General features: G+C 38.7%; 3 protein-coding genes, 3 non-coding genes and 1 pseudogene across 9 annotated transcripts; 4 read left to right on the forward strand and 3 right to left on the reverse strand.

Moving 5' to 3' along the window:
* Positions 1 to 4212: 4212 nt before the first annotated feature.
* Positions 4213 to 5100, reverse strand: LOC122231751 (basic proline-rich protein-like). The gene has a single exon (XM_042960061.1). The coding sequence runs from the start codon at positions 5098 to 5100 to the stop codon at positions 4213 to 4215; it is 888 nt and encodes a 295-aa protein (XP_042815995.1).
* A 7134-nt stretch (positions 5101 to 12234) lies between these two features.
* Positions 12235 to 130633, forward strand: TET1 (tet methylcytosine dioxygenase 1). Its single transcript, XM_007095756.3, is given in 12 exon segments — positions 12235 to 14142; positions 43879 to 43932; positions 80181 to 81695; positions 81697 to 82501; positions 86549 to 86639; positions 87194 to 87287; positions 108549 to 108760; positions 113365 to 113515; positions 117832 to 117921; positions 120185 to 120322; positions 122927 to 123275; positions 129114 to 130633. Coding segments are annotated over 12 exon segments (6423 nt in total). The 3' UTR covers positions 130130 to 130633.
* LOC122232175 lies at positions 96321 to 96469 on the forward strand (annotated as a pseudogene).
* A 30930-nt stretch (positions 130634 to 161563) lies between the features above and the next one.
* CCAR1 (cell division cycle and apoptosis regulator 1) lies at positions 161564 to 224760 on the forward strand. 4 transcript variants are annotated; one of them, XM_007095755.3, is made up of 25 exons: positions 161564 to 161664; positions 162859 to 162980; positions 177187 to 177359; positions 178160 to 178204; positions 182868 to 182900; positions 185336 to 185529; positions 186664 to 186778; positions 186894 to 187086; positions 189895 to 190024; positions 190262 to 190423; positions 193316 to 193541; positions 194127 to 194240; positions 194813 to 194979; positions 195718 to 195928; positions 196745 to 196828; positions 199180 to 199365; positions 207722 to 207913; positions 211449 to 211688; positions 212083 to 212194; positions 219629 to 219711; positions 220033 to 220179; positions 221184 to 221304; positions 221390 to 221575; positions 223629 to 223834; positions 224415 to 224760. In XM_007095755.3, exons 2-25 carry the CDS (start codon positions 162908 to 162910, stop codon positions 224472 to 224474), a joined length of 3453 nt encoding a protein of 1150 aa, XP_007095817.1. In that variant the 5' UTR covers positions 161564 to 161664; positions 162859 to 162907; the 3' UTR covers positions 224475 to 224760. The 4 variants fall into 4 exon arrangements, with proteins under 4 accessions (XP_007095817.1, XP_007095816.1, XP_015399137.1 ...); XM_007095754.3 differs by having other exon boundaries at positions 161594 to 161789; XM_042960116.1 differs by lacking the exon at positions 161564 to 161664 and adding an exon at positions 161933 to 162168.
* LOC122232253 lies at positions 194617 to 194681 on the forward strand. Its single transcript, XR_006209591.1, has one exon. It is a non-coding gene; the product is annotated as a small nucleolar RNA SNORD98 (small nucleolar RNA).
* LOC122232230 lies at positions 202533 to 202638 on the reverse strand. The gene has a single exon (XR_006209574.1). It is a non-coding gene; the product is annotated as a U6 spliceosomal RNA (small nuclear RNA).
* A 19857-nt stretch (positions 224761 to 244617) lies between the features above and the next one.
* Positions 244618 to 244721, reverse strand: LOC122232202. The gene has a single exon (XR_006209548.1). It is a non-coding gene; the product is annotated as a U6 spliceosomal RNA (small nuclear RNA).
* Positions 244722 to 255388: the final 10667 nt, after the last annotated feature.

The raw sequence follows: 255388 nt of genomic DNA on the forward strand, positions 1-255388 counted from the left end.
TCAGTCGGTTGAGCGTCCGACTTCGGCTCAGGTCATGATATCACGGTCTGTGAGTTCGAGCCCCACATCGGGCTCTGTGCTGACAGTTTAGAGCCTGGAGCCTGTTTCAGATTCTGTGTCTCCCTCTCTGGCCCTCCCCCGCTCATGCTCTGTCTCTCTCTCTCTCAAAAATAAATAAACATATTAAAAAAAAAAAAAGAAAGTGGTCCAGTTTCACTCTTTTACATGTCGTTGTCCAGTTTTCCCAACACCGTTTGTTGAAGAGATTGTCTTTTTCCAGTATTGCCAAATTAAAAAACTTTTGAGAATCAAGATTATTTTTTTTTAATTTTTTAAACGTTTATTTATTTTTGAGACAGAGAGAGACAGAGCATGAACGGGGGAGGGGCAGAGAGAGAGGGAGACACAGAATCCGAAGCAGGTTCCAGGCTCTGAGCCATCAGCCCAGAGCCCGACGCGGGGCTCGAACTCACGTTCCGCGAGATAGTGACCTGAGTTGAAGTCGGAGGCTTAACCGACTGAGCCACCCAGGAGCCCCAAGATTATTTTCTTTAGGGTAGAAACTGTGTGTGGGATGCATGTGTATCTGTGTATATGCATGTGTGTTTGAGGAGAGTATATATATATTTTTTTTCCCTAGGGCACTGCCTAAGGTAAATTAGTAAGCAGGGCAGCTAAGACGAAATTAGTTATATCTTTAGGAAGTTAAATCAACACAGTTCCAGGACCCACATATGTGTAAATATATCTCTTTTCTAGGGAGATGATTGGAATAAGACAGGAATTCTTGCTTTGTTATTAAGGAAGAATAAGGTGAGGTAGCTGTAAGGAAAGTGGGAAACTGCTTAAACATTTATTCCTTGATAATGAGTTCTGGAAAGAATTTCACTTCCTTTTCTTCTCCTTGAGTAGACATTTCATATTACTGTCTAGTTCCTCATGTATTGTTCAACCTTTCAGTTTCTATGAAAATATCAAATCAGACCCCTTTTCTTTCTTTTTTTTAATATATATATTTTTAAGTTTATTTAATTTTTGAGAGAGACAGAGACAGTGTGAGCAAGGGAGAGGCAGAGAAAGAGGGAGGGAGAGAGAATTCCAAGCAGGATCTGCGCTGTCCGCACAGAGCCTGACTCGGAGCTTGAACTCATGAAACCGTGAGATCATGGCCTGAGCCTAAACCAAGAGTCAGACGCTTAACTGACTGAGCCACCCAGGTGCCCCCAGACACCTTTTGGATAGGATCAGATTGACTAATGTTGTTCAGTGAGATGTTAAGACTCAGATACCAGAGTGGCTGTAAATATCATCTACATGCTGATGTCTCCCAAATTTGTTTTTCCAGAGGAAATCTCTTTTCCAAATTCAAAATTATCCCAGACTTGGCCAATGGGAGTGATCTATACTTTTTTTCTGACAGGCACATAGAGTTTCCAATGTCTTCCTGTTGTGAAACACAGTGAAAACTATTGTATTTCCACAAAAACAATCCCAATTTCAGGACCTTTGCACTTGTTCTTTCCTACACATAAAATCCCCCCCCAGCTCCCTCCCTTATCTTTTTCGGACCTACTCTATGAGCTTACTGCTGTATTTAAAATTGCAGCTTTGGGGCGCCTGGGTGGCTCAGTCGGTTAAGCGGCTGACTTTGGCTCAGGTCACGATCTCGTGGTCCGTGAGTTCGAGCCCCACGTCAGGCTCTGTGCTGACAGTTTAGAGCCTGGAGCCTGTTTCAGATTCTGTGTCTCCCTCTCTCTGACCCTCCCCTGTTCATGCTCTGTCTCTCTCTGTCTCAAAAATAAATAAACGTTAAAAAAAAATTTTTAAATTGCAGCTTTCCTCATCACTTCCTGTCCCCTTGCCTGTTTTTCTCCCACTCCCTCTATGACCATCTGATGCACTATATAAATTTTGCTTATTTGACTTCTTCATTTTCGGCCCCAACCCCACTCCATGATGGAATGCAAGCTTCACAAGGACAGAGGTTTCATTTTGTTCACTGCTGCTTCCCTAGATTTAGAACTGTGCCTGGCACATAGTATAGGTTCAACTAACATTTACGGAATGAAGAGAATGAGTGTTACCATAGATATTTTTCTACATCTTTGTGTGATTTTCCCATTTCAATACTTAAAATTTTTTTAATGTTTATTTATTTTGAGAGAGAGAGAGAGAGAGAGAGAGAGAGAGCAAGCTCATGGGGGAGGGGCAGAAGGAGAGGGAGAGAGAGAAAATCCCAATCAGGCGCCACACTGTCAGTGTAGAGCCCTATGCAGAGCTTGAACTCACAAACCTTGAGATCATGACTCTGAGATCAGAACCATGAGATCATGTCTGTGAGATGAGCCAAAATCAAGAGTCAGACATTTAACAGACTGAGGCACCCAGGTCCCCATTTCAATAGTTTTTATTTTTATTATTTTGAAAAATTTTTAAGAGATAGAGACAGAGTGCGAGCAGGGTAGAGGCAGAGAGAGAGGGAGACACAGAATACAAAGAAGGCTCCAGGCTCTGAACTGTCACCACAGAGCCCTAAGCAGAGCTTGAACTCATGAATGGCTAGATCATGACCTGAGACAAAGTTGGCTGCTTATAGGACTGAGCCACCCAGGGGCGCCTCAATACTTTTTAAAGATAGTCATTTCAGTTAACTGACAAATGCCAGGATATTGCTATTTCATGATAATCTTTTCCCCTTTGTTCTTCTTTTTCAAATGTTATTTCTTCTTTGTTCTTTACAGAGATTAAGTTATGAGTCAAACTCTCCCAACATTCTTTTCATCTAAGTCCTAGGAGATTGTTTTTGACAAGGTATTAATAATTAGGTTTTTTTTAAACATTGAAAAGAGTCCATTTTTGAAGATAAGATTTATTTTATTTAAAAAAAAATTTTTTTAACGTTTATTTATTTTTGAGACAGAGAGAGAGAGAGAGAGCATGAACAGGGGAGGGTCAGAGAGAGAGGGAGACACAGAATCCAAAACAGGCTCCAGACTCTGAGCTGTCAGCACAGAGCTCGACGCGGGGCTCAAACTCACGGACCGCGAGATCATGACCTGAGCCGAAGTCGGCCGCTTAACCGACTGAGCCACCCAGGCGCTCCTAAGATAAGATTTATTTTAAAAGCCACATTTTAAATTTCCTCCAACTAACGTATTTATCTGACTGTAGCACTGAAAACACTGTAGTGTTCATTTGCTCTGCTTGCCAACCCAGAATGTGTGTTCTTCCTGGGCAAGAGGCAATTTTTATTCATCTCTGTATACCTATATCCTGGCTGAAGAATAAATTTGAATGAATCAATCAGTGAGAAAGGTTGAAAGTTTAGGAATCTATCTCAAAAGAACAATCTGGTTATGCTTATTAAAGTAACAAGAATACAAGTTATGTGCAGAATGGGGGTAGAATGGTGTTGAAGGCAATGACAGAATGAATCTTTCTCTTCGGTTGAAGTTTGACCTGGGAGGAAAGATAGTTCCATGAACAGCATTTTCCTTACCACGGTGAGCCCATGAAAGCTCTGGATGTCCTTGTCTGTGTAATGACTGACTGCTGGAAGAAGCAACAGCCATCAAACATTTAGGGAGAAATTCCAATGCCCCATTGAGTCTTAATTTTGGCATAATGCCACTTGGTTATTCCTTTTAATGCTAAAAACTTACTTCTTCCGATGTTTTCAATTTTTCATCCATAAAGTGAATATGACCACCCTCAACATACAAGGCCAGATAGCTAACAAAAAATGTTATGACATCTGCAGACATCAAGTGTTGAGTCAAGGAAACACAACCGTCCTCTGGTCTCTCTTTAGTGTTGAGGGCAGTTTACCATTGTCTGCAACCCAGATATTGCTCAATTGTGTCATCTCTGATCTGGCACTCCCTTGATCTATCTATAAACATTCAATTTAGAAACCCTAAAATTTTTCTCTCAGCCCAAGAACTCCTCCGAAAAAAGATAACGACAAGAAAACCTTAACACCTCTCTCCCTATCCAATACTCTCCTTTGACATCACACACACACACACACACACACACCACACACAAAGGTGTTATGAGAGAGGAGGGCTAAGGGGAGGGGTAAGGGTCGAGAGGGGAGTCCAGCTCCAGTTTGGGGAAATCCAGCTCGCGTTTTGACTCTCGCTCAGCGGTGCAGGGTCCAGCAAAGGCAGAGCCCCTGCTTCACTCCCAGAGGTCTGTCCTGGGGAGACACTACTGCTCCGGGGGGCTGACCTGGCGGGGAGTGGCAGCGCAATCCGCTCCCGCACTGCTTTGTGCGCGCAGCCGCCGGCCCCTCGGCTCCCGGGTCTGCCCCCTGGGACAACCCCCTGCCCCGCCCCAGTCATGCAACTCTACCTGCTTCTCCTCTGTGGACCTTTGGGAAGCTGCCGCCCACCCCAGGGTCTCGGGCCCTGACCCTGCCAGGCAGCCGGTAGGTGTCCGCCCGGGGCCCGCTCGAGCCCCTCGTGCCCGCCGAGACTCTGGGCTCTCAAGTTGTGGGGACCAGTGCGAGTTGGAAAGTTTACCCGAGGGCTGGTGCGGGCTTGGAGCCTGGGGCACGCGCGCTGCCCTCGGAGCCGGCGCCGGCCAGTGGTGAGTTGGGGCTGGGGCAGAGGGCAGGGTTGCAGGGACCCTCACACCGAGGCCGGAAGGGGGTGCGAGGGGCGGTACTCGGCTAGGGCTGGGTGGGGGCCGGAGCTCCGCGTCCGCGGGTCCTCCGGGTCCGCTAGGGTGGGCCCACTCCCCGCGGCGACCCCCTGCCCCGAGCCGCTTGGGGCGCTTTTGTTGCGGGTGGTAAACAATGCTCCCGGCCGGAGGACGCGGCCGCCGGCCCCGGAGGCCCAGCTGCGGCGCTGGACGAGGGGAGCGGGGCGGGGGCGCCGCGGGCTCGGACCCCGGGCGCCGCCGCAAACCGGGCTTGGGGGAGGGCAAGTGTGCCTGCGGGGATCCCTGAAAGGCCGGAGACTGATGCGCCTCGTAGGAGAGTCGCAGGTCTGGCTCCTTAAGGTGAGAAGGCAGAGTTAGGGCAAGTTGCGGGTGAGGAGCCCGTCCTGGCGCACAATCAAGCGCACCCCCAAACAGGGTTTCTCCCTCCCCCATGCTTGTGTAGGGGACAGATTTCTTTGGGAAACTGTTGGCACTTCCCTCCCTGAGCATTTCGGGGAAGGGACTTCATAGACGAAACTTTAGAGTCTGACCCGAGGTGACCTGGAGTTACAGCGATCCGGGAAGTAGGGAATAGGGAGTAGAATTAGTGTTCTGTCAAAATGGCTTTTGAAAACCTCTTTTGGGCGCCACCGGGTTGCGGAGCGCGCTGGCGTTGCGGTCTGGTCAGTCCCACCCGCAGGGTCCGGGGAGCTGGCCTCCGGGGTGGGAGGTGCGCAGAGCTGGGTGCCTCCGACCAGCGGTGCCGTCCGGGAGGGGCCGAGTCCCGGCCAGGGCCGCAGGCACTTCACGTGTCGTGAAGGGACGGGGCTGGATCTCTCTCCCTCTCCCCCTCTCCTCTCTTCCTCCCTTCCCGGCCCTGCTTCTCACCCACACCCTCAACTGATAGGGCTTCTGGAAGGGCTACTTGCAGTCCGTATAGTTCCACTAAAAGTGGTCAGGAGGTTACCGACCCGCCCCAGTAGCCTTCCACGTGAATGGGGAACCCAAACTGCGCATTTCTGACCCAATAAAAATGAATATATCACCAAGAACAAAAATTGCTTGGATTAGGAGTCTTTCCCCCGCCCCCAACTCGTCATTTTCCCAAATTAACCATTTTGCATAGGTCACCCCTGTGCCACTTCTCCCCGGTTCCACTCTCGGGCACCAAATGAGCTGCACAATACGTAATGGTAATAGCTTATGAAGAGATAAAGGTTAAGTGCTTCGAGACTTAAGCGAGTTAAAGATAAGGTGCACGGTCTAGTGTCCGCCGGGTGCGCTGCGCACCGCACCGGGATGAGTTGAAGGGCGGCGCTGTAGGGTAGCAGCCTCAGGTCTGCCCTGAACGAAATGTGCTCACCTTCCCTTCTCCTCCCCCTCCGACGATATGAAGTAAAATAAAGACGATAGTTTCTTAAGGCCCAAGATGCCAAATATATATGCATCTATACATGTATTTGGGGCTTGTTAACCAGTTAGGGCAAGAATTATTTAGAGCAGATCAAGAATGTATGACTACAATTAAACAAGGGTGGTGCACCAGATAGGTGCATAGATAAGGAGATGCTTGGAGATTAGTCCGTATTATTTCCAAGAACTGAAAGACTTCGGCACTGTGATTTTGGGCGTGTTTCCTGATTTTACCAGTTTTGAGTTACACTTCCCTCCCCAAGTGAGGGATCTTAAATAGGTTGGTTGTCAGCCTCTGACAGTGTTTAAAGCCAGGTTATGATTTCGGTTAAACTTCAGAATCAAGATATTCTGGAGTTATTAGCACACCCCGTCCCTTTTTCTTTGCACAGATTAGTAGCTCAGATTTACAACTCTGCGACGATCACTTACCATTATAATGAGAATTAACTATGGCACTCAGCTCTGGTTTTCCAGAATTGATGGGTCTGAGGTTTGGATCACCACTGTTTCTGCTCTTTGTTTCTCTTCCCTCTCCAATCTTCTTTATCTGGTTTGTCCATCCCCTCCCCCACTCTCTCTTTGCATCTATTTTTCTTTCCCTGCACAATTAAATTTCTTTTTTCTCTCCCCTAGGTCTTTTTACCTTGAGTCTTCAGCGTTTTGATCCCAGTTATCTTTTTTACATTCTAGCTTTATTACTACAAAAGTCTTCCCCTTAGTTTTTTGCCCACTCCCCCTTTCCCTTTAGACATTTTCTTCCTTCTTATGCTTTTTACTATTCCCAGTGTGTTTTATACTTTTCTTGTTTTTGGAAGAATCCTTCCATCTCCATTTTAACTTCTCCCTTCCCTTTTCTGTGGCTCTCTTAGGCCTTTTTTTTTCTTGCTCTCTGCAGGGCAGCAGGGGTGTTTTACATATGGAAGGAGCCTTTGACTAAATCTGCTGGCATTCTAGTGAGTTTCCTTGAACAGCCTTTCCTTGTGCAGAGGGCTCTCACACTTCCTGTGGTAGAAGACTATCTAGGAACTGCAAGCCGCCCGCCCACCTCCTCTTCCTTTAGATGTAGAACTTAGTTGCTGGAGGAAACTAAGTCAGGTGGTGCCTTTTAAAAGAAATGTTGTAAGTCTTGTATTTCTCAGTCAAGTGCAGTAGCCTTTAAATTCTAAGGAGCTGAATGGAGCGACTCTGAAATCAGAGCTTCTTTTGCCTCCAGCCATATGAATGCAAATACTCACCACTTTTTTGGCCACTGCTGGTAGTGGGAAGGGTTGCAATATAATTTTAAATTGACATGCGGGCTGGATGGTTACATCAGTTCAGCCACTTCCTGCCCAAGGGACTTTGGGAGATCCAGGAGAAGGAGGAGGGATGGAGGTGGGAGAGGATTTTCTGACATGGTGCTGTTGTCAATATTGTCCTTTACAGACAACTGACATAGTTCATGAAGTCACTTTTTATTTTCTAGACCACGGAATTACTTCAGTAATTATAAAAAAGGCCCTCTGTAGGGAAAGATTGAGTACTTAGTAAGCTCAAATAATATTGAGGAAAATACCTGATCCTATTTGTTCACCAGTTTGGTTAGGTTAAGTTTAAATTATTTGTGAATAATTAGTCAATCCTTAGACAGTCAAATATTTATTGCCTGCTCCTGCCACTTCTTCCCTCTGTCTTTAACCTTATACTCTCTACTTTAGGTTGGCATCATGCCTTTTCATGTTTCAAATTATGTGTTGGCCTCTTGAATCTCCTACTGCTCTAGTCCTCTACATCAGAAGGATATTTTAGTAAAAAGAATTTTTATTTGTGGTGCCCTGTGGTGAAAAGATTTGTTAACTAATGTTTTATATCTCACAATTGTTGGGAGTTTTGTTTGCTTGTTTCATTTTGTTTTCTCTTCCAGGAAAATAAGAACCCACAGAATAGTATCAGTTGCAAATAATTAGGACCTATGATCTGTATTTAATAACAGAGACACTATTCTCTTATTTTCTGCTCTGATCGTGTTATCCTATATCTATCTCTGTAGCACTCAGAACTCTTCAATATATTCTAGGGTAGAATAAAATTGATTTTGAGAAATATTGAAACGTCAATTTTCATCAGAAATGAAAAATGGAAGTGGAATTAGTTTTTGGTTGTAAATATACCTTTTTGTAGGACTTAAGTACTCTATAATAAATAAAAGTAACAAAAAAGGGGGAAATGGAGCATTTAATAATGTGTACAGGTTAACAAGGAAAATAATTTTCAGGAGATCTGTGGGGATAACTTCATATTTAAATAGGAACCTATTTAATAGAATGGACTGCATTGTTCCCCCCCCCACACACAAATTTCAAAAAAAGCTTGTTGCCTCTCCTCCCAGAGTTCAGCCCTGGGGATAACTTACTTTATCACAAAAGAAGGTCACATTTCATCATTGGAGCCTTGGGTGATAAAATTAGGATCTTGTGGGAGCCCTTATTTTGTTTCTGATTGTCTATTTCTTTGGCTGGGTGGTACCCAGTGGTTTCTCCCCTGCAGTTGGGTTTTTCAGGGGTCATTGGCCTCTTTCACGATCTCATAAAAAGGCTGTTACCATTTAAAGAGACCACATCTTCCCAATCCATGTTGCTCATACCTTTTCCATTTCCTTGGCAGGCTCTTTTTCAGGAGATAAGGTTTGAATGGTAAACATTATCTTAATTACAAGGCTGAATTTCTAAAGCACTTTAATTTAAAAATATAAAAGAATATATGAGGCTGAGATCAATTTATAAACTACTTTCAAAGGCAGATCCCATGACACCTTCTGGTATATCCAGATTACTTGCCTACATAACGTGAATTTTAATTTTCGTGGCCTATTGCAATACCTAGATTATATGCTCCTAATAATTTTTTAGAAATGCAATCTTGATACAAGAGATAAAGCAAGCTTATACTGATATTGTTGAATTTCTAAAGAATGGAAAGGATTGCTTTTTGCTATCTGAAAAAACATCCTTATAAAGACTGCTGACTTTCTGGAGATTAGAATTGGAATGTCTTTTGTTTTCTAAAAATACTGGTACAAAAAGCAATGGTCTTTGGAGAAAATATCTAACAGTTTTTCACAGCCAAAAAATTAGTGCAAGCCAAAACCCTTTTTTTTTTTTTAAAGGGGGAAAGCAGTAAGCTTAGATACCAAGAACTCCAGTATTCTCCAGTCTAGTGTTTGTATTTAGCACACATTTATCAAACTTATTTTTCTTGTAGTTAATATTATCACTGCCCATTTAAAAAGTCTATCTTGAGGTGGGGACGGGGCACTTGCCTGAGTGGCTCAGTTGGCCAAGCGTCCATCCTTAGCTGAGGTCATGATCTCTCAGTTTGTGAGTTCAAGCCCCAAGCCCCTCATGGACTCTGCACTGATGGCTTTGAGACTGCATTGGACTCTCTGTCTTCCTCTCTCTCTCTCTCTCTCTCTCCCGCTCATGCTCACTCAATGTCTGTCTCTCAAAAATAAATAAATAAACATTAAAAAATAAAATAATAAAAAGTCTGTCTTGGGGGAAAAACTAAGTAAAAAATCAAAAATCTGTCTTGGGGTGCCTGGCTGGCTCAGTTGGTGGAGCTTCTGACTCTTGATCTCAAGGTTGTGAGTCTGAGCCCCACACTGGGTATAGAGATTTCTTAAAAATAAAATCTTAAAAAAAAAAAAAAGAAACAAAAAGGCTATCATTATTTCTTTTTAAAGTTTACTTATTTATTTTGAGAGATAGAGAGTGCAGGAGGGGCACAGAGAGAAAAATATCTTAATTTTTTTTTTTAATGTTTATTTATTTTTGAAACAGAGAGAGACAGAGCATGAATGGGGGAGGGTCAGAGAGAGAGGGAGACCCAGAATCTGAAGCAGGCTCCAGGCTCTGAGCTGTCAGCACAGAGCCCGACATGGGGCTCGGGCCCACAAACCATGAGATCATGACCTGAGCCACAGTCGGACGCTTAACCAACTGAGCCACCCAGGCGCCCCGAGAAAAATATCCTAAAGGCACAATGCTTTGACTTTAACTCAATGAGTGCTCTGGGGTCTTTTATTGCAGTGTGTAGCTTACTATGTGTTAGGTGATAACAGAAACAAAAGAACTAAATCTTGTTTTGCAGTGTATGGCAGACTGGGTTAAACTGATTCTATAATGATAACCATTTAGCTTATCTCTCTTTTTTTGTTTTTTGGAGTTATAAGCAGCCTTTATTTTTTTAAGTTCCCATTTATTATTAAACACCTAAGTATATGCCAGCACTATGCTAAGTGTTTACACAGCTCATCTCATTTTATTCTCATGGTAACCCAGTGAGGTCAGTACTATTATGCTTCCTCTTCTATTACACATGAGGAAACTGAGGTATAGAGAGACTGAAGAATTTATCAGAATCACGTGGCTAGTAATGTTTCTGAGCTGGAAACTGAACCCAAGTCTGCCTATTTCCAAAGTCCTTCCCCTACCTTCCCCGCTCCCTCCTCAACCTCACATAAGCTTTTCCTGTAGGAGCCCAATGATACCTCAAAATGACCTCAGTTCAGATGTAGAAACCTTGATTCAGTTAAATAGGATGTGGAAGGAACTAGCAGGTGATCACGAATTCAAACTCGCAGCTTTCTGATGGGGCACATCTCTCTAGCCACTAAACCCACCAGTGTGTCCCAGGATTACCTGGATCAGATCAGTGCAACAAAAACAAATGCACAACTTGAGAATGATAGAGGGCTGTCAAGTTTTTACTTGGCCAAGTAATAACATTATAAAATAAATCTATCCCTACCTTTTCAAAAAAATAAAGGACTTTTACTTTTCTAAAAGAAAGGACATTTTAATGAGAGAAAACAGGGAGGCATTTCAGAATAAGGAAGAGTTGTCTAAAATGAATAAGTTCAACTTCATGGAAAAACTTTATACTGCCCTTTTTGCCCCTGATTTTGCCACAGACTGTTGATCACTTGGTTGCAGACCAAGTTTTTGGTAACTATTCTCCTACAACATATTTTCTTACAAATCCAACAACGTGTTAACTGTTAAAGAATCCTCACCAACCCAGCTGTCCCACTCTTGATTCTGTGATCTTTAGGGAATAGACTGATACATCTTGTATGGTGAGCTTCATTCTTGCTCATAGTTTGGTCTTATTTTGGGTTAGGGTAAGCAATCAAAGGAGACCAAAAGACAGTGGTAGCTCTTAGTCCCCTTTCATTTTCTCCTTTTTCTTGCTTACCTTTCAAATAATAGTTGCTTGCCTAGTATGCTTTACTGTTCTAATTATCTCATTTTCTCTTTATTTCCAATTTCCTTGCCTAGGCATTCATCATGAGACTTTTGGGATCCTTGGTAGAAGGGATTTAGAACCAGCAGTCTTTGGATTAAGTCGGGTGAAAGAGAAAAGAGGGACCTCATTTCTGGGTGTGGGCAGTGCCCACCACAATGCCTTCCTTATACATAGTAGGTACTCAACAGATATTTGTTGGACCCGTGAGTCTTATCTGTAACCTAATCTGTCAATACTAACTCCTAAGATTTTATGCCATTTTTGTGTGCATGTGTAAAGCTTAAAATTTGTAGATTATTAATTGGAATGTGGTATTAATATTACTAGATCTCCAAGTAGAGTTTCTTGAATTATATAAACTTCTTCCTCTGGTTTTACCAGATGATACCTCATCTTGTGTGGTGATATGCTGAGGAAAGATTAACGGATAATTTTTTAAGTATCCAAAATTTGTAAAGATTGGGATTTGATCTTTAAACTACATGTACCTACAACAACTGTGGTTTCTAATGTAGAATAACCCACATGCTTACCCTGTTCATAGAACTTCATCAGCTAAATCAGTTGTCACAGTAATTAAAGGAGCTTTATTTGTGAATCTGGGGTTTAAAGGATATGTTAGTATCTTTTGTGTTTATTATATTTTTCTTTTGCAGTAAACATTCTCATTCCCAATTTTGATTGATAATTGTTAGTATTTTATTTCGAATGGGAGAATACATAGGAAAAAGACTCACTTCCAATGTTTTTTTTTGTTATTTCAGACCAAAATTTTGTGGGCTGAACTCAACCATGGTACATTCAGATTCTCCTCAGAGGCGAGACTTTCCAAAGGACCAATGACTCTGTTCCTTGTGCCCTTTCATTTATTCCTACTCTGTAGCTATGTCTCGATCCCGCCATGCAAGGCCTTCCAGACTAATCAGGAGGGAAGATCTAAACAGAAAGAAAAACAGCCAACTGAAGAAGACATCTAAGCTAGCCAATAAAAATGTGGCATCAGTCAAGACTGTGAGCCCTGGAAAAGGAGTAAAGCAATTAATTCAAGAAAGAGATGTTAAGAAAAAAATAGAACCCAAAACACCTATGCCAGTCAGAAGCCTTCTGACAAGAGCTGGAGCGGCACGAATGAATTTGGATAGGACTGAGGTTCTTTTTCAGAACCCAGAATCCTTAACTTGCAATGGGTTTACAATGGCTCTCCGAAGTACCTCTCTTAGCAGACGACTCTCCCAACCTCCAGTGATCATAGCCAAACCTAAAAAAATTCCACCTGCTAAGCATTTAGAAAAGCAACATGAATGTGATTGTAATGTAGTTACTGACAAAGGAGTGAAACACTCAGAAAATGATTCAATTCCAACCCAAGTTCCCCTAATTGCTCCTGATACAGAGAATCTAATTGGTGTACAAAATGCATCTTTAATTGAAGGTGAGAGCCAAGAGACAACCCAGTCTTGGTCCCAAAAGGTGGAGGATACCAAAATAAATATCTCCGCTCACAGTGGTCCTGCAGTAGAGATCCCTTCTGGGTCATTGGAAGGGACACATGGTGGTGAAGGACTATTCTCTAAAGAGACATTGACTGATACAAGTGATTCCCCTAGAATGTTTGCTCAGGACACTCTGTGTGCTCCTTTGCTCCAAAGAGCAGCCCTCAAGGTTACTTACGAAGGAAACTCCAGCATTCAGTTAGAAGATTTGGGTTCACGAGTAGAATCTCTTAAGCTATCTGATTCTTACCTGGATCCTATCAAAAGTGAACATGATTGCTACCCCACCTCCAGCTTTAATAAGGTTATACCTGAATTGGACCTTAGAAACTGTTTGTCCATTGGTGGGTCAATATATCCTACCTCATTAATAAAACTCCTCTTGGCAAGCTCTGAACAAGAAACGCTTGGTGCTAAACCAGATAATCAAGAGGTACTCAAAGCTACCCCAGATCAACAGGCAATTCCTGATACCACCCCTGTCCTAGGACAGGCTTTTAGTGCTGTCCCACATCAATGGGAAGTCCCTGGTGCTAACCCAGTACACAGAGAGGCTCTGGATGAGACCCCAGCCCCACCAGAGATTCCTGGTGCTATTCCAGTCCAAGGAGAGGTCTTTGGTGCTATCCTAGACCAACAAATCCTTGGGATGGGTGGCGGTACTGCCTCAGACCCACCTATCTTTGTTCCTGCTCCGCTAAACCCAATTGCTACCTATAGTGTTCTCCCAGAATGGCCTGAGCCCCAGCGCACTGTTTCATATGGGCTTGAGGTCCAAGGAGCAATGCAGATTTTGCCTTTGGGCTCAGGTCACACTCCTCAGCCATCATTAAACTCTGAGATAAGTTCGGTACCTCCTGTGATGACTATTAGCAATATAGAAAATCAGAAGCAGGTTCATATAAGCTTTCTGCCAGCTAACACTCAGGCGTTCACCTTAGCCCCTGAGAGAGGACTCTTCCATGCCTCACAGGGCATTACCCAACTCTCCCAGGCTGGTCCCAGCAAATTGGAAGGAGGGAGCTCCCAGATCAGCGTGACCAGCATGGTTGACATCAATACCACAGTGGTATCTAGGCCAGCTTCAATTGCCAGGGCCACCCCTTCCTCCTATACAACTTTGCTACCTACTTTGGAAAAGAAGAAACGAAAGCGGTGTGGGGTGTGTGGGCCCTGCCAGCAGAAGACCAATTGTGGTGAATGTACTTACTGTAAGAACAGAAAGAATAGCCATCAGATCTGTAAGAAGAGGAAATGTGAGGAACTGAAAAAGAAACCATCCGTCATTGTGCCTTCGGAGGTAAGTAAACGGCCCAGGGGCTGGGAGACGCCTGTAAGACTTTCATAGAGTGATTTGTGCAGAACACTTTACTTTGATAAAATGTTGTATTATCTATAAGAATGTATGGATCTACCTGAAATATGTCTTGTGCAGTGATACATTAGCTTATTTTTAGAATTTGTCTCACAAAACTAGAACATAAAATTTTACATTAAAGGATTTGATGAGACAGAGCAGTGACATGAAACATGGTTTTGCAAAGATTTCCACTTTGCCTTATTTTGGCTAGTTGTGTGTCTTTTTTTGGAAGTTACAGGTTTAACTTAATTTTAAATTAACAGTGGAACATTCATTAACTCCCTTGCAGCTTGAGGAACCAGAGGAGTTAAACTTCTTTTCTTTTGAAAGAATAAAATGGTCGGTATCGTTAATTTTGAAAATTTGCCTTGAAGGTGAAACAACAATAAAGCTTTCATCGCACCTTTTGGTAGGTGATTTCCACTTGCTCTACATATCTCATGTGGTTAGGATTAAATGGTCACCAGAAGTTAAAAAGAATTTGTAAACTCTAAAGTGGTACATAAACCTTAGCTCTCATTATTACAGTTGATGAACCTAAGGTACTAAAAGTATTGGTTGACTTAGACTTTATTTAAAGGTTTTTATGGAACTTGGTTAATACTTAAACTTGCTTTTCAGACCTTTAAAACACATGGCAACTTGGTGTTTTATGATTTTAGATCACTCACTTGAAGTTATGCTTATTTTGTGTCTGCTGTGAATAAAGGTATAGTAGAAGAGATTAATTTTAAAGAATTGTGAACTTAAATTTAAGTTAGTCTTTTCTATTTCATTCTTATCTATCCAAAATGCTGACTTTCTATTTGACCCATCGCAAACAAGAGATCAGACATTTAACTAATCATATATTGATGGGCATTTAAGGTGTTTCTTTAAATTAAAAAAAATTTTTTTAATTAATTAATTAATATTTTAATTTACATCCAACTTAGTTAGCATATAGCACAACAATGATTTCAGGAGTAGATTCCAGTGATTTTTCCCCCGTGCATAACACCCGGTGCTCATCCCAACAAGTATCTTCCTTAATGTCCCTTACCCATTTAGCTCACTCCCCCTCCAACAACCCTCTGTTTGTTCTCTATATTTAAGAGTCTCTTATGTTTTGTCCTCTTCCTTGTTTGTATATTATTTTTGCTTTCCTTAAAAATTTTTAATGCTTATTTATTTATTTTGAGATAGAGAGCGAGAGTGAGCAGGGGAGAGGCAGAGAGAGAGAGAGGGAGAGAGAGAATCCCAAGCAGACTCCACAGTCTATGCAAAGCCCGATGTGGGGCTTGTGAATCCATGAACCATGAAATCATGACCTGAGCCAAAATCAAGAGTTGGACGCTTAACCGACTGAGCCACCCAGGCACCCCTAAGGTGTTTCTAAAATACTCTGTTATTCCAAGGGCACCTGGGTGGCTCAGTCAGTTAAGCATCCTACTTCAGCTCAGGTTGGGCTCTGTGCTGACTGCTCAGAGCCTGGAGCCTGCTTTAGATTCTGTGTCTCTGTCTCTCTGCCCCTTTCCCGCTCACACTCTGTCTCTCAAAACTGAATAAACGTTAAAGAAATTTTTTAAGTAAATAAAATACTCTGTTATTCCAAACCTTACTGCAATGAGTAATTTTTACTCAAGTCGCTTCACACGTGTGGGAGTGGCCAGCAACCTGATGGTTTACAAACGTACATGGACAATACCTAGCAGCAGCAGTATCTTACAGCAGAGACCTCCCTCATAAGTTCCTGATTTGTAAGATTGCCAAATGGCATCATTGCCGAAGGTACTCACTCTGTCTCTGATAGGTGTAAGTGAATTTGTTTTCTTTTTTCCTAAACCTGCTCCTCTTTTGTCATTACATATTTGGCTTAATGGCTTACCGTCTGCATTGTCACCCAAAATGGAAAATTCAGTCATCGTTGATCCCTTCCTTTCCCTCTTCTAGATTTCTTGTTTATGAGATCTGAGCACTCCTTCCTCTCCATTTTCTTAGCCACTTCTATAGACGATGCCTTTATCCCTTATTGGGACATTTCAGTGTTCTCTCTCTCACAGCAAGTATTTACTGCACTTCAACTCTGGGTTGTGCCCTGGGGATATAGTTGTAAGTGTACTGGCTAGCAGAGAAGTCAGGATGTTGAACAACCTCTCCTTGAGTACAGTCTGAGTTTTCTTTCTAAATCCCTGATGATTCTCTTACCTAAATACATTTAGTGCTCTTCTGTATGTGTGATATATCTCACTCAAAACAAAACAAAAATAGAGCAAAGCTTTTGGTGCCTGCCAAGTATAGGTGAAGCCTAGTTTCTTAGCATGAAATACAAGATCTTCAAGATCTTGACACAGCTGACCTCTGTCTTGTTTGTTGTCACTGCTTCTCATATTAATCTTGAAGTTTCAGTAGTATCCACCTACTTGTATTTCCCCAAGCTCACCATGTGTGTTCCAACTTCAGTGTCCATGTTTATGGTACACATTCTTCCTTTCCCTATCTGACAAGACTCCACCCATTCACTCACCCCTCACTGTGCCACAACTATTTGTGTGTGTTCCCCAGGTTGTTTTTCTAGTGCCTGTCTAGACTTGGCATGGTGATATGTGCTAAATAAGTTAAATGATAAGACAATATAAAGCAGGGGCACCTGGGTGACTCAGTTGATTAAGCATCTGACTCTTGATTTCGGCTCAGGTCATGATCTCATGGTTTGTGGGTTCTAGCCCTCAGTCAGGCTTGCATTGGTCTCTGTGCTGATAGCACAGAGGTTCTCTGTCTCCCCCTCTCTCTTCCCCTCCTTCACCCACACACTCTCTCTCTCTAAAATAAATAAATTAAAAAAAGGGGGGGGGCCTGGGTGGCTCAGTCGGTTAAGCGTCCAACTTCAGCTCAGGTCATGATCTCGCAGTTCGTGAGTTTGATCCCCGCGTCGGGCTCTGTGCTGACAGCTCAGAGCCTGGAGTTTGCTTCTGATTCTGTGTCTCCCTCTCTCTCTGCCCCTTCCTCGCTCATACTCTGTCTCTCTCTGTCTCTCAAAAATGAATAAACATTAAAAAAATTTTTTTAAAAGAGAGAGAATATAAAGTATATAATTTGATAGCTATGACATAATGTATACACTGTGCAACTATTAGCACAAAAGCCATCGCCTCCAAAAATTCCTTTGTGCCCCTTTGTAGTCCCTACCCCCTCCCTGCACCCTTTCTGTTTAGGCAAATAGTATCTTTTGTCACTATAGATTTTTTATTTTTTGGAATTTGATATAAATAGAATCATACAATACATACTCTATTTTTTCGGGGGGTGTCATAGGACAGTTCCTCAGGATTCATCCTTTATGATGCTTTTACAAAGTGCAGATCACTTCTTTTGTAATTTGAGTCTGTTTAATGTTTCCTCATGATGAGGTCTGGGTTATACATTTTTGTAGGAATGTCTTATCAGGTGGGACATGATGTCAGTTTGTCCTACTATTATGATCTTATTTTTTTAAAAGATTTATTTATTTTGAGAGACAGACTGAGGTAGAGCATGAGCAGGGGAAGGGCAGAGAGAGAGAGAGAGAGAGAGAGAGAGAGACAGAGACAGAGGATTCAAAGCAGGCTCTGCACTGACAGCAGAGACCCTGATGCAGGGCTTAGACTCATGAACCCTGAGATCAAGACCTGAGCTGAAACTGGACGCTTAACCTACTGAGCCACCCAGGCACTCCTATGATCTTAATTTTGATCTCTTGCTTAAGGTAATATCTTCCAGAATTCTCCATTGTAAAGTCAGTAGTTTTCACTTTATATACTTAATGAATATCTTATAGGGAGACTGAGACTTTGTAAATATCCTGCTATCCCTCAAACTTTTACCCCCTAGTTTTACATTTATTAGTGAGTTTTGCCAGATGGCTGCCAAATGGTGATTCTGTTTCCATCATTTCTTCTAAATCTATTAGCGAGCTTAGCTTTCAACTCTAAGAGATTTTCCTCCTTTTTTTCAAGATTTTTATTTTTAAGTAATCTCTATACTTACCTTGGGGCTCAAGCTTAGAACCCTGAGATGAAGAGTCTCATGCTCTACTGATGGAGCCAGCCAGGTTCCCCCATTTTTTTAATATTCTTTAAAACCACATTTTAAAAAAATGTTAATTTATTTTCATAGAGAGAGGGTGCACACAGGGAAGGGGTAGAGAGAGGGAGAGAGAGAATCCCAAGTAGGCTCAGCGCTGTCATTACAGAGTCTGACAGAGGGCTGGATGCCCTGAACGGTGAGATCATGATGTGAGCCGAAATCAGAGTCCAACACTCAACCGACTGAGCCACCCAGATATCCCTCTTGATATTCTATTTCACATTTCCCCCTATACATGATACTCATATTTTTTGCTCTCTCTTGCTCTTCCCCTCCTCCAAAAGGTCACTTTTATCACTGACAAAGCTGATCCTGAAGAATGTATTATGTTGTCCTTACTCTGGCAGTAGATAGATCTGCCCATCCAAAAGTGCTGGAGAGGCAGAGGAGAACACAGGGAACACTTCTCTGAGGGAAGCTCATTCTGAGGGAACAAACAACAATTGTAAACTCTTGTTTCTGGTTTCTTTGCTTAATATTCAGTAATGTTGCTTATAGTTATTCATTTTTATTGCAGTATGGTGTTCCATTGTATGTTTATATCACAATACATTCATCCATTCTACTCTTTTTTTTTTTTTTCAACGTTTTTTTTTTTTTTTTTTTTTTTTTATTTATTTTGGGGACAGAGAGAGACAGAGCATGAACGGGGGAGGGGCAGAGAGAGAGGGAGACACAGAATCGGAAACAGGCTCCAGGCTCCGAGCCATCAGCCCAGAGCCTGACGCGGGGCTCGAACTCACGGACCGCGAGATCGTGACCTGGCTGAAGTCGGACGCTTAACCGACTGCGCCACCCAGGCGCCCCATCATCCATTCTACTCTTAATGAACAGTACTGCTACTGTGCACATTATCATGAATGTCTTTTGGTGAATGTATGTGTGTGTTCTATTGTATATTCCTAGGAATGGAATTGCTGGGTCATAGACTATGCATATGTTTAGCTTTCGTTATTATTCAACAGCTGTGGTTGTTCCAATTAAGACTCTTCATCAGTCATGTATGAGAGTTCTATTTGCTCCACATCCTTGTCAACATTTGCTATTTTCTGTCTTCTTTAATCACTTTGTTGGGAGTGCAGTGGTATCACTACATAGTATTTTCTTGATAACTAATGAAATTGAGCTACTTTTTAGTTGCTTCTTAGCCATTTAGATAGTCTTTGTCCATCTTTAAATTGGTTTTTCTGGGGCGCCTGGGTGGCTTGGTCGGTTAAGCGTCCGACTTCGGCTCAGGTCATGATCTCACGGTCTGTGAGTTCAAGCCCCGCGTCGGGCTCTGTGCTGACAGCTCAGAGCCTGGAGCCTGTTTCAGATTCTGTGTCTCCCTCTCTCTCTGCCCCTCCCCTGTTCATGCTCTGTCTCTCTCTGTCTCAAAAATAAATAAACGTTTAAAAAAAAAATTAAAAAAAAAAAATAAATTGGTTTTTCTGCCTTTTCATTATTGGTTTATAAGAGTTTATTATGCCCTTTTAAAGTTTATTTAAGAGTTTATTATGTTGAAAAAAATTTTTTTAAGTTTATTCATTTATTTTGAAAGAGAGAGTGTGCACAAAAGTGGGGGAGGGGCAGAGAGAAGGAGAGACAGAGTCCCAAGCAGGCTCTGCACCATGAGTGCAGAGCCCCTTGGGGGGCTCAAATTCATGAACGATGAGATCATGACCTGAGCAGAGATCAAGAGTTGGAGGATTTAACCTACTGCGCCACCCAGGCAGCCCCATTATGTTTTATTGATAAAAAAAATTTTTTTGGGGGCTCCTGGGTGGCGCAGTTGGTTAAGCGTCCGACTTCAGCCAGGTCACGATCTCGCGGTCCGTGAGTTCGAGCCCCGCGTCAGGCTCTGGGCTGATGGCTCGGAGCCTGGAGCCTGTTTCCGATTCTGTGTCTCCCTCTCTCTGACCCTCCCCCATTCATGCTCTGTCTCTCTCTGTCCCAAAAATAAATAAAAAACGTTGAAAAAAAATAAAAAATAAATTTTTTTTTTTAATTTTTGAAATATTTTTATTTTTAGGAGAGTGCAATCAGGGGAGGTGCAGAGAGAGGAGAACAGAGGCTCTGAAGCAGGCTCTGCACTGACAGACTGACAGCAGTCAGCCCGATGTGGGGCTCGAATTCACAAACAAACCGAGTTTGTATCAGACGCTCAACCCACTGAGCCACCCGGGCACCCCTATCATGCTTTTTAGTGAATGGAAAATTTTAACTTCAATGTTCAACTTACCAATGCTTTCTTTCCTTTATGTCCTGTTTAAGAAAATTTTGTCTATTTGGGGCTCCTGGGTGGCTCAGTCGGTTAAGCACCTGTCTCTTGATTTTGGCTCAGGAAACGAACTCATAGTTTGTGCATTCGAGCCCCACCTCAGTCTCAGTGCTAACAGCGCGGAGCCTGCTTGGGATTCTCTCTCCCTTTCTGCCCCTCCCCTCCTCAAAAATAAATAAATAAATTTTTAAAAGTCACTTTTTTAAACTTTTCACATTTAGATGTAAAGTATATCGGGAATTGACTTCTGCGTATGGTATAAGGAGTCAAGATGGATAATTATTTTTTTTTAAGTTATTCTTTAAAAAATTTTTTTAAATGTTTGTTTATTTTTGAGAGAGAGAGAGAGAGAGTGTGAGTGTGCCTGAGCACTGGTAGGAGGGACAGAGAGAGAGGGAGACAAAGAATCCTAAGCAGGCTCCAGGCACTGAGCTGTCAGCACAGAGCCCGATACAGGGTTTGAACTCTTGAACTTGGAGATCATGACCTGAGCTGAAGTCAGATGCTTAATCGACTGAGCCACCCAGGCACCCCGATAATTTTTTTTAATGTTTATTTATTGTGATGAAGAGAGAGGGAGAGAGAGAATCTCAAGCAGTCTCCACACTAGCAGTGTAGAACCTGATGTTGAGGTCTATCTCATGAACCCATGAGATCATTACCTGAGCCAAAATCAAGAGTCTACGTTTAACCAACTGAGGCACCCACGTGCCCTAAACAAATGTACATTTTAAAAACAGAATTGTTAAAAAAATTTTTTTGTCTAAAATATACTTAGCATGTGCCATTTCCCAAAAAGCTAGCTACTATTGCTTTTTTTTGGTCATAGATCACATTTTTGTCTCCCACAAAGAATTGTTTTTATTTGTCAACAAGGTGGTTAGATAGTCTCCGCAGAGATATCTTTTGGCTGAAATATAAAATGTTATTTTTCTGCCAAATTTAGTTCAGGTTACTGTCTGAACAGTCCAAAATGCAAATAATTTAAACCACTAACTTTATAATTCATAGGCATCTAGGATTTTACTCTTGGCTGGTGATACCTCTGTGTATTTGTAATTTAGCATTTTATGACCTACGCATTACCCTGTTTGTTTGATAATGTTACAAGTAAGGAAAAAAAAAAAGAAAGGGGGTACTTTTTAGAGGCAGAGAGGTGTTTGGCCAGACTACACTTTTGCAAATAATTTTTAGTGTGTACAAAAACAAAAGTAAACAAAACACAGCTGTTTGTTGATATGTTTCTGAGCGCGGGGTATTGAATTATATATCTGTATCCTAATGGTCGGGGTATAGTACATCACACATTTAATTAACATTAATTAAATCAACAAGCAGTTGTTGATTTATTTGGCTGCCAAATTGAAATAATCTCTTGTATTTACTCTAGTTAATGATTTTTTCCCAAAGTATTGAAGGGTTATTATATGTTTGGTCAGATTAAATAGCAGTATACTAGAAAACACTGTAAAATGTGCTGTTACCATGCTATCTTCTTAGCTAATGCATATTCTCTCTGGACGAATAACAATACCCCCATAAGTTATACTTGCAAAGCTAAAAGTCCAGTAGTATTGTATGATACAAATTGAGCCACTGACTGTCCGCTATTTTGTGAATAGTGTGGTAACAGTCTGGTTCCAGAGCTATCATTTCAGAATTGGCTGACATATTTGTTTTATTTTATTTTTTTCATTCTAGTGGGAGTGAGGTGGGACAAGCCTCTCCTGGCTACTGCTTTTTTAGTATTTATAAACAGTCGGAACTCATTTTGGTTTATGTTGTATACGGCATATGGAACAGATTTTTGCTACTAACTCCTTCAATTGAGGGCAGATGTTGTATGTCCTTAAATATGCCTTTAAGGAATCTCTTTGGATCACTACTGAGGCTTTGGTAGCATATCCAGGACAGAGCTGACTGTAGGGAAAAAACCCTTTGGTGTCTAGGATCCTTGCATATGTAAACCCCAACTATGTCAACAAAACCATGGTGACCCTGACTGATTCTGACCTCAGGTGTTAGTTTCCAGAATCTTGTCAATATGGTTCAAATCTTACCTGCCATTTTGTGTATATCATCTTAACCAAGAAGGAAAGTGTGTGGAACTGGAGAACACCTTCATCTAGTGTCGGCATTATCCACATTATACTATTATATGATAGTGAGCACCATAGTATGGTACATGTTCACTTTACTACAGAACTTAACTCCATAGTTCCTTTTGTTGGTCAGACTCTTGGTTTTCATGTTCCAAAATGGTATTTCAAGAGTTCATGATTTCAAAGCTGCAACAGTCATTCTCTTTATAAAGTAGCCAGTCATTGTTGCACTTTGATGCATGTGGTACTTGTGTTACCAGGAGAGAGGTGAGCTCTTCTCTTTTTGCATTATTATCATATTAAAATAATACAACTAGCAAGTGAATCAAACTAATCAAAGTAATTCAGATTATTAATCTGATAATGAGATTCAGTACTCAAGTCATGAGTATCCAGAAAGCTTGGCTAATTATCATTAGCTCTTCAGTTGACTATGAAGGAAACAAAAGAGAACTCTTGCTTTTCTTCCACTTTAATTATGTTCCATTAATACTCAGTCACAGGGGCACCTGGCTGGCTCAGTCAGAAGAGCATGTGACTCTTGATCTCCGGTTGTGAGTTTGAGCCCCATGTTGGGTGTGGAGATTATTTAAAAAATAATAAATAAACTAAAAAAAATTATTGAGTCACAGTTCTTGAAAGAAAGTCATAGAGGTGCCTGGGTAGCTCAGTCGGTTAAGTGTCTGGCTCTTGGTTTCAGCTCAGGTCATGATCCCACAGTTCCTGAGTTAAAGCTCCATATCTGGCTCTACACTGTCAGTGTGGAGCCTGCTTGGAATTCTCTCTCTCTCTCTCTCTCTCTCTCTCTCTCTCTCTCTCTTTCTCTCTCTCCCCCTCCCCCACTCAGATTCTTCTCTCTCTCTCTTTCTCACATAAACTTAAAAAAAAGTCAGTGTTCCCCTACAGAGAGAAAAGTGATTAGAAGTGAGATGTTTAAATTACTTTAAAGCCCAAGCCTGGGATTTAGCAGGTACTGGCACATAATAATTGCTCAATAAATGTTTGGTGAACAAATGATTCAGTTAATAAATGAAAGAATGAAATCTTATAAAAAATGTAAGACTTTGAAAAAAACGGGAGACACCTGGGCGGCTCACTTGGTTGCGGGTCCATCTCTTGATTTCAGCTAGGGTCATGATTACAGGGTCATGGGATCCAGCCCCATGTGAGACTCCATGCTGAGCATGGAACCTTTTGGGGATTCTCTCTGTCTCTCTCTCTCTCCCCACCCCCCACCTCTCTCCCTGTGTCTCCTTCCCTCCCTCTCTCCCTCTCTGTCTCCCCCTCTGCTCATGCACACCCTCTCTCTAAAATTAAAAAAATAAAAATGTTAAGACTTCAGTGTATCTCTGACATAGCAATGTATCTTTTTATTTTTTTAATTTATTTTATTTTTAAAAAGATTTTTTTTATTAACTAATCTCTACACCCAACGTGGGGCTGGATCTTACAACCCCAAGATCAAGAGTTGCTTGACACATATAGATAGGTACATATAGGGTATAATGATGATTTGCAATGTGCTTTTTAAACATTTTATTTTTTAAAGTTTATTTGTTTTTGGTAGAGACCGAGCATAAGTGGAGGAGGGGGGAGAGAGAGAGAGAGAGAGAGAGAGAATCTGAAGCAGGCTCCAGTATCTGAGCTCTCAGCACAGAGCCCGATGGGGGGCTCCAACTCATGAACCATGAAATCATGACCTGAGCTCAAGTTAGATGCTTAACCAACTGAGCCATCTAGTCACCCCTGCAGTGTGCTTTTGAAAAAGATACATTGGGGGCGCCTGGCTGTCTCAATCCGTTGAGTGTCTGACTTTTGATTTTGGCACAGGGCAAGCATGCTCTCATGGTTCCTGAGTTCGAGCCCCAAGTGTTGGCTCTGTGCTGACAGCAGGGAATCTGCTTGGGATTCTCTCTCAAACTCTCTGCCTCCCCCTCCCCACTCTCTCTCTCTTTCAAAATAAATAAACATGGGGGCGCCTGGGTGGCTCAGTCGGTTGAGCGTCCGACTTCGGCTCAGGTCACGATCTCGCGGTCCGTGAGTTCGAGCCCCGCGTCGGGCTCTGGGCTGATGGCTCAGAGCCTGGAGCCTGCTTCCGATTCTGTGTCTCCCTCTCTCTCTGCCCCTCCCCCGTTCATGCTTTGTCTCTCTCTGTCTCAAAAATAAATAAACGTTAAAAAAAAAAAAAATTTAAAAAAAAAAAAAAAACAAAATAAATAAACATGTTTAAAAAAAGCGGGGGGGACGCCTGGGTGGTTCAGTTGGTTAAGCCTCCAACTTTGGCTCAGGTCATGATCTCTAAGTTCACGAGTTCGACCCTGCATCAGGTTTTTTGCTCTCAGTGCAGAGACCACTTTGGATCCTCTGTCCCCATCTCTCTCTGCCTCTCCCTCGCTTGTATGCTGTCTCTTTGTCTCAAAAATAAATATTGGGGCACCTGGGTGGCTCAGTTGGTTAAGCTTCCGACATAAGATCAGGTCATGATCTCAAGTTTTGTGGCTTCGAGCCCTGCATTGGGCTCTGTGCTAACAGCTCAGAGCCTGGAGCCTGCTTCAGATTCTGTGTCTCCCTCTCTCTGCCCCTCCCCTGCTCACACTGTCTCTCTCTCTCTCTCTCTCTCTCTTTATAAAAATAAAACATTAAAAAAAATTAAAAATAAATACATAAATAAATATTACCAAAGAAACCCTGTTAACTAAAAAAAACCAAAAAACTTTTTAATTAAAAAAAAGGAAGTTTAAGAGCAAGAAAAAAAGAACTATAATTCTACCAGAGGTAACCCCCATATGTATATTGGTTTATGGCATATATATAAAAAATTGAGTATTTTTTCTGCATTAAAAACACATAGTTGAAGTCAAATCAGGTAAATGTGTTTCTTCTCCTTTTTTCACATTTTCCCTTGTAATTAAAATTTTGTAAAGACTTAGAAACTGTGAAAAATAAACTTAACCCTACTAAATTATTTTCCATTGGCGGATGCTTCAATTTCTTACAGTTTTTTGTATGGTAGTGAACTTTTTTCAGGATAAATCTTGTTTTCTATTTCAGATTTTTCCTTGATACTGGAATCATTAGTCCTTATTTCAAGCTAAAAGTATTAGCGTAACCAAAATACTTAGTATTTTTCTAATGTTAATGCCTAATGGTTTCCAAATCTTTACCGTTTTTAGAAACCTGAGGTTTGTATTTACAGTAAAGGTATTTTTTGGAAAGTCAGGTTTATTTCCTTCTCCCAAAATGAGAGACTGAAGTTTCTGTTACATTGTTTTTTGGTTAACACATCTTATTTGCTTTCTCAAAGATGGTGATTGAGGTAGCATTTCAGCATTTCTAACTAATGACTGGATACTATCCAGATCAGATTAGATACTTGGTAAATTTTTAGCATTTACAGAAACACCAAAAGTTTTAAATTGCTATCATTATGTTAGTTCTTTAGTCCTACTAAAATTTGCACATGTATTTTGGTTGCTAGACAAGAATTCCTAAGACCAATTTGATCCCAGTTTATTTTTTAATTTTTTAACGTTTATTTATTTTTGAGAAAGAGTGTGCTAGCTGGGGAGGGGCAGAGAGAGAGGGAGACACAGAACCTGAAGCAGTCTCTAGGCTCTGAGCTGTCAGCATAGAGCCTGACTCAGGACTCAAACCCACAAACTTTGAGATCATGAACCTGAGTTGAAGTTGGAAGCTTAACCGACTGAGGCACCCAGGCACCGCTGATCCCGGTTTAAATGATCCCAACACTCATACAATATTTCAGTAATCATAAAAATAGAATTTCTGCATTAGAGGCTTTTTAATCAGGATGGGCTTCAGTGTTCTGTGATCCCATTCCCTCAAAATTATATGCTGTAATCAAAAAGAATGAAATCTTGCCATTCACAACTACATGGATGGAACTAGAGGGTATTATGCTAAGTGAAATTAGTCAGAGACACATATCATAGGACTTCACTCAGATGAGGACTTTAGGATACAAAACAGATGAACATAAGGGAAGGGAAGCAAAAACAATATAAAAACAGGGAGGGGGACAAAAACATAAGAGGCTCTTAAATATGGAGAACAAACAGGGTTACTGGAGGGGTTGTGGGGGGGGTATGGTCTAAATGGGTAAGAGGCATTAAGGAATCTACTGAAATTGTTGAGCACTATATTGCTAACTAACTTGGATGTAAACTAAAAAAATAAATTAAGTAAAACTTAAATTTTTATGCCATATATATATATATTTCAGTATAGTTAACATACAGTGTTATATTAGTTTACAGTAAATTATTTTTATATGCATTTTTCTGGAGAGATGGTCCGTGACTTTTATTAGATTTCATAGAACTGTGCAATTATGTCTCTCACTTCCCAAAAGTAAAACAGGTAAGAGAATCATACCACTCTTTTACAAATTTGAAGGAATGAAATTGACAACTATTCCTACAGATAAGGGAAAACCAGTTATACTGAGTTTTGATTATTCCCCACATGGTCATCAGTATGAGAATGGATTTATTCATAACATTGTGACAGACCTGTGACTTGAGGAGCAGAAGTGATGTCTATAAAAGGCCTGGCAGTGTGCCTGCTACACACTAGGTGCCTAAACGTGGTGGTCACTACATCCTTGAAGAGATTTGTGTATTCATTTCATTACTTTCAGCCATTTCCCTCTCACCACTTGATTCATGTTATTTAGAGCAAAGCAACTGAAGTACTCAGAAGTAGTCAGTACACACTGTTTTGCAGTATCTGCAAAAGCATTTTCTTTGGAGGATTAAGGTGCCTTATGAATGAATTGGTTTCACTGTTCCCATGTGATATAGAATTATAGTTGTGGTTTCCAGTGAGATGATGACGGTAGTTTTTTTCTTTGTATAATGAGAGGGTTTTGGTGTTTGCTGTATTCTAGACACTTACACTACAGTTTATTTTCATATCAGATTATTTATTTATTTATTTATTTATCTATCTATTTACTTATTTATTTATGGGAGAATGCAAGCAGGGGAGGGGCAGAGAGAGGGGGATAAAGGATCCAAAGCAGGCTCTGAGCTGACAGCATTGAGCCCCATGTGGTGCTTTGTGGTGCTTGAACCATGACCCGTGAGGTCATGACCTGAGCAGAAGTTGGACGTTCAACCAACTGAGCCACCCAGGTGCCCTTTTCATATAGATTTCATATGCAATATCATTTTGTGGTGAATTTTACGTTAAAGAGCAAACATAGGATCAAGACAGGAAGAAGTGGGAAGATAAGGCAATGGAAGTCCACAGTTTATGCAAGGAATGAAATTTGGGCAGAGTTGATACTGTTTAGATTTAGAAAGCCATGTGTGTGTGTGTGTGTGTGTGTGTGTGTGTGTGTGTGTGTAAGTAAATTGTTTAGAAGTTAATACAAAACTGCAGGGAGATTGTCCTAGGTAATATAGAAATTCAAATGCCTTTATTCACCTAATTCCATTTTCTTTCTTTCTTTTTTTCTTTTACTTTTTTTTTTGAGAGTGAGCGAATGAGAGAGAGAGACAGAGAGAGAGAGAAAATGTGAGTGGGGGAGGGGCAGAGAGAGAGGGAGACAGAATCTGAAGTAGCCTCCAGGCTCTGAGCTGTCAGCACAGAGCCAGATGCAGGGCTCAAAACTACAAGCCGTGAGATCATGACCTGAACTGAAGCCAATAGCTCAACCAACAGGCGCCCCCACCTAATTATATTTTCAAGTGCATTATGAGATGTTAAAACAAACAAAAATTTAAAAGCCAGGAAAACAAAACAATAGTGTTTAACTTTTATCTTTTTTAAAGAACTAACAACTAGGGAACTCTATCTTCATTGCTAATTGGGTACATAAGATTTTAACAAAATTTAAACTTCTTTGACTTGAAACAGGAAACTGGCAAAGGAAAGGAAGAAGATAGAAATTGACGTTTATTGAGGGTCTACTATGGGCCAGACACTGCTAAACGTCTTAATGTTACCATAATTGATCCTGACAGTGATCGGTGAAGTTTAAGTGTTTGGACTCTGATTTTGCAGACTGGTAAATAGAAACCCACTTTAAAAATTGTGTTTGATTCCCCATGGCTAGCAAGTAGTAGAGGCACTTTTTTCACTGTGATAAAGGAGAATTAAAGAATTAATCTCTTCTTTTTAAAAAAATTGAGATAGAGTTCACATAATCAAATTTACTCTTTTAAAAGTGCACAAGTTAGTGTTCTATAATGTATTTGCAAGGTTGTGCAGCCATCACCACAATCTAGTTCTAGAACATTTTCATTATTCTGAAAGAAACCCTGTGCCACTCAGCAGTCATCCATTCTCCCCTCCCCCAGCTCCTGGCAACCACTAATCTGCTTTTTGTCACTGGATTTGCCTGTTCTGGACATTTCATGTAAATGGAATCATACAGTATTTGGTCTTTTGTGTCTGGCTTCTTTCACTTAGCATAATGCTTTCACAGTTTATCCATGTTGTACCATATACCAGTACTCTGTTCCCTTTTATAGCTAAATAATATTTCACTGTATGAATAAACCACATTCTGTATGCACATTCATCAGTTGTTGGACTTTTAGGTTGTTTCCACTTTTTGCCTATTATAAGTAATACTGCTCTGAACATTTGTGTACAGGTTTTTCTGTAGACATGTGTTTTCAGTTACTTTGTGCATATTCCTAGAAGTGGAATTGCTGAGTCAAATGGTAACTGTTTAAGGAATTACCGAACTGATTTCCAAAATAGACCATTTTGGATTCCAAGCAGCAATGTATGAGGATTCTAATTTTTCCACATCTTCACCAACACTTGTTATTATCTTTTTGATTATTCCAATTTTTAATGTTTACTTATTTATTATTTATTTTTGAGAGACGAAAGAGAGAGCACGAATGGGGGAGGGGCAGAGAGAGAGAGAGAGAGAGAGAGAGAGAGAGAGAGAAAGAGGATCCAAAGCAGGCTCCACCCTGAGAGTAGAGAGATTGATATGGGGCTTGAACTCACAAACTGTGAGATCATGACCCGAGATGAAGTTGGGTGCTTTAACCAACTCAGCCACCTGTGAATTTTTGATTATTGCTATCTTAGTGAATGTGAAGTGATTATCTCATGATGGGTTTGATTTGCATTTCTCCAATGATTAATGATGTCAAGCATCTTTTCATGTGTTTATTGACCATTTGTATATCTTCCATGAATACTTTGCAATTCTGTCTTAGTCCTTAGACCTTTTGGATTGCTATAACAAAATACTACAGACTGGGTCATTTATGAATAACACAAATTTATTGCTTAAAGTTCTGGAGGTTGGGAAATCCAAGATCAAGGTGACAGAATGATAAAATTCTGGTGAAGGCCCTCTTCATAGTTCATAGCTGGTGCATTTTCACTGTGTTCTTATATGGTAGAGTAAGCTAGGAGATCTCTCTGGAGCTTCTTTTATAAGGCACTAGTCCCTTCTTTAAGGTTCCACTCTTATGACTGAAGCATTTCCAAAAGGCCCATCTTTTTTTTTTTTTCCTTAATGTTTATTTATTTTTGAGAGAGACAGAAAGAGCATAGGAGGTGCAGAGAGAAAGAGACACAGAATCCAAGGCAGACTCCAGGCTCTGAGCTGTCAGCACAGAGCCTGCGATGGGGCTGGAACTCAGGGACCACCAAATCATGACCTGAGCGTCAATCTTTTTTTTTTTGAAACATCACTGAGTTGATTGAAGAGGCCAGGATTTTTTTTCCTGCCCTTCATGTCCCTCCCTATGCTGTGTTTGGCATTGGGTAGCCACCAAACAAATGTCGGTTGAGTTGAATGATAGTGAACATAGATGTGGAACTGGTATGCAGTAAGCATTTATCTGAAGGGGTTAATAACAGCTATCATGTTTTGAGTACTTACTTAGTGCCCAATACTGTATTAACTACTGACATACTCATTGTCTCATTTAATCCTTACAACAATTCTATCAAGTATACGTTCTTCCCCCAGTGTATAAGGTAAGACACTGAAGGGGTGCCTGGGTGGCTCAGTTGGTTAGAAGTCTGACTCTTGATTTTGGCTCAGGTCATGATCTCCCAGTTTGTGGGTTCCAGCCCCACTTTGGGCTCTGCTCTGACAGGACAGAGCCTGCTTGGGATTCTCTCTCCATCTCTCTCCCCCTCCACCACACAGTCTCTCTCTCTCTCTCTCAAAATAAATAAGTAAGCTTTAAAAGTTTTTGAAAAATAAAGACACTGATGCTTAGACAGGCCAAGCAACTTGTCTAAGACCACACAGTTGATCTGGGATTTGAAAGAACCCTTGGCTTGGATGGTATGTGCTCATTTTAACCACCATGTTCTCAAGTGAAGGCAACAAGCAGGAGGTGAAGAAGCCAGAGGATGTGGAGGAGGGGAACCTAGAGGCAGACTGGTTGTGAATAGTCATGCTAAGGGCATTGATGCTATCTTTCAGACTTGTGAAACTTTGAAATAGATGTTGTTTAAGAGTCTTATAGGTTCATTTTGCAAAATTATAATACTTTCTTTGTTTTTAAGTTTATTTGTTTTGAGAGACAGAGTGTGAGTAGGGGAGAGAGAATCCCAAGCAGGCTCTGTGCTGTCAGCATGGGACTTGAAATCACTGTGAGAGCATGACCTGAGACGAAACCAAGAGTCGGACGCTCAACCAACTGAGCCACCCAGGCGCCCCCAAAACTATAATTCTTTTTTGACATGAATCAAATATTGAAACTCTTTGAGTTTGCCAATTCCACTGATTCTATATTTTACTTCCAAGGTTACATTTCTCTTTAGCCAGCTTTTTACCTCTTTCTCTCAAATTTTATATTTTTACTTAAAATATTTTTACCCTTCCTGGACTCATTCCCCTCTGAATCTTGGTATGGTAATTCTACACTCTCCTATGCCTTCTATCAGATGTTTTTATATTTTGTGCACCTTTTCTAATTGTCTTTAGCGGGACGGTTTTTCCAAACTATCAATTCTATTATCAATGACAGTGAAAGTTTTATATTCTTTTTATTTTTATTTATTTATTTTTAATGTTTATTTATTTTTGAGACAGAGCATGAACAGGGGAGGGGCAGAGAGAGAGGGAGACACAGAATCTGAAACAGGCTCCAGGCTCTGAGCTGTCAGCACAGAGCCCAACGCGGGGCTTGAACTCACGGACCATGAGATCATGACCTGAGCCAAAGTCGGACGCTTAACCGACCGAGCCACCTAGGCGCCCCTTTATATTCTTTTTAAATTAATAAATGTAAGATTATGTTATGATGGAATGGTGGAATTAGAATGCCCCAAGTCTAGCAGAAATCTTATTGATACTAGATTTATCTGGGAGAGGTTCTGATGTCCCCAAACAGTGTGTTCTTAAATATCTTCAGTTTTTATATTAAATTAATGTTAATTGCTCATTACTGTTTTTTGAATGCCAATATAGGTAACATACGGTGTTATAAATTAGTTTCAAGTGTACAATATGGTGATTCAACAATTCTATACATTACTCAGGGCTCATCATATATATATATATATACACACAAATATATGTATATATATATGTATATATACATATACATATATGTACATATATATATTTTTTAATGTTTATTTATCGTTGAGGAAGAGAGACAGAGCATGAGCAGGGGAGGGGCAGAGAGAGAGAGAGAGAGAGAGAGGGAGCACAGAATCTGAAGCAGGCTCAGGCTCTGAGCTATCAGCACAGAGCCCAACACGGGGCTCGAATCCACAAACTGTGAGATCATGACCCGAGACGAAGTTGGAGGCTTAACCGACTGAGCCACCCAGGCGCCCCAGGGCTCATCATATTAAGTGTACTCTTAATCCCCTTTACTTATTTCACCCATCCCCCTACCCACCTCCTCTCTCATCATCTGTTTGTTCCTAAGAGTTAAGAGTCTTTTTTTGTTTAGTCTTTTTTTTTTTTTTTTACTTCGTTCATTTGTTTCATTTCTTAAATCCCACATATGAGTGAAATCGTATGGTCAAATAAGTCTGACTGACTTATCTCATTTAGCATTACACTCTCTAGATCCATCCTTGTTGCAAATGGCAAGATTCCGTTAATTTTTATGGCTGAATAATATTCCACTGTGTATATATAGCACATCTTCTTTTATCTGTTCATCTCCCAATGGGCACTTGGGTTGCTTCCATAATTTGGGTATTATGAACAATGCTGCAATAAAAATTGGGATGCATGTATCCTTTCACATTAGTGTTTTCATATTCTTTGGGTAAATAGCCAGTAGTGGAATTACTGGATCACATAGTAGTTCTAGTTTTAATTTTATTTATTTATTTATTTATTTATTTATTTATTTATTTTAACGTTTATTTATTTTTGAGACAGAGAGAGACTGAGCATGAATGGGGGAGGGTCAGAGAGAGGGAGACACAGAATCCGAAACAGGCTCCAGGCTCCGAGCTGTCAGCACAGAGCCCGACGCGGGGCTTGAACTCACAGACCGAGAGATCATGACCTGAGCCGAAGTCGGCCGCTCAACCGACTGAGCCACCCAGGCGCCCCTAGTTTTAATTTTTTGAGGAACTTCCATACCTTGGCTACACCAGTTTGCATTCCCACCAACACTGCCCGAGGGTTCCTTTTTTTCCACATCCTTGCCAACACTTGTTTCTTTACTTTTTTTTATTACATTGTTTTTCATATACAGTTTTCTTAACTAATGACAGTCATGGTTCTTGGCTGCTGTAATGGAACCGCCTGAAAGCCAAGCACCATATCACATGCTTTTCATAGTCATTTCAACATTTAAACCTAATGTCAGCATTGTCCTTCACTGAGTCTATGGGAGGTTGACTTGCTTAAGGTCCCATATTTAAAAAAAATTTTTTTTCCTTTTTGGAAAAGATAGAGCATGAGTGGGGGAGGGGGCAGAGGGAGAGAGAGTGAGACTCTTAAGGAGGCTCCCAACTTGGGGCTCCATCCCATGTCCCTGGGATCATGACCTGAACCGAAATGAAGAGTCAGATGCTCAATCAACTGAGTCACCCAGGTACCCCAAGGTCCCATATTTAATAGTATAGTTGGGACTTGGACCCACCAGGGACATACTGATCTTATTTAAGATAATATTTTGATATTGTATAATATCATATTTTAAGGTTGGGGCTCCTGGGTGGCTCAGGTTATGATCTTGCAGTCAGTGAGTTTGAGCCCCTCAAATATTTTGATATTTATATATCTCTCTCTCTCCCCTGCTCACATTCTGTCTCTCAAAAATAAACATTAAAAAAAAATTAAAAATATATTTAAGATGTATAGGCCAGGAGGAAATAAAACTTCTCTCTCTCTCTCTCTCTCTCTCTCTCTTTCTTTTTTTAAGATTTTATTTTTAAGTAATCTCTATAGCCAACATGGGGCTCAAACTCACAATCCTGAGATTAAGAGTCATACATTCCACTGACTGAGCCAGCCAGGTGCCCCAAAACTTTCTTTTCAAGACATCTACAGTAATTTTCTTTTATTACATGCATAGTTAGTGATTAAGAGAATTGGTGGGTATAGCAATCCTTAATCCCCCCAAACCCACTAACACTTCATTTATTATGATGAAGCAAAAAGTAACCCTATAAAATATGGCTTTATGTTCATAAAGTTAAAATTTTAATTACAGCATCAGTGAATGCAGTTTGACTCATTCTCAAATGATGCAGTTTAAAGAGTTAATGATGGGCATTCACAATTTATAAATAATAGTAAAACATTAAGAACCATTTATTTTTTTTTAAACAAGAGGCAATTGAATGAGTATTCGGGAGTCAGGTAAATCAAACACATTTTGGGGGAAATTGCATTTTTTAAAGTAGTCACTAAGAGTGAGTATCTATGGGAGCCCCTGGCTGGCTTAGTTGGTAAAGCATGCAACTTGATCTCTGGGTTGTGAATTTGAGCCCCATATTGGGCATAGAGATTATTTAAAAATAAATCTTTTTAAAAAAAGAAAAAAGTATCTATGGAAACACTATTATAATCATTTATGCAAAAACATTCCTAACAAAGATATGCAAGTTTTTTTTATTTAAATCTGCACATTTAGCACAGCTACAAGCTTGAGCTCTATACCTGTTGATTTCTAAGGTGAACTGTGATGAAAATAACCTTTTTGTTCTTTTGTTACGGCAAGTATATCTTCTCTGGACTTCACAAAGTATTTCTTTTTTTTTTTTAATTTTTTTTTCAACGTTTTTTATTTATTTTTGGGACAGAGAGAGACAGAGCATGAACGGGGGAGGGGCAGAGAGAGAGGGAGACACAGAATCGGAAACAGGCTCCAGGCTCCGAGCCATCAGCCCAGAGCCTGACGCGGGGCTCGAACTCACGGACCGCGAGATCGTGACCTGGCTGAAGTCGGACGCTTAACCGACTGCGCCACCCAGGCGCCCCAACAAAGTATTTCTAAAGGGCTTTATATTGCAAAAGCTCAAAAGGATCACCTTCAAACACAGAAGTGGTGCCAAGTTAGAAGAACTGAGGACCTAGTAAGAAGTAGGAAGAACCTTGAGGACATTTTATTTTATTTTATTTGTCTTATTTATTTATTTATTTATTTATTTATTTATTTTTGAGAGAGAGAGAGAGATTTAGAGAGAGAAGTGGGGTTCTCCTGAAGCAGGGTTCTTGTTGACCCAAAGTGGGGCTTGAGCTCACCTGACGTGCAATTCGAACTCAGGTACCCCGAGATTATGACCTGAGCCGAAATCAGATGTTTGACCAACTGAGCCACCCAGGTGCCCTATTTATTATGTTACATAAGAACTAATGTGTCCATTGAATAAGTATTTGGCTGTCAGGAAAACCAGACTTTGGGAAAAATTAATTTTAGGCATTCTACTATTATAAAAATATTACAGGCTCAATGGCAAGTTTTTTGGTTTTATTTATTTTTTGGTTCTCCTTGAAAAAAGTGGTAATTCCTGTCTTCTCTCAACCTGAGCTAAGTTCCATGAAAAAGAATTATTCATTAAATCAGAAACACCAAAGGTATGAAGTGGCTCCAATATAGTTGCTATTCTCTGTTCCATTACCGGGATGAACAAAGGGCACCCTTTACTACAAACATCAAAAACATCTGTCCAGTAGTTGCCCTGCTGAAAGAATATAACTTATTTCTAGGCAGACAAATACATTTCTCCATAGATTGTGTGAAACTCTAGGAAATGAGTTCAAGGACTAAAGGAGTTACCCTTTCTTGAATAACTGATCTTGTCTCAACAAAAAATTTTGCATACGTTCATTTTCAAAATATACTTTTCTCTGATTAGGAGACTTAGTTATACAAGGGTGATTTCTAGTTGAAAAGTAAGGGTTTTCAGATCTAAGACAAACCAATCGCCCCTCCTTAGTTCTTCCTTTGAAAAAGTAGCTGTTATTTGTGATGATGAATTTATTTATTTATTTTTTTTCCAATATATGAAATTTATTGTCAAATTGGTTTCCATACAACACCCAGTGCTCATCCCAAAAGGTGCCCTCCTCAATACCCATCCCCCACCCTCCCCTCCCTCCCACCCCCCATCAACCCTCAGTTTGTTCTCAGTTTTTAACAGTCTCTTATGCTTTGGCTCTCTCCCACTCCAACCTCTTTTTTTTTTTTTTTCCTTCCCCTCCCCCATGGGTTTCTGTTAAGTTTCTCAGGATCCACATAAGAGTGAAACCATATGGTATCTGTCTTTCTCTGTATGGCTTATTTCACTTAGCATCACACTCTGTGATGATGAATTTAATAGGAGCATCATTGTTGGCTTTTGAAAGGACTAATTATGGAAAACGGTACAAAAAAAGTAACATTTCAAACTGGAAAAGTAGAGATTTAAAGGCTGATTACATCTATCCATGTGCCTCTTATATTCATTGTCCCCTTAGCTCCTTCACAGCCACGCTCTAGTGTGACTTTCCATAGCCATAGTGCTGCCAGTGTCCTTGCACATGCTGTGAACCTTCATCGGGGGCACATACATTTCTTCTCTCCCTTTAAATGTCACCAACTCCTGTTTATCCTCCTTAGGTTTCAGTGGAAATGTCACTTCCTCTGGGAAGACTTCTCTTTCATAGCTTTTCTGGGCTCATCCCCATTCTATACTGCATCATGATTGTCTGTTTGTGTCTCTCCTGAGATGTTAGGTTCTTTTAAAATTCTTTTTAACAATTATTTATTTTTGAGAGAAAGAGAGCATGCGTGGGAGAGGGGCAGAGAGAGAGGGAGACACAGATTTAGAAGCAGGCTCCAGGCTGTGAGCTGTCAGCACAGAACCTGACATGAGCCTCGAACTCATGAGAGGTGAGATCATGACCTGAGCTGAAGTTGGATGGTTAACTGACCCACTCAAGCGCCCCTTGAGATGTTAGGTTCTGAGGGCCAGGCCCAGCACCATTTCTGCATATTAGAAGTCCCCAACATTTATGAAGTCATCGTATGGGTTTTGATTATTTATTTTTTGTTACTATTAAGTTGTTTAAAGATTTAAATGGAAAGGTTCATTATAAAAAATGAATTAACAAGTTTCAAAGAAAATGTTTTTGGATGTGGAGTTTTTTAAGGTTGTTCAACAATTTTAAGTTAGATTTTGTTAAACTTAGGAGATAATTAGATCTAAACCTCAGGAAAGAAGTTGTGTGTACGTAAAATGATTAGAGCTTCTCAGAGAAACTGAATTTTTATGATTTTGCTATTAGACTTGATGAGACAATAGGATTATCTAAAAACTGAGGGTTCAGTGCTATCTAGTGTCAGCTCTCTAGCACGTGGAGAAGGAGCCCAAAGATAGAGACCTTCCTTTTTTTTTCTTTTTTAAAGATATTATTGATATAAAATACACAGGACAGACTAGCAATAATAAGAAGCAAATTTCAATATATCATTCACAAAAAGGGACATTTTCTAACTATCAGCATCCTTTGTGATTTGTTTTTGACAAGCACCTATACATACTCTTTTTGGATTTCTGTGTCCAAATTATGGCTTTAGACTGTAATGGAGTAAGCTTGTCAATTTGAAGTTAGTACTAAGAATTGTTGAGAAACTAGGGAGAGGTGATATTTCAGCCCCATTAATCTCTGGCATTATCTCTGCTTCCCTCACTGACAACAGTTCTCCCTTGGCAATTATTGAAGACCATCCTTCACTTGTTCCTTAATTCTTATTTTTGAAGATCAGTTATTTATTTTTTATTTAAAAATTTTAAAAATGTTTATTTATTTTGAGAGAGAGTGATAGAGGGAGCAAGCAGGGGAGGGGCAGAGAGAGAGAGAGACAGAATCCCAAGCAGACTCCGCACCATCAGCAGAGAGCCCAATGTGGGACTCCAACACACTAACCGTGAGATCATGACCTGAGCTGAAATCAAGAGTCAGACGCTTAACTGACTGAGCCACCCAAGGGCCCCCAAAAGCAGTTACTTTTACCAGCACTAAGCAGGACTGCTAGAGGGAATGGGATAGACCCTATGTAGACCTGGCCCCTTAGAAGGAAAAAAGGGTCACTGCAGATAAGCCTCAGGGAAGGAAGTGGGGGACGGAAAGAAGCCAGGGAAGGCTGTGTGAGGAGATCAGCCACCTATACCCAGACTATTATTGTTTACCCAATCACCCAGGAAGATCTCCCATTAACCTAAGGTTTCTGTGTCTCACAAGAAATAAAACCAAGCTAACTTCAAGATCTCTGTAAGAATTGTGAACAATATGAGCCATCCTTTTCTTATTCTTAATGATTGGAAATTTATAAAGTATGGTACTTAAAATATCTTTACCCAGGTATCACTACAAAAGCTATGACCCCCTCTCCCCCAACAATGTGTAAGAAAAGAAATATAGAAGGATTTTATGGGAGAGGGGAGTGGGGTAATACTGGAAGGATTTTGTGCTACAGAGGTGTCCAATTTGAGAAAGCATGATCACTCCTGAGATTAACCTAGAAGAAAATTCCTCCTAGGTGGTGTTTGTATGTCTAGTTTCTTGTGGATGCAGAATGGCTTATGCTTAGAAAGAGAAGTAGAATTTTAAAATTATTCATAAATTTATCTCTGAGGGCACAAGATTTGCTTTTTTAAAAGCACATTTAATGTAATATTCATTTAAATACCAGTCTTCTAGGAATATGAGCCACTATGAAGTATGTAGGATTTTGCATTTAAAAATTTTTTTAGGGGTGCCTGGGTGGCTCAGTTGGTTAAACATCTGACTTTGGCTCAGGTCATGATCTCACAGTCCGTGAGTTTGAGCCCCACATGAGGCACTGTGCTGACAGCTCAGAGCCTGGAGCCTGCTTTGTCTCTCCCTCTCTCTCTGCCCCTCTCCTGGCTTGTGCTCTCTCTCTCTCTCTCTCTCTCTCTCTCTCAAAAATAAACATTAAAAAAATTAAAAAAAAATTTAAATTAAATTAAATTCATTTATTTATTTTGAGAGAGAGGGGGAGAGAGAAAGTGCAAGCAGGGGAGAAGGGTAGAGGGAGAGAGAGAATCCCCAGCAGGTTCCACACTCAGAGTGCCTGATGTGGGGCTCCATTCCATGACCCTGGCATCATGACCTGAGTGGAAGGCAAGAGTCAGTCACTCAACCAAGAGAGTCCCCCAGGCCCCCTGCTCCCAGAGTGTGTAGTTTTGAAGATGTTTCAACCTTAAAGGTTATTTGGGGGATATTTACCAATGTCTATTGTTGGGTATTGAAAACGAAGAGGAGTTATAGACAAAGCAGTGTAGACAGTTAAACTTCAGCTCAAGTCAAGTTCTAACTTCCTGTGTAGTGTGAATTAAGCAATTTTATCTCTTTGAGCCTTAGTTTATCTATGAAATAATGTAGTCAGACTCAATTTTTTTCTCTGATGTTCTCTTTTAGTTCTACAATCATTCGATTTCAAAAAAAATTTTCAAGTTTATTTATTTATTTGGAGAGAGAGTGCACATGTGAGCCTTAGCAGGGGAGAGGGGTGCAGAGACAGAGAGGGAGAGAGGGAGAATTCCAGACAGGCTCCACACTGTCAGCGTGGAGCCTGATGCGGAGCCATGACTTGAGCTGAAATCAAGTGTCTGACACTTAACTGAGGTGCCCCTACAATCATGGGATTAAGAGAAAAGAGATTCTATTTTGTAATATTTGAAAGAACCTAGAAGTTACTACAAAATTAAGTACAACTCATGCAACTTAATAATCATGATTTCTTGTGAGAAAAACAAATAGACTTAAGTGACATAAGCAAGTTCTAAGTAAGTAAGACTGCAACACAGGGTTTCTTAGTTTCTGATCTGCCATTTTCCATCACAATCTAGTGGTGTGTACTTTTGCCCTGAGTGATAAGAGAGTGGGAATGGCTTTCCTGACCTCCAATTTCTCAGCTAGCAATGTCTGATTATTTTCTCCATCAAAGCTCGCCATCACCTAAGCCTTGAGTCGAGAGACTGACAAATCACTAAGTATAGGATTTAGAGCAGATGGTCACAACCAATGCAGGTTACCAATGTATTCTGTGTTCAAACAAGTGCAGATCTTCATGGTATAGTATCAGTTGGCTATTTTGAGTCAATGTGAGCTCTGGTCACTTTAATTAACCCTCATATTTAGCTGAGATGAGCTTTGGCTTTATTTATTAATTCATTTTGCAGAACACGGCACACAGACTTCCAATGTTTGCCTAGGTTGCCAAGTGCAGTGTTGTATGACTTCATGAGTATCCCATGCAGTGAAAATTCTGTCAGTGGGGCTTTAAAAAGGGGTCTGACTTCTCACTGATGTGGATTTTCGGTACACCTAACACTTAGAGCCTGATTTTGTTTTATTGAGATGAACATGGATCACATAGGTAATAGGTTGATTTTCAGCATATGATTTATTATATATCATGGCCAACTTCACTAAATATTGAGCAATCAAGCTGGGAAAATGTTGATACTTTTTAAAAATTATATTCAAGTATTCAAGGGGGAGAGGCATTATTTGTAATTGAAATGCAAGGAACTTTACCCTTGCATGCACTGACAAGAATGTAAAATGGTATAGACACCATAGAAAGTTTGGTGACTCCTTGAATAATTAAAATTATCATATGATCCAAAATTATCACATGATCCAGCAATTCTACTCCTAGGTATATATTAAAAGAATTAAAAGCAGGGACTCAAATAGATACTCGTACCCATGTTCATAGCTGTATTTTTCACAATAGACAAAAAGTGGGAACAACCCAAATGTACATCAACAGAAGAACAGATAAACAAATTTGGTGTATATACACACAGTGAAATACTATTGAGCCTTAAAAAGGAATGAAATTCTGGGGTGCCTGGTTGGCTCAGTCACTTAAGCTCAGGTCATGATCTCACGGTTCATGGGTTGGAGCCCCACATCTGCTATCAGCACAGAACCCAATTCAGATCCTCTGTCCTTCCTCTGCTCATTCTCTCCCTTTCAAAAATAAATAAATGTTAAAAAAATATCTTTTTAAAAAGTGTTTATTTATTTTTGAGAGAGAGACAGAGTGTGAGGGGGGGAGGGTCAGAGAGAGACACTGAATCTGAAGCAGACTCCAGACTCTGAGCTGTCAGCACAGAGCCCGATGCGGGGCTCCAGCTCACAAACCCTGAGATCCTGACGTGAGCCAAAGTCGGATGCTTAACCAACTGAGCCACCCAGGCGCCCCAAACTTAAAAAAATATCTTATTAAAAAAAAAAAAGGAATGAAATTGTGACAATCTTAGAACATGGATGAACCTTGAAAACATTACATGAAGTGAAGGCCAACTATTGTGTGATACCAGTTATATGATATACTAGAATAGGCAAATTTATAGAGACAGAAGGCAAAATAAAAGGTAGTAAGGACTGAGAGAAGGTGAATGAGGACTTATTGTGGAATGGATATAGAGTTTCTGTTTGGGATAATCAAACAGAGCTGGAAATGGGGGGGGGGGGGAAATAGTTTCAGAACATTGTGAATGAATGTAATGCTACTAAATTTGTACACTTATCAATGGTAAAAATGGCAAATTTTATGTTATGTATATTTTATCCTGCACACACACACAAACTTCAAAGAAAAAGAAATGTAGGGCCGTTTTCAAATCTTGTTGTATTATGTCCTGTTTTCCTACCTGCTTCGTGGATGCTTCATTCACCACAGAGAGCTTCTTGGTGTGGGCACAGTGTGCTTGAAGTTGCCCCGAAAGATGTAGATAGGTCAGAATCCACTGGTTTTGCTACCAGGAGGCTTGCTTTTTACATTTGTTAAAAATTTGAGGGTGGGTAGGTGAGAGAGAGGTAGTTTAAAGTCGGAAAAGAGTGCATGTTGGACTTACCATCCTAACAAGAAAAGCGTGCTTTTGTGGCAAACCGAAAGGCTAGGAATCCAGGGTGATGAAATACAGGCCTTCCGGCCCTCGCTCTGTTCCTGATTTCTGGTTGTGGGAATCTGTTCTGAATCCAACTGCAAGTGGAAAACCCATCTTTGGCTGAGCAGCAAGGGAGGCCCTCCTGCCAATCCCCTAAATGTGTTGCTGAAACTTTGGCCCTGGGAGGATGGAGCTGAGGCTGTCTTCCCAAGATCTGTGCAGCTGTCAAGGTGGCTATGATGGGACTGTGACTGGCCTCTTCACTACATTTTGGCAGTGACCTTGAGACCTGCCAGCTCACAGCAGCTGTCTTGGTTCTTTCTCTCCTGCCACTGTTGCCTGGCCAGGGGGCTTAAGGGGAGGGAGCTGAACTCCTCTGGCTCTGCCACTCTCAGGGTCTGGCAAGTTCTGGCTCTGGTGCCCAGCTCTCCCAGTGCCTACCACCCACTGGGCACAGTGGCGGTCCAGGTGCGTGAGTGTGGGTGGCTGCCTGTGCCACCTCTGGCTTCGCTCCCAATTCCTGGGAAGTGGGTGGCCCCGACTGACCATCAGCCTGCTGCGCAGACAGGCTGCACGTGGGGACCCACTTGGCAGCTCCACCGGGAGATGCTCGGTGACAGCTGATGATCTTGGGAGACAGAGGAGCCAAAGGTGCCCCTTCTATCCCAAAGGTCTGAGCCCACCTTGGGACAGTAGGAATTTTCTCTGGGAAATGAAGGTCACCAGAAATGTGCAGAGCAAGAGAGAAGTCTTTATTTTCTCCAGCCACTCAGAGTGGCAAGTATATTTTGTAAACTCCTCCCCTTCTCCTTGTCCTCATCCTGTGCTTTTCCTTTTAAGTGGCTTCATTAGTATTTTCTAATCCGCCTTTGTCATTGGACATTTATTGACAGAAATCAAATTGCTGTGTTTCTGGGCAAAGCGCCTGCTGCAAAGAGGTGTGGTTCCCGGGGAATGAGACACGCAGCCCAACAGCTGAGCCTACACTGTCCTCACATAACCTCCCTGCCTTAAATATCGCCAATATTTAGCCTTGCCTTATAAAGTAAAAATGCACAATACCTTCCAGAGTTTCAGCAAGCCCAAATGCCCCCCTCGGCTCAGTTATATCTCCTGTACGTTGGAGGCAGAACCGCGCACCCCTCCCCCCGCGCAGACCTGCCCTCGGAGCCGCCAAGAGGTTACTAATCAGGGAGCCTCCGCCATCGATCCGATGGCGGAGACCTGGGGGATTTGTGTGCATTGTTTTTGCTGAAGCCTCCTGTGATTTCGGCGCGACCAGATCCTCTGCAGCGCACTCCATGTCGCAGCTTGTGGCTGCCTGTGTCCTGTGGTGAGAGCGGAGCCGCACAGGAGATCCTTTGTCTAGGAAGGCTAGCAGAGAAGATCACTTTGGAGTTGCTAAGCTCTGCATTGCCATTGGCTGCACTCTTTGTGGGGCTGTTTTTGCAAAAGGCATGCCCAGCACGTCTACAGTGCTGGCAGGCCAGGGCTGCCTTTAAACACCATGATAATAATACCAAAAAGCAGTTTGCAGAACTGTTCCACTGTAGAGGCTTCCTCTGCAGAAGCAAGCAAGATGGCTACCTCGTGGGCTTCGCTGTGAAGAATGCAGAGGCTAATTAAGACAGACTTTAAGGGGAAAAAAGGGTATTTCCCTACTTCATCTTTATGCAAGGCTTTTTTTCAGTGACTTTTAAAGTATACATTTTACATAAGCTCTTTAGGTTCTGCCTAGCAAACATGTTGATGATTTTAAATGGTATAAGTAGTTTTCTAGAGAAATAGCCAAAAAATTTGGGGGGGTGGGAGCTAATTTTTTTTCTTAAACGGAGGCTCATTTTGCAATTTGATTTTTTTTAGGTTATAAAAGAAAACAAGAGGCCCCAGAGGGAAAAGAAGCCCAAAGTTTTAAAGGTAATCAGCTATTGATTAAATCATATTTAATTTTTTTTTCCATTTCATATAGTATTTTTCTGTCACTTAGGAGTAAATTTGCAGTACAGTGGATGTGAATTCTCCCGGATTTTCAGTAGATAAATGAATTTTCACTCAACTAAAGTGTTTTCTCTTTTCTTGATGTGCTGCATAATGTGCATATTAGCATCCTTTATTTTCAACCACACACAAGTCTCCAGAAGGAAAAGTTTATATGCAAAGTGTTGTGAATAAAATTTGTTTTTCCTCTGTAGATCCCTTTGTAGCATCTGCATTTGTGGTGTTGCACCAGTGTGTAAACTTAAGCTCTTAAGGAGAGAGACACTATTTGAAGTTGACAGCTATGATCCATTGTGATTTTAATAGACCTTCCATTAGATACTATTTTAAAATGTGTGGTTTTTCTTTCCAAAGGAAAAGGTCCTTAGAGGTTTTAGTTCAACTTAAAATGTGTAAGCCATTGAGATCAGCCAAATTGCTTAATCCCAAATTCTCACTGTATCATTTTTAATTTCGGGCTTCATAGAGCTGTAGGAATATGCATGGTTTCATTATTTTCAATAGTTTGCCTAATGAGTATTTAGTAGTAACCTAATTCAGCTATAAGCTAACAGTCTGTGTTATGAGCTTTGTACAGTATTTAGAAGGGTTAATTTAAAAGCATATGGCTTACTAAAAGTTCAAGGCTAGCTTTAGTTCAGTAAATGGGTGCTTATGGGTTAAAGGTTTCAAGTGGTATATTGCTATTTAAAATGTAACCAACCTGAGCAAGTAACCTTTTTAAATCATAAAGACATATTAAGCAATAAAACTTAACTGGTCTTTAAAATTATATTATGTATATATAATTAAAAATATTCTAAACCTAATCTTAGCTTTTCTTTTGCAAATAAAGTTTTAGCACTCAAAGAGGAACAACATGTTGAGCTATGGATGTGGCAAATTTTTATCTCATTTGCTTCCCCAGTTGTGTGCCTTGAAAATGTTATTACCATGGAGAACCAAACCTTGCATTGCTTTCAAATTTGTCTGACCACCTTGAGTTTCTGTTTCCTGTGTGTATATGGCATTGCCATGTACATTTTCATCAACCAACAAGTATTTGTTTAATATTTACCACACAGTCATCAGTGTTCTAGGCACCGTGAAATGAATGAAATTGCTTGGCACAAATTCTCATTGGGCCTGGACAAATAGAATACTGGTTATTTTCAGGGTAAATTAACCCCTCCTGTTTTTCTTCTGCATGTTGATTCGCTCACCCCCTCTCACTTCCTTCCCTTCCTCTAACTATAGAATTAATATCATCAAAAGCCCTGATTATATTTCTTCATCTCTTCTTACACTTTCTGGGTTGGGTGTATCCATCTGAGGTGTTTTGTCTTCAAATCTTCAAGTGAGAAATTGTTTTAGTGCTGTTGTTAAAATGGCTCTCAAATTTGCAGGGGGTGGAATGAGGGTATAGGAGAAAGAGGTCAATTACATGGACACACTAATATAGACTAAGCTTGGTAGCTAAAGCATCATCTGCCTTTGCTAAGAAGTAGAATTGGGCTTTGGAAATACTATTTAATTCTATGTTTATTTTGTTAGTCTGTGGGTGTCTTGTCACCTGAAATAAATTTCAGAAGTAAATATACTGTGTGTTGCTTTTTTGAATCATGGCAATGGACTCTGACTTATTTTAAAATAAATGCCTGTGGGTGGCTGAATTTCATGGGCCACGGAAAGCAGAACTGAATTGTTGCTCACTTTCCTCTATCTGTCAATTGTTGTACAAGAGTAGGGAAATGCCCTTAAAGGAAAACATAATAATTTCCCCCTGATGTTGGCATTTTAAAATGTTTTATTCAGTTTTCTGTTGGCTGTAATGTATTTTGTTCTCCAAAGAAAGCTTTGTTTCTTCGCTCCACAGTAGAAATGCTAAAATGCTGTCAGATTTTCGTTTGATATGGGTAAAATAAGTAGGATATGGTACAACCCTGAAGGAGATGTTAGGAAAATTGAATCCATACTTGGGGAGGGAGCGAGGGGGAAGAGCACAACCTTCAGTTTAAAGTTTTGTAGGTGAGGACTTAGGGTTCCAGCAGGCTGCTACCTGGGAGAGTGGTGACGGGAGTCTACAGGTTACAACTTGGTCTCCTTTTGTAATTGGCTCTTTGCATTTGGCATTGTGCCAGAGATCCAGTCTGCTTGCTTTGACTCTGGCCTCTTAGATCTTCAGATCTCCTGGGTCCCCTGCTCTTTGTCAGGGTAGGTGCTGCAGGCATCCCCGCTGATCTTCACTTTCATTATCTGTGGAGAAGCAGTTGGATAGGTGAAGAGTCTGATTAAGGAAATTGGGTGCAGACTTGAAGCTTGTCCATCCTACTCTGAACTTGCCAACTAAATACTGAATCCAGTTGTGGGGCTGAAATTGCCTGGTATGTCTCATACCTCTAATTTTTAAGCAATCTACTATCTATGTCGATAACATATTTATTCTATTGTAGTTCATAATTTAAAACTGTAGATGTGACCTCCAATCCCTGCCGAGAGAGATAATTTCCTCTAACTGAAATGACAGTTTCTGTCCAAAGCACTCATGGCCGGAATGGGTATCAGATGATGGGGGGGGGGGGGGGGGAGGCTTGGCACAGATGCTTGCCCCCACTGGTTCTGGAGGACAGGTTCCAATTGAAACCCTATTGATTATCACTAGAGTTGCTGTGATATATACATGGCAGCTTATTGGCTGTGCTGTAATTGTCTCCTTGACTCTTGAGCAAGCTAAACGTATGAAGTAATTTCAGTGATTGATTCATAATATTGCACTTGTGAATGGCATGACTTGGAGCTCTGTTTGGTAGAAACATTTACATGAATAATCTCAACTTGGTGTGTCAGAGTAAAAGGATATATTCCCTTAAATTTTCTTAAGAGAAAATCAATTTTAAAGTAATATCACTTTGGTTAGGTTACCAATCATTGTCCCTGGGAAAAAAATCAGATCGCACAGTTATTTGGGGGTAGTGAGGGGGAATTTAAAAAGGGAATTGTTTAAGAACTATAAGTAAGATTAAAGAAAAAACTAGGGATGTCAAAGCATCCCAGGGTTAGTGACAGCAGAGAGTTCTCACCACCCATAGGCCTGGAGAGACCAGCGTGTGGGAGCAGGTATCCAGGCATAAAGCATGACTGGAGTGGAAGAGATGGTGCAGGGCTTTGTTGTGGATTTGGTAAAGGGATGTTTCTGCAGAAATAAAATTCTTTGGGTCGGGAGGTAGGGGGGTTGGAAATAAATACCCTGCCCTCCAGTTTCTTGCTGCTTTCATTGGCGGATCCAATCAGAAGCCAAAAGGGAAGGGAGCATACGGATAAAATATGTCCCAGTGAACTTCCTGTGGCATGTGAGAGGGTGTATAAGATGGAGTATGGACCTAGAGGGGCAAACAGAACATATTCAGCATCACTAGTGACCACAGGGACAGTATAGTAGAGTCAAAAATAGTACTAGAGCCATTATTACATAAGAGAGTAACATTAGGCAAAGCTGGGTGAAGTGTATATAAGCAACCCCATACAGTGTTTGCAACTTACCTGTAAATCTAAAATCATTCAGAATAAAAAGTATGGGCATCCCTGAGCATGGGCCACATTTATACCTTCTGTAATTAGACACACTCTTTCTAGGCCAATAAGGGATATTTTCTAGCTATTTGATTACAAAATATCATCAAAGTAGTATTTGGAAGAACTGAGTGAACAAATTTAAAGAAATGTCAGTGGATATTAAACCAGGAAACTGTCTACAGATTATTTAGAAAAGAAAAAATGAAAGCTAAGTGATCTTCCTGCTAGCTTCTACACTGGCAGGCCCTACTCTTCACTGTTTCCTTCCTTCCTTGATGATGCTGATAAAGGAAAAGAACAAGTGGGGGGGGGCTGGTGGGGGGGACATAAGACATGTATCTCACTAGGAGAGAAGAAGACACTCACATATAGCTACTCTTAGGTCTTTAGGAATTATGTTTTAAAAGGAGAATAAATAATAAATCATATTCATACATGGTCTTGATTTGCAAGACATAGTGACATTCAAAATATCTAGTACCGTCATTGTCTGGCACATAGTAAATGCTCAGTAAGTTCAGTTTCCTGAACAACATCATTTATATCCAATAAATATTTTCTTAGCATTTACTAAATGCTGGGACTACAATGGTGCACAAGACCAAAATTATTTCTGCCCTCATAGAGGTTAACTATTACTTAGGGAAGGCAGGCAAAAAAACAAAACAAAACAAAATTAAAGACAAATGAAAAAATTACAAATTGTACATGCTTTGAATGAAACAAACAAAATGCCAAGCTAGGGAAATTTACTTCATTTGTAAATTGTTACCTATACTAGTGCTGAAAAAAGTACCAAATTTGATATCATTGAGTTACCTTGTTTATTTTTAAAACCCATTAAGCTAGGAGACAAGGAAGATAACAACGTTACTAAAACATTTTCTCTGCACACTTATCTACAACTTTGTTTCAGTTAGTAAAAAAAAAATCTTAGTAAACTTTTCTTAACTGTGGTTATAATGTAACATTCTATGATTTATAGTAACATGTTGCAAATTTAAGTGATAGATCACATGCGGAGCTTGACCATTGTTCAGGAAAAAAAGCATGCCATTTTGATAGTCTTTCATAGTCTTGTGCAATGAATCCCGGTCTTCTGAATATAATAGAGCAGTGCGGAAAAAATTCAGAGTGGGTGATGACAGTATCCGCAAAGCAATACTAGCTTTAAAAAATCCGTATAAATTATAAGAAGATAATCTCAGATACAGGACAGTCATATAAATTTAATTATTTAGTTTAATGATTCAACACATGGTCCTTATTTTCCTCATTATGTCATAAACTGGCAAAAATTGTCAAAGATGTGTGCTCATCCAACAGTGTTTATTCACATGATCAAAGGCACACATGGGGCTTCTGGTTTGCATACCCAGAAATTGTAATATAGCATTTTGCCCAGAGATGATCAGACTGATTTCAGGGCTGGGTTCTCACTAAGCCAAGCTCACACACAGTCAAATCATTCATTTATTATTGGAGCACGTACATTTCCAGTGACTCAAGGCCCATGTTCATTCTGTAATTTCTAGGAATGATCCCAAAGAATCAGTGAATAAAAGCCAAGTGGGGTGAATGGGCTTGAGGAAAATTTCATTCAAGCTACCAGAAAAAAAAAAAAAAATCTGTTGAATTCTTCCTAGCTAAGAAAAGAATATATACCTTGTTTCTTGAATGTTTATGCTCATTTGATACTGTGTTTGTGTTTTGATAGTGCTGGACTAGAATGTATTCTGAAGAGTCAGATAAAAAGAGCTAAATAAAAAATATTAAATTTTTGTTGAAACGTTACTAGTATTGTAATTAATTTTCAAGTGTAATTAATTTAATGCCCCAAATATGTTCTAAAAATGTTTATTTAAAGATTTGATGATAAGATTTACCTGCCACAGTGGCCTAAGCAAGAGAATAAAGATTATAGAATCTTTTTTTGACTTGTTCTGATGATTTACTGTGGTTATTTTTTTAGTTTTTAAATTTTTTAAGCTTTATTTTTATTTATTTTGAAAGGGAGATAGAGAACAAGTGGGGGGGATGGGGCGGGGGACAAAAATCCCAAGTCGGCTCCCCACTGCCAACACAGCTCAATGGGGGGCTCCTACTCAGGAACCACGAGATCATGACCTGAGCCAAAGTCAAGAGTTGGACACTTACCTGACTGAGCCACCCAGGCACCCCTGATTTATTGTTTTAAAGGCTGACTCTGAATCCTTTTTGAACTAAAAGCAGGACTTTCTGCATGTGACAGATTTTAAGAGAAGAGATGCTGTAGTTTCATCATCTATTTTTAAAAATTACTGATGTCATATGAATTTGATTAAAACACATGTTCTTTTCATGGTTCTAAGGAACCAGTTGTTAAACAATAAACTTATTATAGGGACCAGGTTATTTTAAATAACTAAATTGTTTAAGTATTATATATTGTGTGTATTTAATTTTAAATATAGTACACACCTAAACATACCCACATAAGATCATAGGATTGTTGTAGAGTTAAATTAATTATTTAATACATGTAAAGTGGTGGGGCGCCTGGGTGACTCAGTCAGTTAAATGTCTGACTTTGGCTCAGGTCATGATCTCGTGGTTCCTGGGTTTGAGCCCCGTATTGGGCTCCGTGCTGACAGCTCAGAGCCTGGAGCCTGCTTTGGATTCTGTGTCTCCCTCTCTCTCTGCCCCTCCCCTGCTCATTCTCTGTCACTCTCTGTCTCTCAAAAATAAATAAACGTTAAAAAAATTTTTTTAATACATGTAAAGTGGTTAAGACAACATGGCATATAGTAATTTATCAGTATATTATTAGATCTGAAGGTGTAATGTATGTTACTAAAATTACTGAGTCTTTCAGAAAATGTGTACTTTCTTAGCAGCATATTCACTTCATTCTTTCATTAAACCTGGGCACCTGGGTACTTGGGTGACTCAGTTGGTTAAGGTCCAACTTCAGCTCGGGTCATGATCTCATGGTTTGTGAGTTCGAGCCCTGCATCAGATTTGTTGGTGTTGGGCATAGATCCTGCTTTGGATCATCTGTCTCCCTCTCTCTCTGCCCCTACCTTCCCCCTCAAAAATAAATAAATATTTACAAAATTATAAAAAGAAATATATAAACTTATATCCCAGAAAGCCTTTTCTTTCCTTGTAAAAATGTAATTTCTGCTTTTTATCATGAGGAATATCAGAAATAAGACTTTATTTGTTTATTTATTTATTTTTAAATGTTTATTTATTTTTGAGAGAGAGTGCAAGTGGGAGAGGGGCAGAGAGAGGGGGGGAACAGAGGATCTGCAGAGTGCTCATGCTGACAGCAGACAGCCGGATGTGGGGATGGAACCCACAAACCACAAGATCATAAACTGGGCTGAAGTCCGATGCTTAATCCACTGAGCCACCCAGGTGCTCCAGAAATAAGAGTTTAAACCTTGAAAGCACTAAATTTCTCTTTCCCCCTTTATTTATAAATATATTATAGAATCAAGTATTCTATTAATAAAGCTAGAATATCATCAGTATGAAAAATAATCTCACACTTGATGATTAGTTTGAATTATAGAACTCAGGTACAGGGGCACCTGGGTGGCTCAGTTTGTTGAGCATCTGAGACTTGGTTTTGGCTCAGGTCATGATCTCCCTGCTTAGTGGGTTCCAGCCCTGCAACGGGCTCTGTACTGGCAGCAGGGAGCCTGCTTGGGATTCTTTCTCTCTGCCTCTCGCTCTCTGCCCCTTCCCCACTTGTGCTGTCTCTGTCTCTTTCAAAATAAATAAACAAACTTAAAAAAACACAACTCGGGTACAAAGACAAAGGTAGATGGATATGAAGACATCTGAAGCAGAACATAAGTGTTAGTGATGTTTCCAGGTTATGTATCTTTTAAGCCTGTTTTCTTACAGATAAGAGTCACATAATAAAGTTCTCACTAAATTATCAAAAAAATTATCTTAAATATCTGAAAGTATTTTTTCTTAGAAAGCAATGTTTTCACTTAATATCCTATGTATTCATTCATTCTACTTTAGAAAAAGACAAAGTTATCTAATTTTCAATTTTTGAAATAAGCTTAAAATTACTTTAGACAAAATAGGAAAAAACATATCGAAATTTTCTGAGTATTTAAGTGTTGATATCATAAACATTTAGTGCTTTTGATTACTTTTCATTTTTGAACATACAGTTACAGTTCATGTTTGAACTGTGTATCTCCTGAATCAGCGGCACCCAAAGGAAGGTACGTGACCTTTAATGTCACATAGCCCTGAGTTAAGCTCTGCATCTTCTTCTTCTATTTACTATATGACCTAAGAAAAAATTTTTTCTTAGTGTTTTTATTTATTTTTGAGAGACAGAGCAAAAGCTGGGATGAGCTAGAGAGAGAAAGGGAGATGTAGAATCTGAAGCATGACCTAAGAAATTTTAAGTGAACTCTCTGAGACACATTTTCATTATTTGTAGAAGGGGAGCAGTAACTAATCTACAGGATTATTTGGCAGCTTGCATAATTTTTAATTTTCTTAATTTATCCCATATGTAGTTGATCTTCCATAAATGATAGCTTTCACCATCATTATTGTTTTTGTTATGAGAACAATCATAACTTTTAGGCTTAGAGCAGCAGTTAACTTTGTGGTCTCCAGAATATCTTAGTGTAATACCTTGTGCCTATAATTCAATAAATGTTAGTTTCATGAATGATCAAATTAATACATATCATGGCCTAAGTTTAGTCAGTTAAGTTGGAACTGTTAGATGTTACTATAGTGACATCTCAGTGTATAAGAGAAACTGTGTTGTCTCAAATCATCCGTCCAGGTCTGAATAGTCTGTGTTAATGAATTGCTATGGAAATCAGAATACATATCTAATACATTTAGTTTAATTTGATTAATTTTTGTCTAATTTTTATTTGAAAAAAAGACTAAGCCTACAAAAAAGTTGAAAGAAAAATACATTGAACATCTGTATTATTTTATATACTTAAAATATATATATATATATATATATATATATATTTTTTTTTTTTTTTTTTTTTTTTGCTGGAGCATGTGACATTTTACTTGTAAATACTTCAGCATACCTCTCCTAAGAAAAGAATATTCTTCAATGTAACCACAATACAATGATCACACTAAATAAATTTAATATTGATTCAGTCTAATCTAAGATACTGTCCATCTAAAAATCTTTTCAATTATCCTCCCTCCTCCCCCCCAACAATCCTTTCTAGCTGTATTCCTCCTGATTTAACAATCAGTCCTCGATCACGTCTTGCATTTGATTATGTCTCTCTGGTCTTCCTACCATTGTGTGTATGTGTATTCTTTCTTGACTGATGACTTTTAACACTACTTGTCTTTTCTTACATTCTTATAAAATGTTTCGGTTTGACTGTCAAGAAATCTGGGTAACAGGGGCGCCTGGGTGGCTCAGTCGGTTAAGCGTCCGACTTCGGCTCAGGTCATGATCTCACAGTCCGTGAGTTCAAGCCCCGTGTCGGGCTCTGTGCCGACAGCTCAGAGCCTGGAGCCTGCTTCGGATTCTGTGTCTCCCTCTCTCTCTGACCCTCCCCCGTTCATGCTCTGTCTCAAAAATAAATAAATATTAAAAAAAAAAAAAAAAAGAAATCTGGGTAACAGGCAGTAAATTTCAGGTTTTCGGTAGATTGTCCAATCCAGATGTAGCTGTTGGAGAGCGTCCAGTGATTCCTGGATTGGATCTTAAATTTCTGATAAGAGGTTAGCACATTGAAAAAAAAAAATAAGTGTAAATTCAGAGATTAACTTGATCTTCTCCATCTACACTGGAGGCAAGGAATGGACAAGAAAGGGATACCTTGAATATTGGTGCACTGAAATAAAGAAATGAAAAAAAAAATGAAGTAAAAGTATTTATAGAGCCATGGGGAAGCACTTACAAAAGTATTATTGACTTGAAGTAAGGGTTTTGATGAATCTTATAAAAATCTGAAGTTTATTTGATTAAGATAAAGAAAAACTATTTCAAAATGTTAATTTTATCACTCTACCCATGAAGTCTAGTTTATCCCCTCACTTAATGGATGGTGTAAGATAACTGCACTGCAGGTTAGAACATTTCATCAGAAATTTAACCCAGCTGTCCAGGGTTTATTTAAAGCCTGATATTTGATCACTTCACTAAAATAAGTTAGGACCATCAGAAAGCTGAGTTACTTGGTGCACATTTCCTAAGGTCCTATGCATTATGATACATAATACAGTTGTATAGGGCCTGACAGGCTAATGTCTGCTCCATATAATCCGTGAAGAAGAAGTTACATGCTGCCCACGGTCACAGAAAGACAATGTAAGCAATGTTTTCCAATTTGACTTTTCAGTCAGAAACTCAATCAAATTCATAGGTCAAGCAGTATCATGTGCTCCACTTTGAAATGAGAAAGCCTCTGGTCTTCCCACTTCTTTCTTGTGGACTTTATTAAAATTTTAAAAATTTTAGAGGGCACCTGGGTGCCTCAGTTGGTTAAGCAGCTGACTTCGGCTCAAGTAATGATCTCTCAGTTTGTGGGTTTGAGCCCTGAGTCAGACTCTGTCTTCCTCTCACCCTGCCCTTCCCCCACTCACTCCCTGTCTCTCTTTCAAAAATAAATAAAACATTTAAAAAAAAATTTTTTTTTTATTTCAAGCAACAGAAAAGCTATGGGTAGTTCAAAGTATTCCCATACACCCCTCACCAAGTTTCCCCAAATGTTAATGTTTTATCTTGTTTGCTTTCTCTCTCCACATACATGGATTTCCCCCTGAATTCTTTGAGAGTACATTTCAGACATAGTAAAATGTGAACTTCTTACAAACAAGGACCTCTTCTTATATAATGATAGTACAAAGATCAAAATCAGTAAACTAACATGGATATGATACTCTCCTTATCTAATCTACTGATCAAATTTCACCAATTGTCTTTAATGTAGTGTATATCAAAAGATAATCTCAGATCATGCATTGCATTCAGTTGTTTTTTCTTTAGTCTTGCAAATCCGATGTTTCCAAGGAATATGGGTCAGTTATTCTTGTAGATGTCACTTAATTTGGATTTATTCAATGTTTGCTCATGATTAGATTCAGGTTCTGCATTTTTAACGAGAAAGCCACAGAAGCGAGTTTGTGTTCTTCTCTGTGGATCATATCTTGAGGCACGTGATGCCAATCTGTTCCATTACTATGATCCTAACATTGATCACTTGGTTAAGGTGATATCTGCCAGGTAATACTATACTCTTAGCTTTTGTAATTATCTTTTGTGGAGATACTTTAGTACTACTTTTCATTGATTTTTAGCATCCGTTAATGCTTTCTGTCTGGATGAAATATTATGCACTCCATTTTTAACCTAAACATTCTATTTTATATTTTGTTACTTTTAAGGCACTTTGACTTTGGGGGGGGGCATAAAACAGTTAATTTAAAAGATTTTAAGTTTTAAAGATTAAATGAATAAAACTTATAGTTAAGAACGAAAATGCCCCTGGCTCCAGTTAATGTCCTATTGCACTGTGTAGGCAAATGGTTTATTTTGGTTGAGAATGTAGTTGGACTCAGGCCACGTAGTGGTAAAATGTGGGCATAGTCTCTGGGATGTTGAGAAAAAGCAGATATCTGGATGATGAGGCTAAGTAGGCATAGAATTCGAAGGGAATGTGACTTAGACTTCATTCCTTCTTTATCTTGCCCTTTCTGCCACTTATCTTCCCCACAACCCTATCTTACCAAGAACTTAATACAAAGGAAAGGCGTCTAGCTCAAATGGAGACAAAGTAAAATAGAAGATAACCAATCAGTGATAACCTACTCCCTCAATCTAGGACCAAGGAGCTTTGAAGAAAAGAAAAAGAATATTTATTTATTTATGAACCAGATAAGAAACAAATTACATTAAACATCCTTCAGGATATATATAAGAAACAAAACTCAGAAAATTACCTCTGAGTGAAGTTAATAGGTTATGATAATAGCAAAATTACACTTCAGTCCTGTGTACAGCTAATGATCTGGTGGAAACATCAAAGTATAGTCAAAATTATGTTAAATAAGAAAATGCAAAGATCAGTATGATTTAAAAGAAAATCCAGTGAACTCATTTTAAAATAGTTTTAAACTATAAAAGAAGAACAAACTTGAAAGAAATTAAAATAGATATCTGGAAAGCCCAAAGTTGTCCTATATACTCATCGTCCTTCCCTTCTTTTAACCCCCTTACCCTCACATCTGAGAGGTACATACACTTAACAGTTTTGTGAGTATTTTCCACATGTAGTCTGTAGACATACAAGTGTATCCATAGTCACATATATGTCATGTATATACAGATGTATCAGCTTGTTCATTTTTATATTGGTATTTTTGAAATACACCTTTATGTGCGTTGAAATACTCAGGTCTTACATATATTTTTCAGGCAGCTTTTTTTTTTTAATTTTAATGTTTATTTTTGAGAGAGAGAGACAGAGACAGAGACAGAGAGAGAGAGGCAGTGAGAGGGGGAGACACAGAATCTGAAATGGGTTCCAGGCTCTGAGCTGTCAGCACAGAGCCCGACATGGACCTCAAACTCACGAGCCATGAGATCATGACCTGATCCAAAGTTAATGGACTGAACCACCCACGCGCCCCCTTTTCAAGCAGTTTTGATGAGTGCATAGAAAGATACCAATCATTTCTATTTCCTTGTGCAAGCTCCCTTGTGCCTCTTCCTAGTCAATATTATACCACCCGCCCCAGCCCCACCAAGCCACTACTGATCTGTTTTCTGTTATCATAGGTTAGGTTTTTTTTTGCATATGGAATTATATAGAATAAATTGGCTTCTTTCACTCAGGACTGGGTAGGTAGGTAAATTTGAACATCCTTAGTTGTTGTTTTTTTTTCAACAGCTTTATTAAGATATAATTCAAGGGTTTTATTGGTGGACATGTGTTTTCAATTCTTTAATAGGAGTTGAATTGCTGAGTCATGGGAGGTATATGTTTAGTATTTTAAGAATCTGCCACGGGCACCTGGGTGGCTCAGTCAGTTAAGCTTCCAACTCTTGATTTTGGCTCAGGTCATGATCCTCATGGTTCATGCAGTCAAGCCCTGTGTTGGGCTCTGTGTCCCAAGCCTGGATGGGAATCTCCTCTCACTCTCTCTCTGTCTCTTCCCTACCCTGTGTGTGTACACATTCTCTCTGCTCTCAAAATAAATAAAATAAACTTTAAAAAATGCGGCAATTTTCTAAAGTGAATGTATCATTTTATACTTCTACTGTAATTATGAGAATTCCAGTTGCTCCACATCTTTTTTTTTTTTTTTTTTTTTTTCCAGTTGCTCCACATCTTAACCAACATTTGGTTTAGGAATTTTTTCATTTAATCCTACTAATGATAGCTATTCTTGTTAACCCATCATATGGCTCTATGATAATTATCTTTATTTATTTTTGAAAAATATACTCTATATTACTTTCAAATAACATTATTAATTACGTTAATAATTTTGGAAGAAAACCTTATCATCCAGGAGAATTAATTGACTTCTAGTTTTCCATCATTATAGTTAGTATTAAAATATACATACTTAACTAAGCACAGATATTTAAAGGTATATAATCCATGCATCTGTCTTATAATATTGAATATGTAATAACAGTATGAAGAGTAGAGTCAAGGGACACCTGAGTTGCACAGACATTTTAGCATCTGACTCTTGATTTTGGTTCAGGTCATGGTCTCATGGTTTGGGAGCTCGAGCCATGCGTCTGGCTCTATGCTGAGCCCAGAGCCTACTTGAGATTCTTTCTGTGACCCTCTCTGCCCCTTCCCCACTCACTCTCTGTCTAAAAATAAAAAAATAGGGTGCCTGGGTGACTCAGTCGGTTAAGTGTCCAACTTTGTCTCAGGTCATGATCTCATGGTTTGTGGGTTTGAGGCCCATGTCGGTCTCTGTGCTGACAGCTCAGAGCCTGAAGCCTGCTTCAGATTCTGTGTCTCCCTCTCTCTCTGCCCCTCCCCCACTCATGTTGTCTCTGTCTCTCAAAAATGAATAAACGTTAAAAAATTTTTTCATAAAAAGAAATGAAGAACATACAGAAGAGGAAATGAAGTTCAGGATATTTGGTGATAGTGTACAAAATTTTGCTCACAGTTGGTCTAAACATTTCAAATTTTTAGTTAAGATAGATGGTATCCCATAATAATGACAGTACTTGGAAATAAGAGCACCTAAATAATATCAATGATGTTTATGATGTCATGGAAAATGAAAGAATTGTAGGGGCGCCTGGGTGGCTCAGTTGGTTAAGGGTCCAACTTTGGCTCAAGCCATGATCTCACGGTCTGTGAGTTCAAGCCCCACATCGGGCTCTGTGCTGACAGCTCAGAGCCCGGAGCCTGCTTCGGATTCTGTGTCTCCCCCTCTCTCTGACGTTCCCCCACTCATGCTCTATCTCTCTGTGTCTCTCAAAAATAAAGAAACGTTTAAAAAAAAAAAAAAAGAAGGGGCGCCTGGGTGGCTCAGTCGGTTGAGTGTCCGACTTTGGCTCAGGTCACGATCTCGCGGTATGTGAGTTCGAGCCCCGCGTGGGGCTCTGTGCTGACAGCTCAGAGCCTGGAGCCTGTTTCAGATTCTGTGTCTCCCTCTCTCTGACCCTCCCCTGTTCATGCTCTGTCTCTCCCTGTCTCAAAAATAAAACGTTAAAAAAAATTAAAAAAAAGAAAAAGAAAATGAAAGAATTGTCTGGAAGTTTAAAATAAATGAAAGAACTTACTAAAGAGTCAACATCACAAAAGAAGAACTATAAATATGTTCAAGAAATAGTTTTCAAATGGTCAACCTCTACAATAATTTGAACATGTGAATCAAGATTCTGTTTTCATTTTTGTTTTATATGAATTTGGAAAGGTAAAACAACAAGATTAGGAAATATGGGAAGTTGGAGTTAAAATGGGACACATGGCACTTTGAAAATAAATTGATAGTATCTTCCTGGAGAGCAGTTTGGCTAGAGTCTTAAAAGTATGCTTTAGTCTTTAAGAGAGATATAACTATATTTTTAAGTGAAAAAAATAGGTTACAAAATGACATATGGTATAGATCTCGTTTTTGTTTTAAAAATACAGTGCATCAAATATAATATATTTATATACATAAAAAAGGATCTGGCAGACTACAATTTAGTTTTGCCTGAGTAAATGATTGGGAGTCTTTCTTCTGGTTTTCCTTAATGTGCCAGTTTTTTTTCTTCCTGTAATAAGAATGTAATAAAATCAAAGAAATTTTGATTAAAATAAAAAATGTAAGCCCTACCATTGTGATTAAAGAGAAGCAACTAGTACGCTGAATATTGTAAAAAGTACTCCTTCTGTGTAAAATTCCAATAGAGGCCTTGAGGGTGGAGAAGTCTTGGGTAGAGGAGAATGGGCTGGCTCTTGGTTATGACAAGTAAATATTTTTGAGTTTTTATTTGGATATCATTTCTAATTTATAACACTATTGCAAAAATAGTGGCACCTGGGTGGCTCAAGGTGTCCAACTCTTGATTTCAGCTCAGGTCATGCTATCACGGTTCATGAGTTCAAGCCCCAAGTCGAGCTCTGTGCTGACAGCACGGAGCCTGCTGGGGATTCTCTGTCTCCCTCTCTCTGCCTCTCCCTCTCCCTTAAAAATAAATAAGTAAACATTAAAAATAAAGAATACTGTAAAAATAGCACAAAGAACTTACCCAACATCCCCAAATGATCTTTAAAATTTTTATTTTAATTCCAGTATAGTTAACATATGGTGTTATATTACAGTCAGTTGTACAGTATTGTGATTCAGCAGTTCTATACATCACCCAGTGCTCATCATGTTATGTGTACTCTTTAATCTCCATCACTTATTTAATTCATCCCCCCCCAACCTCTCCACTGATAACCATCAGTTTGTTCTTTTTAAGAGTCTGTTTCTTGGTTTCTCTCTTTTCACCTGTGCTCATTTGTTTTATGTCTTAAATTCCAAGTGTGTGGAAATCATGTGGTATTTGTCTTTCTCTGACGGCCTTATTTCACATAGTATTATACACACTAGCTCCATCCATGTTGTTGCAAATGATGAGATTTCATTCTTCTATATGGCTGAATACTATTCCATTGTATGTATTTGTGTGTGTGTAATATCTTCTTTATCCATTCATAAATCGATGGACACTTATGCAGCTTCCGTAATTTGGCTATTGAAAATAATGGTGCTATAAATATAGGGGTAAATGTATATCTTTCATTTAGTGTTTTTGTATTTTTTTGGTAAATATCCAATAATACAATTGCTGGAATAGAGTAGTTCTCTTTTTAACTTATGTTTTCCACATTGGGTGCACCAGTTTACATTCCCACCAACAGTGCATGAGGTTTCCTTTTTCTCCACATCCTCACCAACACCTATTGTTTCTTGTGTTGTTGATTTTTGCCATTCTGACAGATGTGAGGTGATATGATTTGAAATTCCCTGATGATGAGTGATGTTGAGCAACATCCCCAAATGTTAATGTCTCACATCTCATGGATCAAAACTAGGACATTAACATTGACACAATACTATTTACTGTTCTAAAGACCTAATTCAAATTTTGCCAGTTTCCCTACTACTGTCCTTTTGTTGGGGGTGCAGGGTTCAATTAAGATCTCTCATCATCAGTGGCGCCTGGGTGGCTCAATCAGTTGAGCATCTGATGCTTGATTTCTACTGAGGTCATGATCCCAGGGTTGTGGGATTGAGCACTGCCTTGGGCTCTACACTGGCATGGAACGTGCTTAAGATTCTTTCTCTCTCGAGGTGCCTGGGTGGCTCAGTTGGTTAAGTGTCCGACTTCGGCTCAGGTCATGATCTTGCCATTCGTGGGTTCAAGGCCTGCGTTGTGCTCTGTGCTGACAGCACCAAGCCTGGAGCCTGCTTGGGATTCTGTGTCCCCTTCTCTGCCTCTCCCCCACTTGTGCTCTGTCTCTCTCAAAAATAAGTAATAAACATTAAAAAAAAAAAAAAAACCCAACCTCATCACATTTAGTTGGCACATCTCTTTAGTCTTCAGACTGCTATAGTTCTCAGTGTTTTAAAGTCTTTCGTGGCATTGGCACTTTTAAAGAATCCTGGCCAGTTATTTATTTTTTAAGTTTAGTTATTTATTTTGAGAGAGAGACAGATTCAGCAGGGGGAGGAACAGAGAGAGAGGAGAGAAAGAGAGTGAGATAACCCCACACAGACTCCTCACCTTCAGTATGGAGCCTGATGCAGTCATGAACTGTGAGATCATGAGCTGAGCTGAAACCAAATCACTCAACTGACTTAGCCACCCAGGTGCCCTCTTCGTAAGTTATTTTGTAGAATGTCCCTCAAGTTGGGTTGTTTAATGCTCTTTCATGATTAAATTTAGGATATGCATTTTTGGCAAGAATCAACAGAAGCAGCGGGCCTTTCTCAGTGTATGATATCAGGTCTCATGTCTGAGTTAACTTTGATTTCTTGGCTTAGGTGTCTGCCAGGATTCTTCTCTATGAAATTACTGTTTCCCTTTGTAATTAAAAAGTATCTTGGAGACCCTGGGTGGTTAAGCATCGGATTTCAGCTCAGGTCATGATCCCCGTATCAGGCTCTGTGTTGAGAGCGCGGAGCCTGCTTGAGAATCTCTCTCCCTCTCCCTGTGTCTTTCCCCTGTTCACACTCTCTCAAAACATAAATAAATAGGGGCGGGAGTTCGAGCCCTACATCAGGCTGTCTTCAGTCATCTCAAGAGTGTGCTTTGGATCCTCTGTCCCCATCTCTATCTGCCCTTCCCCCACTGGTTCTCTAAACAAACAAATAAACTTTTAAAAATAAATAAATAAATAAACTTAAAAATATTTAAAAATTATCTTGTGTGTGTGTTGGCAGGGTCGGGGGGGGGGGGGAGGGTGGCGCTGCATGTCTCATTCAGTTAAGGGTCCAAGTCTTGATCTCAATGTCATGAGTTCTACCCCTGCTTTGGGCTCCATAGTGGGAGTGAACCTTAAAAGTATCCTGTGTGATGGGGCGCCTGGGTGGCTCAGTCGGTTAAGCGTCCGACTTCGGCTCAGGTCATGATCTCGTGGTCCGTGAGTTCGAGCCCCGCGTCGGGCTCTGTGCTGACAGCTCAGAGCCTGGAGCCTGCTTCAGATTCTGTGTCTCCCTCTCTCTCTGACCCTCCCCCGTTCATGCTCTGTCTCTCTCTGTCTCAAAAATAAATAAATGTTAAAAAAAAAAAAGAAAAAAAAAAGTATCCTATGTGGAGGTACTTGGACACTCTGAAAATATCCTGCTTTCCTTCATAATTTTACCCACTGATTTTATTTAGTACTCATACATGATTCTTGCTCCCAAGAATTATTAACGTGGTGCTTACCAAATGGTCATTTTCTGTTTCTACCATTCCTCTCCATCTGTTAATGGAAATTTTACTGTAAGAAAGCACTGTCCCTCTTCTCCCACTTATTTATTCGATTATTTATCTCAGTATGGACTCAGAGCTACTTATTTTATTCTGTGGGCTGTACTCCATCACAAATCGGTAATTAAAGGGTTAAGGAAGACTTGCTCTGTCAGGTTCCAAGCATAAAAATAAGATTGATAAGTATGGAGTAGGAAGAAACCGCATACTGTACTGTTGAGAGGTAGTTCTTGTTACTTTTGGTACTTAAGCAAATACTGATGAATCACTTAATAGAGGTATTGTGCCTAGCATAAGGAGGTGGATTCCATGCCCTTGAAGGTCTCTTCTAACCTTGAGATCCTCTCATCTGCTTAAGCAGAAAACACAGATGGTCACTTCATAACTTACTTAACTACTAAGCTTGTGTGGTAAGGGTTTTATATCAGCGCATGTTTAGCCTCTGGTGTATCTGTCGCATAATTGGTAAAACCCAGCGGGCACCCCAGGCAAAGGGTAAGGGGTATGGAACTGCAGTGTATGTGATGTAAACGCCAGGCCTGATAGTTTCCATCACTTTCGTGTAGCTGGCTTCTTATTTCTTAGAACTAAACATAATAATGAGTAAGTTTATAGCTCAAGGTGACTTTTTCTTGGGTTGTGTAAAGGGGATTATTGCATTTGCTGGTGTAGTTGTGTTGTTTTCTAGAGCCAACTGCTTTGCTTTTAATTTTCTGCCTGATCTTTTCCACACTTCCTCCTTAGAATTTCAGCCTTGGTTTATACTTCCCCAGACATTTTCCATCTTTTGAAATGAATTCTCTACCTGTCTTTATTTCCACAGTTTCTGAAATATTATACAAAAAAAAAATATATTGAACTTTATTTGAATTTTTTCAAATTTATTTTTTCCCCAGCTTTACTGGGACATACTCTACATATAACACCATGTGAGTCTAAGGTGTACAACATGCTTATTTGGTATATATATCTACTGTGAAATGATTGCCATAGTCTTGTGTTCATTTAGAATGTTATTGAAATTTTCTCCCTTGCATTGGTTTGTAGCATTGGCTGTAAATTTATTACTGGCCCCAACTTGACTCTTTTCTGTGTTTTTCAATTCGTTGTTAGAGTTAGTAGGTCTTAGGATGTTATTTGTGTCTCTCCTAGCCAAGTTCTGCTCACCCCTGGCAAGGCTCCTTTGTTTACCATATTTAATCCAGCTTTTAGCTCCACTGATTGCTCTTTCCCGAGCTGATTTGTTTGAATCAGTTTTGCAAGTATAATACCAAGAGGCCTTGTAGGAATTGCTTCATTATTAATGTCCAAATGTATAACAACATCTGCTAAGGCTCCGTCATGCCTGGAGCCTCATGTTCTCAACAGTTCTGTTGGTTTCTATGGCTGTCATATCATTTGTTAGCAAGCATCTGAATGGCTTAAGAACAGGCCACAAAAGTTCTCCTGGCAGCTTTCCAGTGAGGAACAGAATAGAGGTATTTTAGGGTCAGGTTGTAGCTTTGAAATTCATAAAAGGTGAGAAAAATTCAGTGGCAACAGAAAGTCAATGTTCACAGACTAGGAGACATTTTTTTTTCTCGTGTTCTTTTTGTTTATTTTCATTAAAAGCCTTATGCTCAGCTATGTCAGCCTCTACAACTGTCCTCAGTGGTATGGTTTTAAGGTGTGCGATTTTCTGTTTTATTGTATCACACCAGTCTTTTGGGAACTGTGGAATTCCTAATCGTGCCCCTTTCTGATTCTTGTTTCCCTTTTTCTTCATTGGATTTATATTCCAGGATGTTTAAGGTGTTTATGAAGATTTAAAAAGCAATATAGTCCCAGATTTGAATTTGTCTGTTTATAACTGTCAAAGAAATACATAAGATGATGAGGGAAAGTACAGTGGCCTCTGCATAGGTAGTAATGACATAACTTCAGTGAAGTTTTTTGTAATGGCTTCATTTTTATCAGTGGCTTTTTTTGGTGGGGGGGGGCGTGCAAGTGACTGAGAGGCAGAGAGGTGGGGGAGGGAGAGAAAGAGAGAAACGGGGCTCCCGCTTACCTGGTTCGGGACTTGAACTCGAACTGTGAGATCATCACCTGAGCTGAAGTCAGATGCTTAAACCACTGAGCCCCACAGGTGCCCTCTGTGGCAGTTTGTTTGCACTATGAAATACATGAAACGATGATATGTGCTGGTGTTTTATTCCAAATGATGTGAATCCAAGCAGGTTACATTCTAGACACTTATTAAAAGTATCTTTGGGGCACCTGGTTGGCTCAGGCAGTTAAGCGTCTGACTTCGGCTCAAGTCGTGATCTCATGGTTTGTGGTTTCAAGCCCCGTGTCGGGTTCTGTTGTGACAGCTTGGAGCCTGGAGCCTGCTTTGGCTTCTGTGTCTCCCTCTCCCTCAGCCCCTCACTCGCTCTTGTCTGTCAGTCTCTATCTCTCTCAAAAATAAATAAACATTTTTTAAAAATTAAAAAAAGAAAGTATCTTTTTCATGGGGCACCTGGCTGGCTCAGTTAGAGGAGCATGCAACTCTTGATCGTGAGTTCGAGCCTCCCTCCCCCATGGTAGAAAGTGTCTTTTTCTTTATTGTATTTTATTTTTTAATGTTTATTTATTTTTGGGAGAGAGAAATGGAGCGTGAGTTTGTTTCTCCTGAGCCACCCAGGAGCCTTTCGTTTTCTTTAATTGTAAATTTATTTCTTGTGGAAAATTTACTTCTCCCATCTTACCCAGATGTACCTAGTGTTAACAATTGTCTTATATGATAAATGTCCTATGACCATACTAACATTTATTGTTTTATAAAAATTAGACTGTGCCATGTTGCTTCTTTGCACCTTGGTTCTTTTCATATTAATTTACTGTGTGCTCCTTTTTGGATCAGTTTAAGTAGATATCCATTATCATTTTAATAAATTGAGAAATATGGAGTTAATAATATTTAAAGACATGACAGGAATCAGTAGTAAATGTAAAAGAGAGTCTGTCTTTTAAACTTATAGAGGAAAAGAGAATAAAAAGAAAAATAACCCATTTAGCAAAAAACCTACCAGCACCCAACACTTATTATTACAGTGTGTCTATAAAATATAACCACCATCTAAAAGACATGCTTCAGATTAGGTAAATAAAACGAAGTCTAAATTAAGTGATATACTACGCACAAGGGACACTTCAAAAGAAAAGAGAGTTCAAACTCATAGGAGGGGCAAAAATATTTCAGAGAAATATAAACAAAAGTAGAATATGCTTTGATGCATACATTTAAATTTTTGGTAACTACTGCCATTTCTTCATTTATTTATTGCACCCATTTGTGCAAGCAGGGGAGGGGCAGAGAAAAAGGGAGAGGGAATCCCAAGCAGGCTCCACCCCGTCAGCAGAGAGCCAGTGGCAGGGCTCCCATCTCAGGAAACTAGATCAAGAGTCAGATGCTTAATGGAGCTACCAGGCTCCCTGCCATCTATAAATTTGAAACTGAACCAAGAGTAACAAGTTTCTCATGTCTAGATATTATGAATTATTATTGTTTGTCAGTCTGACATTTTTAAATTGATTACATTGTTTTACATTTAAAATTATTACTAAGGGTTTTCCAGCTTTATTGAGGTATAACTGGTAAATTTGGATATTTAAAGTGTGTAATGTGGTGATTTGATTTATGTATAGCACCATGGAAGAATTCCCCCATCAAAGTAACACATATGTTACTTCACAGATTTAACTTTAATTTTTCTTTTTAGTGAGAACATTTGAATTCTACTCCTTTAGCAAATTTAATTATATAGTACAGTGTTATTAACTATAGTCCCCATGTTATACATTGGATCCACAGCCTTTATTCATCTTATAACTGAAAACTTGTACCCTTTTTACCAACCTCTCCCTATTTGCTCCACTCCCGGCCGCCACCCCCCCCACCCCCACCCCCGCAGTCTCTGGCAATCACTTTTTTTTTTTTTACTGTTTCTTTGAGTTTGTCTTTTTAAAATTTTAGATTTCATGTGTAAGTGTTTCCATGCAATATTTGTCTTTCTCTGACATATTTCGTTTACCATAATGCCTCTGAGGGTCATCCATATTGTTTCAAATGACAGGATTTCCTCCTCCATTTTAAAGACTGAATAAGGGACACCTGGGTAGCTCAGTCGGTTGATCGTCTAACTCTTGATCGCAGCTCTGGTCATGATCTCATGGTTCTTGGGACTGATCCCTGTGTTAGGCTCTACAACTGACAGTGTGGAGGCTGCTTGGATTCTCTCTCTCTCTCTCTCTCTCTCTCTCTCTCAAAATAAATTTTTAAAAAGAAAGCAAACAAAGGCTGAATAATCTATTCCAATATGTGTGCATGCACACACACACACACACACACACACACACACACACATATACACATGTTTTCTTTACCCATTTATCTGTCCCCATTCATTTGTCTGGAGACACTTCAGTTAACCCAATTCCTTACCTTGACAATTGTGAATAATGCTGCTACCTCATTAAGGTAATATCACATTTTGCTTTTGATTTACATTTCTGTGATAATTAATCATGATTAGCACCTTTTCAAGTACCTGTTGGCCATATGCATTTTAGTCTTTGGAAAAATACCTATTTAGATCCTTAACATTTATTTATTATTAATGGAATGAAACCTCTGTTTATAGAAAATTAATTAATACTGGAATTTGGCAGATGTACTTTTCTGGTTTTTCAGTTTTGTATGCATTTATAATTTAAAAAATATAAAAGGAACAGATACTAGTTGAAAAAAATTTTAAATAGCAAAGTGCTAAGTGTTACAATTCCCATTTTCTTTCTCCTGTCCTTTCCATCTCTTTTATTTCACATCAATAACCTCAGGACTAGTTTTTTGTGTATCTCTTCAGATGTTTTATTTTATTATTTATTTTTTTAAATACTTATGTGTTTAAGAGAGAGAGAGAGAGCAGGGGAGGGGCAGAGATAGGGAATCCCAAGCAGGCTCCAGGCTGTAACCCAGGAACCTACGAACAGAGAGATCACGTCCTGAGCCGAAATCATGAGTTGATGCATAACCAACTGAGCCACCCAGGTGCCCCCTATTAATTTATTTTTTATATTTTTTTAAGATTTTATTATGATTAATCTATACACCTAATGTGGTGCTTGAATTCACATCCCTAAAATCAAGAGTTGAGTGTTCTCCCCACTTAGCCAGCTTGGTGCCCCCTCTTCGGTTGTTTTTAAATTTTTTTAATGTTTATTTATTTTTGACAGAGAGAGAGAGAGAGAGAGAGAGAGAGCATGAGCGGGGGAGGGACAGAGAGAGGGAGACACAGGATCAGAAGCAGGCTCCAGGCTCTGAGCTGTCAGCACAGAGCCTGACGCATGGTTCGAACTCACAGAACACGAGATCATGACCTGAGCCGAAGTCGGACGCTCAACCGACTGAGCCATCCAGGCGCCCCAAATTATTACTTCTAATAAAAAGAGAAAGATAGGGCAAAAATTTCCATCATTGTACTTATTTTATGGAAATAAAAGAAGGAAAAAAGGAGTAAACCCATGATGGTAACTTGTATTGGTTTGTAGTAGCTCCTAGCTTCATGACTTTGCCTGTAAGTGCTTACCTGGGTTTCTCTTCTTGCCAAGATTGAGTCATGCATTAAAAGGGGAGTTAGGGGCGCCTGGGTGGCTCAGTCGGTTGAGTGGCCGACTTCGACTCAGGTCATGATCTCGCGGTTTGTGAGTTCGAGCCCCGTGTCGGGCTCTGTGCCGACAGCTCAGAGCCTGGCTCCTGTTTCAGATTCTGTGTCTCCCTCTCTCTGACCCTCCCCCGTTCATGCTTTGTCTCTCTCTGTCTCAAAAATAAATAAACGTTAAAAAATTTTAGAAAAAAAAAGGGGGGAATTAGATAGAAGAAAACTGGAGCTCTGGTTGTGGGGAAAGGTGTTATATACAGACTGGTGGTGGATGAGAAAGGAGTCAGTCTAGTGATGCTATGTCCTGGGGACTGTTTTGTGGGAGACAAGAAAAGACTAGAACAAGTTTATATAAAATAACTTCCTAACCAATCCTGCTACTTAAGGTGTCTGGTTTCAGAAGCAGCACTTTCTGAAAACAAGTATTTGAAAAATTGACATTTAGAAAAGAACTATCCCTTTATTCTAAAATAATATTTACAAATGAATACAAGCTAAATTGGAAAGTCTCCCCAGATTAAAGCATCCTGTGTTTTTCTTCTAAGTTCATTCGTGTACTTATTCATTATGTATTTATGTTTTATAAGTTTATTTAGTTTTGAGACAGAGAGTGAGCACGGGAGGGGCAGAGAGAGAGGGACACAGAAGATCTGGAGCAGGCTTCGCACTGGCCACACAGAGCCCAATGTGGGCCACAAACTCGAGAACCATGAGATCCTGACCAGAGCTGGAAGTGGACAGTCAACCAACTGAGCCACCCACGTACCTCTCATTCATATTTTATTCAGATAATCATCCAGCTTTTTAAATAAAAAATTTACACAGAAAACAAGTTAAGAGAATATGGCCGTGAACACCACCAATAACTGAGTTTTTGTATGTGTACAAACCATCGGAAAGTTGTAGGTAATCATCTTTAAAGTTAAGTCATACCATACAATCATACATTATTACAATACCCTAATACTATCTAATACCAAGTGTATACTTAGATCTTCCCATTTGTCCCCTAAATAAAACACAGTAAATAAATTATTTATTTGTTTTTGATATGTATTTCTTTTTGGGAGCGTGCAAGTGGGGGAGGGGCAGAGAGAGGGAGACAGAAGATCCAAAGTGGGCTCCGTGCTGAGAGGCTGACAACATTGAGCCCAATGTGGGGCTTGAACCCCGAACCGTAAGATGATGACCTGAGCCCAAGTCGAACGCTCAGTAGACTAAGCCACCCAGGTGCCCCAAAATAAAACACATTTTTCAGCCTAGAAGACAAATCACCAAGATCTGTACTCTGGGGACTAAAGTCCAGGATGAAGAGACAGCATTGCAAACAAATAAGTAGGTACAATCAATTGATAATGATAAATGGCCATGCAGAGATAGTAAAGGAAGGAGTGTTCGGTTTATCTGAGTGGGGGCAGGTGGGGAGGGGGATGGTTAAGAAATGCTTGATTTTTTACCAGATGGGGGATTGTCAAAAATAGTTGATTTCTACAGATACCTTTCTTCTAATTCTAGGTGGGGTTTTTTGGGGGGCAAAATGGATGAGGGAGGGTTGAATGATTAAGGGGCATTCTACTATAAAACTGCTACTTGAGAAAAGACTGGGCTGCCTAAAATAGCCAAGGGGAAGCAAACTTGGGGGTGGGGCTGGTCTGAGGATACTGCCAGTGCAAGATACATTGTGTAAAATTTGGCCAAGGCTAGGATCTTGGAGGCCTTTCTTGTACTGAAAAATGTGAATTTTGCTCTGGTGGTTAGTGGTTCCCAGGTTCCCTTACCATGCTCTGTTTGAATCTTTCTAGAGTTTCCACCTTCAGAATAAAGGAACTGTGCAGGGGCTAGTTTAGAATCTCGTTTTCTAAAAACCCCAGGGTGATGTTGTTGTTTAGCCAGGTGCTTGTGGAATGTGGCCTAAAGCCATGAGATTTGCATGTAAACCGATTTCCTTAAATAACTGCATATCTAATACTTGAAATATGGGTGGTACAACTAAGAAACTGACTTCATAATTTTAATTAAGTTTAATTGATTTAAAAGCTAAAAGTGAATTAAAGTGAAATATTTTTATTACCATACAAGTTTGTTTTGGGGTTACATTTTACTTTAACCATTGAAAATTTGGCAATGAATTAATTTGCATCATGTGTAACATGCACTGAATTTCTTAGACTTAATATACAAACACTAAAATATCTCCACTAATTTTTATATTCATACATGTTGTAATAATAGTTTTTATATGATGACTTCAATCGAAATATATTAAAATTTGTTTCACCTGTTCCTTTTACTTTTAAGAAATATACCTCCTTGGGCGCCTGGGTGACTCAGTCAGTTAAGCATCTATCTACTGATTTCCTCTCAGGTCATAATCTCACGGTTCGTGGGATCAAATCCCGGGTTGGGCTCCACAATGGCAGCTTGGAGCCTGCTTAGGATCCACTTCCTCCCTTTCTTTCTTCACTCAATAAATAAATAAACTTAAAAAAAGAAAGGAAGAAAGAAAGAAAGAAAGAAAGAAAGAAAGAAAGAAAGAAAAAGAAAGAAAGAAAGACACCTCCTAAAAATTTTAAGATGATTTCGGAGCCCATATTGTATTTTCATTGGAAAGTGCTTCCTTAGAACTACAGTATATAAAAGTATCAACCTGCTACATACTGGAAACTAATCCCATTGCTGAGGTTAATCCACTAAGGGTAGTGGTGAAAGACTAGATTCTGAAAGTGTTTGTTACCTAACCTTCATTTGAGTGTAATATCCGTAAGATCTGGTACCTCTTGGGTTAACTCTCCCATTAACCATGCCTCCAGCATATTGCAGGTACTCTTGTAAACATTTGTAGAATGAATGCACTGAGCCAAAAGCAGTAGGAATGAAGAACACAGGATGAAAGGAAGAGGTTTTAACAAGACTGTGAATTCATTGTCTGAATTTGGGTTTTGAATGCAGGAGGCTTCTGACAAGACTCATGGGTTATTATGCTAGGTGGGTTTTGGAGTTAAAGCAGGGTGAGAGTAGAGATAACTCATTAACTTTTAGATGTGGTTGGGTTTCAGTTGCCTGGTGAGGATGCCCAGTTGGCATCTGAGTTTGTAGTTTAGAGGAAAGATCTTGTTTTGCCATAAGCAAAACATCAGCAAGCAGGTGTAAACTGAAGGCCTATATGTAGATAAATGGGGAGACGTGAGAGAAGGCAAAAGGGAACAACATCACTTATAAGTGGGCAGGAAAGGGGCACCTGGTTGGCTCAGTCAGTTGAGTGTCTGACTTCGGCTCAGGTTATGATCTCACGGTTTGCAGAGATCACTTCAAATCCTCTGCGCCCCCCCCCCGCCCTCCGCCCCTCCCCCACTCACGCAAGCATGGTCTCTCTAAAAACGAAACATTAAAAAAATGAAAACTTATAAGTAGGCAGAAAAGCCAGCAAAGGAGACTGAAATGACGTGTGGAGAATTGAAGGGAGAATCTTAAAGAATTGAGCAACAGTATCAAAAGATATTCTGGCACTGAAATGAATTTGGGAATTGGGACTGCACTGGTGAGTCTTGGGCAGTTTTAGTGAGGTGGTGGCTGCAGAAGCCTAATTATATTGTAGGCTGAAGAGTGCGCTATAGTCCAGAATCGCAGATAGTTATTTGAAGGCCATTTTTTTTTTTTGTAAAAATGGTGCAGTGAGATAGGGTGAGAGCTCAATCCTTCTCTAGGTTTTTTGGTTGTTTTTTTTTTTTTAAGTTAGAAAAGACTTGAGTTTGTTATGGCCTGTGGGGAAGGAGCTAGAAGGGAAAGATATACAGATCTTGATACTTTGGCTCCAGAATGGTCTCTGATTTTTCTGTTAGGAATGTGTAAATACCTCTGTGCATATCATCACCAGCTAAGTGCTGAATAAATACTCAGTATTCTTGGAGCTTATATTCTTAGAAAGCCTAGACAGAAGTAGACACTTTTTCTTTTCTTCAAGGGGAAACATTGAGGGAGGGCCCAATGTCACAAGGAAGATCCAAGGCCACATGAGCCATATTGGAAAGAACTGAAAGTTGAAGAAACCTTTGTCGTTACTTTGTGGGATCTTGAATTAAACTAGTTATCTGATGGCCTCCTGGATGGGGTTAGGTGAGGCAAAGTCCTTGGATTTATCTTTGATCATTCCAGGGAGGAGCATTCCAAGCAAAATGACTTGATAGGGGATAAACCCTAGTGAAAAACAGGATTTGTCATGGGACAAGTCTCCCGAAATCTTGAGGAGCATTTAAATGCCCTGAAAAGAAAAGAGAAAAACAAGGTATTTGGAACCTACTTTGTATGCCGAGCTTTGACAGTATGAGTGCATATAAACTGCATTGTGATAGGGGCGCCTGGGTGGCTCAGTTGGCTGAGCGTCAGACTTTGGCTCAGGTCATGATCTCACAGCTCGTGAGTTCGAGCCCCGCATCGGGCTCTGTGCTGACAGCTCAGAGCCTGGAGCCTGCTTCTGCTTCTGCTTCTGTGTCTCCCTCTTTCTCTGCCCCTAAACCACTTGCATTCTGTCGCCGTCTCTCTCAAAAATAAATAAACATTAAAAAAATTTTAAACTGCATTGTGATTGACTCCTGTCTGATTGAATTAAGTAAGCTACCATTTTTTTGTGTGTTCTTTTAATTGTTTTTTAAAAATTAATGTGGCACTACATATTGGGGTATTACTTAATACCAGTACATTTTCACCGAACCTTGTAATTAGATGAAACTGATAATTTTGAGCAAAAAGTTAGGAAAAGGTAAAGCAAATCAGGGTTATTCAGAAGTAAGGAGGGATATAGTCCAAGGAACATTTGGAGAGAAAAGAGACAATGGCCTCTGACCATATCCTCAAGAGTTGGATTGTAAATTGGATTCTAATTTCACCCAAGTTTACTTCATCACTTGATATAGAGTGCATATATAGAATTTGCACAAAAGGTGATAATATTTTGAATAGCAATGCTGTATATGCTGTTACAACTCAAAACAGGTGAATGAAAGTAGGCTAGTGGGTCCAGAAAAACAAGAATTCACACAATCTGGGAAAAGAAAGTATCACAGGAATTGTGTTGTTCTTTTAAGTGTTAAGCATCTATCATAATCTTAGTTCAGTAAACATTACTAAATATTAGTAACTAATCGAATTCATCATAAATGTTAATTATTACTTAAAGAGCAGTGCCTTGAGTTTAAACACTAAGGTCTTGTGAGAGACAGGCACCTTGATTGATTCTGGCTCTGAGAGTATTCATTTGAGTTTGGATTGTTACTTAAGCTTTTTAAACTTCTATGAGAAAAATGGAGATATTAATACACTTAGTAGGAGAAGCTCATAAATGAGATAGTTCCAATAGAGTGTTAATTTTGATGACTAGCCAGCAGTCAATGCTCAACGCATAATAACCACTAATAAATATTCTTTTTTCTTAATTGTGGACTTGACACTGGAATTAGTAGGTTTTGCTATATATTGAAGGACATATATGTAGCAAAGAAAGAACTACCTAATAGATATCCTTCCCCTAAATAGTTCGTTTCCGCACGTAATAAGGTCTAACAATGTATGTAAATACATAGTTTCATTTAATCCTCAAAATAAACTTGTTCAGTGAATGCTGTTACTCATCCTGATTTTTCTTAAGGAAACTGAGGCTTGAGCACCTGGGTGGCTCAGTTGGTTAAGCATCCGACTCCATCTCAGCTCAGGTCTTGATCTCGCAATTGTGAATTCAAGCCCCACAATGGGTTCCACGCTGGGTGTGAAGCCTACTTAAAAAATTAAAAAATAATCATGTAAAAATTCTTTTAAGGAAAAAAAAAAGGAAACTGAGGCTCAAAGAGGCTCCATAGAGCAAGGCTTACTCTAGGCCACATGTTTTATAAGGATGGAACCAGGGAAAGTAGCCAAAGTCTGTCTGATTCCAATAAAGCCCATATTCCGACAAGTACTTGAAAGAAGGTACACAAAATATAAAGAATAAAATACACTGGATAAGAGTTGGTTTTTAACTTTAAGCATGGGTAAGATTGTTCATGAAAAGTCTGAAGAACAAAAGGACAACGGGTTTCTCTTTGGAATCCTCCAAGTTGTAGGCTCGGGGGGACACACCTACAGCCTGGGGACAGAGGCACATAAGTGTGGAGCTCCAAGGAGACCTAGATTTTAGAATTTCAGTTGAGACTCTCCTTGGAGGTCTAAAAAGAGTAGGTTAAGGAATGATAGAATTTGGCGATCGAGGACTCACGTCTAATCTTGGGGTAGCCATTTAAGATATTTGAATGTCCAGGGAATTTGATAGGATGATAGCTTCAGAAGATTTGGGGTCTGAATGGTTTTAGTCTTTTTGACTTGGAGTAAATTGTACTGGCTCACAGCTTCAGAGGAGGAGGTCAGGAACAAGGGCACCTGGGACCAGAGAGGTTGAGTTCTTACCTCAGTTTTGTATACATTTGGAGCCAATCTACAATTTACATGTTTCTGTATTAAACAGTAGTTGTCCCTCCCTCTAATGACATGATTCCCCTCCTCTGCCCCACCCCCACGTAAAGGATTTACTTTGGATTCTGAGACCCTGTGGCCAAATAAGGGTGGGGTTTTTGTTGGGGATTGGAGTAAAAACTTTAGAATAGAAAAGAAGTCTGTATCTGGTGGATTGAATTGGAAAAGGAACTTTCCAAGTCTCTGCAATGGCTTCTATTTGGCCCAGGTGTGGAAGAACCATAATTCATTCTGGCACCAAGGTAGGACCAATGGGGACCAGTGGGGACCAGTGGGGGCACGTGCAAACTCAGTCCCTTAGACCCCACCCTCTCCTGCCTTTCTCTGAATTTTGGACATCTCACAGGGTGGCTGTAGGCAAACTGGAGAAACAGGATAGAGGCAATGCTCAAATATTAGGGCTACGACACTTGGTGGCTAGGTGTCCTTTTTTTATGCCTAAAAAAGGAAAAGAGCTAGACAATTTTTACTGTCGTAGCAAAATAAGGTAACTATTTTGCAGGTCTACTTTGAAGGAGGATTTTTTTGTGTATGTGTGTTAAATGTTTATTTTCACTTTGGTGAATGACTGGTTAATCTTTCCTTTTGATTTAAATTTGGGTTTGTTCACAAGCAGTTGTGCAGAGCAGGGGCTGACCTCCATGCTTCTGTGGGAATGTAGGAGGTAAAATACAGTATCCAGCATGATTGCATCATCTGAAAGTCAACATTAATGGAACCACCAGTGGGCCTCCTGAATTTTTTCTCCAAACACTTAATTTTTAGGTTGAGAACATAAGTCCTGAGGGTGTTGCTTCTGATTAGGTATAAGCACTTTGTGGGATGCTCCTTTTCTTCTGCGTGTTATTTTTTTTTAATTTTTATTTTTTCCTCAAAGGGGATAAAGGTTATCTTGGTTGGGGGGAAAAGGTGGAAAAAATCGTAGAAATTACAATGGGGCTACATTCCATAAACAAACACACTATATTTGTGAAATTTAAATTTCATTTCCCTAAGTTTATTAGGGAAAAAAAAAGCTTTAAAAGACTCCTGGGATGGGGGGGAGGGCGGGCGGTAAAACGAAACAAAACAAAAACAAAAGGCACGTTGAAGCACTGATCTGCCTATAGTAAAGGTCAGAGTCTTGTGGACCATGTCTCTGTACATGCTTTGAAAGATGTTTTCATGTCATCTGCGCACCTGTTTCTTGATACAGCATGTATGGAATGTGAGTGTTGGGAGAGGCTACAGTCAGATTCTGTTCAAAGGGCATAGTCACTTCAGAATCAAATACCACTTTGCTCAATGCCATTTGAGCTCATTCAAGAATGGGTGTAAGAGTATCACTATGATAGGAATGTGGAGAAATAAGAGAACAGAGGGGGCTCAGCAACTCTTGGGCTCAGATCTGATCTAAGGTGTTCAACATTCCTGTTGGTTTGGGATGGGTGAGAGGGGCCCAGAGCAACTTCTATTCTTGTGACTAGTATAGCGCGCAAAGGAGAAAGCTGTGAGACTTTGAATTACTCACTGTCCCTTAAATGGTAGCCTTGGGTGGTAGAGGAGGAAGAGACAAAACACAAGTGGGCAGGTGGCATGAGTTTGGGTCCCCAGAGTGCATATAGAAAGTTAGGGAATAAAACAGCCATCATTTCAGTATTCACTCCCTTTGGAGAGTTGGCTTCTCATTAGAGAAGGTAGATGTTAACAAATGTTTTGAGGCACAAAATGGATATTTGGAAATTCACTGTGCCTAAGTAGATTAAATGTCAAGGAAGTCTTCATTAAAAAAGAAAAATTCAGGTGCGCCTGGGTGACTCAGTTAAGCGTGCGACTCTTGTTTCTGCTCAAGTCACTATCTCGTAGTTCCTGGATTAGAGCCATGCAACGGGCTCCGCACTGGAGCCTCCTTGGGATTTTCTCTCTCTCTCTCTCTCTCTCTCTCTCTCTCTCTCTGTCTCTCCCCCTCTCCCTCTCCCTCTCCCTCTCTCTGCCCCTCTCCTGCTCGCTCTCTCTCAAAATAAAAATAAATAAACTTAAAAGAAAAATTCATAATGTAGTTACTGGAGCCTGTTGCACCAGCAGTCTCTGTTGGTGCACTCAGTGGTATGATGAAATCAGTTCCTTCCAGCTCTGGGATTGTGCGCCTTTCTTCCTAACACCCTCTCGGGTGTCATGCTGATCATTTACAGTCCACCATGGTGGAGGTGTGCACACCATGAAAATTGGCCCACACTGCAAAAGTGTTTCCTCCCTCTCATTTCCCAATCTGATTGTCAAACATTTACCAGTATTCTACTGAGTACAGTTTCTATACGACACAAGTAGACAATTGTGCATAGCCTTCCTGAAATATTTTTTTTATATTTTATTTTTTTTCATCAATCTCTCCACGGAACATGGGGCTCGAACTCAGAACCCTGAGACTGAGTCGCACACTCTAATCACTGAGCCAGCTAGGTATTCCTGAAATATTTTAATATATAAACTTACTATATGTTTATGTATATATAATATAAAATACATATATACTGCACACCCTTTATGCTTTAATTTGTAATTTGATACTACATAAACTTTGAGCTTTTTTCACTTACTGTATGCTAGAAATCTTTTCATAGGAAGCTTAATCAATTTTGGTTTACATTTAGTTATTTATTTTTTAATGTTTATTTTTTAGAGAGAGAGACACACATACACACAGTGGGAGTGGGGGAGGGGCAGAGAGAGAGGGAGACACAAAATCCGAAGCAGGCTCCAGGCTTCAAGCTGAGAGCATAGAACCTGATGCAGGTCTCAAACCCACGAAACATGAGATCATGACCTGAGCTGAAGTTCAACCACTTAACCCACTGGGGCACCCAAGTGCCCCAATTTTGGTTTAAATTTAAGGGAAATATATCTTAATGTTTATTTATTTTTGAGAGAGAGAGATCACCTGCGCTTGCACATGAGTAGGGGAGGGGCACACAGAGGGTGACAGAGGATCCAAAGCTGGCCCTGAGCTGACAGCAGACAGCCCGATGTTGGTTTTGATCCCAGGAACTGTCAGATCATGACCTGAGCCAGTCAGATGCTTAAGTGACTGAGCAACTCAGGTGCCCCTAAAGGAAATAAATTTTACAAATCAAAACTCTATTTAATTAGGACTTTTTTAAAATGTTTATTTTTGAGAGAGAAAGGCAGTGTGAGTGGGGAAGGGGTAGAGAGAGAGAAAGAAAGAGACAGAATGCAAGCAGGGGAGGAGCAGAGAGAGAGGTAGATACAGAATCTGAAACAGGCTCCAGGCTCTAAGCTGTCAGCACAGAGCCTGATGCGGGGCTCTAACCCATGAACCATGAGATCATGACCTGAGCTGAAGTATGACATTCAACTGAGCCACCCAGGTGCCCCAGCCACTTTTTTTTATTTAAAAAAATAAAAGCATTATGTGTACAGGTTCTATATCCTCTTTTTTGTTTGGTTGGGTTTTTTCTTTTTTTAAAAAAATTTTTTTTTAACATTTATTTATTTTTGAGACAGATAGAGACAGAGCATGAGCAGGGGAGGGCCAGAGAGAGAGGGAGACACAGAATCCGAAACAGGCTCCAGGCTCTGAGCCATCAGCCCAGAGCCCGATGCGGGGCTCAAACTCACGGACCGTGAGATCATGACCTGAGCCGAAGTTGGACGCCCAACCGACTGAGCCACCCAGGCGCCCCTGGTTGGGTTTTTTTCAACTGTCCAGTATATCCTGGACGTTTTTGCCTATTAACAATGGAATTTTTTTTTTAAGATTCTTTTTTTATTTTTTTATTTTTTTCATTGTTCATTTTTGAAAGAGTGAGAGCGAAAGAATGAGTGAAGGAGAGGCAGAGAGAGGGAAACATAGAATCCAAAGCAGGCTCCAGGCTGTCAGTTCAGAGCCCAACTCAGGCTTGAACCCATCAATCATGAGATTCACTTGAGTTGAAGTCAGACGCTTAACCGACTGAGCCACCCAGTCGCTCCTTAATTAAAGACCATTGCTGTCTTAAAAAAAAAAGTCCACTATCTCAGATTAATTTTTAATTAATCTTATTGAAATGTAATAAGGATACAGAAAATGTATGTATATATATGTGTGTATCATATATTTTGACAAACTGAACATAACCTGTGTAACTTGTGTACCCTGATCAAGAAATTAGAAGGGCGCCTGGGTGGCTCAGTCGGTTAAGCGGCCGACTTCGGCTCAGGTCATGATCTCGCGGTCTGTGAGTTTGAGCCCCGAGTCGGACTATGTGCTGACAGCTCAGAGCCTGGAGCCTGTTTCAGATTCTGTGTCTCCCTCTCTCTGACCCTCCCCTGTTCATGCTGTCTCAAAAATAAATAAAATGTTAAAAAAAAAATTTTTTTAAAGAAATTAGATAGAATTTATTTCTACTAAGATTGTTTAGTGTTTAATTACACAATTGGATAATGCTTCAATATTTTATATTCTGAATGTAACTATAGCTATCCTGAACATTGATTCCATTTTTCAGCCAATACTCCTTGTTCGTCTATGGAGTCAGGTATATCATCTTCATTAAAGAGGAAGTCTCCTAAGTTTTGATACTTAACATTTTTTTCTCCCTGAGGCATTGAGTAGAATGTGCAGAGCCATATTAAAGATTAGGAGGTGGAGCTTGTCTTTGCATTTGCCCCTGACGGCAGGAGGAAATGCCCTTAGTGTCTGAATTCCTGTGCTATAATTTTGGCTGAGCTGTTTCATGGTTTTAAAAAACTGAGATTGGGGTGCCTGGGTGGCTCAGTCAGTTAAGCGTTTGGTTATTGATTTCAGCTCAGGTCTTGATGTCACAGGTTCATGAGTTCAAGCCCCATGTCGGGCTCTCCTGGTGGTGCAGAGCCTGCTTGGGATTCTCTGTCCCTCTGTTCTTCCCCTGCTCTCGCTGTCTCTCTAAATAAATAAATAAATAAATAAATAAACAAACAAACAAACAAGCTTAACAAATTTAAATGTTTATTCATTTATTTTGAGAGAGAGAGCATGAGCACGAACCCCGCTTTGGGTAAGCCCTGCTTCTCTCTCTCTCTCTCTCTCTCCCTCCCTTTCTGCTGCTCGCTCACTTGAACCCTCTTATGTCTCTGAAAAGAAAATTAAATTAGATAAAAAATTAAAAATTTTAAGAAGATAAAATATTTTTTAAAATAAATTATGGAACTTAGGGTAAACAGTGATTGCTTAGTGGGAAAAAGTTTCTCTTAGTGGTGATGAAAATGTTCTGGAATTAGACACGATTGTTGCATAACATTGTAAATATGCTAAAAAAAAACACTGAATTGTAAGATTTTAAGTGGTAAAATAATTAATTTTGTAAGAGTAATATGTTACGGCAATATAATTACAATAACCGAAAACCAAAAATAATTCAAATGTCCATGTATAGTAGAATCAATACATTGTAGTCATTGTTTGACTGTCCAACAATAAGAATTAATGGACTTCAAGTATACTTAACAACATGGATGAATCACAAATACGATTTTGAGTGAAAGGAAGTCAGTTATTTAAAGTTTGGAAGTAAGCAAAAGAAATCTATGATAGATGTCAAAGCAATGGTTACCCTCAGGCAGTGAAATGATGACCAGATGGGAGTCTCTTGGCCTGGAATCTGGGCACATAGGTGTTCGTTTTGTGAAAATTCAATTAGTTATGTACTTATGATTTGCACATTTTTCTGCGTGTATTTGTATTTCAAATAATAGATATTGCCCATTGAATGGTACCAACATAAAAATATTTAAAAATTAATTTGGAAAAACAATTAAGTATACCAAAATATTAATACACGTGGGTTATGATAGTTTGTACTTCGGTCTTTTTCTTTTTTCCTACTCACCCATTATTGCTATTTTATTGAACACATAAAAGAAGCAAAAATATTTTTTCAGGGCTTTACATTTAGTTTCTATTAAACTGTAAATTTCCCATGGCTCTTACTCATATGTTTGCATAGATAATATGAGATATCTCTGTGTTCATTTTGTAGGCAAATTTTGACAACAAACCAGTAAATGGCCCCAAGTCAGAATCCATGGAATACAGTAAATGCCATGGGGACCAACAGAGATTGGAATTAAACCCACCTCCCCTTGAAAATGTAACTAAAAATGAAGAAAGTATGACAGGTATTGAAGTGGAGAAGTGGACGCAAAATAAGAAATCACATTTAACCGATCATGTCAAAGGAGAATTTAAGGCAATTGTGACTGAAGCTGAAAAATTGAAAAACTCTGAAGATGACAAGAAGAAAGTCCTACTCACCGAGTTACCAGAACCTCAGAAATTGTTTGCACAAACTGTAAGAAATGGCATTAAAAATGTACACTATTTACCAACCGAGACCAACGTGTGTTTTAAAAAATTCAGTATTGAAGAATTTGGCAAGGCATTTGAAAACACCTCCTATAAATTCCTGAAAGACACTGCCAACCATAATGCCATGAGCTCCATTGCCACTAATGCGAGCTGTGATCATCTCAAGGGGAGAAGTAATGTTTCAGTCTTCCAGAAGCCCAGCTTTAACTGCAAGTCTATCCCAGATCCAGCAAATTTCAACCTAAATAGTCATACTAGTACACACAATGAAAGTGATCAACCCAAATCTCTAGAAAATATACCAAGTAAAGAATCAAAAGATGGATCTCCAGTTCAACCAAGTCTTCTATCCCTGATGAAAGATAGGAGATTAACATTGGAGCAAGTGGTGGCCATAGAAGCTCTGACCCAACTATCAGAAGCTCCATCCGAAAATTCTTCACCATCAAAGTCTGAGAAGGATGAAGATACAGAGCACAGAACAGCGAGTTTGCTTAATAGCTGTAAAGCTATCCTTTATTCGGTAAAAAAAGACCTTCAAGACCCAACCTTACAAGGGGAGCCAGAAAGCCTTCATCACTATCCATCTTTGGAAAAGCAAAGTTCATGCAGCACGGTGGTATTTAATGGCCAAAATATTTCCAAGTCACACAACAACTCAGCTGCTAACCAAGCATCTACAAAGTCACAGGAATATTCAAAAGTCACAAATTCAGGATCTCTTTTCATACCAAATCCAAATTCGTCTAAAATTGACACCAATAAAAATGTTGCTCAAGCTAGAATTACCCTTGAGGGTTCTAAGAATTTGCATCAGTTGCCACCAACAAGTGATAAATTGGGGTATTGTAACCAGTCACTGGCCAGCAGTAAACAGATAGATTCAAAAGATGATCCATCGTGTCAAGATACAGTTCATAGTAAAATAGAGGAAGATGTTGCAACACAGTTAACACAACTTGCATCAATAATTAAATTCAATTATATAAAACAAGAGGACAAAAAGGTTGAAAGTACATCAACAAATCTTGTTGCATATAATGTGCAGCAAAAATGCAGTCAGGAGAAAATCACAGTACAACAGAAACCACCTTCCAGTGTACAAAACAATCATAGCTCATCATTAACAAAGCACAAGAACACGACACAGAAAAAGACAAAATCTACCCCATCAAGAGATCGGCGGAAAAAAAAAGCCTGTAGTCCTAACTGGTCAAGATAATGACCAGAAAAAGAGGGAACAGCTGTCATATGAGTACAGTAAGTTACATGACATTTGGATAGCATCTAAATTTCAAAGATTTGGTCAATTCGGTCCACATGATTTTCCCATTCTGTTAGGAAAAATTCCTCCCCTAACCAAAGTATGGAAACCACTGACTCAAACGACTTCAGCATTAGAACACAAAAAATTATTTCCTCCACTCACTCAGATAAAATTTGAGCGATATTATCCCGAATTAGCACAGGAAAAAACCATGAAGGTTGAACCTTTGGATTCTCTCCCATTATTCCAGTTAAAAACAGAATCCAGTGGGCAGGCGTTTACAGAAAAAGTTTATAATTCTCAGGTACAGCCATCCGTGAATGTCAATCAGAAAGCTCATCCTTTACTCCAGGCCTCCTCTCCAACTAACCAGTGTGCTAATGTAATGGCTGGCGAAGACCAAACACCATTCCAGCAGGATGTTAAAGACCAAGTCATGCATCAGAGACTGCCGACATTGCCTGGTATCTCTCATGAGACCCCCCTACCAGACCCAGCACAAATTCTCAGGAATGTAAATGTAGTGTGTTCAGGTGGAATTACAGTGGTTTCTACCAAAAGTGAAGAGGATGTCTGTTCATCCAGTGTTGGAGCATCAGAATTTTCCCCAGTAGACAGTGCACAGAAAAGTTTTAATGATTATGCCATGAACTTCTTTACCAATTCTACAAAAAACCTGGTGTCCACAACGAAAGATTCTGATTTGCCAACCTGCAACTGTCTTGGTAAGTGTGGGGCCGAGTGTGTTATGTGTTTCTTCTTTGTTTACTTCCGTTAATTGCCTCCTCATGACCAAATCAAATTTTGGGTTGTCTTTCATATGTGGCATTTTTGCCCCATTCATGTTCTAGCTGAAATGGACTAAATCTATGCCGATTTTTCTGTGGGACCTTTACTGATTATGCTCAAATAATTGGGAAGTTTGACGCATAATTTGGAAACTTTCTTAAGTGGAAAATTTGCTGATTTCTCTTGGCCAAATTTTATTGTGAATATGATAGGAATGAATTCCTTTAATACTTTATTATAGTTTATTCTTACTATATGGAAAAGAATTTCAACCTGTAAGCATTTGTTTCAAAACTATTTTTTATTGTGAAATATAAAACCTACACACAGAGAACATAAAATATATGTGCAACTTAACAAATAACTGTAAAAAGTATGTGTGATTGCCACCCCATTAAAGAACTGGACCTGGTTTATTTCTTTTTCAATGCTTAGAGCTCTTCTGCTCTGCAATACAAAGGATGTCCTTACATATGAAACAAATCCATAATCTTAGCTGCTGAAGCATTTGAAAACCTTTTGAAATTCTAAAATATTAAGTTGTTGTATAATATTGTTTTCCTGTTTAAAAAACAAATAGGTATGTGTAAATAGCTGAGCTGGAAAGTGATTTCTAACTAATACATATTTTGTGTCTTAGGAGTCATTGAAAGAGATCATTCAGGAACTAATAATTAGACTTTTTATCAGCCCTGAGAAAATCTTGCAGGACTAAAGATTCTTAGGCAGGCCTTATGAGAAATTTGCTCAGTATTTAAAACACACGAAAGCTTAATTTGAACCCTGTACTGATTAGTCATTGTTTATGGCCAGATTTCATGTAAGAGCTTATGTAAAAGAAGAATTAATTTACTCTAATGTAGCTGTAATAGAGAGATTAAATAGATTGGGTCATTCAAGTTTGTTACACTACTTGATGCCCTCATTATTTCAGCTTTTATACAGCTTATGAGGACAAAATTTGTGAAATAACCTGTTCTGAACTCAAATAGGTTTGATTATTAAAAGTCTTAAAAAAAAAAAAAAGTCTTAAAATATAGCCCCAAATCACGAAGATTTAAGATTTGCCTTGAACAAGGGAAGTTTTTTTTTGTCAGAAGTAGGTGGTTGGTTAGTACATTCCAGAATGGGTAAAGGATTGTTTGGAAGGATAAACTATATCATTCCGATTTTTTTTCAAAACCACAGTAGAAAAATTAGTGAAGTATATAGCCATGACTATTTGCTCTTGATTTTCTAAAGTACATTTGACATTTTGAAGTCAATCCTCTATTTCTCCGCTCATCATTCAACACCACTTAGACAGCCTGCCATGTGCCAGGTACCAGGGATAAGCTCTTCTTGGAAGGATCTCATAATCTGAAAAGGGGTGACAATGCTGAGTGGGGTCGAAACAGGAGAATGAATGAGAGGTTCTTGGACCAAGGACAGAAGAGTGTAATAATGATGATTCCTATTCCAGATCTTTTACTGCCAAGTCTGATACAGTACAATGGCCCTGACTTGTTATATTCACAACATCCCTACAAAGGGAAGGCTTATTAACTCCAGTTTACAAATGAGGAAACTAAGTCACAGGGAAGTTCACAGGTAGTGAATGACTAAACTGGATTTCAAAGACAGTCACAACTTGAGAGCCTACCTTCCTATTGTTTCAAAAATCTGAAGTAAAAAAGGGACGGTAATTTTTTTAATATCATTAGAAATGGAAAAAAATCTGTAATTTAAAATGCCATTAAAATTTATATTTTAGTCTAATTTTACTGAGCTAGTATAATTTTACTGTGTGCATAATTTCAGTAGGATGATTGTCTAGTTTCAAAACTCTTTCCGTAGAGATAGTAACTAGTCACAGGATAGGAGTTGAGACACAACTAAGCATTTAAAGTTTATTGAACATCGGCAGTACACCCGTAATTGTTTTATACATTGTCACTTACATGTTTTCCTATAATCATTACATGCAAGATAATTGTGCTCATTGTGTAGAAATGGGAAGTGATGAAAAAACAAAAAGCAGATTCACTCAGCAATCATCCCAAGTGGGATGGTCATATCTAAGAGTAAAAGATTTCCATGCAGGTGTTGTGTTCTAGCAAAGTATGAGTAATTAACCTCTTAATCACGCCTCCTCAAATTGAACACTATTGGCATTTTAGATAGGATAATTCTTTTTTTTTTTTTTTTTAATTTTTAAATTTACATCCAAGTTAGTTAGCATATAGTGCAACAATGACTTCAGGAGTAGATTCCTTAATGCCCCTTACCCATTTAACCCATCCCCCACCCACAACCCCTCCAGCAACCCTCTGTTTGTTCTCCATATTTAAGAGTCTCTTATGTTTTGTCCCCCTCCCTGTTTTTATATATTCTTTTTGCTTCCCTTACCTTATGTTCATCTGTTTTGCATCTTGAAGTCCTCATATGAGTGAAGTCATATATTTGTCTTTCTCTGCCTGACTCACTTTTCTTAGCATAATACCCTCTACTTCCATCCACATAGTTGCAAATGGCAAGATTTCATTCTTTTTGATTGCCAGGTAATACTCCATCGTATATATATACCACATCTTCTTTATCCACTCACCTATCAATGGACATTTGGGCTCTTTCCATACTTTGGCTATTGTTGATAGTGCTGCTATAAACATTGGGGTGCATGTGTCCCTTCGAAACAGCACACCTATGTCCCTTGGATAAATGCCTAGTAGTGCAATGGCTGGGTTGTAGAGTAGTTCTATGTTTAAGTTTTTGAGGAAAGGATAATTCTTTATTGTAGGGGAACTGTCCTCTGCAACCTAGCCTGTTTAGTGGCATCCATGGCCTGTAACACACACACAAACACACACACACACACACACACACACACACACACACACACACACACCCCTGCCCAGTTGTCACAACCAAGAAGGTTGGACAAATTTTCTACTCAAGAAAAATCGCCCCTGGTTAAGAACCACTGCTTTAGATCATCAGTAATAACTTACAATCTGTTCAATGTATCTTAGGAAGCCACAAAAGTAATCTTATGTTGTATCCAATGTCCAATCGTAATGACCTTTCAGTCAGTATAGATGCACCACGGCCAGAAATGCATTCCTGAGCGATTCCAGTTAGACATGATTCTGAGAGGCCAAGTTAAACATACTGTTTTTATGAAATATATAATTCACACCCATAAAATTTCAGGTAGGACAGAAATATGATGCAAATGTCTTCTTACAGTATAATATTCTAACGATAAATCCTCAGAGTTTTTCTATATGAATTAACATTATTACTGATTTCAATTTTGGTTACAGTTTTAGAAAATTTGGATCTTTTAAAATATACTAAAAAATACTCTATATACTATATTTTTGCAACTTGCTTTTAAAAATATGAAATCTCAGGGTTTTCATTACTTTAATATTATTGTTTTGATAGTTTTTTTTTATTTTTCCACTATATAAACATCCCACAATTTATTCAACCTATCATTTAATGACATGCTAAATGTGCTTCTCTCTTTTGATATTACAAATAATTGTGACAAGGAACATTCCTGCGTACATTTGCATTATAAATATATAATTAGGCAAGTGTATAGTATAATAATTTCTTAGCAGTACAGTTGCAGGGCTCGATTTTAATAGGATTGTAAGGCCAGGGTTTTAAGATGTATTGCTCTCATAACTTTTAATTGTGTACCTCAATTATTAATAGATTCCTTTTAAAGCAGGAGGTAGAAAAATAAATATGACCCACATCTTAAAATATTTTTCTCCTTTGATTCTTAGAGGAAGAATGAAATAGTTAGGAGCTGAAAGAAACAAGTGAAATTCTAGGGCTTATTGTCCTAGACATTAATTATTAAATCTTTCCAAAAGCTTGTCAAGATTCATTGTTCTGAATTGGAAAACAAATAATAAAACTATATCCTCCTTGCCCCTATGCAATTCTGTAAAGCTTTGGGTCTAATAATCTTATTCCTTCCACAGATCGAGTTATACAAAAAGACAAAGGCCCATATTATACACACCTTGGGGCAGGACCAAGTGTTGCTGCTATCAGGGAAATCATGGAGAATAGGTGAGGAAATATCCTTCCCTGTTAAAATCCTTCATTACTGTGGACCTGACTCAATGCAGAGAAATTATCTCTGGAACAAATGAGAAGTATATATATATATACCTTCAGGAGTGGAAGTTGGATGTTTCTTAGGGCCCAGGCAAAGCATAGTGTCCTGGTGTCCCTGCTGAGTCACTCATCACATGAGCCTTGGGGCCCTCAACAAGACACAGAGCAAGGCTGTCTTTGTTAAATTCAGAAATACTTATTTTTATATTACTGTATAATCATAGTGATAGTTCAGATTACCTCCATCAACACTGCATTCACATTCCTTATGCTTATCTTGGAGCCAGTCCATTTTTTAAAAGAGTGATCTGTAAGGATAAGTAAGCAGAATGGGATAACAATAAAAATATCTGCCACACAAAAATACATTTTTAACGAATGTAAATTTATGAGGAGTGTTTGATTTCTGTACTTCTTTAAAGCTGTATCTTATGTACATTAAGATGTCAAAAGTGTATATCGCAATTAATTGCAATTATTTTCCCTTCACTGTGTTTTGTACTCAGGTATGGTCAAAAAGGAAACGCAATAAGGATAGAAATTGTAGTGTACACGGGAAAAGAAGGAAAAAGCTCTCATGGGTGTCCAATTGCTAAGTGGGTAAGTATTTTGTGCTTACACATTTTTCAAAACTAGATTTATTCCACATATAAAACCAATCAATTTATTTTCCGTGAATATGTGGACTAGAAAAGTATCCACCCTTATTATTCCCTGGGAAATAATCAGGAAGCTTTCTATCTTAGCCTGGACTTTTTATGTTAAATGAACAAAAGTTCCCAGTTATTACTTAGTGATCTTCAGCTCCCCAAGGTCACCACTTTTGTCAGTGTCTTATGTACTTTTAGAGATCTTTTAATGAATTTATAGTTAGGTAACATAAGTAAATGGTACTAAATTATACATACTGCTTTATATCTGTTATCTGTTTCTGTATTGAAATTATTTCCAAGTCATTATCCATAGGACCACCTTAATGAGGATCATATAATTTTGAAAGCAAAACTAAATTTTTTACAACATACTCCCAAAATTGTACCCATGACTACTTTGGTTTTCTAAACATGCAGAACTATAAGAAGAACTGAATTCAACTTCTTTGGGAAGTTCTCAACTGTAAAACAAGTTCCTAGCCAAATATATATATTCAGTAGGACATTCACATCCACAAGGATATTAACCAGTTTATTTGGAATTTTTGACCATAGAATCATTAAAAAAAATTTTTTTATGTTTATTTATTTTTGAGACAGAGACACAGAGCATGTCTGGGGGAGGGACAGAGAGAGAGAGAGAGAGAGAGAGAGAGAGAGAGAGACATAGAATCCAAAGCAGGTTCCAGGCTCTGAGCTGTCAGCACAGAGCCTGACACGGGGCTCCAACCCACGACGTATGAGATCATGACCTGAACTGAAGTCAGATGCCCAACCAAGTGAGCCACCCAGGCGCCCCAATCGTAGAATCATTTTAGATCCCTGTGCCATCATTTGTTAATGATGACGATGTTGTTAAAAAAAAAAATTGATGTTGGTAATAATGGTAATAAAATAATAACAATAACAACTACCTTTTATTACACATCAGGTACTATGTTGAAAACTTGAATCCTCACAAAAGGACTCTGTAATGATTTTGAATAAGGTAAAAGTCAGTAACTTCATACCCCTTTTGGAGAAATTAAAGACATTAAATACAAAATAAAAGTAGGATTAAACCCAGGTATTCCTAAAGCAAGACAATTGCCACACCCATAGCTGCTCTAGTAGTAAACTATTTGTCTTGGTTACTTTTAAACCTTTGGAAGCAATTAAAAGCACGAGAGCTGCACACTGCACACTCTAGAATACTTTGTTTCTTTTGTGTGTGTGTGTGTGTGTGTGTGTGTGTGTGTGTGTGTGTGTGTGTTTATTTTTGAGAGAGAGAGAGTGGGGGAAGGGCAGAGAGGCAGGATGACAGAGGATCTGAATAGGCTCTGTGCTTAGAGCATAGAACCCGATGAAGGGCTCAAACTCATGAACTGTGAGATAATGACCTGAGCTTCCTTTAGACACTTACTCAATTGAGCTACCCAGGGGCCTCCAAAATACTGTTTCTTCAATCTATGTGGAGTTCCTGGTCTTGTCAAAATACAGATAAACTCAAAGATCTAGAATTTACCTTGTTTAGTTATCTTACAGTAAAGTGCCCAAATCCTTAGGTGTACGTACACATCAAGGTTATTCTTGTGTCTAATGCTATCCAGATGATGATATAATCATTTTAGCACGCCAGAAGGGCCCTCCCAGACAATAACACCACATAAAGGTAACTACTATTTTGACCTTTATCTCCTTAAAGGTCTTTTTGATGAACTCCATATACGTAGACTCATATAGTGTGTGCTCTTTTGTGTCTTTCTCCTTTCACTCAACATTTATAGAACATGAGTTTATTTAATGACTGGAGCTCCAACAGCCACTTTTGAAGCACAGATTGACTTTCTAGGGTGAAGAAAGATAGGAGCATGAGTTCCTGATGATACCAGGAGCACTGCCAAACTAACTTCAGTCTTTCTTAAATCTGAATTTTTTTAATGTTTATTTTTGAGAGAGGGAGAGAGAGAGAGGGAGAGAACATGAACAGGGGGGAGGGACAGAGAGAGGGAGACCGAGGATCCAAAGGAGGCTTTGCTCTACAAGCGCTGAGCCGGATGCGGGTCTTGAATTCATGAATTATGAGACCATGACCTGAGCTGAAATCAAGAGTCGGGCCCCTTAACCAACTGAGCCACCCAGGTGCCCCTTAAATCTGAATTTCTTTAACATGAGAGAGAATTTTTTTTAACGTATTAAAAACGTGTTGTTTGGGAGTTTTCTGTTATGTGAAATAGAATCAAGTTCCAAGATAATTTGCCTTCAATTTGTTACAATGTGGGTGAGTTTTAGAAGAGAAAAGAAACAGTTTCAGAAGGAGAAAAATAAGTGAAGAAACTGTGCTTCTTGAATACTTTCTATTGCCAGCCCCTGGGCTAGATATTAGGGAAGCAAACATGAATTAAGATCTACCAGTCATTTTGTAGATGGGAACAAACTGGCCAGGGTTCTTCCAGCCATCACACAGTTTCAGACTAGGCTTGCTAACTACATGTTTGCTGGGCCACCTCACCTCTCAAGAACTAAATAAAATCTCCTTAAAATGCTCCCCAACTAGTTTTGAACGACTGTTTCCTCATTCATGGATCAACCTCTTGTCCTAGCCATGCACTGATTTTCAGACTGTGTCAACTCAGCTGTGAAAGTACATCCTTTCTTCAGTCCCCATGTAACACCCATATGAGTCAATCTCTATGTGTAACAGTTTTGGTGAAGATATATCTAAACAGTAGCCAAAGTGATGTTTATTTTTATGTTTTAATCACTCTTGAAAAATACAGGCGATGCAAAACATTTTAAAGTAGGAAACAATATACAGATTGCCAATTTTTCTATTGGATTATTAGTCTTCTATTGATTTTATGGGAGCCCCTTTGAAAAATTGACATTTGTCATAAAGGTTGCAGATGTATTTCCACTGCTTGTCATTATTTTTAATGTTCAGAATTTTTAAATCAAATTTTAAATTTTGAACAAAATTTTGGAGATGAAAAAGATTTTAAGGTAAATATCTTTCATCTGTTCTTTGACTTTAGTGTATTGTGTCTTAATTAGAAAAATCTTTACCACTTCTAGCTTATAAGCTGATAAATCTTTCTGTCGTATTTTAATGATTTGATTTTTCTGCATTATTTTATCCATTTTTTGCATGTAGGATGTTAATAACAGCTTATATTTTTTCAGATGACTGTGCAGACATCCAACACCACTTATTTAATTGTCCATATTTTCTCCACTGATTTGTATTTGTTTATACTACTAGATTTTCTGTTGTTATCTCATTGCTATGGGTCTCCCAAATAAGCATCAAATTACTCTTACAATATATTTATGCTATATATTTGTATATACTATATATTTGTATATTATATACTATTTGTATATAGTACAAATAAAAATTTGTATATTATATACTATATATTTGTATATATACACAAATATATATACTTTACAATATATTTTAATATCTGGTAGAGGTAATTCCTTCTAATTTTCAGAAATCTCTTGACTATTCCTGTCTTGTTTATTTTTCCCCTAAGTTAATAATCAGTTTGTCTAGTTGCAAAAATAAAGTCCTATTGGTGTTATTGTAACCATACTGCACAGAGAATTTGGAGAATATACTTAGTCTTTCTGTCCTACACAGGATACCTTTCCATTGGCTAGGGTATTCTTTTGGCCTTCAGAGGTGCTTTAATTTTTTTCAAAGATTTAATTTTAAGTAAACTATACCCAACACGTAGAGAGTCCCCAAAGCCCCGAGATCAAGAATCACATACTCCACTGACAGAGCCAGCCAGGTGCCCCTCCTTCAGAGGTGTCTTAAAGTTTATTTCCCAGAGTTTATATATTTCTTCTTTTTTCTTTTTTGTTTTGTTTCTTATTTTTCAGTTTATTTTGCTTGTGATCTCAGATGTGCAATCATGTAATCTGTAGTGACAAATTTATATTCTTTTCAAATTTTATACCATTTCTTTCACTTCATACAATTATTCAAACAGACTAACTCCAGTTTTATATTGCTTTAAATATGGCCTCCTTATCTTGTTTCTCTCTTTAGTGGGAACTTTCCAGGGCTTTCTCATGAACGGGTCATCAGGGAAAGCCTCTCTGGGGAGGGAACATTTAAGCTGAGAACTGAGAGACAAAAAGGAGCCAAGTATGCAAAGAATACTCCCAAGAATGCAGGGAAGAACATTCCTAAGCAGAGAAAACAGCAAAAAAAAAAAAAAAAAAAAAAGGTGATAGAAAAGAGTATATTCGTTAATAACCTCAGAGGAGTCTAGTCACTGAAGAAGTAGAGAATGGAACCGTGTGAGGGTAAAAAGGTTAGGCAGAAGCCAGGGCATGAATGGTTTTGTAGACCATAGTGGGCAATTTGGGTTTTAGTCCATGAACAACATGAAGTCTTTGAGGTATTTTAATTAGGGATATGTTATCTACCTGGTTTATGTTTTTTTGTTTTTTTTTTTAAATTTTTTTTTTTTTTCAACGTTTATTGATTTTTGGGACAGAGAGAGACAGAGCATGAACGGGGGAGGGACAGAGAGAGAGGGAGACACAGAATCGGAAACAGGCTCCAGGCTCTGAGCCATCAGCCCAGAGCCTGACGCGGGGCTCAAACTCACGGACCGTGAGATCGTGACCTGGCTGAAGTCGGACGCTTAACCGACTGCGCCACCCAGGCGCCCCTTATAAAGAGCATTCTAAGGAATTAATTGGCAAATCTGTATTATCTGTTGCTGCTTACCAAGTACTCCAAAATTTAGTAGCTTTGAACAAGGAACTTTTATTATCTCATAGAGCTCTTGTGGATCAAGTATCTGAGGGTAGGGGTGCCGGCTGGCTCAGTCAGCAGAGCATTTGACTCAGTCTCAGGGTCATGAGTTCAAGCCCCATGTTCAGCATGGAGCCTACTTAAAAAAAATTTTTTTTAAAAGAATTTGAGAGTAGCTTAGCAGAGTGCTTCTGGAAGAGGGACTCTCATGAGGTTGAAGTCATCTGCAAATTTGGAGAGTACGGAGTGGAGCTGGAAGGTTTACTTCCCAGGTCATTTGCAGGAGATTCGTTGATGGTTGTTTGCTAGAGGCCTCACTTTCTTATCATAGGACTTAGGTGTTTTCCCATGCCCTGCCATGGCCATAGTAAGTCAATCAACAGATAACAAGAAACAGCTAGAATGTCTTTTGGAGGGGGTGGCGGGGGGAAGCACAAGCAAGGGAGGGACAGAGAGGGGAGGTGCGAGAGAGAGAGAATCCCAAGCAGGCTCTGAGCTGACAGTGCAGAGCTCGATTGTGGGTCTCAGTCTCTTGTACAGTGAGATCTTGACCTGAGCTGAAATCAAGAGTTGGATACTTAACTGACTGAGTCACACAGACGTCCCAACAGTGTCTTTTAGGGTGTTAGCATTGGAAGTCGCTACACAAGTGAACCCTATTCATTGTAGGAAGGTTCTGTGCAAGTGTGTAAATACTAGGTGGTGGCAATCATTGGAGATGTCTTGGAGATGACTACAGCAATATTCTGTATCTCTTCTTCACTAAAAATATCATGTTAAAGACACTATATTGGCATTGTAAAATGTATCTATCTCAGCCTTATCCAATATAGTTAATATTTAATATAATCCAACATAGTCCTGTATTTTTGTAAGGAGGAAAAGAAGTCCTTTGTGAACTCTATTAACAAAATAATGCTGTTAAGTATTAACATTGTTCATTATGGAATATATCAACAGAAAAGTTCATAAAATATAAAGTACAGTTTACCTATAGTTGTAAAGAAAACATTGATAAAGCAACTACCCAGGTCAGAATATTCTTTGATTCCTAGAAGCCCAAGAACTTCCCATCCTGACTTTTGTGGTAATAATTTTCTTGCTTTTCCTGCCCTCCCCCTACTCACATATTACTCATTCAGCACATTTGCTGAAACGAATAGCAGAGACTGGTTCCCAATACTTGGTATTGACAATTGACATGGGTTCATTAAATCTGTATCTGTTACATACTTCTGAATCCTTTACTTTCTTGCCTATTTAGTAGCAAAGGGTAAAAATATCCTTAGGACATGGCAGCTGGCTCTCCCTAGAGTGAGTCATCCAAAAGAAAGCAAGGTAGTTGGGTTAAGTGGTGGGATTCTAGATGATCCTTCCTTCCTACCTTCCAAACCTTCTCTTAAGCAATAATAATTACACTGATAGAATTTAGTGTATACCTCTTTTTTTTTTTTTTTTTAATGAAGACAAAAATGAAATCTACCATTCAAAGATTTTGGTAGCATCATTCTGTTGCTATTATTGATTTAAGTCTTCAGGGGTTCTTAGGGACAAAAAAGAGTAGTTAGCATTTTCCATGAAGCAGCTATAGTAAAATTACTTTCTTATTTTCCCTTTTGCAATACTTATCTCAGAATAAAAGAACATTTCAATACATCGTGATACATATCTGGCACTTTTCACAAATACAAAAGCAATCCAGAGATAAGGAATGAAGTAAAGCACGGTTGCTAAGCAACTTAATGAAAATTTGGTGTCTACTAATGAGAAGTCAAAAGTGTAATCTTGATAACAAAACCAAGAATTGATTTTGTGTATCTGTGAAAAAGAAAAGCTAGGTCTCATAAAAGCTTGTATGTCCTAGAGAAATCAAAATATTAATCAAACTTTATTTTTTGCAAACTTTCCAAATTATCTTATTTAATATATTTATATGTTCATTGCTAGTGCCCAAAGCACTGCCCAGCACATAGTCAACACTGAAAAATTTTTGTTGAGTGAATGAACATAGAGCTTAAATAAGTCTTATAGAATATTGAATATTTTGAATTTGAATTGGTATCTTGGAATAGTATTGCCGTGGTGTTCATTATTAGCTCTTTTCTGAGGCATGCAGAACTTGGAGTATGAGAATTAATAGTCTGATAAAATTGTCCATCTCAAATTTGAACTTTGATATGGGTCAAATAAAAAATTGAGAGAATTAGGTCTCCATAGTCTACATCCTTTTTTAGGACTTTAGAGCAGATTATTTTGAATGGCACTAGCGTTACTGAGTCTTACAGGGATGCTTTATGCAGGAATGAAGTAAAGGGATGGGGTAGAGGAAGACCAATCATTTTAAATGAAGGAATTCAGTAAACAGTTAACTAGTGGTTTGCATTGTTCCATTTTTACTCTTCGTCCTGTACAGTGTACATTTATCGTGTATTTGATATTCAACTTTAACCTAAATCAAACATTGTGATTTTTTATGTAAATCTTTTCACTCTGTTTTTCCATGCACGTTTGTTCATAGTGGTTGAACTCTATCCTATTTTTATTGTGCTGCACTTGGCCTCCTTTTCTTGAAGGAGAGGCTTATTGGTCCTCTTTTTAATGGTCACACAGAAAAATCCTAGCAGCAAATTCTAACCAGGCAGGACAGGTTTTTGAGCCTTTCTGACATTGTTGTGCCCTTGCTCTTAACACTTTTCTTTGCCAGGTAGTCATTAACCCTCCCCCATAATTGTTAGCCTTTCGCAGATGTTTCTGACTCTGTTCTCTGCTGTCATGTCACTGTGAGTCTTGTCAAGGACTAGTTATCTTGTTACTCTGTAGATTTTGGTGGAAAGGATGGAGTCTCTTGGATAGAGTAGGCTCTGTTAACTCCCTATGCTACTAACTCCATGAGCGCTTGCGCGTGTGCACGCACACGCTCTTAAGCCTCTGAGGTGGTGGGAGGAGTAGGGACAAGAATTCAAACAGTACGCTGCCCAGATGCCTCCAGTGCCTGATCAGTTCACGGCAGGAATCAGTTTATGGATTCTCCTCTATAGGATTGTTTTGTGGTCAGTAGAGCAGGTGTGGCAGTAAATATATACAAGTGAATATTTTATTGCCTGCTCTGGTCTGAGGTGAGAAGAGTTTTAGGGTAAGAAGAAAGCCAAGTATCCACAAGTTTTCAAACCATGTTGTCTGGATTTATATATGTATATAACCTTTGAATACTTTCCTTTCCCTGTTTGGTTCCTTTGTTCCAAGGTTCTGTCCTCGATGTCTTTGGGCTGTATCATGTTGCTGCATATTTCTGTCCCCAAATCAGGCACTTCTCTGAAATATTACTATGGTGTGTAATAAAGGGAGTATAATGTCCTGGGCTACTTGTTTGGTTTCTGTGATACCTTGATAATGTGAGAAGAATATTTATGCTTCCTTATTCAAAATTAGGCAGAAGCCAAGAAGTTGATGCTAACTCTCAGCTAATGTTGAACGACATTTTTCACTGTCCTTGCCTTTTTTTGTTATAAAACATATTTTTCTTGAATTAAGACCACCATTAGAACTACTTTTATAGAGTTCGTTTATTAAGGAAACTTATTATTCAGATATAATATACACAAACGAAATTACACAAGTCTTCATATATAGCGCAGTTAAGCTTTACAAAGTGAACACTCCCATGTAACCACCAGCTAGATCAAGAACACACCCAATTATTACCAACACCCTAGAAGTCTCTCGCATGTACCCAGTCATTATCCCTAAAGGTTGAAGCTTATTTTATTATCATACATAGGTACTTTTAAATTGTCTTTACCAAAGGGTTGTGTTGTTTTTGTTTGATTGTTTGTATTTATTGGTTTTTATGGTTGGTCACCATTATTTTGTGCTGAAAATATTGCTCAATTTTTTCTCCCCTGTGACTATTAATAAACTCAAAAATGATCTTGCCTTGGTAATAGACTCCATACATCATGCAGATATTACTCCTAGCTGTGATTCTAAACTAGTCCTTCTGTGGGCCCCAGGTCTTCAGTGGAGCTGGTGTAGAACCCTAATCACCTGACATCTTTACAACTGAGATTGTATTACAAGGACTGTTCTATTTGTTGTTGTTGTTTTTCCTTAAAAAAAGTAATGTAGTCCTATATTTATGCAACTATTAAATTAAAATTCAAAACTAAATCAAGGTCAAGTATCCAAACTGAAACTTAAAACCCTATATAAAATTAAAATTAAGTTTTAAGTCACTTGGTCTTTTGGCTAAGATTAAGTATAGTATCTGTACCTATATTAAGTGGGGTTTGGAGCAAGGAGATGGAATAGGAGCTTGCACCATCCACTCCACACATTGACCTGGTATTGAAGTACTTACAGGAACCATACTTTAAAAAAAATTTTTTTTTTAATATTTACTTATTTTGGGGAGAGTCAAGTGGAAGGGGGGGGGCAGAGAGAGAGAGAAACACAGGATCCAAAGCGGGCTCTGTGCTGACAGGCTGACAGCAGTGAGCCCGATGTGGGGCTCGAACCCACGAAACACGAGATCATGACCTGATCCGAAGTTGGACACTCAACCGAATGAGCTACCCAGGTGCCCCCCCACTTTTATTTTAATTCCAGGTATAGTTAACATACAAGGTTATATTAGTTTGAGGTATACAATGCAGTGGTTAAAACATTCTGTACACTAGTCACTGTTCATCAAGTTAAGTATACTCTTAATCCCCTTCACCTGTTTCACTCATTCCCTGCCTACCTCCCCTCTGGTAAACATTAGTTCTCTATAGATAAGCACCTAGTTTGGGGGTTGTCTCCATTTTTTTCTTTGTTTTGTTTCTTAAATTCCATGTATGAGTGAAATCATAAAGATATTTGTCTTTCTCTGACTGACGTATTTCACTTAGCATTATACCTCTATCTAGCTCCATCCCTGTTATTGCAAATGGCAAGATTTAGTAATTTTTTTTTTTTATTTTTTAATGTTTGTTTATTTTTGAGAGAGAGAGAGACAGAGTGTGAGTGGGGGAGGGGCAGAGAGAGAGGGAGACACAGAATCCAAAGCAGGCTCCAGGCTCTGAGCTGCCAGCACAGAGTCCGACGTGGCCTCAAACTCACAGAATGCTAGATCATGACCTGAGATGAAGTTGGATGCTTAACTGAATGATCCACCCAGGTGCCCAGTTTTTGTGTTTTTTTTTAAGTTTTATTTATTTAAGTAATCTCTACACCCAATGTGGGGCCCAAACCCATGACCCCAAAGTTAAGAGTCACATACTCTTCCAACTGAGCCAGCCAAGCATCCCTTATTCTTTTTTTTAATGGTTGAATAATATTCCTCATCTTCTACACATCTGCTTTATCCATTCAATGGACATGTGGGGTGTTTTCATACTTTGGCTATTATAAATAATGCTGCAATTAGGATAGGGCTGCACATATCTTTTTGAATTAGTGTTTTCATATTCTTGGGGTAAATACCCAATAGTAGTATTACTGGATCACATGGTAATTCTATTTTTAATTTTTTGAGGCCCCTCCATCCTGTTTTCCACAGTGGCTGCACTGTGTTCCCACAGTGTTCCCACCAACAGTGCATGAGGGTTTATTTTTCTCCACCTCCTTGCCAACACATATTATTTCTTGTGTTTTTGATTTTAGCCATTCTGACAGGGGTGAGGTGATATCCAGTTCTGGTTTTGATTTGTATTTCCCTGATGATGAGTGATATTGAGCATCTTTTCATGTGTTTGTTGGCCTCTCTATGTCTTTGGAGAAATGTCTGTTCATTTCTTCTGGTTTGGGGATGTTGAGTTGTATCATTTCTTTGTATATCTTGGATACTAACCCTATATTGGATATGTCATTTGCAAATATCTTCTCCCATTCAGTAGGTTGTCTTTTACTTTCGTTGATTGTTTCCTTTGCGTAAAAATTGATTACTTTCAAATTTAAAAATCGATCTTAAATTTACTTTCTGAGATAATGATGTTTAACAACCCTGGGCATACCCAAACTAAGTTTGGATGTTAAAACATTCAATTAAAAATGTTCGACACCTGCTGAAGCATGTTGGGCAGAGAAGTGACAGGGTTAATATTATTACGGCAAAAACTTTCTAAATTTCAAGAAAGGTTGATTAAATAAGCATGGGATTGGGGTGCCTGAGTGGCTCAGTCGGCTGAGTGATGCTTGATTTTGACTCAGGTCATGATCTTGAGGTTTGTGGGATTGAGCCTCTGGTTTAGCTCTGCACTGACAGCATAGAGCCTGTTTGGAATTCTCTCCCTTTTGTTGCCCATGTCTCTCTCAAAATAAATAAACATGTTTTAAAAAATAAGCATGGGATTGTTTTGGAGCAGAATCTTCTCAAGGGCATTTACTCTTAGTTGCATGCTGAAATGGAATTCTTCATGTATAGTTTGGATCCAATATTAGAAATTATAAAGAAAGCATCTGAGAACTTGCTTAATATTTAAAGATGCTAAAATAAATAAACAAACAAACAAACAAACAAACTCTTACAAATTCTTTGCTTAAAATAGTCCAGGAGCACCTGGGTGGCTCAGTGAGTTAAGCGTCTGACTTCGGGTCAGGTCATGATCTCATGGCTGGTGAGTTCAAGCCCCGTGTAGGGCTCTGTGATGATGACTCAGAGCCTGGAGCCTGCTTTGGATTCTGTGTCTTTCTCTCTCTCTCTCTGCCCCTCCCCCGCTTGTGCTGTCTCTTGCACATGCACGCACAGAAATGTTAAAAAAAAATTTTAAACACTTGAGTTAACAATAAATCTTTTAGTTATTGTTAATTTCTTAAAAATTGAATTATATTAAAAAATTGAATTATATATATATATATCTAATAGTGTAATCTATTTCATCATTGTTAACCTAGTAACCAAAAATTGATACTATGAGTGAACTTACATTGTAATTAATTACGTTGGTTTCTTTTAAATGTTTATTAACCATTTGGGGTGCTTGGGTGTTTCAGTCAGTTTAGTGTCCAACTGTTGTTTTCAGCTCAGGTCATGATCCCAGTTTCTTTGAATTGAGCCCCAAGTCATGCCCCTCACTGAGCGCAGAGCCTGCTGGAGATTTTCTCTCCCTCTGCCCCTCTTACCTGCTCTCTTTCCCTAAAATTAAAAAAAAAAAAAAAAAAGTTTTATTAACCATTTTTATTTCTTCCATGAATTCACTCTTCATAACCATGTGCTGTCAGCACAGAGTCCAATGCCGGGCTCGAACCCAAGAACTGTGAGATCATGACCTGAGCCAAAACCAAGAGTCAGATGCTTAACCAACTGAGCCACCCAGGCCCCCCAGTAGATTTTCTTTTAGTCATAGTGCTTGACTGTTATCTTTGTACAGAAGCTTGAAATTCTTACCTGGTCAAATCAATGTCATTTACTCTATGCCTTCAGAGTTTTTTTCATCTGGCTGAGGAAGCCTGAGTCTTTACCGGGCTATTAGAAACATAGTGTCTCCCTGTACTTTCATAATTTTATGTATGGATCCCATAGTTAATTTGAATTTTTTTCAGTGATTTAAAATTCCATTTTCTATATGTTCATTTTGGTTGAAATTGTTCCTTGACCCATTTAGAGCAGACCATTGCTTGGCTGATAAAATGTGCTTTGCTATAGCTTTAAAGAAAAAATTGAAATTTAGAAGGACAATTTCCTCTCATTTTTTTTTTAAACCTTTTTTATAAATACCTCATGTTCTCTGGTTTTTGGAAGTGGTGGGGATTAGACAGCTGCTTCAATAATTTTTTGTTGCCTATATAAATACACTATGACTAGAACTCAAATCTGCCTGCCCTAAGGGAAACCTCTCTAGGTCTTTGAGTTTCTTCTTTCTATGCCCCTAAGCATGTGAAAATACTGTTTACCTATACCTGCCTCCTTAGAAATTATAACAGTAATTTTGTTTCTCAGGACAGTCTTCTCTCCCCAGCAGTTTTCATACACTTAGTAATGAGTTGTCCTGAACCCACACACACACACACACCACCAGAGAGTTCTTTAGAATATCCTAGGCTGTCACTCTTGATCCCAATCTTAAGAACTATCCATGGGGAATTTCTATAGGTTGTCCCATCTGGACCATGTTCTTGGAAAATCGTTAAGAATGTACTTTGCAGAGCTATTCGTAAAGAGGCTGTAGAGGCAGAATCATGTATAACCTAGGATGAGAGAATTCTATCACAGATTTGCTAGGAAATATTTTCCTAATGATCATCAGATTGCTCTATCTTCTTTCTTCACCCTTTCTCTGAGCGTGCTCTCCCAATGGTCAACCAATACCTAAACTGCCAAAGGAAATTCTGGGTCCTCGTAGATTTTCTTCAGCAGCTCAAACTTTTGGTTACCCTACATCTTCGGAGAAGCTGATGTGTGGCAAGAGTTTCCATCACACAGCTTTCCCCATCACTCCTCAGCAATTCATTCAGCCCGTCAAGTGTTCCTTATTGGGTGAGTTCATTCATGGCCGTGCCTCAAGCAGTCACCAGTGTGCTGTTACTATTGAAATGCTACCACTTGCCTGCTTGAGAAGAGCATATAGAAGGAGTAGGGAGGAGACCAAGAGTAATATTTGGAGATGAGGGTCCAGGAAGGGCTTTGGGAAGGTATTGACTCTTGAGCTGCATCTTATATACAGAGTGAACATCATCTTTATGTCAGAGATCCCAGAAATAGAGCCAACTATGAATAATAATTTAATAAAGGAGGTTTTATAAGTCACAGAAGCCATCTGGTATCTGGACAACTAGCAGAATTCTTCCTTAAATAACATCCTTGCCTCATGGGACTTATTTTCCAAAATTCTTAGAATGGTCTTTGTACTCTTTTCTGTGGTGGCAAACTTCTGTAGTTCTTTAAAAGGAGTCTCCTCCATAAAGCCTTCCCGCTCTCCAAACAGAGTTAGCCCTGCTTTGCACACTTAACTCATACAGACCCCTTACAAATGTCTACCTCCCCTACAATATCCCGATAGAAAAGTACGTGACTAATACTTTCCCCATTAATCGAAATGATACTGTATATTCAATTTTGCATTTGTCTGATTTCCTTTGCAGTGGTACTTAATCGGCTTCCCAGGTGATTACAATTTGCAGCATAATAATTAGACAAAATGACATCTTGCTAACCTGACAGTATTTTGGACTTGCAACTAATTGCTTTATCTAAGTTCACATACTTATTAATTTACATTAATTTATTTTAGATGTTACTAGGCCTTAGTATGCATTGAATATTCATTGTCCCACAGACTGAGTTAATCTCAGGATGGGAGATCTTTTATTTTACAAAATATATGTCCATTCTTCATTCCTCCGATTATGCAGACTTATTCTTTGCTCTTACATCGTTTCTGACAGTGGCCTGTTGTTTTGAATCCCTGGGTTTGGTACTTTCCAGAGATCTGCCTGTAGCTTATGTCTTGACCTATGATCTCACTGATTGAGTGGCTCTGTTTTGAAACTTGTCATCCATCCCTATGGACAATGAGCACAAGAATCCCAAGCTTGTATTGAGAATAAAATATACAATATGGAACTTTGGCCAACATCATAGGATTATTTTTAAACTTATGATTTTAAAATAATTTTAGACTTATTCAAAAACTGCAAGAATACTGCAGAATTTCCGTATACTCTACATTTTGCAAATGTAGTTTTCTACCAAATTAGCTTTGCTTTATTTTTCTCTCTCCCTCTCTCTCTTTATTCTCTATTTTTTCTTAATACTTTAAAAGTAATTTGTAAACATGATGCCCTTTTCCCCTAAATACATTGCTATGTTTTTCATAAAAATCAGGATGGTGCGTGGTGCCTGGCTGGCTCAGTTGGTAGAGCATGAGACTCTTGATCTCAGGGTTGTGAGTTTGAGCCCCATGAAGTCTTTAAAAAAAACAAACAAACCAGAATGTTGCCTTATATAACCACAATATAATTAAGAAAGTTTTACATAGCCACAGGACAATTATCAAAACTGATTTAATATTATTGTCTAATCTTTAGGTCTTATATCTAACTATCCTTTATGGAAAAAGACAACATATTTTTTCTTGGGTCTGAATTCAATCCAGGATCACTTATTTATATTTAGTTATTTACCACATCTTTTAACTTAAAAACTTTACAATGAAGTAACTTGTCACGAAATGTCCTAGTCTCTTAAAGACTAGGACACAAAATGGATCAGAGATTCAAATGTCAGAGTTCAAGCTATGTAATCATTAGTCAAAACATAAAAACATAGTTGTAGGGGCACCGGGGTGGCTCAGTTGGTTAAGCATCCAACCTCAGCTCAGGTCATGATCTCACGGTTCCTGGGTTCAAGCCTTACATCAGGCTCTCTGCTGTCAGCATGGAGCCTGCTTCAGATCCTCTGTCTCCCCCTGCCCTCTCTCCCCTCTCCTGAGCACTCTCTCTCTCTCTTTCAAAAATAAACATTTAAAAAATTAACAACAACAATAACAACAAAAAACATAGCTGTAAATCTTTCAGCTTGGATTACACAATTTTTTTCTTAGATAAAACACCAAAAGCACAAGTGACAAGATAAATTGGACTTCATCAAAATTTAAAACTTTTGTGCTTCACACGACTATAAAGAAAGGTCAAAAAAACAATAAGAATAGAAGAAAATGTTTGCTAAGCAGATGTCTAATGAGCTTGTATAGAGACTATAAGAAAAGAACTCCTAAATATCAATAATAAATGAACAATCCAAACTAAAATGAACAATGTATTTGAACAGACCTTTTTCAAAGAAGATACACAGGTGACCAATAAGCACATGAAAATATGCTCAGCATCATGACTCAGCAGAAAAATGCAAATCAAAGTCAAAATGAGATGCCACTTTACCCTAGAATGCCTATAATTTAAGGGCAAGCCATAACAAGAGTTGTCGAGGATATAGAAATTGGATCCATTTGTACATTCCTAGTGTAATTACAAAATAGATCTTGCACTTTGGAAAATAGTCTGATTGTTCCTTTCTTTCTTTCTTTATGTTTATTTATTTAGTGGTGACTGGGTGGCTTGTATGACTCTTCATTTCCTCTCAGGTCATGATCTTACAGTTCATGAGATCAAGCCCTGCATTGGTCTCTGTGCTGACAAAGAGTAGCCTGCTTGGGTTTCTCTCTCTGCCTCTCCCGTGCCCCTCCCCACTCTCTCTCTCTCCCTCTCTCTCTCTCTCTCTCTCTCTCTCAACAAGGAAATAAATATTTAAAAAATAAATATATTTATTTTGACAGAGTGCACACACCCCCCGTGAGCTGTGGAGGGGCAGAGTGAGGGGGAGAGAGAATCCTAAGCAGGCTCCACACTGTCATTGCAGGGCTTGGTCTCATGAAAACATGTCAACAGAAAAACTTGTTAAATAAATGTTAATCGTAACATCAATCATAACTGCAAAAGTGGAAACAGTCTAAATGGCATGTCCATGCAATGGAATACTTATTTGGCAGTAAAAAGGAATAGAGTACCGACAAGTACTACATACATGAATGAACATAGGCTGAGCAAAAGAAGCCAGATACAAAAGGCCACGTGTTAGAGGATTCCATTTATATGAAATGTCCCAAATGAGCAAAGTCCATAGAGGTAGAAAATAGATTTGGGACCGAAGCAGACAGAGGAAAGAGAAAAAAGTGGCATGACTTCTAAGGGGTTGGGGAGAGGGTGAACGCTGAGTATACAGTAACCAATGAATTCTGTACTTTAAAAGGATGGACTTCATGGTATTTAAATTATTTTACATATATGACAAGTCGATCATATTTATGAAAACTATTTAAAACGTTTTTCATTCAGTTTGTGGTGTGTTTTTAATTACACAAACATTTCCCACAGAAGTTTGTATGTACCATTTACCATCTAAAGTGACTGCCACATGACCACAGATTCAACAGCTTATAAATTAATAAATCCTTCCACTTTCTAAATGATACAATTCTCGAGAAAAGTTTTAAAATTGGGGATATTTATACTCATTTAAAATCTTTTGAAATGAGTTTTCATCTTAATAGTGTAACTGGTTTTTTTTGAAAGTTTTGTAAAATGCAACCACATTGGGCTTTTGTGGTTTTTAACCATTCATTCAACAAATATTTGAGCTGAAATTCTATGATCAGGAGCCAAGTGTGCAGTAATAAATCAAAGAGACATGAAATAGTGGCTAATATTAATTAGATCCTAGCTCTGTGCTGCTATACATGGGTTAAGAAACTTGCTAAAGTATCCTGAAGTAGTAAATGACCGCCTTTACAAGTTTTTGCTGTTAATTTTTTTTAATGTTTATTTCTTTTTTGAGAGAGAGAGGGAGAGAGAGAGTGCGAGCCACAGAGGGGCAGAGAGAGGGGAAGACGCAGAATCCAAAGCAGGTTCTTGGCTCCCAGCTGTCAGCACAGAGCCCGACGTTGGGCTCGATCCCAGACAGTGATGTCATGACCTGAGCCGAAGTCCGGCCGCTTAACCGACTGAGCCACCCAGGTGCTCCAGCCTTTTCCAGTTTTTTGTTTTAATTTAGGTTAAGGTAGACTTCTTAATTAACTGTAGCATATGTGCAGAAGACTACAGAAATCCTAAGGTCACAGGATTTTTCTAAAGTGAGCACCTTTGTGTAATTGGCATCTGATATTACTAGCACCTCAAAAGCACTCTTGTCCCCTCTTATCCCTGATTAAAAGTAGCCGCTGTCCTGTCTTCTAACAGTATGGGTTTCTCTTGCCTGTTTCCAACTTCATCTTAATGCAGTCTTACAATAATTATTCTTTCGTCTTATCTTCCTTTATGCACCATTAGAGTTGTAAGGTTAATTCATGTTTTCTGTAACTGTAAGTCATTCTCATTCTCATTGCTCAGTAGTGTTCTGTTACCATAAATGTTGAAAATTTGTGGAGTTATATTCTTCTGGTGATTGACATTTGAGTTGTTTCCAATTTGGGATAATTATGAATATTGGTGAAATCTTTGGGAAATATAAGAATACACTTTTATTTGCTGTACATCTAGAAGTGGAATTGCTAAATTGCAGGGGTGGGGAGGGTGGGGTGTGCATATGTGCAGCTTTGGTTGAGAGGAACACACAGTCTTCCAAAGTGTTTATCTCTTTATAGTCACATGACTAACATACAACTCTTCCAGTCGCTCCACATTCTTAGCAATACTCGATATTTTCTTTTTCACTGTAGACATTCTAATGGGTGTTAAGTGCCTTTTTTTTTTTAAGACCTCTTTCCACTTTTTTTATACTATGTTTAAAAAAACATAAAATTTACCATCTTACCCACTTAACCACAGTGTATAATTCTTTAGCATTAATATATATTCAGATTTTTGTGGCATAAATCTCCAGAACATTTTCATCTTTCAAATCTGAAACTTTATGCCCATTAAATAACTCCCGATTATCCCATTATCACAGCCACTGGTATCCACCATTCCCCTTTTATGTTTTATGAATTTGACTACTTTAGGTACCTCCTATAACTGGAATCATATAGATTTGCTTTTTTGTGACTGACTTATTTCACTTAACATTGTATCATTAAAGTTCATCCATGTTGTATGCAGCATGTAATAGGATTCACTTCCTTTTTAAGTCTGGATATTATATAGATATGCCACGTTTTGTTTATCCATTCATCTGTCAGTGGACATTTGAATTGCTTCCACCACTTGGCTATTATGAATAGTGGTGCTATGAACACGCAAATAACTGTTTTAGGCCTTGCTTTCAGTTCTTTCGGATGTAAGCTCCAGAGTGGAATTGTTGGATCACATGGCAGTTCTATTTTTAGTTTTTTGAGGAACTTCCAGACTGTTTTCTATAGCAGTTTTCACTATTTTATCATCACACCAACATATGTGGTGCCTTAAAATTTTCTTACTTTGCTACATGACGAGTAATGTGGAGCATATTTTCATATGCTCATCATCTGTTTGATATTCTCTTGTGTCGAGCCTGTTCAAATCTTTGGCTGGTTTTCTATTGTGTTTTTATTACTCACTTGGAGAAATGTCCTTATATACTTTGGGTAAAAATACTTTATCAATTATGTGTATTATAAATATTTCTCCCACTGTATTGCTTGCCTGTATGCCTTCTTAATCTCTTGCTAGTTAATGTTTTTCATGAACAGACGTACTTAATTATAATATAATCCAAGTTCTCTTTTTTTTTTTAAGATTTTATTTTTACATAATCTCTACGCCTAACATGGGGCTCAAATTTACAACCCTGAGATCAAGAGTTCCATGCTCTACTACCTGAGCCAGCCAAGTGCCTGTACAATCCACCTTCTTAATATTTTTCTTTATAGTTATTAAATGTGGTAATCTATTCTAAATTGGTTTTACCTGCTTCAAGGTCATGAAGATGTTTTCTTTCAAAAACGTGTTGTTTTAACTTTCATATTTATATCAACAATATAACTCAAGCTACTTATGTGCAGTAAGGGTCAAGATTCATAATCTGGTAAATCACTTTGCCTTCATTCATTTTCTTGGCCCTTTTTCATCTTTTGCATTTCCATTTGAATTTTGGCACAAGATTGTCAACTTCCACCCAAAACAAAATAAACTCTGATAAGATTTTGCTTGGGATCCCATCACATCTGGAAATCCATTTGGGGAAAATTGGCATCATTATAATAGTGTCTATTCCATGAACATGGTAGTTCTGCATTTATTGAGATCACCTTTAATTTCTTTTAATGTTTTATAGTTTTTATAGACTTACACAGGTATAATACTTGTCTTCCTCCATTTAGACTGCTATGAGAAAATACCAGACTGAGTAGCTTCTATACAACAGAAATATATTTCTCCCAGTTCTGGAGTGTGGAAGTCTCAATCAGGATGCCAGCATGGGTGGAGGGGGGGATGGGGGGTGGGGGGAGTCCTCTTCTCTTTGTGTTGTCATATGTATGAAGGTGTTAGGGAGTTCTGTGGTGTCTATTTATAAGAACACTAATCTCACTCATGAGAGCTTCCCCCATGTGACTTAATTACCTCCCAAAGGCCTTACCTTGTAATACCACCACAACTGGGATTCAAGATTTAATATATGGATTTTTGGTGGTCACAAATCTTCATACCATGGCAATACTTAAGCAGCATATTGAACCTAGATCTGAATTTAGAGACTCGTTATGCTTAATTTTCTGATGTTCACTGAATGACATTTGGAGAATCTGAGAAAAGCACAGATAACCATGAATAAATAGCGTTTTAGCATTTCCCATACAAAGACTAGATAAATGTAACTTTGTTCTTTGCTTGAAAACTTGAAAATTATCTGGTATAATTTTGTTTAATACATTATATATCATTTTGTATTTGAGATTATTTGAAAGCAAATGTATTCTTATTTGGCTGTAAAAGGACATATAAGTATAGAAAAAAATTTTAATATAAATAATTGTGTTTAGGGGGAAGGTCCTAAAGCCAACTCTACTCAAGGGATGCCTTGGTAGCAATGATTGTTAACCATCTGGAGTGACAGAAGAAAGTGATATTGGGTAACTAACATCTTAAGAAGTTTCATCTCAAGTTTATGTAATATTATTATAGCAACAGAAATGGGATAATAATTTTGCTGTTCGTTACTCCATTTTGGTCACAGGGGTGGGCACCTTTATCATTTACTGATTATGTGCTGATTAATGTGGTCAGTGTCTCTGCTGTGTAAATTTGTGATTTATGGAGGGAGTTTTAAACAGAATTGGTTGGTTTTATGTCTTGTCAACATTTTTATGTAATGTTTTGGTGTGCACTAGGACCACTGGGCTATATTTTAAATACTTCTGAGACCTTTATAGCACCCCATGGGTACGATACAGTGTAAGAAAAATCAATAATTATTCAAAGTTAATTGTATTTTGCATTTACCGTATCAACTGAACCACCTTAATCTTATGATAATATGGGTATGCTAGATCCTTGTGATAGCATGGAAAGGTCACAGGAATTTTAGGAGCATTGCTTTATATATTAATTATTCTGTCAAATAAAACCATTCACCCAAGTGCTGAAGTCCATTTTTAATATTGAGGGTCCCTGGTTATTTGCATCTGGCTAGATTTGTCCCGTTGTGGCATTTGTGTAAGAGCAAAACAGTTAGGCTCTTTTCCAGGGAATCCTCTGTTGTCTATTTTGCAATACTGTATCGACAGCGAAAGAAACCACAGATTGCTTTCGTCTCCTTTCACAAGTAATAACCACATACCACAGACTCCTGTTCTGCCTGTTGTTTGTTAGTCAAGTAACCTGGGTTACTCTGAGTTGTGTAGAGGCAACTAGTCTAAAAACTAAATAGGCTTCAACCTTTTAAGAAATAGTCACGTTTAAAAAGACCTGAAATGCAATAATACAGAGCTTTAAAACCAATATCCATTGCACTCAAGTTTAGGTTTCTTGTTTTCTATAAACAAATGCACTCTGCTTTTCCAGGTTTTAAGAAGAGGCAGCGATGAAGAAAAAGTTCTCTGTTTGGTTCGGCAGCGCACAGGCCACCATTGTCCAACAGCTGTGATGGTGGTCCTCATCATGGTGTGGGACGGCATCCCTCTCCCCATGGCCGACAGACTGTATACAGAGCTCACTGAAAATCTGAAGTCCTACAATGGTCATCCCACAGACCGAAGATGCACGCTCAATGAAAAGTAATCAAATTTAGTTATTACTGCTTTCCTGTTCAGACCTCTATTATGTAATATTACATTGTTAGTTAACTACCAATGACGTGTATTATATGGGAGAACATAAATTTAGGTATTCTAAAACTAAAAATAATGAAGTGGGGTTTTTTTGTTTTTGTTTTTTCTTTAATAGAAATTTGGTTTCATAGTGAGTTGAGACCCTTTTAGGGTATTCTCCTTTGGTTTCATAGTGAGTTGAGACCCTTTTAGGATATTCTCCTTTGGTTTCATAGTGAGTTGAGACCCTTTTAGGATATTCTCCTTTACTCATTTATTTATTTTTTAGTAATCTCTACACCCAACGTGGGGCTCAAGCTCACAATCAAGAGTCTCATGCTCCACCGATTGAGCCCGCCAGTCACCCCTTCCTCTTTCTTTTATAATATAATTAATCATACCTATTTTTCTTTTCTGTCTGCATTTTAAGTGGCATTAAAGAACATTTTTCTTTCTTGCAAGTTATATAGTAGTCCACCCATGGTTTCTTTTAGTTCTTGTTGAAATTGTAAATTTTAAAAACCTGAATTTGTGACGTATTTAAAATTTATGCCAGTTGGGGCACCTGGGTGGCTCAGTCTGTTAAGCATCTGACCTCGGCTCAAGTCATGAACTCATGGTTCGTGGGTTCGGGCCCCACTTCAGGCTCTGCGCTAACAGTGCAGAACCAGTTTGGGATTCTCTATGGCTCTCGTGCTCTGCCCTGCCCCCACTCACATGCAAGTGCTCACTCTCTCAAAATATATAAATAAACTTGAAAATTTATGCTAGTCAATCATGGGAGGAGGAGATCTATTTCTATCATTTTTTCCATTTAAGCCAACTCCAGTTACTAGAGAGTATTTAAAGAAATGTCATTACATGGGGCGCCTGGGTGGCTCACTCGGTTGGGCGTCCAACTTCGGCTCAGGTCATGATCTCGCGGTGAGTTCGAGCCCCGCGTCGGGCTCTGTGCTGACAGCTCAGAGCCTGGAGCCTGTTTTGGATTCTATGTCTCCCTCTCTCTCTGACCCTCCCCCGTTCATGCTCTGTCTCTCTGTGTCTCAAAAATAAATAACGTTAAAAAAAAAAAAAAGAAATGTCATTATACAAAATATAAACAAAAACATACAACATCCCCTCTGTAATCTCTACACCCAATGTGGGGCTTGATCTTGGCTTGTGAGTTGGAGCCTACTTAAAAAAAATAAAGAAAAATTAAGAAAAATTCTTATTGACAGAATAGATGCAAGAATATTTCAATGAACTCTTATCATATATACCCCTCACATAGATTTCATTATTGTTAACAATTTGTAAAATTTGCTTTTTTACACATGCACACAAACCTACTTGGGGTGCCTGGGTGGCTCAGTTGGTAGAGTGACCGACTTCGGCTCAGGTCATGATCTCACCGTTCATGAGTTCGAGCCCCGCATTGGGCTCTGTGCTGACAGCTCAGAGCCTGGAGCCTGCTTCGGATTCTGTGTCTTCCCTCCCTCTCTGCCCCTCCCCTGCTCACGCACTGTCTGTCTGTCTCTCAAAGAATAAATAACAACAACAACAAAAAAAACTACTATTATTAGTGCTATTTTTATTTTTTAAATTTTTTCTTTCTGGATTATTTGTCAGTTAGTTGCAGGCTTGATACCTTTTGCCTGTAAATACTACTCAAGAGTATATTCTAAGAATGACAAAATTCTCTTACATAATTCCTGTACAATAATCAAAAACAGGAAGACTTGGGGCACCTGGGTGGCTCAGTTGGATAAGTGTCTGACTCTTCCTTTCAGCTCAGTTCATGATCTCGCTGGTTTGTAGATTCTAGCCCCGCGATGGACTGTGCACTGACTGTGAAGGGTCTGCTTGGGATACTCTCTCCCTCTCTCTCTGACTTGAGCTCTTTTTCTCAAAAATAAAACATTAACTTTTTTTTTAAAATCTCATGCCTTGTCTTTCATTGTATTGATGTTTTTGAAGTCCTATTTTTTTAAATTTTATTATTACTTATTTACTTATTTATTTTTTAATTTACATCCAAGTTACTTAGCATATAGTGCAACAATGATTTCAAAAGTAGATTCCTTAATGCCCCTCACCCATTTAGCCCATCTCCCCTCCAGCAAACCTCTATTTGTTCTCCATATTTAAGAGTCTCTTATGTTTTTGCCCCCTTCCCTGTTTTTATATTATTTTGCTTCCCTTCCCTTATGTTCATCTGTTTTGTATCTTAAAGTCCTCATATGAGTGAAATCATATAATAGCTTTCTTTCTCTGACTGACTAATTTCACGTAGCATAATACCCTCTAATTCCATCCGTGTAGTTGCAAATGACAAAATTTCGTGCTTTTTGATTGCCAAGTAATACTCCTTTGTGTATATATACCATATCTTCTTTATCCATTCATCCATCGATGGACATTTGGGCTCTTTCCATACTTGGCTATTGTTGATAGTGCTGCTGTAAACACTGGGGTGCATGTGTCTCTTCAAAACAGCACACCTGTATCCTTTGGATAAATACCTATAGTAGTGCAATTGCTGGATTGTAGAGTAGTTCTATGTTTAAGTTTTTGAGGAACCTCCATCCTGTTTTCCAGAGTGGCTGCACCAGTTTGCATTCCCACCAGCAGTGCAAAAGAGATTCTCTTTCTCCGCATCCTCGCCAACATCTGTTGTTGCCTGAGTTGTTAATGTTAGCCATTCTGACTGGGGTGAGGTGATATCTCATGGTGGTTTTGATTTGTATTTTCCCCTGGTGATGAGTGATGTTGAGCATTTTTTCATGTCACTTGGTCATCTGGATGTCTTCTTGGAGAAGTGTCTATCCATGTCTTTTGCCCATTTCTTCACTGGATTATTTCTTTTTTGGTTGATTTTTTATAAGTTTTTCATAGATTTGGGATACTAACCCTTTATGTGATATGTTGTTTGCAAATATCTTCTCCCATTCTGTCGGTTGCCTTTTAGTTTTCCTGATTGTTTCCTTTGCTGTGCAGAAGCCTTTTATTTTGAGGAGGTCCCAATAGCACATTTTTGCTTTGGTCCTAATTTTATAGACAATTGCTCAGTTTGAGTTTGATTGTTGCTTGCTAATGTAATTCAATTGAGAAATTATTGGCAGGACTATCATATTTAGTCCATAAGATAAGGACCTACTTTCATTTCATTTGCCCTATTATCAGTGATATTGACTTTGCAAAAGCTCTTGTAGGTCTCACGAACTTCTACATTTCCTGTGTTTTTAATTGTTTAAATAACTGTCAGCTTTCAGTGAAACTACAATTTTCTTTCATTTCCATGTGTCATTTCAATGACATAAATGTGTTATTTGTTTTTCTATTTGGCAACGTTAATGTCCTTCTGTAATTTCAAGTTTAATCCCATTTGCATACCCTTTTTCTTCCTTTTCAAGTTGTTGTAACATTTTGTCATTTTACAATATATCTTCCATCTTGGTAAGAAGATTTAGGGGTACTTAGACAATTCCTCCCCTTCGCGGTATCTTAAATGATACTTTTTGTATACTTTCTTATCATATTCAGTGTTACGTTACGTATTAGGCATTTTCCTGATCTTCACAATTTAAAAATACTAATAATAGTTTCAAACTTTACATTTCTATATTCTTTTTATTTACTTTTTAAAATATGGGTTTTTGTTTGTATCTTTAATCATTACGAAAGAACTATGCACATACTGTTCAAGTTTTGAGGATTATGCAATTAGAAACCAAAGAGTGCTTTTTACCTCCTTGGTTTCATATCTTTGTATGAATATTGTAATCATTGTCATCCTTACTATTGGGTCTGTTAGGACCTCAGAAATGCCCCCAATGTGATAAAATAACCAAATTACTTTCAGTTCAATTTTTTCATTTATAACCTTAATGAAGACTTTTTAATGTTTTTTTTTTTATATTTTATTTATTTTTTTGAGAGAAAGAATGCGAGTGGAGGAAGGGCAGAGAAGAGGGGACAGAGGATCTGAAGCAGGTACTGCACTGACAGACTGACAGCAGTGAGCCCGACATGGGGCTTGAACTCACAAACTGCAAGATAATGACCTTAGCCGAAATCAAGAGTCCAATGCTTAACCAACTGAGCCACCCAGGCGCCCTAATAAAGACCTTCATTAAAATTGAGAGTGATCTCACATGCAAAATATCTTATCCACTGTCAATCCTCAGAGAATTATATCAATGTCAGTTTATAGATGAAGGAGCTAAAGTCCAAAGAGCTAATGAGATACTCTAATTTTCACATCTGATAGGGAACAGATCCAGGATTAAAATCTAGATTCTTTATTTCCTCTCCTTGGACACATCCATATGTATATTTCTGTATAGTTTATTGCTATTTATTTGGATTTCCAATCGTGAGCAAACATTTTAGTTAAAAATTGGCCTATATTCAAGGGCATTTAGCTTTGGGTTGTCAACACTACTTAAGGTAAAATCAGTAATAAAATAGATGTGTTAAAATCAATTCATTAGTCATCTATACTTCTAAAATTATAGGAATCTGAAATGTTCTTTCTGAGGTATTGGCCCGCTTTATCAGTTCATTCCCTTGCAATTATCATCTTACAGTCGTACCTGTACATGTCAAGGAATTGATCCAGAGACTTGTGGAGCTTCCTTCTCTTTTGGTTGTTCCTGGAGTATGTATTTCAATGGATGTAAATTTGGTAGAAGCCCAAGCCCTAGAAGATTTAGAATTGATCCAAGCTCTCCCTTACACGTAAGTGCCCTTTTTTACTTTTAAATTTCACAATGAGTTTATAAGTACACTCCTTAAAATGTTTTTTAAATAGTAAAACAATTAAATATTTTAGAAGTAGTGGAAAAAACAGTAAGAATATATATATGTAAATAGTTTAAAATTCTCAATAAATTAGGTAAAGTCTTCATCTCTGAGCCCAAATTACCACTGTCCCTGGCTCCCTCCTCCTTCTCCCCAAACCCCAGAGACAATAATTGTTCAAAGAACCTAGAATTTTATACCCAGCCAAAGTAGGAAAAATAAATAAAACCATTTGCCAACATTTCAAAGACTCAGAAAGTTTACTACCCACAGAACTACTATGAAAGAATTACTAAAGGACGTAATCCAGAAAGAAGATATATGAAACCGGAACCAATCTGTCCGGGACACGAGGCCATGGTGAGCAAAGAAATTAGTCAACCTTACTGTTAAGTTTAAATAAGTTGAGTACTTACATTTTTTTAAATTAAAATAACAACCGATAAGTATAATTCCATACTCTTACCAGCTCAAGGGTGGGTAGGCACTGGGAGGGGGTGGGGCACCTACAGGAACTAAATGTGGTGATGTTTTATGCTTTGTTTGGAGTGGAGATGATTTAGATACCAATTAACTCTAAGATCAGTGTTTTTCAAACTTTGAGCTGTGACCAAGAATAAAAAACATTTTATATTATAAACTGCTATACAATAGATATATGCAAGTAAATAATTAAAACAAAACCTTCAGTAAATAATACTTCATCTTATATGTTAGAGAAGATATTAAAATATTAAAAACTTAATATCTAATTTAATTATAGCGAAGGATCACTGGTATTCACTACAATACTTTTTATAAAATTTCATTGTTCTTTGTTAGATGTGACTTACTAAATTGACTTCATAGCCCTCTACTGAGTCATGACCCACAGCTTGGAAAACACTGCTCTAGAATTTGTCAGAAAAACATATATTTAAGAAAGCGTATGTTTAAAATTTTTTTAGATGAATTTAAATAGAATTTTTGCATTTTAAAGTAGTGTGGGGAAAAAATCTTTCTAAGGAAGACAACCTATACATAAATCAGCAAAAGGATTTTTAAAAGTCATTAGAATACAAGATAAATAGGAAACACAAAATACAACAGCAGGAATGATTCTCAATTATACCCATAATAAGGTGAATATATCATCTTTCCAAGAACCTCAGAATTAATAATGATCCCTTTAAAGAGGTAAGTGGAATTACTTAGCATTTTTTAGACTTCCTGTCTGTTGCAATAAAACATGTAAATAATTTTAGTGAGAGAACTATCATTTGCAGATAAAATACCTTAGAAGAAATCTAATAAGTATGTTAGGGGCACCTGGCTGGCTCAGTCTCAAGAGTGTGCAACTCTAGATCTTAGGGTCATGAGTTGAAGCCCCATTGGGTGTAGAGCTTACATTTAAAAATCAAAGAAGTGTATTAGACCTCTAGGGAGAAAACGATAAAATTTACTAAAGGCTATACCTGATCATGGAAAGGTGCTATGTTCAAACATAAGAACACTTGATAATGTGATGTCCATTCTCCCTTAAAATTAATCAGTTTTTTTTTTACAAATATCTTATGATGAAACTGCCTGTGTATAAATACATCAGAGTATTGACATGAGTGTTACATTTTTATTCTACAACATAATAATATTATATGAATCATGATCTTTTTCTATGGTCTTTATAAATAATGAGTAATATCTATATAGTGCTTATAATACAGGAAGAAGCATTTCTCATTCCAGGAACTGACAGAAGGCCAGTATGAAGCTCAGCAGGCAAGAGAGAGTAAGGTGAATGCAGTGGCCTTATATGTCAAACATTTTGGAAGATCATTGAGGGGTTTTAATGAGAATAGTGGTACGATTACCCTTGTCTTTCAAAGGGATCTCTTTAGCTGCTCTTTGAATAATGTATTAAAATTGTTGAAGAGTGTGTTTAGCAAGTTGAGCTAGCTTTAAGAATAAATAGTCCAAGTGCACCTGGGTGGCTCAGTCAGTTAAGCTTCCAACTTTGGGCTGAGGTCATGGTCTTGCGGTTTGTGAGTTCAATCCCCACATCAGGCTCTGTGCTGACAGCTCAGAGCCTGGAGTTGGCTTCGGATTCCGTGTCTCCCTCTCTTTCTGCCCCTCTCCCTTTCACACTCTCTTTCTCTCTCTCTCTCAGAAATAAATAAACATTAAAAAAAAAAAAAAAAAAAAAAGAATAGTCCAGAGAAGGGATAATAGTAACTTGGAATTGGTTGTGACAGAGGACAAGTGGATAGTGGTAGTCTGGAAAGGTTTTCATAATCAGATGGTAGTGCTATTTCTTGACATAAGGTTTCAAAAAGGCAGATTATGAATTCAGTTTGGAACCACTGGGTGAGAGATTTCTATGGTAAATCCAAGTGGGGATGTCAGGTCAATAATAACAATCTGAAGCTCAAGTGTGATTTCTTGTCCAGATAGTAATTATAACCACAGATGTGGATATGACAGTCCTAGAGATCAGGTTTAGGATGAAAAGAGAAGAGGAATATAGGCTTGAGCCCTGACATGTTAGGACCTGATATGAAGAAACCTCTATATCTGACAAACACATTTGTTCTATTGAAACAGAGTGTCAAGATCCTTACATTATGAATAATGAGACTTACATTTGTAATGGTCACCTATATAAGCTTTATTTAATTTCTGTGGGCCTAATTTATTTCAACATTTCCACACAATAAATATTTCTTGATGACCATATACTCAGTCTAACTTCTGATACTCTTTGTGAATTCATTATCTACCAGTAGTAAAACACAATTGCTCCACTTAATATTTCAGGTGTTGGGGCGCCTGGGTGGCGCAGTCGGTTAAGCGTCCGACTTCAGCCAGGTCACGATCTCGCGGTCCGTGAGTTCGAGCCCCGCGTCAGGCTCTGGGCTGATGGCTCGGAGCCTGGAGCCTGTTTCCGATTCTGTGTCTCCCTCTCTCTCTGACCCTCCCCCGTTCATGCTCTGTCTCTCTCTGTCCCAAAAATAAAAAAAATTAAAAAAAAAAATATTTCAGGTGTTACAAAACATAATCAAAATATTTTCAATAGGTACTTAAATCACAATTGTAAAGTTTTCTTCAAATAAATTAAATAATTAATGGGTGAGTATAGTCAGGAAGTTTTTTAAAGGAGGGTCCTGACTTTCCTGATGATATTTATTAAGCTATATTAAGTTTCACATACGTAAGAAAACAGATGAAAGGAACAGAGTAATTTAGATATATGCCAAATAGATAAATTTCTTTTTCAGTGAAAGAATCAACCTAAATCAGTAGGAAACAAAAAAGGTTATTACCACTGATGCTTTTCAGTTGCTCAAATTGGGGTTTGTTAAAGGCACCCAAGAATTAACCTCCTGGGGCAGGTGGGTGGCTCAGTCGTTTACGTGTCTGACTCTTGATTTCAGCTCAGGTCATCATCTCAGGGTCCTGAGTTCAAAACCCACATTGGGCTCCATGCTGGTTGTGGAGCCTACTTTAAAAAAAGAAAAGAAAAAGAATTAACTTCCTATGTCTATACTGTGTGTGGCTTTGGCTTTTATAATCCGATACGTATCCACATGAAGATCTTTCTGTGTTCTTGGCATCCATCAAATCTGAAATGAAGCAGAAGCCTTGAGCCTCCTTAATTCTTCCTTTCATCCTTGCTCTCAGTTTCCCTTCCATAGTCTTCCTTGGATGTGATTGATCATTTATCAAGTCTTTGATTTGATTTAGAATACAATCCTCTCTGAAAATTATCACAGTGCTCTTTCAACTATTGTTTCCAAAGTCTCCTTTTGTGTTGGATACCTCATACTGTCATCAGTGACATTTTTAATGGAGACTCTTGTTAAAGACTATTCTCCTTTGAAAAGTCTTCCATGTTTCTTCCATCGGTAGCAATCCAGATTCTCGATATGGTGTCAAGGCTCCTTACAGTCCTACTTGATTTAAGTACCCGGTACTGCTAAATAAATATAAAATACGGTTCTTGTATTTATATTTAGCAACGTGAGCAGGTTTACACCTTATCTCTAACACCATTTACATTTCTAACTCACTTACAACATAGTTAAACCATAACAATGACTAAGGCTTTCGATTTTATGAAAAAACAACCCAGTTTATTTTCTGTGGTATCTCTTTTATTAGGGTAAGTATGAATTGTGCATCAACCACACATCAGCAATGATTTATCACTCTTTTTCACACACCTAAAACTTGTATGTCATTATGAAACAACTTTTATGGACTGTCTTTTCCTATAGGAAAAAAACCTTGAAGATAATTTACAGAGTTTGGCTACACGATTAGCTCCAATTTATAAGCAGTATGCTCCAGTTGCTTACCAAAACCAGGTATGTTTGGGGACCAGATGCAGTACTCTTGAACATGGTTATCTATCTTTATAGAACAACTTCAAAAATTATCTAGCCTGGGGGTGCCTAGCTGGCTCAGATGGCGGAACATGTGGCTCTTGATCTCAGGGTTGTGAGTTCAAGCCCCACATTGGGTGTAGAGATTACTGTAAAGAAAAATTTTTTCTATTTTTTTAATTTAAAAAAATGTATATTTATCTGTCTTTAAAAACTTCCTGTTATGACAGTTGAATTAAATTAAAATTCCAGAGTGACAGAATTCTGGTTATTTCTAGAACTATAATTTATAAAAGCAGAAATGCATGATTGATTCTACACAAGAAAATTCCATCAGTCCAGTATACTGAATATATTAATAGAACAAATGACAAAAACCACATAATCTCTCTGTATAAAGACATTTGACAAAAGCTAACACTTTCATGATTAAAACAGTCATCAAAATAGAAATAGAAGTGAATTGGCTCAACCTGATACAGGACATCTATAACAACCCACAGCTAATATCATAATCATGATAAAAGACTAAAACATTTTTTGCTTTATATGTGGAACAAGACAAGAATATCTACTCTCACCATTTCTATTAAACACTTTGCTGAAGGTTCTATTAAGGACAACTGAAAGAAATTCAAAATTTTTAAATTTTGTGCTTCAAAGGACATCATCCACAAATTAAAGGAGGAGCACCTGGGTGGCTAAGCTAGTTGAATGTCTGACTCTTGATATTGGCTTAGGTCACGATCTCCCAGTTTGTGGTTCGAGCCCCATGTTGGGCTCTGTGCTACAGGCATGGAGCTTGCTTGGGATTCTCTCTCTCCCTTTCTCTCTCTGCCTCTCTCCCAATCATTCTCTCTCTCTGTCTCTCTCTCTCTCTCTCTCTCTCTCTCTCTCCCTTCCTCTCTCTCTCCCTTCCTCTCTCTCTCTCCCTCTCTCTCAAAATAAATAAATTTAAAAAAAATAAAAGAAATGAGGGTTGAGGGAAGCAGGGAGTTGATCAGAGGGTACAAACTTCCAGCTAGCTATAAGATAAATACAATTTGGGCATCTATTGCACAGCATTGAGGCTATAATTTAATTAACAATACTATATTATATACTTACAAGTTTTTAAGAGATCTTCAATTATCACTACACACACAAAATAAACCTCATAGTGTTAAGGGATTAAGATGTTACCTAACCTTCCTGTGGCAATCCTTTTGCAATACACACGTGTGCAGTCATCACAAGGTGGAAAATACGTGTAAATATCTTTTAAAAGTTTATCTTTGACAGAGTCTGCGAGACTGGGGGAGGTGCAGAGAGAGGATCCAAAGTGTGCTCTGCACTGACAGCAGAGAGCCCAATGCAGGGCTCAAACTCAGGAACTGAGAGAGAGAGTTGGGGAGGGGCAGAGAGAGTGAGGGAGACACAGAATCCAAAGCAAGCTCCAGGCTCCAAGCTGTCAGCACAGAGCCCTACGCGGGGCTTGAACCCACAAACCGCGAGATCATGCCCTGAGCCAAAGTTAGATGCTTAACTGACTGAGCCACCCAGGCACCATAGAATTTCATTCCATTTTAAGGCTCAATAGCATTTCATTGTGTGTATTTACCCAGGCACCCCAATATCTTTTTATCTTAAACATAACCAAAGACCTATGGTCTATATTTCTTAAATCTTTATTTGTATTGTCATAGATAACATCCTTTCTGTTAAATTCAACTTTTCATTTTAAAAAGAGTTATAGGGACACATGGGTGGTTCAGTCGCTTAAGCGTCTGACTCTTGACCTCAGGGTCTTAAGTTGGAGCCCTGCCTGAAGCCTACTTTAAAAAATTAATAATAATAACAATAAAATAAAATAGTTATAAATTCATTTTTTATACTGGTTTATGAATACATGTATATTTATAGACCTTGAGGACTCTTCCCACATAATTAATGCACTATGTTAGTCTCTCTTCCTAATGGAATAAATTAGGCTTGCTCTGCTTGTTTATTCACCAGCAGCAGGTATTTTTATCATCCTACCATCAGTCACAGCCAGGGATTTGCATTTTCCTTTGTGTACTATCAGACTCTTCCTCCTGAATGTTTCTGAGCTACACATCCACTACTTTAACGCACTATGGTCATAAATATCTGAAATTGCAATGTGTCATTAGTTTAAGAGCCTGGTCAGGAAGTGACTTTTATTCTTTACTGAAGGTGATTCTTTCTGTCTCTCACAACTGTGTGTCATACATTTCTTTTTTAGGTAGAATATGAACATGTTGCCCGAGAATGTCGGCTTGGCAGCAAAGAGGGTCGTCCTTTCTCTGGGGTCACTGCTTGCCTAGACTTCTGTGCCCATCCCCACAGGGACATTCACAACATGAATAATGGAAGCACTGTGGTATGTACATAGATGGCTTTTGATTCTAAAAGCTCCATCTCTGTGTGGTTAGGCTGGATATGATTACTGTTAAAAATTTTATTTTAGGGGCCCTAGCCTGACTCCGTCAGAGGAGCACATGACTCTTGTTCTCAATATCATGGGTTCCAGCCCCACGTTGGGTGCAGAGATGAATTAAATTTTAAAAATCATATTTTATGTTCTGTCTCACATAGTATATACATCAATAGCATTTATGTTATTGTCCAAGTCCTTCCACAAAGTTACAGAACTGGCCTTAAATATTTTTTGAAGGTCTTGAATCTTGTATTTAATTGTGGTGTGTTTGCTAGCAGGTAGGAGCACTCTTGTATGCTCTCAAACTGATAGGTAGGAAGTTAAGCAATTTATCGGTTCTCTTTTTTTGCCTTCTGGGTACCAAAGGGTTTTTGTGATGGAATTATCCTGAATGTATCGTTTTCTTGTTCATGTTTGTTCTTAATACCAGTATGTATGTATAAAGTTCCATTAATATTCCAGAATTATCAGAAATATTTGCATTTCAGTGCTCATACTTATGTTTACAGCCATGAAAAGAATTATACGCCCATAGCGTGAAGTCAATTAAGAAACACTTAAATTAGGTAAAAGACCCTGAGAAAAATCACACAGTTGTCTTTTTTAAATGAAATGGATTTGGTTCAAGTCATTATTTCCTCACCTAGTAAAATAAGAGATTAATATGGAGTGATTTCCTCTGTTTTTGCATGACACCAGTCTGGTTGGCCCCATATAAGAAAGACATAGCTACAGTCCCTTACACTGTGACTAGAAGGACACAATCTAATCCGTCAAAAGGCAGCCTTCCCTCCTTGTTTAGCCAGTGAAGTCTATGACTGATAGAATTAAGGAGCCAAAAAAATTTTTTTTTTTTTTTTTTTTTTGCATTATCATTCCTCTCCACTGTCGTTGACTATAGTCTTTGAGACAAATGTTATTTTCAAAGTTGAAATAGTAGAAATCTGTCCAGGTGAATCGTGGCCACAGTGTGGTTCGTTGTCACTGCTTGGCTAGTCACTTTACTTGAATTGCTTCATGACACAATATCCATGATCAGGGTGAATTAGTTTCAGTCAAACTGGATTTTGGTTCGTCTTCTTCTTGTGCTTCTCTTGTGTATCATTCAGTGTGGCCTCTTCTCCTCTGCTGTCATTGCTCATGCAATGAGGCTTGTACCTAGAACTTGCCCTGACTCCAAAGTTCTGCATTTCTGAAACCCTGGAATCTTGACCTTCAGCTACCAACTCACTTGCCTCCCTGTCTGCTGCCTCAGTCTTTCTAATTATGCTCCTTGTATCTTGTCTCCTCGGCCCCTTCTTAGTGTCCCTGTGAACAAATAAACCGCTTAAACATTTATTGATGCAAGAGTCTAATTTTTAACATGATTACTTTAAATTATTCACAAATTACACCCAAGAGACTTTAGTATTTCAAGTCTTGCCGGTAAACATGACTATAGATACTGAGAAAATAAAACTAAGTTTATCTTTCTTTACCATCTGTATTCATCAAGTTCTGTCAACCTTACAATCTGGAAATTTTTCATAAGTAATTCCCCTCTACCCAATGAATGTGTCATTATTTAAATAGTTAAGAAATATGGTAATATATAGGCTAAAATAATATCTTAATAGTTAATATTTAGTATGAAAGCTGTGGACAGTCCAGTAAACATTCCTTAACTTGGACAATGGAGTAAGATGAAATATAACAAAAAGACCTAGTATTTAAAATATTACAGGAGTGCCTGGCTGAGTCAGCCAGTAGAGCATGCAACTGTTGATCTCTTTGTCATGAGTTCAAGCCCACATCGGGGATAGAGTTTACTTGTGTGGTTTTGTTTTGTTTTGTTTTCAGTTTTATGTATTCACTTTGAGAGGGAGAGAGTGCAAATGGGCAAGGGGCAGAGAAAGAAAGAGAGAGAGAATACCAAGCAGGCTCGGCACTGTCAGGGCAAAGCCCCATGTGGGGCTTGAACCCATGAACCATGCGATCGTGACCTGAGCCAAAGTCGCAGCCACCCAGGCACCCCAACAGAGTTTACTTTTTAAAAATATTATACTCTCAAAAATAAAGAAATAAACATTTAAAAAAATTTTAAACAAGCACCTCAGTGGCTCAGTTTAGTGTCTGACTCTTGGTTTTCGCTCAGGTCATGAGTTCACGATCCATGGGTTCAAGCCCCACATCAGGCTCTGTGCTGATGGCGCAGAGCCTACCTACGATACGGTCTCTCTGCCCTTCCCCTGCTCTCTCTCTCTCTGTCTCTTTCTCTCTCTCAAAAATAAACAAACATTATAAATATTATAAAATACATAAACGTGCATAATATGTACTTATAAGATCAACTCAAAAGTATGCTGGTCTGCTTACAGATAATTGATAAATTACTAGAATTGAAGAAAGTTGAGTGGCTTGATGTATATTAGTTGTGCAAAATTAATATACCAGCAGGAACCAATGGAACATAGAATGGGAACATAGATCCCTTTCACAGTGGCAACAATTAGAAGGTAGAAATAACTCTGAATGTGCAGGACCTATTTCATGTTTTCTTTCTGTCAGGTTTGTACTTTAACACGAGAGGATAATCGCTCCTTGGGGGTTATTCCTCAAGATGAGCAGCTGCATGTGCTACCGCTCTACAAACTCTCAGACACAGATGAGTTTGGCTCTAGTGAAGGAATGGAAGCCAAGATCAAATCTGGGGCCATCGAGGTGCTCACACCCCGCCGTAAAAAAAGAACACGTTTCACTCAGCCTGTTCCTCGTTCTGGGAAGAAAAGGGCAGCGATGATGACAGAAGTTCTTGCACATAAGATAAGAGCTGTGGAGAAGAAATTCATTCCTCGAATCAAGCGGAAGAATAACTCGACCACAAACAATAGCAAGGCTTCATCGCTGTCGCTTTTAGGTGAGGCCTATGGATGCTGCTGAGTCTCTGTGCACAACTCCCACTAGCCAAAGTGTTGGGACTTTCCCTTGCACCCCACTTCCCCTGTCCTTTATCCTTGCTGCTCTCTTAGGAATGAGGCATTGTGAAAACAAAACACAGCAAAAAACAACTTTAGATCAGATGTTAATTCAATTAGGTAATTATTCTTAAATCTCACTTGTTTCTAATACATGTTGCTTTAGAGTTCAAAATAAGACACTGAATCCATACATGTACACAATTTCTACATACTTTCCAAAACTAAAAGTCAACAAAAAAGCGACCCATCAGTATTTCTTGGTATTTTTTCTATTTATGCTTTAAGAAAACAAACAGAAACCTGTTTTTCTTGTTTGGTCCCATCTACTTTGAAGCCCTACTCCTTCTTGGAACATGGGAAATGACATCACTTCCTTGAAGTCTTCCTTGGTCACATTTAGCATCAAATACAAGTAATCCAGTCAACAAATATTACTGAGTACCACTTTGTGCTGTTCTGGGTGTTGGAAAGTTAGCAGTGAAAGAGGAGAGAGAGCTCTGTGAGAGAATTCTATTTGGATATGGTTGTCAGAAAGCTATTTGTTGAGAATGGAGTATTTGAGTAAAGTCCTTAGGCCAATGAGAACCCTTAGTGTTTTTATTGGGAGAAATAGCATTCTACGCAGAGGAAATGGCAAACGTAAAGATCAGGGGACAAGAGGTTACCTTGAATACTTTATGCAAGCAAAGAGGCCAGTGTGGCTGAAGCAGAGCATGAAATGGGGAGAGGAGTAAGAAATAGATTGGAGAGGGAAGAGGGGTGTTGGAGCGTTTCATCTCGGGCTTTGTTGACTGCTGTAAAGATATCAGCATTTAGTGAGTGAAAGGAAGGCTACTGGAGATTTCAGAATAGAGAGGGGCTGGGGCACCTGGCTCGCTCATTTGGTGGAGCATTTTACTATTGATCTTGGGGTTGAAAGTTCAAGCCCACGTTGGGTGTGAGATTACTTAAAAGTAAAGTCTTAAAAAAAAACATAGAGATGGTGTATGATGTGACTCAAACTTAACATTCTGCTTACTGGGTTGAACTAGAAACCAGTAGACAGAACAGAAAAGTAGGGTAATGGTAAAGAGGCTACATCCTAACAGCTCAAGAAAAAGGTGATGGAGCTTGAACCAGACTGGCTAATGAGGACATGAGAGATGCCTGGTTCTGGATCTGTTTTCAAGGTAGAGTCAACAGGATTTCTGAAAAATCTGGATTGTGGACAAAAAAAAGTCTCACTGTTTACCCTGGTGTTATTGGTCTGGAGTGACTGGAAAGATGGGGAAATCACCAAGAATCATGAGAAATGGGAAAGAACAAATTTGGAAACATACAGAGGGAGATCAGAAGCTCACTTCTGGACCTGTCAAGTTTAAGACACCTGTCAAACAACCGTTAGGTAAACAGTTGAATAAGAGTGTAGTTCAAAGAAAAGATTTTGGCTGGAGGTATAACTTAGGAAGTCAGCTGCATAGAGATAGAATTTCAAAGCCTGAGAGTAAATGAAATCACAGAGAACTAAAGGAGGTAGAAGGAGAAGTCCTGGGAATTCCCAATTTGTACAGGCTTCAGAGATGAACACAGTCTTGGAAGGTCTGGTGAGGTATTAATGGAACTCTAAGAGTATATGCAGTGTTTCAAGGAGGGAGTGATCAACCATGTCAAGTGAGATGAAAACAAGTTTCACTCTGAGTTTTACAGGCGGTGGGAGGTCCTGCTTGAGCATTATTGAAGTAGATTGCTGGCAAAATGGGAGAGAAATGGAGAGATTCTTGTGCTTGGTTATAAAGGGAATCAGTTGAATGCAGTGAAGTTTTAAAGGTTGAGAGGTTTTTTTCTTAAATGGAAAAATGTTTTAAAGGTATAGAGTGAGTGAATTATTTAATGAATCTCACTTCCCTCAATAATAAATTGCAGAACTCACATCATATTATCTTATCAATTACTTCATCAGTATGTCATTAAACAATAAGTAATTTTTATAACCGCAATACCTAAAACAAACAAATCAAATATTGTTTTCATACCAATCAATGTTCAAATTGCTCCGTTTGGGGTGCCTTTGTGACTCGGTAGGAGAACCACCTGACTCTTGATCTCAGGGTCGTGAGTTCAAGCCCCACATAGGGAGGGCATGGTGCCTACTTCAAAACAAAACCAAAAAAATGCTCCATTTTTCTCCTAAATGATTTTTCTTTTGTTTTTCATTTTGTTTTGTTTAAAAAAAAATTTTTTTTAATGTTTTTATTTTTGAGACAGAGAGAGGCAGAGCATGAGCAGGGGAGGGGCAGAGAGAGAGGGAGACACAGAATCTGAAACAGGCTCCAGGCTCTGAGCTGTCAGCACAGAGCCTGACACGGGGCTCGAACTCATGGGCTGTGAGATCATGACCTGAGCCGAAGCTGGATGCTTAACCGACTGAGCCACCCAGGCGCCCCACATTTTGTTTTGTTTAAATTATTATCCAAACAAGGTCACACGTTATAGTTATTTGATATGTCTCCTAAACCTTTCTTATTTAAGCTTGCTTTTCCAATTTTTCCTTTCTCTTTTTTTCATATAGCGAAAACCATTGTCCTGTGGAGACAAATTCAGCTTCCACTTTAAAAACACTATTTAAAGACCACTGTCCAATTTGAACACTCTCGTTTCTTCACATCAGGAAATATATAGTGTCCAGTGATATCTCTTTTTTATGATGTTAAGACTGATCCATGGTCCAGGTGTTGTCAATGGGAATCACTGATCATAACATTCCCTATGAACTTTTTACCCATTTTAGAAACACTTAATATCATATTCTATATATATATATATATATATATATATTTTTTTTTTTTAGTATTTGTTTATTGTTGAGAGACAGAGAGAGACAGAGCACGAGCAGGAGAGGAGCAGTGAGAGAGGGGACACAGAATCCGAATCAGGCTCCAGGCTCTGAGCTGTCAGCACAGAGCCTGACGCGGGGCTCGAACTCACGGGCTGTGAGATCATGACCTGAGCCGAAGCTGGATGCTTAACCGACTGAGCCACCCAGGCGCCCCACATTTTGTTTTGTTTAAATTATTATCCAAACAAGGTCACACGTTATAGTTATTTGATATGTCTCCTAAACCTTTCTTATTTAAGCTTGCTTTTCCAATTTTTCCTTTCTCTTTTTTTCATATAGCAAAAACCATTGTCCTGTGGAGACAAATTCAGCTTCCACTTTAAAAACACTATTTAAAGACCACGGTCCAATTTGAACATTCTCGTTTCTTCACATCAGGAAATATATAGTGTCCAGTGATATCTCTTTTTTATGATGTTAAGACTGATCCATGGTCCAGGTGTTGTCAATGGGAATCACTGATCATAACATTCCCTATGAACTTTTTACCCATTTTAGAAACACTTAATATCATATTCTATATATATATATTTATATACATATGTATATATATTTTTTTTTTTAGTATTTGTTTATTGATGAGAGACAGAGAGAGACAGAGCACGAGCAGGAGAGGAGCAGAGAGAGAGGGGACACAGAATCCGAATCAGGCTCCAGGCTCTGAGCTGTCAGCACAGAGCCTGACGCAGGGTTCAAACCCATGAACCATGTGATCATGACCTGAGCCGAAGTCGGGCGCTTAACCGACTGAGCCACCCAGGTGCCCTCATATTCTATATTCTTTATTACATGAGCAGCAACAAAGTCCACCATTCTTCCATTTGGTGGTTGATCTTCTTTTACAAAGAAATATTGCCCTTACCAATAACTTGTTAATGCTGAGATATGGTTCATGTAGGGAAATTAGAATAAATGCTTGGCTATTTGCCTTTATTCACCGGTTTTTAGAATACAAGTTAGTTCCTAAGCAATTTCCAGTGTGTTCAGTTTTTTTTAATTTAGTATCTTTTGGATCTCAAAATTTTTTAATTTTTGTTATTTTATTACTAGTATTTTTATTATTATTTATAGTTCATATTTCAGTGCATATTAAATAGGGTTTTTATTCCTAACTAAATATGAAAAATCTTCAATTCTTTAAAAATCTTCAAATTGAAACCAAAAAATCCTCAAATTGTTCCATCTTTGATCAGTAGAAACCCATCATGCTGGCTTCTGAATTTTTTTGTCATGACCTCGATTGCCTTTGATAGTTTCCTTAGCTTCCAACACGATGTTCCAGGCTTGTTTTATATAACACTGCCCCATATATAAATTCAGCCATCTCTCCAAGGAGCCTGAGGGAACAAAATACACCATGAATTTGTATTCAACTTTACTCAACTATAGAATTACGGGGTATTCCTTAACTTGTTTGATTTTTTTTTTTCATATTTACAACAAGAGTTTGCTTATTTATTTTTTGTAAGATGAGAGAAATGACAGAGCAGGCATTTATACAAGGCTAAGAAAAATTTAATAGGGAGATAATGAAGAGGCAAGCTGGGGAGAATTAGAATAAGTTTTTTTGAATATAGCTCCATTTTACAGACACTTATTTTGGATTTATTTTAAGAGTCACATACCTGATTCCATACTGCCTGTAAACAGCATTTCTACCAACTTTATCTTCGTGTCATTCCCCAGTAGCATCTTTACATGCTATGTTTTTTTTTTAATTTTTTTTTTAACGTTTATTTATTTTTGAGACAGAGAGAGACAGAGCATGAACGGGGGAGGGGCAGAGAGAGGGAGACACAGAATCTGAAACAGGCTCCAGGCTCTGACCGTCAGCACAGAGCCCAACGCGGGGCTCGAACTCATGGACTGCGAGATCATGACCTGAGCCGAAGTCGGCCGCTTAACCAACCGAGCCACCCAGATGCCCCTACTGCTATGTTTTTAATACTATATACCTTGATGGGGCGCCTGGGTGGCTCAGTTGGTAAAGTGGCCAATTCTTGATTTCAGCTTAGGTCATGATCTTGTGCACACATGCACTCTCTCTTTCTGTCTCCTTCTCAAAATAAATAAACTTAAAAATAATAATAATAATAATAATACATACCCTGTGGGTAGCGCTCTGCACAATATTAGGCTTATAACCCCGTGTCTTTTTGTAATCTTAACCCATAAGCACTATTCTTTTAGTGTATTATTTATTTATTTTGAGAGAGAATGGCATCACGAACAGAGTGGGAGAGAGAGGGAGAGGGAGACAGTGAATCCCAAACAGGCTCATGCTGTTGTCACAGAAAGCAACAGGGGGCTTGAACTCACAAATTGTGAGATGGTACCTGAGCCAAAAGCAAGAGTTAGACACTGAACTGACTGAGCCACCTAGGTGCCTCTTCAACTAAAACTTCTTCTGTGACTTCCTTTGCCTAGTAATTAACTTTGCCAGTTATGATGTTATCATGACCCAGAAATATTTATAAACTATTACTTATTTTTACTTTTTTGAAAATGAGATCATGCAATAATCTCTTTGGGTAGAAATATTGCTCTGAATCGTCATGTTATTACCTGTGTTGTATTCCAATGTATGATTTCAATATTTACCTTATAGCCAATTAGGTTGTTTCTAATTTCTTAGTATTTTAATCACTGGGCATCCTTCTGGCTAAATGTGTGCCTAGGGAAGCATTCTTTAAGGAAATTTGTTGGTTGGAAAAGCATACCAAACTACATGCGATTTTTAAAGCATGCTCGTATGTTTGTCTTAAAGTAAATAGAACAAAACTGACCAACACTGCCATCATCAATGTTTTGTCATGTATTTCTCTTTAAAATACTCCTTAAAGACAACTACCTAAAGTAGTTTGTACTTATCTTCGCATTTGGTGTCCTTTTCTCTGTTTAGGGAATAAAACCGAAGCCTTGCACCTTGAAATAAAAAATGAAACTGAACCCCATTTTATCTTCAAAGGTTCGGACAACACTAAAACCTACTCATTGACCCCATCCATTCCTCACACATGGAAAGAGGCTAACATACCTCCAAGTCTCTCCTGGTCCCCTAAGACTGTGTCGGCCACAACAGCTCCTTTTAAGAACGATGTGTCGTCAGTTTCGTACGGGTTTTCAGAAAGAAGTAGCAATCCTCACTGCACAATGCCTTCTGCGAGACACGGTGGTGCTAATGCAGCTGCGGGGGAAGGCGCTGGAATTGCACAGCCTGGTGAAGTGGTTCCTCTTCCCACCTTGTCTACTCCCATGCCAGATTCCTTGGTTTATTCTGAGCCTCCCACTGGCCCATCTGAACAGCTATCTTCTAATCATCCAAACCAGCAACCCCCATTCACCGCCTCTCCTCATGACCTTGCGTCCTCTCTGGTGGAAGAAGATGAGCCACACTCTGAAGCAGATGAGCCTCTCTCAGATGATCCCCTCTCAGATGACCCCCTGTCACCTGCTGAGGAGAAATTGCCCCACATTGATGAGTACTGGTCAGACAGTGAGCACATCTTCTTGGATGCCAACATTGGTGGGGTGGCTATCGCGCCTGCTCATGGCTCCGTTTTGATCGAGTGTGCCCGGCGAGAGCTTCACGCAACGACTCCTGTCGAACACCCAAACCGGAATCATCCCACACGCCTCTCCCTTGTCTTCTACCAGCACAAAAACCTGAATAAGCCCCAACATGGTTTTGAACTAAACAAAATGAAGTTTGAGGCTAAAGAAGCTAAGAATAAGAAAACTAAGGCCTCAGAGCAGAAAGACCAGGCAGCTAATGAGGGTCCTGAACTGTCCCCTGAAGTTAATGAATTGAACCAAATTCCTTCTCATAAAGCATTAACATTAACCCATGACAATATTGTCACAGTGTCCCCCTATGCTCTCACACATGTTGCAGGGCCCTATAACCATTGGGTCTGAAAGCTTTTCTCCCCTTCTTAATGCCTTTGCTAGTTTTGTGTATTTTTTCAAGGTGCTGTTAAAAGAAAGTCATGTTGTCGTTTACTTATATCTTCATCTCACCCATTTGAAGGCTGAGGTAAAACAAAAAAAAAACAAAAATGGGGTGGGTATTTCTTAACTGTGACTATATTTTGACAATTGGTAGAAGGTGCACATTTTAAGCAAAAATAAAAGTTTTATAGTTTTCAATACATAAAGAAATGTTTTGGTTAGGTGTTAACCTTGATAGAATCACTCAGTTTGGTGCTTTAAATTAAGTCTGTTTACTATGAAACAAGAGTCATTTTTAGAGGATTTTAACAGGTTCATGTGCTATGATGTAAAATCAAGACACAGTGTTAACTCTACACAGCTCCTGGTGCTTACCCACATCAACAGTTAAAAATAAGCTGCATTATTTTTTCATGGTGCCATTGTTCCAACATCTTCCAATCATTGCTAGAAAATCGGCATATTCCTTTGAAATAAACCAATGAAATGTTTTCTCTCAAAATATCTCTCCTGTATAAAATAATTCATTATTGTTAATAATGGTTGGAGGCTGTTCATAAATTGTAAATATATATTTTAAAAGCACTTTCTATTTTTAAAAGTAACTTGAAATAGTATAGTATAAGAATCCTATTGTCTATTGTTTATGCATATTTGCATACAAGAGAAATCATTTATTGCTGTGTAGAGTTCCATCTTGTTAACTGCAATATGTATTCTAATCATGTATATGGTTTGTTGTGTTCTTTTTTTTTTTAATGTGTCCTCATGCAAATATTAGCTACTTATAAAATAGCTAGAACATGCAAAAATTGTTCATTTTCTCTAAAATCGGAATTAGGAAGCGTATCACCGATATCGATTAACGCTTTATTTGGAGCTGAGTAAGAGTGCTCTCTTCTGATTTATCAAGCAACAGTGGCCCCAATTTACTTTCCCTCCAGCTTTCTCAGTATAATCATGAAAGGTTTTTCCAAAAGGAGATGAAACATAGTAGGAATCAGTAGAGTCAAATGCTTCTAAAGTTTCGAGGCGTTCAAATATAAAAATAAAGTAGCAAAAACCCTACCCATCCCAACTGCCTTATTTGTTCTTAAAATCATTCTGGTACAGAATAAGAATAAAATTCCCGTAGGAATCTTTTAAAAATAAATTCCCTGTCATCATCACATATCCACACATCCGAAACAGTAGGAATGGTATTGCCCATTAATACTAATCCAAAGTAGTTGATTTAAGCACATTCGTTCTAGGAAAATGAAAACTCATCTTCTCTGATAATTGCCTATGTTCTAGGTAACAGGAAAATAGGCATTCCATTTATGTTAGCCCTCCCATTATATATTCCCATTATTTTATTGGCTCATTTTATAACAAAACAAAAAGGATTGCCCGAGCAAAATGTTTAGAACAAGAAATTTCAATGAAATACTTGATTCTGTTAAAATGCAGAGGTGCTATAACATTCAAAGTGTCAGATTCCTTGGGAGTGTGGAAAACCTAATTAATGGTGCTTCTCCCTTGGAAATGCCATAGGAAGCCCACAACTGCTAACACTCAACAATTTTGGTGCAAAAGCAAACAGTTCCAGCAAGCTCTCTAAAAAAAACTCATTGTAACTTATATTAAAATAATATATGGTGCAAAGTATCAGTTTCAAGCTTTTGACTAATACAAGTAAAGGAATATGAAGGGATTGTATATAACAAATATCCATTGGTAGACCATCATCTTGTACAAGTAGATTTCTGCTTCTTGAATATGTAAAATAGGGTGATTCATTGACTTGTTTTAGTATTTTGTGTGCCTTAGATTTCCGTTTTAAAACATGTATATTTTTGTGAGCCTAAGGTTTCTTATACATATAAGTATATAAATAAGTGATTGTTTATTGTTTCTGCTGCTTCAATAAGATATTTACTAGTATTAGACTATCAGGAATACGCCCTTGTGATATTTCATTTTAGATATTAGGCCTTAGCTCCCACTAGAAATTATTTCATCACCAGATTTAATGGATCAAGTTTTAACACCCTTTATCCATCCATCCATCCATCTTCTTACCATTCAACACTTACTAAATGTCTGCAGAATTTAAATGTTAGCTTTTGATTTTCTTTGAATCGCCTCCCATGACAAAGTAAACTTGAAGAATTTAAATCCTAAAAGATGTTTTTATCCATGGTTTTCAAAGAAACAGCAAGTTTCCTTCAAAAGAATCCATTATAATATATCTGCAGAAATTCCCATCAGGGTCACTAACTGAATAAGTTTCTTAACAACTGAACTTGAAGCTCCAGTGTTGACTTAGGGGAATATTGAAAATTGTGAAGTTGGCTGCAGTTGCCCCAAAAACATATATGAAAATATCCCTTCTCAACTAAAATGTTTTCCATTCCTTATTATAATTCACACCATCAATAGCCTGCCTCAACCGATAACCCCATGGTGCGAACCACACGTGATCCCTACTTTGTTGGACGTTACTTCATAAGTTTAAATTAGCAGTTTACCATCCCTTTGTCTGCCCTGTGATTTTTTTTTTTTTAACTCCTACTTATTCAATGTTCTACAGCATTGTGATTGTATGCTAGCAACACTGCTTTTAGACTGCTTTTATGAAGCAAGGAAATAAATTTGTTTGAAATGACATTTTCACTCAGAAAACTGGTCATCTAACATTATTTCTACACCTCTTATGTTTTACTGTCACGATCACCTTTTGCTTCCCCTCTCTTACAGCACTCAAATTAAGTTTTTGAATCTTCTGCCTTTGTTCATGGTATGATAATTGAATTCATTGATACATGATCCCGGTGTTAACCCAACCTGTCCATAATATGTTACAAACTTACTAACTGCAATGAACTGCCTATTTTAGAATCCTACAATATATCACTCTGCCCTTCAGACTCCCATTTCTAATGGCTCTCAGGCCATGGTTGGAAAAAAATGTTTTCTTCTGCTTATCAGCCTCACCTGTATCTTCCAATCCATCTACAAAGTACCAAGTACATCATGTCATAGACCTAATTGAAACATATTATTGGAAAGTGAGGCTAGCTGAAAATGTATAGCTGTAGGTAAATTTTTGCAATATGTTAGCAAAATGTTTGCAGCTTACCCTTCTAACATCTTTGTTATGCAATCTGCATGTGAAATAATTTAATTTGTTAAATATAGAATTTCAACTAGATGAAATCCGTAAGCAATTTGCTTAAGACATAACCCCAGTACATACTTAATTGAATGCATACCCTTGTGTAAATGAGATAACAATTCATACGAAGTAACCTACTTTCTAATGTTATTGCTTCAGTGGATTTGAATGGACCATCATTTATTCCACAATAGCATGTATGAAAATAACCCCAAACTACTTAAGTTTATTCTTTAAGACAAATTCTATTCAGATTTTTTTATCTGGGACAAAGTTTTGACATTGCATGACAACTTCCACCTATAGCGAGCACAGGACTTCCTTTGAATGTGCTGAGTAAATCAGTAGCTGTATGTGACTTTTAATAATATATAGCTACCTTCTATTTCACAACTTCTTGCTGCATGGAAATTTCTTTTTAGTCTAGATTTAGTACAACTGTGAGTTTTGATCTTCTGTACAATTTTATGACAAGAATTGTGAAGTAATATGGTAGTGGCCTCTCATAGCCCTGGAAGACACCTTAGAAGTCCTATAGTTAAATCACTGGGGCCTAAAGAGCAGATGTTAATGTCAGTGTATAACTTATGTTTATAAATAGAATTTAAACCATCAAATGAAGGCCACTTTGTTGTGCATAGGAGGATTTTAGGAAACAAACTTGATTTCCTCACCCAGGGAGTATTGTATCACTGGGAAATAACCTTATTGCAGTACATGTGAAAGATAAAAATGGCCTTTTATTTTTTCTATTGCTTTTTTTGTTTTGTTTGTTTTTTTTATTTATTTATTTTTTTGTTTGTTTTCCTGAGGGCTTCAGGAAAATAAGTCAAGTGAAATTGGATCAAGATTCCCCTGTGTGGGAAATCTAGCTGACTTTTACCTATGAAGTTGTCCTGTTAACTAATCCAACAAAATGTGGCAATAGTCTTATTTGCTATTTCAATAAAAAATATATATATATCAAGTACTTACACGGTACAGGCTTTTATTTCCCCTGGAACAATTATTAGGCATATATAAGGAGTTATGAAAAATTGAATGACTAAAAGAATTGGAGAAAGTATATCCAGTGTATATATATATATATACTACCTAGCCATGGTTGTACAGTCTAGTCACACCTCCTGCCAAGTTGGCCTCACAAGTAAATCCTAGCATAGTTAATTTTGAAGTGATTGTCTACCTGTATTAGAATACTGTTTTATTGTGCACAGTTCCTAAACTTGCCCATAAGTGTATTGAACTTGTAACTTCAATGTCAACCGTAAGGTACACTCAACCAAGTGATGATAATGAGTGCCCTGATTCCTGAAGAGTCTGGACTTATCTAAATCAAAATTGTGCTCCATTTTGAGCTTTCTTCTAACAGGCTGAGAAAATGATGCCACTTATGGCTCTGAAATGCAATTCGGAAAGAATCAGCATGTCTATCAGAAGCTGGATTCATGTATTTTCTTAGAATGTATTAAGATTTATTGGCGGGTTTGTGTTGTTGTTTCTTTGTTTTCTTTTCTCATGTATAAAAGAGTGTCTAAGTTCTTCTTTTAATTTTGGAAATGATAAAACTGGCTTTTATTCAAGACATCACTCTTTTTGTCTTGAACTCTACAAACTTCAATTCTCTTTATTCCAGTACATCTAGGTGACTTTGTTTCAATCCCCTTGTCTTCTGGGCACCTGATCAAATACCACTGTTTACTTCGAAAGGCATGTATTTTATTCCTTCAAGTAATCCAAAGGTATTCCTCATTTTGCCACTCCTAATTTTCACTTCTCCTTTAAGGGCCCCACAATGTGTTTCTCTTTTGATAGTATGCAATATTTAATATTTCTAGCTTTAGAAGTCAAACACTTGTCTCAGCTTTGTTGGCCATACTTTTCCCATTCCTACTGTGATACCATGATCCCGCCGGGATCACAAGTTTTTCTTGTTTGTTCAGCCATACATGTCCCCTATAACTGAAGCAAAACTTAGTCTAAGGTAGGAATGTTATTATCAGATTTTAAACACATTACATCTGATTTAACCGATTTATGTTTGTGCGCAACTTGCGAAACTCCTGTTGAATAGTTTAACCTAGTTTTCCTAAAATAGAAATTTTGTCCCCAGCAGCTGTTATGAAAGGCATTCTCTCTTGTCTTGTTCATCAGAAAAAAATCTTGCAGCTGTCAGAAACATGTTCACTTTTGGAGAGACAGTATTAAGAAGTAGTTTCCTTCTTCATTTGGCTAGGTATAGACTTGCCATCTTTGACCAGAAACTGTGCTTGTTATTTTTCTTTTTTCATTTCACTGACGCTATGATGTTACTAGTGTACTTTCATTCTTTTTACAGTTTTTATCCTTTCCTCTGATTTTCTTTAAATTAAAATTCTCTTGCTTCCTCTCCCTGTTCTGCCTCCATTCCCCATGCTCCCTACACATACACACATGGTTCATTTCAAGAATAGCAGTGATCTTGGTCAAGGTGTCTTTTCCTGTCTTCTAAAATCATGTTTCACAAATCCTTTGTGGAATAATACCAAAAAGAATCAAAATATTTTATTTAGCCATTTTTGGGTAGAGGCAAATTCAGTTTTTAGGATTAGATAGTGGTCATGCGCCCATTGTTCTCTTTAACAATCCCAACAATGTTTGTCTCTTAACTTGTTTATTAGTGCTTGAGTGTTTTGCAAAAAAAATTGTATAAGAAGTTAAATATTCTAGCACTATTTCTGCATAGCTTTGCTATTTCTGTACACTACATTATACTAATTATAAGTTGTCTGACCAGTGACTTTGAATTAATAACAGGTCTGATTTATAGAGTAGATATATATTTTTTTCGCACGTTTTATCTCCTGGCCCAGTTTTGTGGATGATATCTACTTTCTAATGTAAATTTACCCCTTTGGAAATTGGGTTTTGACAATAATAGGAAATATTCTAAAATCTGGGTGAGAAAGGTCAAAAATGAACTGAAAGTAACTTGAGGAATTCTTAAAGATGGGATAAATCAGTTATCAGGAGTTCTTAGTATAATAGGGGGGATTTAAGGGGCAGAGAGGAGGGAGATTTGTGCCCCTATTCACAATCTGCTGGTTCACTCGACCAGCCCAGCCAAAAATTCATTAATAGCTCTCCTCCCCACCGTATAAGTTTTATGTGAAAAATAGCTCAAAATGAGGAACCATTTTGAATGCAAATATGGTAGTAAGAAAATTATAATCCCTGTATTTTATAATGTTTTAGGTTATCAAACTGCTTTACAATGTGCTCATTTTTTCTCCCCAACACTGAGGGTTGGACAGATGTCCAAATGTTCCCGTCTTACTGGTGGTGAACCTGCTGATTGGCAAGAGTGGCAAATGGCTTGCTCCAAGTCATACACCAAGTCAATCCATCTGAGACTAAACCATTTCATATCTGCAGACTGCTAAGTGCATTTCTGCATCAGGGCGTCTGGGTGCCTCAGTCAGTTAAGTGTCTGACTTTGGCTTAGGGCGTGATCTCACAGTTCACGAGTTCCAGCCCCACATCGGGGTCCAGGCTGGTGGTGTGGAGCCTGCTTGAGATTCTCTCTGCCCCTTCCCTGTGTGCCCACTCTCCCTCTCAAAAATAAATAAATGCATTTCGGCATCATAAACAATGACTTAGTATTAGTGGGTAGAAATTTTGTCAGACCAGATCTAAGAACAATGTAAACCCTATTTAACATATGCAAAACATGTTTCTGACGTATTTTGTTTCCACTATTTATTTAGACAGTGATTTTTTAATGCATACTTTGGAAGGTCTCCCTAAATTCCCAGAACTTTTGCATTAGGGCTTAGATTAATGAAGTTTCAGTTTTTCCCCTGTAAATAAACCTTTTAATAAGGAATGTCCCTGTGCTACGAAAACAAAGGGAAACCTCAATAATAATTGTTTAAAAAATACTACTTTTAAAAAGACTAAGATCAGCAGTTCATAATCAAAGTTTAATGTATTTGTTATATTGAAGTGCAGGTTTCTAGAAGGGAATGTGCTCAGTAAACTGACTATTTTAGTTTTCAGGTACTCATAGTAAAAATGTAAAGTTGTTGACATCTCTAAGAGATCGTACTGTCTCCCACTTATTTAAATTTGTTTCATTTTGTTTTTCCTTCCTCTTTGTTTCCAGCCATGTAAAGTCTCCAGTCAAAGTTTAAACATACCTTTGCCCAGAGAGTTAAGAAAAATAACGAGATCTATTTGTAAAGTTTTTAGTAAGTTCTTTATAAAAATAAAGAGGTAGGATATTTTGCCTATTCCATCAGTACATTATGGGTTGCTAATGAAAAACCCAAACTTCCCTAAATAGTCAAAATAAATTCCACTTTTGGTGATTTGATTCAGTAGCTGCCTATCCTCACTAATTAATGCCTGTTTGTGATATTCTAAAATGGCTGACAACATAGGACCTTACAAAAACAGCTCTTAAAAAAAAGCAAAACAAAGATTAAATATTTTTTATTACTATGTATGGTCATTTTTTTTAAACTTCTATAACAGATAACATTGTGATAGGTGCTTTAAGAGAAATATTTTTCCAGAAACGGTTTTATAGTAATGGGGGGGGGGGGAGGGCAGCTTTTGCATTGTTACCTATGGGTGGATGGTCATCTTTGAGTTACTAAGAAATCATGAAGTGTTCCCTGAAGAGAAATTTGTAAAGCTACTTGGCAGAAGGAAAAGCATTACTTTCTAGTTTCTTCATTTTCTCTTGTGTTATATGATGACCTACCAAGTAGATTCACGTGCATATCAATACTTTGGTTCAAAGGAGAAGAATGAGTGCTTCTCAATAGTGGGAGCGAAATATTCACAGATACTTCATCATGGGGAAATAGAGTAGTACTGACCTTTCAATAACGAAGTATCAATTTCACAAGTTAATATTCCTGTCTCTAGGTGACTTTTCCTCCTCTAAGGGTATATTTACTATTTATTTTGTAACTTTGATTTTTTGCTTAGGGGGATTTATTTTTACCTATTGCAGTCCTACTGTATTAAATATCCCATACAATGAAATAAGTTAATAAGAAAAAGATTTTAAAATTCTACAAAATCTGGTTTTGGTTCTTAACATATGGGAGAAACCATTTAAAGAAAAAGCACTTCACCATGCAGAAGGGAAAGAAATAATCTTAATTGTGATGATTACAGTTCAACATGTAGTGCTCTGCATACAAGGGAACACTTATTAGCAGTACTTGAAGACTTGTGAGTTGGAATTGCATGTTACTTGAAAGAACCTAATTAAGCTAAATTTTGGTGCACAGCAGTTGTACATGATTTCATGTTTATGTAGCAAAATGCATTGAAATGTACTAGTATTGAAACATACATGTAAAGATAGTTGTGGAAATTGTCTATTATATTTTCCTTGTGTGTCTCATTTATTTAGAGCATAAAGTTTCTTTTTTATTAAGTGTTCTAACTGAATAAGGCTAAATGAATACTGTAATTGAAATTATATTTTAAATCTTTGTCATGAGTTTTTAAAAAAACTATTGCAAATTGTATCATTCCTGATTACACGGAACTTTGTGGGTGGTTTTAAATAAATTTTATACTTCTATTTTGCACCTGGTAGTCTAATTTTTCTTTCCTCTTCAAAATAATATTTTAAAATTTTAATATCAAATAAAAACCACACATTTTTAACTATATAAGGCTATAAGATTTAATATTTAGAGATGTTCAAATGATGAATTTTGCTCAACCTAAATCAAGATGGCTACACGTATGGAATAATTATATGTGCAAAACTTTGCATTTTATATAAATCCTTTAACTCCCACAGTGATGCTATTAAGTAAGGACTCTTATTAACCCCATTTTACAGATCAATTCTGAAGCTTTAAGTGGCTAAGATCATACCCCTGGTGGGGTGCCTGGGTGGCTCAGTCGGTTAAGCGTCCGACCTCAGCTCGGGTCATAATCTCACACTCCATGAATTCGAGCCCTGCGCACAGGCCCTGTGCTGACAGCTCAGAGCCTGGAGACTGCTTTGGATTCTGTGTCTCTGTCTCTCTCTACCCCTCTCCTGCTCTCTCTCTCTCTCTCAAAAATAAACATTAAAAATTTATTTTATTTTTTAAAATTTACATCCAAGTTAGTTAGCATACAGTGCAACAATGATTTTGGGGGTAAATTCCTTAATGCCCCTACTCATTTAGCCCCCCCCCCCACAATCCCTCCAGTAGGGATTGTTCTCCATATTTAAGAATCTCTTACGTTTCATCCCACTCCCTGTTTTTATATTATTTTTGCTTCCCTTCCCTTGTGTTCATCTATTCTGTGTCTTAAAATCCTCATATGAGCGAAGCCGAGTAACACTCCATTGTATATACATACCAAATCTTCTTTATCCATTCATCCATTGATGGACATTTGGGCTCTTTCCATACTTTGGCTATTGTTGATAGTGCTGCTATAAACATTGGGGTGCATGTGTCCCTTCAAAACAGCATATCCCTTGAATAAATACCCGGTAGTGCAATTGCTGGGTTGTAGGGTAGTTCTATTTTTTATCCAATTTTTCATAGTGATAAACATTAAAACGCTATATTAAAGGGAATGCACTTAATTAAAGACATTTTTGGGGTGCATGGCTGGCTCAGTCAGAAGAGCATGTAACTCTTGATCTCAGGATCATGAGTTCCAGCCCCATACTGGGTGTAGAGATTACTTAAATTAAAAAACAAACAAAAAACAAAAAACAAAAAAAAAAAACTTAAAAGAAAGACTTTTTTTCATAGTTAAGACATTCCATTGGTACAAAATTCAAGAAGTACAAAAGATATTAAAGGAGGAAAAAAGTAATGAACTTCCCACTGATGTGAAATGTTGAGGTCCAGGGGCAAACAGTCAAGAAAGAGTTCTTGAGACATCTCCGGTGCAAAAAGCGTGGTTTTATTAAAGCACAGGGACAGGATCCGTGGGCAGAAAGAACTGCACTGAGGTTGTGAGGAGTGGCTGATTATATTCCTTCAAGTTGGGAGGGGGTTCGGGATAGCTTAAGACTCTAAGGAATTTGGAATCAAGGTTTTCAGGTCACTGAGTGGTTCACTATTGTTAGGAAAAGGTCATTTACTACTGTCTAGTAAAACATTAGTCATGAGACCCTTCAGGTGTATATCAGTGGGCCATATGCTTGGAGGATGCTTGCTAACCTGTATCTTGGAGGGTAGAAATAAAGGAAGTTTCCAAAGGGGTTTTTATATGTTACAGACTTACAGGGGTGCCTGGGTGGCTCCATTGGTTGGACCCATGATTTCGGCTCAGGTCATGGTCTCGCAGTTCTTGTGACTGAGCCCCCAGTTGGGCTCTGTGCTGACAGCGTGGAGCCTGCTTGGGATTCTCTCTCTCCCTCTCTTTCTGCCTTTCTCCCACTCACACACATGTGCAGGAGCTCTCTCTCTCTCTCTCTAAATACATGAGCATTAAAAGAAAAAAAAAAAAAAAGACAAGATCCTGGAGGTTGGGCTAATGTCAAGCTAAGTTCCCTTTTGCCTTTAGCAAAGTATTAACATCAGGGGAGTTGAGTTTCTTGAGGAAGGTCACTCTGCCTGTCTCAAGAACCTGTCAATGGGCTGTGAATGTAAGGAAGTTTAATTATTTTTCTTTTGCCTTTGTTCTCTAATCACTACCTCTGTTGTCCAATGTTTGTACTAAAGATGCTCCTGGCTACCACTAACAGTGGCTTAAACAATAAACAGTGCATTTTCTGACTTAACAAGAGATCCAGAGATAAATGATTCCGGGCTAATAAACTCAGCAATTCAATGATACCAGAGTTCCTGATCTGCAATTCTCTTAGGTTTCCTTCATGGTCTCAAGATTGCTGCGACAACTCAGAGTCAGGACATTTCCCAACTTTACCTAAAAATCCTAAAGAGGAGTTTACCCTCTAGTCTCTTCCTAATCAGTAACAAAACTCAGAAGCCCCTAATAGACTACTTTTGTTTCATTGGCCAATATTTTGTCACATAGACATGCCTAAAACAATCACTAGCAGGGAGAATAAGTACCATAATTGGCTTATGCCAATCAATATTTACCTCTTGGGGCTGAAGAAATCCTTTTCTCCTGAAGTCACATCTGAGCAAAATGTGGGCTCTGTCAGCAAAGGAAGAAATAGGGGAGAATGGCTTTTCGGTAAGCATCCAATCAGTCTGCCAAGCGTAGCCTCACATTTCGTCTTCCCAAAAGGACACCATACTTAGCTGTTTCTTGTGTCTACCCAGAGGCTGTGCACATATGCAAACGAAATAAACATCTGCTTCTCTTTTTTAAATCTAACAGCCCAGATAAACGTATATAGAACTACTTATTTTTTTATTTTTTCATTATTAAAAAAATTTTTTTTAATGTTTATTATTTTTGAGAGAGAGAGAGAGAGAGAGAGAGCAAGCAAGGGAGGGGCAGAGAGAGAGGGAGACACAGAATCGGAAGCAGGTTCCAGGCTCTGAGCTGTCAGCACAGAGCCCCACGTGGGGCTCGAACTCACAGACCACGAAACCACAAGAGCTGAAGTCGGCCACCTAGGCGCCCCTATGTTTTAATAATTTTTTTAAGTGTTTATTTATTTTTGAGAGAGAGAGAGTGTGTGCGTGCATGTGTGAATGAGAGAGGGGCAGAGCGAGAAGCTGACAGAGGATCCAAAGCAGGCTTTGGGGCTGAGAGTTGAGAGCCCAATGCAAGGCTCCAGCTCACAAAATGTGTGATCATGATCTGAGCCAAAGTCAGACACTCAACCCTCTGAGCCACCCAGGTGGCCCTTCTTTTTTTATTTTGTAATACCTGTATGGTATATTTCTTTGTATGGACAAATCATGTCTTATTTAACTAGTTCTTATTGACAGACATATAAGTTTTCCCAGTCTTTTGGATGTATATTTTAAATTAAATTAAATTAAATTTTATTATTATTGTTTAAGTAAGCCTCGTGAACAGCTTGGAGCCTAATGTGGGGCTTGAACTCACAACCCTGAGATCAAGACCTGAGCTGAGATCAAGAATTGGAAGGGGGCGCCTGGGTGGCTCAGTGGGTTAAGTGTATGACTTGGTTTTTGGATCAGGTCATGATCTCACAGGTTTGTGTGTTTCAGCTGAGATGACAGGCTCAGCGCAGAGCCTGCTTGGGATTCTGTACCTCTCTCTGCTCCTCCCTTGCTCCCTCTCTCTCTCTCTTCTCTCTCAAAAATAAATAAACTTAAAAAAAAAAAAGGGCCGGGTGCTTGTGGCACCTGGCTGGCTCAATCAGTTAAGCATCTAACTCTTGGTTTTGGCTCAGATCATGTCATGGTCTCATGTTTGTGGGATTGAGCCCCGAGTCTGGCTCTGGACTAATGGTGCAGAGCCTACTTGTGATTCTCCCCTCCCCCCCCCCCCCCGCCTCTGCCCCTCCTCCATTCACCCCCCCATCTCAAAATAAATACATAAACATTTTTTTTAACGTTTATTTATTTTTGAGACAGAGAGAGACAGAGCATGAACGGGGGAGGGTCAGAGAGAGGGAGACACAGAATCTGAAACAGGCTCTGAGCTGTCAGCATAGAGCCCGACGCGGGGCTCGAATTCACAGACCGCGAGATCATGACCTGAGCCGAAGTCGGCCGCTTAAACGACTGAACAACCCAGGCACCCCCATAAATATTTAAAAACAAACAAAAAAAGAGTTGGATGCTTACCTGACTGAGCCACCTATGTACCCTGGAATGTATATTTTTATTTAAAAAAATTTTTTTAATGTTTTATTTATTTTTGAGAAAGAGAGAGAGACAGAGTATGAGCTGGTCAGGGTCAGAGAGAGAAGGAGACAGAATCCACAAAACAGACTCCAGGCTCTGAGCTGTCAACACAGAGACTGACGCGGGGCTCGAACCCGTGAACCACGAGATCATGACCTGAGCCTAAGTTGAACGCCCAACCGACTGAGCCACCCAGGCGCCCCGAATGTATATTTTTAAATATTTATGATAGATATTCCCCAATCGTCTTCTGGAAGTACAGCACCTTTTTGCTAGCCCATCGTCAGTGGAACAATACATTTTTTTTTTTTTTTAATTATGGTAAGTGAGGGGCACCTGGCTGGCTCAGATGGAGAAGCATGTGACTCTTGATCTTGGGGTCATTAGTTCAAACCCCATATTGGGTGTAGCAATTACTTAAATTAAAAAAAAAATACTTTAAAAAATGTCAAAGTAAATAAGTAGATGATAGTAGATAGGGAGAGAGAGAGAGAGAGAGAGAGAGAGAGAGAGAGAGATGATAGATAAGAATATGGTAAAAGGTACATAACACCATGAACACATAAACCATATGTACATTTTCCTTGAGATACCCCAGCCAATGCCAGAAAAAGCAAGACTGGCTATATTCCACAGCTACTCTCCCTGCAGCTACCCACACCAGCTAACCACAGGAAACCAGTAGACCCCATCTCCACCTACTGGTCTTCACTTCCAACCATAGTTTAATCTGTACTGCCAGATGGCCGACTCTCTTAGAAGTGCCTCTCAGAACTAAATGCCACATGCACCACATTCTGCTTTGTTTTGGCCATCACTCAAAGTGTAAGCTCTGCTGGTCAGCTATCACCTAACAAGTGGTCGTCCACACACTGCTCTGTAACTCTGTAATACATCTTCTAATCTAACCATGGAGTCCCCCACCTTCCTTCCCATCCCTCCAAGGAGTCCTCTGGAATTCGCCCTCTGTGATTAGCAATTTTTCCTGTGACTTTGCCTCAACTTCTCTTTATTCATTTTTTTAAGTAAATTCTACACCCAATGTGGGGCTCAAACTTAGGACCCCAAGACCAAGAGTTGCATGCTGTAGCAACTGAGCCAGCCAGGCACCCCTAGTCATCTTTTTATAAGGCATGCTCTATTCTTGAGGTGTCTGGCTGGCTCAGTAGACACAGTGTGCAACTCTTGATCTTGGGGTTGTGAGTTCAAGGTCCGTGTTAGGTGTAGAGATTATTTAAAAATAAAATCTATTTTTTTATGTTTATTTATTTTGAGAGCGAGAAAACAAGCAAGGGAGGAGCAGAGAGAGAGAGAGAATCCCAAACAGGCTCCACACTTCAGTGTGGAGCCTGACATGGGGCTCAATCCCACAAACAATGAGTGCACAACCGGAGCCAAAATCAAGAGTCCGACTTCTGACCCAGTGAGCCACCTAGACACCCCAAAATGAAATCAATCAATCAATCAATCAATCAATGCAAGGTGCAAGAAGCTCCTGGGTGGCTCAGTCGGTTAAGTGTCCCGACTCTTGATTTCAGTTCAGGTCAAGATCACAAGGTTGTGAGATCAAGCTCCCCACCAGGCTCCAAGCTAGGCATAGAGCTTGCTTAAGATTCCCGTTCTCTCCCTCTCCCTCTACCCCTCCTCTACTCTTTCTCTCTCTCTCTCTCTCTCTCTCAAAAAAAAAAAAAAAAAAAAAAGCATGTTCTATTACCTTGCAGAAAATGAAATCTGGTTTTCCCCTGAGGGCAACATGAGGCTAGAGCCTCATAACTGGAGAAGCTTATATCTCACACTGCACAAACCTCTGAATGGGGGTAAATGTAAGAGATGTTCTTCTTGTTCCAATGTGCTCTCCCTTTAAATATTCACATCGGGGCACCTCAGTGGCTCAGTCGTTCTCCCCCACTTGGACACGCAGGTGTGCCCACACACACTCTCTCTCTCAAAATAAATTAATAAACTTTCTTTTTTAAAAAGATTATTTATTTATTGGGGGAGGGTGGGGAGGGCCAGAGAGAGAGAGAGAGAGAGAGAGAGAGAGAGAGAACATCAAGCAGGCTCCACACTGTTATCACAGAACCCATGCAGGTCTCGAGCTCACGAAGTGTGAGATCACGACCAGAGCCAAAAGCAAGAGTTGGATGCTTAACCAACGGTGTCACCCAGGCACTCCAATAAATAAACTTAAAAAAAAAATTAATAAAAATAGAAACAAATAAACAAATAAATAGTTTTAAAAATTGAAAAATCTCGGGGCACCTGGGTGGCTCAGTCGGTTAAGCCTCTGACTCCGGCTCAGGTCATGATCTCGCAGTCTGTGAGTTTGAGCCCCACGCCGGGCTCTGTGCTGACAGCTCAGAGCCTGGAGCCTGTTTCGGATTCTGTGTCTCCCTCTCTCTCAGACCCTCCCCCGTTCATGCTCTGTCTCTCTCTGTCTCAAAAATAAATAAACGTTAAAAAAAAAAATTGAAAAATCTCACATCATTTAGCTCTGCCACGCCTCCCATTCTCTATTACCTTCCTGAACACTCCTCCTCATTCATTGGTGACTTTGCTGTTGGCATGCATTATTCCTCCCTGCCCTGAGTTTTACTACCATTCTGGGTAATTTCATTGAACAAATAGATACCTCATCCCAACACCTTCACATCTCGGTTCCTTGATTTTATCTCGGCACCTTCTCTCCCACGTCACCAGAGCCTCCTTTCTCCAGTCATGGAATGGAACATATCATCACTTCCAAAATCATCAGCTCATATATCTCACATCATGACCTCAACCTCCTATCTGTTCTGTTTGTCCTACCCGCTGTTTCCACAAGTCTCTTTCTACCTCACTGGAGACTCCATTGATCCCTCTTCCTATGCAATCTTTCCCTGATTGCATTTCCTGATTTCAATCATTTTCTTGCCAACACTTTATTTACTCTTTCTAATCAGCCCTTTCTGGCAGTTTAAGGAAAAATATTTGGCCAAAGATCAATGAAAATCCCTTCTCCTTGCCAGGCACCAAATTTATTACCAGGCTATTTTATAAAACTGTGAATGAAAAGTTCAGAACTTCAGGAGGTAGACATTATTCAAAAGCATTTTTCTGCCAAGAGTTTTTATTTTCTTTAAAACATTTTTATTTTTATTTATTTTTGAGAGAGAGACAGTGAGAGAGCGTGAGCACAGGAAGGGCAGAGGGAGAGGGAGAGAGACACTCCCAAGCAGGCTCCACACCCAGCACAAAGCCCGACTCGGGGCTCGATCTCATGAAGCCTGAGATCATAACCTAAGCCAAAATCAAGAGTCTGAAGCTTAACTGACTGAGCCACCCAGGCACCCCTAAAACATTTTTTAAAGTTTTACTTATGATCAAACCCTAAGTCAGGCTTTGTGGTGAGCATGGAGCCTGCTTAAGATTCTTTCTTGGGGTGCCTAGGTGGCTCTGTCAGTTAAGCATCCAACTTTGGTACAGGTCATGATCTCACGATTCCTGGGTTCGAGCCCTGGGTTGGGCTCTGTGATGACAACTCAGAGCCTGGAGCCTGCTTCAGATTCTGTATCTCCCTCTCTCTCTGCCCCTCCCTTCTCGTGCTCTGTCTCTCTATCTGTCTCTCAAAAATAAACATAAAAAAAAAGGATCCTTTCTCTCTCTCCCTCCCTCGCTCTCTCTTAAAAAACAAACAGGGGCGCCTGGGTGGCTCAGTCAATTGAGCGTCCGACTTCAGCTCAGGTCATGATCTCGTGGTTCGTGAGTTCAAGCCCTGCGTCTGGCTGTACTGACAGCTCGGAGCCTGGAGCCTGCCTCTGATTCTGTGTCTCCCTCTCTCCGCCCATTCCCCGCTCATGCTCTGTCCCTCTCTATCTCTCAAAAATGAATAAACGTTAAATTAAAAAAAAATGTTTAAAAAAATCAAATAAACATGGGAATGCAAACTGGTGCAGCCACTCTGGAAAACAGTATGGAGTTTCCTCAAAAACTTAAAAATAGAACTACCCTAGGAGCCAGCAATTGCACTAGTAGGTATTTATCCAAGGGATACAGGTGTGCTGTTTTGAAGGGGCACATGCACCCTTATGTTCATAGCAGCACTATTGACAATAGCCAAAGTATGGAAAGAAAGGGAAACCAAAAAGAATATAAAAACAGAGAGGGGGGGAAAACATGAAAAACTCTTAAATATAGAGAACAAACTAGGGTTACTGGAGAGGTTGTGGAGGGAGATGGGCTAAATGGGTAAGTAGATTCCTTAGTGGAAGGAATCTACTTCTGAAATCATTGTGGCACTATGTGGTAACTAACTTGGATGTAAATTAAAAAATAAATGAATTTTTAAAAATCCAAAAACAAACAAAAACCAACAAAACACACAAAGATTTAATCCCTCTCTGTGTACTCTGTCCCAACTAGCCTTTTCAGGGACTTCAATTCCTCAAGAGAGAGTTATTTGTTCATTCCCTTTGACTTCAATCTCAATATTGGATCCTCCCTAGCAGTATTCAAATACATCCTAGTCTCTGGCATCATAAAGCGAATAAGAAACTGCTCTTCAGCCCCACAACCCCCTCCTAGCACCACATCCCTCTGCTAACACCACCATTTCTGTCTTCTTTCTTCTTCCAGTCACAGTCATTTTAAAAAAATTAGTATTTACATAAGATCCTTTCATTCTCCTACATCAAGGGTCACATCTAAGCATCTAGAATTTATAAGCACTCCAAAGATCTGTTGAAATGTAAAATCCAGTTTAAAAAAGTATTAGCTCGGGGCGCCTGGGTGGCTCAGTCGGTTGAGTGTCCGACTTCAGCTCAGGTCATGATCTCACAGCTTGTGGGTTCGAGCCCCGCATTGGGCTTTGAGCCAACGGCTCAGAGCCTGAAGCCTGTTTCAGATTCTGTGTCTCCCCTTCTCTCTGCCCGTACCCTACTCGTGCTCTGTCTCTCTCCGTCTCTCAAAAATGAATAAACGTTAAAAAAATTAAAAAAAAAAAGTATTAGCTCGGGGTGTCTGACCCTTTTTTCCTTTTAATTAAAAAAAAATTTTTAATGTTTATTTGTTTTTAAGAGAAAGAGAGAGCATGGGGGAAGAGCAGAGAGGGAGGGAGACACAGAATCCGAAGCAGGCTCCAGGCTCTGAACTGTCAGCACAGAACCTGACATGGGGCTCGAACCCACAAACCATGAGATCATGACCTCAGCCAATGTCGGATATTTAACCAACTGAGCCACCCAAGGCACCCCCAATTTTTTTAATGTTTATTTTTATATTTGAGAGAGAGACTGAGCGCAAGTGGGACAGGGACAGAGAGAGAGAGACAGAATCTGAAGCTGGCTCTAGGCTTGAGCTGTCAGCACAGAGCTTGACACAAGGCTCAGAATCATGAACCATGAGTTCATGACCAAGGCCGAAGTTGGACGCTTAACTGAGCCACCCAGGCACCCCCCCCCCCTTTTTTTAAGAGAGAGAGAGAGAGGGTCATAGAGCAGTGCAGAGAGAGAGAATCCCAAACTGGCTTCTTGCTCAGCATGGAGCCCAATGTAGGACTCAATCCCACACCCCTGGGATCATGACCTGAGCCAAAATCAAGAGTCTGACACCCAACTGACTTAGCCACCCAGGTGTCCCTAAGTGTCAGATTCTTAATTTCAGCTCTGGTCAAATCTCAAGGTTCCTGAGTTTGAGCCCCAAGTAGGGCTCTGCACTGACAGCTTGGAGCCTGCTTGAGATTCTCTCTCTCCCTCTGTTCTGCTCCTGCTAGTACTCCCTCTCTCTTTCTCTCTCTCAAAATACATAAATAAACTTTATTAAAAAATAAAAGTAAAATATTAGCTCAATATAATGTGGAAGGAAAACTGCAAAAACCAAAACTTGAATTACTTTTATTATTATTATTAAAAAATTTTTTTAGATTTATTTATTCTTTTTTTTTAAATTTTTTTTTAAGTTTATTTTTGACAGAGACAGAGTGCGAGCATGAGCTGGGGAGGTGCAGAGAGAGAGAGGGAGACACAGAATCCAAAGTAGGCTCCAGGCTCCAAGCTCCAAGCTGTCAGCACAGAGCCTGATGCGGGACTTGAACTCATGAACTGTGAGATCATGATCTGGGCCGAAGTCAGACACTTAACCGACTGAGCCACCCAGGCGCCCCTAGATTTATTTATTCTTGAGAGAGAGACAGAGACAGAGCATGAGCGGGGGAGAGTCAGAGAGAAGGAGGCACAGAATCTGAAGCAGGCTCCAGGCTCTGAGCTCTCAGCACAGTGCCCGATAAGGGGCTTGATCTCACAAACTGTGAGATTATGACTTGAGCCCGAAGTCTAACGCTTAACCGACTGAGCCACCCAGGTGCCCCTTATTATTATTATTTGAGAGAGAGAGAGAGAGAGAATCCTAAGGAGGGTCCATGTTCAGCTCAGAGCCTGACTGCGGCTCTATCCCATGACCCAAGCCAAAATCAAGTGTTGGCTACTCAACCAGGTGAGTCATCCAAGCGTGCTGAATTACTTCTAAGCAAATTAAAAACTTCATTAAATTTCCGGTACGCTTTTCATAAAAATTCTATTTCACTGAAAACCTGCAGGTTGGATTTTTCTCACTTGTTAAGAATTCCTATAGAGAATAAGCTGGTGGTTGCCATAGGAAAGGTGGGTGAGGTTGATGGGTGAAATACATAAAGGAGATTAAGAGGTACAGCCTTCCAGGCACCTGGCTGGCTCAGTCAGTGGAACATGTGACTCTTGATCTCGTGGTCTTGAGTTTGAACCCCACGTTGGGTATAGAAATTTAAAAAATAAATTAAAAAAAAAAAAAGAGGTACAGGCTCCCAGTTACAAAATAAATCATGAAGGTGAAAAGTACAGCATACGGGGGCAACTGGGTTGTTCAGCTGGTTAAGCTTCCAATCCTTGATTGCCATTCAGGTCATGATCTCATAGTTCACGAGTTCCAGTGCTGCATGGGGCTCTGTGCAGACTGTGTGGAGCCTGCCTGGGATTCTCTCTCTCTTTTTCTCTCTCTCTCCCTGTCTCTCTCTGACTCTTCCCTGCTCTCGCACACACACACACACACACTCCCTCTGTCTCTCTCTCAAAATAAATAAACTTAATAAAATTATATATATATATATAAAAGAAAATTACAGCATAGAGAATATAGTCAATAATATTGTAATAACATTGTAGGCTGACTGATGGTGTAAATGCTTATTGCGGTGAGCATTCGGTAATGTATAGAATTGTTGAATTTGTATGGTGTACACCTGAAAATAATATCACATTGTATGTTACTTGTACTTCAATTAAAAAAAAGAAGAAAAGGTATTCCATATATGCATAAATACTAAACAAAAATGTTAGCTGAGTATAAAATAAGACTCACTTGTGGCAAAATATTTCCATAAGCAAAAACATAAAAATGTTTTTAAAATGTATATTAAGTATATAGTGGGATATTTGAGTGCATTTAAAAATGTTTACATGTTGGGGCACCTGGGTGGCTCCGTCGGTGAGTGTGTGATTCTTGATTTCGGCCGAGGTCATGATCCCAGGGTGATGGGATTGAGCCCACGCTCAGCATGGATCCCGCTTGGGATTCTCTCTCTCTCTCTCTCTCTCTCTCTGCCACTCTCCCTGCTCACAGTCTTTCTCTCTAAAATGAAATTTAAGCAGGCCAGGTTGGCTCGGTTGAACATCCAACTTTGGCTCAGGTCATGACCTCTGGTTCATGAATTCGAGTCCTGCATTGGGCTGTCTGCTGTCAGTGCGGAGCCTGCTTCACATCCTCTGTCCCCCCTCTCCTTATGTACCTTCCCCCCCTCACTCTCTCTCAAATATAAATATACAGGGGCGCTTTTTGGGTGGCTCAGTCGGTTAAGTGTCTGACTCTTATCTTACTTTAAAGTTCATATGGAACAGACAAGAATAACCAAAAACTTCAGGGGTCAGGGGGAAAGAAAAGGTAGTTAAAGGATTACAAATACACAGTATTACAAATATAAAATATTTTATAAAGCTATAATGAAAGAATATGGTACAGGTGTGATCAATAATAGATGGGTGGCGTTTCAAATTACTAGGGAAATGAAGGATTATTCAATGAATAGTTGGAATAACTGGGTGGCCATTTGTAATAAATAAAGTTAGAGTCCTACCTCCTTTCCCCAGGATAAATTCTAAATGGATTGAAAACTTAAACAAACAGACAAAAAAGAAAAAATCTAGGGGCCCCTGGGTGGCTCAGTCAGTTAAGTGTCCGACTTTGGTTCAGGTCACGATCTTGCGGTTTGTGAGTTTGAGCCCCACTTTGGGCTCTCTCTGTCATCCTGGAACCTGCTTCAGTGCGGAGCCCACTTCAGATCCTCTGTCTCCCTCTCTCTGCCCCTCCCCTTCTCCCCTTCTCGTGCGCGCTCTCTCTCTCACAAAAATAAACATTTTTAAAAAATAAATAAAAACTCTAGAAGAAACACTTGTAGAATTTATTTTTTATAATCAGAGTGGGAAAGCCTTTCTTTGTGTGTGTGAAATTCAGGGGCCATGAAAGAAACATTTTATAAATTTTACTACCTAAAGATAAAAACTTTTGCTCAGTAAAACTCACCAAAATCCAAGTAAAAAAAAAATCATAAATTTACATTAAAAATCATAAAAAAACAAAAATTTACATAAAATGTTTGCAGATTAGATGATAAAGGACTAAGATGAGCTCCCAAAAATTGAGAAGAAAAAGATCAGTGTCCAAATAGAAAAACAACAAAGGAACTGAATAATTGTTTACTAGGAAAGGAAATACAAATGTCTCTTATATGTGTGAAAAAACAGCCTCACTCAAACTGAGAGAACTACTAACCAAAACTATATCAGGATACCAGAGATGGCCGTCATCTCCTTTCCTCCCTCTCTGTGCACTTCACTTACCCATTGAGAGCTGGCATCTATCCCTTCCACTCTATTGAACCTGAGCTGACATTATCCCCTTCCTTACTTTGGAACCCAGAGCTGTTATAAAAGGAGGCCAGGCTGCTTTGCTGGACAGGCCGAGAGTAAAGGAACACTCTAGTGCCAGATATGTAAGTCAAGAAATCACCCTGGACAGGCTGGGATCAGATGACTCCAGCCTCAGCTGCCATCTGACTGCAAGCAAATTAGAGACCTTAAGCAATAACCATCTAGCTGAGCTCAGTCATCCTACAGAGCCAGCAGACATTAAGAAGTTGTTATTTTGAGCCACTACATTTTGTGATGGTTTGTTATACTGTAATAGATAACAAAAACAGTGCCATTCACCTTTTTTCACCCTTAAAAGTTTGAAAATATACTATTTGGCAAGGGTGTGGGAAAACAGATACTCTCATATGTTACTGGTAGGAGTGTAAATTGGTATAACTCATGGAGAAATCAAGTTGGCAATATGTATTAAATATTAATTACAAATTACAAATTAATTACAACGTTAGAAGTGTAAATTCACAAGATCTGTGACTAAGCAATCCTACTTCTAAGAGCATATTCTGATAAAATTGTACAAGAGTGAAATGAGTATGAGATTGTTTACTGTAGCACTGCTTATGAGTGCAAAGGATAAAAAAAGACCTACATAGGGGGCACCTGCCTGGCTCAGTAGACAGAACATGTGACTTGATCTTGGAGTCATAAGTTCAAGCCCTACATTGGGGGTAGAGCATACTTAACAAAAATAAAATAAAATAAAATAAAATAAAATAAAATAAAATAAAATAAAATAAATAAAAGGCCTCTTTCCATGAAAAAGAGATCTTAAAAAAAAATGACCTACATAGGGGTGCCTGGGGTGACTCAGTGGGTAAAGCATCTGACTTCAGCTCACATCACAATCTCACCATTCATGTGTTCAAGCCCCTCGTCAGGCTCTGTGCTGACAGCTCAGAGCCTGGAGCCTGCTTCGGATTCTGTGTGTCCCTCTCTCTCTGCCCTCCCCCACCTGCACTCTGTCTCTCTCTCTCAAAAATAAATAAATATTTTTTACTTTATTTTATTTTATTTTATTTTATTTTATTTATCCTTATTTATTTTTGAGAGAGAGACGGAGTGTGAGCAGGGGAGGAGCAGAGAGAGGGAGACACAGAATCAGAAGCAGGTTCCAGGCCCTGAGCTGTCAGCACAGAGCCCGATGCTGGGCTCAAACTCAGGAACCGTGAGATCGTGACCTGAGCCGAAGTCAGACGCTCAACCAATTGAGCCACCCAGGCGCCCCTAAATTAATATTTTTTTTAATTTTTAAAAATGACCTACATATTCATCAATTGGGGATCAAGTAACCATATTATGATAATTCGTACAAAAAATATTAGTTGGCTGGCAAAAAGAATGGGGATACACTCTTATTCTGATATGAAACAATTTCCAATATATATTATTTAAAATGCAAGGTATAGATTTTGTGTAAAAATGGGGAGAAAAGAAATGGTGCCTTGCTGACTCAGTCAGTAGAGCATGTGACTCTTGAGCTCAGGGTTGTAAGTTTGAGCCACACGTTGGGTCTAGAGATTACTTAAAAATAAAATCGTAACAAAAATAATTTTTTAACGTTTTTATTCATTTTTGAGAGAGACAGAGTGTGAGTGGGGAGGGGCAGAGAGAGGGAGGCACAGAATCCGAAGCAGGCTCGAACTCACAAACTGTGAGATCATGACCTGAGCCAAAGTCAGACGCTCAACCAACCGAGCCACCCAGGCATCCCTGTAACAAAAAATTTTTAAGTCAGTAATAAAAATACTATCCACTGAGAAAAAAAAAAAAAAAAAGTCCAGGACAAGATAACTTCACTGGTGAAGGTGAATTCTATCAAATATTTAAAATATAATTAACACCACTTCTTCTTAAACACTTCTAAAAACAGGACAAAGGAGCATTTTTGTTCATAAAAATGAACAAAATATTACTGTCATACCAAAGCCAGTCAAAGATATCACAAGAGGGGGACCTAGTTGGCTCAGTCAGTAGGGGATATGACTTTTGATCTCAGGGTCATAAGTTCCAGCCCCATATTGGGCATAGAGATTACCTAAAAAAAAAAAAAAATTAATACAAACACGACAGACCAGTATATATGCAAAAATTCTAGACAAAATACTAGCAAACCAAACCCAGCAGCATCTGAAGAGGATTATATACCATAACCAAAAGGGATTTACCTCAGGAATTCAAGGATGGATCAACATACAAAAACCAGTCAATCTAACACACTGTATTAATGCAAAGCAGTAAAAATCCACATGATCATTTCAATTGATGGAAGAAAACCATTTAACAACATCCAAATCCTTTCATGAGGAAAACTGTCAATAAACTAGGAATAGAATAGAAACTTCTTAATCTAATAAAGGACATCTGTGAAAAACCCAAAGCTAAAATCATACTTAATAGAGAAAGACTGAAGCTTTGCCCCTACAATCATTAACAAGACAAAGATGTCTGATCTCACCACTTCTATTCAACATTGTACTGGAAGTCCTAGCCAGGGCAATTAAGCCAAGGGGGAAAAAAAGAAAGGAATAAAAAGCATTCAAATTGGAAAGGAACAAGTTAAACTATCTCAATTCACAGATGGCATGATCTTATATTTGATCCTAATGAATACATATATAAAAACACAACTATTATAGCAAGTAAACTGACAAAGTTGTAAAATACAGGGGTGCCTGGGTGACTCAGTGGGTTAAGCATCCGACTTCTGCTTAGGTCATGTCTCACAGTTGGTGAGTTCAAGCCCACACACCAGGGACTCTCTGCTGTCAGCAGAGCCTGCTTCAGATCTTCTCTGCTCCTCCCCCACTCACTCTCTCTCTCTCAAAAATAAACACATTTTTTTTTAACGTTTATTTATTTTTGAGACAGAGAGAGACAGAGCATGAACAGGGAGGGGCAGAGAGAGAGGGAGACACAGAATCTGAAACAGGCTCCAGGCTCTGAGCGGTCAGCACAGAGCCCGACGCGGGGCTCGAACTCAAAGACCGTGAGATCATGACCTGAGCCAAAGTCGGACGCTTAACTGACCAAGCCACCCAGGCGCCCCTCAAAAATAAATAAAACAGGGGCGCCTGGGTGGCTCAGTCGGTTAAGTATCCGACTTCAGCTCAGGTCATGATCTTGTGGTTCACTAGTTCAAGCCCCACGTCGGGCTCTGTGTGCTGACAGCTCGGAGCCTGGAGCCTGCTTCCGATTCTGTGTCTCCCTCTCTCTCTGACCCTCCCCCCATTCATGCTCTCTGTCTCAAAAGTAAATAAACGTTAAAAAAAAATTAAAAAAAAAAATAAATAAATAAAACATTAAAATTTTTTTCAAAGCTGTATAATACAAAATCAACATGCCAAAATAAATTTTAAAATTTTTAAAACATTTATTTATTTTTAATATTTTATTTATTTTTGAAAGAGAGAATGAGGAGGGGCAGAGAGACGGGGGACAAGGATCCAAAGCAGGCTCTGCACTGACAGCAGAGAGCCCAATCTGGGACTGGAACTCATGAACCATGAGGTCATGACCTGAGCTGAAATTGGATGATAAACCAACTGAGCAACCCAGGCGTCCCAGTAAAATCAATTGTATGCCTGTTCACTTGTAATAAACAATCCAAAAATGAAATTGAGAAAACTGTCCATTTACAATGGCTTCAAAAAGAATAAAATAATTGGAGAATAAATTTAACCAGAAGTAGCAAAAATTGAACTTTGAAACCTTTAAGACATGATGAAAGACATTAAAGAAGAAACTAAATAAATGGAAAAACATCCCATATTTGTGGAACGGATACCTAATATTGTTAAGATGGCAATACTCCCCAAATTGGTCTATAAATTCAGTGAAATCCCTATCAAAGTTCCAACCACTGGGGCACCTGGCTGGTTCAGTTGGAAGAGAATGCAAATCTTGATCTCAGGGTTGCGAGTTCAAGTCCCACACTGGGTGTAGAGATTACTTAAATAAATAAATAATAGATAGATAGATGATAGATAGATAGATAGAGGCACCCAGGTTGCTCTGTTGGTTAAGCACCCGATTTCTGCTTAGGTCACGATCTCATGGTTTCTGGGTTTGAGCCCCGCATCAGTCTCTTTGCTGTCAGCTGTTAGCACAGAGGCCACTTCAGATCTTGTGCCTCCCTCTCTCTCTGCCCCTCTCCTGCTCTCTCTCTCTCTCAAAAATGAAAAAAAAAATTTTTAATAATAAATTAATTAATTAATTAATTAATTAAATTATAGAAATTCCAACCACCATTTTTGCTGAACTGGTCAATCGGATCCTAAAATTCATATGGAATTGCAAGAGACCTTGAAAAGCCAAACCAATCTTGAAAAAGAACAAAGTCACAAGACTCACAATTCTCAAAACTTCCTACAAAGCCACAGTAATTTAAAGAGTATGGTACTGGGGCACTTGAGTGGCTCAGTTAAGTGTCTTACTCTTAGTTTTGTCTTAGGTCTTGACCTCGTGGTTCGTGAGTTCAAGCCCCGAATCAGGCTCTTCACTGACCGTGTAGAGCTTGTTTGGGATCCTCTCTCTCTTTCTCTCTCTACCCCTCCCCTACTTGCATGTGCTCTCTCTCTCAAAATAAATAAACTTAAAAAAAAAAGAGGGAGAGAGTGTACGGTATTGACATAAGGACAGACATATAGATCAATAAAATAGAATTTAATTTCCAGAAATAAACCTATTCATGTATAGTCAATTGATTTTTTTTTAAAGTTTTTATTTATTTATTTCAAAAGAGAGAGCATGGTTGTACGAGGGCAAGTGGAGGAGGGGCAGAGAGAGAGGGAGAGAGGGAGAGATAGAATCCCAAGCAGATTCTGTGGGCAGGGCTTGAACTCAGGAACCATGAGATCATGACCTGAGCTGAAATCAATCCCTATTTTATTTTTTTAAGGTTTATTTATTTATTTTGAGAGAGAGAGAGAGAGTGGGAGCAAGCATGGGGGAGGGGCAGAGAGAGAGGAATAGAGTGAATCCCAAGCCAGCTCCATGCTAACAGCACAGAGCCTGACATGGGGATCTATCCCACAAACCGTGAGATCAGGACCTGAACTGAAATCAAGAGTCAGACACTTAACCAACTGAGCCACCCAAGCACCCCTATTATTTTATTTTCAAATATTTAATTTTGGGGCACCTGGGTTGGTTAAGAGTCTGACTTCGGCTCAGGTCACAGTCTCGAGGTTTGTGAGTTCAAGTCCCACGGCAGGCTCTTCGCTGATAGCTCAGGGCCTGGGGCCTGCTTTGGAGTCTGTGTCTCCCTCGCTCTCTGCCCCTCCCCTGCTCACGCTGTTTCTGTCTCTCAAAAATAAAGTTAAAAAAAATTAAATATCTTATTTATTAAGTTTACTCATTTATTTTGAGAGAAGGAGAGAGAAGAGAGAGAGAAAGAGAATCCCAAGCCAGCTCCACACTGTCAGCACAGAGAGGGAAGCAGAGCTTGAGCCCATGAACCATGAGATCATGACCTGAGATGAAATCAAGAGTCAGACACTCAACCAGCTGAGCCACTCAGGCACCCCCTAAATATTTTATTTTTAAGCAATCTCTACACCCAATGTGTGGCTCAAACTCACAACCCCAAAATCAAGAGTCCCATAATCTACCGACTGAGTCAGCCAGGCCCCTTTTATTATTATTGTTATTTTAATTTTTAATTTTTTTTTAGTAATCTGTATGCCCAACGTGGAGTTCAAACTTATGACCCCAATTTCAAGCATGGCATGAATCACCAACTAAGCCAACTGGACACCCTGTAGGTAACTACAGTACAATATGAACTAGGTATGTTACACAGGGAGGAACCTGGCAAGGCTTTTTTTTTTTTTTTTTTTCCTGGCAACGCCTTTTTTTTTTTTTTTTTTAACGTTTATTTATTTTTGAGACAGAGAGAGACAGAGCATGAATGGGGGAGGGTCAGAGAGAGGGAGACACGGAATCCGAAACAGGCTCCAGGCTCTGAGCTGTCAGCACAGAGCCCGAAGTGGGGCTCAAACTCACGGACTGCGAGATCATGACCTGAGCCAAAGTCGGCCGCTCAACCGACTAAGCCACCCAGGCGCCCCAACGCCTTTTTTAAAAAAAAAATTTTTTTTTTAACGTTTATTTATTTTTGAGACAGAGAGAGACAGAGCATGAATGGGGGAGGGTCAGAGAGAGGGAGACACATAATCTGAAACAGGCTCCAGGCTCTGAGCAGTTATCACAGAGCCCGACGCGGGGCTCAAACTCACGGACCGCAAGATCATGACCTGAGTTGAAGTCAGCCGCTTAACCGACTGAGCCACCCAGGCACCCCTGGCAAGGCCTTTTTGATCTCTGTGTCCCATTGTTTCTGGATGGCCCAGCAAACATTTATCAAAATTTACTTTTTATATTCTTCCTATGAATTACCTTCCTTCCCTTTCAAGCCTCAGACCACTACCTCCTTCTCCTTAGTCCAGGATGACATATACACCTCATTTCTCATATTTATGTGGATGTTCCACATGTATGTAATTAAATTTGACTTTTCTTCTGTTAATTTGTCTCATCTCAATTTAATTCTTTGATCAGCCAGAATAATCTTGAAGTGTAGCATAAAAATCTTCCTCCCCAACAGAAGTAACAAAAGAAAAAAATAGGTAAGTTTGACTTCAAGTTGTACACAGAACTAGAACTCTTAGCAGTCAAAAAGGCTAACAACCACATTTAAAATTGAGCAAAGGTAATGGTTGCATAACACTGTAAATGTACTTAATGCCCCTGAATTGTACACTTCTCAAAATGATTAAAATGATAAATTTTATGTTGCATATTTTATACTGCAAAGAAAAAATTACCAAGGGAGTGTAAGGGGAACCAAAGGATACGAACAGACATTTCTGAAAGCAAGATATACAAATGGCCAATAAGAGGGGTGCCTGGGTGGCTCAGTCAGCTGAATGTCTAACTTCAGCTCAGGTCATGATCTCATGGTTCATGAGTTCGAGTCCCACATTAGGCTTCCCTGCTATCAGCCTGTCAGTGCAGAGCAGCCTGCTTGGGATCCTCAGTCTCTCTCTCTGCCGCTCACACACTCACTCTGTCAAAAAAACCCAAAAAAACAAATGGCCAATAAGATAACATTGTTAGTCATTAGGGATACCCATTAAATCCATTTCATACACAGGGATAGCTATAATGAACAACTTTTATTTATTTATTTACTTATTTATTTTTAGTATACATACATATTTAAAAAAAAATTTTTTTTAACATTTATTTACTTCTGAGAGAGAGACAGAGACAGAGCATGAGCAGGGAAGGGGCAGACACAGACAGAGACACAGAATTTTAAGCAGGCTCCAGGCTCTGAACCGTCAGCACAAAGCCTGATGCAGAACCTGAACTCAGGAGCCATGAGATCATGGCCTGAGCTGAAGTCAGATGCTTAATTGAGCCACCCAGGCATCACAGCTGTAACAACTTTTTATTAAAAAAATTTTCTTGGGGCGCCTGGGTGGCTTGGTCGGTTAAGCGTCCGACTTCAGCTCAGGTCATGATCTCACGGTCCGTGGGTTCAAGCCCCGCGTCGGGCTCTGTGCTGACAGCTCAGAGCCTGGACCCTGTTTCAGATTCTGTGTCTCCCTCTCTCTCTGCTCCTCCCCTGTTCATGCTCTGTCTCTCTCTGTCTCAAAAATAAATAAACGTTAAAAAAAAAAAAAAATTAAAAAAAAAAATTTCTTTAATGTTTATTTATTTTTGACAGAGAGAGAGAGACAGAGCATGAGCAGGGGAGGGGCAGAGAGAGAGAGAGACACACAGAATCCAAAGCAGGCTCCAGGCTGAGCACAGAGCCCAATGCAGGGCTCAAACTCACAGACCACAAGATCATGACCTGAGCCAAAGTCGGACGCTCAACCGAGTGAGCCACCCAGGCGCCCCCTGTAACAACTTTTTAAAAAGAAAGTAAGGGTTGAGGAGGTTGTAGTAATGTAAATTAGTGTAGACACTGTGAAAACAGTTTGACAATTTCTCAAAATTTAAGTATGGAATTGCCATGTGATGTAGAATTCTCCTAAACATATACCTAAATAAATTGAAAACAAGAGTTCAAACAAAAACTTGAGTATTCACAGCAGAATTATTATAATAGCTAAAAGCGAATGAAGACAACCTAAACGACCAACTGACAAATAAACAAAATGTGGCAATATCTGAAAGAAGGAGGGAGGGAAGAAAAACAACAACAAAATATGGCAATGTCCATTTAAAAGAATAGTTTTAGCCATAAAATGTAATGACATACTGATACTTGCTACATGGAACCTTGGAAATTGCTGTGGAGAACAAAGGCAAAAGCAATATGAAAAAAAAAATTAAACTTTGTAACTTACAGCCCATTACAGAGCGACCTTCCTTAAGGAGCTTAGCTGCCTAAATGTTAATACTTTGCTAGAGGCAAAAGGCAACCTCAGTTTAACTTTAGCCAACCTCCAGGATCCTGTAAAAATCCCCTTGGAAACTTCCTTTATCTCTATCCCCCAAGATATAGGTGAACAATCATCCTCCAAGCATATGGCCCACTGATACACATCTGAAGGGTCTCATGACTATTTCACTAGCTAGTAGTAAATAACCTTATCCTAACAACATCTAGCCCCTCAAAGTCCTGGAAACCTTGCTTCCAAATTCCTTAGAGACTTCTACTATCCCTACCAACCTCCCAACTTGAAAGCATATGTAAACAGCCACTCCTCACAACCCAATACAGCCCTTTCTGCCCACGGGTCTTGTCGCGTGCTTTAATAAAACCACCCTTTCGGCATCAAAGATGTCTCAAGAATTTTCTTGACCTTTTGCTCCCAAACCCCAACGTTTCACATTAGAAACAACCATAAAGTTGAAGAAGTCAATAAGAAAAGGACATGTATTATATACTCCTATTAATATTAAGGATCTAGGACAGGCAAATCCATGGAGACAAAGCAGATCAGCGGTTGTGAAAGGATGGTGGGAGCAAGGATTGAGGAGTGATTCCTTAATGGGTATGAGTTTAAGGGCTGACTTGATGGTTACAGAACCTTATGACTATATAAAGGCCACTAGAAAAATAAAAAATAAAGGCCACCGAATTGTGCAAAATATTTAAAAGAGTGAGTTATATGGTAAGTGAATTTTATCTCCATTAAAAAAAAAATGAGGAAGCTGGCACAGGACATATTCATTCTTCCAAGTACTTGAATGAGAAAAAAAAAAACAAAAAAGGCGAAGAGCACAAAATGGCGGCAAGCCGATCGGATCACGTGACCGCCGATTCTTTCCTGCCCAGCCTAACAAAAGTCTTGTCTACAGAGCTGGCGCTGAGACTCCGCTGGCTCATTGTTATGGGAATCCCAGGTAACTCTTCTCAGGCGCGCTCTCGCTCTAGATGCGTAGCGAAAGCGGTGAGCGTATTGAAGGCGAGCTGGGGAGCGCGCACGCAGAACGCAAACCCGTCAGCACCGTTCTCTGAGAGAGGAGGAGGAGGAGGGGAGAGGCGTGGAGGAAGAGGGGGAAGTTGGCGCATGCGCCCAAGGCTGACGGGTTTGAAATGGCCTCGGTGTTAGCCGGGACCCGATTCAGGTGAAGGTTTGGTCCTCGCGGTTGGAGCAGCGGGCGGCGGAACCGGGGTTCCTATCGTCCTTTCGGATTCGCAGAAGGGCTGGGATCGACCGTTTGGGGATCACGGCGTCCGTAGGCCAGCGACGGTGGGGTTCTCGTGGGACTGGGGCGGGAGGGACACGGTCCCTTTTGTGCGGGTCGAAGCAGGCCCCGCGCGGCAGGCCCCTCCCCCACCGCTCCGTTTCCCCCCGCCTTCTCTCCCCCGGGGTTCTTCAGGTGCCCCCGGCGCCCCTCAGCCTCGGTCTGGCGGGTCGAGAGGGACTGCCGAGCGCCATCCCTCGCTGCGAAGCCGTTGAGCTTTAGCCTCCCGGTCTCCGGCCCAGGGCGTCGGGCGGCTGGCGGCGGCGCGGGTTTTGGGGGATAGAGGCTCTCTGCCCGGCACGGTGGTTAAGGGGACCAGGACTTTGAATACCCAGTGTTGGCGCTTCGCCCAGTCTCGTGAGACGTAGGATTCTGCCTTCTCTGGTCAGCGTCCCGCAAGGAGCTGGGGCTGGAGGAAGATGGATGGCAGTGCTCTGGCCCCTCCGAGTCGCGGGGGGAAGGAGGGGGTGCGCGGGCTGAGATCTTCGCCTTTTCTGGCCTGATTTTGGGGGGGAGGGGTCTTAGCGATGGTTCTTTGGGGGGAGGGATCCGTTATTTCAACTGTCTTTCCCCCTCGAGGGAGGGGAAAGAAAAGGAGCCCCTCGGCCCTTTCCATCCCGAGAAAGTAAGGAGATGTTCGTTATTTAGATGATAGTCTTAAAGACCTTTATTCAGTGTCTCGTCCCAATTTCCGTTATTGGTTTTACCACTTTCAATGTCCAACTCATTGCCAAAAGAAACACGCAGGCTTTATTTTGTTTGAACCCGCAGCTGTGTAGTTCTTTTTGTTAAGACTTGGGTTGATAATAGCACATGGTCTTCGTTGAAATGTGAGTTTGTAGTCACAGAAAGAAGTGCCTTTCTTACTAGTCTACCCCTAATGTCCTATGTTGAATTTGGGTATTTTTGGTGAGATACTTGATGTAAAATGTTTTTGCTGCATATCGGACGTTGGTATACACCTTGCTATTTATACTATGATCTACGAAGGTGTCCTTGACAAACATTTCTTTAAAATAATATTTTCGTGATGTTTATAGTTTCAAGTTTGAAATGTGGGTTCTTTCTTAATAGATCGCTGCTATAGAAGACAAACAAGCGAAGGCTTTTTCCTCCTTTCATCATGGCTCAGTTTGGAGGACAGAAGAATCCGCCATGGGCTACTCAGTTTACAGCCACTGCGGTATCTCAGCCAGGTCAGGCTACTGAACACAAGTACTGTAAACTTGGGGGTTGGGGGGAGGACGTGTTATAACTATGTGAATTAGGCTATATGTAATACTGTAAAATGTTTCCAAATGATGTATCTTTTATTTGTGAAGCTTTTAAAATTCACGGATCAACTAGCAAAACATGTCTTACATTGCAGTTTGGACAGTTTTATATAGTTTTTCAAACATTAAATTATTAACTTCGTTTTAATTAGGTTAGCTACTTGACTGATTAGAGGTTATCTTATTTGGCATGTTAAGGTGTCAATATTCACAAGTTATATTTAAAAATAAATGTATTAAAATTTTATATTTTATGAGAAATTATATACGACTGCTTTTCAGTTGTTTGAATTTAAAGTACAAAACCCAACTCTGAAGAATTTACCAAGCAAAGGAGAAAGATAAATAGATATAAAAGGAGCCAATGAATGTTTACATTTTCTAAATATGGTCAACAGAAAAAATGTCATTGTAAATGTTTCATTGAGCTTCTTTGCTTGTAGGAAGATTTTTTTTTTTTTTTTACACCATTTCTTGACTTCTTGTTTGAATCTTAAATAAATTCCCAAGGATTCTATGGAATGAATTTTACTTTCTTTGAGTACTCAGAAAAGTTGCAGATTATTCTGTTAATTTGAGTATATTTTTATTTATGACCTCTCTAATAATGGTTCTTTGCCATGTTTTATGTACTTGAAATATTTTAGTAATTTGAGGTCACTTATAGAGACACTATAATCTTCTGACTTGGGTGTTCTAAAATTCAATGGACATGATTATCTTGTTAGGTAGGTGACCTTTTTCCTTAAAGAAATAGATACTTTAGAGTTTTCATTTTAGTTACTCTTTGTTTAGGAGGTTAAATGATCAGTTCTACAGGTAACTGAAGATATTATGAAATAGTAGTTATAGATTATATTTAATTCAGATCCAGGTATTTTGTTATGTTAAATAATAATGGGGACTTTGGTGTTCGTTTTGATGAAACAGGAATTCTTAGCAATTACTGTGTGTCCGGAAACAAGTACTAGGTACTTGTATGCTGGTAAACTAAACATGTTTTACCCAGCTTTTTCTGCATATAATTTGTTTTAAATTTGTATCTGTATTGTTCCAACAAAATAGCTGTTATGGTAAAAGTTACTTTCTATAGCTCTTAACATTTGTATTGTAATTACTTAAATATAGGTTGTACTCTTTTTGTTTTTGTTTTCAGGCTGAGCCAAGGCGACAGCAAAGGCTTATAAAAAATGTCAAACAAAAAGTCAATCGTAAATATAGGTCTCCTTTTCGATATTTAGCAACAGAGTCCAAACATAAAGGGATTTGTGTAAATGGAGCTTATATTTGTGCTGTAGGAAATTATGGGTTATCTTAGACCTGTTGTTAATCAGAGATTTTCAAAATCAAATTTTATTGACATATCATGATTTCAGTAAGTAGGCAAGTGTTTTGTTAGCATGTATCTACTCTTAGCTTTCGTGTAAAAATCCTGGAGTAGGCTCTAAATGGAACACTTTAGCGATACTGTTTTTATTGAAATGTATAATTTCCAGGTGCTGTATATCAGGCTGCTTCCTTATAGGTTGCTATTTTCTTGCCTTCATCTTAAAAGTCTTATTTGCAATTAATCAGTATCTCATCTTATTGGATCTGATTTTTAGAACCATTCAACTTTTGTAAAAGTTACATTTTCAATCCTCAGGCAATTGGAATGTCTTACTTACATCTCATCTCAATGGAGAACATTTTTTTTTTTTTTTTAAGATGAATTTTTTGGGATGCCTGGATGACTCAGTTGGTTAAGCTTCTGACTCTTGATCTCAGCCCCACGTTGGGTCTGCACTGGGCATGAAGCCTACTTAAAAAAAAGATTTTATTTTTAAGTAATCTCCACACTTAACATGGGGTTTGAACTCTCACAACCCTGAGATCAAGAATCAGATGCTCCAGGGGCGCCTGGGTGGCTCAGTTGGTTGAGCGTCTGACTTTGGCTCAGGTCATGATCTCATGGCTTGTGGGTTCGAGCACCTTGTCGGGCTTTGTGCTGACAGCTCAGAGCCTGGAGCCTGTTTCAGATTCTGTGTCTCCCCCTCTCTGTGCCCCTCCATTGCTTGTGCTCTGTCTCTGTCTCAAAAGTAAATAAACATTTAAAAAAAAAAATGAATTAGATGCTCCACTAATGAGCCAGCCCGGTGCCCCTCAATGGAGAACATTCTAACCTAATTACAGTGCTTTAAGTTTTCTCCTGGCAGCTTCAAATACAATTTGAGAAAAAAATTTTAACAAAGGACATATAAGGACTTAAGGCAATAGTGTAGGTGTCACTTTTTACTCTATTGAAAAAACAAAATACGCATAGTGGTATCAGAGGCCACTGTCATAAATTAGATGATCATGGAACAGAAAAAGGTTAACTGAATAATTCAACTTGAATTAAATATTTTATTTTTGTGCTTATATTTCTGACTCATTTTCTGTCTTTTTTTCACATTTATTTATTTTTGAGAGAGCACAAATGGTGGAGGGGCAGAGAGAGAGGGAGACACAGAATCCGAAGCAGGCTCCAGGCTCTGAGGTGTCAGCACAGAGCCTGATGTGGGGCTCGAACCCACAAACTGCTAGATCATGACCTGAGCTGAAGTTGGGCACTTAACTGACTGAGCCACCCAGGCGTCCCTGACTCATTTTATTTTGAGAGCAATATGAAAATTAGTACACTTGGGGCACCTGGGTGCCTCAGTTGGTTAATCTTTCAGCTCTTTATTCGGCTCAGGTCATGATCTCACTGTTCCTGGGTTCCAGCCCTGTTTGGGATTGTCTCCCTCTCTCTGCCTCCCCTGCATTTGGCATGCATCCTCTCCCCCTCTCTCTCTCCAAATAAATAGCTTTAAAAAATTGCTACTCTTCTGTTATATAACTTAACATAGTTTTGTTCAGTTAAAGACTATGCTATTCCATTTTCTAGGATATTTTTAGCATTTTTACTAACTTTGAAAATTCTCAGCTAACACTGATAGGAAAATTTCATTGCATTCATGCAGATGACTTAAGTAAAACTTAAGTTAAAGCATGCATAATTGTGTTGTATTGTTGAAATCTGTTGTAAAAGTGAAGAGGAGTATTTGAATTGTTTCTGATCAGTTTTTTTTTTTAATTTTTTTTTTTTTACATTTATTTATTTTTGAGAGACAGAGCACAAGTGGGGGAGGGGCAGAGAGGGAAGGAGACACAGAATCCAAAAGTGAGCTCCAGGCTTTGCACTGTCAGCACACAGCCTGATTAGGGGCTCGAACTCAGAAACCGTGAGATCACGATCTGAGCTGAAGTCGGGCGCTTAACCAACTGAGCCACCCAGGCACTCCTGATTAGTTTTAATACTGAGCATATTCAGGGGCGCCTGGGTGGCTCGGTCAGGTAAACATCCGACTTCAGCTCAGGTCATGATCTCGCAGTCTGTGAGTTCAAGCCCCACATCGGGCTCTGTGCTGACAGCTCAGAGCCTGGAGCCTGCTTCAGATTCCGTGTCTCCCTCTCTCTCTGCTCCTCCCCCACTCATGCTCTGTCTCTCTCTCTCTGTCAAAAATAAATAAACATTAAAAAAAAAACCTTGCATATTCACTTAAAATGTTACTAATTCCTAGGTGTCATCATCTGTCATCTTTGATTTTCTTTTTCTTTACCCCCCATATTCAATCAAATATCAAATCGTGACTTTTTTCCCCTTTGAAAATGCCTCAGGTATACTCTTATTTTACATTTAGGCCCTGGGCACTTCACGTTTGAATAACTGCCACCAAGCAGCTTTCTCTTGCTTACAGTTCATATACCAGTCTCCTAACTTTCAGGACTTTCCATACTTTTCTCAAACCCAATCCAGGATGCTTACCATAGATCTTTAAGTCAAAAAGTTCTTTTTAAAAATATTTTTTAACGTTTATTTATTATTGAGAGAGAAATACAGAGCATGAGCATGGGAGGGGCAGAGAGAGGGGGAAACACAGAATCCGAAGCAGGCTTCAGGCTCTGAGCTGTCAGCACAGAGCCCGGCATGGGTCTCGAACCCACAAACCACAAGATCGTGACCTGGGCCAAAGTTGGATGCTTAACTGACTGAGCCACCCAGGCGCCTCCAGTGAAAAAGTTCTTTTTCCCATCTGTCACTTGGTGGCATTGTTCTTTATTATTCTTTATTTAGTTCTAATTGTTTTTATTTGCTTTCTTCTTTTATTTACTGGATAGGCTACTTGTTATTTCTCTCTCTGCTCCAATGTGTATGTCAGATGTCATATTCCTAAAGCATAATTTCTGTCTAAATCACAGAATTTTTCAAACCTGGATAAAACCTGAGCTAGATTCTGTCTCAACTCCTTTCTCTAACAGATAAGGAATTTGAGGCCCAGAAAGGTGAAGAAATTTGTTTAGGTCTTATAGAACATCACAAGAGAGTCCATGTTAGCACATCAGAATTGTGGTTCATTATATTTTCCATTTTTCTCTTATCTGCAAAAGTATCTTCAAGTACTTTTAGAATTTATTTCAAACTTCTTGGGATGGTATTCAAGATGTTCTGTCTTTCCAGTCCAAATCTCATTTCTTCCACACTGAAATAATTGTGTGTGTGCACACGCGCGCGCGTGTGTGTGTGTCTGTTTAAAGAGTATTTACTTTGAGAGAGGAGCATGGGTGCACAAATGGGGGAGGGGCAGAGAGAGAGAGAGGGAGAGAGTCCCAAGCAAGCTCCACACTGTCAGCCTGGAGCCCCAGTACAGGGCTTGAACTCACAAACCTTGAGATCATGACCTGAAGTGAAACCAAGAGTTGGATGCTGAACTGAGGGAGCCATCCAGGCCCCCTGGAATAATTGTTCTTAATATTTTCCCTTTTTTTTTTTTTCCATTTTCTAACTGAAGTGCTATGGTATGTATTCAGTGACATTCTTAATTTGGTTGCAGAACTTTTATGTTTCAGAGTTTTAACAGTTTTCTGTGTATAAAGAGACATTGATAGAGATTGCTGGCCAACCACTGATTGAATGTTTGTGAGAGATTTATTTATTATTTGTTTTTACTTTTTAAGTACTCTCTATACCCAATGTGGGGCTTGAACTCACCACCTCAGGATTGAGAGTTGCACGCTCCACTACTGAGCCAGTCATGTGCCCCACTGATTGAATCTTTAGCCCTTATTATTGACTAGGGGTAGTTTTTAGATTTGATTGAAAATACTTACATTTGTATATGTTTATAATCATAATTTTGAAGGGAATGATTTCGCATATTCTAACCAGTTTGTCACCTATTTCTTACACCTCTTTGTAAAATGACTACATTTTGTCCATAGAGGAACATGAACTGGTTTAGGAGTTAAAAATATAGTGATAATGTGCTTTTACACAGGTGACTGAAGCTAATATCAATATAGTTTTAAATACGATCCCATTTATTCTACCTCTTTATTCTTGCCCAGTAGTCATCTTTTAAAACCCTAATCTCTTGAATCAGCAGCTCAAATTATTAAATTCCAACATTCAAGGTCCTTTTCAAATGAGTAGTAGTTGATATAGTATGTATACTTCACTTATCTTAGTCATCCCTAGACAGACTTGGATGTTTATAACTGATTTGGTAGGAAAGAATTGCTACTGGTGTTGGCTTAACCCTGCTTTAAAAAATTTATTTGTTTATTGTTTTTGAGAGAGAGTGAAAGCAGGGGAGGGTTCAGTGAGAGAGGGAAACACAGAATCTGAAGCAGGCTCCAGGCTCTGGGATGTCCGCATAGAGCCCGATGTGGGGCTCGAACCCTCAAACCACGAGATCATGACCTGAGCTAAAGTCAAACACTTAACTGACTGAGCCACCCAGGCACCCCTGGCTTAACCCTCTTTAAGCACTACTAGTACTGTGTAATAGCAGGTAGTCTCTAAAACCTTATCCTAAAAGTAAAGAAAAATGCACATAAAATCTATTAAGGCTCAACCCCTCCCCCCCACCCCACTCTGAATATGCCTTACCTGTGCTCTTACTCAGTGAGAGCTGCATTAACATATCAGATTATAAACCAGTGAGTGCCCCATCTCTCTGTCCTAACTTGAGCATGCCACTTCTGTTTATGCAGTTGTGACTTCTCTTCCACTATGTGTTTTATGATCTGGGAAATAATTTTAGTCTATTATAGCTGAAAATGTATTGAAAGTAACAGTGAAAAAAAGTTTTTGTTGTTTGAGAGAGCTTGAGGTGGCAGGGGCAGGTGGTGCTTGATCTCACGAACCATGAGATCATGACCTGAGCTAAGATCAAGAGTCAGATGCTTAACCAGCTGAGCCACCCAGGCGCCCCTGGAAGTAATCTTGAAAGCTTGAATATTAACTTTGGATCGTACAAGACTCCTTGAAAGAAACAGGGCTGAAAATCAGGTAAATATCAGAGGCAATTAAGGATAGAAGAAATCATAGGACGTTATGAATAGTGTCTTCAACTGCCTGAAAGGGAAATCATTGTTGACGAACAGTTATTTGAATAATAGCTGGAGGAGATTATAGCCAGGATTACAACTTATCAATTCCTTGGCACGTCAAAAGAATGGAAAAGCAGTTGTCTTCAAGGGTATTAATCTTTATAGAGATTATAAGAAAACCGTAAAACAGATAATTAGTTAAGGCTTTGCATTTTTCTTAGGGAATAGCACTGATCACTGAGAAGAACTTTCTTTTATGATGGATATTTATCTTCATTGCCTGATTTGGTAGCCACTGGCCACATGGGGCTGTTGAGTACTTTAAATGTGGTTACTATGAGGAGCACCTGGGTTGCTCAGTCGGTTAAGTATCAGGCTCTTGATTTCGACTCAGGTCATGATCTCACAGTTTGTGAGCCCCGCATCAGGCTCTGTGCTGACAGTGGGGAGCCTGCTTGGGATTCTCTCTCTCTCCCTCTCTCTCTCTCTCTCTCTCTCTCTCTCTCTCTCTCTCTCTCTCTCTCTCTCTCTCTCTCTCTCTCTGCCCCTTCCTGCCCACACTCCCAAAAATAAACATTAAAAAAAAATAATGTTATTGTGACTGAGGAACTGAATTTCTAATTCTATTTAATTTTCACTAATTGACTGATAGAGCGTGTACACAAGCTGATGAGAGGCAGAGAGAGAGAGAGAGTGTGAGTGAGTCCCAAGCAGGCTCTGGGCTGACAGCGCAGAGTGTGATGTGAGGCTCCATCTCGTGAACTGCGAAATCATGACCTGAGCCGAAATTGAGAGTCTGTTGCTTAAACAACCGAGCCACCCAGACACACCAAATTTTCACGAATTTAAATTAAAATTGCCACGTATGGCTGGTGGCTAATGTATCAAACAATGCAGTTATAGAAGCATACAATACTTAGAATGTATTTAAAATACTATGTTGTGCCTTCTTATTTTTTTTAACGTTACCCACAAATTCATTTATTTTATAAAGGGAAATTTGTGCATTTGACTTCTTTAATTTCTTATTCTCCCCCCCCCCTTAATTTCTTATTCTTAATGCCCTAATCTACTATTCTTAAAAGGTAGTGAATATTTCTAATCAGTGGGTACATCATGGGCTTAGAGTAGAACCTTGAAAGCCACAGGAATGCATTGATCAATGAGGTATCCAATTTTAAAATAGTTATCTGCACATAGGAGCATCAGAGGTTTTGTAGTTGTGTGAAATCTGATCTTAAAAGGGTATCGAAAGATGACATTTAAAAGATTTGTTCACTTGATTTAAAACTGGGTGTGTAAGTACTTTATAAATCCACAAGTTATGAAGAAAATCCCCCATATATTCATGCTGTTTTTCTCTCTAAATAGATTGCTTTTTGAACATAGTTGGTAGGTGGAAATTTCAAAGGATGAATCATTGCTTGACCAATGCTTTAAATTTTGCATAAGGTGAAAAAAGGAAGTATCTGATATCAGCTTGAGGTTGTGAATTTTATTATCTCAGGATGACTCCTCTTAGTAAAGATAGAGCACAATAAGGATTTTAAAATACAACAGTGATAACTAATTATTAGTATGTCATAACACAAGTGTTTTTCAGTCATATGAAACTGATTTTATGTTTTAGGAAATGATAAAATTTACAGTTCTTAAAGGTTTAAGAAAGCTTAGTCCTTAAATTTACTTATTTATGTGGTTTAGGGCTCATTTCATAGGTTTGTCAATGAAAGTACTGATAACACTGTGAAAAGCTTATCTGTTTCAGAAGGGTTACAAGACCTTCAGCAATCATATTGAATCAGATAATAGATAAATGAACAGACTGTCCCATTGTGGATGATTGGAAAAAATTCTGTCTACAAATATTCAAGGATATGGGGCTCCTGGGTACTCAGTTTGTTAAGCATCTGACTTTGGCTCAGGTCATGATCTCACAGTTCTTGAGTTCAAGCCTTGTGCTGGGCTCCATGCTGACATCTCAGAGCCTGGAGCCTGTTTTGGGTTGTATGTCTCCCCCTCTCTCTGCCCCTTTCCTGCTCGTGAGTGCTCTCTCTCTCTCTCAAAAATAAAAACATTAAAAAATTAAAAATATTCAAGGATAGTTTCTCAGATAACCACAAAAAAGGGGAGCATTAATAATGAAATATATTTTATTCAGAATAAAGTCTCGAATGATTTTAACAAGAACTGTATTGGGGCACCAGGATGGCTGAGTCAGTATAAGTGTTCAGCGTTGGCTCAGGTCATGATCTCGCGGTTTGTGAGTTCGAGCCCCATTTCGGGCTGTGTGGTGGCAGCTCAGCCTGGAGCCTGCTTCAGATTCTGTCTCCCTCGCTCTCTGCCCCTCCCCCACTCATGCTCTGTCCCTCAAAAATAAACATTAGGAAAAAAAAGAGCTATATCACAGATACATAAAGGCCACAACCACATGCACAGTGATTTCACAAAATTTGAATTAACTAGCTAGTGGTGTGATACAACCAATAGAATATAAATTTCCTTCCCATAAATTTCTCCTAGCAGTTGAACCCTTCATTACCAACAGGTATTGACCCTTGAACAACAGGGGTGTGAACTGTGTGAGTCCACTTCTATGCAGTTTTGATAAGTACAGTATTGTAAATGTATTTTCCTTATGATTTTTTTTTCTCTAGCTTTATTGTAAGAATACAGCATATAATTATATACAAAATATCCTAACCATTCATGTTACTGGTAAGGTTTTCAGTCAGCGGTAGGCTATTAGTAGTTTTTTATTTTTTAAAGTTTATTTTGAGAGAGAGAGAGAGAGAGAGCACATGTGAGTGGGGGAGTGGCAGAGAGAAGGTGAGAGAATCACAAGCAGGCTTCACGCTGCCGGCACAGAGCCCAACATGGGGCTCCGTGCCACAAACAGTGAGATCATGATCTGAGCCAAAATTTAGAGTCAGATGCTTAACTAACTGAGCCAGGTAAGATTTCTTAAGAAGTCTTCCGCCACCCCTTAAAAAGTTTTAAAGGAAAAAATACGATACAGGACCTAAGCTTTTAGTGGTTTATAAATACCATTAACACGTGTCCTGGATTCTGGTGGGTTACATCAATCCTGAATTAATTTTTTTAAGGTTATTGATTTATTTAAGTGACCTCTGTACACCCAATGTGGGGGTTGAAATCGACCCCAAGATCAAGAGTTGTATGCTCTTCCAACTTAGCTAACCAGGCACCCCCTGAAATAATTTTTAATAAAACTGAGCTTTATACTTTTTCTATGCCACATAGTTTTCTTTCTCATTTTAGTGTATCACTTTATGCTACTTTGTTTTCTTCCAAAAATCTTTAAACAGTAATCCTACAATGCAAAATTCAGGGAGAAATTATAATTAGAAAACATAGGAGGGACAAACTTTTATGACTAAGTGTTGGTCCAATCACTAACTGCTAATATATGTGTATGGAATTTTTTTTTTAACACATTTTTTAAAAAGTTTCTTTATTTTGAGAGATCAGGTGGGGGAGGGGCAGAGAGAGTGAGAGAGAATCCCAACCAGCATGGAACCTGATGTTGGGCTCCATCTAAGAAACCATGAGATCGTGGCCTGAGCTGAAATCAAGAGTTGGATGCTTAACTGACAAAGCCACCCAGGCACCACTCCACCTTTTTTAAAGTAAGCCCCCAATGTGGGGCTTGAACTCATGACCCTGAGATTGAGTTGCAGTTGCTCACTCTACCAACTAAGCCAGCGAGGCATCTCTGTTTTCTTTTCAACTATCAAGACATCAGTATGTTTAACCGACTGGTTCCCTATATGTGAATGGCTTACATAGACCTGACACTGTATTGAGGTCCTAGAAAAATAATGTCATCAACAAATTAGCTAATTGGAATTTCTTTAGGAATATTTTATCCCAAACCACTAGTCTATTGGAAGTAGTTTGGGGGGAATCAAAAGTTTTATGTGGACTTTTCACTGTTTGAGGAGGTCAAGCACCTTTAACCCTCACATTATTCAGGAGTCACCTTAATTTTTTTGTAGTTTCTGATTTATCACACTGATTGGTAACAGTGAAAAAGAGATGTGTCTGTCGTCCTACCTACTTATGGTAGGCTGCTGTGTATGCTGCCAGGATTCAGAACACCTAGAAAAGCTTTAAGAAAAGAAACCAGACTTTCTGAGATCCTGGCTTTGTGCCATTCTGCTGTGGCAACATCCAGGGTTCTGGAAATTGGTACTAACAGAATGAAACAGAGCAGATCTGAGGTCACACAACAGGTAGGTGAAGGAGATGAGTATGATAATTGAATCCTTGCTGCCACTTTTGTCAAATGTGTAACACGCCAATCTTAGAATTTAAAACACAAATAATTTTCGCTATGGTCCTTATCTTGTGTTCAATGAGTATCTGGCTTCTGTTATTCTAGAACAGCAGTTCTTAACCTTTTTTGGGTCTGTAATTCTCTTTAAAATGGAGGAAAGCTTTGGACTTTCTTGTTTGCAATTTTGCATACAATTTTAAAAGGTTAACAGGATCAAAAAAAAATAAAAGGTTAACAGGATCCACTGATTAGAACTTCCGTCCTAGATTTCAGTACCTTTTTTTCTCAATGCAGTTAACTTCATTTTGAACTTGGGCTAGCATTAAGAGATTCTCCACTTTTACTTAAATTTCTTTTTTTAATGTTTATTTACTTATTTATTTTTAATGTTTATTTTTGAGAGAGTAAGAGTGTGCTCTAGTCGGGGAGGGGCAGAGAGAAAGGGGTACAGAGGATCTGAAGTGGGCTCTGAGCTGACAGCAGAGCGTTTAATGTGGGACTCAAACCCACGAACCATGAGATGATGACCTGAACCGAAGACAGACGCTCGAATGACTGAGGCACTCAGGTGCTCCTATTTACTTATTTTTGAGAGAGAGAGAGCACAAGCAGGGGAGGAGCAGAGAGAGAGAGGGAGACACAAAATCTGAGGCAGGCTTCAGGCTCTGAGCTGACAGAGGGGCTTGAACTCACAAACTGAGATCATGACCTGAGCTGAAGTCTGATGCTTAACTGACTGAGCCACCTAGTTGCCGTTACTTTTATTTAAACTTCTATTTAAATTCATGTAGTTAGGCCTGGTTTCTCCTTTCTGCCCATCTGTGATATCTCACTTACTTAAAAACAGAATGACAAAACGACTTAAAAACGAAAGAAGATTAATGTGGTAAGGATTTAGGACATTTAGAACTTTTTTCCCCCCTTAGGTTCTCCTCCCCCCTCTTTTTAAATTTTTAACGATCTGTATGTTTTGCAGGGAGTCATTTGTAGTTTATAAGAATGACAAATATAATTTCTGAGATTTTTGTTTTTGCTTTGCTTTGTCGTTGGTTTGTTTTAAGTAAAATTAATTTGAACTTTTAAATGACTGATAATGGACCTCACACTTGTAAAGATTTTCTGGGATATTGTAGATTAGGTGCTTTGTTTAGTTCATTAATGTTCTCTGTTCTCTTCCTGTACAGGAAAATACTATTCTTTGTATAAGGGTGTTAATAGTTATAGGGCAGCATTTTTCCCAGATATTTTACAGATATGTATTTTCAGATACAAGCAAGATGCTTTGTAAAAGAGTGTGTTCCGTGAGTAAATACTACTTTTATGGCAATCTTTTGAGGTTCCTAATGCTTAGTTGGCACATTAAAGTTTCTGAGTAAAATTATGTGCTTAATTCATTGTTTCCTATACTTTTTAAAAAGTTGTTTCATATACTTTTTTTAAAGTTTACTTAAAGTTTATTTATTTTGAGAGAGAGTGTGTGTGCACAGGCACACTCAAGCGAGGAAGGGCAGAGAGAGGGAGAGAGAGAAAATCCCAAGGAGGCTCTGCTCTGTCATTGCAGAGACTGACATGGGGCTCAGTCCCTTGAACTGTGAGACCCTGCCCTGAGCTGAAACAAGGGGTTGGATGCTCAACCCACTGAGCAACCCAGATGCCCCTAGAGTTTATTTATTTATTTATTTTGAAAGGCAGGTGGTGCATGTGAGTGTGTTTGGAGCAGAGAGAGGGAGACAGAATCCCAAGCAGGCTCCTTGCTGTCAGTGCATAGCCTGATGCAGGGCTCCATCCCAGGACCTTGAAATCATGACCTGAGCATATATTAAGAGCTGCTCGGGGCGCCTGGGTGGCTCAGTCGGTTGAGCATCTGACTTCAGCTCAGGTCATGATCTCGCGGTCTGTGAGTTCAAGCCCCACGTCAGGCTCTGTGCTGACAGCTCAGAGCCTGGAGCCTGCTTCAGATTCTGTCTCCCTCTCTTTCTGCCCCTCCCCTGCTCATGCTCTGTCTCTGTCTCAAAAATAAAAACATTAAAAAAAAAAAAAAAGAGCTGCTCAATCACCTGAGCCACCCAGGTGCCCCAACTTTTTTTTTTTTTCTCTTAATGTAAGCTCTGTGTCCATTGTAGGGCTTGAATTCATGACCCCCAAGATCAAGAGTCGCATGCTTTACCAGCTTAGACGGTCAGGTGCCCGTTTCTTCAGCTTTTTAAACCTTGGACCCTTTTTTCTTTGCTTTCAGACTTTAATGTCCTGGGGAACTAGTCATTGTACAAGGAGATCCAATTTTGGGAAGGATAGTGCTAGATGCAATTTTTATTTTATTTTTTAGATTGCAGTGTTTAATTGATTGCTTTTTTGCATTCAGTGGAATTGCATGAAAGCTTCAAGTAAAATCTTAGCTCTAAGCATACATTAAATAGTTACATACCTAAATCTGTCCTTCTGAGTTCTTTACCCAATTTGGTTTAATCAGGTGGTAATTTTAAGTTGCTGTGGTTAATTTTGTCGCATTGTCCCATAAAGTAGTGCAACAATTTTAAAGTGTTGCTTTGGTGTATTTCCTGGTTTATTATTTCCTCGTTATTTAGTATTTTCTAAATCTTTTTTGTTTTGTTTTGAAAGAGAGCACAGGAGTTGGGGAGAAGGGCAGAATAGGGGGAGGGAGGGAGAGAGGGAGAGAGAGGAGAGAGAGAGAGAGAGAGAGAGAGAGAGAGAGAGAGAGAGAGAGAGAGAAGGAACCCCAAGCAGGCTCTGGGCTCAGTATGGAGCCTGACATGTGGCCTAATCCCATGACCCTTCGATCCCGACCCTAGCCAGAATGAAGTCAGACACTTAACCGACTGAGCCACCCAGGTATGCCCCTTTAAGATGTTATTTTTAAGTAATGAGCACCCAGCGTGGGACTCCGAGGTTACAACCCCGAGACAAAGAATCCCATCTACCAACTGAGCCAGCCTGGTGCCCCTAGTTTTATAAATCTTTAATGCAAAGTAGAAATACATGAAAATTTTGTCCAGTAGAAAGTTATAGGTGGATAACTTGCAGCAACACTGCCTATAATATATGATTTCATCTTCTTGAAGATAAAACAGTAAATTCTAGATTAGTAAAATAAGACAACTTATTTTCTGCATTTTTTCCTGAAAATACTTCTTAAGAGTACTTTACACTTTTGATCTAGGTAAGGTTGGTTGTGTTCATTGTGTAGTTTGACTTTATAGAATTATGTTTTCAATCATGACATCAACATTAAGTACAAAGCCACTGGGATCTGGGACGGTACTTGAATCAGTTCAGTTTAACAAGCTTTACTCAAATTCTGCTTTAGGTTATTACTAAGCAATTACAACATTATTCATAACTATACTTATGGAAGATTCCTAGGAAGGATCCAAATAATGTTTTTCTTTTCTTTCCTTTTTAATCTCATTTTAGCTGCGTTGGGTGTTCAACAGCCATCACTCCTTGGAGCATCTCCTACCATTTACACACAGCAAACTGCATTAGCAGCAGCGGGCCTTACGACACAAACCCCAGCAAACTATCAGTTAACTCAGACTGCGGCGCTGCAGCAACAAGCTGCAGCTGCAGCAGCTGCATTGCAACAGGTGAATCTCTTTATTTTTTTTAAGTTTATTTATTTATTTTGACAGCGAGAGAGCGTGAGTAGTGGGGGGAGGTGGTTAGAGAGGAGGAGAGAGAAAGAGAATCCCAAGAAGGCTCCACGCTGTCAGCACAGAGCCCAACTTGGGGCTGTTGTAAAATCACAATCTAAGCCAAAACCAAGAATTGGATGCTCAACCAGCTCAGCCACCCAGGCACTCCTTGGTTGGCTTTTATTTATTTATTTTTTAAGTGTTTTTATTTATTTTTGAGACAGAGAGAGACAGAGCATGAGCAAGGGAGGGGCAGAGAGAGAGGGAGACACAGAATCCGAAGCAGGCTTCAGGCTCTGAGCTGTTAGCACAGAGCCTGACGCGGGGCTTGAACTCACAGACTGTGAGATCATGACCTGAGCCAAAGTTAGACGCTCAACCAACTGAGCCACCCAGGCACCCCCTTTGTTGGCTTTTAATATGTGACATAGAAAACTATTAATTCTGTGTAGCCACAGTAGGTACTTTCATTTTTTAAAGACTTAATAATTGTGGGGTTTTATTATGCTTATTTTTCAGGTGATTAAAATTACTATATATGCTAAGATACATGGAGCAGTGCATTTGCATGGTCAAAATTCTTAAAACGGATAGTCCTTATATCTTTTGCTTATTTTTCATCAAGTTTAGCTGTTCAAGAAGATTTCTATTTAGTATAATTTTGTTTATGTATTTGTATATATGTATATCACTTTTTGAGAATGAATAAAACTAACATCCATATTTTTCTTTGAAAAAAAATTTTTTTCCAGCAATATTCACAACCTCAGCAGGCCTTGTATAGTGTGCAACAGCAGGTTAGTTTATATTTTCCATATTAAAAACTGATTTTTAAAAAGCCATTTGTCCCAGATTCAATTTATACAGATTTTATTTCCTTTCAGCTACATTAATGTGTGATTTGAATTCTTTTGGGGTGGGGAAATGAGGTAGGTTAAAAGGAATGTCTCCCAGGGAGAGGAAGGTAGGAGAGGTGTCCTGTGGAAATTGAAATCTTCAGCTAGCAGCCATTTTTGTCACATGTTTCTAAGAAAGCATGCAGAGGATAATCTGGAAAGAATCTGTTACTGAGTCAGTGGCCCAGTACTTCTGTCTGGAGCACCTAGCCCTACTGTGCTGTATTAGACCACATGTGAAAATGAAAAGGTCCTTTTTCTCATTTGAAACCTAAGCTGTAGATAGACCACTGGCTTTGAGCCTTTTTTATTTTTATTGATTTTATTATTTTATTTTTTTAATGTAAGCTCTATACCCAGTGTGGGCCTTGAGTCACGATTCTGAGGTCAAGAGTCGCACACTCTACCAACTGAGCCAGCCAGGCGCCCTGTGAGCCTTTATTTTTTTTAAAGCAACAGAATCCTCTCTATTTTCACCTAATGAAATCGTGTATTGAAACCCAATATATAAAATATAAAATATTAAAATAAAGCTGTTGAAAGTGCGTAGAAGCCTCCCGTTGTATTTTCCCATTCCTACTCTCATAGCACATTTTGACAATTTGAAAACTCCCGACGTAGGGAAAAAGCAAGTTTTTTTTAGCCCTTTTTCCCTAGTCTTGTTCTATAATTATGTTCTATGGAGTCTTATATCTGTGATGATAGGAAAAGCTAAGAAAAAATGAACCCAAGGAGAGGCATGTCAAGGAGAAAAGAGTTTGCCCTGCTGAAATCTAGATAGGTTCTAGCCTAAGCAGCCACTCAAGGCTTTTTAAGAGTAGAGGTGGTCTTCTTTCTTCTCAGTGTTGATAGCTTCAGGAAAGTATAGCAATCAGGAGGGGAAAAAGGGATATGAGAGAAGGACCAAAAACTTAGATCCAAAAACACTAGATAAACATGAGGCTTCTTATCCATAAGGTCTTGTCCCTAGTGGATCCATGACCCAATTTCATTCTTGGCTAAGTCCTTTGGGGGTTCAGAAGCATTGCACTTTCACTGAAGGTTATACTATCCCCCTAATATTGATGTAAACTTGTAAAAATTTGGCAAGAGATTGATGTCAGAGTTGGCTACCTGCTTTTCAAAAATATCCTTAGACTTATTTTATTACTGTTATGAAGTTTATCATTAAAGATTATGTGTTAGGTTGAACCATATGAAAATGAAAGGCTCAAATGCTATTGCCTTAAAAAATGCCATTGTTTATTCTTGACTTAGAGAAAAAATAATTTGGTAGATTTAACCTCTAATACATGGTAATCCCAGGTAAGCCGGGTGCTTTGAATAGGACCCCACATAGATTCTTTTATCCTAGCTTAAGTCAACTTTCTATTCCATAATTTAAATTTTTTTCTTTTTACACCAATTCCTTGTATTTTCTGGTAATGAGTGTTATCCTTTACTATTGCCAGAAAAACGATGTCAGAGTGTATGGTCCCTTATGGTCCCCATGCATGTGGCAAATCGGAGAAGGCTTCTCATTTTAGGGGGATATATATGAATTAGATAGCCTGTGATTTTTTTTTTTTTTTTTTTTTTTTTTTTTTTTTTTTTTTTTTTTGAGAGAGAGAGAGATGGATGAAGTGTGAGTGGGGGAGTGGCAGACGGAGAGGGAGACACAGAATCCAAAGCAGTCTCCAGGCTCTGATCTGTCAGCATAGAGCCCGATGTGGGCCTGAATCCAAGAACCGTGAGATCATGACATGAGCCGAAGTTGGACTCTCAACTGACTGAGCTACCCAGGCACCCCTAATTTTATTTTCTTTTATTAGGCTGAGCTTTTCTTTTTGAGTGTAGTTGACACACATTTGTTACATTAATTTCAGGTATACAACTTAATGATGTGACAAATTTATACATTATGCTACGTTCACCGCAAATGTGGCTACCATGTGTCTTCTTACATTGCTATTATAACAACACTGACTGTGTTCCTTATGCTATGCTTTTTTTTAAAAAAAAATTTTTTTATAGCCAGCAACTTTTTTTAATGTTACATTTACTATTCTCAAGGCACATCTGATGATACATTTTATAACACAGTAGGTGTCAAAGTATGTTCCACATAGGATTTCTTCAGGATCCCTCCTCTTTCTGAATTCCAAATGGAGGAACTGAAGTCTGATGTAAAGACTGACGACCCATATTCTATCTTCGGCAAGCTTGTACAGCACTATTTATATTACTATAAAACGTAAGAGAACTATAAACTAGGAACTTCTTCAGTTTTTTGAACCTTCATTCAGATTTTTCAAAATTTTTTTAATGTTTATTTATTTTTGAGAGAGAGACAGAGTGTGAGCAGGGGAGGAGCAGAGAGAGAGGGAGACACAGAATCCGAAGCAGGCTCCAGGCTCTGAGCTGTCAGCATAGAGCCCGATGCGGGGCTCGAACTCATGAACCGTGAGATCATGACTTGAGCCAAAGTCGGACGCCTACCAACTGAGCCATCCAGGCGCCCCTTAATGTTTATTTTTATGAATGTTTATTTTTAGAGAGAGGGAATGTGCATGTTTGCTTGCTCTCAAGTGTGGGAGAGAATCCCAAGCAGGCTCTGCCCTGTCAGCACAGAGCCACACGTGGAACTCACTCTCACAAACTGTGAGATTGTGACCTAAGCTGAAATCAAGAGTTGAACTCTTAACCGACTGAGCCATCCAAGCTCCCCCTTATGCTGTGCCTTTTCATTCCTGTGACCTAATCATTCCGTAACTAGAAGTTTGAATCTCCCTCTTCCCTTCACTCATTTTGCCCAAACCTCCTCCTTTCCGGCAGCCATCAGTTCTCTGTGTTTATAGCTCTGATTCTCCTTTTTTGTTCATTCATTTTTTTCTAATCCACTTACGAGTGAAATCATGTATTTGTCTTTCTCAGTCTGACATATTTCACTTAGCATAATAGTCTCTAAGTCCATCTGTATTGTCTGATATGGCACAAGCTCATCCTTTTTTGTGGCTATGTAATATTCCTCTGTGTGTGTGAGTGTGTGTGTGTGTGTGGGGGGGGGGGGGGTTGCTTCCATATATTGGCTTGTAAATAATGCTGTGGTAAACCTAGAGGTACATATATCTTTTCACATTAGTGTTTTTGTTTTCTTTGGGTAAATATCCAATAGTGGAATTATTGGATTATATGGTATTTCTATTTTTGATTTTATGAGGAACCTCCATGCTGTTTTCCACAGTAGCTGTATCAATTCACATTCCACCAGCAGTACATGACAGTTCCTCCACATTCTTGCCAACACTTAATTTCATGTGTTTTTGAATTTGCCATTCCGACAGGTGTGAAGTGATAGCTCGTTGTAGCTTTGGTTTGCATTTCCTTGATTATGCATGATGTTGAACATCTTTTCATGTGTCATTTCATCTATCTGTATGTCTTTGGAAAAAATGTCTGGATCCTCTGCCGATTTTTTAATAAGATTGTTTTTTGGTGTGAGTTACTGTGTGAGTCATTCATATGTATGGGGAATTTATCCTTTATCAGATGTATCATGTAGATAGTCAATGATATATTTCTTAAGTAATTTCTACACCCAAACATGTGGCTAAGGCTCAGGACCCTGAGATCAAGAGTCACACGCACTACTAACTGAGTCAGCCAGATGCAAATGGATAGCCGATGATATTTTTGATACAGGTAGCATACTGATGATATTTAATCATTTCTGTAGCACAGTGATTAACGTGGTAGAACTAGAAATTTTCCTGTCTAGGGTCTCATGGGGTTTTTTGGTGGGTGTTACTCTTATGAAATAAGATAAAAGATCAATTTCTTTATTGAACGAATTAGTTGGTTTTCGTTTTTTTTTTAAGATTAAAAAAAATGTTTATTTGAGAGAGAGGAGAGCAAGTGAGTGGGGGAAGTGTAATGAGAGAGAATCCCAAGCAGGCTCCACATGGCCAGCACAGAGCCTGATGCAAGGCTTGATCTCATGAACCATGAGATCTTGACCTCCATGGAGATCAACAATTGGACACTCAACTGACTGAGCCACCGAGACACCCCTTTCGTTAAGGAGTTTGTTTGTTTGTTTGTTTGTTTGTTTTAATGTTTATTTTTGAGAGAGAGCAGGGGAGGGGCAGAGAGAGGGAGACAGAGGATCTTGCTGTCAGTGCAGAGCCCAGTGTAGGGCTCTAAACCACTACTGCGAGATCATGACCAGAGCCAAAGTCAGAAGCTCAGTGGCCACCCAGGCACCCCTAAAGATTTTATGTTTAAGTAGTCTCTACACCCAGTGTGGGCTCATGCTTAAAACCCCGAGATGAAGAGTTGCATGCTGTGCTCATGGAGGCAGCCAGGTTGCACTGAATGAGTTAGTTATATATCAGATCTACGCTTAGAAATAGTTGTAGGAAAAAAAAGAAATAGTTGTAGGAAACCTTACACCTAATGACTTGTGGTATTTTTTACCATATTTCTTAATTAGAAATGAAGTACCGACTTAATAGGAATTTTTCCTTATATAAAGCATCTGTGAAACAATTTCAATTGATCTTTCTTGTTTTTTTTCTATTTTCAGTTACAGCAACCTCAACAAACCCTTTTAACACAGGTTAGTTTGCCATTATTTTAATTTCTTTTGGATATCTGAATGAAGAATAGACCACAATTTTATTTGTATTCTAGTGTTTCAGAGTTTGAAGATGAATATTGGTTGGATTCACATAATAGTTTAGCAATATGTTAAATACAGCTGGAAAGCATATGGTTTTGTTTTCTCTTTTATGGTTTTTGGTCACAGATCCAGCTGTGATCTGGTTTGAATAAATATGAGGTCTTATTTAAACTTAATTCTGGGGCATTCATTTTCGAATGTTCCCTCTATAAAGAGAGCTTTCCTACTGTTCTTCCTTTCTGATCTTTTACTCTAATAAACTTTTGCCTGCTGTTCAAAAAAACCAAAAAACTGATTTTGGCATTTACATTTCCTTTGTAACTAATAATTTTAGGAAGTTTTTATGCATCTTTTTTGGCTCGACCTTAATAGGTGAAGGTATTGTTTACATTATCAGCTTAATTTTTCAGCAGCATTAAAATGTTTTGAACTTTTAATGCTCCTTTAGGTTTGTGGACCACTTACAGTCCCTGTTGCATATTTTTTTCATTTTAGAAATTATTTAAAAGTGTAAGAAACCATCCCTGGTTTATAAGCTATACATGAATCAGAAGCTGTGGGCTGGACGTGGCCCAAGAGCCATGGTTCACTGAGAGTGAAATACTATGCAACTGGCAAAAACAAAATAGAACCTCTAATAATAACTGGTGACCATTTCCCCATGGTTAAGGAATTGGGTATTGAAGGAACAGGAGAAGGAGAAGGTTTACTCTATAACCTTTCATACTTTTTTAGTCTCGAATCTGTTATTTTTGTAAAAAATGCACTTGAGTTAAGAAGTCAACCTCACTTTCTGTTATTATAGAATCAAAATCAACTAACAATGATCTTGTATTTTTAATCTCCAATAGTAGAATTTCCAAACTAATTAGAAAAGCTATAAAAATTTGTCTTTTCTTAGAGTAGCATTTCCCATTGTGTACCCATAAATCATTAGTGTCTTAGGATGTTAATTATTTTCGTGGGAAAATAATTTTATGGTCACAATTTGAGAAATGTTGAGTTCCTTCACTATGTGTAGGACTTTGCTTTTTTTTTTTTTTTTAATGGTAGAAATTAAGAGATTCATCTTATGGCAGGTATAAAACAAATACAATGGTTTGTCTTGAAGAATTAGATGAATGTTTATTTTTAATGATTTTATTCCTATTTATATACAGAAGTTTTAATCAGTAATATGTTATTCATGCTTGATTGTGCCACGAAAGAACAATGAAAGTGTTAACTTTTTTTCTTTTTGTTCCAGTTTTATTTAAGGATAAGTGACATATGATATTGTATTAGTTGAAGGTGTGCAATGTAATTTGACTTATGTATATTGTGAAATGATTATCATAAGAAGTTTAGTTAATATGCATCACCTCACAGTTACAAATATTTTTTTCTGATGAGAACTTCTAAGAGCTGTCTCAGCAACTTTTAAATATACAATACAATGTTATATTCACTATACTGTATATTACATCCTTATATTTATCTTATAACTAGAAGTTTGTGTTTTTTGACCATTTTCACCCATTCCCCTTCCCTCCACACCTCTGTTAATCACCAGTCTTTTCTCTGTTTCTGTTAATTTTTTGTGTTTTTTAAGATTTTACACATAAGTGAGATATGTATTTGTCTTTCACTTGTATAGGACTTTACCTGAGTATCACATTATTGCTTTTGAATTTGTGAGAGGGGACTAAAATACACAGGTTTTTGTTTGTTTGTTTTTTAATTTACATCCAAGTTAGCATATAGTGCAACAATGATTTCAGGGGTAGATTCCTTAATGCCCCTTCCCCATTTAGCCCATCCCTCCTCCCACAACCCCTCCAGTAACCCTGTTTGTTCTCCATATTTAAGAGTCTTTTATGTTTTGTCCCCTTCCCTGTTTTTGCTTCCCTTCCCTTGTGTTCATCTGTTCTGTGTCTTAAAGTCCTCATATGAGTGAAGTCATATGATATTTGTCTTTCTCTAATTTCACTTAGCATAATACCCTCTAGTTCCATCCACATAGTTGCAAGTGGTTGTTTTTTTTTTTTTTTTAAGTGATCTCTACACCCAGTATTGTGTTTGAACCTATAACCCGGAGACCAAGAGTCACACACTCCACCAGCTGAGCCAGCCAGGCACCCCTAAAATATGCAGTATTTTTAAAACTTGTTTCACTATGGTATCTTCTTTTCTTGGAATGATCTGTGAAAACATTCATTTGAGAGAATTTAATGTTGAAGTAGATTTTTTTTAATATTTATCTTCAAGGTGTACATGTGTATTTCCTAACTTCAACTAAGTTATTTTTAGCATTTTTAGTTTTGAGTAGTCATTTTTAATTTCTAGAGTATTTCAAATCATTAGCTTAATTTGATGTTGATTTTGTTTTATAGCCAGCTGTTGCACTGCCTACAAGCCTTAGCCTGTCTACTCCTCAGCCTGCAGCACAGATAACTGTATCATATCCAACACCTAGGTCCAGTCAGCAACAAACCCAGCCTCAAAAACAGCGTGTTTTTACAGGTGTAGTTACAAAACTACATGATACGTTCGGATTTGTGGATGAAGATGTATTCTTTCAGCTTAGGTAAACTTAGGTTTTGACAAATGCCTTCTTGCATTTATTTATTTATTTATTTATTTATAAGTTTATTTTGAGAGAGTGCATATGTGCCTGTGCACACAAGTGAGTGGGAGAGGGGCAGAGAGTGGTGAGCGAGAGAGTATCCCAAGCAGGCTCTTGTACCATCAGGGCAGAGCCCCTTGCAGAACTTGAACTCATATTTTGTGAGATTATGGCCTGAAGCGAAATCGAGAGTTGGATGCTTAGCCTACTGAACCACCCAGGCGCCCCAGCCTTCTTGTATTTAGCATGAAGTATATTGATAAGGCTTAATTATGGCAGAGGATTGTGGTTTAGTTCTAAGTTTTTGTTTTAGTCATTCAGCTTTTATTATATTTGTATCTGGCCTTTTTTGATGGAGAATATGAATGAAGCTATCTTCTGGTTACTGAACAAAGTAGTTAATGGTGAATTCTTTATACATGTTTTATAGGAGTGAGTTTATTTTCCAACTCTTCATGGGCAGACTTAAAATAGGATTAGAGATTTAATTAGTCCTATACCTTTTAAAATTAATCTTCTGTTTGACATATCTAATACAGTATATACTAAAAAAGCATTTTCAGCTGAAAAATTAGTGAATCAAATTCAATGATTGATTAGTGACTAACCTATTCAAAATAATATTTTTTAGTGTGATGGTGGTTGCATGAAATAAGATTTTCCGTGGCTATCTCAAATATATTCTGAATGAATTGCCTTAGAGGTACTTTTTTGGGAAATGTAATTGCTGTATGACATTAAAAAAAATGGGTCTCCTATTTTCCACCTCATTTCTCTTATCTCTCCACAGCCCAAAGGAAATCTTACTCTTGGGCTATAAAAGGTAGAATGTACTGTAGAAGGAAGGACACAATATTGGGAGAAAATGGAGAAAATGAGGTGGAAAGTTATTTCTTCCATTTCAAACCCTGTGTTTTTACAGGGAGGGTGAAACATGATCAGTACTCAAATCAGTGTAGGAGTAGCAAACAAAAAGTAGACTTTTTAAGAGCTTTTTAGACTTCCATTTCAGATAGTTTAGTTAAAATACTACAAATGTAAATAATTTTTGGACGAATCTTTTAATTGCATTTATATTTAACAATTTTTTTCCAGTGCTGTCAAAGGGAAAACCCCCCAAGTGGGTGACAGAGTATTGGTTGAAGCTACATATAATCCCAATATGCCTTTTAAATGGAATGCACAAAGAATTCAGACGCTACCAAACCAGGTATATAAAATACTGAGTTAAGTATTACAGAAACTTGGTGATTCAGTCTTCTAATAATTGAAATTTTTTTTCTTCATTTAAAAAATTTTTATTTTATTTTTTTATTTTTGTTAAGAATCAATCCCAAACTCAACCTTTACTGAAGACTCCTCCTGCTGTACTTCAGCCAATTGCACCACAGACGACATTTGGTGTTCAGGCTCAGCCTCAGCCCCAGTCCCTGCTGCAGGCACAGATTTCAGCAGCTTCTATTACACCATTATTGCAGACTCAGCCACAGCCTTTATTACAGCAGCCACAGCAGAAAGGTATTACATGCAGTGTATCTTTTCTGTTTCAGACTAATATATAACTTTTACAGCTTTTTAGTTGTTAAAATAATGAGAATATGCTTTTAATTCTAAAAAAGGCAGGGATTTCCAGAATACTTGAAAGGAAGTGTAAGTATCTTATGTAGACCGCTTCTATTTTATACCTCTTTGGAAGTATTTTTATTTTGTTGCTTTTATAGGAAGACCTGCTCTTTGTGAACTTAACATAAATATTAGAGTTATTAATCCCTTGTCCCTTCATTGGTATTTTATCTGTAATGGAAGAAAATGTCATATAAACATAACATTATATATATATATATATATATATATATATATATATATATATATATATATATTGTCTAGTGGTAGTACTTTGTTGAACTCTAGTGCATGAAATGAGCCGTGTTTTACATTTTTCCTTTGCAAATTAATTATTTGAAGCTCTGGACAGTTTTTTACTGAACCAGTGTTAACAAAGATAGCCTTGGCTTAACAGAAGCCTACTTAATTGGTATTTTCTTTAAGTGTAATTGTGGCAATTTCTCTTTTATTATAAATTATGACACACTTAGAATTATTAAAGAGATTATAATGTAATGAGTTCTTAAATGAATACCTGCGCAATCACTACTTGGGTAAAAAAGTTAAAATTGTTAGTTTACTCTTTTTTAATAGTTTTACTGTCTAAACTATGGATGTCCGCATAATACAGTTTAGCTTTGTTTTTGAATTTTACATAGTGTGTGATTCTATTTATGTAATCTGTTGTGTAAGACTTTATTCAATATTATGTTGTGACAGTTTCTTATACTTTTTTTCCATGTGGCTTATTCTTCATTTTCATCATTAGAAAATATTATATGTATGAATATTGTATAGTTTATCTGTTCTTTGGTAAATGTTTGGATTGTTTCTAGTTTTTGGTTTTGGAAAATTCTGTTATAAATGTCCTCACATATGTGTCTCAGGGGAATGTGCCTAGGTTTCTCTTCATATATGTGTCCAGGGCATATACCTTCAGGTGGCATTGTGGGGTCTGAGGGTTTGTGTGACTTAAACTTACTAGGTAATGTGAGACCATTTCCAAGCTCTTGGTTCTTCCAGATACTTGATTAGTAGTCCTGTGAATTCTCTTTTTTTTTTAATTTTTATTTAATTTTAAAAATAATTTTTAAAGTTTCATTACTTATTTTTTAAAAATTTTATTTATTTTTAAGTTATCTCAACAGCTGATGTGGACCTTGAACTCTTGACCCTGAGGTCAAGAATCAGGATGCTCTTCCATCTGAGCCAGTCCGGCACCCCAGTCATGTGATTTCTAATATATTTTTTTTCCTTTTCATGTTTTTCCTAAGAGGTTTTGTTTTCTATTTGTGAGCTGGGACTTGAATACCACTTTTCCCTTGTCATTGTCTCAAGAAGAGAGAATGGCCTCTGTGGGAGGGATGAAGGCAGCTAAGTCCCATGAATTTGGTGGATGACTTAGAGAAGCAATGAGTAGGGTAGAAAAAAATAGAAGAGAGAAAAATAGGGGCACCTGGCTGGCTCAGTTGGAGGAGCTTGCAACTCTTGATCTTAGTGTTGTGATTTCGAGGCCCATGTTGGGTATAGAGATTACTTAAAATCTTAAAAGAAGAGTGAAAAGTGGTGTGGTAGGATGAGGATTTCAGAGGAGTTGTTGTGTTGGCAGAAGGGTAGGGAATTGTCCATTGGGAACTAGGATTCCTTATTATAAGAAACATAAGTTAGCTAATTTTTCCTCCAGTTTTTACCATGAAAATTTTCAAGCATTCAGAAATGTCAAAAGAACAGTATAGTGATCACTTACATACTTACAACCTTGTAAAAATTTTTAACATTTTACTTTGTGTTTTACATGTGTATATACAAATAGTTTTTGCTTAATCATTTAAAGTAATTAGCAGACAGTGACATTTCATCCGTATGTACTTAAGCATGCCCTTCCTCAAAGAGACCATTTTTCTAATAACTACAATCTGTTATATCTAAGAAAAAGCATTTAAATATTCTCAATATATTCATATCCCCCTATTTGTCTCCTAGATGTTTTTCAAGGTTATTTTTATTTCCTAAACAAAAGTGAAAAACAAAAAGCCAGTCAGCTTTTATCCATTGTATTTGGTTATGCTACTTTAGTTTTTTATTCTAAAATAGTTTCCCACTTTCTCTTTCTTCCTTTATGACATTGACTTTTTGAAGAGAGTAGGCTTGTTGACTTACAGATTCTTTTGGAATGTTGTATTCTGTATTTGCTGGGATTCCTTGCAATATTTTTACCTTGTTCCGCTATCTGTCATATAAACTATGAACTAGAATTAAATCTGAAGGCTTTGGCAAGAACACATCATACATGATGTTTTGTAATTCATATTGCATCATAGTAGGAGGCACATGTCAGATTCTTGTATTAATTGATGCTAAATTTGATTACTTGGTCCGAGTGGTGGCCATAGATCTCTCCATTATAAGGAGCTTTTTCTCTGGGTAATCTTTGGCTGATACTTTAGCACCTTGTGAATATCTTACTGTACAGCACACTGGTTTACTGTCTGTGGATCAAGAATTTCAAACTACAGCCCTTGGATTTGGTCCATGGGCTGGTTTTATATGGTCTCTGAGCTTTTGCATTTTTAAACTGTTGTAAAAAGTATATACAAATAAATGATCTCTACAGTTTTTTGGTCACAAAGCTTAAGATGTTAGCTTACTTTTTCTATTTGTAAAAGATAACTAGATGATGCTTTTATATAAGTTAAAATATTTTTTCTGTGTCTTTTAAAGCTGGTTTATTGCAGCCTCCTGTCCGTATAGTTTCACAGCCACAACCAGCACGGAGATTAGATCCACCATCCAGATTTTCAGGAAGGAATGACAGAGGGGATCAAGTGCCTAACAGAAAAGATGATAGAAGGTATGTTTTTAAAAGTATAAGTTTGATGGTGATGGTTGCACAGTGTGAATACACTTAATGCCACTGAAGTGTACATTTAAAAGTGGTTAAATGCTAAGTTTGTGTTACACGTTTTATAATAGTTTTTAAAAGTTATTAAAGTATATTGAAATCTTGCTTGTAGTAAGTATTGATTTTATTGAAGAACTCTTCAATAATGCCAGAAATAATAGTAATTTTAGAAAATTCTGTTTCAAGTCGTGAAAGGGAGAGAGAAAGACGTAGATCCAGAGAAAGATCTCCTCAGAGAAAACGTTCCCGGGAGAGATCTCCTCGAAGAGAGAGAGAACGATCACCTCGAAGAGTTCGACGTGTTGTTCCACGTTACACAGTTCAGTTTTCAAAATTTTCTTTAGATTGGTAAGTTCTTTGCCCCTCAATTGTTTCATTGAATTACCAGTTTCTGATTTTGTATAATTTAGTAGAGTGTGTTATATACAGAGATATTTTTCTTATTCCATTGTGTTTGATAAAGTAATACAGCAGTGTACCAGTTATTTCAAGTTAGCTGTGACAACGTGGCATAATAGCAAAATGGACCTACATATACACTCATAGACATATAACATACACATGTGTGTGTATCCATAAATAGATTTTTCAGCCTTTGGAATCAGAGGTGGTGAGTGGGTGAGTTACCAAGAATTTCTGAGTTTTGGGGCGCCTGGGTGACTCAGTCGGTTAAGCGTCCGACTTTGGCTCAGGTCATGATCTCACGGTCCGTGGGTTTGAGCCCCACGTCGGGCGGGCTCTGTGCTGACAGCTCAGAGCCTGGAGCCTGTTTCGAATTCTGTGTCTCCCTCTCTGTCTGACCCTCCCCCGTTCATGCTCTCTCTGTCTCAAAAATAAATAAACGTTAAAAAAAAAAATTCTGTTTCACCTGCAAAATGGAAATTCTGTTAACTAGCAGAATTACTAAGGTTAAATTGAGTTCTTGTATCTAAAGCACTTGATCAGTCTGTGGCAGTTGTAGATACTCTGCATTTAATGGATGGTGGGATGTGGTGGCCAACAAGGTAATAGATAGCTACAAAGTTGCAATTCATAAAAAGATTGGCAAAATGACTAATTTAGCCTACGGGGAAAGGAAGAATTATCCAAAGGCCCTGAGACTGGCAGTTGTGTATAGGATAAATTAACAAATGGGGAAAACAAATTGACAGTAAAGTAAGAAAAATGAATCATTGAAAGCAGTGTTTATAGCTGTTGAACATAGGCACAGATAACTGTATGTACTTCAGTATCCTGAGAAAGTATTAACTACATTTTATCAAAGAATAATATTCATAATTCTAGTCTATCAAAAGTTTAAATTTCTATATATTCAGTTCTAGATTGAGTAAAAACAGTGTAATTTACTTACGCAACTCAGTGCCAAAAAAAAAAAAAAAATCTTGCTTAGTAACTTTGCTTAATTGTTGTATAGTTGATGTTCATTTAGCCTTGTGGTCAAATGAGCAACTACTCTAATTTGTACTACTTACTACTCCTATTTACTTGTATATTTTAAAATGTCTAGACTGCATACATCTGAGAAATTCACTGTAACCGACTTCTCCAGTCTCAAAGATATTAAATAGAGGAGCTCTGCTTTTAAACTCCTCTGTTCCAGTTTATAATGCTCCTTTTTGGGGAGAGTTAATGGATAGGATATAAAATCAACAGCTATCTCCTTCCGAGTTAGACACCGACAGTGTCATTTCACCACTTTGAAATAAATTCCCAGAACATCAAATCAATCTATGACAAATAAAAATGATTTTAAAATTTGCACACCTTTTCTCATCTATAGTTGTGTAAATCAAGATTGTTTTGTAGTAATGCAGTTATAAGAGACTGTATGCCAAGAAATGGCTCGTTTGTACTTAACCTTTTATTTTAGATTTTAATCTTACAGGATAAAAAACAACTTCAAAAATTCTAGTGATGGGAAACTAAGAAACTATTACACATACTTTATGTTTTCAACACTTAAAAAAAAAATCTCAAATACTGTTTTTCACATTTTCCTTATTTTGACAGCAGAATTTTATACAAATAAAGTATAATTATGTCAGCAACCACACCTGACAAGTTTATCATATATTTGTTATTTTTAGACTTCAAATAAAAAGACACTCCTACAAAAATATTAGGTCATATTTTTTAGCTTTGTTGTTAGGTGCCTTTAAAAAAGACCAGGTAAGGGGCGCTGGGGTGGCTCAGTCAGTTATGCATCCAGCTTCAGCTCAGGTCATGATCTCACGGTTTGTGGGCTTGAGCCCTGTGTCAGGCTCTGTGCTGACAGTTCAGAGCCTGGAGCCTGCTTTGGATTCCTTGTCTCCCTCTCTCTACCCTTCCTCCCTTGCTTGTACTCTGTCTCTCAAAAATAAATAAAGATTAAAAAAATTTTTTTTTAATAAAAAAAATGTAGTGAGCTTTTCAGCTTACAAATTATTCTTTTCCATGCTTTTTATGCTTTTGATAGAAATTCTTTGTTCTTTTACCAGACTGATTTACCTTTGAGTTCCTTTTCTTTACAAGTTCTGCTGCTTAGGAAAAAGGAAATCATCCTTTAAAAAAAATCAGTGTGCCACCCTCTCAAAATAAATAAACTTAAAAAAAAATCATTATGCCAGATTTAAAAGGCAAGAAATTTATCCTCTTTTCCTAATAAACACTCAGGTATGGATCATTGCCATTAATACAGAGAAATGTGGATAATCCAAAAAAACATTGGATTTAGCTTTCATGTGGATTATTGTGCTTAATTATGAATGTAAATATGCTTGATCTAGGATCTTTTTATAAAATGAAGGTTTTTTAATTTTTATACTATATGAACCAGATTGAAGAGTACTCATTATTTGGTACCTCTCTTGTCCCTTCTTTTTATCCATTCTATGTGAATTATAATTTTCTCAAAAATGCAGTTTCAACTAAGGCAGAACTGCTTTTTGTTCATATTTTCTCTGGAGGTGGAGTTGAAGTTATTTCAAAGGGTCTCTAATGAATTTTAAGCTACACACAAAAAGCAAAGAAATAAAGGTAACACTTAGATACCAGTTATTTCTTTAAACTGTAAGTAAATAAATTTGAAAATGAGGTTCTCCTATGCCTCTGTGCAACTCTGTAGCCCATTAATAAGTGACTCTGACCATTTTCAGCTGCCTTTTAACTGTCGGGTTGTAGATTTAGATTCAGAATGGAGTGGATGTTTGTATAATTTTTGATATTAAGGCTATTTATTCACTACTTATGTCTGTTTTTCAGTCCTAGTTGTGACATGATGGAACTAAGGCGCCGTTATCAGAATTTATATATACCTAGTGACTTTTTTGATGCTCAGTTTACATGGGTGGATGCTTTCCCTTTGTCAAGACCATTTCAGCTGGGAAATTACTGCAATTTCTATGTAATGCACAGAGAAGTAGAGTCCTTAGAAAAAAATATGGCCGTTCTTGATCCACCAGATGCTGACCATTTATACAGTGCAAAGGTTTGTATTATGTGATATACAGCTAAAATTTCTGAGCAGTTATTCATATTAAGAATGTGGAATTAATCTTCATAAAGTGGTTGTTAGGTTTAAGACCTGAATAGCTATTTTTTTCTTGTCTGCTTAATTGTTTTGGTTACTTAAATAATTTAATTTAACCTCTCTTTGCCTTACCTCTTAAAACATAAAATTTATGGTTATTGTTTTAACATTTTGAAACTTATAAAAATCTGAAGATGAAGTTGATTTTATTTAGCTTTTTAGAATGTTCTGTAACTTCTGGTATCCTCTGATAAAACATAATGTTGGTGTATACCCTATAGGTTAGTCTTCAGGGTAACATTCTGTATATTGTTTATGGTCTCACAGTTTTTGGTTATTTTTAGCACATTAATCAAAAAGCATTTCTTGAAAAGTTAAAACTCTATCATTATACAATATCTAATGCTGTTTCTGCCATAGCATTTTACTTTCCATTTTTGTAAAAATTGTGGATATCAAATATGTAAGGATAATTAGTAGTGCTTCTCATTTTTTTACATTACTTTAGACTTTTGACAGGATTGAATTATTTGACTATAATAGGTAATGCTGATGGCTAGTCCTAGTATGGAAGATTTGTATCATAAGTCATGTGCTCTTGCCGAAGACCCACAAGAACTTCGAGATGGATTTCAACATCCTGCTAGACTTGTTAAGGTAAAATGAAACATTTATTTTAACCTCAGGTGTATACTTCCTTTGCTTATTTCTGATTTTATATGTGTGTGTGTGTGTGTGAGTGTATATACATAATTTTTAAAACACTACATTTTTAGCTTGCTGATTAGTTTAACAACTAATTTTTGTATGATGGCACTTAAAACTTAATGATATAGATGTTTTTCTCATTGCAGATTATAGATATATATTATTTGTATGTCACTAGTTCAGCTACCATTTTGATGTTTTGTATTTGAAGCGTAGTAAAATCTTAGTGGTATTGGATTTAGTGTATCTTTGGATGCTGTTAAAGTGTGAATTCTAGCTTGTTTCTTTAAAGAATTCTTTATCTGAAGAAATATTTTAGAAGGATGAGTTATGATGTATAAATCCTATTCCATTGCTGAAATGCAGTGTGGAACACGATGAACTGAACTCTTCCTTGACTGACATATACCAGAGGTAGTAAAAATGATATTGGAAAGGTTTGTACCTTTCCTTTTCAAGTATTTTATTTGTAATTTGACAGGTTGCATAATATATGTAAATGACTGTTTGTTTTGAATTAGTTTTTAGTGGGCATGAAAGGCAAGGATGAAGCCATGGCCATTGGAGGCCACTGGTCTCCTTCGCTGGATGGACCAGACCCAGAAAAAGACCCATCTGTGTTGATTAAGACTGCTATTCGTTGTTGTAAGGCTCTGACAGGCATTGATCTAAGTGTATGCACACAATGGTAAGTACTAATTCATTTTTTGATTAGAAATATTTTTTCATAGTTTATATAGATGTTCTTATCTATCAGCCTCTCCCCATTCCCTCACCCTTACTTTAGCAACCTTGATCATGCAGGTAATCTCAAAGGAAAATCCCCATTTGTAGCAAAAGTTTATTTGGTGCCAAAATGTTTGGGGGAAAAAGGATTAAGAACTAATCAAAATAAACTGAAAATTATTTAAATGTTTTGTTATGCTTTACTTTGGAAGTTGGATGTATGTTGAAAATATTTTTCATTTCATGCATAGCTGGAGAAGATCGTCAAGAGAGAACTTCATTTCATTATAATTCTTTTGTTATAAAATGATATAGTTGCTGATTATTTTTGTTCAGCCATATTTTCTCTTGAGGCTTATTTGTCTTGTGTATTTTAGTATATTTCTTGTGATTTAATTGAGAACATTCTTTTTTTAGCACATGAAATCTGAACAGCTATCCAGCTTCTTCAGGTATTCTCTAAAATATGGGTAGCATTGTAATCAAACTTGAAAATGCTTTGGGGAAAATATTCTTTTAACCATAAAATATTGTACAAATGTACCAAAAGAGGAACTATGGCTTCTATAATTTTTTTTTCTTTAGACCAACCTCAAGTTCTTGCAGCAAAATTTCTTTACTTGATGTGCTACAAGTGAACTAGGGTCTTTAAAATGTATTTTAGAATTTTTTTTCCAACATGCTTCTTCCCTTGCAACAGGTACCGTTTTGCAGAGATTCGCTACCATCGCCCTGAGGAGACCCACAAGGGGCGTACAGTTCCAGCTCATGTGGAGACAGTGGTTTTATTTTTCCCGGATGTTTGGCATTGCCTTCCCACCCGCTCAGAGTGGGAAACCCTCTCCCGAGGATACAAGCAGCAGCTGGTCGAGAAGCTTCAGGGTGAACGCAAGGAGGCTGATGGAGAACAGGCACTGAACGCTAATCCCTTTTTCTATTTCCGCTTCTCACAGGCACAGGAACACAGGCACAAATGCACACCACACACTACATAACAAACACACATGGAGGAACATAACTGGTAACAGCGACTGGTACTCCAGCTTTCAGCAGTATAGTTTTATTTTCTTTTCTTTAAAAAAAATTTTGTCTAGTATGCTAACTTTAAGAGTGCTGAGACCTCAAAGGAAAATAAGTTGTGCTTAAATTGCACAGAATTTTGTTTTTATCATAGGTCTAGTTGCTGGAATCTGGGACCAGTTGTTGAGCAAGTTTCAGTATTAAGCCATTTTAAACATTTTGCCATTTTCTAAAATTTAAAAAATTTTCTCTTTCACGGTCATCAGTTCTAGTCATGGATATTTGAAATTGGACAACCACAAGTCTGAGAGATTTGACATTTCAGGCTATGTGGCATCGTCTTTGGTACATTTGAAAGGTCTGACTAAATCAGTCTTAACTTTGGGTGGCTTGAAAATTGGGGCAAGATCACACACTGTGTGGTTAGTGGAGACCGGCAGTGTTTGTGCATCCCTGATATCCTTTGTGTTGTAATTTATCACCCTTTTGTGTTTCACAGATCTGGCTTTGATTGGCTGATGAGTGTCTTTGTGATCAGTTAAAAGTGGTAGAATGTATGTACGTGGACTTGCCTAAATAATAACTTTAGGAGAAGACAATCTGAAACATTTGTGACCTTGCACAGATCAGCAACAGACTTTTAAAAATAAATTACCATAATTTTAAGGTTTCAGAATAGTAATTATGTTCTTAACTTTGTATATCAGGATGAAGAAGAGAAGGATGATGGTGAAGCTAAAGAAATTTCCACTCCTACCCATTGGTCTAAACTTGATCCAAAGACAATGAAGGTAACTTTGAAATTGATGGTATTTAATTTTAAGTCTCTGAATAGGAACAGAGAATGTGGATAGTGTTTTATCAGATAAAAGGCACTCCAAATCGTCCATGAATTTTACATAAATATACTATATTGTATTTATGTGCATGTGTATAATGATTAAATAAAAGGTGACTTCAGGGGTGCCTGCATGGCTCAGTCGGTTAAGCGCCCAACTTCGGTTCAGGTCATGATCTTGAGGTTCACCAAGTTCAGCCCCATGTCGGACTCTGTGCTAACAGATCAGAGCCTGGAGCCTGCTTCGGATTCTGTGTCTCCTTCTCTCTTTGCCCCTGCCCTGCTCACACTCTGTCTTTCTCTCTCAAAAATAAATAAAAACATTTAAAAAAAATTCTATTAACAAAAGTTGACTTTATAAATGAGTGCAGCCAGTATCTTTTTAATGTAATATACAATTGGCTATAGTGTGAGCAACATCATTTTCTGATTGGGGAACTGTCCAAGAAGGCAGAATTTTTATATTTAAGTAATTTATATTCAAGGAAAAGGGAAGAAACTGGGAAAAGATTATCAAGATTATTTTAGTTTTTAAAAATAAAATTTATAAGTAGATTGATATGGGGTGCCTGGGTGGCTCAATCAGTTGAGCACCCAACTCTTGATTTTGGCTTAGGTCATGATCCCACAGTCGTGGGATTGAGCCCCATGTCGGGCTCCACTGAATGTGGAGCCTGCTCAAGATTCTCTCTCCTTTTGCCCCTTCCCCCCCCTTCTCTAAAAAAAAAAAAAAAAAAAAGGTATCTGAACTGGGAAGGAAATAATAATTTAAAAGTCTCTTTTGAAAATCTTTGGTTAACCTGTACTAGGTTTTCTTTGTTCCCCAATGTTTTTGGACCTGTTATCTTTCCGCACTTATTCGTCTCTGGGCCTTTAATGTGAGTATATTTTCATAGATTCTGTATATGTGACTTCTACATAAGTCAGAAGCTGATTGTAAATTGCTTTTGCATCTTGTTATTTTTAACACATACAAGCTGACCTTTTGGTTAATTTTTGTTCTCAGCAAAAAGCAGGTTTTCTTCCTTTGTATGAAACTATACTTTTTTAATTCACATTGCTTTTTTAATAAGTAAATACGTATCATAAGAATGTTTGTTATTCTTGTATTACTTCAAGTTGTCTTGATCAGCATCAGGTTTTGTGTAGAGAACTGTGGATTCAGAAAATACAGGTAATTAGGGCACCTGGGTGGCTCATTCCGTTAAGTGTCCAACTTCGGCTCAGGTCGTTGTCTCATTGCTCGTGGGTTTGAGCCCCTCGTCAGGTTCCGTGCTGACAGCTTGGAGCCTGCTTCAGATTCTGTGCTTCCCTCTCTCTCTGCCTCTCCCCCATTCGCATTCTGTCTGTCTGTCTCAAACATTAATTTAAAAACGGAGGGCGCCTGGGTGGCTCAGTCGGTTAAACATCCGACTTCGGCTCAGGTCGTGATCTTGCAGATGGTCTCTGTGCTGACAGCTCCGAGTCTGGACCCTGGAGGCTGTTTCAGATTCTGTGCCCCTCCCCCACTTGTGCTGTTTCTGTGTCTGTCTGTCTGTCTCTCTCTGTCAAAAATAAACAAACATTAAAAAAAGAAAGAAAATACAGTCAATTAGTTTAAGCCTGCATCCCAGGACTTTTTTTCAAACTGATGACTTTACTATTAAGTTTCTTATTTTAAAACTCGTATTTCTTTTGATTATAAATATAATGCATGTTTATTTTAAAAATTGGTACATACATGAAAAATTGAAGAAAAAAGTTACCAAAGCCTATGATTCAAAGAGAACCACTGTTAAAATGTTGATTTTTTTTATTATTATTATTATTTTTTAGAGGTACACACTTTGCTTGGTTGGTTCTGATCACATTGTATTAGAAAGTTGCAGTTTCATCCTTTTCAGTTAATATTAGTGTTTCCCATATAATTATTTTTAAATGTTCTATACTCTCTTCTATTTAGTTGATGTGGTATTATTCTTTCATTGGATATTTAGATTCTTTAGTTTTTTGAGAAAGGGACCATTACAAGGAATATGTAAAGTGTTTTGTTTTTCCTGTGTTTAGAATATTTCTTTAGGGTTAATTCCCCAAAATTAGAATAACTGTGTCAAAGAGAATTAATTGTTTAAGCATCTTAAAACATGTTTCAGATTATTTTCCAAAAATATTCTGTCAGTTTGCATTTTCACAAGCATGTTCTGAGCTGAACAAGTGTACTTTTCACCTCAATTTTAAAAAATCAAACTAAAGATATTTGCAGTTTGTTCCTTATTTCAATATCCCATTTTCTTTTTCTGTGTTTTTTATGTTCTGCATATTTAGGTAAATGACCTTCGAAAAGAATTAGAAAGTCGAGCCCTTAGTTCCAAAGGATTAAAATCTCAGTTAATAGCCCGATTGACAAAACAGCTTAAAGTAGAAGAGCAAAAAGAAGAACAAAAGGAATTAGAGAAATCAGAGAAAGAAGAGGAAGAGGAGGATGATAGGAAATCTGAAGATGATAAAGAGGTATATATACACTATTAAATATAATACTTGTTTATAGGGAATTCTTAAAATATGTGCATGTGTACTTTTATTAAGCCACCTGGGTGGCTCAGTCAGTTAAGTGTCTGACTCTTGATTGTGGCTCAGGTGATGATCTCATGGTTCCTGAGATAGAGCCCCAAGTCAGGCTCTGCACTGACAGCACGGAGCCTGCTTGGGATTCTCTCTCTCTCCTTCTCTCTCTGCCCCTTCCCCAAGCTTGCCTGCGTGACACTCTCTCTCGAACTAAATAAACATTTATTAAAAAAAAAAAAAATACAACTACATACCTGTAAAATTCAACGCTTTTGGTGAACAGTTTGACAAATGCAATATAGTTACATAACCATGATGACAACTAAGACGTAAAACAGGTCTGTCACCCTCTAAAAATCTCTACCCTTATGTAAGCATTTTCTTCTCTCCATGTACTCCTTCTGCTTCTCATACCAGCCTCTGGGAGCCACTGATCTGTTTCCTGTAGTTTTGTCTATTCCAGTATTTCATGTAAATGGAATTATATATAACATTTACAGTCTGACCTCTTCAACTTAGCAAAATGCATTAGAGATTTGCCCATTTTGTTGTATATATTACTAATTTGTTATTTTGTATTGCTTAATAATATCCCATAGTATCAATGTATCACAGTTTGTTTTCTACTCAAGAGAAATTTGAGTTATTTCCAAATCATGTATTTTTAATCTTCCCTTTTAAAAATGAATGCTAAATTATTCATATGTTTGGGGTGCCTGGCTGGCAGGCATGCAACTCTTGATCCTTGGGGTCATGGGTTTGAGCCCCACATTGGCCATAGAGTTTCCTTAAAAAATTATTCAGGGGTACCTGGGTGGCTCAGTCAAACATCCAACACTTGATTTTAGCTCAGGTCGTGATCTCACTGCTTGTGAGTTCGATCCCCACGTTGGGCTCTGCACTGATAGCTTGGAGCCTGCTTGGGATTCTGTCTCCCTCTCTCTCTGCTCCTCCCCCCACTTGCTCTCTGTATCTCTTTCAAAAATAAAAATAAACTTAAAAAAATTATCCCTGTGTTTTAGAGAGAATTTGATTGACAGAGCCATTAAGTTCAGACATTGAGTTCGAGTGAAGTGCTTATCCCAGAATTTTGCTGCTTCTACAGCTGTGTGTTTGATTGCACTGCATCTTACGCCCTTAAGATAACTCCTAGATGCACAAGCCTGCCATTGTTTTCTGATTTTGAAATAGAGCAATAGAAGAAGCATGTTAGAATGCCAGTAATTGGACAGACCAACATTATGTATTTCCTAATGTGATGCATTCTGGATTATACATAATTATTTATGAGGTATTCCTGCCAAAAATGTTTTTACCTTAATCTAATTGTGAGAGAACAGTCAGATTTAGAATGTAAAAAGTTACACAAAGCAGCTTATCTGAACTTCTCAAAAAATGTCTATGTCATGAGAGACAAAAAGAAATGATTTACATTGGGGGCACCTCAGTTTGTTAAGCATCCAACTCTTGGTTTCAGCTCAGGTCATGATATCGTGGTTTTGAAAGTTCAAGCCCCATGTTGGGCTCTGGTTTGGCATTGTGGAGGCTCCTTGGGATTCTCACTCTCCCTATCTCTCTGTCCCTCCCCCACTCACACTTTGTCTCTCAAATAAATAAACTTTAAATAAAAATAAACAATTTACATTAAAAGAGGTTAGCAACACATGATAACTGAATGCATTGAATGAAACTTGACTGGACCCCGAATAGGAAAAAAAAAAATGCCGTAAAGAATAGTTTGTGGATAATTGGAGACGTTTGATTATGGATATGGGTGTGATATTAGATCATTTTGAAGCATTGTTAAATTTCTTGGATGTGATTATGGTTTTTTGTTATGTTGAACTACCTTGTTCTTAAGAGAGTTGTGATTTCTTATTTCATTCAATGATAATATTTATCTTGATAATGAAAATATATCACTTGGGTAGTAGGAGCCCTTTTGAGTTGGCTTCTGTGTCCTTTCACATGTCCTCGTTATATTTTGAGGACTTAACTTATTTTGGAGCCCAAAACAGTGTCGCCATCTCAACTGTGTACACTCCCTGCCCTGGCTTTGGAATTAGCCATTTCCCAAGGAAATATGTGTGTGTATACTTTTTTAAGATAGAACTATAAAAAGCCCTCATACTTTTTAGTGAAGGTGATGATAATTTAGAAGCCAAGACATACTCACTCGTATCATTGGGCTTCTCATGACCCCTGTTAGTCAATAGAGCTATGGTACAGATATATATTAATTTATACTTCTATATACCTACATATATGTATTTGTATCTATATTTGTTACAGTATATGTATTGAGAGTTATGAGTTTATGCTAGTATCTCCAGTTGTACTCCCAACACCAGAGTTCATTTCAGTTTCCTCCTTTCTGCATACCTAACTCCCTTTTCCAATAATGAGAAATGTAGCTTCCACTGTACTTAATATATTTGCTTACTTGCTCAGTTGTTTGTTGCATTCCCCCTGCTATCTGGATACTCTCTTTACTTTGATCCGATTCCCTACCCTGTGTTGTGTCTCTGGATGTTCTTGCTCCATTTGTGTCAGTACCTGTTGACTGGTGGGCTTGTCTGCCAGCCTCCATCCTCTGTATAGACACCTGCTTTGTTGGAGGAGTTGCTTTAGAACTGAATTGTTCAGGACAGAAAGAATAGAAAGAGAAGGCAAAGAAGAGCTGGTTTTCACTTTTTGATGTTAGCAGCCATTGGGGTTGGAAAATAGTGATATTATAATTCGTACCATTTTGTTTTTACATATTTCCCTCATCTCCTATTTGGTTACCTGGTGGTATAGTTTTCTCTCTTGTTAAATTCATATAGAAGAAGGCAGGATCAATTCTTTTAAAAAAATTTTTTTTAATGTTTATCTTTTGAGAGAGACAGAGACAGAATGCAAATGGATTAGGGGCAGAGAGAGAGGGAGACACAGAATCCGAAGCAGGCTCCAGGCTCGGAGCTGTCAGCACAGAGCCCGATGTGGGGCTCAAACTCACGAGCTGTGAGACCACAACCTTAGCCGAAGTTGGACGCTCATGGATGCTCAACCAACTGAGCCACCCAGGCGCCCCAAGGCAGGATTAATTCTTGATTGTTTTCTTTCTTTTTTTTTTTAATATAGAACACTTTTTGCATATGAACAATCTTTGTGCAGGGGCCATAGCCAATCATTTTTGTATCGTTCTAATTTTAGTATATGTGCTGCTGAAGCAAGCACTGTTTTCCTTTGTTTTATGATGGTTACCTATTTGTTTTTTAACATAATTATGAATTTATTGAGGCACCTGGGTGGCTCAGTTGGTTAACTATCCGACTTCGGCTCAGGTCATGATCTCAGTTTGTGAGTTCAAGCCCCACATTGGTCTCTGCACTGGCAGCTCGGGGCCTGATTTGGATTTTCTCTCCCTCTCCCTCTGACTCTTCCCCACTCACGCTCACTCGAGCTCTCTCTTTTAAAAGATAAACAACATTGGGGCGCCTGGGTGGCGCAGTCGGTTAAGCGTCCGACTTCAGCCAGGTCATGATCTCGCGGTCCGTGAGTTCGAGCCCCGCGTCAGGCTCTGGGCTGATGGCTCGGAGCCTGGAGCCTGTTTCCGATTCTGTGTCTCCCTCTCTCTCTGCCCCTCCCCTGTTCATGCTCTGTCTCTCTCTGTCCCAAAAATAAAAAAAAATAAAAAAAAGTTGAAAAAAAAATAAAAGATAAACAACATTTAAAAAATTAAACATGGGTGCCTGGGTGGCTCAGTTGGTTAAGCGTCTGGTTTCGGCTCAGGTCATGATCTCAAGGTTCGAGGGTTGGAGCCCTGCATCGGGCTCTGTGGTGACAGTGCAGCTGTTGGATTCTGTGTCTCCCTCTCTCTCTACCCCTGCCCTGCTCGTATTCTGTCTCTCTCTCAAAAATAAACATTAAAAAATTTGTTTATTAAACATTGTGAATTTATAGATTTAAATGTATTTGATGGGCTTCAGTTCTTTGCAATTCTTATCCTTATTGAAGCTCAAATTGTCTTTTTTTTGGCCAGTGGGTGGGAATATATATATACACAGATACACAGCACTAATACAGTACTAATGATATACCACTAATGTTACTGCTGAAATTTGTTTATAAAGTTATTTTTGCTTTTCCTATCCTTATTTTCTCCCTGTTGTTTTTATGTTGTAAATACATTGGGCTAGCATGTAGCATTACATATTGTACTCTTTTAATCCTCCTTTAATCTTGGTTCTACAGTTCTATATCTAACGCTCACCACTAATGCTTTTGTCATTGTCTCTGAAGGTCATCTCTAGGAGATTCTTCAGAGCTCATGGTAGCAATATTTAGGTTCTTGTATGTTGGTAACAGTTTGACTATACTATACTTAAAAGTCAGTTTTTGGGAATGCAAACTGGTGCAGACACCTTGGAAAACAGTATGGAGGTTCCTCAAAAAATTAAAAATAGAACTACCCTACAACCCAGCAATTGGTATGTTAAATGCACGCGTGCACACACACACAATGGAGTGTTACTTGGCAATCAGAAAGAATGAAGTCTTCCATTTGGAGCTACGTGGATGGAACTAGAGGGTATTATGCTAAGTGAAATTAGACAAATATATGCCTTCACTTATGAGAAATTTAAGATATAAAACAGCAAAGAAGCAAAAAGAATATAACAACAGGGAGGGGGACAAAACATAAGAGACTCTTAAATGTGGAGAACAAACAGGGTTGCTGGAGGGTTTGTAGGAGGGGGGATGGGCTAAATGGGTAAGGGGCATTAAGGGATCTACTCCTTAAATCATTGTTGCACTATATGCTAACTTAGATGTAAATTAAAAAATAAATAATTTTTTAAAGTCAGTTTTGGTGATTATAAAATCTTTGATTCACATTTATATTCTTTTGAATGTTTTTAATAAACTCTCTTTTCTATGACATGTAGAGTTTTGCTGTCAAAAATTGATGATAAGGCAATTTACTTTCTGATACGATCACTTGCTATTTTGCCTAGATGCACCGATTTTCTCATTTTTTCAGAATGGTATTTTGATACTAGTCATTCTGAGTTACTATCTTTAGACCCATGGTGTGCTCTTTCGCTATGTGATTTCAGATTTTTTTTTTCCTGAGCAAAATTTCTCTTTAACAAAAAAAATTTTTTTAGTAAAATATACGTTAATAAAAATCACCATTGTACTATTTTTACTGTACAATTCAGTGGCATTAAGTACGTGCACAGTGTTGTGGAACTATCCCTATTTTATACATCCAGAACTTTATTATTATCCCAAATGGTAACTCTCATTAAACAATTAAGTCCCCATACCCGTCTTCCTCTCTACCCTAGTAACCTGTGTTCTGCTTTCTGTCTCCAAATTTGTCTGTGCTAGATCCCTCATGTAAGTAGAATCATACAGTATTTGCTCTTTTGTGTCTGGTTCTCTTAATGTAATGTTTTCAAAGTTCATGTCCTAGTATATATCAGAACTTCATTTCTTTTTAAGGCTGAATAATACTCCATTTCATGTGTATATTGTATTTTGTTTATCCATTCATCTCTGGTGGACACTTGTTGTTTTCATCTCTTGGCTCTTGGGAATAAAATTGTCATCAACAGTCACATTTTCTTAAGTAATAGTTGTTTTGTATTTGGTCTATTCCCTATTGTTTTCTTACAAGAACCCTGTTATCTCATATTCAGTATTTTTGCCTTTTCAGCGTCTGTCTCTTGCTTGGATCCTTTTCCTCTTCATTTCTTGTTTTAAAATTTTTTCCCATTGTCTTCTGTTTGCTTAAGGCAGTGGCTCTTGAGTTTATTTGCTTTTGTATTCCTTACAGTTTATTTTAAATTTCTGAATCGATTTTTTCTTTGTAATTATTTCCTGTATTTTATCACCTTATTTTTACTTAAAAAAATTTTTTTTAATCTTTTTAATGTTTATATATTTTGAGAGACAGAGAGACAGACGGTGAGCAGGGGAGGGGTAGAGAGAGAGGGAGACACAGAATCAGAAGCAGGCTCTAGACTCCGAGCTGTCAGCACAGAGCCTGACGCAGGGCTCAAACTCAAGAACTGGGAGATACGATCTGAGCTGAAGTCGGACACTTAACTGACTGAGCCACCCGGGCACCCCTTTCACCTTATTTTTACTTTTAAAATTCTTTACGTTGTTCTTTCATAGTTTGTGAGATTTTCTCAATCTCTTTTAGCACACTTTAAAATAGTAAAATAGTAAGTTAAGATTTTTATCTATGACTGTTTTTCTGGCCCACTTTCATTGTCTGTAGGGATGTAGTTCTCCTTGTTCTCTTTTTTTTTTAAATAGTAACTTTGTATAGGACTTGACCTCAATACTTACTGTTGCTCATTTTTAGGTGAATTTAGTTTGCCTAACATTTTATTAGAAGAGATTGCTTAAGACAGCTTCTTTTTTTTTTTAATGTTTATATTTGAGAAAGTGCGAAAACACACATGTATAAGGGGGGGAGGGGCAGAGAGAGGGGGAGATGGAGAATCTGAAGCAATGCAGGGCTCGAACTTATGAACCATGATATCATGACCTGAGCCAAAGTTAGATTCTTAACCAACTAAGCCACCCAGGTACTCCGAGATAGCTTTTTTAAATTTCATTGAGCTCTATATTGTGTTATTTTCTCAAAATATATGATGGCTTGCTTTCTGAGATTTCAATCTCTGTTGCCCTTCTATCACTGTTTGTCAGGACCTTCTCCTCCCATGTCTCTGTTGTCGCTATCCTGCTCCCTATTCTAATGATTCTACTTCCAGAAATAACCTCCTCAGTGTAAGGCCCTATGCTGTAAAGTTGCCGTGGTAAATCAGCCTTGCAAGTTCATAGACCTAGAATGTTCTAGGCACTTTTAGATCTCCGGCTAAACACCGGCTCCTTGTACTCACTATCGTTGGGAATAAAATGTTGCCTAGTTTCAGCTGCTTTTATGAAATTGACCTGCTCACTTTCCAGTGAATACCTATTGACTCTTTTGTGGTTTTCTTGTTTGTTTTAAGAAGATATTTTAGGTTTCTTTGTTGTGTTTTTCTACATGATGATTAAGAGTTAAATTTTATTCTCTGGTTTGTTACAAGTTTGCCAAAAAAATCCCAGCAATACCCAGTACAGTATCTATTGTTAAATCATAGTGACTGTAATTTGTTTGCAAGGTGATTCAGTGCCCTACAATTAAAGCTGGATTGCTATTTAGGACTACATTGTCTTTGTGTAGTTTTTAAATGGACAGTTTTAATCATTAATGGAGGATGAGGAAAGCTACACATTTTATTGACTTTAATTTTAGATTTCACTTAGAAAACAAAGTCAGTGGGAAAATAAGTATATATCCTAATGTGGTGTTTTTGTTTTTGTTTTTTACTTTTTTTTAAGTAGAAAAACAGAAGTCAGGGATTTGAAACCAAATTGGAGGGCAAGGTGGGAGATCCTACCAAGGTCCCACATGTACTCCTATGCGTTAGATGAGTCCAGTGTCAAAGATGTGTGCCCATCATCTGGCTCGTCTTGTGGGCTGGCTCTCCTACGTTCCTTCTTTTGGTGTTTGGCAAGGACATCTCCATCTTGGGGTTTCCCTTGGTTCTGAGGATTTAGATCCTCAGCTGAACTTTCATGACGTGGTGTTTTTTTCATGTCTAGTTGTGCATTGTTTCTCCTCAGATTTCTTGGGTGTTCAAAATTATTTATTTATCTAGCTGTGTTCAAGGTACAAGACAAGCCTCGGGGTCTCCCTACTCTTCTATCTTAACTCCTCCTCCCTAGTTTTCCTGTTCTTAGATCCATCATACAACTCCATTGTTTCCTTTTGCTTTCTCTCTATACAGATGCCAGTAACATATAGGTCTTTTGGCTCTTGTGACTTTTTCTACCCACTTGTATACTGGGGGTTATGGGGATACCATTTCACCTTGTTTTGTTGTGAGTGTACTTGGATGTTGGTTTTGGTATATAGATTATTCTTTTTTAATGTGGGGATTCAAGAAGATCCAGAAGCTATGCTACCATCACTATTTTCCAAATACCCTGATTTATATAATGTTAATAAAGGTGTCCCCCCAGCCCCCTTAGAAGACAATTTCTTATGCTGAGAAGCTGAAAAGAAAGAAAAGTAGGAGCCATAAAAACTGCTGTCTTTAGTAAATTTGAACTTTCTTCCAGCCCTATGTTTGGCATAATCACCATAAGGAGTCATGGGAATTTTGCCCTTTTTCTTTCCATGATGTGCATTTAATATATATATATATGGTATGTGGAGATATAACCAGCACTTAAAATTTCAAATATGTAGGAAGAAGAAAGAAAACGTCAAGAAGAAATGGAACGCCAGCGTCGGGAAAGAAGATATATTTTGCCGGATGAACCAGCCATCATAGTACATCCAAACTGGGCTGCAAAAAGTGGCAAGTTTGACTGTAGCATTATGTCCTTGAGTGTACTTTTGGACTACAGATTAGAGGATAATAAAGAACATTCATTCGAGGTAATGTTTTAAGTTTGAATTGGGATCTAAATAAGGTACATACGTTTTGATTGGTTAATATATCTCTTAAATTTCTTTGATGGCCTTTTTCATGGATTCTGTTTTTGGGTTTTTGTTTTTTCCTTGCAATTTTATTCTTTGGTGGGGGTGGAGACAGCAGCTGATTTTTCTAAATGACTCCTTTTTGTTGATTGCATTCCTGTAGGATTGTTTAAATGTTCCTCTGGCCTCTGTATTTCTTGTGAATTGATAGATGGATCTGAAGTTTTAATCAGATTCTGATTTAATTATTTTTTTAAAAAACTACTTCGTAAGTAGTGGTGTGTTCTTTTATCAGACTTACAGGGGACACATGATACATAATGTCTAATTGCTTCCTTTAGAATGAAGTAATGCTTTATTATTTACTCTATAATTAAAATCTCATTTAATAGGATTTAAAATTTTACTTGTAATTGAGGTATAAGATAAAAAATACTTGATATTTATTTTTCAATATGAATCTATTTCTTTTTTTACCATTATTGTACAGCAGATTTACAACATATTTATTTTTCAAAGTAATTGAAGATTTTTATCCCTAAAGAAGTGATAGCTTCATTCTTTAAGTAAAACAATGTAAAATATTTTAAAATGTTAATTTCTTAATAGCCTGTGAAAAATTATAATTGTATTCAATTATTGTATCTTAACACATTTCACATTGGTCTTTTTGTTTTTGTTTTATTTTATAAATTATATTGGAAAAGTCAGTCATACTTAATTGACCTAAGATATCCTTGTCCACAAGATGAAAATGAATTACTTAAGACTAGAGACATTTACAAACACAGAGAATTACTGAGGCAATTATAAAACACGAAGTCCATGCTTATTGGTCGTGATATAAGACAGGTTACAAATAGTAAAATATTTATAATTTTTAGTGTTTTTAAATACTGTTTTTAAATATAGTGTTTTTAAATGTTTTTAAATATTATGGCTATATGATTTTATTTTTATTACTAGTTGCCATAAATATAACTCTTGATAGTAATATAACTCTTAGTAGTAATTTGAATAAGTAAATGAAAAAATTAGCCTTTGGTATTGTATATTGCTTATACAATATATAATGTAAATCTGACTGATGGTGTCCATGGATCTTAAACTAATGCTATTCTATTGGAAACAAAGCAATTTGTGAAATAGCCCTTCATTAGTAAAATGATCCTTTCTTTGTTTCCTCCTCACCTAACATATCTTCTGGGTTAATAATTTCCTTTTAATCTGTTTACAATGCAGATGTCATTTTGGTACATGAATTTTTAAAAAATATTCTGTAAGAGGGACACCTTGCTGGCTTATTTGATGGAGCGTGGTACTCTTGATCTCAGGGTTGTAAGTTTGAGCCCCGTGTTGGGTATAGAGGTTACTTAAAAAAATGCTAATAATGGGGCGCCTGGGTGGCTCAGTCGGTTGGGCATTCGACTTCAGCTCAGGTCATGATCTCATGGTTCGTCAGATCAAGCCCCATGTCAGGCTCTGTGCTGACAGTTCAGAAAGCCTAGAGCCTGTTTTGGATTCTGTGTTTCCCTCTCTCTCTGCCCCTCCCCTGTTAATGCTGTGTCTCTCAAAAATGAATAAACATTAAAAAAAATTTTTTTAATGGTAATAAAATCTTTAAAAATTCTATAAGAAAAAGCATTTATCATAAAATTATAAATCTTTGATTTAATATTAATTCTAGGCTTATCTCTTTCAGTTTCAATTCTGCTCTTCTAGGTAGTGCCTGACTGGCTCATTCGGAAGAGCATGTAACTCTTGATCTCAGGGCTGTGGGTTCGAGCCCCACATTGGGTGTAGAGATTACGTAAATAAATAAATAAACTTTAAAAAATTAATTCTATTCTTCTAGTTACTGGTCTGGGCTTCTTATTTAACGCCTTTGAATTACTTTTTATCTCTAGGTAATAGAAAAGAGAAGACTTAGGAAAAGATATGCCTCTTGCTATTTTTCTTATTTAGTTTACACTAATGGTTAAGAGAAAGTGGAGTTTTCAACATCTTAGTGGTCATTTTACAGATAATAGATTTCTGTTTTCTTAAAATGTGTTAAGACTGGGTATGAATTAAAGAAAATAGACTATAAGATCAATTTTAATACATTATATTATCCTTTATGATCAGAAAAATAGTCAAATATACTGAACACATTGTATAAGATTATGTATGTATGTATGTATGTGTTTAAGTCTGTCTATTTTGTGAGAGAGGAGAGAGAATCCCAAGCAGACTCTGCAGTGTTATTGCAGAGCCGCATGTGGGGCTTGATTTCATGAATTATGACATCATGGCCTGAGCCAAGATCAAGAGTCAGGTGTTTAACTTATTGAGCCACCCAGTCACCCCAAGATTATGTATTTTATTTTATTTATTTATTATTTTTTTCAGTTTATTTATTTTTGAGAGCGGGAGAGGGCAAGCAGGGGAGGGGCAGAAAGAGGGGAACAGAGGATCTGAAGTGGGCTCTGCTCTGAAAGCAGCAAGCCCAGTTTGGAGCTTGTACGCATGGAGCTCAAGATCTTGACCTGAGCCAAAGTCAGACACTCAACCCACTGAGCCCCCCAGGCGCCCCCCAAGAATACATATTTTAGAGCTGTGGTCAACCATTTCAAGTCCTGGACCCTTTCAATCTATTAGAAACAATTAGCCTTAGAATTTTTCTTTCTTTAATATTTTTAAGTAATCTCTGCCCCTGGTGGAGGGCTCAAACTCACAAGCCCGAGATCAAAAGTTGTGTGCTCTGCCGACTGAGTCAGCCAGATGCCCCTTCCTTAGAACTCTTTATGTAGAAAATTCATTATATAATTTTAGGTTCATGAGTATGTTGGTATACATGGACACTTGCATAATAATAATGCATACTCCCTACTCAGAATTCTGAATTGGTCTCCCTTTTCTGAAATGCTTTTATAGATATTTATATGGCCCATTCCCTTGCCACCTTCAGCTCACTTTTCAGAGAGGCCTTCTCTGACTATATTACATTTTGTTACTCTCTCTGTGTTTATCCTGCTTAAACATTTGATGTTGGTTTGGTTATCTTTTACTTTTCCCCACTTGATTATTAGCTCATTAGAGTCAGGATTTTTGTCTGCTTTCTTTAATGCTATATCACCAATGCCTAAAATAGTCCATGTTACATAGTAGGCATTTCAGAAAAACTTGCTGAGTAAATGAATAAAATTCATTAATCATTGAAGATGAATTGCTGTGTAAAATAGTAGAAACCCTTTTTTTCTACTCATTTTCAGATTTTTTATGGTACAGTTTTACTATTTTTTCTAAATTTGGCCAAAAGTACAGTATACAGTATTCATAAGAGTTTTTGAGTCTTTTGAGAATCTTCAACATCATTGACACCAATTATTACAACTCTATTATTAGTGAATGTTAATTGTTAGATGTGGCAAGTCATTATTTGATAAATTACTGTGCTGGATGTATTCAGTATTTTTATTAAAGTTGCGTTACTCTTGGTATCTTTTTATAGGTTTCATTGTTTGCAGAACTTTTCAATGAAATGCTTCAAAGAGATTTTGGTGTCAGAATATACAAATCGTTATTATCTCTTCCTGAGAAAGAGGACAAAAAAGAAAAGGAGAAGAAAAGCAAAAAAGATGAGAGAAAAGATAAAAAAGAAGATAGAGATGATGAAACTGATGAACCAAAACCCAAGCGGAGAAAATCAGGCGATGATAAGGATAAAAAAGAAGATAGAGATGAAAGGAAGGTCTGTAATTATTTCCATGGCCACCAACCTGATTTAGAAGTTTTCATTTAGTCTTCTAGAGTATAAAAATGATGATGAATTTCATCATGATAGTGAAATGTAAAGGCCAAACTAAAAGATTTTACTGTATTATTAGAAATTTAATTCTTTGAATTAAGCCTCTGTAAACATCTAGATCTTGTTTCTGGTAGTTTATTTCTTTTTTATAACTTAAGGTGTATAGCATAGTGGTTTATTTACATATATTGTGAATGGTAGTTTACTTTTAAAGTGTATTGTTAAGATTTTATAGTATCTTTTTCAAGTAAATTTAATGAATTTAATGCTTTTTGGTTTTAGTCATTTAACGTTTGGTCAGATATCATGTTTAATTTTAAGACATTTTAAATTATAGAAAGAAGATAAAAGAAAAGATGATTCTAAAGATGATGATGAAACTGAAGAAGATAATAATCAGGATGAGTATGATCCAATGGAAGCAGAAGAAGCTGAGGATGAAGAAGATGGTACGGTTCAAATTTCTTTATCTCTCCTTTGGATGAACTATATTTTTTGCTTGTTGACTTTATGTAATCACAATCTAGAATTTTAGTATTTTTTCTTTGTTAGAAACAGTAAAATATTTTTTAGTAAAAACCTGTTGATATTATTAATAGATGAGAGGAATTTTTTTAAGTAGAGTCTAGAATTTTATTTAGATCTTACTAAACTGTTGGAATTGAGAACCAGACATATGTAATAAACCTCCAAAAATAGATCCTGAAAGGCACTTTCTGCTTAGGACAAGCAGTCATGGAATAAACCAGCTGTCTTCTCTGTGCTACACAAGCCAAGTCAGCTTTCTCCATGGCCATTTGCACCAGCTCTGCCTTCCCTTCTGTTAACACCACCCAGACCCCCTTTATGTTCAACCCAGGGTTTTTCTGTAGGACACTTAGGACTGCCTGGGAATGCTGCACATATATTACCTGAAGCGGGCTAAACTCAACAACTGTGAGATCATTACTTGAGCCGAAGTTGGATGCTTAGCCAACTGAGCCACCCAGGTGCCCCTAAAGATCCTTTTTTAGGATAGAGATTTTTTATAATATATACTTTCTGAGGATTATTACTATTTAAGGTATTTTTTTGGTTTGCCTCTACCTTTTCTTGCTACCACAGCATTTTACTTTTCTTTGCGTTGATGAAAATATTTGAACATAAAAGAAGCTGAGAGTATAGTGCATCAAACACTCCATATCCAACAATTCATTCATTTGTGAATATTTTGTCTTCTGTGTGTTTCTGATCCATTTGAAAGTAGGAATTCTTCAACTTTCCTAAGAAAAGATATTCTCTTAACCATAACTCTATAATCCTACCTAAGAAAATTAACAATAACATCATATTCTACTTTAACCACCTAATATCTAGTCTTAATTGTCCTAATAATCTCAATAGCAGTATTGCTTCATTTATCTTCTATAACCTGCTTTGTCCAATTTAGCCCTTTCTTATTGTCCTGGTTCCCCCCACACCCCTGCCCCGTTCTCCAGTATGGTCCTATCACTGCTTTAATTAAATCACTAAACTGTTTTCTCATTATTTTGTCTGTGTCAGAATGTTCTGGCTCTCAATCCTTATTTGTCTTCTTTATTCTAGTATATAATTACCTTGGTGGTTTTCTCATCCATTCTCCTAGCTTAAAGTACTGTCTGTTATATACTGTTTATATATATACTATATATAAAGTACTGTTATATACTGACTGTTCTCGAAGGTATGTCTTAGTTCAGACCTCTCTCCCATATTTCCCTATCAGCTGCCTACTTGGTATCTCCATTAAGTTATCTGACATTTCAAAATAAACGTTATCTAAAACTGAACTCCTGCTTTCCCCCTTTACCAAAAAGAAAACAAAAAACCTTCCACCCTCAGCCTTATTACACTAATTTGATGGCAACTTCATCCTTTAAATTGCTCAAGCTAAAATTTAGGAATCCTCCTAAACTCCTCTTTTTTGTCATATGCCATTTCCAACCTACCTGGAAGTCATATTTTCTCTATCTTAAAAACATCCAGGGGTGCCTGGGTGGCTCAGTTGGTTAAGCATCTGACTTCGGCTCAGGTCATGATCTCACAGTTTGTGGGTTCAGGCCCCCGTGTCAGGCTCTGTGCTGGCAGCTCAGAGCCTGGAGCCTGCTTCGGATTCTGTGTCTCCCTCTCTCTCTGCCCCTGCTCTGCTCGCACTCTGTCTCTCTCAAAAAGTGAATAAACGTTAAAAAAAAAAAAAAAAAAAAATCCAGAAGCAGTCCATATCTTACCAGCTCCGCTAATCTAACCTTAATCCAAGCGATGTTTCTCTTGCCTAGTTTATTTTTATTTATTTTTATTTTTTTAATGTTTATTCATTTTTGAGAGAGAGAGAGAGCAAGCAAGGGAGGGGCAGAGAAAGAGGGAGACACAGAATCTGAAGCACACCACAGGCTCTGAGCTGTCAGCACATAGCCCAACGCAGGCCTCAAACCCACAAACTGTGAGATCATAACCAGACGCTTAACTGACTGAGCCACCCAGATGCCCCAAGTGTTTGTTTTTTGTTTGTTTGTTTTGTTTTTTTTTTTTGAGAGAGAGCGAGAGCACAAGCAGGGGAGAGGCAGAGGCAGAGACAGGGAGAGAGACAGAATCCCAAGCAGGCTCCATGCTGTCAGTGCAGAGTCCCACATGGGGCTTTATCTCATGAACCTTGGGATCAGGACCTGAGACAAAATCAAGAGTTGGATGTTTAACTGACTGAGCCACCTAGCTGCCCCTTGCATAGTTTATTTTTAAAAATCTCCTATCTGGGGACATCTGGGTGGCTCAGTTGCTTAAGCTTTCAACTCTCGATTTCAGCTCAGGTCATCATCTCATGGGTTGTGGGATTGAGCCTGAGTCAGGCTTTGCGCTGGTGGCACAGAGCCTGCTTGGGATTCTCTCCCTCTCTCTGCCTCTCCCCACCCCCTGCTCGCTCACTCACTCTCAAAATAAATAAACATTTACATAAATAAATATCTTCCTGTCTGGTTTCCTGGCCTGCTCACTTCTCCTTTAAAGTCTCTTCTCGGGGCGCCTGGGTGGTTCAGTCAGTTGAGTGTCCAACTTCGGCCCAGGTCATGGTCTCATAGTTCGTGAGTTCAAGCCCCATGTCAGACTCTGTGCTGACAGCTCAGAGCCTGGAGCCTGCTTCAGATTGTGTCTCCCTCTCTCTCTGCCCTTTCCTTGCTTGCTCTCTGTCTCTCTCAAAAATAAATAAGCATTAAAAAAATTTAAAAAAATAAAAAAATAAAGTCTCTTCTCAACACAATTGACAGAATTACCTTTGTAAATTTAAGTCATTTCATTTCTTTTATTGATTTATTTGTTTTCAGACTCCTTCAGTGGGTCTCCATTTCACTCCATGTTAAAAGCCAAAGTGTTTACAGTGACATCTGTCTAAGGCTCTACCATATCAAGTCTGTAATTTCATCTCTTAACCACTCTTTCTACTTGCACATTGCACCTAATGGATCCTGTTTCTTGAACCCATTGTGTATGCCCCCATATTAGGACCTTTGCATTGGCAGTTCCTTCTATGTGCACACTCTTTCCCAGAGATCTGCCTTCCTGACTCCTTCACATTTGTGGTCTTTGTTCAGCTATCACTTTCTCAGTAAGCCCTACTGTGCACTCAGCCCTCTTTAAAAAAAAATGTAGTCCTCCCCACCAGTACACATTCCTCATCCTTCCTTATTCTGTTCTACTTATAGAACTTTAAACCTATTTTCTTAACACTAATTACTTATTTTACTTACTTTTTCCTAGTTGAATACATATGAGCTCTTAGTAAGGAAAAGAAGGAGGTTTTTTGGCACCTGGCTGGCTCATTCGGTAGAGCATGCAACCCTTGATCTCAGGCTTGTGGGTTTGAGACCCACATTGGGTATAGAGATTACTTAAGAATAAAATTGTTGGAGCACCTGGGTGGCTCAGTCAGTTAAGCGTCCGATTTCGGCTCAGGTCACGAACTCACGGTTCGTGGATTCGAACCCTGCATCGGGCTCTGGGCTGACTGCTCAGAGTCTGGAGCCTGCTTTGGATTCTATGTCTCCCTCTCTTTCTGTGCTTCCCCCGCTGCATGCGCGTGCACTCTCTCTCTCAAAAATAAACAAACAAGCAAATGTTAAAAAGAAAAAAAGAATAAAATTGTTAAGGGGGTGCCTGGGTGGCTTAGTTGGTTAAGTGTCTGACTCTCAATCTCAACTCACGTTTTGATCTTAGGGTTGTGAGTTTAAGCCCTGATTTGGGCTTCAGGTGAGCAAGGAGCTTACATAAAAATACATACATATAGGGGCACCTGGGTGTCTTAGTTGAGGGTCCAACTTTGGCCCAGGCCGTGATCTCACAGTTGGTGAGTTCGAGCACCACATTGGGCTCGATGCTGTCAGCACAGAGCCCACCTCACATCCTCTTTCCCCCTCTCTGTGTCTGCCCATCCCCACTGGATTATTTGCTCTCTCTCTCTCTCAAAAAAAAAAAAATAATTTAAAAAACAAATACATACATACAAAAAACAGTGTTGGCATGCCTGGCAGGCTTAGTTGGTGGAGCATGTTTTGAGTTTGAGCCCGATGTTGGTTGTAGAGATTACTTAAAAGTAAAATCTTAAGGGGGTCCTGGGTGGCTCAGTTGGTTCAGCACCCCAACTTCTGCTCAGGTCATGATCTTACAGTTTGGGAGTTTGAGCCCTATGTTGGGGTTTATGTGGATAGCGCAGAGGCTGCTTTGGATTCTGTCTCCCTCCCTTTCTGTCCCTCCCCCTCTAGTGCTCTCTCTTGCTCTCTCTCTCTCTCAGAGATAAACATTGAAAAAAATTTTAAATATAAAATCTTAAAAGGGGACCTTGGGTGGCTATGTTAGTTAAGCATCCGACTCTTAATTTCGGCTCACGTCATGATCTCACAGTTTATGGGTTTGAATCCCATGCTGGGCTCTGCACTGACAGCACGGAGCCTGTTTAGAGTTCTCTCTCTGCCCCTTCGCTGTGTGCGTGTGTGTGCTCTCTCTCTCAAAATAAATAAACTTTAGGGGTGCCTAGATGGCTCAGTCTGTTGAGCATCCAACTTTGGCTCAGGTCATGGTCTCGTGGTTTGTGGTTTCAAGCCCCACATCAGTCTCTTGTCAGCAGGGAACCCGCTTCAGATCATCTGTCCTTCCCCTCTCTCTGCCCCTCCCCAACTCACACACTCTCAAAAATAAATGTTTAAAAATAAAATAAACTTTAACAAAAATCTTCAAAAATTTTTTAAATAAAATCTTAAAAAAAAAAAATAGAAGAGCAGTTTTTGTCTCCTCTTTTCTGATGTTTATTTCAAGTTCCTGGAATAGTCTCAACATCCAAATAGTCTCTAGTAGATATTTGTTGAATGAATATCATTAACTGCAAAGCCAAATAGGGTGATGGGATTATCGTTCTTTTTTGGTTTTCTTTGTATTTCCAGTTGCTGCTTGTTTATGATATAAGGTTTTTTTCTCTTATACTTTATATTTCATTAACCTATCAAGTAACCTATTGGGAGACTACTCTTTTTCCAGTGGTAAAGTAGAATTGGTAATTTTTTTAAAAATGAAAATCCAATGTCCTTTAATGTCTAAAATGGTGTTAAATCTTAGTAATCAGCATATAACAATAAGATCTATTTTTTCCTATCAATTTGATGAAAGTAAGTTTTTAATAAAAGGTCATATTAACCAGGGTAAAGAGAAGAGTTGTTTCATCACTCTTGGGGTCAGTTTAAATTGTTGCACTTTTTCTGGACACAAATTTGATGGTATCTGTCAACTGTGTCCTTTAAAATACCAACACACTGTGGTGCCTGGCTTGCTCTGTTGGTTAAGTGTCCAACTCTTTTTTTATCTTTATTTTTGTGATAGAGCCAGTGGGGAAGCAGGGCGGGGGGTGGGGGGGGGGACAGAGGATCCAAAGTGGGCTCTCACCTGACAGCAGCAAGCCCGATGTGGGGCTCGAACTCATGAACTGTAAGATCATGAACAGCCAGAGTCGGACACAACCGACTGAGCCACTCAGGTGCCCCTCTTTAAAGTTATTTTAAAAAATCTAAGTTCCAGGAGAGTCAAAATTTTCAAAGTGACAGCTTTCAAGTTAAATACTCAAATAAGGTGGATCATGTCTATAAAATATTAAGGAAGGGAATTTAACATTTGTGTAGTATATGATATACTCTTGATAAAAATTATTTGTAATTATAGTTCTACTCAGAGGGTATTTTATGATAGAGGAAACTGAAGCTCTTAGCAGTAAATTAGTTTACCCTATAAAGTAATAAACCTAATAAAGCAACTGAACTGCTCTGTACTATAGTATGGTTCCAAGGACACATTTGTTTTTAAACAGTTTGTTGAGGTGCTAATACATACTACAAAACTCATTTTAAATGTGCAATTTAGGGGCGCCTGGGTGGCTCAGTCGGTTAAGCGTCCGACTTCGGCTCAGGTCGTGATCTCGCGGTCTGTGGGTTCAAGCCCCGCATCGGGCTCTGGGCTGACAGCTCAGAGCCTGGAGCCTGTTTCAGATTCTGTGTCTCCCTCTCTCTCTGCCTTTCCCCCGCTCATGCTCTGTCTCTCTCTGTTTCAAAAATAAATAAATGTTAAAAAAAAATTTTTTTTTTTTAAATGTGCAATTTAATCATTCTTAGTAACTTTTTTTGAAACCATCACCACAGTCCAGTTTTAGACCTTTTGCCTATTTATGTTTTACAATAATGGCTTTGTTGAGATATAATTCACATACTATGTAATTCCTTCATTTAAAATTTGGAGTACAGTTCGGGTGCCTGGCTGGTTCAGTCATGAGCATGCGACTCTTGATCTTGGGGTCATGAGTTTGAGCCCCAGGTTGAGTGCAGAGATTACTTAAAAATAAATAAATAAAGTTTTTTAAAAGAGTGTGCAATTCAGGGGCACCTGGCTGCCTAAGTTGATGAAGCATGTGACTCTTGATCTTGGGATTGTGGTTTCAGACCCCATAGTTGGGTATGGAGATTTTTAAAAATAAAATCTTTTTAAAAAAATTAAAATGGAATGAACGCCCAGGTGGCTCAGTCCATTGAGCATCCAACTTGATTTCCTTTCAGGTCATGAACCCCACATCAGGCTCTGTGCTGGTCATGGAGCCTGCTTGAGATTGTCACTCTTCCTTTGCCCCTCTCCCCAGCTCGTGCTCTCTCTCTCTCTCTCTCTAAAAAATAAAAAATTAAAAAAAAAAAATCTTTTAAAATAAAAAGAATGATTTATCCAAGTTCCCATCTTTTACTGTGGAATAGGTATGTAAATGTCAGCAAATTCTGGATATTAATACTGTTAGGTCTTCTAAAATTATCTTAACATCTCAGATGCTCACGTTTTATTTTGCAATAATCTGTTTGCAGTTTTATTGTGTTGAATATTTTTCCTTTTAATTCTTAGAAAATATATTTCGCTTTGTTTAAATTTGTGTTATAATTTCTAATTTTATATATAAAACATTCATTTTTGAACTATGTCCTCCAAATTTTTATGGAACAAAGTTAATTGATTTAATAAAGTTAAATTTTTCCTCCTTCTAGCCTCTTTATACATTTCTTCTTATTATTCTTTATAGTTTTTTTTTTCTTTTAATGTTTTAGGTAATTTCTACACCCAACATGGGGCTCAAACTTACAACCCTGAGATCAAGAGTCACGTACTCCACTGACTGAGCTAGCCAGGCACCCATTTTTCTTCATAATTCTTTCCTATGAATTCCAAACCATTTTTATTCATATAATTTTTTTTGCCCTTATGTCTTTTGAAAGTTAGTAAGTAATAGAAAACTATCTTTGGCCTCTGTAATAGTTGGAAATATCTGTATTAATGAGTATTTTGCTGTTGTTCTGATTTTATAGATAGGGATGAGGAAGAAATAAACAAACGAGATGACAAAAGAGATGTCAACAGGTACTGCAAGGAGAGACCCTCTAAAGATAAGGTATTTATTGGATACTGTGTTCTTTATAATATAGTAATTTCCATTACTCACATAATCCAAACTTAAGCATAACACATGAAGTTTATTCATCCTTGTATATGTATATATTACCACTTGGAGCAAAATTCAGCCAGTTGTATTTTGGTATTTATGTTTATGTCAGATAAACTGGTATGTCTTATTCCTTTCTCCCATACACATAAACCAGATCAACTCATTTTAACTTCTAACATGAGACAAAGGTCTTTTCAGATTTTGGCTATTATATAGACACACACTCAGTTTCTTACTTTTCACTGTTATCTTCTGCATTTTCTTTAGGAAAAAGAAAAGACTCAGATGATCACGATTAACAGGGATTTGTTAATGGCATTTGTTTATTTTGATCAAAGCCATTGTGGTTACCTTCTTGAAAAGGATTTGGAAGAAATACTTTATACTCTTGGACTACATCTTTCTCGGGCTCAGGTAATCTGTCTTGTGAATATTTAAAATGAAAAGCCATTTTAAGTAATACAGTCAAGAAATATTGAAATGTGTGAAGTAAAAAAAAAGCTTTTTCTACACCTCTGGCCTCATATATGGTTCTCTGGATCTTTTTGTAAGCAACTCGTATACGTGTACATACGATCTGTGTGTACACAGATACACACAACACATGAAACCATTTTATACGTTATTGATAGACAGCTTTTCTCTCCCCTCCCCTCCTCTTCCCCTCCCCTCCCAAGATTTTAACTAACCTCTGTACCCACCATGGGTTTGAGCTTACAACCTGAGATCAAGAGTTCCATGATCTACCAGCTGAGCCAGCCAGGTGCCCCTGGACAGCTTTTTTCATTTAACGATGTATAGTGGCCATTCTGCCACGAAAATAGAGACCCACTTTGTTTTTGTTTTTGTTTTTGTTTTTTTTAAAAGAGTGTGTGTGAGCAGGGGGTTGGGGGTGTGGAGAGAGAATATCATAAGCAGGCTCCATGCTCAGTGCAGAGACCAACACAGGTCATGATCCCAAGACCCTGGGATCATGACCTGAGCCAGACTCAGGAGTCTGACACTCAGCTGACTGAGCCACCCAGGCACACACAATTACCCCACTTTTTTCTTTTTGTGATTACATAGCATTCTGTAACATAGATATACTCTAATTTCCTTTAAGTAGTCTCTGTTGTTAGGCGGTTTCCATGTTTTAGAATTACAGGCTATATGCTGTCATATCTTTGTACATATACCTTAATGTATGTGTTAGTATTTCTATCAGTGTTATACTTTTTCTTTTTTAACAAATTTTTTCAAAAGATTATTTGAATTTTAGGTTTATGGGGAAGACAGTTATAAAAAAAGCAGAAGTGTTTCAAAGGGAGAGGTACTAAGAACACAGATGCCATTGATGTTCCTCATATGTGAAAATAACACAATTAAGGAAATCAAAAACATATTCTTTTTAACTTGTTTACTTGCTTGAATAACAGGTAAAGAAACTTCTGAATAAAGTAGTACTCCGTGAATCTTGCTTTTACCGGAAATTAACAGACACTTCAAAAGATGAAGAAAACCATGAAGAGTCTGAAGCATTGCAGGAAGATATGCTAGGTTTGAGTGTATTATTTTACGATTATGTCATTTTATAATTATGTTATTAAAGAAGAAAAAATAATGATAAAATTTTTTTTAATAGGAAACAGGTTGTTACTTCCAACACCAACAGTAAAACAGGAACCAAAGGATGTGGAAGAAAATGTTGGTCTTATCGTGTACAATGGTGCAATGGTAGATGTAGGAAGCCTCTTGCAAAAATTGGAAAAAAGTGAAAAAGTAAGAGCTGAAGTAGAACAGAAGCTGCAATTGCTAGAAGAAAAAACGGGTAAGGAACAGCATTGGGTATTTTGGTACTTTTAACGCCCTGTTGGGATTTATGTGTGTACACATATGTATACATACTTACATACACGTGCATATCCATCCTTTGCCTTTTAGAGTAGGCACATAATGTAACTTACTTTTGACCACTTTAATAAAAATTACAACATTGCTTAGCTGTAGAAGAATCTTTGATTTTCATGTGCATTCTTAGATTCCTTTATTGTTCTGTTGAATCTTTTAAGACTTTATTTTTGGGGCGCCTGGGTGGCTCACTTGGTTAAGTGTCCAATTTCAGCTCAGGTCATGATCTTGCAGTTCTTGAGTTCAAGCTCCACATCAGGCTCTGTGCTGACAGCTCAGAGCCTGGAGAGACTTTATTTTTTATTTGTTTTTAATGTTTATTTGTTTTTGAGAGACAGCACAAGCAGGGGAGGGGCAGAGAGAGAGAGAGGGAGACAGAATCGTTGGACGCTTAACCCAACTGAACCTCCCAGGTGCCCCTTAACCCTTCAGACTTTATTTTTAAACAGTCTTTCTCTACACAGCGTGGAACTTAAATTTAAAACCCCAAGATTAAGGGTTGTCTGTCCCACCAACTGAGCCAGGCAGGCATCCCTATTCTGTTGCATCTTTTATTTGTTTGTTTATTTAAACGTTTGTTTATTTTGAGAGAGAGAGCACATGCAAGCAGGGGAGGGTCAGGGAGAATCCTAAGCAGTCTCCATGCTGTCAGCATGGAGCCTAATGTGGGGTTTGATCTCACTAACAGTGAGATCATGACCTTAGCTGAAATCAAGAGTTGAATGCTTAACCAACTGAGCCACCCAGGCATATCTATCTATCTATCTATCTATCTATCTATCTATCTATCTATCTATCCATCCATCCATCCATCCATCCATCCATCCATCTATCTGTCAATCATCTATTTTATTTTAAGAGAGAGGGGGAGAATGCAGGGGTAGGGGGCCGCAGACAAAGATGGGGGAGAGAATCGCAAGTAGGTTCCACATGGATAGTGCATGGCTTGAACCCATGAACTGTAAGATTATGACCTGAGCCGAAATCAAGAGTTGGACACTTAACCAACTGAGCCACCCAGGTGCCCCTCCTTAAATCCCTGTTTTGTTTTGTTTTGTTTTGTTTTGTTTACTTATTTTGAGAGAGAGCACTAGCTGGGTATGGGCAGAAAAAGGAAGACAGGGAATCAGAAGCAGGCTCCACACACTGTCCGTATGGAGGCCAGTGTGGGGCTTGATCTAAGGGAACCATGAGATCATGACCTGAGCTGAAATCAAGAGTCTGCTTATCCGACTGAGCCACTCAGGCACCCCTACTTTTTTTTTTTTTTTTTTAAGTTTATTTATTTATTTAAGTTTATTCTGAGAGAAAGAGTGGGGGAGGGACAGAGAGAGGGAGATAGAGAGAGAGAATCCCAAGCAGGCTCCACACTGATAGCATGTAGCCTATTGTGGGGCTGGAACTCATGAACCTGTGGGATCATGACCTGAGCTGAGATCAAGTCTTGAACGGTTAATGGACTGAGCCACCCAGGTGCCCCTAAGTTCATTTATTTTTGAGAGATAGACAGAACAAGTGGGGTGGGGCAGATAGACAGAATGCCAAGCAGGCTCCACACAGTCAATGCAGAGTCCAAGGAGGAGTCTCAAACCCACAAACCATGAGAGCATGACTGAGCCCAAAATCAAGAGTCAGATGCAAAACTGAGCCACCCAGGGGCCCCATTATACTTTTAACTTCACAGTTATATTTGGGGGAGGGGCGCCTGGGTGGCTCAGTCGGTTGAGCATATGACTTTGGCTTAGGTCATGATCTGTGGGTTCGAGCCCACATCGGGCTCTGTGCTGACTGCTCAGAGCCTGGAGCCTACTTCAGATTGTCTCCCTCTCTCTCTGCCCCTCCCCTCGCTCTCACTCTGTCTCTCTCAAAAATAAAATCAAAAAAAAATTTTTTTTAAGTTAAATTGGGGATGTTAAAGGGGAAAGATGATAATTTTTTTTTTTTTTTTTTTTTTTTTTTTTTTTTTTTAACAGATGAGGATGAAAAAACCATATTAAATTTGGAGAATTCCAACAAAAGCCTCTCTGGTGAACTCAGAGAAGTTAAAAAGGACTTTAGTCAGTTACAAGAAAACTTAAAGATTACAGAAAACATGAATTTGCAATTTGAAAACCAACTCAGTAAGACAATCAGAAACTTATCTACAGTAATGGATGAAATCCACACTGTTCTGAAGAAGGTTAGCAGTTTTGTACTTTCGTATTTTCAATTTATTTCAACTTTTAAATTTGTGTTTGGAAATTTTAATATTCTTAAGCTCCTAGTAGTTTTTCTAGGCTTAAATAATGGTATCATTCTGTCCTTTGTTAGATTAATTACAAGCAATTTCCAAAAGATTTATTTTTCTAGAACTTAATTGAAATTAATTACCAAATGTCAATGTGGTTTATGTGTGCTTTGTCACTAAAAGACAAATCTGTGACTCAGTGCCATTAGAAAATAATTTCAGTAATTGAGAGATCTGCCATATCCTCAGTGTCACTCAGAACAAGGAGTAAAAATTCCTACTGTACTGCTATGTTCCTAATATACTGCTCTTACTCCTAAGAACTTTAAATTTCTTAGGACTTAGATAGCTTTCTCACATACTAGAAATCATTCTGCATAGTAGAATTGAGAGCTTTCTTTCGTAGTTGCCCCCTGAGTCAGTTTTTTATGTATGGTAAAATGGACTATTTAGAGTATCTGTTTACTAATGTTTACTTTTAAAGTAACATTTAAGAGAATCTAATAAAATCTGTTTGTCTACTGTGTTGCAGGATAACGTGAAGAATGAAGATAAAGATCAGAAATCCAAGGAGAATGGTGCAAGTGTATGATAAATACATGTAGCAGTGAGGAATGGTGTTAAATAATGTAATATATAAAATCATGATACAAGAATGTTTGAAAGTGATGCATGTTTGATTTTAGTAGTATAAATATCTGTTAGTTCAAATGATGTATAAAGTTTTATGAATGTGAAGAGTCTCTGCTTTTGAAAATTGCTTGTAATTCCTGGCATTCAAATATTAAACACTCCTTGAGTGAAATAATTTTGCATTGCAAAATGTTTTAGGATGAACTTTGTTATAGTTTTAACCCCAATAAAGTTCATCAATTTAATTGATAGTAGTATTTAATTACCAAATGTCTTTTATTAAAATATCTAGAAAATTGTAATTTTATTTATAGAACTACCATTATTAGGTTTTTATAAAAATTTTTCAGTCTTCTAAAATTTCAGTATAAATCATAAAATAGCATGCTGCTTAATTTTTTGCAAGTTTTTGAACCATACTTTTTTACTTGTTTAAAAAAATCCCTTTAATTATCAGTCTCTAAGCCATTCATTACAAATTCAATTATCCAAAAGACAGTACATCAAAAATTAAGAAAATAATAGACCATTACCATTGTTATTATATGTTAGACTTACAAAAAACGAACAGTACTGATGTTAATGTTACTACTTTCAGTTAATTGTTCTACTTTCCCAAAATAGCACCTATATTTTAATTTTGAGGGTTTTTTTTTTTAAATGCAGTATATGTCAAATGTACAGTTTAGTACCAAGCCAGTAGATGTCAGTATGATGTCTTAAGTTAAGCCTTCTTTAATTAAAAATAATTTTTTTATTAGTCTGTGTACTTCCTTCAGAATTTAAGTGAATATATAAGAGTTGATTAACCGTTGAGTGAAAAGCATAGGAAATGTGATATACTGTAAAGCAGTGGTTCTTAACAGGGGATATCCTATCATCTGTCCCAGAGGACATTTAGCAGTGTCTGGAAACACTTCTCCTTGTCACAACTGGGTGAATGCTACTGGCATCTAGTTGTTAAATGCTAAACATCCTCCATTGCACAGGATAGCCCCCCGACAGCAATGAATTATCTAGCCCAAAACGTCAGTATGCAGGTTGAGAAACTCTGGTCTAAAGAAATACGGGAGGGGTACCTGCTGGCTCAGTTGGTAGAGCATGTGACTCTTAAATCTCATGGTTGTGAGTTTGAGCCCCACATTGGACGTAGAGATTACTTAAAAATAAAATCTTGGGGGGAAAAAAAGGAAGTCTAGGATTAGGGGTGCCTGACTTGCTCAGTCACTAGAGCATGTGACTCTTGATCTTAGGGTGATGAGTTTGAGCCCCATGTTGGGTGCAGAACCTGCCTAAATAAACAAACAATCTTTAAAAAAAAAGAAAAGAAAAATCTAGGATTAAATGACATGTCTTTTAACACTGGTGAAAATTGAATCACATCTTTAGCAGATGGTTGGGGTTTTTTTTGTATTTAACCCTTACTGGAATGTTTCTCTATCATAGAAATATATGCCATATTAGGGTTATTTTATTTCATTTTGCCTTATTTTGCTAGGATAATGGCAAGGTGTTCCAAATAGATTAATATGAGAATGTAAGTGCCATATTATATGTGTCTTAAGCTAAATTGAATCCACGTGGCTCTTATTAAGAAATAGATTAAAATACCTGAAATTCTTTCAAACTGATTTTTGTTTTAAACTGCTCTTTCTGGTCTTAGGGTTTGTTGAGCTTCTTTGAAGAACAATTAATGATTAATCCATAATTTTACTGTTACCGTATAAATGTTTCTCCAGGGGCCTGAGTGGCTCAGCTCAGTCAGTTAAGCTAAATCTGACTTTGGTTTCCACTCAGGTCATGATCTCATCCTAAGTTGAGCTCTGTGCTGACAGTGCAGAGCTTGCTTGAGATTCTCTCTCTCTCACTCTCTGTATCTCCCTTCCTCACTCTCTATCATAAAATAAACATTTCTCCATTTTTAAGGTAAAATGAAACATTTCTGAGTAGTTGGAAAGTTTTTCAACTAAAAGACTAAAAGGGGCCACCTAGGTGGCTCAGTTTGTTGAGTTTCTGACTTCAGCTCAGGTCATGATCCCATGGTTCATGGGTTCCAGCCCCATGTCAGGCTTGCTGCTGTCAGCACAGTGTAAGCTTTGGATCCTCTATCCCTCTCTCTCTCTCTGCCCCTCCCCTGCTCATACTCTCTCAAAAATAAATACTGTTTTAAATTAAAGAATAATAAAAATAAACAGTATAGTTCTTTAATAGAGTATGTTTGTAAATGAGAAAAATCATTGTAAAGTCCACTTGTTAGACTTATTTTTCCCAGATATTTAAGTCAGTAATATTGGGAGAATGAAGAAAAAGTGTAGATCTTTAAATTGTATTAAACTTTTTATAAATTCAGTGGAAGTGGAAAGTGAGATCATTTAGAAAAAAGAAAAGCAAGTTACATATAAAAAAATGGTTTTAGAGAAAATGAAGGAAAGAGAAGGGACCTATTTTTTCCTTTCTAAACTGCTTTGTAAAAAATTAAAATTAAAAAATAAACTGCGTTGGGGGTGTCAGGGTGGCTCAGTCAGTTAAGCGTCCTACCTCAGCTCAGGTCATGGTCTCCCAGCTTGTGGATTTGAGCCCTGCATCAGGCTCTCTACTGACAGCTAGGGACTTGGAGCCTGCTTCGGATTCTGTGTTTCCCTCTCTCCCTGCCCCCCTCCTGTTGCCGCTTTGTCTCTCTTTTGCTCTCAAAAATAAATAAACATTAGTGGCGCCTGGGTGGATCAGTCAGTTAAGCATCTGAATTTTGCTCAGGTCATGTTCTCAGGGTTCATGAGTTCCAGCCCCGCATGGGGCTCTGTGCTGACAGCTCAGAGCCTGGAGCCTGCTTCAGATTCTGTGTCTCCCTCTCTTTCTGCCTCTTCCCCACTCATGTTCTGTCTGTCTGTCTGTGTCTGTCTGTCTCTCTCTCTCTCTCTCTCTCTCTCTCTCAAAAATAAATAAACATTAAAAAATAGATAACTGCTTTGAATATTATTCAGAAGTAAATAGTCTATCTTTGTACTGTCATCTGACCTTGACCAAGTCAAAAAATTAACAAAAATGATAAAGCAGGACTATGAAAACATTTAGTTTTATTTTCCCATCCTTTTTATGTTCTAGATACCTGTTTTTGCATTGTTTTTAAGTTTTATTTAAGTAATTTCTACACCTAATGTGGGGCTTGAATTCATGACCAAGGTCAAGAGTCACATGCTCCTCCGACGAAGCCAGCCAGGTGCCCCCTGTTTTTGCCTTTTTTTTTAGTGTTTATGTTTGAGAGAGAGAGTGCAAGCGGAGGTGGGATAGAGACGGAGGGAGGGAGACATAGAATCCAAAGCAGGCTTTGGGCTGTTTGGGGCTGGAATTCATGAACCTTGAGATCATGACCTGATCTGAAGTCAGATACTAAAACTGACTGAGCCACTCAGGTGCCCCTGTTTTTGCATTTCTATTGTTTGATTCAGTCATTGTAGAACAATTGAAATTTTAAGAATTTCAGGTGCTTTTTGAAATTTGCCTAAGTCAAAGTAGAAATGTAGCAACACAAAAAATCTTTTAAGTGGCACTTAGACTTTAGGTACATTTTTCATTCCTCTCAAAATACTACTGTTCAGTCACATATTTTTTAATGTTTATTTTTTAATTAAAAAAAAATTTAATGTTCGTTTTTGAGAGAGAGAGTACAAGTGGGGGAGGGGCAGAGAGGGAAGCACAGAATCTCAGTCAGGCTCCTCAGAGCCCAACACAGTGCTCGAGCTCACTAACCAAGAGATCATGACCTGAGTCGAAGTCGGACACTTATTTTAGAGAGAGAGAACATGAGCAGGGGAGGGACAGAGGATCTGAAGCAGGCTCTGTGCTGACAACAGAGACCATGATGTGGGGCTCAAACTATGATCATTACCCGAGCCAGATTTGGATGCTTAACCGACTGAGCCATTCAGGTGACCCTCAGCCACATACTTTTAAATATTTCACCTGGTCTGATCCCCAACAGCAACCTATTACATCACAACTTGGAATTAGAGATAACTAATATTTTCTTATGAATCCGTGTTTATTCAGAAACTGTAGGATTATTCAACTTGAAGTCGTTTGTATGCCACTTTAAGAAAGTTTGAGGTGCTCTTGCCTTTCATCCTAACAATTCTATAACCTTAATCATAAAGTCTTGTAGCTTGAATAAATGGATCATGTTACTGATGAAGTAAATAATATTAATCCTATTATAAAATGCAAAACATCCTCTAAAGTGGTAAAAGAGTGCTGATTCTTTGGTATCAGTGGTCTTATATTAGTAAAGGAGAACTTCCTGCTTTTTTTTTTTTTTTTTTAATATTTGTTTATTTCTGAGAGAGAGGGAGGGAGACCGAGCACAAGCAGGGGAGGGGCGAGAGGGAGACACAGAATCCGTAGCAGGCTCCAGGCTCCGAGCTGTCAGCACAGAGCCTGATGGAGGGCTCAAACCCACAAGCTGTGAGATCATAACCTGAGCCAAAAGTCAAACGCTTAACTGACTGAGCCACCCAGGTACCCCCGAGAACTTCCTGCTTCTATCTCTGATGAAATTGATAATGAACCATCACGGGACAGTGGAAGTACATTGTACAAATAATCCCAGCATCTTTATTGTTCTTGATAAAATTTAACTTCAGAATCTAGACGAACAAAACTGTATATTAGAGAAAAAAAGATTTAGGCCTTAGTTGTCTGAAAATAGCAAGGTAAAACCATAAAAATTTGAATGCAGACCAGAGAATTAATGTTACAGGATATTTCAGAATATTTGGAATGCCTTCTGTAAACAATCTATAGAAGTGATCAAGGGGGAATAGCTCAGCATAAAGTTAGAATTAACTTCTCACTAACATTCACTTAATAGCCTTTTAAAATCTCAGAGGTGATTTGGTTTTTATCTAATAACACCAGATTTGGGATGACAATAAATTTTATAGATAGAAGAATATTTTTATATAATTGATACAGCTTATATAAACACCTTGAACAAATTGTGTCCCAAGGAATTCCAGAATCATGGTGGCAAAGTTAAGAGCTAACATAGGACTTTTCATGTTTCAGCAGAGTGAAACCTAAATAGTTCACTCTTCAGTAGTAATTCCTTGGAAAACATTGTCTTACTGTAAGTGGAAAGCAAAAGAAACATAAACACCCTGAACTTCACGGGCTGGACTAGGTCGGACAGATGTTGCTCATGTCCTTTTTACCTGCCCTCTCTGCCTTCCGAGAGCTTATGGTGGTACTGCGTGTGTCACTTGTAACTGCACCTCACCTTCTGCACAGGTGCATGATTCACAGAGAATATCCCGATTGTGTACCCCTGGGCCACTGTCTCTAGACCCTAAGACCGGCAGGATATGGAGTTGCACCTTTGTGGAGGGCTAAAGCTTTGGAGACTGCCAAAGGTAGACTCAAGAGGAAAGCCATTTGATGCTTTCACATTTTTGGTAAATTTTAATGTCCATCTTTAGCACCAGTGGAGACAAGTAAACTTGGACACAGGGCCAAAGACCACAGCAGCCCCAAGAGTCTCAACTTTCCCTATGCTTCAGTTGGGGGGAAAACTTCCAAGGCCTTAGTCTCTGGGCCACAACTCAGAGCCTTACCTGAGATCAAGGGGACAAAATGGGTTTCTGCTACAGTGACAGTGTAATTGTGTTGTGCCTTCATACAGTGGTGGTCACTTTCTGGTAAAAAAAAAAAAAAAAAGTACAATAATTATGTAGAAAGCAAAAAACCATTTGGAAAATTATCCATTTGAATGGATAGAAATGTGAAATGTGTTAACTATGGATGAATTTGCTTATTAGAATGTGGACAAAATTTATCAGAAATGTATTAGGGAATTTACCCATGGATATCTATGCCCAAAAGGCATTAAAGAATGTGATGAAAACAGATAGTGGTACTGGTATATAGCAAACAGTAAAGATACTCTGTTTAGGTATCTAGATAGAGTTATTGACATCGCAGCAGGAAAGGAATGATCTCTTTTGTGGTTGACTGGATCCAAGCCAACCTTGGCGAGTTCTCTGTAATCCAGGTATTAATTGGCCTTGAGAGGCTACTCAGAGCCTGATATTTTGGAATACTGACTAGAATTCATCAAAAATACTATAGTGGAGAGGCACCTGGGTGGCTCAGTAGGTTACGTGTCTGGGTCTTGATCTTGGCTCAGGTGATCTCATCTCAGGTGATAATCTCACAGTTTGTGAATCCGAGCCCCGTGTCAGGGTCTCTGCTGACAGCATGGAGCCTGCTTGGGATTCTGTCTCTTCCTCTCTCTGCCCTTTCCCAGCTCACATGTGCGCGCTCTCTCAAAATAAATAAACCTAAAAAAAAAAAAAATATTAGAGGCACCTGGGTGGCCCAGTTGGTTAAGCATCTGACTCCTGATTTAAATTCAGGTCATGATCTCACTGTATGTGAGTTCAAGCCCCACAGCGGGCTCCAGCTGCTTGGGATTGTCTCTCTCCCTGCCCCTTCCCCACTTGTGCTCTGTTCCTCTCTCTCCCTCAAAAATAAATAAACTTAAAAATAAAAAATAAAATACTATAGTGAGGACTATAGATAAGAGTTTGACATAATACTAAAAGGGATTTCAGAGCACTCTGTGACAGTCCTATACCTACTTCCTTGATGCAGCCTTTGTAGCCCAGCATACCCATCTCAGGAGACCTTCACAAGTCCGCAAGTAAGTTCAAAAAACATGTATTGGTTTTAAGCAAAGGATTGAAGTGAACACAGTAAGTAGAGGCACCGTAAAAGGCTCCTCTATAGGCCATGTAGCGTGTAGCACATTTCCTGATTTAACTGCAGTATAGTTGCCATATCTGTGGGTTCCAGAAAAGAAGTGCTTCCCACTATAATTTCATAAACAGATTATTTTGACGTTAATTAGAATTAGTTTCTAAGAATATCTTTACTAATTGTTTTTGTTGGATGAAGCTTAATGGAATAATGAGAATGCTTCAAGAATCATTGACACATTTCACTGCCCTGTTTTATGATATATTAATAGAATGGGTGATATATAGACCATAATTTATTGTTAAACCAGGAACTTCTTTTGAGAGGACGATGCCAGGAATTAGACCAAGACATCGAGTATAAACCAGGATTAAGTCAAATTAATTATTGCCTACTATTCATCTTGTGGGTAATATTGACCTGCTCTCTTGGTGTTCACTAGTTTAAAAACAAGCCTCAAGCTTATTATACATGAATGAAGATTACATCCCAAAGTACTTTTGGCCATAAATTATTAGTTTTTCTTGTGTATGTAGAGAACATATATTATTAGATAGTCAGGATATTGCGTAAGTCACTGAGTCAGCTCCTATTTGAGCCCGTTAATGATGGAGTGTGAATGTGATCATTATGCCTAAACTAAGGCATGGTACTTCAAACTGGTACTCATCAGAATCACCTGACAGGCTTGTGTTCTTTTGTTTTTGTTTTTGCTTTTTTTCTGACAGGCTAATTAAAACTCCTAGGCCAAGCCTACTTTCGGAATTTCTGATTGAGAAGGTTTGGGGTGGGGCCTGATGCTGTTCTAGCTTAACGTACTTAGAGACCCTCCTAACTAAGGTATATATAGTAGGTTTCCCTACTTAATGTCTGATTTTTTTTTTAATTAAAAAAAAATTTTTTTTGATGTTTATTTGTTTTTGAGAGAGAGACAGAGTGTGAGTGGGGAAGGGACAGAGAGAGGGAGACACAGACTCTGAAGCAGGCTCCAGGCTCTAAGCTGTCAGCACAGAGCCCTACATGGGGCTTGAACTCACAGACTGTGAGATCATGGCCTGAGCCGAAGTCGGATGCTTAACTGAGCCACCAAAGGTGCCCCATTAATGCGTGATTTTTAAAAAACAACTCCAAGGAGGGGGGCGCCTAACTGGCTCAGTTGGTGGAGCATGCGATTCTTGATTCAAGGTCGTGAGGTCAAGCCCCATGGTGGGAGTAGACATTACTTAAAAAAATAAAATCTAAAAAAACATTAAAACTAACTCCAAGGAAAACAGCAATTGTCTTGGAGATATGATCTGAGCAATTTGAGCATTTTCTGTAGGGGTAAATATTTCTACATTGGATAAGCAAGTCTAGGAACCTGCAGGATGTTGACTTTGAAAAGCTACTTTGAGATAGTTTTTTTATGAGAAGGGTCACAACTACTGAACAAATCTGGGAAAAATCAATTTTCTTCATAGTGTTTTGTTTCACTTCTCACCCTCAAGCTGACATGACTATATAATTCCCTTATGAGGTATCATTCTGAACATAATCTAAGGTGGAGTGTCTGTGTGTGGTTGGATGGGTGACAAGCAGGATGCTCAGACATAATAGTTTGTGAAGGTGGTTAAGTGCTTGGTTGGGAGAACAGGTAGGTGGTAAAGGGGCCGATCAGCTGGGTTGGGCAAGAACACTGGGTTGCTGGGCTGAGAGGGGAAAAAATTAAAGAATTGAGATGGTCAGCAGAGGGAGGGGTAAACAGTAGGCAACAAAGTATTTTTAACAGAGAGGTCAAGAAAATGGCAAGGCAAGAGTTAGGCAAATAACAAGCTATGGGGGAGGTTCTCTTGAAGCGGTGTGAATTGTGTGCGAAGGCACAGATTCCAGGTTCTCTGTGTGTCCCCAGCCAGAGGTTAGTCTAACGTCTGCCTGGATTTAAAGGGACTATTTATTCTTCAAGACTGACTTCATCCTTTGAAACCTCAACTGAAAAGGCTGTGTTCTCTCCTTGAAGCAGAAGGGTAGCTTCCAGGACTAGTTAGGACCCCCTAGAGAAATTGCTTTGAACTGGGCAAAGCAAATGGTGGGAGAAACTTTATTTGGCTAAATTAGGTAAATCCTAAAATGTTGCTCCATCGAGCATTTAAGGAACTAGAATATGTCGATAATCAATGAATCTGGTGATGTGGGGGTCATCCCAACTGTGCCACTCCCCCAGACCCAACTCAGGGCAGGCTGATAGTCCAGATTCCCGTGTACAGGCTGACATCATTGCCCGAAAGTCTAATCTGGTGAATGGAGAGAATAAAGGGGATGAGGAGGTAGTAATCCTCTAGGCTGTGGACTGAAAAATCTCAGTTCCAGGGAAATGGATCAGTTTGACTGAAGACAAGAGCTTTATGTGGGTGGGGGCATTTGGGTTCACACCACTATTTATTCAAAATATGTATAAACATCTTATATATTTTAAAAAAAATTTTTAATGTTTAGTTTTGAGAGTGCAAGATGCAGAGAGAGAAGGAGACACAGAATCTGAAAAAGGCTCTAGGCTCTGAGCCAAAGTCAGATGCTTAACTGACTGAGCCACCTAGGTGCCCTCTAAGTGGATATTGTAAAAAAAAAAATTTTAGGGGCGCCTGGGTGGCTCAGATGCTTGGGCGTCTGACTCGGGCTCGGGTCATGAGCTAATCGTTCATTGGGTTCGAGCCTTGTGTTGGGCTCTGTGCTGACAGCTGGGAGCCTGGCACCTGCTTCTGATTCTGTGTCCCCCTCTCTTTGCCCCTCTCCCCCTTACACTCTCTCAAAAATGAATAAATGTTAAAAAAAATTTTTTTTAAGAAAAACATTTTTTTAATGTTTATTTTTTGAGAGAGAGAGAGTGTGCCAGCTGGGGAGGAGCAGAGTGAGAGGGAGACACAGAATACTAAGCAGGCTCCAGGCTCTGAGCTGTCAGCACAGAGCCCGATGCAGGGCTCAAACCCACACACTGTCAGATCATGACCTGAGCCAAAGTTGGACGCTTAACCGACTGAGCCACACAGGCGCCCCTAAGTAGATATTTTAAAACATCTAATCATGGGGTGTCTGGGTGGCTCACTCAATTAAGCCTGTGGCTCAGGTCATGATCTCATGGTTCGTGGGTTTAAGCCCCACATCAGATCCTCTGTCTTCCTCTGTCTCTGCCCACCCCCACCTTGTTCATGTGCTCTCTCTCTCCCTCCCTTTCTCAAAAATATATAAACACAAATGAATAAATAAAACATCTATTCTTAGCGAAGGTGTTTAAACCTTAAAATTTTTTAAGTCTAGGTTTAGGTATCTCAATCATCTTTTAAATATTTGGCTCTTGACATTGTTTTAAAGAGTCTTGAGAACAGATGGCTTTCTAATTCATCAGTTTTAGGATGCATGTGCCTTGAACATAACATCAAAGACTGTCATATAATCATGTTAATTTCTATCCTTTATTGCACTACTGCAGTAGCCACTAAAGGCAATACTGTTATTGGCTGTAACAATAGCCAATGTTATTGTTAACATATGGCTAAGGGGGTGCCTCTTTGTATGAAGTTTGTTCTAGGTTCTCAAGTTTGGGAGATTAATTTAACTTCAGATTTGGACTTTTTCCAAACATTTTTTTATAGTTGGTGTTTATTTGTATTTTCATGACCTTTGCCCTAAAAACTCTCTGAACTACTAAATCGGGTGGAAGTTTCAACTTTGGTTACATATGCATGTGATCCAACAATAATTGATATTGTACCATTGTAGTTCAGTCAAATGAAGCTTCATGAAATGCGAGAATAGCTTTATTTTTTTAATGTTTACTTATTTTTGAGAGAGTGCTGAGTGGGGAAGAGACAGCAAGAGAGGGAGACAGGATCTGAAGCAGGCTCTGTGCTGACAGCAGAGTCTGATGAGGGGGCTCGAACCTACAAACTGCAAGGTCATGAGATCATGACCCAGGCCGAAGTTGGACACTCAACAGACTGAGGCACCCAGGTGCTCTACTTTTTTTTTTTCTTTTTAAGTAAACTCTACACCCAAAATGACTGAAACTTACCACCCCAAGAACAAGAGTTGCATGTTCTACGGACTGAGCCAGACAGGCGGCCCTTTGAGCAGGGAATAACTTGAAGTGTAATCTATGGAAAGCCATTAAATGGAGGTTATTGCAATTTTCTCACATCTAAAGAGACAAAATATGAGGAATTTGCATGCCCTATGGTTCATGATCATTCTAAATTTTCTAATTCAAAATAAACCAAAAGATGGTCTTGGGATTAGTTTGCTAATTAATTCCAAATTCTCCTTTGGAATAGTCCTATAAAAGTTTAGAGACACGAAAAAAAGAAGTTTGGACACTTGATACAGCAATTAGTATAAACACAAAATTCAACTAAGAAAATTTTAAAGATTTTATTGGCTTTATTCAATGATTTATGAATCAGGTAGCATTCCATCTAGCAAATGAAAAGGAACTCCAGGAGCAACAGGGTGGTTCAGTCAGTTAAGCATCCGACTTCGGCTCAGGTCATGATATCACAGCTCGTGAGTTCAAGCCCCGTGTCGGGCTCTGTGCTGACAGCTCAGAGCCTGGAGCCTGCTTCAGATTCTGTGTCTCCTTCTTTCTCAGCCCCACTCCATCTTGCACTCTGTCTCTCAAAAATGAATAAACATTAAACAAACAAAAAAAAAATTTTTTTTTAAAGGAACTCCAAAGAGCTGGGGGTGGGACAAGGAAGCCTCCTAGCAAAGTGGATTATTTGTGTCGAGGTCACCTTCCTTTAGGAGATGGCAGGGGTCATTCAAGCAGATTGCCTCATTTAGAGTTGACTAGATAATTCCAGATTGACTAGTTTAAGTTTCTACTTCTGGGAAAAGTTAAAACTGTAATTAAGTTGGCATTAAGTCTTGATTTGGTGATGTGGACTTAGCACAAATGACTCCATCTTGGGCCTGTTGACTCTTTTTATAACAATTATTTATGCTGCAGAAAAAAATTCTTTTGATCATATTATTTCCCCATTCTAAAGGTAAGAAAATGCAACCAAAAAAGTTATTCCTTTATTGAATAATTCAGATAAATGGCATAGGGTTTAATATTTCGCATCATCTTGCCTTAGTAAAACCTCAAATCTGCTTCCTACTTGAACCTGGTCTCCCAGTCTTTTTATGAGATTATATTTCCTTTTATTTATTTATTTTTTTAAATATTGTATTTCCAAATGCAGCTCACTGGTTATCTCTAGCCTTTTTTATCTTCCTTCAGGCAGGGAAAACGCAGAATCTACTTTTAACATGTATAGAATAAATATTTAATGTCCATTCATTTCCTTGCTGAGATAGATAGACCTGTTGAAAGCCAGTCCCTGGCCATACAAAGAACGCTTGCTGTTTCTGGCTATAACATAAATATTTAATTAAAACCTACTTTGAACCATTCTTCCTTAAGGTATAAAATATACTAGCCTTGGGATACACTTAAGCCATTTCCCAAACCATCTGTTATTTATCCCAGAGTTTTTATCAGCTTTGCAAATTCAGGAGGCAGTCACTTGGCTTTTGGAAATGTTTACAAGAGGTGAATGTTTAACCTTTAGCTACTGTTTCCAGAAGAGTATCAACCATCACTGTAAGAATTGGAATTTGGAGGGGCACCTGGGTGGCTAAGTCGGTTAAGTGTCTGACTCTTGATTTGGGCTCAGGTCATGATATCATGGTTTGTGAGAGCCCCCCGTTGGGCTCTGCACTGACTGCACGGAGCCTGCTTCGCATTCTCTCCCTCCCTCCCTCTCTCTGCCCCTCCCCTGCCTGTGCTCAATCTCTCTCTCTCAAAATAAATGAACATTAAAAAAAGAAGGAGGAGGGGGAGGAGGAGAAAATGGACTGGAATTTGGAATAAAATGAGACGTGTACCATTCTAAAGTTAATTCTTTAGCTCCATAGTTAATTTGCGTCTATTTTAAGGTATGGCCGTGGTTAGCTCTCGGTTGCCTGCGCCTTCCAGCCATCTGCAGATAAATTGAGGAAATTGAAGCCTAGAGGTAGAAGCTATGATCCACAAGCTTCTTGCTTTCCTGTGCATTCAGCATAGTTCCAGCAGTACTTTTGTTTTAAATTATTCAGGATTTGTGGGGCGCCTGGGTGGCTCAGTCAGTTGAGTGTTGGACTTCAACTCAGGTCATGATCTCTTGGTCCATGAGTTCAAGCCCCACATCCGGCTCTGTGCTGACAGCTCGGAGCCTGGAGCCTGCTTCAGATTCTGTGCCTCCCTCTCTCTCTGACCCTCCCCTGTTCATGCTCTGTCTCTCTCTGTCTCAAAAATAAACATTAAAAAAAATTTTTTTTAATTATTAAGGATTTGTTATAAGTAAAGATTCCTCTTTAATAAATAGCAGATCAGTTCCTGTTTCCTGAAAGCCAGTCTTTATCTGCTTGAATAGAAGAAAGTCATCACTTCTTTTGATTCCATTGCCCAAGATTATGAAGTCACACATACACTTCTGTTATAATTATTGAGAGTATTGGCAGTTACTCTGTTAATTTTACCTATATCCAAAATGGCAGTCGGAAAAAGTAAAAAGTTGAAGTGTCACAGTATAAAAGAGAGAAACTTAACTAATAACGATATGGTGGGTGGGGTTTCGTCAGTGTAGATATGAAGGATTGATTTGACCTAGCAAACTAAAATGGATTTTTACTGCAATTAAAAAAAAAAAAAATTACGAGTTCAATCTTCAGCTCTATTCCACACTAAAAAGAAAAAGATGCTGATTCGGGCCAGCTGTGATTTAATAGTACTTATATTGACAGTAAAACTCTTTATTAAGATAACAGCAGAGTTGAAAGTCTAAGCTGCAGGCTCAGAGCTATTTCTTGCAGTAACTATTTATTTTATTATTTATTTTATTTTATTTTTTTGCAGTAACTATTTAAGTGTCATCTCGCCCATCTTAAAATGCTTCCCATTTGTAAAGGGAGTATTAATTTTTTCTCTTTTTTTTTCTTTTTTTTTTTAACATTTATTTTTGAGACAGGGAGAGACAGAGCATGAATGGGGGAGGGTCTGAGAGAGAGGGAGACACAGAATCTGAAACAGGTTCCAGGCTCTGAGCTGTCAGCACAGAGCCCGACGCGGGGCTCGAACTCACGGACTGCGAGATCATGACCTGAGCCGAAGTCGGCCGCTCAACCGACTGGGCCACCCAGGCGCCCCAATTTTTTTCTTTTTTTATTATAGTTGATACACAATGTTACATAAGTTTCAGGTATACAACATAATGATTCAAATTTAATGTAAATTACTTTGAGCAAATATATATTATCCCTAAATGATGTAATCCCATAGATAACTACATTGTTCTAGTCACTGCAAAGATGCTCAAAGCTTTACTGAGTACTTTCAAGACAACACTGTCTCAAATGAAAGTGGTTTTACATTCAAACTTTAACTGAGAGGACGATAGAGGAAATATAAATCATAACCAAAAAGGTTTGGATAAGAAAAAAATTGTGATGGGGCGCCTGGGTGGCTCGGTCGGTTGAGCATCCGACTTCGGCTCAGGTCATGATCTCACGGTTTGTGAGTTCTAGCCCCGCGTCGGGCTCTGTGCTGACAGCTCAGAGCCTGGAGCCTGTTTCAGATTCTGTGTCTCCCTCTCTCTGCACCCCCCACCCCCCACCCCGTTCATGCTCTGTCTCTCTCTGTCTCAAAAATAAATAAATGTTAAAAAAAAAAAAAATTTTTTTTTTAAAAATAGTGACATAATTCTGGAATGTTGTGTAAATAAGATAGATATTTATAGTTCTAAGATGTAAGAAATGATATTTATTTCATAAAATCTATGTTTCAAAGTATACTGTATAATCTTAATCTTATTTCAATATTATTTTACACCTTTCTTACCCCAATCCTTACCCTAAATCATCTTTCATTCAGTCACCTTTTCAGGTTACAAGGTAGGGCTTTTTCTCATCCTCCCACTTTGCAGCTGAGAATACTTTGGCAATGAACCAGAACCGTGGGGACCTAGCTCAGATCACACTTGGACTGTGAGGAATGTTTGCCTGCCAAACCATGTAACACTAGCTGCAGTCTCTCCCCGGCTTTTTAAGGAAGTGAAAACATTTGGATTGTTTTTCTTAATTCTCATGAGAGATACCAAATAAAAACAAGATGTCTTGGATTCTTTTCATTATGAACTGGAATTCAGAGAAATTTGCTATAAATTCTTCTTTGAGAGCCTATGCTATTTTTGGAAAAGCAGTTTACGATCGATGTAGTTTAAGAATGAGGTAGCTGGGGGTGCGGTGCCTGGGTGGCTCAGTCGGTTAAGCGTCCGACTCTTGGTTTCAGCTCAGGTCATGATCTCACAGGTTCATGAGATTGAGCCCCATGTCAGGCTCCGTGCTGATAGCATTGAGCCTGCTTGGGATTCTCCCCTTCTCTTTCTGCCTCTCTCTCCCCCTCCTCTCAAAATAAGTAAATATTAGGGAAAAAAAACTTAAGAACAAAGAATGATGTAGCTATGATGAACTGATCAGAAACTGATATGTTGCTGCTTCAGTAACAGGTTCACACATCTGTCCTCTTTTTTCCTGCTCAGAGTGTTTCCTTGGCACTTAACATGGTTCCTATCATAATTTTTTAAAATACTTTTTTAATGTGTATTTATTTTTGAGAAGCAGATAGAGTGTGAGTGGGGGAGGAATAGAGACGGAGACACAGAGTCTGAAGCAGACTCCAGGCTCTGAAACCATCAGCACAGAGCCCGACGTGGAGCTCGAACTCACGGACCGTGAGATCATGACCTGAGTCAAAGTCGGACACTTAACCGACTGAGCCACCCAGGCGCCCCCATAATTTTATTTTTAAGTAAGTTTACACCTAGTGTGGGGCTTAAACTCAGGATTCCAAGATCAAGAATCACATGCTCTACTGACGGAGCCAGCTGGGTGCCCTCCTACCATAAACTTCATGTAGGGCTTCTATACTGCTGTTTCACAACCAGCTGAGTAAGGCACTTTGTTTCACAGAAGTCCTTTGTGGTTTCCCCTTTTCCTTTGCAAATGTTGAGCTTGGGGTCGAAGAATGGAGATGTTATCGACCATGATGAAAAAATCACATGTACATAAAATGTTTGAAGATGAAAAGTGGATGGATGAAAGCTAAGAGAGCACACCTCTTCATTCCGGATGCTTAGCAAGCGGCTGTCCCAAACATTTGGGGGTGGGGAATGGTATGTTGAATTAAAAATTGTGAAACAAAGTCATATTTGCTCATGATTCTCTTCATACCTACTAAAAATACACAAATATAAAATGGAGGGAAAGCTCCAATCTCCAGTGAGAGAACAGCCCCAAGTATTATGAAGGGAGAATACTGCTGAGAGCTGACACTCACCTCTTAGACCTTGGACAATCCGTATCTTCTCCACAACAGCATGACAACATGGACGCTGCTTGGGATTCTCTCTCTCCTTCTCTCTCTCTCTCTCTCTCTCTGCCCCTTCCCCACTCACATATGAATATGCTCTCTCTCTCTCTCTCTCTTTCAAAAATAAACTTTAAAAAAAAAAATCAGGGCTGCCTTTGTGGCTCAATAGGTTGAGCATCTGGCTTCAGTGCAGGTTATGATCTCACGGTTCCTCATCGCTTCTTGGCCTTTTGGCTGTATCAGATGTGATCTTGCGTTTCTTGAGTTCCAGCCCCACATCGGGCTCTCTGCTGTCAGCACAGAGCCTGCTTGGGGTCCTCTGTCCCCCTCTCTCCGCCCCTCCCCCACTTATGCGTGCTCTCTCTCAAAAATAAGGATTTTTAAAAAAATCAATTAGGGGCACCTGGGTGGCTCGATCGGTTAAGTCTTCAACTCTTTTTTTTAATGTTTATTTTTGAGAGAGAGAGAGGGAGCGGAGAGGGGCAGAGAGAGAGATGGAGACAGAGGATCCAAAGTGGGCTCTGTGCTGACAGCGGAGAGCCCAATCTGGGGCTTGAATCCACAAACTGTGAGATCATGACCTGAATCAAAGTTGGATGCTTAACTGACTGAGCCACCCAGGTGCCCCCAGAGCCTTCGTGACTCTTGATTTTGGCCGAGGTCATGATCTCACGACTGTGAGATGAGTCCTGCGTCAGACTCCCTTCTGGGCCTGGAGCCCGCTTAAGATTCTCGCTCTGTCTCTCTCTCTCTCTCTCTGCCCCTTCTCCACTCATGCTTTGTCTCCCCCCAAAAATAAAACTAAATCAAAATTTTAAAAATTACAAAACCCCAGCAAATCTCCTTTCTGAGCGATTGTAATCAGTTTAAAAGAATTCTTTTCCTGTTGTCTGCTAGTGTGAATTACTTACCATCATTTGGCAATTTGAATGTCCGTGAGGAATTAGAAAACAATTATTGGGCTTCAAATTCTTCTGAGCAGCGGGTACACTGTGGGTGTATGTACACTGTTAATATTCAAAATATAAATGAAATTTTAGGCAAATGAAAAAAGGCTACATTGACGTTAAAACAAATCGTGACAGTTTTGTGAGTTGGAGCCCCTTGTCGGGCTCTGTGCTGACTCTGCAGAGCCTGCCTGGGATTCTCTCTCTCTCTCTCTCTCTCTCTCTCTCTCTCCCTTTCTCCTCCCCAGCTCATACTCTGTCTCTCTCAAAATAAATAAATAAACTTTAAAAAATGATTAAAAAAAATCCTGATATCGTGAATGTCATGGAGTTGTCCACGTAAGAATGAATAATTTTGATGTAGGTAGAATAAGCAAGTTATATTACATCAGTGGCATTTTAATTTTTAAAAATAATGAGATTTGGGGCACCTGAGGGCTCAGTCGGTTAGGCATCTAACTTTGGCTCATGTCATGTTGTCACAGTTCGTGGGTTCGAGCCCTGCTTCAGGCTCTGTACTGACAGCTCAAAGCTTGGAGCCTGCTTCAGATTCTGTGTCTCCCTCCCTCTCTGCCCTTTCCCCACTGGTGCTCTGTCTCTCAAAAATAAATAAACGTTAAAAATTTTTTAAAAAATAAAAACAATGTGATTCTTTTGAATAACATAACTACGAGTTCTCAAAAAAGAAAAGAGATATTCTTTAAAAAAAAAAAGATTTACTTTTGAGAGAGAGAGTGCAAGCGGGGAAGGGGCAGAGAGAGAGGGACAGAAAATCCGAAGTGGGCTCTGTGCTGACAGCTCAATGTTGGGCTCGAATGCCTGAGCTGTGAGATCATGACCTGAGCCAAAGTTGGACACTCAACAGACTGAGCCACGCAGGTGGCCCCCAGAAAGAGATATTCCTTTTTTTTTTTAATTTTTTAAAAAGTTTACTTATTTTTAGAGACAGAGAGACGGAGCATGAGTGGGGGAGGGGCAGAGAGAGAGAGAGGGAGACACAGAATCCAAAGCAGGCTCCGGGCTCCAAGCTGTCAGCATAGAGTCCAATGTAGAGCTCAAACTCGTGAGCTGTGAGATCATGACCTGAGCCAAAGTTGGGCGCTCAACCGACTGAGCCACCCAGGTGCCCCAGAAAGAGATATTCTTTATGAAGTGATCTACCAAAGGGTTTGCTCTGCTCATCTTATTAAAATGTTCTAACATACACATGCAAATTTATTTACAGTAGACTTTTAGACAATCTAGTATAAAACAAGGTTGCCTATAAATGCATTTCTCCCCTCATGCAAAAGGATATTTACACTCGTAAGAAATGTGCTTTGAGGGGCGCCTGGGTGGCTCAGTCAGTTAAATGTCTAACTTCAGTTTGGATCATGATCTCAAGGTTCTTGAGTTCGAGCCCCACCCACATCAGGCTCTGTCTGCTGTCAGTGCAGAGCCTGCTTCAGGTCCTCTGCCCCTCCCCTGCTCTTTCTCTCAAAAATAATAAACATTAAAAAAAAGAAAGAAAGAACTGTGCTTTGAGAACTCACTGGCCCTTGGAGGTCTCTGATTTCCTAAAAAATTCAGTTTTCTGAAGTAGAGGGCCTGCTATCTGGTGGCTTTGAATTCCAAGGAAACTGATTGCTACACAGGGCCCGAATAAAGTTTGCCGTAAACATATGTGGGAAATCTGGGGGTAATCTTGTAGAGGGGTATTAAATTTGCAGGGCCTGTTGGCTGTTTACCCCCGAAGTGTTAGGTCCCCGTCTGGTAAATGAGGTGAATTCTTTGGCACTTTTTTCCTAAGGAGTCTGGAGAGCTCTAAGGATTGGTAAGCAGGCTGCCTTGCACTTTTTAAGCCCTGGTTTGAATCTAACCCGGGTTAACCTTGTGACCCTGAATTGTTTGTGTGAAATGAAGTGGTGATCTCAGTCTTGCCTGAAGGAAACGCCTTTTACACAGAAATTGGCACTAATTGGTCTCCCTGTTGACAGGCTTCACTGAGAGCCGGTGATTGAGTAGGCAGTGAGAACAGAAACTAAATTACCCCACCTCAGCTCCGCATGTCGGCTGAAGGACACCGAGGGGGCAGCTACCAGTTCTCCCCTCTTCAGCGGCATCGAACATGTAAAGCAACAGACTAGATCCGGGAGGTCTGAAGGCCTGTCGTGTGTACACTAAGGAATGATCCTTGCCATACGTCTGGCCCTGTTCTGCAAAGCAGTCTTGGCGCCGATAGGGCTCTCGACCAGGATTCTGCAAACTTTTTTTGTAAAGGGCCAGAGAGGAGACAGAGATAGGTTAGGTTTTGCAGACCATACGGATTTTGTTGGAGCCACTCAACTCGACTGACAAACGCAGACACATAGCATACATATGTGAATGCATGTGCCGATCTCCCAACACAACAGTAGGGACGTGAAAAATTGAGTTTTATATAATTTTCACATGTCAAGAAATAGTCTTCCTTTTTTTTTCCTTTCAAGCATTAAAAAATATAAAGATTACCCTTAGCTTACAGGCCATACAAAAACAGGCAGTGGGCCAGACTTGGCCTAGCACCCATAATTTGCAACCTCTGCTTTATTTTATTTTATTTTTTTATTTTATTTTATTTTATTTTATTTTATTTTATTTTATTTTATTTTATTTTATTATTTTTAGGCCATAATTCTTTTTTTTAATTTGAGAGAGAGAGAGAGAGCAAGTGGAGGAGAAGGGCAAAGGGAGAAAGAAATCCATTTTCAGCAAGGAGCCTGACCTGGGGCTTGGTCCCACGACCCTGGAATCATGACCTGAGCTGAAATTGAAATCAAGAGTCAGTCGCTCAACTGACTGAGCCACCCAGATGCCCCCATAATTCTTTTTTAATTCAAGTATAATTAACATACAGTGTTATACTAGTTTTATTATATTAGAATCAATATAATGATTCAGGAATCCTATACATTTCTCGCTGCTCATCAAGATATGTGTACTCTGAACCCCCTTTACATCACCCAAAAAATGTGGAACATTTCACAAATTTGTGTGTCATCCTTGCTCAGGGGCCATTCTAATGTCTGTATCATTCCAATTTCAGTATATGTGCTACAGGAGCAAGCACTGCTGACCTTTGCTTCTGACCAAGACTTGGAACTTTCCCTCGCTCCCAAGCCAGCTAGTTAGTGACTGAGCTGTGGAACCCTGAGCACTGGCTTAACTTCCGTGGGCCACGGTCTCTTTATCCAGTGTGGTTTGACAGAATGGGGAGGAACAGAAACAAATGAAACAAAGTTCCTTTTAGCTATAGTAGATTTCCTGATTCTATTCTAGGAGTGTAAGTCAACATAAGCAATGTTATGTATGTGGAATGGAAATTAGTTAAGTTAAAGGAACCACATAAATCTTAATATTCTCAATGTGATTCTTTGTCCTAGTAAGAGGAGTAATGTCACCATCCTGAGAGCAAGACCAAAATTTGTAGCCTCCTATCTCTATTTGAAGGCTCACACCCTTTCTTTTTGTTTTGCCAATGCTATTCTTTTTCTTTCCTGGTTTCTTTCTTTTTCTTTTTCTTTCTTTCTTTTTCTTTCTTTCTTTCTTTCTCTTTCCTTTTCTTTCTTTCTGGTGGGTGGGGAAAGTATGATCCCAGAGTTTATTGGAAAACAGAAATGTTTCTCCTTCAAAGATGTTATTTTAAAATGTTAATGTTTGGGGGGGGGGTGCCTGGGTGGATCAGTTAAGCATCCAACTCTTGATTTCGGCTCAGGTCATGATCTCACAGTTTGTGGGTTCGAGTCCCACATTGGGCTCTGTGCTGAGAGTGTGGAGCCTGCTTGGGATTCTCTCTTTTTGCTGTTTCTCCCTCTCTCTCTTTCTACCCCCCCTTTCTGCCCCCCCCCCCCTTGTGCACATATCCTCTCTTTCTCAAAATAAATAAATAAACTTAAAAAATTGTTGGTGTTTTTGCAACTTATTGGCAAGTATATTTTATAAGCTCTCTGCTACTGGATATACCTTATTGTAGGAGGTGATGACTGAGGTTAGTAATCATTTTTACTGAAGATCAGAAAAGAAAATCACCAAACAGCTTACCCAACGCGCTGATTTTTTTTAAGGTGGAAGTATTTTCAGAACATATTCATTTCTTCATAAATCACATTCATGTATCCCTTTGTTTTTCCTTTTGTTTTTTTGTATCAAATACCCCATCAGTGTTCAAATTTCTCATAATTGTTTCACATTTGGTTTGTTCAAATTAGGATCCAAGTAAGGTCTACACTAGCCATTGCATTAGTTGATAGCTCATTCTTTTTACTGTATGCTCTTCCCCTGCTTTGTTTTTCTCACCATAAATTTGTTATGAAGGCTCTGATTTTTTTTTTTTTTTCTTACTTATTTTTGAGAGGGAGAGAGACAGAGCATGAGCAGGGGAGGGGCAGAGAGAGAGGGAGACACAGAATCTGAAGCAGGCTCCAGGTTCTGAGCTGTCAGCACAGAGCCAGATGTGGGGCTCGAACTCACAAACCGTGAGATCATGACCTGAGCCCAAGTCAGACGCTCAACCAGGAGCCACCCGGGAGCCCCAAGGCTCTGATGTTTTGAAAAACACTAGATTGCAAGCTATCTGAGTGAATGGAAATGTTTCCTCCATCTTTGTGTCTTCCTCTTTATTTTAAACATCTTATTTATTTTGAGAGAGAGAGAGAGAGAGAGAGTAGGGGAAGGGCAGAGAGAGAGAGAGAGAGAATCCCACACAGGCTCCGCACTGTCTGCTCAGAGCCTGACCCTACAAACCATGAGATCATGACTGGAGCCGAAATCAGGAGTCGGAAGCTCAACACTCAACCGACTGAGCCCCCAGGGCACCCCTGTGTCTTCCTCTTTATTAACCAAAGCAGCACCTGGGATTTAGCAGGCTCAATAAGTATTTTTTTTCTTTCTTTTTTTCCTTATTTTTGAGAGCAGGAGAGAGGTGGGAGAGGGAAAGAGAGAGGGAGACAGAGGATTGGAAGCAGAATCCACGCTGACAGCAGAGAACCCAATGTAGGGCTCAAACTCACGATGCTTAACCAACTGAGCTGCCCAGGCGCCCCAAGTACTTTTTCTTGTTGTATTATAGGTACTTCTACAAAGCCTCCTGTTCTATTTGGATGCTCTAGTGAACGCTGAATGAACTGCATCCATGCAGTCCCAAACCAGGGTTGGTTAGCACCGACTTGAACATCCAGTCCTTCCATATCACACTGTTGTTCTTTAACCATCTTGTTCAGAGAACCATTGTCTGGCTTTTGAGCCATGCTGGGGTTGGGGGGGGTGGTTCTAGAAGGTACAGATGAACACGAGGTAATCCTGCATTCCTGTTATGAAGCTTAAACAACTGGTAACAGGTAGCTTGTGAGAAGGACAAAGCAACAGTTTGTTCCCCAATCCAAGACAATTTCAGTGTGTGACAGAAAAGACAGCATCTTTTCTCCCTTCCCTCCATATGAAAGCAAAGAAGAGGGGCACCTGGGTGGCTCAGTCGGTTAAAGCTCTGACTTCAGCTTAGGTCATGATCTCATGTTTCGTGGGTTAGAGCCCCACATCAGGCTCACCACTGTCGGTGTGGAGCCTGCTTGGGATCTTCTGTCCCCCTCTCTCCCTGCCTCTCCCCCATTTGCACTTTCTCTCTCTCTCTCAAAAAGAAACATTAAAAAAATTAAAAAAGAAAAAAAAAAAGAAAGTAGAGAAAAGAGACTCCTAGCTACAGGGTAGGGGCCTCACTGGAAACAGAGTTCCTTTGAGATCTGGGCATCTGGAGTGCGGCCAACTCATTTTTGAAGGGATTTGCATGGAAATAATGGATATGAGGCCCAGCTTTATACCCTGTGCTGTAATAAAACTAAAGAGAAGTGGTTTCTCCTTTAAAATCCTGAAACTAGGTTTGGCATCTTGCCTTAGGCCTGCATACTTTATTCCTTTTTTTTTTTTTTTTTTTTAAGGTGTAGGGAAAGAGTTAATTTGATTTTCCATGTTTCAAATAATAAGAATTTTGCTGACTTGCTCTGGTTCCAGGGCACTTCATTGCATGTTTTTTAAACAGGCTGGCGTTGCAGCTTTCCTTCTGGAAGTAATTTTTTCCAGCTCTGAGACCTGCCCTCTGACCCCAAGTTCAATGGGTAAGTGGAATGACAGAGTCTCTTCATTTTGTTTAGAAGGCTTAGTGGCACCGATGGCCCCAGTGCAGGAGAGCCAGCTGCCTTCACTTCTTTTAAAGCAAACATTATTGGGGTCTTAAAAAAATTTTTTTTTGGTAAGTATAGAAAAACTCAAAGAAAGAAATAAAAATTGCTTGCAATTGCACCTTCTAGAAATAATTTTTTGTAATATAATGATAAAATTCCAGTTCCCCCTCCCCAAACAAAAATAGGGTTATAGGGGCACCTGAATGGCTCAGTGGGTAGAACATGTGACTCTTGATCTCAGGGCTGTGAGTTTGAGCCCTGAGCCCTACATTGGGGGTAGAGATTATTTAAAAAAAAAAAAAAAAAAGGATTGGGGCGCCTGGGTGGCTCAGTCGGTTCAGCTTCCAACTTCAGCTCAGGTCATGATCTTGTGGTTCATGAGTTCAAGCCACTCATAGGGCTCTGTGCTGACAGCTCAGAGCCTGCTTTGGATCCTCTGTCCCCCTCTCTGCCCCTTCCCTGCTTGCTCTCTCTCTCAAAAATGAATAAACATTAAAAAAAATATTATGAGGGTGTTTTAAATGTTTTCTGAGTGTTAGTTCCTTTAACCAGTGGGGAGGGGCAGAGTGCAGGAAGTTAGTATTGGTTCCTGGCAAAGACTCTCCTTGACCAAACTTTGGGTCAGGCTCCTCTAAGCCTTCTTTCTTTTTTTTTTTTCTTTTTCCTTTTTTTTTTTTTTTAAGTGGGCTCCACAGCCAAAGTGGGGCTTGAACTCAGGATCCTGAGATAAAGAGTCAGGTGCTCCACTGAGTCAGCCAGCCAGGTGCCTCTCCTCCAAGCCTTCTTTCTGGATAAGCCTCACCTTTGGGCCCCAAAGTGTCTTCTGCCTGCCCAGTTCAGCCTTAGCAAGAATCCTGCCAAGGTCAGTTTAGTATGAATCCCTGACCCTTGATATCTGATCAAGTTCTTCACTCCCCACCTTTGATGTGTAAATCCTTGACCTGCCCTTAGCCAGGAGTCCTACTATGTCAGTTTAGCAAGAAACCCCCTACCCCGGAAGTCTTGTTAGTAATTTTCTAGCCACTAACTCCCTCACTCTGCTTCTTGGCTGAAATCCCAAGCTTCTCTGCTATCTTTGCTTTACAACTCTCTGCTGTCTAGACTTTGCAAAGTTTTGAATAAAGTCTTCCTTACCATTTTAGCAAGTGTTGGAATAATTTTTTCTTGAACACTTCTCACGTCAGAATCATGGGGCTTCCAATATTCTTAGCCTTTAAGTGTTCCAAACTAAGGATCCTTTTTTCTCCAATATTTATTTCTCTGTTGGCCTCTTGCCATTGGAGAGATAAAGTGGACTGTTCAAAGGCAAATCAGAATCAGCTTTGGGATATCCAGCTCTCAGCCTCTGAATTTGCATCCCTTAGTGTCTCATTGGACTCAATGACTATTTAAACTACATTTGGGTTTCTATCTTTGGGTGTGAAAGTGGAGTTGTAGCACCAGGAAGCTGGAAGGGACCCTAAGACATTCTTAGGTTGGCTAAGTATTTTTACTCTCTTTTTAAAGGAAAGGCTACCATGGTCCAGAGTCTTGTATTGTCTGAGTTCAGTGGCTAGAATAATGGAGCTAGAATAATGGAGGTAATTTGTGGTGTGTGTGTGTGTGTGTGTGTGTGTGTGTAAAGAAATGGTATTAAATGCCTTTCCCCTGCCCCCACCTCCTCTTCTCTGCTCTTTGCATCAACACAGTTGCTTAGCAAAGCCTTACATTGCTCCTTGAGAAATACAAACAAAAGTCTCCAGGATTTGTTCGTTCTTTCTTTTCTTTCTTTCTTTCTTTCTTCTTTCCTTTTTTCTGGAACAGGGGAAAAAACATGCTGTGGAAGCAGAAATGGTCATAAATAAAGAGAAGCCAGACAGCTGATTTCTAAATCAGCCTTAGATGTCAAGGCATGATTGTCTTTTTAAAATTTTTTAAAAAGTTTTATTTATCTTTGAGAGAGAGAGACAGAGTGCGAGCCAGGGAAGGGCAGAGAGAGAAGGAGACACAGAATTCGAAGCAGGCTCCGGGCTCTGAGCTGTCAGCACAGAGCTGGATACTGGGCTTGAACTCATGAACTGCGAGAACATGACCTGAGCCAAAGTTAGCTGCTCAACCAATTGATCCAGCCAGGTGCCCTAAAGCTTGATTTTCTGAGTTAAGGGGGGAGGACCTTCAGCCCGATGAATTTTGGTATGGAAAAATATTTTGAAGCAGTTCATCAAAACATCATCCTCAGTGTAACATGTGTGCTGTAAACAGACTCCAGAGAAACCACTGCACTCCAAATGTGTGGGTATGGCCTGGGTGTGTCTATTCCTTGAGGCTTTGCCCTGGCATTGGCTGTTGGATAACCAGGTCTTCCTGTGAATCACCCACAACCCAGAAATGCTTTGGTGTGTGATGACCCCAGGCTAGTGGGAAGCAGCAAAAGTGGAGTTATTCTAGATGGAGTACTAGTTAAACTGGACTTGATGCAAGCAGAATGAATCTACGGCTCAGGTACTGGACTATGTGCTGGGTGACAGAGATGAGTCAGTCAGGAGGCTGGCCCTCCAGGGATCTCAGGTTGCCTGATAATTGACAGATAATTAAGTATTACAGCCCTTAACACACAGGGGTTTTAAAGGGTTAACAATGTGCTCCAAGAACAGATGATACCTTGCTGGATTTGTCTCAGGCTTCACGAGCTGAGCTTTGGAGGGTATCACCTGGTGGAAAGGGGGAAAGCCTTCCAGGCAGATGGAATAATGTGAGCAAAAACATGGGAAGATGTGCAATTTTGTGTACCTGGAGTACCCCGTCCTTGTGTGGATTGCAGGAGTAGAGCAAAGATAGAAATGGAGATGAAGCTAGAAAGACAGGCTGGGGTTAGAGTAAGAGAAGCATTGAATGCTCTACTCAGGACAGACCCCAGGAAGATATGAGCATCAAATGATCAGGTTTATCTTCCATAGCAATTACAAATGTAGCAGGCATGCTTTTGTTCCTCCTTCAGGTTGTTTTCTAAACCAAATGAAATCTTTCTTTTTTAAGTTTATTTTTGAGAGAGAGAGAGAGACAGCATACATGAGGGTGGGGCGAGGGCAGAGAGAGACAGAGGATCTTTTTTTAAATTAATTAATTAATTAAATTTTTTTGAATATCAGCTTTCTTTTTTTTTTTAACGTTTATTTATTTTTGAGACAGAGAGACAGAGCATGAACGGAGGAGGGGCAGAGAGAGAGGGAGACACAGACTCCAAAGCAGGTTCCAGGCTCTGAGCTGTCAGCACAGAGCCCGACGCGGGGCTTGAACTCACGGACCGCAAGATTGTGACCTGAGCTGAAGTCGGATGCTTAACCGACTGAGCCACCCAGGCGCCCCGAGACAGAGGATCTTAAGCAGGCTCTGTGCTGACAGCAAATAGCCCAACGCAGGGCTTGAACTCATGAACCGGGAGATCATGACCCGAGCTGAAGTCAGATGCTTAACTGACTGAGCCACCCAGGCGCCCCTTGAAAGTATTTTTTTTTTATTTTTGGGACAAAGAGAGAGACAGAGCATGAACGGGGGAGGGTCAGAGAGAGAGGGAGACACAGAATCGGAAGCAGGCTCCAGGCTCTGAGCCATCAGCCCAGAGCCTGACGCGGGGCTCGAACTCACGGACCGCGAGATCGTGACCTGGCTGAAGTCGGACGCTTAACCGACTGCGCCACCCAGGCGCCCCTTGAAAGTATTTTTTGAACAAGTATTTGCACATGGTAATACACAGTGAAAAATAAGCCTTCCTTTGATCTTGTTCCCCATTCCTCTCTCTACAGATGACCTCTGTGATGACCAGTACCCTTCCAGAGATTTTCCAGCCACACATGAATATATATGCCCATTTCCCGCCCACCCCCATGTTTTAAATGCAAGTAGTGGGTCTATCTTTCTTTTTTACTTCAAAATATGTTGGGGGGTGCCTGGCTGGCTCAGTCAGAAGAGCATGTGACCCTTGATCTCAGGGTCATGAGTTTGAGTCCCACGTTGGGTGTGGAGATTACTTAAAAAATTATATTGGGGGGGGTGGCGCCTGGGTGGCTCAGTCGGTTAAGGCTCCAACTCTTTTTAAAAAAAATTTTTTTTTAATGTTTATTGATTTTTGAGACAGAGACAGAGCATGAACGGGAGAGGGTCAGAGAGAGAGGGAGACACAGAATCTGAAACAGGCTGTCAGCACAGAGCCCGACGCGGAGCTCAAACTCACGGACTGTGAGCTCATGACCTGAGCTGAGGTTAGACGCTCAACCAACTGAGCCACCCAGGCACCCCAAGCCTTCAACTCTTGACTTTGGTTCAGGTCATGATGTCAGTGTCATGGGATCAGGTCCCTTGTCTGGCTCCATGCTGAGTGTGGAGCCTACTTGAGATTCTCTCCCTCTCTTTCTGCCTGTCCCCTACTCATGCGAGTGCAGGCTCTCTCTCTCTAAATACATACATACATACATACATACATACATACATAAAACATCTATATTGATATAGATACAGATATAGCTTTCTGGGATACTGTCTTATATCAATCAGTACATAAAGTTTTGTCTCAATCTTTTTAACTACATAGCATGTTCTTTAGATGTATATATAGTGTTAGAATGACTTTGTTCTTTCTCAGGCATAGATTTCACTGAAAAAAAATATTTAAAAATCCTGTTATCATGAGACTTTTTAGTGTACCTTTTAGTTTGACTACTGTGTCCCTCTTTAAGTGGAGAATGATACCAAATCTGTCTTCTAAAAACGTTTCTGTGTCTAGTGTCCAGAGATCGCAAAGATGGAGGGCCCCTGAGAAGATTCTGTTTCTCTAGTTTTGCCATGTAACACTGGCCATTCAGGTTGGAGACCTTGTTTTCCATGAACTCTTTTTTTTTTTTTTTTAACGTTTTTTTATTTATTTTTGAGACAGGGGGAGACAGAGCGCAAGTTGGGGAGGGGCAGAGAGAGAGGGAGACACAGAATCTGAAACAGGCTCCAGGCTCCCAGCTGTCAGCACAGAGCCCGACGCGGGGCTCAAACTCACAGACGGACCGTGAGATCATGACCTGAGCCGAAGTTGGCTGCTTAACCGACTGAGCCATGGCGCCCCTTTCCATGAACTCTTAAGACGTGTTCCATTTGGGAGGAATTTGGGGATATTTGTGAGGTAACTGATCCTTTGGGAAAACAAGTGGATGCATATTTGGCTGTAGTTTAAATTTCTCTCCTTACAGGGGCACCTGGTTGCTCAGTTGGAAGAGCGTGCAACTCTTGATCTCAGGATCATGAGCTTGAGCCCCACACTGGGTGTAGACATTACTTAAATAAATAAACTAGGGGTGCCTGAGTGGCTCAGCTGGTTGGGTGTCCGACTCTTGACCTCGGCTCAGGTCATCATGTCATCATGGTCTGGAGATCGAGCCCAAATGGGGTTCTCGGCTGGGTGTGGAGCCTGCTTGGGATTCTTTCTCTTCCTCTGCCCCTTCCCTGTGCTCTTTCTCTCTCAAAATATAATTTTTTAAATAAATAAATAAATAAATAAATAAATGAAACAAAATAAAAGTTAATAAATAAATAAACTTAAAATAAAAATAAATACAATTTTCCTCCTACAGTCTTCCCCCTTGTTTTGTTAATTGGACTAGCTTAAGTAAAATGATAATGGAAATGTCACACAGCTGAATGAATGTTTCCACAGTTTAAGACAGTTCTACCTCATAATTTCAGGCCGTGAAACCTCATAGCTGGGTCTACTTCACAGCATCCCTGTAGCTAACAAGGGCCTGATTGTATATTTCCAGTTCAAGTGCTTGGGAGACAGAAGCAAGCTCAGGACAATTTTTCAGACCAGGCGACAGGTCCAGTGTGTCAGGGCATGGTGTCTGGGCTTCCTCATCTAGCCTGGTGTGTGGACAATGTTGGCATCTCTGCTTCAACGTCCATTAGCCTCGTCCTCATAGGCAAGTGGCCTAAGCTATCTAAGCTTTCTTTTCCTTTCTTTTTCTCTTCTTTCTTTCTTTTTCTTTCTCTTCCTTCCTTCCTTTTTTCTTTTTTCCTAGCTTTTGTTCTTCTTGTGGAAGGTGTGGCTTAATATTACCCTTTTCAGAGGGTAAAATTTGAGGATAAAATTAGATTGCACATGTAAAACCCTTAGTACAGTTCTAGGCATAGAGTGAGCCGAGAATAAACGAGAATTATCATTACCCTTATTATAATGGAAAAGACACTGTGCCAGATGCTAGAGATAACAGAGACAAAAGTTATAGTTCTCCAGGATGGGAAACACAGCAAAGGTATCCTTGATCCGGCAAGGTTAGGGTTACCATAAAGAGAACTCACCGGAAGAAACAGCCCTCACTGTGGAGCTTATACAGGCATAGGAGTGTAGTTCATTTAGATTCCCTGCTGTATTTACCCATCCATCGCCATCAGAGTCAGAATTCAGATGTGAGATGGTTGTCTCAGGTTTGCATGTTTATTTGAATTGAGAATTGTGTCTGACTCGGGGCACCTGGCTGGCTCAGTCGATTAAGTCTCTGACTTCGGCTCAGGTCATGATCTTGAGGTTCGTAGGTTTGAGCCCCGCATCGGGCTCTGTGCTGACAGCTCAGAGCCTGGAGCCTGCTGTGGATTCTGTGTCTCCCTCTCTCTCTGCCCCTTCCCTGCTTGCACTCTCTCTCTCTCAAAAATAAATAAACATGAAAGAAGAAAGAAAGAAAGAAAGAAAGAAAGAAAGAAAGAAAGAAAGAAAGAAAGAAAATTGTGTCTGACTTATTTGTCATAAGGAACCCTGACCAGTGGTTGCCCAACTCCATCTCTTATCACCTGTGTGATCAGGTCGCACTTCTTGATCAAACACGGCTTGCAGTTTCCTCATCTATAAAAAATATAGAGATACTGGGGCGCCTGGGTGGCTCAGCCGGTTGAACATAAGACTCCTGGTTTTGGCTCAGGTCATGATCTCCTGGTTAGTGAGATCGAGCCCGCATCTGGCTCTGCACTGACAGTGTGAAGCCTGCTTGGGATTCTCTCTCTCTCCCTTTCTCTGCACACCCCCGCCATCTCTGTCTCTCTCAAAATAAATAAGTAAACTTAAAAATATATAGAAATACTAACAGTAGTTAACACACAGTTGTGAAATCAATGCTCCCAGTGTATAGTGTTCAATAAATGTTAGCTATCATCATTTAATAACATCATCTATCATTACAAGAATGATTTACAAGAAGCAGGGTATAGATGATCTCCGATTATTATGGTTGTTATTGATGATTGATGAGCTGAGGGAGCGGGAAGTCTGGAATGACCCCGGGGTCTGGCCAAGCATCCCTCCTCCCTCTTATAGGGCCAATTTCTAGTAGTAATAACAAACGCCCTACCTCTCATTAACCTGTCTTTCCTCCAGGAGCTCTCACCCAGCCTCTGTCCCCAGCATATGAGGTTCCAGCCTCTGTCCTCAGCATATGAGCTGGACCACCTCACTCAGAAGCTCTGGCTAGAGCCTGATAGATCACAAGCCCCTCTCCCTTCAGTCCTGGGAGCTCCTGGGACAAGACGGTTTCTCAGTCTTTTGGGAATGCCCGGG

Source organism: Panthera tigris, chromosome D2, assembly GCF_018350195.1.
Source record: "Panthera tigris isolate Pti1 chromosome D2, P.tigris_Pti1_mat1.1, whole genome shotgun sequence".
NCBI classification, from domain to species: Eukaryota; Metazoa; Chordata; class Mammalia; order Carnivora; family Felidae; genus Panthera; species Panthera tigris.

What these genes read in the sequence shown, in the direction of transcription:
- CCAR1 (XM_007095755.3), top strand. Translation starts at nt 162,908, where the DNA reads ATGGCTCAGTTTGGAGGACAGAAGAATCCGCCATGGGCTACTCAGTTT. An exon ending in ACAGCAGCCACAGCAGAAAG is followed by an intron (nt 187,087 to 189,894) that starts GTATTACATGCA and finishes TGTCTTTTAAAG; the next exon opens with CTGGTTTATTGCAGCCTCCT. An exon ending in TACATCTTTCTCGGGCTCAG is followed by an intron (nt 220,180 to 221,183) that starts GTAATCTGTCTT and finishes CTTGAATAACAG; the next exon opens with GTAAAGAAACTTCTGAATAA.
- LOC122231751 (XM_042960061.1), bottom strand. Translation starts at nt 5,100, where the DNA reads ATGGGGGAGGGAGAAACCCTGTTTGGGGGTGCGCTTGATTGTGCGCCA.